Raw genomic sequence first — 288,358 nt, forward strand, 5'->3', positions numbered from 1 at the left:
CATGGCTTTGCATTCCTGTGAAGTACCTATATCATTTTATTTCTGAAAACTACAGTTTTCTGCAAAACATCTCTTTTTTGACTGAACAATTCAAGGAATGAACACATAGCTTTAGTTGGCACTATGCTTTTATTATAATCCTAACCCACATTAACCAGTCCTGGGGTTTCATTAATGGTAGCCTACTATCAGGTCTTCTGTCTCATCCCTGCAGGAGAAAAATAAAAACAAAACACAGCAACATCTACACTGAGATTACGGTATATCAATGTAACACCATGGAACATGACATTTTGGAATGTTTTATGGCAAAATTATAGCCAGATTACAGTAAACAGTCATATGATCACCATGAGCTCCACAAATTGGGGAACAGTTTGTGGGCAACGTGAACCTCGGAACTCTAGCATTGATGGCCATTTTTTTGTATTCCTACCTAAAATTGTTAGTGGTAACAAAGGTGGGAAACGGGGAAAAAAAGAGTTAGTACAGGGGCTAAGAGCAGTCAATGGCACTAGTAAGTAGTTGTTCCCAATACCAGAAACATTTAACAACCCATCTGCAAGGTACACTAGACTTCACCTTAGGGTAAACAGGCAGGGAATGAATCTGGCAGCTGGATACTGTTGTCTTTCTGGTCGTTTTTTAGTGTTCAGAGTCAATTAAATAATAGAACTCTCCAACACACACAAAAGGAATGGAAGGAAGTAAAGCTTTTTAATTTCATTTATTACAAAGCAGTAGAGTGCTCTGCACTCAGTGGAAATTCAAATGTTTTTAACTTAAGTATTGGTAATATGGATAATCGATGTATGGTTCAGCATCAATATTTCCACAAAGCCATTTCTCAACCTCCCTTTCTGGAACTGACCCCTGCTTTTTTTAAAAAAATTTAAAATCATTTGTGTGTCTCTATAATGCAAATCTAAGTATCATCAGAATATCAATGTGAGAGAGAAACAGTGATTGGTTGCCTTTTTAAATGTACCCCAGTAGGGATCAAACCCGCAACCTGGGTACGTAGTCTGACCCGGAATTAAACCCACAATCTTTCAGTCTATGGTATGACGCTCCAACCAACTAAGCCATACCAACCAGGGGTGGGAAAGGCATTTTAAATAATCCTTCAGTGCTGGTACCAGACCCCACCTTCATGTAAGGCACGAACGAGCCTCATCAGTTCTCTCGATGTTTTCTGCTTTATAACCTACCCTAGAACATGGCAATTTGACTCCTAGGTATTATACCCAAGAGGAATGAGCGCACTTTCATACCAAAAACACAGGGACAAGTGTACTTAAAGCAACTTTATGTATAACAGCCCTACATTGGAATGAACTCAAATGTCACCAACAGGTGAATAAATGAATTACAGCATGGAATTCATACAATGGAATAGTCTACAGCAATAAAAAATGGACCACTGATATGGGCAAAGACCTGGATGAATAACATATATTACATTGATGAAAGAAGCCAAGCATAAAACGATATATGATGCCATTCACATGAAGCTGAGAACAAGCAGGACTAATTGATGTTTAAAAGAGAAGAATGAGTATTTCTTGGGGGAGGAATAGACTGGGAATGGGCACCAGGGAATCAGAAACTCTTGTTCTTTGATCTGAGTGTATACATCTTGATATGAGTGTACACATATATAAATATCATCAAGTGCACTTTATGTATTTCACTGTAGGTATGTTATCCCTTACTTAAAAAAAAAAGGCAGATAGACAAATTGGTCTGGCCTGATTCACTCAATGGATCTGATGACAAAGAAAAAACACATCACCACACAATCGTTTATAATTAAATCAAAATTTATTCTGAGAATATGTAATAGTAAGAGACAAAGTATTAAAAAACCCTCAACGATAACTCATAGGAAAATAATCTAAAGTGTTATGTAGGAACATATTATGGATCTGTCATTGGATATAATTATATCTTGATAGCAAAAACAGTATGGAAAAAACTATAAATTTTCAAAATACTGTTTTTAAAGGAGATAATTCCTTATTCTTTTGAGCCCCCAAAGGCTAAAATTTAAATGAAAAGCTTGTTGAGATTACTGCTATAAATTATGCATCATTTCTCTAAACAAAATATTTTGAGATTCTCCTAAGCAAGGAACATAGTTTCTTTTACAAGACAAATTAATGAGTATTTTCTGAAAACATTTTCTACAGTGCACAACTTATTGAAGATGATTACTTACTGCAATTGTGGAATATGATACTTGAAGGATCAATCAAATTGCTGATAGTATACTACAACTGTACTATATTTTTAATTTGACTACTACATCTGAGTACTTAAAACTGTAATAATTACATTTAAAAAAATTTCAGATTTACTTTTGTGACCCAGTGACACTCATCCAAAAAAGTGCATTTGGTGTACCTCTAATTGTCTTATTAACCTAGTTTCCTATGTAATTATATTACTCATTTTCCCTAATTTCCCAACATCTGTCTCATTCTTTTTTAACGTTTTCCATATACTCACTTTGTTCCAAGTTTTCTAGAGACCTACTTCCTGAACCCGCGTCCTACTTACTTGACACAGTAGTCATCCAGGGACTCTCCTTCATTGCATTCCTTTGTGAGATATTATGTTTCAGGATCCCATGCCTTCTTACTTAGATTACTCCTTTGTTTTGTTGAAGCACATCCTCCAGTAGCCTCCTAAGAAAGGGTACATGGTAAGGTAAAATTTCGAGACCATGCAAGTCTAAATTTATTTTAGCTCCATACTTAGTTGGATTGTCTGGATATAGAACTGTAGATTAGAATTAATTTTTCCCCTTAAATTGGAAGGTCTTGCTTTCATAGTCTTCTAACATCCAGTGTTGCTACCAAGAAGTCTCCATACCATTCTGAAAACATCCTTTTTTGTAAACCTTGTTTTTCCCCTTTGGAAACCTTTAGGATCTTTAACCCTAGTATCCTGAAATAAGATATGCTTTTTGTCTGAATTCTTTGTGCCGGTGGGTCATTTTAGGAGGCTAATGTCTTACATTTTTGGGAAATGTTCTTTGTTTCCTCTCTTCACTTCCTTTTTTCATTCTCATTTTGAAGCTCTTATTAATCAGATATTGCATCGTTTTTTCTAATTTCCCTTTTTGTTCTTTCTTAAGTTTCTTCAGCGTGTCTACCAACACATCTATCGAATGTTTAATTTTGGCTTTCCTACTTTTCCAATATTCTTATTTTCTGATTGGTGATTTTTTTAATAGCATCTTGTTATTTCATGGATGTAATATATTCTTCTCTTTCTGACAATATTATAGCTTCTTTGGAAGTTTTATATTTCCTGCATTAGTTTCAGTCCTCCCCTCCGCCCCAGGTTCATTTTGGTATTTATCTTTCCTCGTTGAAGTTATCCTCAAATTTCTAGTGATTCTTGGCTGTCAGTGTATGAGTTCAGGTGACTGAAAGCCATTATGAATGAGCAGGGCTGGTGGGCTCTGGGTTTTACTGTAACAAATAATCAAGTGGCCGGCTTTTTATTTTAAATTGTTTATCTTTCTGGATGGGGTGGACAGGGCTGGGTATAAGCCTGGCTGCCAGATTATGTAGCTGGGTGGACAAAAGGGACTGATGGCTCATAATGTTCAGACCACTCACATCCTCTCAATCTTCCTGTTTCCAGTATAGCCCCTCGCTACCACCCTCTTCCAGCCCCAGTCCTAACTCTAACTGGGACTTTGTTTTAATTTCTCTAAAAATTAAGACTCCAATCTTTGTATAGAAAGAGGGACAGACGTCTGGCTACAAAAGGAGGGCACAAATAAACTTTCAAATGATACCCTTGATTCCAACTTTGCTCCTCACCTTCACTTCCCAGGGTAACTTGTGCTTCAAATCATTGAACCTTTTGGGGGTTCTGAAAGGAGAAGATGTGTTCCAATTTGTGAGTCTTTTTGGCAATGAAGACTAGCTGCCAGAACTGTGCAACTTATTATTTAAATTTTGAAAAATACTTAATTTTCCCCTTCATGGCAAAGGAGAAAATAACTACTTAAAACACACATAAACAAGAAAACAATCTACCTGTTATTGAGACAGAATTTTAAAAACTATAAAAATGTCTGGAAATGTTAATGGTTATGTGATTATTTTAGCCTAATACAATTTGTCTTTCATAAAAACTCCCATATCTGCAATGGATCTTCCTTCTCCACCTCTCTGCAACATACTAACTGGGTGTCAACTATGGGTTAGCCTCCCCCCAACTCCCTATCAAGTATCTGGAAGTAAGGAAACACCACGGAACACGAAGAACCATACTGTTTCCTGGGAACGACATGACTACAATCCAAGCTGAATCAATGCTACCAACACATTTATTTATAGGCCTGCCAAATAAAACACAGGATGCCAGTTAAAATTTAAATTTCAGAAAAATAATTATTTTTTTCTAGTATAAGTATGTCCCATTTTTCATTGTTTATCTGAAGTTGATTTGGGTGTCTTGAATTTTTCCTAAATTTGGCAATCCAACACATTTAAAGAAACAATGTGTCGTAAGTACAAAGTGACCAACATTAAAAAAAGAAAAACAAAAACAACTGGATTCAAAGAGGAAACTGGGACCTGGACCAAAGCACTCAAGACACTGGGGAATTCTATGTTACTTACTACAAGGCAGGTAGCCAGGGGCCAACACCTTATAACCCACTTTGTGGCAAGTCCCCATGGAATGCGTAGGCTGTGACCAACATTAATGCTTTCAATTACTATAGGAATTTAGTGTCTCTGAGTTGTGGTTGGCTTCTTGTGTCACCAGAACTCTCCCACCTTACCAATTCATGCTGGTTGCTCAAGGTGCAATCATAAAACCAATCCAGGGTTTTTGATGGAACATGGCCATACCCTTGGACTGTTCCAATTGTTTGGGTACCTCCCAAAGGAAGTTGCCCTTACTAGACCACTGCCTAATCAATAGGCAATGGTCTGGGAAGGGCATACAATTAGTTTATGTCAACTAGTTATAAGTCACTAGTTGACATATTGGAACATCGGGTTCCACAGTTGACAATATGGCTAGAAATGTAACATTAAGCAAGAGCTTAGCAGTTAACCTAAACTTACCGCCCTGACCCTCCAATAGGAAGACATTATCAGCTCCTTAATTTACAAATTGTAACACATAAGACTCTTCCATCTGCTTTTTTTTAAAGGTTTTATTTATTTTTAGAGGGGAAGGAAGGGATAAAGAGAGGGACAGAAACAGCAATGTGTGGTTGCCTCTTGCATGCCCCCTACTGGGGACCTGGCCTGCAGTCCTGTCGTCCAGGCATGTGCCCTGACTGGGAACTGAACTTCACAGACCAGCACTCAGTCCACTGAGCCACACCAGCCACGGATGGTTTCTGTTGAAATCTAACATGACACCACACCAGCTTGGTCTCTGTACACTAGGAACACAATTTTAATTTTGCTTGGCTGATCAGGATCCTGAGTCTGCTAGATGATTACTTGATTATGTCCTACTCCAGGGAATAGGACTTCACTTTCCAAACGATCCCAGGGATTTTCATATTATGTGCTGGGGTCATCTATGTCTTCGCAAATAAAATGCCCAAACATCAGTCAACTTGCTGTTTCATAATCCAACCCTAAACTGTCACGAACATTGTAACAGCTGACCCTGCTGTTTACCAGCAACAACTCTGGTAACTGTCTGCCTGCCACATCATTTTAAATTATTTTTAAACCAGGCATTCCTTTCCCATCTCTCATTGAGAACTTGTCACAGCTCTCACAGCTAACAGGAGCTGGGTAGCTAGCAAGTGTCAAATCATTGTGGTAACTTTTTCCAGTTTTGTGGTTTCACTTCCAAAGCGTTTACATAACCCCACAGCTGCCACCAACCGAAAGGGCACAGAACATTGTATACAGTGATCAGACTCATACACATAGCCATTAACCTAACTTTGTTTAAAATTGGCAACGACACACCATACCCTCCATTTGATCACAGCAAGCTAAGGCAGAACACCTAGCAGTTGTGTCACCTAGTATAGCTCCCTCCATTTCCCTCGGTCCAATAGATATTGCTCATTGGTGGACTTGTATGTCAGTAGCTTCTACAAAGTTGTCTTACGAAGTCATAAGTTGTATATATATCCCAGCCACATGAGCAAAATAGTACCAGCCCTATTCTTTGTATGCCATTGCCTCATGAACTTAGCAGACACAACTTATCTATGTACAAAATACCTATCTACTTCATCTATTTACTTAGCTGACTTTTCCTTGCGTGGCTTAATTGTTGGAATGTGCCTTCCACATGTATTTACACTACATTTGGATGACTGCCCCACTTTCAAAAATTTAATGGCCAGTATAAGGATTAGCCTTATTTAGTGTAACAGGAAAGCAAAACATCAATGGCCAAAAGCTTTAGGGTAATTTATCTTGGTTCAATATATTTTAAAACTTATTTCGTATGCATAATATCTTAATTTTGCACTCCCTGTATTTAGATTATAGTAGGCATTCCCTAATGCTATTAGACGACTGAATTTCTAACAAGATTATTTAAAACTAATGGGCTGCTCCAAAAGATACTGAGTTCTCTAACACTGGAGCCAAAATTAGACCATTATTAAAGATGTAAGAGTATTTATCAGCATGACCCATGAACATGAACTAAAGGGGGGATTGATGGAGGGAAGCGGGGTACCAGGCAGAGGCCAGGGTAAAGGGGAAAAAAAATGGGACAACTGTTAATAGCATAATTGATAAAATATACTAAAAACAACCCCAAGTGACTTCTAAGGTCCCTAAATTGCTCTAACAATCTACTCTAATATCAAAACACTGTTTTCATTAGAGCAATTTTTTAAGGTGGATAGTTGATAGGAGCTCCAGAAAATAATTCCCTAAAGCTGACCTCCTCTTGCAATGTATTGATTTTTTCTTAGGAAAGTGATGGGTTTAAAATACATGACTGTGGTCTTACGGCCTCAAGGTATTTGAACAGATTCAATGAAAAGAGGCTGCCTATCTGTACTGAGACTTTAAATACTATTAAAGGCCATTGGTTTAGAAATCCTGTTTCCTTAGTCCTTTGATAAATATTTCTATAGAAAATAAATGTACCCTTCCTTATTCTAATTATGGTGACTGCCTTTAACCAAAGGCCCATGTAGGGTGAGTATGAAAGTGGTAAATTCACCCCTAACTCCACATGCATGGCACAAAATGAAGCGAAGGCTTAAGGCTTATTCAGGTGCCTGTTCTTTTATGCAACCTGGAATCACTTAACATGTAAGCAATTGGGTTCAAATCTGGGTCTTGACAACATCTCTCATTATCTTCCTCAAGTATGTTTCTTTTCTAGAGTTGCCAAGTCACCACTTATCAGAGACACTGTATAGATACAGAAGATACAGGTACTATATCTATTGACTTTATTCAGCACTTTGGGGATGTTGAATGCCTTAAGCAAGGCAAGATCTATTTCATTTGCCGAGAATAAATGACCATACTCTGTTTAGCATGTACAAGTCTGTTGGTTTATTCAGCCGCAAAGCTGGGGAAAGACTTCCTTTAGGAGTGAAGAGGAAAAATGCATTTATGAGGAAGGCATTTTAATACACATAAATGCATACACACACCCACTCATGCACACATATACACAGAAAAAGGAACATACTATGGTTACATAAACAACATATTTTAATTTTTTGGACCTATCTTTCCCATTCCCCCCTTAAAAGAAAAAGGCGTAACATTTTTAAAAAGTTTCACAGAAAACAGCTACATAGGAACAGTTTCTGATACATTCAGTTACACTAACAGTATAATACCTTTCAGTTCAGTAATTTTCCACTAACAAATACTTTTTCTACCTACTACAATCCCCTCCTTGTTCTTCCCTTAAGACAACTAAGGCTCAGCAGAAACACTCATTAGGGTATAAACATTCTCTCTTCTTAAAGTTGCTACACATTTTAAAATTTGTGATTCCATTAATGCTCCAATTTTTGATGCCACATTGTACACAGACTTAGTTACGGAGAAGAGGAAAAAGCAAAGCTAAGGGGGTATATAATATATCTTTAACAATCTATTTTCTGAATCCTTTAGATGCCCAGTTAACCAGGATCATACACAGGTTTTATTCTTTAATGTAGGTGTGTGAAAAGATCTAACGGTCTCATGCATTTTATGTTGACTTCTACATTTTGACTCAACTAAATAAACACTGCAAGACTCATTTACAAGAGTACATACACTGGTTCAGGTATATCTAAAGCTAATCTATGTAGAAAAATCAGTGATACTAAAAAACTCCAAATCAGTGGATTAGGCTGAGGTTTTCTGTAGTAAGGTTCTTTAAAGTTAGAAGCAATCTTGGAAAGTTTGCAATAGATGGGGAAAGTGCATGAAGTAACATACAGACTGAAACACTTCAATCCATTAGCAGTTAGTATTGAAAACATAAATGCTCTCTTAATAATCCTTTCCCTTTGGTCTTTTGGAATGTGTTTTATTTCTTCTTGATTAAAGTCTGGGTGCTAAGGTGCAGGAAATATACTCCTATAGAGAAGGGGTCTGTTTAATCCCCAGGTACAATCTTATAGGTCCATTTAGCTAGAGAGCGCCTGATGGGAACTTGTAAAATGTTTATGCTGAAATTGCAGGTACTGTAACAGGTCTGGAGTAGTGTAGGCTAAGTTTGAAACTGCACTTTCTCCCCTCAAAAATGCCACATGTAGACTAGTTCTCATTTTATCCACAGGGTCTATCAAAGGGAAAGCTCATGATGCACATTCTCTGCAGCTGAGTTATGGGCCTCTTGGATACACATCCAGTACTTGGTATACTCGGCTTGTCAGGACTGGGCAGTTTGGTTGAGGAGGCATTCCTTTCTCAACCCTGGGTTGATTCCTTTCTCAGCTTTGTACTGCTTTCTCAGTTAGCAACACGAGAGATATCAGAACAAATGGTGGATCTTTATAGTGATGCAGTTAAGAGTTTGTTAACTGCCTTTTGGAAGTCAGTGTAAGAGTAAGTGGTGTTGATGGGTTCAGTGCGGGTTGTTTCCTTAACTGTTTTAGTTAACCAGCCACAGCAGCAACCAGAAACACATGAATTAGGGATCTGTTTTAGGTATTCAGTTATGGGAGTGGCTCTACTCAAGGTTCGGCTTAACTGTTTGGTGGCAAACTGCAGTGCTCCATTCAGAGTGGCATGATCTCTAGAAAGCCGGCTGGGACTTGTCAGGGGCTTTTGAAAAGGTGGGACCCCACAAGAAGCCAGAGGTGGCCATTCAGGAATTGGTTCCAGTTTGGGTACACAGTGGGAGCAATGGGAGAGTCTTAGGCCTATCTCACGAAGTATATGGACCGGTGTGCTTGGATCTAAGAGTTTAGCATGATATAACCAGGAATTAGGATTTAAAGGTTTCCAAGTTGTTGAATATTTTAAAAGGCACTTAACCTGCCAGGCAAGACTCTCAAGAGGTGTTAGGTTGGGCACCACAGGGTCCTCCTCTTCAGAGGAATCCCACTCTTCCCCAGAACTCTCATTTAGGTAGTTAGCATTTTCTTCTTCCTCACTTTCTGATTCTGATAAGGGGTCAGGAGAGGGATTCCTGGGACCCATTAGGATACAACAGGAGAAGGAACCAGAAAAAGGTACAATTTAAGCCAGCAAAACACTGACTAACACAGGCAAACAGAAACAAAAGATGAAAAATCCTCTCAACAAGATTAACTTGCCTGTTTCTGAGTCCGTTACACAGAGTATGCCTTGGGCTTGCACCACTGTGCAGTTCTTCAGATCCTGTTGTATGTTCTTCACTTACAAAGAAGACATCTCAGTTCTCAGGACCAGTTCAGTTTGTAAAAGTGTTAGTCACTTACCAGTGGCACAGGTCAGAGTCTCTCCTTTAAATCCTGGCTACCCGAGAAGACAAAGGGTCCTCATCTAGGCAAGCTGATTTTCTTAGCATGGTCTCAACTGGTCGTGACACTGTGAAGAGACACTTGTGTCCTCTGTTTTGTTGCTAGGTTATTACATCTACTTGGTAGAGAAAAGAAACTCAGTGGTTGCCTTCAGAGTCTACTGGTGCAGCAAATTATGTGTAGAGCGATGGTGGGATGAGTTGTCGAGAACATCAGGTGCACATGGATCCGATGTTTTCCATAGGTGGTTCAAATGCCATTGGAAACTTGGTGGTTTAGCTGTTGGACTATCTGGAAAGGTAGCCTTAACCTGTGAATGAGAACACTAGACACATGATATTAAAGCCTGAAAGAACTAGGTAACATAGTCCACCTAATTATGAGTATCCAAGAACATGGATGCTGAACAAGAGGCCTCCTTGGCTTTCCCATCTCTATCTCACATGCTCAGGCAGATTTTCCTAGCGGGAATGGCTCCTAAAATCACAAATTGGTAAGGTGAGCCTGGGGCCGTTTTAATCCTCCTCTGGTACATATCTGGGCCAGTTTGTTTTTAAATATGCAGTTCTAGCCCAGAAAATTACTTCTGCTAAAGAAGATCCCTTATGTCCCAATCTCCAAACAGCTATAAAAATTCCTGTATATATATTTTTTAACTTGTAGATGTGCTTGGTGGGATTAGTTTTTGGAGACCTGTCCTGATTGTGGAGCTGCTAGATATTATATGACTTTTGCTGGGACCCCGGAGGTTGGGGTCATACGACCATACTCTACAGATATAAATCCTAATACAGTAGGAATTACACTGAATGTAAATAGATTAAACTCAAAATTAAAAGGCACACACTCAGACTGGATTAAAAAACAAAACAAGATTCAATAATATGCTGCTAACAAAAGATGTTTTAAAGCAAAAAGGCACAGAAAGATTAAAAAAAAAAAAGGATTAAAAAAGAAATATCAGGCAACTGTGGACCCAAATAAAGCTGAGGGAGCAATTTTAATATACAACATTAAGGTCTTAAATCAAAAATTGTAAGGGACAAAGATGGACAATACTGGTAAAGGCAACTGAATAAAGTGACATACAGTTAAATCCTCACTTAATGTCATCAACAGGCTCTGCAACTTTAAATTAAATGATGTTACCATAGGCTACTTGATATAAAGAATTACATTCTTATGGCATCTCATCAATGTTATAACAAAGTGATGTTGAACAAGATGATGTTATCTGAGAACCTGCTGTACGTAACATATATGCACCTGAAAACACATACTCAAAATATCTTGAGTAACAACTGATAGAATTAAGGAGGGAAATATAAACAGGGATACCAAAAGTATAAAGAACAGTTAAAATATTAATATGCTTTGGGTATTATTTAAGTAAACAGAACTCTGTACCAAACAACAGATACTCAAGTGCACGCCCACACATGCATTAGATTATAAAAGTATAACGAGATTCCAAAGGGTATTTCATTCAGACTAAATAATCTGACCACAGTGCAATAAAAGTAGATATTAAATGTTAGTTAAAAGTAATCCTATGTTGGGACCTAAATAACTCATGGGTTGAAATGGAAATTATAAAGGTTATTAGGAAATATTAAAACTGAATAATATAAACCACCCACAAGGCATAATTTGTGGGACATGGCCAAACCAGTACCCAAAAGAAATTTATAGCTTTGAGTACAAAGAAATTTAAATATCTACAAGTTCAGAATTCAATTCAAGATAGCGGAAAAGAGCAACAGCAAAATAGGCAGGAAGGAAATAATAAAAGCAGAAATGAAACAGTATATAAAATAGTAGTAGAGAAGACTGATAAAACTAAAATATTTCCTAAAAATATGAATAAAACAAAACTGGTGAGACTTATCCAGAAATATCTAAAAATAACAGATTAAAAATGAAAAAACATGACAAATATATGCTAAAATGTTAAAATCCAGATGAAATGGCTAAGTTCGAGAATATAAAATACTAAAATTCGTACAGGAAGAAATAGATAACTTCAACAGATTATACTAGTAAGTATTAAAGAAAATGAAAAGGTAACAATTTCCTTTTAAAAACAACAGGTCCCTATGGTTTTACAAGGGAGTCCCACTAATTCCTGGAAAATTCATGTTATTTTATATAAGCTTTCTTAGAAAAAAGAAAAATGTATATAAACTGACTAGCTCTCCTTTCATGAGAATAATAAAGTATTGATTCCAAATCTAAACATGAACCAAATAAGAAAAGTATAGGCTCATTTCACTTGCAAAAATTCCAAATATTACCCAACAAGACTATGTATTAAAGAAAAGAAAAATATGTTATAATCAGGTAGAGCTTATCCCAGGAAAGCAAGAATATCTTAACTTTAGAATATTTCTATATGTCACCACAGTAATGTAATAAAGCAAAAAATGAAAGCTACTTTCTCAACTTGGTAAGGGTTATTGGTCAAAAATTTCAGCAAATATTATCCTAAATGAGAAACTTTAGCTATAGTCCCTTAAAAAAGAAAATTAGATAAGGATGACCGTGATGATTGATCACAAAGAACCAAAAGTTCTACTCGAAGTTATAATAAAAGAACAAATGACAGGTGTAAGAACTGAAAAAAAAGAAATAAAGGTATTAATTTACAGATGATATGGTCATCTAACTTAAAAAGAGACTAACATGTAAACTATTAGAGCTAATGAAAGAGCTTAACAAAGTTTCTGGAACTTAGATTAAACACCTATAAAATATTCATTCATTTATTTATATAACACTACTTGCCAGGTACTATTCTAGAAACTGCATAAATGTTAACTCATTTTAAATAAACTCCCCTACAAACCTTACAACAGAAGTACTTTTATAGTCCTCATTTACACAAGGCTTAAGCTATGTGCCCAAGGTCACACATCTACTATTAATGAGTCAGAAATGTGAACTCTTTTAACTTCTATACCAGTAATACTAACTAGAAAATGCATTACATAAATACCTCTCACAAGGTAAATCACAAGACCAAAAATGACGAATTCAATCACATCAAAGTTAATCATTTCTTGACTGAACTAAAGATACAAAGAACGAAGTTTACAAATCAACAACAAAAAGTAGCAACCTCATAAAGAAATGGGCAAAGAACAAAATTATCCAGTTTACAGAAGGGAAAAGCCATAAGCTGTTAATCATATAAGCAAAGTGTAGTATTAGTCCATTAGTTTGGTAAAAAATTAGAAAGCTAGACGATGCCAAGTATTAGTGAGGAGACTAAAGGAACCCCTCTAGGAACCAGAAGTTACAGATTGGGATAAGCTTCCTGAAGAGCAACAGGCAGCACTCCTTAGCCAAACTATTTGCACATCTCATGATCCAGCAATTCTACTCTTGGGTATATATAGAAGAAGCATTCTAGATTTCCATCACTGGAGTTGTAGACAGGTAAAATGTGGTAAGAGCGCATTAGAAGTATACACTGCAATGTCTGGACCGAAGGCATAGCGCTACATGAAAAAAGAAAAAACAAAATGTCAAATCCCATTTATGCCATTCTGTAGGAGTAATTTCTAAAATGAAAGACAGTAAACATCTTTGGTTTCAAATATGCACTGAGTTTGTAGTAATACGGTCATATGGTATGGCTTCATGTCAGTAATACTCCTTTAAAGAACAGTACTTCTCTGGCTTCTATGCAGTCTTTTTATATAATTCAGTTCCGAGTTATGTCTGGCACATATTAGGGGCTTAGAAAGTTTTTAAAAAAAATTAATGAGGGAACGATGAAGGTCTGCTGTAAGTAACTATACAAATATGTTCTATTTTTATGTGAGGGAGACAAAAATTCCCAAATTATATTTAACTGACTTGGTAATATGGTGGACAAACATATATTATTAAACAGTGTTTAAAGCAGAATCAATAAAGATGGCACTACCAAAGCAATATAGAGGGAACTGCTTGTAACTTCATCTTCAAGAAGAAACATGAATTGCAAATACTTCTAAGTTTATATTATTACCTAGTTCAATATGAAAATGAAAATTCAAAACATACCGTAAGTCCTTATTTTATTGAGACAGGAGAAGCTGTTGGCTTTTAATTCTGTCCTCTTATTATTTTTACTATTTTCATTTCAACCAAATTCCATCTGCAAGATTACTGAGTATATTTGTCATTGCATTAATCAAAGCGTGCTTCAAAGGCTCACTCTACCTAAGTAGAAATAAGACAAAGTCTCTATGTAAATTCTAGAGTGAGCCCATCAATGTTACTCCTTTCCATTCCATGGGCATAGTTTTCCCGTGACAAAACTGAATTAACCACACCTACTCTGTATACTCCCATGAATAATTTACCTTTAAAAAATGATTTCCCTGTAGTTTCAGAACAGCCTTACCATACACATTTAGTTTTGTTATCTCTTCTTAGCAAATTTCAAGCATACATACTAATTAATAACTGAAGTTAACATGGTGTGCATTAAGTCTCTAGAACTTACTCATAACCAAAGTATAACCTTCGACCAAAATCTCCTCACTTCTTCCACCGACCCCTCCCCCACGACAGCTACTAGTAACTTCCATCTTATTCTATTGCTGAGTTTAATTTTTTTAGATTCCACATATAAGTGGGATCACAAAGTACATGTCTTTCTCTGTCTGCCTTATTTCCCTTAGCAGAATGTCCTCCGGGTTGAGCCATGTAGCAAATTGAAGGATTTCCTTCTTTTTAAAAGACTGCATATCCCATTGTGTGTGTATCTCACATTTTTATCCATTGTTGGACACTTAGGCTGTCTCCATATGTTGGCTACTGTAAATAATGCTGAGATAAATATGGAAGTGCAGATGTATATTTGAGATGGTGACTTTATTTCCTTTGACTATATACTCAGAAGTGAGAATGCTGGATCATATGAGTTATATTTTTAATGTTTTGAGGAACTGCTATACTGGTTTCTATAATAGCTGTACTAATTTACATTCCCACCAATATGTATAAGGCTTCTCCTTTCTCCACATCCTTGCCAACATTTGTTTTCTTTTCACTTTTTGATAATAGTCACCCTAACAGGTGCCACGTGTTACCTTACTATGGTTTTGACTTGCATTTCCCTAATCATTAGTGATGTTGAGCACCTTTTCATGTGCCTGTTGGCTATTAACATGTCTGCTTTGGAAAAATGTCTATTCAGGTCCTTTGTTCACTGTAAAAATTTTCTTTGGATATTGAGTTGGATGATTTTCTTATGTATTTTGGATATTAACCCCCTTTGGGATATATGGTTTGCAAATTATTTCTCCCACTGCAAAGGTTATCTTTTCATTTTGCAATCTTTAAAGTTTTTCCAGATTACAATGTTCAAAAAATACTGAAAACCCACTTAATCCGTGGTTGGGGGGGGGGGGGGGGGGGCGGGGGAAGGACAGATAGTTAAAGCATAGTTAGGCTGACCTCTGGCGGCCAGACGCCTCATCCTGCCGTCACTGACAAAATCCTATGACGCCATCTCATTTGCGGTGAGACAGCCAACTACAGTACAGTAAAGGACATGATGTTAGTTCACAGCCAAACAAAACAAAAGTAGCAGGCATCTGAGGCATATAGAAAGCTGAGCAATTAAAGGCTGCAAAAGAAGTAAATACCTCCAAACATTAGTTTGTTCTAATTTTTAGTTTCCATGAGACTTCACATAAAAAGCAAATGGTATATACAGGGGTTCTCAAAGATCGAATAGTTCCGTCCTATCCAATACTGTAGCCACTTGTCCTATGTGTCTGTTGAGCACCTGAAATGTGGTTAGTGTAAAATAATACCCAATTTCAAACTCTGAGGGGAAAATTGTAACAACTCACTTATTATTTATGTTGATAACATGTTGAAATATGTTGGATATACTTGGTTAAAAAATGAATGCCCTTACGAGGTTTCTTTCACCACGCCTTTCCGGGCATTCTGGTGCAATACATTTTAACTATAGTGACATTCTAAATGTTTCCAGTATATTCCACGTATTCTTAGGCCTCTCTCCTTTTGCTCCAACTGATTAAGCTAAGAGGCTTTTTCAGAAATTGGACATCTTTATAATTCTGAAATTATGGGCAACCCAAATGCTTTCATATTCATTACTTTATCATTTCAATACCTATAATGGGTCGGGAATTAGGACTATGAAGAGGATGGATGAATAAATTATGGCATATTCATGCAATTGAATACGACAGCAACCTGTGGCTCAGACTCCTCATCTTAACAGGAGAGAGCAGTTACCTCACATGGGCTGTTTGTAAAGATCAAGTGAAGTAAATTTCTCCGACCACCGTCTTGCACAAAAGGGTCCATAGACGTAAGTTACTATCATGCAAGTACCCATATAAATAAACCTTAAAAACAATACTGATTGCAAAAAGGAAATGGCATTTTCGAATGTTCGTATTAGAATACGAAAGCGATACAGTATACTTTTCAGAGATGTATTCATGTATCGCTAGCACATGGAAATTAACAGTAAATTTAGAAAATCACCTGGAGAGGGAAGGTGATTTTAAAGGAGGAAGATGTATGCGCGGCCCTGTAATCTTCTATTCCTTTTAGCTGGCTCATTTTGTTCTGACATAATTCCATTAAAAAAAGTTTAAAGGCTTAGTTTCTGCTCGAAGGCACTCAAATTCCTTTATCTTCACCACCACCCTGAACGCTCCGCCGTTCTCCTGCTCTTCTCTGCTGAGTACTCTGTCGTTATGCACCTTTGTGAACCAGGCCTCGAAAGCTGGTACATCTCAATTAAGCTGTTCTCTACATTAAACAGCGCCTCCCTTCGCAGCCGTTCCCAGCGGGCTTCCCTCGGTCGCCTCCTTCCTCCAGCCGAGGGCCCAAGGCTCAGAAAGACCGCGGCCCGCCTCCATCACGAGGCCGCGGAATGGCCCCCTCAGCGGACCCCTCAACATCTCCCTTCCCGGCAGAAGCCAGGCCGCGGCTCTGCCCTCCAGTACCCCTTATCTCTCCCTTCTCGACGGCTCTCCAAATACACCCCTCCTCCCGCCCCTCTGCTCCCCTTCGGTAGGAGCAGGGATATTTCCCTCAGCAGATTCCCTGTTCTCACCCATGGAGGGTCTTGTTTCTCTCTCGCCGCACGCCTAGCCGGACGACCAGGCTAGGCCCAACGCCACTCTGTCCCGACAGTCTCACCGCCACTCCGCTCGCCCTCTCAGCCTGGCCCACTTCCGGGCAAGCCTACGACCCCCTCCTCTTAGAAATGCCACTTCTCACCCGGAAAACGGCTGGATAAACCCCAAGCGCATGCGCCCCAAATGCAGCGTGCGAAGTGGGTGGATCTGTTTCTTCCCGCTCTCGTCTCCGGGCGCTACCGCGGCAGTATCGCGGTATTTCCTTCTCCCGCGGGAGTTATTTAAACGCTCAGGCGGTAACTACACCCCGGGCGCTCAGTGGCCGGCAGAAGGGGTTTTGGAAGACGTGGAGGTTAGGCTAGTGGCCTGTCGGTCCAGCTGCGGCCGATCGCATCCGGGGCTCGTCCCCGCAGAGTCGCGCCACCATGGGGGCAGAGAAGAAGCTGCTACCAATTAAGGAGGCCTTCAGGCTGGCGCAACAGCCGCACCAGAACCAGGCGAAGCTAGTGGTGGCGCTGAGCCGCACCTACCGTACGGTAAGCGCGCTGGACCCCGAGGCCCCTGGCCGCTGGTGCCCCTCGCCTTCCCGTGACCCTCCAGACTCGTCGCTTCGCGACTCCAACTAACTTAAACCTCCCGGCCCGGTGACTTGGCGGGAGACCTCCGGGTACCCCTTCTCTCCGCGGTGGCCTCCGGCGCGGACCGTTAATCCTTTGTAGACTTTTACGAGCTCCGAAGGCGACCAGGCACCCATAATTGGGCCTCAGCGTAGATCTCGGAGGCTCTGCTTCAGCGGTTGTCCCTCCGGTCAAGTCAGAATGCCCGACCGTCAGTCAACCTAATCTAACCTCTCCCGTGGTTAAATGGAATCGAATAATCAAATAGCAAATTAATTATTAGGACTTGGTTCTTACTGTTCATGTAAATACTGTTTGTTTTGTTTGTCTCGAGTGGAGCCCTGGCTAGGACAATGAATTTCGAAAAAATTAACTATCTTGAGGTCCAAGAAAAAAGTGTAAATCAGTGTAATAGGACTTGAAAGATTTGAGACAGGATGTTAAAGTTACATCAAAAGGAAGTTTCTGTGCCATAGTAAGGCTAAATATGATAAAACATTAAAGCCACTGTTGATCTTGGGTTCATGTTTTTATTAACCCGGTACTAAGGCATACTGAGAATTAAGCGATATTGGAGGAAAAAAGGAATCGTTTCATTGCCAAAATTCACTATTGTTTTCTCCCTGGGAGAAGTGCCTCTCTGGAGAGAAATTTGTGCAAATTTATTTCCCTTTTGATGGTTTGGATAGTTCAGTGTTTATTAAATAATGACTTTAGTTTGAGTTATGGCTACTGCTTTCCGCTGTCTTAGGGTCGCGTTGGGAAAATAAGGATTTTTATCAGTACAGCCTGTGAAGGGCTTCCTTTGTCTTTCAGATGGAGAATAAAACAGTTTTTCACGAGGAATTCCTTCATTACCTTAAGTATGCAATGGTGGTCTACAAACGTGAACCAGTTGTGGAGAGGGTAATAGAATTTGCAGCGAAGTTTGTTACTTCATTTCACCAGGCAGATGAGGAAGATGATGAAGAGGAAGACGGTGGCATTTTGGATTATTTGTTTACTTTTCTATTAAAGGTATTATGGAAACCAGAACTTCGGAGCAGTAATTGTAGAAACTTTTACTATATTAAAACGGCCAGGGAGTTGTATAGAGATTGAAATATTGGGTAAATGAGAAAATGTCTGTTTTTTACAGGAAATTTTAGAACTGTCGTTAAGATTAAATGGTGGACTTTTAAAATAACTCGAGCACTAACTTTTTAATGACATTTCTAAACCAGTTCTCTAATACATTTATTTTAAATGAGTATTTTAAAATCAAAGTAAGAATGCCTATAAAAAGGAACGAATATACTCTTGTAATTTAGCAAATACTTTACACCATGGATTTTGAGACTTTATATAATGTATTTTTTGTATGCATATGCATCAAGGTAGCATAGAATTCAAATGATGTGTGATTATTTAGTAATGGCAGGTGGCTAAATTTTGATTATTTCCATTTCAGTCTCATGAAGCAAACAGCAATGCCGTTAGATTTAGAGTGTGCCAGCTCATAAACAAGCTCTTGGGAAATATGCCAGAAAATGCCCAGATTGACGATGATTTGTTTGATAAAATTAAGGAAGCCATGCTTATTAGATTGAAGGATAAAATTCCAAATGTGAGGTTACAGGCCGTCCTGGCTCTTTCACGACTTCAGGACCCCAAAGACGAAGACTGCTCAGTGTCTCACGGTATGTGTAGCTCCCAAAATCGTTTTTCAGTTTTGGTGACTTCCTTAACTTAACAGTAGATGAAATTTTTGTTATGAACTATGTATATGAGAGGATATATATATGACTTTTTAAAACCCAAGGAGACCACCCAAGTGTCAAAAACAGCATTATCAGTAACTTTCCAAAGTTACTTGGAAAGTAACTTTGGGCCCCACCCCAGTTACATCACTCTCTCTCAGAGACAATGATTATCCTGAGTTTTGAATGAATTCTCTTGTCTTTTTGTTTAAACAATTAACTGCATGTGTGTATCTCTAAATAATGTTAAGCTTTGCATGTCATTTTGCATGCTATATGTGTTGTTATGTATTTTTCTGGGCTCTCAACATTATTTTGTAACTAACATTCATGTTAATCTGTTTATTTACTCTTTTGTAGCATTCTGTGTTATGAGCGTAACACAATTTATTTCTAATACTGGAGGACCTTCTAGTTGTTTTCAGCTATTTTGCCCTTAAAAAACAATGTTGTTTCTATAAACTAACAAATGATTTCTGGTGCATAGGTTAAAGGTTTTCTAGGGTATACATGTGTATTCAGCTTTATTAGATAAGATACAAGTGTTGTTGTGTAAAACAGTTTACCAATTAATATTCCCAATAAAAGTGCATACAAGCAGCCCTGGTCTGTGTGGCTCAGTGGCTGGAGCGTCACCTAGTGCACTGAAAAGTGGCGAGTTGGATTCCCAGTCAGGGCATGTGGCTAGGTTGCGGGTTCAGTCCCTGGTGGGGGAGCATATGGGAAGCAGTCAATGTTTCTCTGTCTCTCTGTGTGTCTGTCTGTCTCATCTACATTTCTCCCTCTCCTTCTCTCCCTCCCCCACTTCGTTCCTCTTTCTCTAAAATCAATGAATATATATGTCCTCAGGTGAGGATTGAGGGGGTGGGTAATCCATACAAGTCTTTATTGATCCATATCCTCTCCAGTGTTTGGTATTTCAGATTTTAGATTTTTTTCTGTGTGATGTATGTCATTGTTATGCATCTTTTTTAATGTTTAACAGCCAATTACATTTATTCTATTACATAACATTTGTTAATGTGTTCTGCCTGTTTTACTGTTGGTTTTTCTTACTGAGTTTTGGAGTTCTTTATAATGAAAAGAAATTCTTTGGTTATGTGAATTGTAGATCTCTTCCTATTTTAAATGGCTTATTGTTTCACTCTTTTTGGGATGTCTTTTGTTGGATAGAGTTCCTAATATCAAAATTAGCAATCTCATGATTTGTACTTTTTAACTTTTATTTAAGAATCTTTCTTTACTTCTGGGCTCATAAAGATAGCCTAAGTATATTTTGGGCATTCTTCTGTTCAGTTTTCTCTTTCTTCCTGTGACTAGCTTTATAATCAATTTTGATCACTGGTGGTACTTGATATTTTTTGGTGTTAAACGATGCACAAAATAATAATGTAGAAAAACGTGTTTAATAGTCAACATGTGTTTGTTTATAAAGCTAGGAAAAAATTGAGAAGTAGAGGTGAATCAACATTTAAGTACAGGAATGGATTTTATTTCAGTAAAACCAGATATTTCTTTTTAGAACTAATTAATAATCAGAATAATAATGAGCCCTTTTTAAAGTCATAGCAATATAAAAATAAACTGACTGCTACGCTAGACATTCTTCTAAATTTTGAAGAGTAGCAGAGACATCTTAATGACAAGTTTTCCAGGATCTTTAGTGCTGTTTGTTTTTGTTTTAGCCTCCATGCCCAGTCCATTTAGTACTTTCCCATTCTGTCCTTTTTAAGGGAAGTTGGCAGAAAAATAATCTTCACCTAAAATTAAATGTGTAAGACTAAAAAAAAAACAATATATTTTTAAATCCTTTTAAAGATAGTATTAAATATCACATTGTGGGCTATCTTATGAATATGGTTAGAGAAATATTTCTTTAATGTACTAAAATATATTGTTTTGTTTTTTAGCATATGCTACTATGATTGAAAATGATTCAAATCCAGAAGTTAGGCGGGCAGTGTTATCATGTGTTGTACCATCAGCGAAGACTTTGTCAAAAATTGTAGGGCGCACCAGGGATGTGAAAGTGGCCGTCAGAAAGCAGGCTTATCAGGTAAATAAGTTCAGTATTTTGTGTAGGTGTATTCTTTAAAGTCAAAAAGCCATATTCTTAAGGTACTTTTTAAAAATATTTGGGAAATAATAATGATTTCATTAATTGAGATTTGTACATATGGAAAGTATAGGTAATTTAATGTATTACCAGATACTAATTTTTTTGGAGATTCTGGATAATTTTCTTAAAAGAAGGAGATAGTACTAGTTATGCAATATGTAAGCTATGTTGAGTTTAATGACCATCTTTTTGTTATTATTATCTCTTTAAGGTTTTAGCTGAAAAGGTTCATATGAGAACTATGTCCATCGCTCAGAGAGTAACGCTCCTTCAACAAGGTCTTAATGACAGATCAGGTAAGATAGACATCTTTAGTAAATTTTGAGTTCAGATGTAAAAGGTTTAGGAAACTTAGGAAACAAGTGTCCTAAATTAAGTCAAGTAAGCCTATTCCACAGACCATAGAAATTTATCTTGGTGTATTGTATACAAAACATTTCCTAAAGTTAAAGATCTTGATACTTAGAAGGAGCAGAGTTTGCTTTAATTCTCCTGAGTGTTACAAATGGAGAAACCATAGCTTGCAGCTATAGAGCTAATTTACACTAGAAACAGGGCAGGATCTCTTTTTCACACTCTCTCCTTTATTAAAATGCTATCTCCTTTGTGGAGTGGGGAAACCCCCAAAAAACCGGAATTATCTTCTGGAGGGTCGACCCCTTGTTGTACAGCTTTCCTCTGCTGGGCAAGTGTTCTAGGAACCCATCTGTATTATCAGTGTACCAACTGGCGTTGTTGTGAGAGGCTGCGTTCAGCTTCAGTGAGGTTTTTTTTTTTTTTGAAGACTCAACACCATGCTGAGTGTTGAGCAGTTTTTGACCAAAAAAGGGGCATGACTCCTGTGCCCCACCCTCCCTATTCACCTGATCTCGCCTGTAGTGACTATTTTTTTTGTTTCCCTGGATGAAAAAAGGCCTCTAAGGGAAACATTTTGCTAATGTGGAAGATGTGAAACAAAAAAATGGCAGAAGCACTAAAGGGCATCAGAATCAATGAGTTCAAAAACTGTTTTGAGCAGTGGAAAAAATGTCTTGATGGGTGTGTTGCATCAAATGGAGAGCACTTTGAAGGTGACTGAAGTTTAAACATGTAAGAATAAATAAATACACAATTTTTAATAAATACATTCCAGTTTTTTTGGGTCCCCTCCTTGTATATCTTGCTATGAATGTGTTCTGCACATTGGAAACAGCAATCAGCAATGGCCATAGTAGTATACTTTTCTTATTTTTTTGTTGTTTTCTTTTATGTTGAAACTAGAGAATCTGCTTACAAGAATGATGACGAATGATCTAGTTTAAATTTCCCATCTCTACGAGAGGACTAAAATAGCTTAATTTTGCTGTGCAAGCATACCTCAGTTTGAAAACATTAATTGTCACAGGATTAATGATTAGAATGACTTTAAAAACTAAGAATAAGGTTTGTTCAGTCATATATGCTGGTATGATTCACTACTGCAAATAGTATCGCACATAATAGATGAAGTCAGTCAACAGCAAAATAATAAGTATTACATAGTCTAGCCTAAGACCGGAAGCCCGCTGAACCTGGAGGAGAAGGAGTGCAAGGTTGTGGTTGTGTACTTACTTCTAACCTTTTTCATTTTTATTTGGAAATGAGTATCATAGTGATTTTTGCAATATCATTGTACTTCTATTTTTTCATTAGTATGCTTTATTCTGCCTTTTGGTCTCTTTCCATTTCTATTCTGAATACCAACTTTTTGTTAAGGCTGATCTGGTAAATTAATGAAAAGAGACAAATTCAGGAAATGGAAGATAGAGAAAGCCTGTTTACCTGTGTTTCAAATGACTTAACAGAACCTGTGAAGCAAGCAACGCAGAAGCATCTTCTCCAAGGCTGGCTTCGTTTTACTGAAGGAAATATATTAGAGTTGCTTCATCGGTTGGATGTGGAAAATTCCTCTGAAGTGGCAGTCTCTGTTCTCAATGCCTTATTTTCAGTGACTCCTCTTAAGGAACTGGTAGAAATCTGCAAAAATAGCAATGACAGGTATATAAAGTATTCATTATAATTTGAATTATATTGGAGTGTGATACTGACAGACTTATACAATGAAGAATATCTTCCTCCTCCCATTACTTCAGATTGTACTAGTAATTTTATCTACTCCTTATTTTTTTACTCAAGTGGATGTCATTTTTTCTGTTTTCTCCCTTGTGTAAGAACTCACTACTTAATCATAAACTACTTTAGCTCCATTTTTTAAAAAAAGTTTTTTAATTTTGTTACTTTGATTTTTGCACTAGCCTACTGTGGAATGTTCAACGGCATGCATCCCTCTAGTATGTTTGCTCATTTGATTTATTTTTTTGGTCTAAATTTTGTCATTCTTTTTTTATGGATAACCTAATGACTTTGCAGTTTTTAAAAGATTGGTGGTTACAAATCTAGTTTGCTTCTTATTTCCGTTTTTCTATTCAATTTTTTTACTGGATATTAAGATCATGTGCTTACTTTCTCCTTTTTAAATGAAGGAAATTGATTCCAGTGGAAACCCTGACTCCTGAAATTGCTTTGTATTGGCGTGCCCTTTGTGAATATTTGAAGTCAAAAGGAGATGAAGGTGAAGAATTTTTAGAGCAGATTTTGCCAGAGCCCGTCATATATGCCGAGTATTTACTGAGGTACAATTTTTTCATTTGGTTTGGAACGTACTTGTGTTGCTATCTGTGTCAGTCTCCCGGCCTCCTCCCTCAAAGACAGGCTGGATTGAGAATAAGTTAAAAACTATATTTTTGGACAGGCATAGGTAAATAGGTATGTATATTGAGTCTCTCTGAAGAAGGAGTACAGTCAGTGTGTTTAGGGACATTTCCTGAAAACTGTTACAATGTGATTATGTACATTTCTCCATAAGGTTGATGACACCTTACTCTGCAATCGGTTAGCAAACTTTTACTAAGTGCCAGAGGGTAAACATTGTAGAGTCTGAGAGCTACACTGTCTTTGTCACAATGAATCAGTTCTACTTTGGTAGTGCAAAAGCGGCCAATGACAATATGAAATGCCTAAGTGTGACTGTCGATAAAACTTTTATTGACGCTAAGATTTGAATTGTGTTTAATTTTCACATGTATATGTTTACACACATAAATATTTCTCATCTAGACACTATTTTAAACTACTATTTAAAAATGTAAAGAGCTTGCCCGCTATGGAGAAATGAGCAGTAGGCTGGGTCTGGTACATGGCCCATAGCTGTCCGACTGGCAGGGTGGGTGTTCGCGGCCAGTTTTAGTTTTGATTAAAATTGGCACTATTTGACTTTTGGTTTTCTAAAAACTTTTTTCAAAATTTACTTGTTAAAAAATATTACTTGAATTACTCTAATTTTGTTTATTTCACTTTAAAATTATACAAGTGAAACATGAATGCATTCTTGTCAAAATTGGTATATATAGAATAAAAATATGAATTCCCTCTTTTACCTTCTAATTCCTCAGTTTCATTGATTTCCTTGGAGTTACTAGCTCACCAATTTGAAGCATATACTTTCATACCTTTCTCTACATTTACATATACATACACTAAATGCAGAAATGCTTTTTTAAACATAGTACACTATACACAATTTTTTTTAACTACTGATGTTTGAGGTCATTATATGTTGGTGCATATAAATCTGTCACAGCCTTAACAAGAGCATATTATTCCATAGTGTGGTGGTATCATTTAGTTTACTCCTTTGTTGATGGGCATTTTAAGTGTTCACAGTTTTCACTGCTATTAAAAGTGTGTTCAGCTTCCTTGTACATCTTTAGGTATGTTCAGGTTTTTGTGGGGTTGATTCCCAGAAGTGAAATTGCTGGTCCAAAGGCTATATATATTTTGGTAGATACGAGTGTGTAGATTTTTAATTATGCTTAGGGTGCGTTTATAAAAGCCTGTCTATAATATGAATTATGGGCCTGATTTTCTTTGTATAAAATATACTATTTTGATTTTGCTTATAATGGTCTTACATGTAAGTTAGGCAGCAAAGCTATAAATGCATTTGAATTTTGTATGCAAAATATTAAATCCAGGATAAATTTCTTAAATGTGAGCCAATATGGAAACTTACAGCTTGAGCTCATAATAACATCATGAAAAACATGCGTGAATCTACTAAGTTTTAATAATTATTTCAGACTTTAACATTTGAGTGTTCATTATAATGCTGTTCGGATCATGTTGAAATGTTTCCAAATGAGCTTGATAAAATGCTTAGTAATATGTATTAATGTAAAAGTGATAACTGCTTATAGAAGATGGAGAGAATATAAAAAACATGAGGAAATGTTAAATGTTTAAGTAACATAAAGGGGAAGACACCTCAAGGACAGCTTCACAAATTGATTAATTCTTAGTTAATATTGACACGTAAACAGCTTGATTCTTTATTCTTATATATCTTTTGTCACTTAATCTGTGAGTTTTGTAATAACTTCAATCAACTTGTCTTATTTATAGAAGGGAAAACTTAAAAGTTGTATTTTAATTATTATTTAAAGAATGCTTTTGAAATAGAATGATTTTCTTTTTGGAGAAATATTACTAGATAAGATTAATATATTCAGGTACAGAAACAAAATTAAATGGAAAAACTGTTTCGTGATAATCTCAGAAATGTATTTTCATGCATTTTGTAGTGGGAAGAGTTAATGACTCAAAATTCTGATATGAAACAATTTTCTGTTATCTAAGGAATCAGGGATATTAAATGACAGATCCCTTCATTATAATGAATATCTTTAAAAATGGTTAAAAAGAGATGACTTCATGGTAATTAAAATTGGTGGTTCCAGCTATACAGTTCAGGATGTGATACGTATTTATGAAACAGCTACTCTTTGATGCTCTGCATTGTGCTGAAGCTGGGGTAAAGCCGGAAGGGATTCAGAGATGAGTGAAAGAGTTTTAGCCTGTTAGAAGTCAGTAACTCCGCTGGTCTGTTGATTTTGATAAATGCTAGTTTTGTCGCTTTCCCTTCGTTTTCTGCTAGAGCCCAAAGGGTGGCTGGCGCCCTCAAAGGCCCTGATTCTCATGACCAGAGATTTATGAGATGAGTCAGTTTATTCATCATACATAATTCTGCCGTTTCTGTCACTTGATTTTTGTTGATATTTAAAAAATGACATTTTTTATCCACATTGTTGTTTTTCATATTCCAACCCAAAGGCACTTAGTTGTTAGAAGAATTAAGCTTAAACTCTTAATTCTTCTTTTAAGTATCTCCCCCTGCCATGCACACTCACAAAAGGGAGGTCTTCTGTAGGCTCTTGAGTATTTTCTAGGTGAGGATTATAAAAGGTTTTAATTTGGGCAGCCATAGTAGGAATACAGGGGTAGTTGATGGTGCTGTTCAGTATTACTTACACGAAAATAAGAACAGTACAAAGATCAGTAGGGCCCTAAACAAGGATAATACAAATCAATTAAGCTATCTATATTTTTCCGATTTTTTAAAAGTCCTTGTATTCATGGATTACTTGTGTTATTACTATTATTACTACTATTTTAAAATTTTTAAAGCTTTTTTATCCTCACCCAAGGATATGTTGATTTCATAGAGGGAGAGGAAGGAGGAGAGACAGAGAGAGTGAGAGAAACAGATGTTAGAGAGCAACATTGATGTGAGAGAGCACCATTGATCCGTTGCCTACGGCCTGCACCCTGAAGGGGATTGAACCCGCAGCCTACCTATGTGCCCTGACCGGGAATCGAACCCACAGCTTTATGGTGCATGGGTCGATGCTCCAACCAACTGGACCACCCGGCCAGGGCCCTTCTAGTCTTTTAAACAAAATGATGGTTAATTAGGGATGATGATGGAAGACTAGCTCTTTATGAAATTGGATTTTGGCGAAGAGATTCAGAACCTTATAATTGAGAATAAAAGTGATATATACTAATATAAAATAATATTGAATATCAGCTGTAATAGGAAAATAAAAAAAAACAGCCCTGGCTAATGTGGCTCAGTAGATCGAATGCTGGCTTATGAACCAAAATGTTGCCGGTTCGATTCCCTGTCAGGGCACATGCCCTGGTTGTGGGCCGGATCCCCAGTTAGGGGTGCGTGAGAGGCAACCGACTGATGTTTCTCTCCCTCTCTTTCTCCCTCCCTTTCCTTCTCTGTGAAAATAAATAAAATTTTAAAAAATTAGTGAAAAAATATAAGAGAATACTAGTGACAATGAAATAATTATCAGTTTGAGAGATGTATATATGTAGCTTTTGAAAATTTCCCATAGGAAATTTGAATCTTCAATGAAAATACATTTTCTAAATAATTTTGATTCAAGCCAATAAGTTTCCTTACAAAAAAATTCATGACAATAGTGTAGAGTTTACTCTATAGACCTAATGAGTATCATGTGGTATATGTTTGGATTAATGTGAACTGAATAAAATCCCTCTTCTGACTTAATGGGGGGAGCTGTTTAATGTTTTTTAACACATTCTACATTTTATTAATTCTTATTTTAGTTATATTCAGAGCATTCCAGTTGTTAATGATGAACAGAGAAATGATTTTTCCTACTTTGGACATTTGATGACAAAAGAGTTCATAGGTCAGCAATTGATTCTAATTATCAAGTCTTTGGATACCAGTGAAGAAGGAGGAAGGTATGTCTAAATGTTAATAGTTCTGATTTGTTTATCTAATCCTGGATTGAAATACAGCCTTGTTACCATATAATTAAATATACAGGGGTGAGCAAAGGTCCTAATTTGTTCTTTTAATCTTATATTGAAATACAGTCTTGTTACCATATAATTAAATATACAGGGGTGAGCAAAAGTAGGCTAATAGTTGTATGAAAAATAATACAAGAAGAAACTGTTTTGCATACTCACAACCGTAAACCAACCTAGCTCTCTAACATGTTGTAAAAAGTATTCTCTTTCCTCTTACATGTGTAATATATAACAAAAAATTACCCTTTACTCCCTTCTCCCCTTCCATATATGTGAATGTGTATATATATAAAAATATAATATACATGAGGTCTTAATTCATTTTCTTCAGAGTAAATCAATGAAATTGCAGGTTTATGCTTAAAAATCTTTTTGTCTTTATGGCAGAGAGGGCTAGTAATACTATCTAAAAGATTTGATTCACTTCTGGTATTTTCATCATGTTTATATATGAAAGATTGTAAGGTGATTTATAATAATAATTTTTTTTTTGCAGAACAATGAATTTTTGACCTGAAATTTGTACATATATTTTTGTAGCTATAGTGATAAATATTAAAAAGAACTGAGACAAATGTGGTTTGTCTGCAGAATAGGTGAAATGTTACAGAAAAAAATGTTTTTCTACTGTCATGTTTAAGTTAAAATAGTTTTTCTGGAACACAGGAAACGGCTGCTGGCTCTTTTACAGGAGATTCTTACTCTACCCACAACGCCAATGTCCCTGATTTCTTTTCTTGTTGAGAGACTGCTCCACATCGTTCTGGATGATAATAGGAGAACACAAATTGTAAGTAATTTTCTTCATTGTTGGTCCATGACCGAGGATTGTTTCAGTTTCTTTTCAGTACTTTGTGCTTTGTCCTTAACTGCCTTTGTTTTAATTTTGTCTCTATCAAGTTTTTAAACTTAGATCCAAATCTCTCACACACAGACACATTTCAAAAACATCTCTTCTAAGTCATGCGCATGGACAGCAGCGTGGGGAGAGCAGGAGGGAGCGGGGTGGGTGGTGGAAGAGCATATGAGGGGGTAAATGGCAATGGAAAACAAAATACAATAAAAACAAACTAATAAAGAATAAACTCAACTGACAGGGTAATATATTGTTGCTGTGACTATCAGTTTGAAATGGAGCAGGTCAGGGGAGAGGTGTCATTGGGCATCGGTCACGTCGGTGTTTGAGAGCTGGCCCAAGTTACACACACCTGGGTTCACATCCCCTCTGACACTTTACGGCTTTGTGATTTGGGGCAAGTGATTTAATTTTGAGGGTTTTTTTTCACTTGTCTGCAAAACAGGAGTAACAGTAAAACCTACCTTTCATTGTTCAATGAAATAATGTTCATAAAGTGCTTTGTAAATACAGAAATAAGTGTTACTATAATATTACTGTTGCCAAGTGTTATTTTCCCTGGGGTAGTCCAAAAAGACAGACCTGTAGCATTGCTTTTCATAAAACCCTTCCATCACAGGACTGCAGGTTAATTCAGGGCTGTGTTTTCCATCCCCTCCTTATATACACACACTCACACATAAACCCCTTCTACAGCATTCCCAGCAAGTCGTTCTCTAGTGTCTGCTTAAGTTCCCTCATTTGGGAAGCAGTCTTTTCCTGAATCTGCCAGTACTAGTGGCTCTGAAAGGAAGGTCTTTAGTGTGCTGTCACTATTTATGCATCACACATCCAGAGGAATGATAAATGGGTATTCTGTTTTTTATGTTTGGCTCCCATGGAGCTGAACAAGGGGGAGAGGTAAAGATTTTAGGCAGAGGAGATAATTTATCTTCAATATCTGTGTTCCTGTTCCATAATTTTAGAGTTTTTAGTCAGATGTATTGTTTGGTCCTTTTTTCCCTAAAATTGTCTAGCGAACAGAATGTGTACCATTTTTACTCATATATTTTCCTCTATTTTTCAAGAGATTGTGGACACTAATTGGAGTTTTGTGTAGCAGTTTGATGTCATTTTCTGACATAGACCATGTATTAAAGCATGTATTCTGAATTATAACTTTACTTACCAGGTTTCAGAAATTATTTCAGAGATTCGGGCACCCATTGTTACTGATGGTGTTAAAAATGATCCAGCTGATGCAAGAAAGAAAGAACTCAAGGTAAGTCTCTTCTAAATTAAAGAAATACCTGAATCTAATATAGTTGTGCAAGTTGTTTATTCCGTCTTGCTGTGCATGTTCAGCATTGTTCTCACAAGGTCAAATTATTGATGAACTATTTAAAATATGAGAGTATCTCAGATTGTACCCGATTATGTCAGTGTGAAAGGTTTGCAGGCCTCTGCTTCAGGAAGACTACAACTCTGTGCCCAGATGGTAACTTCTAAGATGCTGAGGTGTTCATTTATACTCTTCAGTTTGCTGCAGTTTTTCATATTAATAGTTTTATTTGGTATTTACACAATCAATTTATATCTTTCCTAGATGGCTGAAATAAAAGTTAAACTTATTGAGGCAAAAGAAGCTTTGGAAAATTGCATTACCTTACAGGATTTTAATCAAGCATCAGAATTAAAAGAAGAAATAAAAGCATTAGAAGATGCCAGAGTAAACCTATTGAAAGAGACAGAGCAGCTTGAAATTAAAGAAGTCCATGGAGAGAAGGTATAGGTAACTTCTTCATACCAAATTTCAGCTGTCATTCATCTCAACTAAACCTTGTTTTCTTAACTCAGAAAGCTGCCCGAATGTTTTCTCTGTGGAGGGATTTTTAACAGTACCATTAATTAATATGAAAATATTTTTTTTCCTCTTGTTCATTTCTCTCCTGAGCTTTGAAAGACCTTAATTAACTTCAATTTTTGTAGCTAAGACATTATTTGCTCTCTTAAGTGCCAGCCCCTGGAATCTCAACTCTTTTCTTCTTTGCCTTCCACTGGTTTCCTTCTGGTTGGGTTATTTTGTTTATTTGTTTGTCTTGAATGGTTCAGAAAAGGAAAAGGCATCTATTCATTTACTTACCTTTTCCTTATTTGTGGAAGACCCATGACCTTTCTGCTGGTAGGAAAAGAATTTCAGTGGTAACGATACCATTTTACACATATATTTTAAAGCTTAACTCAGTCTTGCATCACATAACAGGGATAAATTCTGAGAAATGTGTTTGGTGATTTAGCCATTGTGGGCATGTCACTTCCACAGCCTGCTGCACATGGAGGCTGCAGGGGGCAGCCTGTTGCTCCCGGGCTAGCAGCCTGTGCAGCATGGGATGTGCTGCTGCTGTAGGCAGTTGTCATACACTGGTAAATCTAAACGTAATAAAGGTACAGTAGCAATGCAGTGTAAAAAATAAAGTGTGTGTGCGCTGTCACGCACATGTTTTGGGGGGACAGGGGCTGTGGAGGGAGGTGCCACCTCAGGAAGAGTGTGCCTCAGGAGGAGGGATGGGGAGATGAAGAAAAGGGGAGGGCACATACTGAGAGAGGCAGAGACAAGACATGAGATGGGCAATAATAAAAGGGAGAAGAGGTGCGGGGGAGACAGAAGCGAGATAGAAAGGGGACTGGGAGGAAAAAGATAAAAGACAGAGGGAAGGGGAGGGTGTTTGGGCGCAGGGGTGCGTGTGCGGCAGGGGTGCGTGTGTGCACAGGCAGGGGCTGGCCCCAGGCCCCCTCCTCCCCAGCCTGCTCCCGGCCCTCCGTGGCCCACCCTGGCGCAGCCGCGGGCTGTTGCACGGCGAGCGGACAGCATGCTGAGCCTCTTAAACCACCCGGAGCCAGCAGTCGATTCAGCATCTAGTCAGGTCCAGCCTTTTATTTCCACATCGCAAACAAACCTTGCTTATAATCCGCTACAGACTCATGGGACTTCTGTGGTGTACGTGGTCCATCAGTGACCGAACGTTATGTGGTGTGTGACTGTACTTTTGTTTTTAGAAAAAGCTACGTAGCATCGTTTTCGATGAAATAGTTAACTTTTATGTCGAGCAACATTTAAAGCTAAGTATCAGCCGTCTTTTTTCAACTTAGTTGTATTTGAGAAACTAGTCTTATTTTAACATAAGATAGAATGGTCTCAGTTACTATGCTATGTGATACTAACTTAATTCAGGGAGCCTTTTAGGATCTTACCTTTTGTAGTAAACATCATTTATCGTCGTACTTTTGGTTTGGGAAGTGCCGATGAGTGTGTTCTCGGACAGTGCTGGCTAGGGAGGAGTTAGCGCACAAAAGCATCCTGTGAGTTTTGTCCTTGAGCTCTTTAGCCATAGACATCCTGCCGCTAACTGTCCACCTTCCCGAGTGTGCTGAATTTTACTTCACAGCTAGGAGCTTATTTCTTTTGTTTGACAATGTCTATGGATTATTATAAGCTCTTAAATGTGGGGAGTAAATTTAAAATGAAAACAATATAGTGTATTACAAACTGAAAAACCATATAAACTGCAGGTCTAAATTAGGAAACTGTAACAAGGGTAGTCTACCATGATTAATATCATCTGTGTAACTTGACTTGCTTTGACAATTTACATGTTCTTTTTTCCTAATTAAAGGTTATAAATCTATTATAGAACACTTACAGCACAGCAGAATAAGCGCTATGGTCAGGGAGGTAGGGGCGTTTACGCATAGTACAGTGGTTTGCCCTTTTACCTATCTAACCCGGGTTGGGTGTTGTGGGCTTCCCCAGAGGAAAAATGTTTTAACTTATGATTTGAATAAAAATAATATAAGCAGGTGCTTTTTCTGTGGTAGTCACTTCAGGCACTTGCAAGTGTGAATGCATTTGATTCTCACTATAACCTTTATGGTGTTGATACTATTCTCATATCATAGAGGGCAAGTGACTTGCCAAAAGTCACACCGATAGTCAGTGGCGGAGGCAGAACTCAAACCCAGGCACGGGGCTTTAGATGTGGGCTTTCAGTGCCCTCTGTGTCGTCCCTTTGCGGTGAGTCCTTACGGGAATGTTGCAGGCGGATGAACGGTGTGTGTGACGGAAGTGAAAGAGTATCTTGTGTCTAAAAACTTCAGGTCCGCATGCCCAGAGCATTGAGCGGGGGAGGCGAGAGAAACCGGGTGGGGGGTAATTCAGGGTCAGCGCATGCAAGGCCTTGCATAAGCAGTGAGTAAAACTTTGTGCTACCCAAGGGTCACGGTGAACCACTAAAGGGTTTTAAGTGGAAGTTTTATGTCGGAGAAAGGTCCTGTTACTCAGGAAATGGACTGCAGGGTGTGAAAGCCTAGGCAGGCACACTGATGGGAAGACTTAGCGTAAGGTAGGCTTGGCGTGGCTGCAGTCTGAATAAGGTAATGATGGCGGATGTGGAAAAAAGTGGTAGATTGGAGAAGTATTTAGGAATTAGGAAGAGGGAGAAGGGCGAGCCAAGACTGTATGCTCGTCATCTTTTGGTTTGGACAGCCGGGTAGATGACAGTGGTGTTTAATGGAGCTAACACGGGGGGAGGGGGAATTTGGGTAATGATGAGTTAGTTCCCTTTTGGACGTTTTGAGTTTGAGAAGCCTGTGGAACATGGAAGAGGAAATGTCTTCGAGCGGTTGTCCATGAGAATCTGAAACTCAGAACGTAGCTGGGCCAGCTCACAGATGGCATATGAAGGCGCGTGACGGGACGCGATCGCCCTGGGTGTGTCAGGCAGGCGCGGTGGGACACGGGAGTGCGGGGGCAGAAATGGTAATGGAAAACATACGGTTGAAAAAACCAACCCTGAGAAGGCAAACACTTACGGAATGGGCAGAAGGTATTCTTACTCATGCTGAGTATCTTGTGTGCCATTTTAGGATGACGCTGAAACACTGCAGAAGTGTCTTGTCTTGTGTTATGAACTGTTGAAGCACATGTCCACCTCAGCAGGGATCAGTGCAACCATGAACGGCATCATTGAGTCTTTGGTATGTTGGTGGCCTTTGAAGCTTTGTTTTAGTGCACTCCCTTCTCGTTTTATAAGTAATACGTTCCTTGCATTCCAAAGAATGAAAAGATGACCATTTTAAATGTCTGGTAAATATAAATGGTAAAAAAGATTCAGTGGTTGCAATCATATTGTGAGGATTAAAGTAAGATAATTCATATAAAGGACGTGGTATATAGTTATGCCTTTAAAAGTTTGGGGAAAAAATATTTTTTGCTGGAAAGAGCAAAATAACGGCAGGAATATTTAAGTACTGGAATCTTGCTATATAGTAAGAGTATGAAAAGCTTCATGGTGAGCCCTGTGAAAGGAGTTTGTTTATTACTATATATTTAAAAGGCTTCACTGAAGTAACCCTTTAGGTAGTCTCTGTTTTCCTGAGTTTAGGGACATAAATACTGCAAGATTCCAGAACAGCATCGTGTGATAGAAATACAATGCAAACTACGTGTGACTTTACATTTTCTAGTAGCCACATTTAAAAAAGAAACAGGTGAAATTAACTGTAATATTTTTAACCCAATATATCCAAAGTCTTATAACTTCATCATTTACTCAGTACTAAAACTATTGAGGCATTTTGAATCTGTTCTTCATACTACGTCTTAGAGCACATCTCAGTCCAGACTAAAAGCATTTCAGCTGTTCAGGAGTCACACGTGGTTGGTAGCTACAGTAGACAGTGCAGCTGTAGATGTTTTTTTCAGAAGTGCTACTCATCCAAAGCAAATTTTGAATGTATCTGAGTTCTTCCAGAATTCTCCCAAAATTGTTTTTACTTGGGATTAGTGAAAAACAGCCAATGAATGTGATCTAAAATTTAGATTTTTGGGTTGTCATGAGTTTCTTAATTCAGTAAAGAAGACCAGTTATTGTTTATAACAGTAGAGGTTCTGATTAAAACTAGATTCTATTAAACCATTAGAATTCAGTATTATTTTTAGTGAAGCAGATGTCTTCAGTGAGAAACAATGCTTTTAAAGTTCCACTTGCATACTTTACGTCTAGTCCTCTTGCAAGAGAATGGTAAATTATGGTATATGTAACTATACAGTTGAAGTAGTAAATATGAAGACTGTATATATGTGGGAAAATTTACAATGTCGAGGGAAGAAAACACAAAATTGAATGGTCATAATGATTTAAGTATATGAAAACTACCTGTGTTTAAGATTGAAAGAGACTAGAGAGGGATTTAAATGAGTAAGATATTTGGATAAAGGAGTTAAAATGTTTTTATGAAATTGCTGTTGTTTAAATAAAAATCATAAGTTAATTGAACAAATATTTATTGAACATCTACTATATACTAAATACTAGGGATAGTGTATACGTGGTATGCAAAACATATATACACTGCTCTCATGGGTCTTCTGGTCAGGTGAGGGAGGCAGCAATCAAATAAAAAGTGGAAGCTTATGCCATTGATAATTGCTATGAATAAGAACTAATTATATAATCATATGTGAACTTAACGGTAGTAGATTTTGATGTGTTCGTGGACGGTGACCTTGATCTGATATTTGAGCAGACATTAACTATGTGAAGAATGAGGGAAGAGTGTCCTAGACCTGCTCTCCAATACAGTAGCCACTAACTACATGTGCCTATTAAAAACTAGCCCAAACGGAGATGTGCTGGAAGTGTGAAAATACATTAGGTTTTGAAGACTTAGTACAAACAACAGAATGGAAATTATCTTAATTTTTAAATATTGATTACATGATTCATAATAATACTTGAGTCAGATTAGGTAAAGAAAAATATACTAAGATTAGTTTCATGTGTTTTTACTTTAATGTGGCTACTAGAAAATTAAAAATGACACATATGGCTCGCATTGTATTTCTGTTGGTCAGCACTGACTGGGAAGCATCACAGACCAATTGAGTAAGCGGAGAGCAAGGGGTAGCGTGATATGAGGTGATTCTGGGAAAGAGCACACAGTGAGACACGTTAAATGTCATGTTGAAAGAGTTTTATGTTTGACCCACAAGAGTTGGGAAGCCATTGAGGAAGTGTTAGCAGGTAGGGATGGGGTGTCTCATGGTCAGCCTGTTTCACTCTGGCTATAGTCTTCTGTATTAGAAATTTAGTATTTACCTTTTCAACTGAAAATGGACTTCTTTGAGTTAATGGACAATATGGAAATGTAGATCTATAAAATCATACAGAAAGTATTTTGCCCATGTTTTTAATACACTGTTGTAGATTTCTTGTCCCAGTAAAAATTATAATTTCTAATTCATTTTAGATTCTTCCTGGAATAATAAGTGTTCATCCTGTAGTAAGAAATCTGGCTGTTTTATGCTTGGGATGCTGTGGACTACAGAATCGTAACTTTGCAAGTAAACACTTTGTATTACTCTTGCAGGTAAGATTTATCTTGTGACAAAATCTTGATTGTTTTTCCTAAAATAGTCAGAATCTGTGGTAATGCTAGTACTCTAAATTTAATCTATTTCAGAGTTTATTGAAGATGATGATCAATTTTTAGGTTTTGATTTCTTTCTTATTTAAACACCTGTGTAGAAAAGGGATGAAATACCAGTTATTTAAGGTATTTTTAAAATTAGTCATACAGTAAATACTTACTGAGTGCATATGATATGCTCAGCATTATTTAGGTTTAGGAAAAAATAAGAGAGAAGCTTACATTTTAGAAGAGGAAACACAATGAAAAATAAACAATGCATGGTACAGTGGGCATCAGTGATTCTGCTAGTAGTTTTTAATGGAGTCTTACTCACTGTTTTGAAATGTATTGGTTTTTAGGTGCCTAGGAAATCTTGTATTTTCAAAGAGGCTTTGCTAAGAAATTAGAACAGGCCCTGATTGGCATGGCTCAGTGGATTGAGTGCTGGCCTGTGAACGAAAGGGTTGCCTGTTCAGTTTCCAGTCAGGGCACAATCCTGAGTTGCGGGCCAGGTCCTCAGGAGGGGGCATGTGAGAGGCAACCACATGTTGATGTTTCTCTGCCTCTTTCTCCTTCCCTTCCCCTCTTTCTCTAAAAATAAATAAATAAAATCTTTTAAAAAAAATTAGAAAATTTTCTACTTCAGTTTCCTGGCTTTCTAGAAGTTTGGGGTCTTGAAGTGCTACATTCACCCTGGTATGTATGTATGTATGTATGTATGTATGTATATATGTATTTAAGTGGAAGAAAAATCTTACTAGAACATTTGATAGTGAAGGGTTTGTTTATGTCTAACTTATTAAGTAGTTCCTTTTGGCTCTAAAAACGAGGTAAAACATTCACTAAGATGTCCTATATACCATTATGAATGCTGCTGAAAAATTACAAGTTTTTGTAGTCAAGTTGGAACTCTGATAGAGGAGATTGGAGGTAGACAGTTATATAAAACAAAAGAAATATGACAAGTCTTTCAAAAGATATTTCAGTTCACTTGACGTTTAAAGATGAAATGTGAATTTTGATCCTTTTAATTTTGGCTGACATAATATCAGTAGTAATATGTGGCATGGTCATTTCAGACAGAAGAAATGCAATACGAATTTAATGTTCAAGAGTGTTCTTGAGTATGTTGAAGTGATTTAATACTAAGTCATCCCCGACTTGAGGGGGCGAGCAGCTGGAGCCTTGATACTGTTTGCTCCTATATAATTTTATACAGTGTAAAGGAATTGTCAAAATCAAGTTGATGTGAAAGATAAATGATTGTTTCTTATCAAGACTATGCCACCATTTTACCTTTTTTAAAGTCAAACCAGTCAAGAGTCCCCTTGTCATGGAATTAAATTTTACCTTCTTTTTCCTTCTTTTTTTTTTAGTTTGAACAACTTTGATCTGTAAACTTACTTTTTTTCAGGGACTGACTGTTAATATTTGCCTGAATAAAATAAGTATGTAAATATTTTGAGGTAAAAATGTTATTTGTCAATGATAGATTCAAATGAAGTAAAAAGAGTTATGTGTGAAATTTTATTCACTCTAAAGGTGAAGCTATCGCCAACTAGTTTATCACTCACCACTTTAAGAGTATTAAAGAATATAGTTAATCTCTTTAAAATATAAATAATCAGCTCTACTTTTTCATGGTTTTGAAATTTGGTATGTAGGAATTCAGTTTCTTTATATCAGGATAGACTCATACAAATCCTGGGCCTTCTGGTTCACCCCCTTTGATAAAGGAATACAGTCCAATTCATTGAAAACTGAATTCACTGTTAATGAAATCTGAATATTGAGCTAATAAGAGAAAAATTTATCTTTAGTGAAATTTAATAACTTCTCTAGAAGAGTATTGATTTTCTAATGAATGCTTTTTATTGGTTAGAAAGTAATTTTTTTTTTGTCTTGATAGCTCAAAAACAATTTCAGTGTAATTGACCAGGTTTCCTAGATCTTAAAAAATAAACAATAAAATTGTAATTGGAACATATTTACTTTTTTAAATAAAAGGAACATATATTTCAGCCTGACACTTGTCTCAGACTTTTTTTGGACTGAAGGTGAACTTTTTCTGAAGGAAGTTTAACTGTAAATGTTATGGTACAAATAATAATAACTAAAAATAGAAATTTTTAATTATTTTTGAAAAATATTTTATGCAGGCTTGACACTGCTATGAAATTAGACTAAGAAAATAATTTTATGCAGCATAATAGTTAACAGTTTACTAAAGTTACTCTTTTTGTTGTGGATATTTCAATTTAGGTTTTGCAAATTGATGATGTGACAATCAAAATAAGTGCTTTGAAGGCAATCTTTGACCAGCTGATGACATTTGGCATTGAACCATTTACAAGTAAAAAAATCAAAGCCACTCAAAGTGAAAATGCAGAAATGAACACTGATGAAGAGCAAGCGTCAAAAGAAGCTGAAGAAGAAGTGACTGCTACAGCTAAGAGTGTTCTGAAACTTCTTTCAGATTTCTTAGATAGTGAGGTAAAAAATAATCACAGTCTTATTATTCTAACGTGTTATTTTCAGCATGTACTTTTATCTTTTTTATTTTTTAGACTGAAGTTTAAACTTGGCCAACATTTACAAATTTTGCCTTTTCAATCTCCTAATTAAATTCTACTTTCACTCTCAGTATACCTAATTTCTCTCTATCAAATTGCATGTTCAGAGAATTGAAGTGTAAACAAAGAGGAAATGACTATTGGAAGGGGTTGCTATCATTTCTTCATCTTTTTCCCTGTCTTTATGATTTATGACTTAAAATATTTTTCCCCCCCAAGAGTCTTAAATAAGATAATTTTACATTGCATGGGTGGAAGTCCTAAGACAGGGAATGAGATTGCTTTTCTTCTTAAGGTACACATGAACCACATTTTCTAGAATATATAAACATTAAATTAAAAGTTTTTATATTTTTTTTTAACTGAGGTAACATGACATAACATGAACTCGCAGTTTTAAAGTGAACAATGTATTAGAATTTAGCATGTTCACAATGTAGTACAAGCATTGCCTCTAATTTTTAAAAGCGTTATCATTATCCCAAAAGGAAAGTTAACCCATTAAGTACTTGCTCTCTATTTCCCCTCCTGCCAGCTCCAGACAACTACTAATCTGCATTTTGTATTTACAGATTTGACTATTCTAGATATTCCATGTAAATGGACTTGTACAGCATGTGACTTTGTGTCTTTCTTTCACTTAGCTTGTCTTTGAGGACAATCCATGTTGTTGCTAGTGTCGGTGCTTTGTTTCTCCTTGTGGCAGAACAACATTCCATTTTATACATATACTACAATTTATTTAGCTCTTCATCCATTGAAGGATATTTCTGTGGCTGTTTCTGCCTTTTGGCTACTCTGAGCAGATGGTGCTGCTATGAACATGGATTCGAGTACCCATTCTTTTGAGTATATTTTTAGGAAGGGGATTACTGGGTCATATGGGAATTCTCTTTTTTTTTCCTTCTTCTTAGGATTCCCCCTAATCTAGTTAATTAACACATCTAACACCTCGTTTATTTTTTAATGAAAACGTTTTAAGTTCTACCCTCTTAACCAATTTCAGGTACATAATACAGTTTTATTGACTATAGTCACTATATTTTGCATTAGGTAGCCAGAACTTACTCATTTTTCTTAAGGTGTAACAGAACTTATTTATCTTACAACTGAAAGTTTGTATACATTTACCAACCTCTCCATAATTCCCTCGCCCTCCAGGCCCTGGCAGCCACTCTTCTACTCTGTTTCTGAGCTTGACTTTATTTATTTATTTATTTATTTACTTACTTACTTACTTATTTATAAGATGCCACATAAATGACACCATACAATACTTGTCTTTGTCTGGCTATTTTGCTTAACATAATGTCCGTCGGGTCTTTCTATGTTGTTGCAAATGGCAAGATTACCTTCTTTTTTTATGGCTAAACAGTATTCTGTTATACATGTACACATATGTCTATCCATACTCATCCCCGCATCTTTATCCATTCATCCATCGATGGACACCTAGGCTGTTTCCATAGTTTGGCTATTGTAAATAATGTTGCAATGAACATAGAAGTGTGGATCTCTCATGGAGATCTTATTTTTATTTCTTTGGATATATACCTAGAAGCAGGATTGCTGGATCATATGGTTATTTTATTTTTAATTTTTTGAGGAACCTCCGTACTGTTTTTAATAGTGGCTGTACCAGTTTACATTCCCACCAAAAATGCTTAAGTGTTCCTTGTTCTTCATAATCTCAGCAACACCTGTTAATTTTTGTCTTTTTCATGATAGCCATTTTAACAGGTGTGATGTAATATCTTATTGTGGTTTTGATTTATATCTCCCTGATGACTTCTGATGTTAACCACCTTTTCATGTACCTGTTGGCCATTTGCGTGTCATTGAAAAAATGTCTATTCAATTTCATTACCCCTTAAAAAAATTTTTTTTAATTTCTTGATTTTAGAGAGAGAGAGAGATCAATTTGTTTTTCCACTTATTCACGCATACATTGGTAGTTTTTGTGCGTGTCCTGATGGGCGATGAAAGCCGCAACCTTTGGTGTAGCCAGACGATGCTCTCAACCAGCTGAACTGCTGCCCAGCCAGGGCCCTCTACCCATTTTTTCAATTGGAATTTTTTTTTTTTTTTGCTATCAAGTTTCATGAGTTGTGTATATTTTGGATATTAACTTTATATTGGGTGTATAATTTGCAAATATTTTCTCATTTCTTAGCTTGTCTTCATTTTGTTGATAGTTTGTTGTGCAGAAGCTTTTCAGTTTGATGTAGTCCCACTTGTTTATTTTTACATTTGTTTTCTTTGCTTTTGGGGTCAAATCTAAGACATCGTCATGAAGACCTATGTTAAGGAGCGTATCCTGTTTTCTTCTAGAAGTTTTATGGTTTTCTATGGTAATTTCTTTAAATCGTTGAGGATCTGCAAAACTTTCCACAGCAGCTGAACTGTTTTACACTTCCACCAACTGTACATAAGTTCCAGTTTTTCCACATCCTCATCAACAGATTATTTTCCATTAAAAAAACCTTTAGCCATTTTACTAAAGTGGTACCTCATTGTAGTATTGAATTGCATTTTCCTAATGACTAATGATGAATATCTTTATGTACTTGTTGGTTATTTGTGTATTTCATTTGGAAAAATGTCCATTCAAATTCCTTTGCCCATTTTTCAGTTAAATTGTCCTTTTGGAATTCTTTATATATATTGGGTAATAGGTCCTTATCAGATAAATATGATAAGCAAATACTTTCTCTTACAGGTTGTCTTTTTACTTAATAATATTGTTAGGTACGTAAAATTTTTAAAATTTTGATGAAGATGATTTCATTTTCCTTTGGTTGTTAATGGTGCTTTTGGTGTCATATCTATGAATATATTGCCAAATCCAAATTATGAGGATTTATTCCTATGTTTTCTCCTAAGTTTTACTCCTTCAGCTTTTATATTTAAGCTGTTGATATCAGTGTCAGTTAATATTTGTATATGGTGTGAGGTAGAGGATCACTGTCATTGTTTTGTTTGTAGACATGCAGTTGTCTCACTCAGCACCATTATTGAGGGTCATTTGAGCATATGTATATGAGTTTATTTCTGGAGTCTCCGTGCTGTTCCATTGTTTATGTTCATGCCAGTACCAGACTGTTCTGATTAATGTCGTAGTAAGCTTTGAAATCGGGGAGTTAAGTTCTCCAATTTTGTTCTTTGTATTCAGCATTGCTTTGGCTATTTGGGGTCCCCTGTAATTCCTTATGAATTTGAGGATTGGCTTTTCAATTTCCGCTAAAAGTCCATTGGAATTTTGACGGGAATTGCATTGAATATGTAGATCACATTGGATAGTATTGCCGTCTGAACAATGTTAAGTTTTCTAACCCATGAACTTGATGTCTTACCCTTTTTCTGGGTCATCTTTAATTTTTGTCAGGAGTGTTTTATATATTTCAGGGTACAGGTCTGTTTCTTTGGTTAAATTTAGTCCTAAGTATTTTATTTTTTATGCTATTTTAAAAGGAATTATTTTATTAAAATCCTTTTTGGACTCTTTGTTGATGTTGAGTAGTAATTCAACTTTTGTATGTTGATTTGATTTTGTAAACTACTTGCTGTATTCATTTATTAGCTCTTGTAGCTTTGTGTGTATGTGTGGATTCTTTACAATTTTTTCTATGTAGTATTATGTCATCTGTGATGAGATATAGTTTTAATTCCATCTTTCCAATTTGGATGTATTTTCTTTTTCTTGCCTAATTGCTCTGGCTGAAACTTCTAGTACAGTGTTGAACAGTGGTGGTTAAGCAGCCACCTTGTCTCATTTCTTATCTTAGGGGAGAATTTGTAGTCTTTAACCATCGAGTATTATATGGAGCCTTCAAAAATGCAATTTATCAATTTGATGAAGTTCACTTCTGTTCTTACTTCTCTCAGTATTTTTTTCTAATAATGAAAGCATGTTTAATTTAGTAAAATGCTTTTCCTATATCAATTCAAATGATGATGTTTCTTTTCTTTGTTTTTCTTCGTTTTATTTGTGGTACATTACATTGCTTGATTTTCTTATGTTGAACCACCCTTACATTCTTGGGATAAATCCCACTTGGTTATGGTCTGTAATCTTTTTCATACATTATTGGATTCAGTTTGCTAGTATTTTGTTGAAGATTTTTACATTGTGTTCCGAAGAGAAGTTGGTTTGTAGTTTTCTTGCGTTGCTTTCGGCTTTGGTATCAGGGCAATACTGATGAACTGAGTTAGGAATTGTTTCCTCTTTCTATTTATTGGGAGATTGAGAAAGACTGGTTGATTCTTCTTTAAATATTTGTTAGAATTTGCCAGTGAATACATCTGATCTTGGACTTGCCTTTTTGGGAGGCTTCTGATTACTTATTCAATATGTTTATTGTTATGACTCTGTTAAGATTTTATATTTGTTCTTGAATAGTTTGGTAATTTGTGTGTTTCTAGGAAATTGTCCATCTCACCTAGGTCATCTACTTTGTTAGTGTTTAGTTGCTCATAGCATTCTCTTAGTCTTTTTATTTCTGTAAGGCCAGTTGTAATGTCCCCACTTTTCTTTCTGGCTTTTTTTTATTTGCATCTTGTCTTTGTTTTGTCAGTCTAGCTGAAGGTTTATGTTGATCTTTTCAAAGAACCAACTTTTGTTCTCACTGACTTTTCTTTATTCCCTATTTTTATTTTGTTTACTTGTTCTGTAATTATTATTTTCTTTCTCCTGTCCTCCTTCTTTTGGTTTAGTTTGCTCTTTTATTTCTTTTTTTAAGGTGTAAAGTTGGGGTATTTGAGCTTTTTTTTTTTATAGCGGGCATTTATTGCTTGATGTATCCTTTGAATCACTGCTTTTGCTGTACCCAGTAAGTTTTGGTTTGTTGTACTTTTATTTTCATTTATCTCTAAGTGCGTTCTAACTTCCTTTTTGATTTCTCCTTTGACCTGTTGGTGTGTAAGAAGACTATATTAAGTTACACATATTTGTGAATTTTATAGTTCTCTTACTGCTTTCCAGATATAGTCCATTGTGATTGAAGATTAGGATTTCATTCTTTATAAATTTATCGAGACTTGTTTTAGGCTACATAGGGTTTACCCTCGAATGTTCCACTTGTGCTTGAGAAGAATGTGTAGTCAGCTATTGTTGTGTGGAGTGTCTGTATGTTTGGTAGGTCTTGTTGGTTTATAGTGTTAAGTTCTCTATTTTGTTTTAATTGTCCAGTTCTGTCCATTACATTAAGTGGAGTATTGAAGTCTTCAGTTACAACCAGAGCTGTCTGTTTCTCCCTGCAATTCTGTCAATGTTTGTTTATATCAGTGATTTCTTTAAGTATAAATGGATTAAACTTTCCACCCACAAGGTAGAGATTGGATTTTAAAATTTGGAGTTGTTAGCCTGTTTCCTCATTGGTAAAGTGGATATAATGTGCCTATTCAGTAGGTACCTCCCTTTGATGACAGGGACTTTTACTGAGGGTTTTGTTTTTTTTTTAATATTTTAGCACCATGATAAGCATTTAATACTTACTGATTTTTGGTTTCACAGCATTTAAAAGGCGTTTTGGTTCTTCTAAAAATTTTTAAGGGAATCGAAGTTTTAATAGCTAGACCAATAATTTGTCACATAGGCAGAACCTAAAAGGAGAAAGAGAATCTTATATGTCTTTAACAAATTCACAACAACATGAATGGTTTTTGGATAGTGTATATAAAAATAATGTAGGACAAGCTACATTTTAAGGCTTAAAAAGGAAATACACATAAAAATTTCATTTAATGAAAGTCATTTTTATTAGGTGTCTGAACTCAGGACAGGAGCTGCAGAAGGACTAGCCAAGCTGATGTTCTCTGGGCTCTTGGTCAGCAGCAGGATCCTTTCTCGTCTCGTCTTGCTGTGGTACAATCCTGTGACTGAAGAGGATGTTCGACTCCGGCACTGTCTAGGCGTGTTCTTCCCCGTGTTTGCTTATGCAAGCAGGTATGTATTTGGTCAAATCAGTAAATCAAAATCTTACTTGAAGTTAAAGTCACACTCCCCAAGAGTCACATCTATAGTGTCATTTTCTTGTTTATTCTTTTTTCTTCAGTGGTAAGTGATGAAATGAGAAGAGGTTACCTAGATTTTACCTACCTGAATTATTTGGCTCTTGAAAATGTACTATGTCTTGATGGGGTGAATTTTATACATAATATATATTTTTAAGAATTGCATGCATTTTCTTTGCCAGTGTACTTTCAAATTGTTTTTCAATAGGACTAATCAAGAATGTTTTGAAGAAGCCTTTTTTCCAACTCTGCAAACATTGGCCAAAGCCCCTGCATCTTCTCCTTTAGCTGAAATAGATATCACTAATGTCACTGAGTTACTTGTAGATTTGACAAGACCAAGTGGATTAAATCCTCAGGCCAAGAATTCCCAAGATTATCAGGTGGGTGAGTACGTTAGCTTATGGATGTTAAAGATGATGAGTTAGGATGCAGGGCACTGTTTGTTTTGTTTTGTAAAATAATCCCTTTGATAGATTTTCTGAAATAGAAGCTACACTTTGATCTTGAGATTTCTGGTCAATGTGGTAGAACGTAACACAAAGTAAGAAAAAAGAAGATACTTTGGGAAATGTGGAGATAGAAGTAATCAATGCTAACATTTTTGCTACTGGAAAGTTACCAAAATTAACCACCCTCACTACCCTCTCTTCTAATGGTGGCTCACCCAGTCTGTTTCTGACAGGAGGAAGGAGAATTCAGAGAATGAAACTTTCCTCAGGCTTATTTACTTTTAGTTCAAAGGAGATGCATTAACTTAAAACTGTGCCACAAATTAAATTTAATCTGGGTTTTTAATTCTTTAATATTATTTGATCACACCTGTCAGTATATTGAAAATAAACGTTATTAATTTTAGATGCCAGTTGATTAAGTTGAAATACAGTTGACCCTTGAACAATGTGGGTGTGAACTATGTGGGTCCACTTATACATGAAGTTTTTCCAATACATTTACAGTCAGCTCTCCGTATCCTTAGGTTTCGCAACCACAGTTTTAACTGACCATGGATCAAAAACAGTATTTTTGATCCTTGGATTGGAATTTTGTGGATGTGGGAGGCTGACTGTATGCATTGTTCTGTGCTACTTTATATAAGGGATTTGTGCACCTATGGGTATTGCAGGGGGTTCCTGCAACAACATCCCCCCCAACCTAAGCTACTGAGAGGTAATGCTAGTTAAGTTTTTGTGGAGTCAAAAGTTACGCAGATTTTTGACCACGTTGGGCACCAGCCCTAACCGCGATCAACCCTAACTGCCCTGCATTGTTCAGTTGTCAACTATATTGATTTCCTATTTTAACTGATACTTAATGATGGTATATTCCATTCAAGTCACATTACACATTATTGGAAAGATCACAAAGCATATTAGGCAAAATACAGGAGAGATCAGTGATAGAGCGAAGTGCTTTAGGACTTCAGAAGAGAGCAAGGGTTACGCGGCGGGCGATGAGTGCAGCATTACTAGCTTTACCCTTCGTGAGCGACATTCAGTTAGGCCTTGTTTGGTTTTGGGGACTGGCTTGGGTAGAGAGAAGACGACTTTTAGTAAGAGTGATTAATGTAGCTGGTTGTGCATGTCTGTGAACTATGGAAAGTATCTTTCTGGCTAAGGATCCTGAATGGGGCCTGTTAGAACAGTAGCGAAGGGAATTTGGAGTTGGCCTCATTTGCAGTAGCTGCAGAGCGTATAATGAAAGGGTTAAGGAGATGAAATTACTTATTAGATACATTAATTTGATGGTATCATTGAGGTGAATTGCTGAGAGAGAATATTAATAAAGGGGACAGTTAAAAATGTGTAATGAGGACATAAAAGCGTAATAGAAAATAGAAAGGAATAGTAGAAATTGTCAGAGAAAAAAAATACAGGTACAAAAGCCTGGAAGAAAGCTTTGAGGGGCAAGGAAATGGAAGAACCCACGGTAACTAGGATTCTAAGGACAGGTGACAAGACCTCAAAGAAGATGTTGGCATCATTTCATTGGGGAGCACTCTCAGGATCGGCATCTTGGAAGAGTGAAGGAAATGGGGTGGGCAGAGGAAGAAGTTGAACTGCAACGAAATCTGAAGGCCCAGGTGATCCCACAGGAAGATTCATAGCAGGGACAGGCTTTTGAGTTACCCAGAGCTGGGATGTTATACCCGCACACCTACGTCACCGAATACAGACTCACTCTCAGGGAGGAGGTTTGACCTTGCTCAGGGCCCACTGTCTTCAACCTGTCGGTGTTGCTCCTGGGAACTTTTATCCTCTACAACTCGTAGCTGGAGGATAAATGCTTCATTCAGTACAGCAAATGGAGTGGATCTGGGCTCTGTAGCACAGCATCTACTACAGAAACTTAAGAAGAGGTCATTTGGGGAGGAATATGTTAAATTTGGTTTGAGACATTTTGCATTTGGGATGATGGCAAGAATAATTAGTTGGAAATGTTTGTTAGATGTATGGGACTATATTTTAATCATACCCTTTTCAATTTACAAAGATTTTTCTCTTGATTTTCTAGGCCTTAACAGTTCATGACAACTTGGCTATAAAAATTTGCAATGAGATCTTAACATGTCCATGTTCACCAGAAATTCGGGTCTATACAAAAGCCTTGAGTTCTTTGGAACTCAGTAGCAATATTGCTAAAGATCTCTTGATTCTATTGAATGAGATTCTGGAGGTAAAGTACTTTCCAACTACTCCTATTATGTATATATTTCATCAAAGTAGAATTTACATGGTTGTAAAATTATACATGGTAGCATACTGTGACTTTGCTCATTTGAAGAATTTTCTTTTGTAAGTTTTAGAATGTTTTAAAACAACTTATCAGTATCTTTTTTGAAAGATTAGAAAATGGTGCATTTAAAAAATGTTAATGTTTTCTATTATAGCAAGTAAAAGATAGGATATGTCTGAGAGCTTTGGAAAAAATCAAGATTCAGTTAGAAAAAGGGAATAAAGACCATGGTGACGAAGCCGCAGCAGCGCCGGACGCCAGCGCGACAGGGACTGTCTGTGAGAACGGAGATGGTAACAGCACACTAACCCCAATACTTACCACTGTCTCTTCTTCTTTACTGAGACGCATTTTTGCTCCTGTAACATGTGGTTGGGTTTCAGAAATGAAAGGGAAATGTTTCTAATTAATCCCTTTGGGAAAGTGTGTAACTGCTAAGTGTGTGTTCTTAGTAGAATAAACTATTTTTACAGTTGTTTTTTGTGTACATTTCTCACCATATGACCATACATACTTCTTAGGAGTTTTGCTTGCTTACTTGATACTATTCACATTTTTTGAATACTTATGATAAATTTTCAATAGCTGCTAATGGGACTGGTTGTCATTTCTGCTTTATGAAAAATTGACTTGGAAAGATCACCTAAAATATTTCATGAGGCTATTTTTTATTTACATTGCTGCATTATTTTCTTTAATAGGAGAGAATAATGAAGTACAAAAAACTCCACTCAAGGATAGAAAAACAACCCGAACTTCAAAATCCACTCAGCGAAAGACTGACAGAGGTAGAGTGCATGGATTGGCTAGTTTTGTAGTTAAACTTTTCAGTTTTGTTTTCCAGTGAACTATTTACTTTGTAAGTTTCCTTAATCTTTGTTTCATTAGGGACAAATGTGTTAGGTATTCTTTACTTTTTAATTCTTCCAGTTGATAATTAGGTTGTGCTTTGATATCTTAAAAAAGATATCAGTGTTGCTCCAAGTGCTTTTGTTTGAAATACGCAAAAGGTCATATTGCAAAGGGTCATTTGGATTAATCTGATTTTTATTAGGAAATGATCAGTGATAACTTTATATTATCAGTGATTTGTGTTCTGTCCTTCATATGATTAAGCAATTTTGTCCCTTTTATCTGCCTGGTATTTTTCTGGGCTTCTGTTTTACTTTTTCCCCATTTTATTTCGTATTTCCCCAACATAATTTATTTCCCAAGGGATATCCAACAATAAGGGAATTTGTTGGAATGATGTAAATGTTGACTATTAGGGGATCACTTGAAAAAAATCTTTAATTCAAGTTTTTTTAATTGTTTTATTTTCTTATTACAAAAGCAATGCATGCTTATTACAGAAATAACATCCAAGCATACCCATATAAAAAACACTAATAATACCACACATGAGCCAGACACTATTTTAATCCTTGAAAAATGTTGAGGCCTTTTTCTATGCAGATTTAATATTTTTCTAAGTGGAATCTGGCCATAATACAGTTTTACAGCTAGTCAGTTATTTAAATACTAATTGCTGGATGTCCCAAATTAGTCCCATATTGTTGGATATTTTCTTGGAGATAATTACATTAGATGTTTAAAAGCAAATACGTAAGGTCTAGGGGAAAAAAACCCAACAAGTCTCACATGAATAAGTAAGATTTACAAATTTCAACCAAATGATCATACTGAACAACATGGTTTTGATAACATTGCTTTCAGTCAGATACTGTCCCACTAGAATGCCACTTTTTTTTTGATAGCTCCAACTTTAAAAATATATTTTGTTATCATAAGTGGGGAGCAACCTGGACCAAACTTTGGCTTAACTTTATAAAATTTCTAGCAAGTAGAAATTTTGCAACTCTCAACATATAAAGGCTCTAATTTTTATACTGAAATATGTTTTAGAACACATTTAACTTTGCCATGTATGTTTGAATATTTTACAAGAAGCCATTGCCCTACTATTTCTTTAGGACCCATTTATGGGCTTAACCTACTGACCTTCCTACTTTAATTTTCATTAGCTTCTCTAGACACTGTCCAATAGCCATAATAGAAGTACTGTCTTTATATAGCATGTTTTTCACTTGCTTATTTCCTCTAATTACTTTTAACTAAAATTTGCCTCCTTATAACTTAATTTCCATATTTTCCCATGCTTATCAGAGCTTACAATAGATTAATAATTTTTAATGTTAAGTTCCTTTTCTCTGTGGTACTGATAATTGGAATCAAGGTGGCTGGAAACTTAGGAAGAAATGTGTTGAAGAGAAAAAAATAAAGGATATAGGTAGCCCGGAAATAGAATAAACAATAAACAATTGATAATTTTGATAACAAACTGTTTTTAAGGACGAAGGAAAGTGACAGCTTCTGTCAGGATTAACAGCAGACGACGGACTTCTGAGGCTGACTCTGAAAGGTATGCCGTGCAGTTGGAGACAATGTAGAGGTGTAGGTTTTTGGGTTTTTTTGTTTTTTGTCTAGAAGTAGGAAAAAATTCTAGTGTGTTTTACTGTAGCAGAGAAAATCTATAACAAGATAATCAGTGATAGCTATGTCTTGGATTCCATTACTAATCATTTGCCTTCTTTGGCTTATTTGCTTTTCCTATTAGTTGGCATGGCCTTTACTACTGGTAGTCATCTTTAGTATGTTCTTTCAGTTTATATTTCCTTGTATTCTCTGTTTACATCATCATGTGTATATGACTCCTCTAATCTTGAATTCACAACTCTTGAGATTTAGGTTTGGGTTCTCTACATTTACAATAGACTATTCTGCCTATAATTAGGAGATAATTTGTGGTATAGTGTTTATATTTGGTTTCTGCCAATTAACCACTGTTGGAATCTGAAAATTGTAGCTTACATTCATTTATTCATTGGAAAAACGGTGTATTTTTAGATGTTTTGACTAAATTTAAACATCTTTTGGGGAAATATGACATTGACAGTGTTTTAGGTATTTATTACCTAAATCAAGAGAACTTACTCTTTTTTTCCGTTCCATTTCTCGTGTTCTCCAAAAGACTCTTTTGGGCAGTTGTTACGGTCCCTGTTTAATTTTAAGTTTCATTACAAAAGTTTGGGGGTTTTTTTGCTTCTGTATAACACCAGGGTCTACCTAGATATTGAAAGAAATTAGCTAGGTCTTCCGTGATTTCAGTTTGCTGGATAGCCGTCAGGGTTTTTTGGTTTTCATTGAGATTTTAGTTTTAAGCTTAATAGAATTAGGATATCAATTACACACTGATAGAATGAGAGTCAGAAACAAAATGTTTTATTTATAAATAAACTGTGGTTTTAAAGCTTGTATTTAAATTGGTGTATTTTCAACATCTGTTTAGTGATCATGACGTTCCACAGCCAGAATCAGAAATGAGGATGAGATTACCAAGACGAGCCAAAACAGCAGCACTAGCCAAAAGTAAACTTAACCTTGAGCAGTTTCTCAATGAAGAAGTAAATTAGGAGAAGAAATGATGGAAGTGGAATCCTTTTACAAATGTACTTTATTTTCAGTTCTTTGCTTTAATAAACTTACCCTTGTGTCCAAATTAGAAACATTTTGCCTGATGTCTTGTAGGACTGTCTGTTGTGTGGTTCCACATTACTTTGGCCTGCACTGAAGCATTAGGACAGTGTCAACGCACCCCACAAACCACATCTACATCAGTCATAGGGATTTAATCAGAACCTAAAGTGGGCCTAGGAATCTGCTTTTTATACAGGGCTTCCAGATGATGCATTTGAACTCTCCTGTGCAAAACCATGGCATTATGGGCAATTTCTAAGTGTAACTAGCTACTAGTTTACATGTGAGAAGCTTTTGACTTAGGTGAGGCAGATCCAATACAGACGAACACATTTCCAATCTCAAAAAACATTAAAAAGCGACACCTCAAAGGCAAATGAAATACCACAAACTTGCTGGAAATGAGCTCACTTCCAGGGAGGAGGACCTCTAAAATGAACCAGAGTACCCAGCATCCAAGTTAAACAGTTCTCATTTTGATAGTTTTGTTTCTTATACTAAAAACATTTGGCAATACTGCCTGCATGGGTAATTTCTTTTCCTGAAATATTTGCACATGAGAGCCCCAGTTTGCTTGTTATGATGGCATTTCTGGGGAGCTGTTCATATGTACATGCTAATCATGGACTTGCTTTCTGAGCTTTTGGCCTAACAAAATATTTATTATGGATAAGAAATACTACTAGTGGGAGAAGAGTGTGACAGGAAGTCCTCTATATACCAGTTTGTGGGCACTGTTTCAGAAGGTAAATGAATTTACCTTCTTATCAGGACTTGTCTGACTTAAGCAACACAGGTACTGCATGAAGTCAGCCTCCTTTCCTTCTGCAACACCCAACTAAACACCTTTTCTTATCCATCTGAAAACTGCCTTTTCTCTTTGTTATGCAGAATAGAAATGCCCTAACATTGGATCTGTTTTAATAATTGTGCTTTATTTACCAGAGGCCATTTATTGAAAGTGATGTTCTAAGTTGGAGCTGAAGTTAAGATTGTTGTGCTTTTTAGAACCAAACTGCTATATTACATACATATACATGTGCTTTATAAAACTCAGAAATATAAAAGGAGTCTGAAAGTAACAAAGTAAGAATGCTTAAGAAAAAGGCAGATACGGTGGTGATATAAAACAATGAAAAATAGATGATTTTCATTCTGTTGGCTGTCTTTTCCTGTGCTTCAAATTCTTTATTGTAAGTCTTCTTTTGTTAAGTACCTGTTTTAAAAATATTTGGGGGTGGGGTAAGAGAAATAAGGACGTAAAATGTCCACAAACTAAACACCATTTACCTCATAGCCAGGCTATCCAAAGGGAAGGAGCCATGTTCTTGTATATTTACAGGGATCACCATATCAAAGCTTTCTTTATCTGGCTGGGAAAAATAAATTAAGCACCATACCTTTAGTATTCTTACTATTCAAGTTTTAGACACAATCACATAAGCCATTGCTGAAGCTGTGCTTTTGCACTACTAGAGTTAAAGGTAAGGAATATCCTGATTTAAAAAATCATCCCTTTACACTTTAAAATAAATGGCTGAAATACAATAAAATCAATAGATGTAAATCCATTTACCATTTTTCATTCCAAACTGGTAACTTACAGAAACCAAACTGTATTTTTGTCTGTAAGAGGCACATATTTGCTGAAAGGTAAACATGCAATTTGTGCCACTGTTCTTACAGCCCACAGACTTTAAAGGTTTAAAATTACAGAGAAAGAAAACTGGTCAGCTCAAATTCTATGAATGGAAACATGCTACTTGATAAGCTATGATCAATTTTTCTATACATATATAACTTTGAAAAAGATAGACTTCTAAGAGATACCTTTGCCTTTCGCCAGTACTTCGAGGTAGTTGGTATCCACCTGCTATACAGCTGTTCATGGGTCATCATCACAAACCTTTACAACACTAGCCTTCTAAATCACGTAATGCATTATATATTAAAACTTTGAGCACAGAAATAAAACTGGGGACAATTATATATTTAAACTTAGGGCATAAAAAACTGATAAAATACCATTAGAAGGAGAAACATCAAAATCCATCTGTACTGCAAAAATTCCACAATGGTCTGATGTAAAACATGTAAAAAACATACAAAGAATCAAAGTGATTAATGCTAATGATTTTATATAAAGACAAATCACAGGACTAGAAATTTCAAGATCAATTGATAAATGCTTATTGTTCAGCAGAAAGAATATTGACGTACAAAATAAGGATAGTGCAAGAAGAACTGCAATCTATTTCTCTTCCCTTTGGAGATTTTGGTTATGAACTGTACAGCTTGCTAGAGATGCTGCTGTCAAATTCAGATTCCATTCAACGGGACGATTAAGGCACATCTTAATGGGGCTCAAGGGACAACTTGCTGCATTCCCATCCGACAAATTCAGTTTCTCATCAGATTTCATTTGTAGCACGCTGGAAGAAAAAAGTGTAGAGCATTTCAGTTTTACTTTACTTTCAAAGAAATTAATCAATCTTGTAAAAGAAAACTTAGTTTTATTGTTGGGACCTCTAAAATGCATTTATTACCCTGAAAGTACAAGAGGTTTTTTTGTTGTGTTTTTAGCTCCTGCCTCCTTACTGAATGGAATACAGTGCATAGGTACTTGAGGTCAGTCAGTTAGAGATCACTGGCTAAAAATCTGCATATACAGATTTCATCAGTAGCGGCAGAAATGAGCTTGGCAGGACCAGGATCAGAGCCACTTTGAGACAAGATGGACTTAACCTCTGTTGACTGCCTGCTGTTCTAAGAACATTCACATGTACTATTCATTGACATTTCATAACAAGCAAGCCAGGTTGGTATAGTGACCCTTATACTATGTGAGGTCTTGGAGAGTAAAGTACAAATGTGCCTGAGGTGGTCGTCACGGGGCCGGAACTGGAATGCAGCCTTTGCTCTGTCCGTTATGCCCGTCTACTGGCCCTCGGCTGAAAATCTTTAGATTGAGAGTCCACTTGACATGCAATGCACATGTAATCCCAAGACTTCATGAGAGTCAATTCACATCGTAAGATGTGAGCCTTAAGTTTATGAACTAATAGCTTGCTGTGCATTAGCTCATTTGATATTTAACTGACTAGTTTGGCTGGACATCATTCCTACCAATTTAAGCTTCCTCCAACCATGCAGGTCTGGTCCCGTTAGTGAGGCAGAAAATGAATTGTGTGACTAGAACCTAAGTGACTTGGAGTTGGTAAATGGCAGCAGCATGTTCCTCACCCCTCCTTGCACTCTCAGACACTGACTCATTTGCCATTCAAGAAACCAGAGAGATTTAACCTGTTATGACACTAACAGACATCACGTTTTCACTGAACTCTTCCTAGGCAAGCAGTCCCAGCTCCACTGAATGACGTGGCTTCTATTGATAGAAAACAAACTGACAAACTCTAAACTAGCCTAAAAGATTACTCACTAAAAATAGCAAATCACTTAAAAAGCCAAAACAGAGGTGTGACTAGGTTATATTTAAAGTACATCACAGCCTAATATGTGACAAATTAGAGATCCAAAACAGTATTTTCATTCATATCAGAAATCTTAGCTGGTTTTAGAAAATATTACATTGTTTTCTATTAGACTAATATGCCCTCATGGACCTCACTTTGTTTTTCAAGTTAGCAAAGCTCAGATAAAGCAGTAATGCTTTCTCTTCCTCCAAGGGCTCGAGTCTCTGTGTTTTTGTGTTCTCAAAAAAGTTTCATGTGCCCTGGCTGGCTGGCTCGGTTGGAGCGTTGTCCTGTGCACCACCCAAAAAGGATGTGGGTTCAATTCCCATTCAGGGCACATCCCTAAGGTTGTGGGGTCAGTCCCTGGTCAGGACTTGTACGGGAGGCAACTGACTTATGTTCTTCTCACACATTGATGTTCCTCTCCTAAATAAGCATGTACTTGGGTGAGGATTAAAAAAAGTTTGATGTACACTTTAAGAAACTCTAAGTCAGGCTATGAAAACATAGTCATATTGATTGAGGTACCTTGGTAGAGAAGTGTATCAAGTATCCAAATCCAAAAAAAGAAAAAAAACATGACAGCAAGGAGCAACAAATCATTGTCATAAAGAGTTCTGTTTTCTGTTTGTTATTTCACTGACAAAGGTATATTCATTACAGAATGTTTTAATAACTCCATTATTTGCAATGCTGTAAAGACAGGTTTTTGTTTTTTTACTTTTCCAGAGAGTGTACTCTAAACTTTATGTACAAACTTAAGGGAAGCACAAAACTACGTGTAGGAAGAAAAAAAGCTAAATGTTAGCATTAATATGCAGATTGACATGTGTAATTCATAAATACACACAAACCTAGCTGGTGTGCTAATTGGGGCACCACTGATCTATAAAATACTAATCATAGAAGAATACAGCTATCTTATGAAGTGCTAGCCAGAGACAGAACAGCAGAGCTAAAGAGAACTTTCTAGACAAACTCCCAACCCCTTTTAAAAAAGGTAGGGAAACTGAGGTATAAGAAGAGAGAAAAATAAACTTTTTTCCAGAGTGTCCTAACTGCATATATGTGGACTAACAAAAGAACCCAAATCTATAGAATCAACCAGAGCACCTTGCAATTTCATTTCTATGGTATCAAGTTATTTAACACTTACTGGAGCACCCACTAGGAGCCACTTTGAAATATAAACATGAAAAAGACACAGAATTTGCAACCTAGAGGAATTTTTCACAAATATTCCTTCATATTTGGAAACAAATTTTGAACTAGATTTAATGTCAGGATTTTTGAGGTATCATCATACACACTGGTACAAAGTGAGAAATTAATAATTGTTCAGCTTTTCTTGGTGTACTTTTTAAACTTTTTTCTTTTGTATATTATAAAAATAGGTCCTATGTTTAGAAAATCACTGCAAAATGTTATATGATGAAGTTTCACAACTACAGTTGACCATTATTTCTTGAGTATTCTTCACATTGACATATATACATATTTTTCAACTATTTGGTTTCCTCCTATACAATTCTGTATACTGTTCTGTATCTTGCTTTAAAAAATATGTATATTTTGACAGCATAGGAAATATAGTCAATAATAATATACAATGTACGGTGCCAGGTGGGTACTGGAATTATTAGGGGGAACACTTTGTAAAAAACATGATTGTCTAACCGCTATGCTGCACACCTGAAACTCATACAAAATAATACTGGAAACTGTAATTGAAAAAAATAAAAATACATAATTTTTCAGATTGCTTCATATTTGTACAGCGAATACTTGATACTTTTAATTGCTACATAGAATTCCACTCTATAGATAAGGTATAATTTAGTCAGTCTTCAGTTGCTAGACTTTTGGACTATTCCAATCTTTTGCTTAAAATACTGATATATTGAATCTTACTGTATGTGTGAAGGTGTAACTACAGGGTTGATATCTAGGAGTAGGATGTTGGGTCAAAGGGTGCCTTCCAAATTCTGATAGATCTTTATCAAGTGTTGCCCATAGACTGTACCTTTTTACAACTCTTAGCAATATGAAAATGTCTTTCTCCACACTCTTACCAGTATGTAATGAAACTTAAGAGATTTGGCGGGGGAGGGAAATGACAGGTAAAAAAGGGTATGCCATTGTTTAATTTGCAATTTTCACATGAAGTATAAGCTTATTTTCATTTCCTTTTCTGTGTTCTTTGCAACTGGATCTTTTTCCTGCTGATAACATGGTTAAGATTAATCCTATATTCTGTGTTTTACAATCCCATTCCCCTCCCTGCCCTGCCTCATTCATATGTTGTTTGTATCTGCTTACGGTGATTCTGTCATAAACCCACTCTAAATTTTCTATCAGATTTATCAATTTCATTTCACGATTTCTTTGCTTTACATCATGATTAGAAAGCTGAAGCAGCAGCATTTAAGTTGCCTGAAAAAGTGGCTTACTTCCATATCCAGGATTCTATTGAAAGTTCAGCAACAGTGTATATGGTAGTCTTCTTGAAAGTAAAGAATTAGGGAAAAGAATGTAAAGACCTGGGTTCTATTCTGACACTAATAACCAGCCTTATTGACCTGACCTTGGACAGGTAACCTTAGCTTCCTTCTGCTTAATTTTCTTCATCTATATAGAAGAAAAAAAGACATCTTCCTTCCTTGTCTTATACACTTCTGATGATTTAATGACAGCCTATTAACATGCTCTAAACCATACAGAGCTACAGACAGATGCAAAGGTTTAGTTTAACACTGCGTATTTTGGTGAAAGGAAGAAGCTGGAAAACAGGTACTTATTGTAGTCTAGATAGGTGAAAACTGAACAAGGGCAAAGGAATGCTGAAATGATTATCTACACATCTAAACCTGTTTTTAATATTTTAGGGATTTCATCTACCTTGAAGAAGAGCCTCCCTATACCATCTGAATGGAAGTTTATGGGATATATGCATTTGCAAAGTATAAAGGATGAAAATCTTGTGGGTCATGATTTAAATTGATAGTTACTGATAATTATAACTTTTTTTTTTTAAATCCAGCTCTGATAATTTAAACTTGTTTTATTACTGGAGATACATTATGGTTCATTTGTCTTAGAAACACTGCACTTTAATGTTACCTAGGGAAATTACAGGAAACAGTAAATTTTAGTGTGATTAAGACAGGTCCGAAAATATTTATGGAGCAGTTGCTAAATCCATCAGGCTCTATGTGAAAAGCCTTTTTTGCATTACCTCGTTCAATTCTAACCACCACTGACTGAGGCTCAGAGAAGTGAAAGGACTTATCCAGGTCACAGAACTAAGGCTTTAGGGCCTATGATGTGTAACCCTACCGTGCATACTGACTCTTGGAATGTAACTGTCAAAATTCACCAGGTTAATATCCACTCATCTACTACTTCAGAACACTTAACATATGACAAGTGTCTGATCTACAGATTTCAGACAGGTAGCCTGGAGGGCTAGAGCAGTAACTGTCAAGGAGGCCTATATAATTAGAACATGGAAGTTTCCTCATATTTAACTTAATAAGGAACTGCTAGTCATCTTTCAGTTTCTCAAGGTAAAGAAAAAGTGTTAGGGCATAGACTAACGTTTTGAGAGCTACCGTAAGAATAATCTTTAGGTTGAGTTTCACAAACAAATTCATCTTTTCAAAGGGAAAAAGGAAGTTGTATGCATGGAGAAAATGTTTTCTGATACGGGATTTGGAATTGCAATAGTTAAAAGTACCTGAAACTATCAAATTTGAACTCATCCATTGAACTTCAAATTCTGGAGTTACATTACTTTAATGAGTTACCCCCTATATTTACTATCACCATTGTCTTATCTCTTATTCCTTAACCTACTCCAATCTGGCCTCCAGGTCTTTCACTTTATGAAAATAGCACTAAAGTCGCCTATGAATTCTTAAGTCCAGGGTACGATGTTTAATTTTCAACCTTTTTGCCTTCCTAACAATATTCAACACTGTTGACCATTTCTTCAGCTATGGACTAAACTGTGTATCTCCCATATTTATATGGTGAAGCTCTAACCCCCTACATGAAGAGATACTGGGCCTTTAGGAGGTAATTAAGGTGAACTGAGGTCAGAAGGTGGGACCGAGTATGATGGGGTTGGGTGTATGTGTAAGTGGAGGAGACACCAGAGGACAGGAAGGTGACCATCCGTAAGTGAGAAAGAGAAACTGAACCCTTCAGACCTTGGTCCTGGACTTTCCAGCCTCCAGAACTGTGAGAAAATAAATTTCTGTTCTTTGCCATGCAATGTATTTTTGTTGTTGTTTTGGGGGTTTGTTGTTGTTGTTTTTTAATGGTAGCCCAAGCAGAGTAAGACACCCTTTCTTGAAAAGAAACTTTTTTTTGGCTTTTGGAACAGAACACACGACACTGGCTTTCCTCTGCTGCTGCTTTCCACTGCGGATCGTACTGCTCCACCTGGCTAATAAACGTTGGAATGTCTCAAGGCTGAGTCCCAGACTTACTTTCCTTCTTTCTTATTCAATTTCTCTTTAGGGGTTCTCATCCACGCTCAGTTTCGGTCAGCAATGATATCCTAGATATCACGCCTGTACACACAGCTATGCAATACTTCTTCAGAAAGGGTTTTCTGAGTACTCAACCTAAGGCGGCCCCAGAGAAATTCCTACAGCTCCTCACTTCATTAACAGAATTTAGTGCTGCCTTGTGTTTTCTATTTCATTTTTTCTTTCACTAGAATACAAACATAATGAGAATAAAATTCCTCGCTGGTCGTCTTCAGCATATTATTTTCAGCACCTAGCGTATAGAAATTGGGTAAATATTTGTTAAAAAAATCAATGTGGGACTTCTGGTCATGAAGTTACAAGAACTGGATTTACTCTCTCACTTTAAGCAACTTAAAAAAAAAACATAAAATGTATAATATAGTTTCTTTTTAAAGACGATGGATGACAGGAAGTGCAAGATGACAGCAAGCGAGCCCTGAAAGAAGGGAAACAAAGGAGGCAGGAACTAATACCTGCTCTGGCTTACTGCCTGGTGAGTTTTCAGGCTGCAGTATACAGAGAGGAACCCAAAGAGGACTTGGAAATCTTTCCTGAAATGAGAAGACAGACTTTGGAGGTGAGGAAATCCAAGTCAGCTAGATTTTGTGGGGCAGAATACCTGAGAGAGCTGCCCCGAGAGAGCTCCAGAGACACAGATAGGGAGGGTTCCCCTGGAGTCTGTAGATACTAATCAGTGCCTAAATGTTGCCCAAGGCTGTGAAAAAGACTACTGAAGAGGACCATGTGCAAAATCCCTAGAGACCTTACAGGACTGGATATCTGTGTTCCCACCAGCAAGAATGAAAAGACCTCAGCAACACATGGGGCAAGAAGTGAAATCCTCAGGTATTGGTATTGCCCTAACTATGGCATAAAATCAGCCCTAGTTGCCAAGAGAATAATCTTGAAAATAAGCTCATCACAATAAAGAAAAAACTGTAACTTATGTTCAGTTATGGCTGTTAAGTAGACACTGTGGTGTTATTTTGCAATACATACAAATATCAAATCAGAATGTTGTACACCTGAAACTAATATAATGTTATATGTCAATTATACCCCAATACTTTAAAAAAGAGGTTCATTTCATATGATAAAGGAGTCAATCCATCAAAACTATATAAAAATTTTAAATGTGTACGAATCTAATCATAGAGCTTCAAAATACATAAAACCTGACAGACATAAAAATGATAAATAGCAAAATCCAGAATCATAGATACAGATTTCAATACCCCTCTCTTAAAATCAATAGAACAAGTAGACCGAAATGCAGTAAGGATGGAAAAGAGCTGAACAGCGGCCTCTATTAACTGACTTAACTGACATTTCTAGAACATTCCACCACACAGTAGTGGAATACAGATTATTTTCAAGCACATACAGAATACTTATTAAGGTAGATCTGCATAGACTCTGACCCATAAGACAAATGACAGTAAATTAAAAAAGATTAAAATCATACAGAGCATATTTTAAAACCGTAAGAATTACATTAGTAACCAGTAACAGAAAAATATCTGGAAACTAAACACCACACCTCTAAAATAATCCACAGATTAAAGAAGAGATCACATGGAAAATTAGAAAATATTTCTAATCGAATGGAAGTGAAAACAGCACAGCAAAATCTGTGGGATAGAAAGTAGTTTTTAGAGGGGATTTACAACATTATGATCATATTAGTAAAGAAATAATCTTTCTGCCATTACAACACTCTACTTTCTACACTAATAGTTCTCAAAGTGTGGTCCCTGGACCAGCAACATAAGCATCTCTTGGGCCCCACTCCATAGCCACTGAATTACAAACTAGTTGGAGTCTCATCATCTTTTTGAACAAGCCTTCCCGGTGCTTCTGATTGCCACTATGGTTTGTAAACCACTGTTTTCAAGTAGCGTCGTTCTCATTTGGACTCCTTAAGTCTATGCCTTCCCTCTTGCACCGTACCATTCATTGTCCAAAACGCAGTCAGATCTTTTAGAAAGGAAAATCTCATGGTGTCATAAACTTTCCCCTTCCACTCCCCATTTAAATCTCTGTTCTCAGAGCAACTGGAAGCCACTGAAAGCACATAACCATGGCTTAAGAGAGCCTGCATGGTCTATGCTTCACTTACTCTTCAATCTCCATGACACCATGCTCCTCTCTCTTTTGACTCTAGACACATCAGTCTTGTCTTACACCTTGTCCTGCCAAGAATCACAATGCCTCAGAGTTTTGTTTCGAACATGCGATTCCTTCTTCCTGGAGTCATTCCTTCCCTCCCAGTTCTCTGCTGCTGTCCTGGTTAATTCCTACTCAACATTCACAGCTCAGTTCCACGGCCATTTCCTTAGGGAAGTCTTCCCTTACTTCCCTGACTTGATAAAATCTATAAGGAATTCTCACTGTATGACCTGCTAATTAAGAACTTAAGATTTGTGTAACTATTTACTCAATGTCTGTCTCTCCAAATAAACTTGACCCATGAGGACAGGAACTATATCTGGTTTTGTGCCCCATAATCCCGTATGTCTACCATACTCCCTGGCACATAGGAGACAAACATTTTTGAAAGAACAAATTAATGGGGTCTATAGATTCTAGCTGTCTATGTTTATATAACATAGAAACAAAGTCACAAAGAAATAAATTTTTAAAGTTGCCTGGAACTAAAACTGGGGGAAGTAAGAAGCCAAGGGTTTTTTTGTTTGTTTGTTTTTTTGTAAATTAAATGGAAAAAAAAAAAAAGGTAAAACCTGGCCAGATGAAATAATTCACCTAGTCCACTTTTTTCCCTTATTTTTTGTAATTAAGTGATAGGTGCATTCAGTAGGCATAACATGATAATCACAGAATGCTCAGCTCCACTATAAAGGAAATGGTTTACAGCCCAGGAAAATTGGGGGGCGGCTGTGGTGGGGGTGGCAGCCAGGATAGCTGAACTAAGAATTTTGAATTTCTAAGTGAAGAAATAGAAAAGAAAAAAGGGGTACAAAAGGAGAGAATACTTGAGGAAGGAACTTAAGGTGTGAAGCACCAAGGTCAACCTCTTTCTAACAGGTGGCAGGAGCTGGTTAAGGAAAAGAAGGGCGACCCTTGAACTTACCTCAGATAGACAAAGCAGGTCTGGAGGCTGCAGGGAGAGAATAAAGATTTACAAAACAATAAAACTGGCACTGGTGCCTCTCCCAGTGTCACTCTGCTGGATAAAGACAAGTCTAGTCCCACAGAGATATACAGAACTATTTGTCAGAAATATATTGTATTGTATGGGAAGAAGGAGTGGATGGGTATTGGGAGTAATCTGGATATAATAATTTTAATTTACTAAAAAAAAAAAAAATCCAACGGCTGTTTCTAGCCACTCCACATCAAAATTCTACTGATATGAACAGCATCAGCCAGCATACTTTTCCTGAGGAGGGCGGGGTGAATATTTTAGGCTCTGTGGGCTCTATATGCTCTCTGTTGCAATTACTCAGTTCAGCTCCTGTGTGTGGCACAAAACCAATACCAGAAAATAAGTCAGTGAAAAAGAGCGTGGTGGTGCTCCAATAAAACCTTACTTACAAAGTGGGACAGGGGCCAGGTTCCTGATTTAAGAGAATATTATGTTTAAAAATAATTTTATACTCCATATCCACTAGCATGAAAAATCAACTGAATTATCTTTCTTCAATTTATACTTATGTTGCCAAAAACAACTTGAAATATTTTTTCATATGTTCCCCAAGCTCCTGCATTCTTTCTGGGAACATCACAGTAAATGCAGAGAAACCCTAGTAGGAAACCACACAGAGCACCGTTTCCCAATTATGTTCCCCAACTGTGTTCAGGAGGACATAAAAAGGCATAAAGATAGTTGGAGTAGAGCTGAATATGCTAACGGGGCCCTCTGACTCAGTAAGCACGGGAAAGGCAACTGAGCCTTTCTCAATGTTATTACACCATAGGACCCTTTGCACACAGAACCCCTTGGGGAACTAGTTTTTCTTGGAATACACCTCCAGAATGCTTGTGCAGCAAACCAGATGAGGGTCACTATGAATCACTTGGACATTTTTTTTCCTATCAAAATAAAATTTAGAAAATCATCTACTCTAGTTTCATAGATTTCCCACTAAATGATAATAATGATGCTAAATAATGGCACGTGAAGAAACTATGACCTTTACATTTTACTTAAAAATGTTTAAGGATATTCTGTGCCAAGGGTTGCCTCAACCACACAAATTTAAAAGAATACCTTTAGTTTTGAGGACTCAAAACATGTGGTAAAGTGTTCATAAGAAGGACCAGAGGGTGTGTGGTTAGTCTGGATTTCAGGGTGTTAAGGAATATACTGCTAATCAAAGAACATCCATCAGTTATATACCTGTGTGAAAAGCAGTATTCAGAATGAAAAAATAAAATGCCCATTCAGTCATTCTTGAGAATAAATGACAAAACAGGAGAAGCTGACAACCTGAACATTTTTCAGTCACCTCAGAATCTAATTCAAAGTGTCAACGTGAATTCTGAATTTTTATGGGGAAATTTAACATTTTAGGATGAGAACTATGAATTCAGTAGCTTCAAGTCCACAATAGGTTATTCTAGTTTTAAAGTTTCCTCAGAGGTGTCCAAAGGCAGTTTATGTTCAGATATATATCCATTAGGAAAAGGCACACATTTGCTTTGGGGACTCAAAAGACTGATATTAAAAGATCTATATTATTTTGAAGAGTCATACTCCATTACTGTATCAAAAATAGTCTCTTGCAACTCGCCCTTCATATACCTCGTTCTGCTTCCCCCCTCAAATCTGTACTATGTGCTGTTAGGAAAGACTCTAGAATTACACCTTAACCATACAGTTTCTTACTATTCACATAATTTCTTGGCTTGATTTTTTTGTCCTGTTATACCCACTTGGTGAATACAGTAACTTAAATCCCAGGGCTCACCTTTCCCCACGCTTATGTTCCGGCCGCAAACAGAAAGTCACAAAGCTGTTCAATCCAGTTACTTCTTGGGACAGCGTTTGAAACCTGTCCACATTACTGACACCCACCATACAACTCTTAGACTACCTCTTGATTCATAGAAAATAAACTATAATATCCTTACCATCGTGCCCATGAATTTATAAAGGGATTCTCTGTCCTCATATCTAATCCCACTCTTCTCATGTTTTAGGAGAGAAGGTGATTCTTGTGGCCAAGGCCAACCTCGTTAATGATGCCCTATAATATCCAATAATTAACTCAGGGGCTGCACCCCACTCTCACTGCTTGCCATTTCAGTTTTGCATCTTCATCCTTTCATTTCCCACTGGCTTCTTCCCATTGGCATCTAACTTTCCTTTACCTGCCTTAAACAGAGCTTTGCTTTCATTCCCTATCTCCTCTCTGATCATAGCCATTTAGTTTTCTGTGCTAATTTCCTCTCCCTGCATGTGCTCAATCATAAGGTTTCTGGCTCTATTAGTCCACCAAAACTGCTCTCTCCCAAATCAGTAAAATAACTTCTTGTGCTATATTCAGTGGAAACGTATCAAGGCTTAACTGACCTGTTATCAACAGTTTACACTGCTGTTTTCTCCCCTATTGGAACACATTTCCTTTTCACTACCCTCTCCTGGTTTCCTCTCACCTTCTGACCACTCAACAGTTTCCTTTGTACACGTTTTTTTTTTCCTCCCTGTCTTCAGGGCTCTGGGATCCTAGGCTCATCCCATTTTACGACGAACAATCTCTTCAAGGACTTGCTGGCACCAAATCTTTATCTCTAGCTCGGAACTCTCGATTTTTTTTTTTTAGCAAAACCCGGTATTAAATAATTGCTTCTTTAAACACCTTACTGGATATGTCTAAAACTGAATATGCCACACGTTCCCTTATCCCTCAAAGCATGTTACTACCTCTTATGCAGATGTTTAAGCCCAAAACCTGGATGTTATCCTTCATTCCTTTACTCTCTAAGATGTATTGATTCTCTTTCATAGATTTTTCACAAATTATTCTTCTCCATTAATGTCACTATTAGGGCTCAAATCACTTTTTTCCATTAACTCACAATCTGGACTATACTTCCTTCAGCAGATTTATCTTTTGTCCTTTTTTCCATCTACCCCCTACCTCATCCTTAATTCTTATTTTATAACTCAGCTATTTGGACAAAATTAGTGTTCCAAGCACTTCTTTTTTGTCACTCCAAGTTTTGACATGCAGTTTGCTCTGCCTGAAGTACCCTGTTCCTAACTTCTACTACTTTGGCATCCTTGAAATCTCAGCTTAGCTGTGACTGTGTAGGAATCCTTGCCTAATTCTCCAAGCCTGGGTTCAATTTCCTTCCTATGTGCTTCGACGGTCCACCCCTCCCCCCACCCGAGCACTCATCTTTCTACGGGAGCTGCCTATTCAGGGTAACTCCATGATAAGCACTGAGAACACAAACCATGGCTTTAATCATTTGATCCCCCTAAAACATATACTGTCCCCTTCAAAACATAAAATACACGCTCTTCGTTGGATAAATAGATTGTATACGTCTTGTTTACCCAATTAGATGGAAAGGAAACTTTTTGAATATTCTACAATGCCTAAGGGCATACTGTAGGCATTCAATAAATATTTGTTGAATTAAGAATAGAATGGAATTGTATTTCTTTTTCCTCTTTTCCATGTCTACAGATATACAGCAGTACAAATGTAGTATAAATCTTCAAACTCCTGAGTATTAAACTATATCCGAAATTAATTTTGAAATGTATGAAAATAAGACACTCGTAATAGAAGCAAAACTTTTCATCAATATTGCATAATTCATTATATACATTGCACTAGGAATTTTTCTAGAAAAGTCCTATTGTTAAGTCTCTCAGATCTCCAGTCATTAATTATTCTATGAAGAACAAAAACACATATAAAACTAATAATGAATTTTAGTGTCATTTCTAAAAAGGCAAAAAGAAGTATGAAATACCCAGAGTAATGAGAAAAAAAACACCTTAAAGAACATTTAAAAATCAGATAAATATAACAAATATTGTCTCAAATACAACTTTCTAAAAATGTCCTTGATTAATTAAAAAAAAAGAATGTTAAAAATAAAGAAGGAAAGTTATCAGTAAAGAGATAAAACTTTAAGCAGAACAAGAAATAGTACAAATAATTTTTAACATGAGAAAAGGTGAGAGACAACTCTTAATATACTAAATTTTTTTTTTTTACATTATCACAAACAGACTTTGAAATTAATTTGAAAATAATCAGGCATCTTCCATCTTATTTTTCTAGGGTAATCTCATATTTAATAAGATGAAAAATCATTAAAATAAAAATGTTATATTTATACCTTAGGAAGATACAATGGTTAAGAAACTGAAAAGACAAAATACAGTTCTGTTGTAAAATGAGTTAATCAAACTACCTTTGGCAAACTTGAACAGCATGAAATGAGGATGGTATAGAGAATTAAAAATGAAACACTACATTCTCCATTCATGGCAGTCTTTTAAAAATGGGTGTATATTTTTAGGTGAATTGTGCTTTTTTAAAAAATCAGTATCAGGCTTCCCTCTCTTTTTCCTGGCATAGTATTTGTTATAATGTTACTTTTAGTTATCTTGAAGGCAAGAAACAAAGGATATAATTTTAAATTAGATTTTTCTTATAATGAAGACTCTAATTTTAAAATTTAAATCACTGCATGTTAGTTTAGATAGTACCGAAATAGGTATTTTAGAGTTACTTAAATAATTAAATTTTGGGGTGCATAATAATCTTACCTATTAAAACTCAGGTTTAATTACTGCTTTTAATATTTTAACGTAAGACCTGACTGTACTTTTTTAGCTTTTAAAAAATTTTTAAAAGGTAAAAATAAAGCCACCAATGCCTCCTCAACCCCCAGAAAAATCCCATAAAATATACAATGTGACAATGCAACTATATGATAAAATATCCTTAAGCTTCCAAATGTAACCTGGCATTCTTTCATGTCAGGAGAGTAATCAAGAAGCACTACCACACTCCTCAGTATCTTGAACTGTCTAGCACTTTACAATAAGAAGAGTTAGAACTGGCTACATTGGTAACTACAGTGTTCGTGTCCTATTTTTGCTAGGTTCTAAGGGTAACAGCCTCCATGAGGCACCAATGTCAGGTTAATATAACTAAGGAAAGCACATAATTGCTTACTGAAAGTAATTTCAGTTTGCATTACCTTAAAGTTACTGTGTATATGACTTTATCCCTATACAGACTATGGATTATCTTTGTAAAAAAATCATTATCTTTATATCCATGGAATCTAGTTCAGTGTTTGATATGAAAAACACTATTTAACAAGTTTGCTGATTTGTTGAAAAAAAAATCTTGTTCCTTGACACTGTTTAAATAAGCAGAGTATTAAAGTGGTTTGCAAAGTAGTACCAAACGGCATAATAACTTAATGGTGAATGTATGACTGATATCCTAGAATTGTTACATATTATAGCCTTTTATTTTTTTCCACATGGTCTGGTCTCAAATTATCAGACAATAAATATATATTAATAGTGTAGTAGTTAAGTTTTAGACAGTTACTTGGGCATATTTATCGGTCAAATTGTTTTCTGTATATATTAGATCAAATGCAAAAGCAGATAATACAACTTTATATTGATATGTTTAGAGGCTTTCCATGTCTCTACTAAATATACTTGAATTTGCTTTAAATCCTTTAATTTGCTTTAAGAAACATTATATGTGGGGAAGTGCACTGGTATATTTAGCAGCACCTAATTTCATGAGTTTCATACTAGGTGCCAAGAAATTAGGTTGTCCAAATATTTTGGAAATAAATTAAAACTAAATCAGCTGGTTTTTTTCTACCCATTAGTTTACACTTTACTCGAGGCACCTACAATGAAACTTTAAAATTAAGTAGAGAAAAACTTACCTAGTTGGGATTTTGAATAATAGTTTGCCATTTGTCCACTGTTGCAAGACTGTCGTTTATGTCTTTTTGTTGACATTTCTGTGGTCTTCCATGGTGGTCTTTTTCTTTTGTTCAATTTGCTAAGAACTTCAGAACTATCGGAAGGAGTCTTGTCATAATTAACACATTTATTTAATTTACTATTGTCAAGTTGGCCAGGAAATTTATCAGCTGCAGGACTATTTGCCTTAGCATTTTCTATTTCTTTAGATTGCTTTTTAAAAGAATTTTGCCTAGCAGAATGGGATCTTAAGGTAAAGCGCTTTGATTCTTCCATATGAGTTTGATGATTATTTCCACTGTCAACAGACTCAGGAGAATAAATAATTGTATTTAGCTTAAAAGTATTTTTGTGTTCAAGATAGTTGATCTTTCTCAAAAATATTCTACAGTCTTTTAAGGTTTTTGATCTCCAATTATTTGGACATACATTTCCTAGTGTTGGTCCCTTTTCAAAATCTTTTTGGCTGCAATTTGTTCCATTTTCTTTTGCTTCTGACTTAAATTTATTTTCTAAACTAACATGTGTTTTAACGTCAGACTTTGCCACTCTCTGTTGCAAAAAGTCGTCCCTGATCTCAGGTGGCAAAATAAACTGATTATCTAATGTGTTTTTTCCTTGGAGTGGGATATCAGCATTCGCGCCCCCCTCAGTCTTATTTAAAAATTGATTCTGGCAGAAAAATCTCAAGTTCCTCCTTTTAGAGATCCAATCAACTGTTCCATGGGTGTGCAGTTTTCCCTCTCTTCTCCACCTTTCATGTTGCAACCTTTTAAATTCAGTTCTTTTGAATCTACCTAGTGTTAAATTACTTTTCACATTTAAGAGTGGAGAGCTAACCATCTTATGTAGTATATGCAACTTCCCTGATTTTGAAGGAGAAGATAGTGCAAATTTTTTAAAGTGCTTTTTGAAGGGGCTGGTATTAAAATCAGAATATTTGGTCCCTAATTTAACTCCTCTGGTATTTATTACTTCTAAAGGGTTTCGAGCATTTGCTTTTCTAACTAGTGAAAGAGATTGTGTTTCTGTTGTTTGCATAAACCAGGTACATAGATCATTCAAATCATATTTTTTCCGAAAAAGCATTTTTACAGGTGAGACTTCAAGTTCTAAAAGACAGGTTTTCAAAGGGCTAGCTATTTTGAAATTACTACTTTCAGTGTGTTCCCTTTTTTTATGAACACAATTTTCAGCTTCATCTCCACTCACTTGCACCCAAGCATTTGTGATTTGCTCAAATCTATTGTTTAATTCTTCTAATAAGGAATCGTTTGAAGTAGAAGCCGCCCACCACCTGAGTAAAGGGTTTGACGAAATTATAGGGTCCAAGGACACTTCAGAAACAGGTCTTAATTTGCTATCTTCCAAACATTTTTTTGCATTCCTTGAATTTCTAGCTCCTGGTGTACCTTTGGGAGCTATTTTTATCCTTGACTGCCTATGTTTTTCCTTCTGACTTTTACCCTTTTGCAAATGGAGTTTATATGATTTATGGAGCAGAGTATTTCTATAAATAAGTGAGCTAGAAGATGTTAATGAATGTAAGAAATGCAGAGATGGTTTTCTATCCCTAATAGAATGTCTCAGAGGTATAGCAGCAACCATACTTTTTGATCCATTCTTAAATATGTCAGCTTCAGTATGCCTGGTATCCATCTTACTGCATTGGTGAGCATATTTTTCTTCAGGCAGACTTTTTTCCAATATATTCTCTTGTTGTAAAGGAGGTAAGCAGCTGCTAATACTCACTTCTCTCTCCTGAGGTGAAATTCTATTAATAGTTACAGATATGCCAGAGATTTTCACTTTTGCAGGTCTACCTGGCTTCCTAATTATTGCCAAAGGCTTCTGATTTGGTCGAATAATGTTCTTGGAAGGTTGAGGTATCACAGACTTGTTCTTGATAGGTCTAACATATTCAAAGCCACAACCTAAGATCTCACTTTCAGTAGTCAAGCTTGAAACAGCACTTACTCTTTCACCCGAGTCAAGTTCATATTCTCTAATATTTCTGAGATTATTATATTCAGTTGGAAAATCAGCAACCTTATTGTTTAAAGATGTAACATTGCTTATGTTTATACTTCCTTCAGAAACATGCCTTTTAGTTCTTCTTGACCTTCCATAAATAACAGTTACTGTAATACTCTTCTTATAAATACCTTCTTTTACTTCTGATAGGAGAGATTCTGGGCTTTTCTTTCCAGCACCAAAGGACTCATTTTGGCAAATGGTGATGTCTGTCTGATCAGTTTTCTGTTTTGGTGGTCTTCCAATTGGTCGCTTAATCTGTTTCACAACCTGGGGACCTATTTTTTTAGGTCTACCTGGTTTTCTTTTAAAAGATGAATCAATTGCACTGCTTGAATTTCCCTTAGGTTCTTCTTGTGGCTTATTACTATTTGCATCATCAATAAACATTGCAGAAGATTCTGCAGTTTCTTCTGCACTATTAGGTTTGTTTAGTTCTCTTTTAAGAGTATCACTATCATTAAGATTAGAACTAAAACTTTCAACGTTAGTATTTGGGATATGCTCATTTGTTTCTGTTTTTTTTTCAATTACATGATGGTTTGGGTGTTTTTCAGAAGAAAGAAGATCAATATTTGATTTAGAATTACCGACTGAAGTTAAAATATATTTGACTCCTTCACTGCTTTTAACCTCAGACAAAAACATGAGTTTGATGGGACTAGAATAGTTGGAAAAAGAAGAGCTTTCAATGGCTTTATATTTTGTTGGTACATTCTCAACAGCGGAAATCAAGCTACCCGTATCTAAAATAGATGACTTTTTCAGATTATCAAGTCTTTTTTTATTTAGATCTATCGGAGGCATATGATTGCTTTTGATGTTGCTGGTTGCTACCACAGATTTTGATAAACTCTGCTCTTTGCATGTCATTCTACTTATAGTAAGAGTCATATTTCTACTAGCATTTTGATCTTTACCATCAATTTCTTTCAATTTCTTGGATGCTTTATATCCTTCTGATAATGTCTGATTATTCCAAGACTTCTTGGCCATATTTATTGTGTCTTCTAAACGCTCCACAACTACTTGTAAATTAGAATTCATTGCAATTTTGTTTAGATCTATATTGTGTGAGCTTTCAATTTGAATAGTTTTCACTTGATCTTTTTTTTTTGTGGATTCAGAAACTTTTTTGGCCTTAGGGGATTTTTTGAGAACATAATTGTTTGTTACATATATAGAATACCATCCTGGAGGCACAATATTTCGTTTAGTTCTGCTCAGAAATCCAGGAACATCACATTTCAAAGGAGTTTGAGTATTCTCTAATTTTGATTTCTCCTTATGATTTTGCAGAAATTTTCCAGCTGCAGATTTCTCCTGTGTATTTCTTATGCTCATTTTCTCAGGTGTAGTTTTTTTTAAGCTTTCCGAAAATGTGTCAAAAGCCAAGTTAGTTTCTAAATTATGAAGAGGTAGTTGCAATGAGTGTAACGCATAATCTGGTGAAAACGCTATTTCTGCATGATTGCTATCTTGAAGGCTTTCAGAATTTTGTAAAGAAGGCCCTTGGTAATAAAATTCTTCTTTGTTTGTTGAAAATATCACATCATTGCATATCAATTTCCTTGAAATTTTTTCACTGCATTTTTTTCTTATAAAATTTTCATCAAGACTAGCAAGTTCTCTTTTTATCTGCAAGGACTGCCTTCTAAACATGGGTGAATCAGGAGAGTTGTGCATTGCAAATAATGTTTCTTGACGTTTTCGAAATCTTGTCTGAATAATTTTATTTTCTACCTTTTTATCGTGTTGACTCAGTAATTCCATAAAACTGTAATCACTGGCCTTTGCATTATGCAAGAGGGAAGTTATTAAATCTCTCAATTTTAAATCAGTATCTGTACTATAATCACTGTTAGGTAATTTTATAAGATTCGTCATATCTGTAGTTTCTATTGATTTTAATTTTTCGTTAATACGGTCCATTAAATCTTTAAAAATTACAGTAGTTTCACCTTTTTCGTGATTTGTAGTATAATTATTGCTGCCTTCCAAGAGCAAAGAATCAGAGTTACTGGATATTTTAGTTTTATGTACTTTATCTTCATGATCACCTTTGTCACTACTTATTTCTGCTGGTGTGAGAAATGGAGGTTGGTTAATGTTTGTTTCAAGTCTATTATTTTCTAAGGCTGAAAGCTCTGAGATGACATCTTTCAATTTTCCAAATCCTTCAGGCTGTACAGGTGATAATGGTGGGGGTGAGGGACTTCGAGATCTACAAATATCTTCAAGACTGAATGAAACATCACCATGTATTTCCTTTGACGAAAGAGGAGTATGAAAGGCCGATTTTGTAGAGTGACCGTTTGGAAACAGTCCAGAACAGCACCTGTGAGAAGTATAACTGTTTGCAATTCCTCTATTCACTACTGTCTTAATGTGTTCAATAGTTACAGTTTGGCACGACAAACAATGTAAATCTTTAATACAGACTGGCAGAGGCACAAAACCAGGGCTTTGTCTTTCATCTTGTAAACACCCTCTTTCTGCCAGCCTATATTCACAATTACAGAATAGACCATGTAAATCATCTTCAATTAGGGACTTTTGAGATTCTGAAGACACAGTATATGATGTATTACAACAGCAAAGGGAAGTAGCATTCTGCTCTTGGGCTATAAATCTCAACATAGCCAAAACTTGTTGCTGGTGATGTGTGCACAAAGATTCCAAAACTTTGCTTAATGCTGATTTTCCTTTTTCCATTTTAGTAGCTTCCTCTGACTTTGCATCAACAGTTGAACTAAAAATAAAAATCAAACAAAAAATGAATTACAGCAAAAATACCAATATTATAAGGAGTTATAATTTTAACAGAATTTGAACAAAAGAAATTTTGGTATTGCTGGACTGCTAACTCCTACAGGGCTGCAATAACGGCATCTTGATTATTGTTTAGCGAAAGTATAATGAAGCACTGATGATTATATTCTATGACAAAGTGTAAGAGTCAAAACAAAGCCCTCGTTTTGTGATATAAAAGCTGATGATTATAGATATGATATTTCCAGATTGTTAATGTTTAGTTCTTTGAATATATTAATAATATTTAATGGAAAGTGCTTCGCCAGGAGTTAAGATTTTTGTAGACATTTTATAAGTCACTTTAATAATTATCAGTTGGTATTAGTGCAAATAAAAAAAAGATGTATGAGAAAATCTTATCTTTATTTAAAATACATATTGTTTCAAGGTAATGAAAATATTATTAAAAGCTTTGCATAATCACAAGAAAAATTAAGGGATTTAGATTTCATGTAAATTAACAAAATGTTCTAAGATTAAGCTGCAGGCATTTTAACCTAATAAAAAATAAAAAATTTAAGCTATTAAAAAATGAAACCTATTTTTAATTGATTTTAAATACTAAAGTAATTACATTGAAACTAAAGGCATTACTTACCTAATTATTTAATTTCAAATGCTGGAAAATGTCCACTGCAGAAACTAATAAATACCTAACTTTCACTAAGACTCATTATTACTTAGCAACCAATGTAGAAGTCTACAAAAAAATTTTTTAATCCAACTACCAGCAGTAAGAAGAATAAAATATATAAAAGAATTCTGTTTCAGAAAAGCATCCATTTAAATTAAACATATCACCAAACTCTGTACATGAAAACAGCCTCCCACTCCTCACTTATGTTTGTTGTTATTGCTAGTAGCTCCTGGTTTGCAGAAATTTAGTGCTGGAATTGGGATATGCTGATTATGACTTGCTACAGAAGAATGTATTTTATTTAATGAAAGGTTATGTTCATATATATTAAAAATTAATGACTTTTTCTTTTAAAATGAAAAATGGGATTGATTTTATTTTATTCCCTAAAAATGGCTTGTTTCATAGATAAGTATGCAATATTTTATCTATATTTTATAAAAAGTTCTTTGAATAGGAAAAATACCAAGCAAATTGTGAACATTAGATTAAAATTTTTCTAGGAAAAAAGTAACTTTACTAGATTCAAATAATATTTCACTAAAACTAGCATGTGATTAGATATAAAACAGTTATAAAGTGAAAAGAGATATGAAATTACAATAAAGTCCACTGCCACCTCTAAACAGATGAAGATAGGACATGACCCCAGTATATTTTCTTTCTGAAAATAAATTTTGTAAATTTTATCATGGTTAGGAGTGTAAAATGATGGAATTAACTGCCAAGATTTAATACTAGATAATTCAAAAAATATACATAGGGAACAAAGGCAAGAGGAAATGTTAACTATCAAATATAAAGATATAAATAAAATTATGCTTTTTCAGCAAATTAAAAATTATAACTTTCACATAAACAGAACCCCCACCACCCAAAATTCTGACAAACATACTTCAACAGTTTCTTTAGAGTTATGGTATGGCCTATTAAACACATACGTGACTAAACAGTTAAAGATTTTTACATACTTCACTGAAAAATACATTGCACTGTATTTTAAAGCTTAATTTGCTTTCATAATAGTTTCTGAAATGCTCAAATGTTGTTGTTTTCTGTTAGCAAAATCAAGCAAAACAGAGAAATAATATAAACTAATGACTGTTACCTATTCTGAAAACCACCGCAAGATTTTTCTCTCTTTCCTAACATTGTAAGGAAATCTACATTTTAAAAGAGTTTCTTATTCAGTTTATTACTTCTAATAATGAAATTTCAAAAATACCATAGTGGCCAGTAATTTCCATCTAATACAATATGAAGAATAGCTTAATAAAGTTCCTAATTAGATATTCAGATATTGGATTAGATTCAGATATTAGATAACTAAGTTCTCAAATTATAAAACTCCACAATATGCTTAATTGGCTTCAAATTTTTTCTTCTCCATATTTCTTGCATGTTATAATCTCAAAGAAAAATGTAATATGTGAAACCTAATATGAATAATAGTTGAATACTCATATGTCTCCAATCTAGAATTTATTCCCAAGTGATTAAAGGTTCCAAGATTGTATCTTCCATAGCTTCGTTTTTAGTGCTAAAAATTTTCCTAACCGTCTCCTGTTTGATTTATAAATCAAAACATCCTATTTTTGTGTGTTACTTTAACCCGTTTTGCCCACTACAGTTTTGTTGTTGAAATAGTTTTGGAGAAAGTCAATTTCTAATATTTAATCTTAATAATACTGCTTCCTAGAATGAATTAAAGGAGTCAGTGTAGTCAGTTTTTTCTTTGCTTTTCTTTGTTTTCTTTTACTGAATGAGTAAATCAATCACACACCAACAGTGTTGTAAATTTAAGTGCAAAAGCATTGAAGTGCTTTACTACAAATTACAACCTAGAAACACGTTAACTGAACAATTAAAATTCATACAATCAGATTTAGATATATAACAACACAAAGTAGGAACAGAATTACAGTACATTTACAACACAAGACAGATACATGAATTCATTAGAAAATATTGTAATAAATAATTCATGAATTATAGTGCAATTGATTTATGCATAAATATAACTAATTGCCTAACAATCAGTTTATATTAACAAAATCTGTCAAAATCAAGGCAGCCACAGAGTTTTACTAAATTACTGCGACAATGAAAATACTGCAATTAAAAAACAAATACAAGTATTTGTACTGTAAACAACTAAAAAAATCAGTCTCACTAAAGTTAGTATACAATTTAATATAAAATTGTCATTAGCTACCAGAAGTGGTTTAAACAACTTTACTGAGCAGTAGTTTTCTAAAAACAGAGGCACTGTTTTTTTCATTTCCTTCTTTTTTTTTTTAAATATAAAATACTTGAGGAACATTCAAATAAGTAGAAAGCACATAAGGGTTGCTTTCACCTTCATTAAAAGTCTGCTGAAACTGGATATTTCAGAAAATTGTCAATTGATAAGTACTAACTGGTAACTAAATTTATAAAGTACTTTGAAAGTTTAACATAAAGAACATCTTAATAGAATCACTGGTGAGAAGGGGAACCCATAAATTTCCCTGCCTTTCCTCGTTCATATAATCAAAAGTTAACTCAATAATTAGAAACTTTTTTTTCTTTTAAAAGTTATGGGTTGATCATTACCTATAAACTATCAAAAAATATTTAATTTACTATTTCTGACCAAAAATAAATAATACAAGTACTAAAATGCTGCAAATTAACTATAATATTACCTATAAAACTACTGATCACTGTGAAGTCAATAGCAAAATGATCCCTGATTTTATGAATCCTGTAAAGTTTTTGGTCAGGTCATCTTTTAAATGATATAAAAGAGTTCTGTTAAGTATCCCTTTACTATAAACTTCTCAATCAATTTATTAATGTAAATATAGTGTGAGGAATAAAAAAGCTCAATACAATATAAATATTATGTAATGCATTCAAGCCCCCAGATTTTGCAAGTAAAATTCTATATAAAGAGGTCAATAAAACTGTGTTGAAACATTTACTTTATCTTTAACTTTGTTTTTCAGTGGGGGGAGGGGTAATATATTAAATAATCCAAGTTCTGGCCCTCACAAAATATGGCTTAATTCTTTAAAAAGAAAGATGACCCTGACATCTGCTGTTTTGCAATCTATTATGTATACTTTCTTGGGGGGAAAAAAAAAGCAAGAGGATTCATACCCTACTACACAGGTAACATTAACAGCTGAAGAGGGTTCAGTATAGATCTCTTGAGACCAAATAACTACTTAATTGTTTAGGTTCCCACTCTTCAGTTTCTTTAAACATATGTAAGCAGTTTTTAAATGTAATAGCTGAAAATCTCTTTAGTATTACATCTATATGTGACTATTAGATACACACAAACACAAGTGTAAAAAACACAAGTATTTGACAAGGTGCACTTATGTTTTTTTAAAATTCAGCTTTAAGTATTCCTTTTGGATTTAGGAAAACTGGCTTAGAAAAATGGTCAGAACCTGAATTTTAACAGAGAAAAGGGGTACTCAAAGAATTTTGAATATATGAAGCAAATCCTCATTCTTTATATGGAGGCACATGCTTTATAACATTTTACTACTAAAACTGCATTCTCCATAAATCCAACACGGATACTCTGAACCACATTTTAAAACTGCTATATAAAAATTACTGATCTTTCTTATGAGTCTGGTAAAAGTTAAAATGCACTGCCCAACTTCTAACTACCCAATTAGTAGAGAGTTTACATTACTGAAAGTTCAAAACAGCTTCAGTGTTAAATATTTGTAAATCTATTCAAGACCCTGAACAAACTGCAAATTTGGTTATTAGCAAAATGATAATGTCTGCCCACCAAAATGAAATCTGTCATTCATTTTGATAAACTGAAAATGTTTTGAAATGTCACAGCAGCAAATATATTAAAGTTACACTGAGGTTTTTCAATAGTAGGAGTGTGTCACAATCCTTAAAATTTAAAGTAGTCATAACATCAACTAACCAGCACATTTAAACCAAAATTATCATTCTCAAGTTTTTTCTGTGCACATTATAAACATGCTCTAAGTTGCATTCCAACTTTCTTTTCTAACCTTACACATTAGCTTATTTTTAAAATGAAAAACAAAATTAAATTATTTTAATAATTAAATTTAAATTACTTTTTGTTCTTAGTATATGGTCCATCTTATATTAAAAGATTCTATAGCTGCTGGGGTTAACTATGTGTCAGTTTTTTTTTAAAGCATATACCTTATAAACCCCAATGTCCTGCTAAATCAACTATTAAATGATAAATATTAAAGTTCATTATACATATCATTTAAGGTTTTCTTTTTTATTCCTGGTGGATGCACTTTAGTGCATTTCATATTTCATAGAATGCACTGTAGTGTACTAATACTGTATATATTAATTTTTCTTAGCATGGATATAGCTGTCTAAACTTTGTTGTTGATATACTTACAGTAACTGTAAGTATGTTATGTTAAAATGTTTACAAAGTATTAATATCATTATTTCCATTGTAAGATGGTTCAACTGAATGGCTGGAGTGGTCTTTCACCTATAAAAATGTTTCACTTGACAATTACTCGTTTTCCCACAACGCTTTATGCTATTGACTACTAAGGAAAACCTGAATCTTTTCACCTATTTATACAAGGATTAAATACAAACTATCAGAATTAAGTAAGCAACTATATAATCTGTCCACAGTGAAAACCCTGAATAGAACTTTTTTCAAAAGGCATGTAAGTGGTTTTTGAACTGTAAAATTTCATGTCTCCTGTCAGAGTGAGCATCTGTAATTCCCACATGTGTGTATAGAGACAAACACACACCTGTGCACATACACACACGCAAACACACAGACACACACGCACATACACACATACAAACGTTTTCCTAACAAGTAATCTACACAGGCTTGCTGCCATTTTTGCAGCTGCCAGTCCCTGAATCTGTCATATGATATAACCCAGTGTCTGCTAATCGGAGTTTCTTCTTCGGAGGAGTCTTCAGTGTTCCAGATCTTTCTTTTACCTTGTATTCTAAAGTGCTGTGAGGTACCCCATAAATTCCTTGTGCTTTGGAAACACTCATTTTTCCACTCATTACCATTGCAATAGCCTCTTCCATTATTTCATGATCATATTGCCGATAACGGCCACGTTTTTTCCTGGGTTGCTTATTATCTTTTCGATCCAATCCATCTTCAGTATTTTCAGAGGTTCCATCAACTGTTCCATTTTTAGAGTTAAGACACAAAGGAGAGAGGTCCCCATGTAGAAAATAAGAGTCAACACTTGAGTGAGTTATGGGCCCAGAACATTCTATTTTGTTCTGTTTAGGGAGTATATTTTTCAGTTTTTGAAGAGCTGATCCTTCTAGGACTGGAGAGGTTTTGGAAACTTGATACATAACATCCAGCAGACCAGGACCATCAGGTTGTGGTTTTGAAACAGAACTTACTCGTAGCTGAGGAATTTTTAACTGTACAGTAGGATGTGAAGTTTCATACTGTAGGCTTTCATTTTTTTCTTTAAATTGAGTAACCATTTTCTGTAGAGTTAACTGATGGAGGTAACTGGAAGCTGTTGGGAATTTTAATTCTGAGGTTTCAAGTAGATTGAGTTTACTTTTTTCTGTGCGCTCTGCTTGAGCTCTTGCCCACAAGGCTACTTTCTGCAGCACTGCACAAGTTTCTTTACTGTCTTTATATGAGTAACTATCATTGAAATCTCGAGTTTTGTTTTTAAAAGATGCAGGCTTCCCTGCTGGTAAGGCTTCTAAGTGGAGAAGTAAAGTTTTTTGAGGTATGCCATAAAGTATGCCTGCTTTATTTATGTCCAGTGCTCCAGACTGAATGTCTTTCAAAGCTTTTGAGAGCAAACCATCTGCAAACTCAGCACTTCTTTCCACATAGTCCTCTCTGTTTCTGTGTAGTCTCCTGGATGGATGGAATGAAACGATGGTAAACTGATGTATGAGAGACTCTCACACAGCTATGGAAGGGGAGGGTCCACTCCTTTATTATACTCCTTGCTTAGGTAACATCACTGCTTATACTCTTTTTTAAGTCTGTGAGATGTAGTTACTCCTTATCAAAGCAAACGCTACAGTCCTGGTAGGACAATGTGTCAATCATACGGTGGCCCCAACAGGCAGACCTTCCAAGAACATAAAATCCTAACTCAGTATTTGTAAAAATATTCTCATGATGTTGCTATTCCTCTGACAGATGCTTGCAGAGCAACACTTAAAATTTTTACTTGTACAATTAGAGGTCCATTATAAAAAAAAATACCCAAATCCTAAAGGAGTTTTTGTTAGTAGAAACGTGACGTTACCGCTAAACAAGTAATAAAAGAGTCAACCCCTTTAAAGGAAATTTGTAGCAGTAAGAATACTTCCAAACACAAACATCCCGTATTTCCACAAGACCAATTTTTCTCTAGACAAAAACTTACAATTTGAAACAACTAATAAGTTATATTTGGGAAAAATAATTTTAGATATTATAAATGTTATTTCTTTTTCAAATTTATCATTGTAATCTGTTTCTCAAACAGAAAGCTTACTACACCTCATGACTCAAAAGCTACTACAGCTTTAGTTTAAACAAATTACTACACTTTACATCTAAGATTTAAATGTGACAAAAAAGCTTCCTGTATAGTTTAATGGGAAGATGCAAGTTATTAAAAAAAAATCCCAAAATCCAACAGAACAGCATTTCAAACTAATTATCTATAAAATTAATGTAATGACAGACTTCAAAAGCATAAAAGGACTTTTTGTGGTGATTACAAGGTATATTATTAAATAGACTGCCACCACACCTCAAGCACAATGGAAGAAATAGAAACACTATCAGCTAACTGTAAGAATTAGTAAGTATAGTACTTTTAAAATTTATTGTTTAAAAAAATTAAATAGTGAAATTACGTATTTCCCTTAAAACTGCCTCCTGAATACTGAATTTGAAATTCTATTTGCCCTGCTCCTCAGTTTATATTCTATGGTTTAGTTGGTAGTTCATTTTAGTAACATGAACTAAAGTTTGGTGATTGTTCTGATAACTTTTCTTTAACAGAAAGAATAAAAAAGAAAGAGAAAGGACACATGGAAGGTATGAGAGACAAACACTTATGAGTGACAAAGCTTCTGGAGAAAAACTATATGGCACTCTACTCAGAGTAGTATTAGAAGTTCTCTGCAGAGATAATTTTATATTAATATTATATTTCCTAGATATTGCTTACCCAGCCATTGAATTTTCAGAAGAAGGATCACATATGGATGACTCTTCAGATTTTATGCTGGTTTTCTTTGTAGAGAGATCTAACACTCCATCCCCTATAATTTTTGCAAGAGAAAAAACTTTATATTTGTGGCAAATTAAAGAAACAAATAGGCTATGGTACAAAACCTGTTTAAAATCAACCCTTGGTCACCTTTCCCACTGTTTGCAGTGAACAGCCATTTGACCACTCATCCACAACTGTTTTCTATTCAAGGCTGCCCAGATGATTCTTTGGGAAAGTAGGAATGATGTAAAGTGCACAAAAGAGAGCACAGAAAATGATAATAACAATTATTAGCATTTACTAGCAGTATGTGGAATGTATACTTTAGGTAAGCTGTGACTCTATGTGTAACCAATGTGTTTTTAGAAATTACAGTGTAAAATTTTACTATTTTAAATAACTGAAATGTATAACAGTTGAGTCATTGCTTATGTGATATATCATGGTTATGTGACTGAAAGAAGATACAACTTATAACAATATAACACTTTAGGAAAAATACCTGTTAGAAAACAGTTGCCTAAGTATTTGTCATTAAAATATAGTTTTTATTACTATTACAGCATTGAATTTACATAAAACTTCTATGATTCAGACTTACTGTTAATCTGACAAACTTTATGATCAACAAGAATAAAAATAAACTATGAATTTAAAACACATCAGGGCCCTGGTTGGGTAGTTCAGCTGATTAGAGTGTAATCCAGATACACCAAGGTTGCAGGTTTGATGCCTGGTCAGAGCACATGTAAGAACCAAACAATGAATACCTAAGTAAGTGGAACAATAAATCGATGTCTGTCTGTCTGTCTCTCTCTCTCCTCCACCCTCCCTCCCTCTCCTTTCCTTTCTCTAAAAAAATCAATAAAAAGATAAAACATATCAGTAAATAATACTGGTATAATACTCTATCTTTATTAATAGCTCAAAAATTAAAAACTTAAGCTATAAGAAAAGAATCCTATGAAAATATATGCTTAAAAATATACTTAAAATACTTTTTCTAAAAAAATCACGTGTGTTTTACTGTTACCATATAAATCTACTTGACACTTGAGTGCCTGGCAAGACACAAAAATGAAAAAAATAAGAACATGTCCCACCTATAACCTACTATGTATAATTAAATAATAATTTTGAGTGCTTACTATGTGCAAAGCACTATTCTAAGAATTTGGAGAGCAGTAGCAGAAATGGCATACAAAGTACTTATTCTCATGGTGCTTAAGATGTAGTGAGATAAGTCATACACCACCACCATCACCATCCAACATATTTTAGACTGATGATAAGGGCTCCTTAAGAAAAACAAAGCAGAGTACGTTGATTGAGTATGGTTGGTAGGCCAAAGAGGTTGTTATTTTATTGAGTGTTATCAGTAATGGTCTCTGACTTGAACAACCAAGCAGATTACCTGGGGAAAACTTCTGGAAGGCAGTTAGTGCAAAGGCTGTAATATGAAATCATGTCTGGAATGTTCGAGAAACAGCAAAGAGGTCAGGGTGCCTGGAGTAGAGAAAGTCAGGCTGAGTGAGATGAGAAAAATGTTGTAGGAAGTCAAATCTTATTGGCCTTGTAGCCCATGGTAGGAAATCTGAATTTTGTTTTGAGAGAGAGAGGAAATCTCCAATTCTAAACTCTTCTAGACTTCGACATTGCAGAATTCTGATCATCAGACTGACATAATTTTCATTTGTTTTTAAAGCATCAGTCTGTGGTGGGGAGACTGGACTGCAAGAGTCCATGGGTGGGAAAGTGCTGTGCTATTTCCCATCTGTGGGCTTTCATACTTTCAGTTAGTTTCCTCTGTCCAGAGACTCCTAATCCTCTCCTCCTTCTATCCCCACACTCATCCTAACTCTCACCAAATCTTACTTATCAGTCATTAAGGTACAACTTGGACTTGGGTGGTCATCATTATTTGTAGGTTCCAATTCCTGCAAAACTCACCTATATTATTACTTAGCATTTAATAGGCTGTATTCTAGTTGTTTACATACTAGACTAAAAACTATGTGAAGACAGTGGCCATGTCTATCTTATTCATTGATGTATCCCAACTGCTTAGAATAGTGCCTGGCACACAACATGTGTTCAATGAGTATTTGCTGAATAGAATTGTGAAGAACTTAAAGAAATTCAATATGGCTAAAGGTTAGAAAGCCTAGATTAAAAGGAGGCCTGGTTAGGTTGCTCAATTGGTTGGAATGTCCTCCCTTACACCAAAAGGCTGTGGGTTCGATCCCTGGTCGAGGCATGTACAGAAGGCAATGATAGATGTTTCTCTCTCCCTTCCTCTCTTTCTAAAATCAGTAATAAAAAATATCCTTGGGTGAGGGTTAAAAATTAAAAACGGTAAAGGGGGAGGGAAACGAACAGGTAGACAAAGTATATGGTATATTATACCTTAAAAAATTTTTACTTGAAGTGTCTTGCCCTAGTTTATCCCTTAAACTCAATTTTATGCTTAGTCTCCCAACTCACACTTCCTGTGTATCTGAACACTAGTAGTTCCTTAAACACAATACATGGTGTCAGGTCTCTCAAACTGCAATGCATAGTTTCCTCTGCCTAGAATGGTCTTTCTAGCTTTTCGACTTGTCAAAGTCCTACTCTCTTTAAAAGACTGACATTCTAGGTGGTGGCTGATTATGGTTTCCCTTGAGTTAACAGTGTCCTATAACACTTAGGACATTCTCATGCAATTACTGACTTACATATCCTTTTCTTCCATAAGACTAAATTCCTCAAGGTCAGAGATCTTACCTTTTTCATTTTTACTTCATAAATAGTAGAGTGCTGTAACCTACTAAATTTTAAAGAAATAAATGTTGTCTCCTCTCTTACTATCCCATTCCTCCCCTTCAGCAATTAAAATTTTACTATTTCAAGGCCTTTTAAGACTACCTCCTTCAAAAAATGATTACTTAATCCATATTCAGATTTATCATTCAAATCACTAGTTTTGACTTTGCTCATGTTTCATGTAGTTTAGTTTGCAGCATGTCAAACTCACTATTAGTCTGTTATTCCTAGTCAACGTTAAAGAATAAATTAATAAAAAAAAAAATCTCCAATTCTAAACTCTTCTGGATTTTTAATATGGTTGATTTAAAGTCAGTTATTTCACAAGCCAGAAATAAGGAGGTGCAACAAAGTTTTCCCTCTCTCCTCTGAATTAACTACACAAACTAGGCTACAGCTCCCTAGCTAGGGCAGTAAGTACATTCTCATCCTTTTTGGACCACTCATTGACTGCTGTGTTGACTGCCACACACAGCCTTGATTACAGCGAGGATGAGCTTGAGAAGAAGCCCTGTCCCATCTTTAAGAGAGGTACCCAAATCAGGCCTATACTCCTGATTCCTTTTCTTTAGAAACCCTAAACAGTGACCCAGGTGAGAAATGCTTTTATATTTTCTGCCCCGTCTCCTTACCTAGGTTGCCCATGTTAGAAATCTTGGTCTAAAAGTATTTGTTAACTAAAGGAGCACATTAAACTCAGTTAGTGAAAATGGAAAATACATGTCTTCAATATATTTTTGCCACACAGTAAAATTCTTTACTCAATGACCATTTATGTAGTGAATACAAGATACACAGATATACACAGAAAGGGTTTTTAGATACACTTAGTTATCTATAGAAAATCTCAATTTTTTTAAAGGAATATTATCATCTATACTTTTTTGTATTTTGCTGATAATCATAATTTCATTTTCCTTCATAAAGACTGTAGGCTCAAGAACTAGAAAAGGGGTAACAAATTACCCCATGACTATATGAATTAGAAAAACAAAAACCAAGAGAAGGGAAGAGATAGCTTGGGAAGAAGGATGACGAAGAAAGAGTATCAGGAGTGGGAGATGAAGGGCATTTTCTTGCTCCCGCTAACGACTTCTCTTAGCTAAATGGTGACTACATGCATCAGCATCACCCCTGCACAATGGAGCTACCACATCATAACTAGACTGCTTTTTTGTGTACACTATTTCCAAAGTACTGATAATTAACTCCATGAATAAAAACTAAGCACTTATTATGATAAATGTCCTAGGGCAGCGATTTTCAGACAGTGTGCGTGTGCTACAAGAACTGTTGAAACATACAATACCTGACTCTTTAGTCAGGGGCACTTACCTCTTTTCCCTTAGATTGCCAAATTAAAAAAATTACAACAGCCAACATAACAACAGCCATCCGGTATGAATGAATCAAAATTATACTTATTTTTTTGTGCAACTGACAAAAAATATAATTTTTGGTGTACTGCAGAATTTTAGTAATTAGTTTATGTTTGTCATGAGATGAAAAAGGTTGAAAATTGCTGCTCTAGGATGATACACAGTAAGTACAAGAGAGGGAAAGGGAGACTGGAATTCATTTACCATTGGTAGGTACCTAGGTTGTTTTAGTTTTTCACAACTACAAACAGCGCTGAAATAAAAATCCTTCCAAATGTTTTCTTGTGTATAAGAATTTTTCTGAGACATATTTAGTAGATATTTCTAAATTTCCTATATCCTTGACAAGACCTGGTATATTGTTTAAGTTTTGCTAATCTAATTAGTAAGAAAAGTAGCATAATTAAATAAACAACAGTGCATTTAGTATTCGTTACATACATTTTTAAAGCACACAAAACTATTTTGCTTATAGATACATAAATAGGTATTATTGGTGGCTGCTTCCAAGAATAAACAAAAAGATTAGATAGTTCTGGGTGACAGGAACAAGATTATTATGCTGTATTTTTCTGTATATTTAAATATGTTACTAAAAATAAACACAAATTGTTTCCACTTATTTGTTGTCGATTGGACAAATCACCTTCTCAGAGGCCTTGCCTGATCATTATTCCAACCCAGTAACATCTTCCCACCTGCCACTGTTATTACTCCTTGCTGTTACTGAGTTTTATTTCCATTATAGATCTTATCACCTTGTGAAATTATTTTATTGATTTGTTTATCTTTTTTCTGTCTACCTCAGCAGAATACAAGACCCATGAAGGCAGGAACATTTTCTATCACGTTCTTTACTGTTTCCTTTGTGCCTAGAAAGTGACTGGTATATTACAGCCATAGCAGTATGAAGTAATAATTCTTTAAAAAAATTCTTATCTGTTACCAAATAGATTAAGGGAAAATAATTCTAAAATGTCAGGTCATTATGAGGCAGTGCAATAATTAATCTTCATCTTAATACTCAATATTCCATATATTAAGAAAGTATAACAATATTTTAGGGTATTTTCCAACCAGAATATTTAAAATAAAAATTTCAGTGCTGAAAGATCATAAATGCAATGATCAAGTCTCATTTTGTCGGTGGCATTTGAAAACAGCGAAGATTTTTAATCCAATAAATCCAGTGTGTTATGTATCATACATGCACTGGGGATACAAGTGAACAGACTGTCTCCTGCTCTCAAGAACAGATTACGGTGGGGAAATAAGCATGGAAACAATTACAATGAAGTCAGAAATTTACTATAAAGAAGTTCTACTAGGATATTCACTGGATCTCATGGTAAAAAAATGACACCAACAAGGCCAATGAAGTGTGGCTGTTTCATCTGCCCATATCTGATTTTGTTTTGGTATAGGACTGGTAAATATTTCATGGTTGCCATGATAATGATAAAAGTCTCTAAGGTCCAAATTTCTTCCTGTGCTTTATATTTAAGGAGAAGTGTTTACCATGGCCCCAGATTAAAACTGAAATTTAAAAAAAAAAATTGATATGCCAATGGTATTTCTACCTGTATTTTTAACTTAAGTGTAACAGGACAAAAAAAAAAAAAAAAAAAAAAAAGAATCATTTGTACAAGCAATGCATGACTTACTTCATCCCCGTTTCTAAGGTTCAGAGTATTTGTACACATTTGTAAAAATGACAGTACAAAAAGAGGTATCTCTAATACTGAAACACTGTTAGAAAGTACAATGGAGAGGCAAATGAAAATCTTTCCCTCTGGCTACTATGTTTTAAGTTAGTTTACAATTTGTAAAAGAGAGGGCAAGGAAAATGAGAACTATAGAAGCTGACCTTATGAAGAATTAAACAAACTAAAAAGATTTGCATGGAAAACAGAGGTTTGGAGAGATATTAATAGTTTCAACAAATAGTTACAGCACTAGTAAGTAAATGAGATAAAGTTTCTCATATTATTACAGATGGGAAAAAAATATCCTAAAGGTAAGCATGGAAAAAAAGAAGTCTTGGAGATATAATTTCTACAAATATCTGCAGTACTGTAAAGTAAAAATATTGTTGCAGATGAAGAATATATAAAGAAAAGATGTTCTGTAAATATGAGCTGTCAAACAAAAATTTTTGCAAGTTTATTGTTAATCAGAGGTTGAACTACCATCCCTTATACTAGAGAATAAAAGAACCATATATTGGAATAGAGACCGGGAAGGGTAACTATTTTTCTTTGGTTATTTGATTAATCTGTTATCTTATGAGAACTGTTTATGCCTATTTTTTTTTTTTAACAGAGCTGCATTTCTTTCATTGGCTGTAGTTTTGTTTTGTTAGGTGAATAGTGCCAGTTATATCAGTTTTAAGTACTACCTCCCAATTTGAGGCCTGAACTTTCACTCCATTCACACTTTTATAATACTTAAATTTTTTTCAGTTTAATCAAATTTACAAAACTGTTGTACGGACTGGTAATTTTGCATCTTAAGAAATTCTTCCTTATTTTGAGTTCATTAAGATATTATTCTAAATCTTTTTGAAGTTTTAGTTTTTCTTTTCACATTTAGCTCTTTAACCCCAATTGGCATTACTTGGGTGAGTGGTATGAGGTAGGGATCCATCTGTTTTTTTGTTGTTGTTGTTCCATGGAGGTATAAATTACCCCCGAACCATTTAATGAATAGGTCATCCTTCCCTAACTTATAATGACATCTTTGTCTTATACCAAGCTTCCATTAATGTCTGGAGTGTTTCTGGACTTTCTAATCTGTTCTGCTGATTTGTATATGGCCAATAGCACCCTGCTTTAATTACCACGCTCATTAAGTCTTCACACATTTTAGAGCAAGTCCTTCACTGCCCTGGACTTAGTTACTCTTGGCTCTTTAAGTACTGTTCATAAATTTTAGGCTTGGTAAGTCATTTTTCAAAATAAACCCTATCAAGTTTGACTGGAATGACACTGAATTTTTAAGTATTTTAAAAATTAACTGACATCTTTTAGTCTTCCCATTCATTTAAAATACAACCCCTCATTTCAGGAGTCTGCTTTTATGCCCCTTAAAAAAAGTTTTATACTGTTCTCCATTAGGTCTTAAACAGTTTGTTAGTTTAATTCTTAGGTGTTTTAATGTTTTTTTCCCTACTTTTGTTGCTATTGTAGATGAGGTGGTTTTTTTTTTTAATGAATTTTCTAATTGGGTGGTTGCTGATATGTAGAAATATATACTGATCTTAGGAGTAGTACTTTTCTGAACTTTTTCACCAGTTCTAAAAGTTTATCTAAATATTCTTTTATATATTCTACATGCATAATCATATTGCTTATAAGGGATGATAATTTTGCCCATTCTTTCCTTATTAAGCAATACATTGCTTAATTTTGCTTATTTTCATATTTCTATTTTTCTTATGTTATATGAGTCAGGACATCCTATAAAATGTCAAAAAATTAGTAATAGTGTGCGTTTTTGTCTTCTCCATTACTTTATATCATTAGGTTATGATGTTTCTGGTAGTGAAAGAGGTCATATATTCTTTGTTTGAGAGGCATTTTATATCATAAATGGGTCAACTTTTTAAGGATCTTTTTCTGTACCTATAATAATATGTTTTTTCTTCTTCTTTTTTGGTAACGTGGAAAATAATAAAGGTTTTTCAAGTGCAAGATCATCTGTGCCTCCCTAGTCATTATTTGTCATGTTTTTATACTTCACTATATTCAATTTGCTAATATTTATTTAGGCCTTTTGCACTTAGGTTTGTAAGACTGATTTGCAACTTTTCTTCCTTTTGCTATCTTTGGTTTTCGTATAAAGATAATATCAATATTTACTTTCTATTCTTTAAAACAGTCTGTGACTGATAGGAATTATCTGTTACTTTAAGGTTATATAAAGTAACCTATGAAACTATTTGGGGTTGATAATTTTATAGATTTATAGGTGAGGCTACCCATAAATATTCATATTATTTGTTATTAGATTACCTACTGGATTTACGGATTACGCTATGTAATTTAAATAAAGTCACTCACAAAATGAACTGACTTGAATACTGTTAAAAACTATAGAGAATATTATGAAATATGTAAGCAGTAGCTACAAAGAAAGGCAAAACTAACACTGCTTCTACTAGTAGGAGCACTTTATTGATTATACTATAAGGTAAGAACAGTGAAATTAGGTTAAGTTTTTAAAAATTCTTAAAACAACCATTTGAAATATGGATTTATACCTTCTATTGTTACTAATGATACTCTCACAAAGTCTATATTGTCCAATAAGATACTGACAGTGATCATGATTAGCAAGACATTTAAAATTGCTTATAACATCTTTATTTCAACCTTAAAAATTTTAATTTGTGCAAAGGTGAGTATGTATAAGGTATTAGTGTGTATAAATATACAAACACACACATGTGCACAAACAAATGCATCAAAGGATATGTGAATTTTTTATTTAAATAATTTGGTATGCAAAGTTAGAGCCTATCAACCTATTATCACAGAAGTATGGTTTATTAAAGAAAATCTGATTTTATTACTCTGTGCTTAAAGCAATCTAGCAGCTTTCTGTACCTCTAGGAGAAGTCAAAATCCTCAACATATCCCACAAGGCTTTCTCATAATCTGGTTCCTACCTATTTTTTTTAGCCTCATCTATTATCGGTCTGTCTTTTGCTCTGTACATTACAAGTCACACTAGACTAAATGATTCTTTTCCTTAAGTAGGAACACTGAAATCATATATGATAAAAAGTCATCCCCCAAAATTAAAATCATCAAGAAGATTAAAGTATAGATTTCTATCCACTATCACTACTCTTTTCAACCTCAGGATGTTCACTTACATATTTGTGCACTTTCCCTAGGGTATTACAGTAACGTAATGTAAAATAATTTACATTACTCATTTTCTACATACACTTGGGTCTCCCTTACCATTTAAGATCACAGAATCAGAGAATATCAGAATTGGAACTTAACTTTTAATATTTCATCTATCCTATCAGGTATTTAATGCTTTATTTATTTTTAATTTTTATTGTTCAAATACATTTGTCTCCCTTTCCCTGCCACCACTTTCCCCTGCCCCTCCCACCCTCAATCCTTCCCCAGTTTGGCTTTGTCCATGGGTCCTTTATACATGCTTCTTGACCCTTCCCCTTCTTTACCCCATTACCCCCCTCCCTCCTTCCCTCTTGTTACTGTCGGTTTCTTTTTTCTTTCAATGTTGCTGGTTATATTTTCCTTGCTTGTTTGTTTTGGTGATTAGGTTCCACTTATAGGTGAGATCATATGGTATTTGTCTTTCATCCCCTGGCTTGGCTTATTTCTCTTAACATAATGCTCTCCAGTTCCATCCGCGCTTATCGAATGCTTTTGAATACCTCTAATTAATGATAAGGCAACCAGGGAATCATTTGCCTGTTTAAACTTTAAGAACTGTCTGATGCTTAGAAACATTCTCTCTTTCATGGACCTGAAATCTGTTTCTAACTTCTAGCTTGGGATCCTAATTCTATTCTATTAAATTCAGCACATATCCTTTGATGAATCTGTTTGTGCACATGTGTGCATTTGCATATTTATACACACTAATACCTTATACACACTCACCTTTGCACAAATTGAAATTTTTTAGGTTGAAATAAAGATGGTATAAGAAATTTTAAATGCCTTGCTAATCATGATCACTGTCAGTATCATTGGGCCATTCAGAGAAAGTTCAATTCTACTTCAGCTTAACAGCCACACAAAAATTCACAGATCACTCTCATGCTACTTCTAAGGCTTGTCTTCTCTGGTGATAAGGAACAAGAGGGTAGAAAGTATGGAGAGACTTGTGTTTGGGTATCTTTTATGAGTTAGTTCCTTTATGTTTAACTTTTCATTGCTCCAATGAGTTTGCTATTATTATTGCCAAATAACAATGAGGAAATTAAAATTCCAATAAGTAAAGTTACTTGTTCAGGTAACTTAGGGAGCAGAGGTGGAATTTCAACCGCAAGTCTTTCAGATACCAAAGCCTATGTTTAGTCTCTTTAGAACACTAAACTGCTTTCCACAAAAGAGAAGAGATATAAGAAAGTGTGAAACCATGGAAAAGCAAAACAAAGAAAAACTTTTTAAAAATCTTATGCTAATTTTCAAACTTTATGTGCTGATATATTTTTCCTTAAGCCTTGTATTATAGTCATCCTTGAAATTTAATCTGTCACATAACCTAGTATCTCATATCACATACACTCACACAAAATTTAAAGAAAATAATTATTTTGATATTTGAGCTCTCTCAATTTTAATCTATCTTACACACTGAAGAGATTATTTCCTTTAAACAATGACTTGTGTATTTTCTTTAGAGCCCCAAACACCACAATGCCTTTCGATATCAAACTTAATGCTGATATTTTTCTGGCTTCAAGAACTGACAATAATATCCCAAACTTGGGTTAACAAAAGCTACTTGTTCTGTATTCTCAGGTTAAACACTACTTGGCATCCTCCACAAGCACTTAAAGGTCTTTCCTTCCTTTGGTCTGTAAATTATGTCTCTGTGTTCCATTAACTGTTAGGTAAGTCCAACATAGCCCTCATCATCCAAGCTCTTACAAAAAAAGAATCTCTATATAGTTAACTACATGATTACATTATATTTATCATTTGTATTTTCTTTTTCCCCAGTAACATTAACAATGGAAGATAAATCATCTATTTCTTTTTATTTTTCATCTAAGTGTAAAAAAACAACAGCAACTGCTTAATACATGTTTTCAGCTCTACATTTTATAAAATATTTTTTAATCATACATCTCCTTGCATGTATATTTTGCTTTTAAGTTGCATGTTAGGATTCTCTCACCATGCACTTTATCGTGAAAAGAGATTGAGAGCAAGCCAAATTTCTTCTTTTATAAACAAAAGTCAGTGCAATACAAAAGCTCTAATTTAGCACTTCTCACTAGTCCATATCACACAGGCTAATTACAAGTAATATTCCCAAATTATTCTATAAACATAAGGTTACATATATTTAAGAATATTAAAACATAAAATTATATATTATACACACACATAAAAGTCTTACCTTGCTGAGTATTTTGTTCTTGCATTCGATTCACAGTGAGGTCTAAGGGGCCTTCCTGCTCTTCCTGAAGGGAGTTTTCTGCTTGATTCATTTGGATACTTTTATATATTAGACTTGGTCCAATTGAACCATTTCTGTTTTCTTGAATTTTACCACTTTTTGAAATATACTCAATTGCAAACTGACGTATCATCTTTTTCATTAATTCCTGAGCAACTAAGGGAATGTTAGGATCACAGTTCTGAGGAAGATCTAGAGAAGAAATAAATATAATAAGCATTAAAAAATGAAATGCAAAATACCAATATTTAAACTTATTTTTATTACAAATTAATGATTTCAGAAGTCTTTTTAGCATCAACCATAATTACCAATGGTGTAAGACTTAGGAATAGAAACCTTGTAGATTCAATAAGTGTTATGTAATATATCAACCCCAAAGTTGGCATATTTAATCACTTCTTAAAAATAAACATTTTTGGTCACAAAGTAATTTGACATAGTTCAGTTCTATGTCTTCGTTTTTTAGTTTTGATTCAAATGTATTCTACTAGATATTAAAACCCAGTATATGTGAACATAAATCGTATATGTTATCAGGCTATTTTAACTTAATATACAATTATCTAGTAAAGAAAACATCTAAACTCTCATAACTGTTAATTACCATTTAATTCTTCAATTCTTTCAAATGTGTATTTCATATGCAGCTTGAATATAATCAAGGATTTTTTTCTTTCCTCAACTTTTTATATTGAGAAATTTCAATCAGAAAGAATAAAATAAAGCACAGCACAATTACAAAACAGCCTCAATCAAAATAAAAGGATTGTTAGTATTTTGCCACATCTGTTTTCTTTTAACCTTATTTTGGTTTGCAGAACCACTGGAAGTAAATTGTAGAATTATGACATTTCACTCCTACAGGTTTCAGCAAGCACCTACTAAGATTCTCCTATAAAAATGGCAATATCATTATTAAAGCTCTTAATCCTTGATCTCCAAACATGTTGACCAGCTACAACTATAATGAAGGTCAGCAGTGATATACAGTTCTACTTGAAACTTGTACAAGAGGTCAAAACGACGGAATGATTTTTTTAGTGAGAGTTGTGGAATAAGGACAGACCAGTTATGAACAGTTACATAATGGTGATAAAGAATTGTAGTATTGGGGAGGGTGGTTGGTGGTAGCTTTTCACAAGCTCAATCCAATGCTTTTATTTCCTCTGCTCCTTTTAGAGGTAGAACAGCTGGCAAATTGGAAAGGATGACTAAGCATACTCGGTTAGGCTCTATACATCTTCAGGTGGTCCTCCTTCTTGAGATACTAGTTCTTTGCTCCTTAAATGCCTCAACACTTACCCAGGCAGATCAGTGTTATGTGAATAAGTCTACTGATCGAGGGCTGTCTGAGAATGAAGGGTTAAGGTTCTTTAGTTAGGGGTTCGGTATTAGCTGGAGAACCTGTCTAAGAAATATGAAGGCAAGTCTTTCAACTAGCATTTACTGTTATAGATCCCCAATTCTAAAATGGAAAGAGGTCTGAAAACATACTATTGGGAAGTGAGAAGAGGCAACCTTCACTATGGCCACCCCTACATTTGGTAGCAAAATGTGACCTAAGATGACATGAATCTATTCATGGTCCCTGCGGAAATATCAATATATTTGATGACAGGGTGCTGTTTTGAACCTGCTGGAGATGGTATGTAATAACACCTCCATTATATTACCTCTTTTCAAATACAAAGTTTTAAATTCTGAAGAAACATCTGAGAAAAGGGACGGTGGGCCTATAGAGAAAAGTAATATTTTAGCTTTTATATTTATTCTTTGAACCCTGTGGGAAAGAAAGGCACTACTAGTTTTGGGCTACTGGTAAAAAATAAACTTAAGCTTATAGGTTGGAATCTTAGCCATATTTATGAACTTAGGCTAGTTACATACCCCCTCCATGTTTTATTTTCTCTGTTCATAAAAATGGAAATGATAACAGAACCTTGAAAAATCATAACAGGGCTTGCTCAGGGCTTATATTTTAAGGTTATATGAGATTGCAGATAAAATAGTTGGCATATTTTAAGGTTATATGATATTACAGATAAAATACTTGGCATTTTAACAGTGATAAATGTTAGCTTTTAAATTAGAGTGAAAATACTAAGAGAAACAAAAAGATGCAAACTGAGCAATTATATTTTATTTAGATCCTAAGATGTCAAGTAAGTAAAAATATTAAGGCAAATATAAAAAGGGCATAATATCTAGGCCCATGTGATATCTTTTGGTTTAAAATAAATAAAATTAGCACATTTAACCTAACTAAAGTGGTTTACCACAATAAGAAATTTCCATGTTGAGCATAAGGATTCCCAGTTTATACCACTTCTTGATCATTACCTGTAACAATATTTGAAGGTTTCTTCTCCACCTTTTTTCCAAAACTAATTTTGCTTCACATGATGTATTAAAAGTAGATACTGAATCTACCTCTAGGTGTTTTGGTTAACTGTCCTGCAATTTACTGATTAATGTCATCTTATAATTTCAAAATAACTGAATTTTCCAAAAAGAACAAAAACATAATCAGACTCATAACATATGATTAGGGCTATACTTTAGGGTTGAGTTTAGAGCTAAATTGAAAACAGAATAGATAGCGCTACTCTATTCTATTCACCTACTCAGTTTTTGTCCCTTTATTTTGGAAAATAAGTCTATGTGTAAGACCAAAGAACTTGGCAAAAAATAAAATAAAAAAAGAGAAAAAGACAGATAATAAAAATGCTCAGCTGCTAATTAGTTAATGCATCTTTTTGATCTTTTTATTAATTAATTTTTATTTTGAGAGAGACATTGATTTGTTGTTCTGCTGCTAATGAGTTTTCTGAATTACATGTACAAGCTGTCATAATTACAAAAACAAATGAAAGAATTAAAGATCTAGGCCCAGGATTATAAAATTAAGTGTTTTCAAAGGTAAGGCAAATAATAATTACTTAGCTAGAAGACAGAATGTTGCCACCTGGAAATGGTGACTATGGCCCTCAAGAAGACAGAAGAAACTTTTTTCTGCTCTTTTTATTTTCCAAATTTAACCATGTGATTCAAAAGTTTAATATTCTCTTTGTGGTAGCCAGTCTCAAGACGGTCCTCAATGATTTCCATATTCTGGCATCACACTGTTGTATAGTCCCTTCCACGTTGTATCAGGGGTGCTATATGTGATATTGCAGAAGTGTACTTCACTTCTGATATTAGGTTATAAATGTAGGTGGTTTCTATCTAGGATACTGTTGAAGGTTGCTGTTCACTGTTTTCTCCCTGCCCCCACCCATACTCCACTCTTGCATTTCTCTCTCTCTCCCCCTTCCCCCTCTCCCATTTCTCTACTTGCTCTGAAGGAAGTCATACTTTGAGCAGCCTCATATAGAGATGAACTAACATCCACTGTGAACAGCCAATAAAGTGAAACTGGAGGAAGATACTCCAGATCAATCAAATCCTGGATGACTGACTGCAAACCTGTTTGACCCCATCACTGCTGCCAAATAAAAAACTGGGCAGGAAACATATAGCTGAGTCACTCTCAGATTTCTGGCTCAGAGAAAGTGTGAGATAATAAATATTTATTGCTTTAAACTGCTACAGTTTGAAGATAATTTGTTAAGCAGTAATAGATAAATAATACAGATTCTGATATACATTAGTGGGATGCTGTTGTCATTAAAACCTAAAATGTACAGGTGTGGCTTTAAAACCAGACAGTGGGTTTTGGGGAGAGTACTGAAATGAAGTAAATGTTACTGAGAAATGGAGGAAAGAATACACTTATTATGTAGTGGCAGAAAGACAGCACTCTTCTGCAGTAACTTGGAAAGCAAAACATGCGCCTAATGAGTTGGGTAATCTAGGGAAAAGCTTAAGCAAAGTGTTGAGATGCCTTTGGGATTCCTTTTGCTAATTACAGTAAAATGTAAGAAAGGGATATACTAAAGGAAGGATGATTAAATAAAAAAGAAACCAGGTCCTGATTGTTTTGAAATTATTCAGTCAATACAGATAGAGGCCAAACTTAAGAAAGGTTGAGCAAAGACCAAACCAGGAAAACAACCAGGAAAATATACTTCAGAAAGCTGATGGATTTTCTTGAAATTTGACTTTCTTAATAATGTGTGGTTCTTGTGTGAGTTTTTCATTTCCACTTTAAATTTTTTTGTGGGAGAGATTTCATGCCACTAAACAAAGAACTCTGGAAGTAACCAAAATCTTTTGAGAAAGTGTCTACTCAAGAACATTGATTAGCCCTGACCAGTGTAGTTCAGTTGGTTGGGCGTCACCCGGCAAAGCAAAAGGTAGTTGGTTTGATTTCCAGTCAGGACACATGCCTGGCTGGTGGAACAGGTCCCCTATTGGGGCATGAGCAAGAACTGATTGATGTTTCTCTCCTTCTTTCTCCCTCCCTTCCCACTCTCTAAAAATAAATAAAATCTTTAAAAAGAAAGAACACTGGTTAAATCTCTGTAAAAACAACAACTATAAATAACATTTCAAATTACCCTATTCCCATCCTCCCATTCTAGTTCTGAGATAGCCTTCCCCAACACAGACACAGCTCCTAGGCAAAGACCGAGAATCTTATGGTTCTAGAAATTTAAGGAAATCTCTGTTAAATCGTTAATTAACAACTAAGTTAAAAAATGTCAGTGACTTCACAAAATAGTTCAGATAGGTCACTAAACAAAAAAAAACAACATATAGCAACAGCAACAAATCCTGAGCTGGGAGATAATCTGATTTCTACAGCTGACACATTTTTTAAATGAAACTATGAGAAATGCAAAGAAACAACAGAGTATGGCCTATACCTAGGAAGAAAAAAAGTCAACAGAAAACATCTCTAAGGAAACTGAGGTACTGGACTTACTAGACAAAAAGTTTAAATAAGCAATTTTACGTATGTTCAAAAGGAAAAAGGACTCATGGACATGGACAACAGAGTGGTGACTGCTGGGGAGTGGGCGATATGAGGGGACTAAATAGTAATGGAAAAATATAATAAAGATTATATATCTAAAATAAAACAATAAAATCTTGGTAAAGTAAAAAAAAGAAACTATGTTTAAAGGAATAAAGAAAAGCATCAGAATATTTACTAAATAAAAATATAAATAAACGTAAATTAAAAAACACATTAAAAACTCTCAAGTTGAGAAAGTACACTAATTAAAATTCACCATGGATTTTAGCTGGTTAAAAAAAAGAATCAGTAACTTTGAAAATAGGCCAAAGGACTTTATCCTGTCTTGGGGAGAAGGGGAAGGAGAAAGGGAGGAGGGGAAAGAAGGAAGAAGGGAAGGAAGGAAGAGAAGGAAGAAGAAAGGAGAAAAGAAAGAAAACAACTAAATTCTCTTTTAAAAAAAGAAGGAAAAATGAACAGAGCCCCAGAGACCTGTGAGACATCATCAAGTGTCCCAACATACACAAAGAGTAGTCCCAGAGGGAGAGGAAAGAGGCACAAATATTAGAAAAAATGATAGCTAATAACGTCCCGAGTTTTATGAAAAACATTTATCAACATTCCCAAGAAGCCCAACAAACTCCAAACAGAATAAATGAAAAGAAGTCACACCGGGATACATCTAGACCCATTTAAATGCATCCTAATAAACCAATCAAAAACCAAAGACAAAAAGTCAATCTTGAAAAGAAAAAATCAACTTTTCACAAACAAGGGGCCCTCAATGAGATTAGCAGCCAATATCACATCAGAATTCATGAAGGCCAAACATCAGTGGGAAGACACATTCAAGGAATTGAAAGAAAAAGACTGTCAACCAAGAATTCTATATTCAGTAAAACTATTTGTAAAAAAGGAGAAATTTAGACATTCTCAGATAAAAACAATTTTTTTTTTTGCTAGCAGGCCTGGTCTAATGAAAGAACACTAGTCAGAACACTAGAAAGTAAATCCACACAATGGAATAATAAAAACCAGTACAGTAACTACACAGGTACAGTATGTTTGTGAATTATAAATGTATTTTTAGTTTGTAATGTTCCCTTCTTATCTTACTTAGAAGATAACTGTACAAAGCAATAATTATGAATCCATCTTGACAGACAATGTCTAAGTTGCAAAAAAGGACAATTCTTCATAAAATGTGAGAGATGGCACTGACAGTAGAATCAAGGTTTTTGTATACTACTGAAATTAAGAAGGTATAAAGTTGAACTAGATTGTTAAGATATTAATTATAATCCCCAGGGAAACCATTAAGAAAGTAACTGAAAAAAGTATAGTAAAAGTAACAAAATAAGTAAAATGGTACACTAGAAAATTTCTATTTAACACAAAAGAATGTACTAATGGAGACATAGAGAAAACAAAAACATACTGAAAACAAACAGTAAATGAGAGATGAAAATCCTACCTTATCAGTAGTTACATTAAATGCAAATGAAAGATGGAGACTGGCAAAATGGATTAAAAGAATAATCTATATGCTATCAAAAATTTAAATTCAAAGATACAACTATGTTAAAAGGGATGAAAAAAGACATACATAGATAGTAAGCAAAAGAAAGCTGGCGTGGTTATAATAGCAGACAAAATTGTCATTAGAAACAGGGGTCGTTTTATAATAATAAATAAATATTCACTCCAAAATACATAAAAGAAAAAACTAACAAGAATTAAGGAAAGAAATATATTCAACAGTAACAGTTGCAGACTTCAATAAACTACTTTTAATAATGGTTTAAAGAAGTAAGACAAAAGACCAAACAAGTAGAAGACATAAACCAACTATACCTGACAGACATATATAGAGCACTCTACCCGCAAACAACAGAATGTTTTCTGGTCAAGTGCACTTGGAAATTCTCTAAGACACAAACCAAGTCTCAATCAATTTAATAAGATTAAAAAAGTACAAAGTATGTTTTCCAACATCAAAAAAATGAAAAAAATGTCAGTAACGAGATGAAATTTGGAAAATTAACAAATGTGAAAAAAAAAAAAATTCCTAAATATCTAATAGGTACAAGATGGGGTCACAGGGTTATTAGAATACACTAGAAGTTGAATGAACAGGAAAACACAACATAGTAAAAGGTATGAGATGTAGGTAAAGCAGTGATTAGAGGACAATTTATAGATATAAATACATATCATTAAAAAATTTTTCAAATCGATGACCCAATTACCTAACCTTCCAATTTACAAGAAAATAAATTAAAAATTAAACCCAAATCAAGCATAAATAGATAAAAAGAGAGAGCAGAAAAAATAAAATAAAGAATAAAAAAATAGACAAGATCAATGAAATCAGAAGTTGGTTCTTTGAATAGATCAAAAAAATTACAAACCTTTAGCTAGACTGACTAAGAAAAAAACTAGACAAGATTTAAGTTGCTAAAATCAGGAATGAAGGAAAAGATATCACCACTAACATTAATGAAACACAAAGAAGAATCAGTAAATACCATAAAAAATATACATCAACTAATTAGATCTCCTAGATAAAATGCCCAAATTCCTAAAAAGACACAAATTATCAAACTGATTCAAGAACTAATAGACAATCTGAATAGGCCCATAACAAGTAAAGAGACTGAGTCAATAATTAAAAACTTGTCACAAAGAAAAGCCCAGGGACAGACAGATTTCCTGGTGAATACTATTAGACATTTAAAGACTTCAGAAAATCTAAGAAATACTTCCCAACTCATTCCATGAGGCCAATAAATAGCAGGACCTCTACCTCAGACCCTATACAATAACTAACGCAATATGGATCAAAGACCTAAATAGAATAGGCTAAAATGATGAACACCTCAGAGGAAAGCATACACGTACATTTTCACTTAACTGTGCGTTAAGGCAATGATTCCTTAGATTTGACACTTAAAGCACAAGCAAGAGAAGAAAAAATAGGTACAGTGGTCTTCATCAAAATTTTAAAAATTTGTGCTTCAAAGGATACTATGAGGCAGTGCAAAGACAGTCCAAAAAATGGGAACAAATATTTATAAATCTTATGTCCAATAAGGGTCTAATGTTCAGAGTATAAAAATAATTGTTACGACACAACAATAAAAAGATAAATGCATGATGATTAAAATACGGCAAATAATTTGAACAGACATCTCCAAAGAACATACTACTAATGGCCAATAAGCACATGACACAATGCTTAACATCATTAGTCTTTAGGGAAATGCAAATCAAAACTGTAATGAGATGTCATTTGACATCAAGAAAGAACATTATAATAGAGTATTATTCGATCATAAAGAAGAATGAAGAACTAATGCATACTACAACAAGGATAAACCTCAAAAACACCATGCTAAATAAAAGCTGCACATTGCATGATTCCATTTACACGAAATGTCTAAAACAGGCAAATCTATAGACACAGAAAGTAGATTAATGGTTGCCAGAGTCAGGAGGAGGATAGAAGAAAAATAAGTGAGTGAGTGCTAATCTGTTAATGACTTTCTTTTTTAGGGTGATGAAAATGTTCTAAAATCAGACAGTGGTGATGGTTGCAAAATTTATGAATAAGGATAATAAAAACCAATGAATTACATACTTTGAGAAAGTGTATTTTATCAATACGATAAAATGCTTCTCACAAAAATTAACTCAAAATAGGTCACATACTCAAAGGTACAAATACAACTATAAAACCATTAGAAGATAAGAGAAAATCTTGGTGACCTTGAGTTTGACAATGACTTTTTAGAAAACAACAAAACAAGATGCATTAAAAAAACTGGTAAGACAGACTACATTAAAGATTTAAAATTTCTGTTCTGTGAAAGACTATATTAAGAGAACAAAAAGAACCCTGGCTGGTGTGGCTTAGTGGGTTTAGTGCTGGCCTGTGAACCAAAGGATCGCTGGTTCGATTCCCAGTCATGGCACATGCCTGGGTTGCGGGCCAGGTGCCCAGTAGGCGGCACGCGAGAGAGACATAACCACACATTGATGTTTCTCTCCTTTTTCTCCCTTCTCTTCCCCTCTCTTTAAAAATAAATAAATAAATAAATCTTTAAAAAAGAACAAAAAAACACTCTATAGACTTGAGAAAAATATTTGCATAACCTTCTAAAGGGGTCTTATGTTTTAAACAAGCAAAGAACTCAACAATGAGAAAAATGAATAACCCAATGCAAATGGGTTAAAAAATATACAAAAGATCTGACCAGATATCTCACCTAGGAAGATACGCAGATAGCAAATAAGAATATGAACAGATGCTCAATATATATCATTATGAAATTGAAATTAAAATGTGATACCACTAGATACCTATTAAAATGGCTAAAAAATAGGTAAACACAGCTCACTTTCCAGCACAACCACATCAAAATTACAACTAAAATATAAATCAGAACCATCAGAAATGGAGCTAATTGGAAGTCTGACAACTTACGGAATTAAAGAAACCACACCCATACAGACCGAGAGTAGAGGCAGAGACAAGGAACAGGCTGGTTCCCACACTTATATGTGGTGGGTAAAAATTTAGAAGGGATGTCTCAGGAGTGAGGAGTCCCAGCCCCATGCCAGGCCCCCAGCCCAGGGTCCCAGTGCCAGGAAGAAAAGGCCCCATAACTTTTGGCTGAAAAAACCAGTAGATAGGAGAAAATTCTGGAGTCCCAAGCAGTTCCTCCTAAAAAAATCCACATACAGGCTTACTCAGACTCACTCTGTCTGAGCTCCAGCATCAGGGTATCAGTTTAAAAGGCATCAGTGGCATACAGGGAGGAACTGAAGTGTCTGGCATCAAGGCAGGAGCTGGGGGACAGCTTTTTCTTAGAAAGGCAGGCATTTCTATGCCACTTGCCCTTTTCTGAGTCCTCCCCTCACCCTCATGGCCGGCAGGTGGGTGCCGTATCTGAGACTTCATCAACCTGGTAAACACTGTTTGCCCTGCTCTAGAGATCCCCTGAGACTCCCTCCCGCCCAACAGAGGGGTCCAGCCAAGCTGTTAACAGAGACTTTCTCCTATGAATGGCTGGTCTTGACTCATGCTTCACAACTTCCTAAATCTGACCAAGCAAGCAACAGCTGGCCTCAGTTAAGTCCCCAGCCCTCCTACCTCTTGCTAACTAACCTCAAGTCCAGCACTAGCAGCAGCCAGTCTAGATTCACAGCTTGGCTTTGCCTGGTGATCCTGAAGCCTAGCACACATAGCAGCCATCTCAGATTGCTTTATAGCTCAAGCAAAGTGGCCCTGTCCAGAACACAGGTGGGGGTTGACCTTGGCCTTCACCACCCAGAAAACCCAAGAACCTGTGCACCCAATGGACAGCTACAGACCACATTGGAGCACCACCACCCTGCCCCTGAACAGCTGATCTCTCAGAGAGGGCAGAGGTTGGTGGTTAGTGGTCACAGCCAGTCCTTGCAGCTGGCTGGCTTGGGTAATTCTCTCCCACTGACCTGCCAACAGCAATCAAGGCTCAATTACAAGACGAGAGTGTACTCAGCCCACATGAAAGTGCACCTCGAGTACCCAGCTTAGGTTACAGGGGTGGCTGTGCCACTGGACCCTATAGGACACCTACTACATTAGGCGATGCTATCAACACAGTGAGTTACACTTACACATAGAAACAAATACAAGGAGGCTCCCAAAAGGAGGAAACAAAGAAACATGGCCTAAATTAAAGAACAGATCAAAACTCCAGAAAAAGAGCTAAACAAAATGGAAATAAGCAATCTATCAGATGCAGAGTTCAAAATACTGGCTTATTAGGATGCTCAAGGAACTTAGTGAGGGACTCAACAGCATAAAACAGATCCAGTCAGAAATGAAGGATACACTAATTGAAATAAAGAACAATTTACAGGGAAACAACAGTAGAGTGGATGAAGCTAAGAACCAAATCTATGATATGGAACACAGAGAAGAAAAAAAAAAATCGGAGCAACCAGAAGAAAAAAGAATAAAATGAAAAATGAGGATAGTATAAGCAGCCTCTGGAACAACTTCAAGTGTCTAACATTTACATCATAGGGCTCTCAGAAGAAGAGAAAAAGCAAGAAATTGGAAATCTATTTGAAAAAAATAATGAAAACAAATTTCCCTTATTTGCTGAAGGAAACAGACATGGAAATCCAGGAAGCACAAAGAGTTCCAAACAAGATGGATGCAAAGAGGCCCACTCCAAGGCACATGATAATTAAGGTGCCAAAGGTTAAAGATAAAAAGAGAATCTTAAAAGGAGCAAGAGAAAAGAAGTTAGTTACCCACAGGGGAGTTCCCATAAAACTGTCATCTGATTTCTCAAAAGAGGCTTTGCAGGCCAGAAGGGACTGGCAAGAAATACTCAAAGTAATGAAAAGCAGGGATCTACTGCCAAGATTGCTCTATTCAGCAAAGCTATCATTTAGAATTGAAGAGCAAATAAAGAGCTTCCCAGACAAGTAAAAACTAAGTAAGTTCATCATCACCAAACCATTATTATAGAAAATGTTAAAGGTACTTATTTAAGAAAATGAAGATCAAAACTATGAACATTAAAATGGCAATAAATTCACAACAATCAACAATTGAATCTAAAAAACAAAGTAAGCAAACAAAAAACAGAGACAGAATCGTGGATATGGAGTGTGTTTTCATGGCTGCCAGATGGAGTGTGGGAGAATGAGTTAAGAGGTGAGGGGATTAAGAAGTACAAATAGGCAGTTACAGAATATCCATGGAGATGTAAAGTACAGTATAGGAAGTGGGGCAGCCGAAGAACTTATATGCATGACCCATGGACATGAACAATGGTGTGAGGATTGCCTGAGGAGCGGGGGCTCCTGGATGGAGGGGAGAAAGGGGGAAAAACTGGGACTACTGTAATAGAATAATCAATAAACTATAACTTAAAAAATTAACCATCCAAAAAAAGAGAATGGCTAAGATCCAAAATAACCACAAATGCTGACAAGGATGTGGAATAATGAGAACTGCCATTCACTGCTGGTGGGAATGCAAGGTGGTATGGTCACACTGGAAGATAATATGGCAGTTTATTACAAAACTCAACAGTCTTACTTTAGGATCCAGAAAATGACTTCCTAGGTATTTACCCAAATGAGTTGAAAACTTACATCTACACATAAACTTGTAAATATTCACAACTGCTTAAATTGGAAACCAAGATGTCTTTTAATAGGTGAATGGGTAAAATAAACAGTGGTATATGCATAGCACAGAATATTATTCAGTAATAAGAAGAAATGAGCTATCAGGACGGTCTCTCTCTCTCTCTCTCTCTCTCTCTCTCTCTCTCTCTCTCTCTCTCTCTCTCTCAGTAATAAAAAGAAATGAGCTATCAGGATGGATGGACGGACACCCCCCCGCCGTACGCACATTGCTAAGTGAAAGAAGCGAATCTAAAAAGACTACATACTGTAACGTATCAACTATATAATTTTCTGGAAAAGAGTGGAACAGTATGGAGACAATAAAAATATCAGTGTCTGACACAGGCTGGGGGCAAGGGGTGGAGGATGAATAGGTAGAGTACAGAAGGTTTTTTTTTTAAGGCAGTGAAACTATTGCCCTATTGTATGACACTGTATGACACTTTGATGGTGGATACATGAAATTGTACATTTTCAAAACTCACACAACTGTACAGTACACAGAGTATGTTGTACTTGTAGGTTCACTCTGTGTGTTGTAGATTTCATTTAATAATAACGAATAAACAGTGATTCATTAACTGTAGGAAATGTAATAATCTAATGAAAGATAATAGGGAAAACTGAGTTGCTCAATTTTTCTGTAAACCTAAAAGTGCTCTAAAACATAAACTCAATTAATTTAAAAAACTGGATTAAGTAAAAAAATTCAGTGATTTCATATACTTTTCTTCCTTTAAAAAATTATTCAGTAGATGGCACCAGAGATCCTTTAGAAAAATAATTACAAGATGGCACTGTACTATTCATAATGCTTAGTTTTGATGTCACTACATGCTTTGAGACTGTATTTATTCATTAATAAATAATATAATTGACACTTGAATAAAAGATGTGTTATAGACAGCCTAATTGAGATGCAAATTATATCATTCCATAAGTAGGTAAATAATCATGGAAATTTAGGAAAGCAGATCTGAAAAATTATGCAGCAAGAGTGATTGATTCTACATTATGGATAAGTTAAAAAGGTGCTATATTAAGCTATTTAAAAACCGAATTCCATCTCACATTTGACAACTACATAGCACATCCATTTGACACTTCTTGACTACTAGTGAGCAAATATCTCATTAGTAAATTTCCTTTCTTCATAGGCTAAAAGCATTCACTAAATGTGGCATCAAGGCATTTTAAAACTAATTTCATCCTCTAGCTGAGAAAGAAAAAAGTAGTATGTTTTTCTAAAAAAGCAGAGGGGAAAACTTAATTAAAATATTAATACTTACCAAGCAACAATTGCTTATCCACCCATTGGCATTCAAAGTGGCATACTAAATATGCAGCTTTACAGAGAACAAATGAGGTAGCCAAGACTTGTAAAAAATAATCTCTTCTCCCATATTCTTAATCTATATCCCTTTAAAGTGATCTTACGATACAGTACCCCAGTTTTATGTACTTTACTCATTAATTAAGTCCAAATACCATATATTCCTGCTTTGGTGGAGATAGAAGGGGTAGAAGAAAGAAGGGAATCAAAGAAGTATCTGGAGAGAAGAGTAAAATGATATCCTTATTTTTCCAAATTAAGAAGTCAATTCCCAGAAAACAAATGATTGACAACAGCAGCTGATACAGTAATATAAACAAGTATATCACCTTTTAATTACCATTATAGACTTTTGCATACTAATTAATATTTAACATTTATTTACAAGAAAATACTACTCAGAGTTCCAAACAAATTAATCAATACATTTTTAGAACACAGTTTAACTGTAGTTGTGAAACAAAAGAAATGGAATAAAACGAAGTCTAGGTGTATAATAACTGAAAACCAATGCAGGAAGTAAATCCCTGGAAAGTCTACTTCACATTATGAGATAATACAAAAATATGGCCACTGATGGATTTCTGACTTGTCCAGAAATAAACGTATTAATCTTAGTTTGTAAGAATAAACTATGGTCATTTACTCCTTGGGAAAAACACCTTATTAGACAATATGATTGCAAAGGAATAATTTAATTCTCTATTAAATATAAATCAAAGACATGCCAATAAGATTTAAGTTGTTTTGTCTGGCAAATTTTATAAAGAAACAGTAATCTGAACCAAATATAAAGAAATTTCTTGTTTGGTTTAGTTTTACTTCAAGTAGACATAAGACTTTTTCTGGCTTTTTGAAATGTCAAAAGAACTTCTAGACTTTTAGCAGCTTTCAGGACCACTAGACGTCAAGATCTATGAGGCTCAGAGGCAGAATCCAATCCAACCATGTGATTTTACAGAAGAGGAAACAAAAATCCAGAAAGATCAAGTCAGAGATAATAGCAGAGCTCCAAACACCTGCCTCCTATGTCCCAGATTATATATACTCTTTCTACCAGATCATGCGGTAGAAAAACAAACAGTAGTGCAAGTATCACTCCTTATTCAAATTTATTTGATTCTTAAAATTCACAAAATTTAAAGAACAATTTCAGTATCAAAGGATATTGCAGTATCTTGATCTGATTCCTGAGTTTTCAACAGCAAAAAATATATTTGAAAACTCATCTGAATTTATTCAGTTCCTGAGTTCAGATAATAAGAGTTCAAGTAAAGAGGAAGAGCAGTATTTTATAAGAGGGTGAGACTTCCACTCAAGATGGAGGCATAGGTAAACACAGCTTGCCTCCTCACACAACCACAGCAAAAATACAGCTAGACTACAAAATGAATATATCCAGAATCATCAGAAAATTAAGCTGTAAGTCCCACAACCAAGGAATTAAAGAAGTCACAGTCTTCCAGATGAGTAGGAGGGACAGAGACACACAGATGCACGGAGTTGTGCGAAGGAGCAGAAGGGGTGTTCACACACCCACGTGTGGTGGATAAAAATCAGGAGGAATACCTTGGGAGTCAGGGATCCCAGCCCCACACCAGATGACCCAGCCCAGGGTTCCAGTGCCAGGATGTTAAGTCCCCATAAGTTCTGGCTGTAAAAACCAGTGGGGGTTGGGGAGGCAGAAGAAACTTCAGGATTCTCAGGAGTCTGCTCTTAGAGGGCGCAACATGAATTTAGGACTTAACGCAGACTCACTCCCTCTGGGCTTCAGCACCAGGGCCATACAGGGAGAAATTGAAGTGTCTGGCATCAGGGCAAGTTCCAGGGACAGCTTCCTCCTAAACAAAACTGCAGAGGCCAGGCAGTGGCCACTGTCTCTTTTCTGAGCCCTCCCCAACATAGAACAGAGCAGTGACCCCATATCAGAGACTCCATCAACCTGGTTCACACGGTTGACACACCCTGGCAATTACTTAACTTCCTGGTGCACTTTTCCACAATAGGCCAATGCTACTAAGACAAGGAGTCAAAGCAATTTTACCTAATATGTAGAAACAAACACAGGGAGGTTGCCAAAATGAGGAGGCAAAGAAATATGGCTCAATTGAAAGAAAAGAACAAAACTCCAGAAAAACTAAACAAAATGGAGATATACAATCTATTAAATGCAGAGTTCAAAACAATGGTTATTAGGATGCTCAAGGACCTCACCGAATACTTCAACAGCATAAAAAAGACCTAGGCAGAAATTAAGGTTTCATTAAGTGAAATAAATGTACGGGGAATTAACAGTGAAGTGCAGAGAATCAACAGCGGAATGGATGAAGTCAAGAATAAAATCAATGATTTGGAACATAAAGAAGAAAAAAACATTCAATCAGAACAAAAATTATTTTCTTATTTCATTTTGTAAATGTTTAAAGCTTAATTTGTTATATAAAACATTTAAAATATTCAACAGTTTGTAAAGCCCATCTTAAAAAAGTAAAGTTACTAAGACTCAACTTTTCAGAGATCCCCCTTTTATTTCCTTGGTTATCTTAGTCTTAGCTTATTTTTGTCTATGTGTTTAGTTTCTTTAGCTACCACATGGAGAGTATCAAAACTTAATCGTCAACTTCACAAGGCACTTCAACAAAGTTAAGGCACTATTCAACAAAAATACAAAACATTAGTAATGATCTGATAAAGTACGTGTATTCAAAATTTACAAAAAAAAAACCCCAAAATGCACATTTTCAATAATAGAAGGCAAACAACCCAATTAAAAATGGGTCAATAATATTCTAATAATTATGTATGGTGTTAGATGGGTACAAAATTTATTGGGATGATCATGTAGTAAGTTATATAAATGTCTAATCACTGGGTGTACACCTGAAACTAATATAATACTGCATGTCAACTGTAATTGAAAAATAAAAAAATATTTAAAAATGGGCAAATGACTTGAACAGATTCTTTAAAAGAGATACAGAAATGCCGATAATCTGGAAAAGTGCTCAGTAAGTTATCAGGAAAATACAATTTAAAGCAAAATGAGATAGCATTTCACACCTATTAGCATTAGCTAGTAAACACTGGTAACAATAGTTGCTGACAGAGATCTGGAGCAACTAGAACTCTCATGCATTCCTAATGAGCCTGTGAAATGATAAATTTGGGAAGGTTTGGTAGTTTCTAATATATTTTAAATATACACTGACATTAAGACCTAGTAATTCTATTCCTAAGGATTTTGCTAAAAGAAATGATACAGAGGTTCAAAAAGTATAAGAATGTTCATAGCAGCCTTACTAGTCATCCCTACTGACTTATTAATAACCCCTTTTAGAGGAGGTAGAAAGAAAAGACAAAAAATAATGATTCTTGCACTTTAATCTTCTGTGAGTGGCATTAATTAATGGGAAACAAAAGAGGAAAAAGAGCATGTTTAAAAATGGAAGTAAGTTTAGCTTAGATTTATTGAACTTAAAATTCTTCCTACAACATATATAGGAAGCTAGAAAATCGCATGGAACTTGGAGAGGCCATGGCTCATCACAGAGCTTAAATGTTGAAGTCAGAAGAGGGGACGAGATGGGAGAGGGGCAGAAAAATATATGTACATAAATATATATATATGCATATATAAATTATAAGGATACAGTCCTTAAGGTATAACATTCTGGGGACAGCATGAAGGTCAAATAGCAAAGAAGGTAGACAGGATAGGTTCTTAGCCTTTTTTGTGGAAACACTCCTTTGGCAGTGTGGTGAAAACTATGGGTTCTTCAGAATCATGTTTTTAACACACAAATATACAGGGTTACCCCCTAAAACCAAGTATATTGAAAGATAATTGTCAAAAATATTTTTAAGTGAGGTATAGTAATATATACTTTTTTCCTAATGCATTAAAATATAAAATCTAGTAGCAAATTTAATATGTACCATAATTTCAAAGCAGTGAGATTATAAACAATAATTGAAGACATGACATGAAAATATCTGATATTTATTGCCAGAATAGGTACTACTGATATGTGTTGTCAATATTTATAAATGTTAAAATGTCAGCTAGGAGTTAGTGAAAATAAAGACGTCATCTTTCCCCCCATTTAATTTCGTGGACTTAAGAAAATCCTACCCCTGAACTTGCTGGGCAGTATCCCAGGTTAAAGACCCTTGAGCCAAAAAGTAAAACTAAAGAAAAATAAAAACTTGATAAAACAATACTATGGAAATTATAGCAGCAAAATAGCATGCTATTTTAAAATTGCCATGATAAAATACTATACCCACTGCTTTATTTCTTACAACTCTGAATTAGAACATGGGAGGAGGTCAGATGGAGAACAGCATGGTAAGCAAGGTGAAGTAGAAAAGATTCAGACATTTCTGAATATTTTCAGAAAAATAAAATAAATCACAACTGTATTCAAACTAATTTTAAAAAATTTATCCCCACTAGGAATCACCATAGACTGCCAATACAATAATCATTCTATGTACCAGACATTCTACTCCCATACTGCTGGATCCAGCTTCCACTTCTTACACAATCTCCTTCTATATTCTGCCATGCCAGCCAGGGTCAGAACAGTTGAATAATAATGGCACAAGTCTTTCAGCTGGCCTGTTACCCTAGAGATATGAAACAATCCATTAAGATACTGAGGAGGAGGTAAACCATTTTCCTCTTACAGGGATACAGTCTGGCAAGTTACCCTAGATACATTATCTCTGTGATCAGATTTCTCTACATAATAGCCTGGGTTGTAGTAAAAACTTGACTAGAAATTATTTGGAATGCTGAGACATTTCCCATGACAGGCTTTTTTCTGCCTCCTCAGCAGCTACGACACTTGCTCTTCAGTAGTATCAATCTCCGACCCAACAAAGTGTTGTTTAGATAATGCCTTAATTCTATCACAGCCACCTTCAACAGAGCTTAGTTATTGGTCCAGGGGATATTTTAAGTGAATCATGGCTGGCCAAGGCACAAGTGTTTGTAGAACCTACCCACTGTAACCAATGTAGCACTCTGATACCAACATCAGCAGACAATTAATTTAGATCTGCTAAAGATGGGGCATTCCTGGGAATAAACAGAAAACAAAGTGGAAGTGTTAAAGGAGACTCCTTACCAAAGAAAACCTAACACTTTAACAATAGAGTAAAACCCAAATCCAAATAAGGTTAAAAATTCCATTCTAAATAAGCTCAGTTTGATAAAACTACTATGGACTACTATACAATTTAAATGTACTGTCCCTCTGGACATGATAAGATCATTTAGCACAGCTACCACTACAGTTATAGGCAGAAAGGTAAACTGAGGAATGAGGCTGAATACTCAAGTAGAGAGAATATTGCTCTTCCTTGGCTATTGGATATAACCCATAAAAGACCCTCCCAAATGTTGCTTTTTTACCATTAATTTTAAATGAAATAAGATTCTAAACAAAATGCAAATGTTACTATAAACAAGTATTTTAAAAAAAGTTCTTCATCTAGAAAATGGAATAGTTACAGAGGCACAGAAGTATATTTTATCTAAAGATCACCTTTTGCTAATAAGTTATTAAAAATCAATTATCAAGATTCTAGTGTAACTGTAATACTTGTTCAGGGTAATAAAAGAGACACAGAGAAAGAATACATATTTTTTGCTCTCTAGGAGCTAGCAATCCACTATGGAAAGATCATACAATGGAAAGATTATATATATTTTGGAGGAATATCTTGAGGATCATTTGGTCTTTTTTTAAGTTTTTTTCCCCATTGGAGAGACTGATTTGTTTTTTATTGAATTTACTTGGGTGATACTGGTTAACAAAACTATACAAGTTTCAGGTGCACAGTTCCACAACACCTCATCTGTACACTATGTGTTCACAACTACAAGTCAAGGTTCCTTCCATCACCATTGATCTCCTATACCCTCTTCTACCTCCCTGAGCACCTCCTCCTGACAATCATCACACTGCTGTCCATGTCCATGAGTTTTCTTTTTTTTCCTTTTTTGCTCAATCCCTCCACCTCCCAACCCAGCCTTCCAATCCACCACTGACTGCTGTCAGCCTGCTCTTTGTCTATGAATCTGTCTCTACTTTGCTTAATTCAGTATGTTCATTAGATGTGATACTTGTCTTTTCTCTGACTTGCTTATTCCCTTAGCATAACATTCTCCAGGTCCATCCATACCACTGCAAAGGGCAAGATTTTCTTCCTTGCTTATGGCTGAGTAGTATTCCAGTACGTAAATGTACCACAGCTTTTTTATCCACTCATCTACTGATAAACACGTGGGCTGCTTCCAAAACTTGGCTATTGTAAATAGCACTGTGATGAACATAGGAGAGCACATATTCTTTCTAATCTGTTTCAGATTTCTTCAGATAAATTCCCAGAAGTGGAACCACTGGGTATAAGTCCCATTTTTAATATTTTGAGGTAACTCCATACTGCTCTCCACAGTGACTGCACCAATCTGCATTTCTACCAACAGTGCACAAGGGTCCCCTTTCCTCCACATCCTTACCAGCACTTGTTGATTTATTGATGATAGCCATTCTGACAGGTGTGAAGTGATTATCTCATTATGGTTTTAATTTACAGTCCCCTGATTAGTGACATTGAACATCTTTTTATATTCCATTGGCCATCTGTATGTGCTCTTTGGAGAAGGGTCTCTTCAGGTCCTCTGCCCATTTTTTAATTGGGTTGTTTGGTTTTTCGGTGTTGTTTTATAAGTTCTCTCTAAATTTTGCACACTAACCCCTTATCAGATGTATCATGGCAAATATTCTCTTTTTGGTGGGTTGTCTTTTCATTTTGTCGATGTTTTCCTTTGCTGTGAAAAAATTTTTTAGTTTGATGTAGTCTCATCTGTTTATTTATTTTTTTTGTTTCCCTTGCTGGAGAAGAGGTATCAGAAAAAATATTGCTACAAGAAATGTCCAGAATTTTACCACTTATGTTTTCTCCCAAGATTGTTATGGTCTCCAGTCTAACATTCAAGTCTTTAATCCATTTATTCTTGTGTATAGTGTAAGAATGTGGTTTACTTTCATTTTTTTGCATGCATCTGTCCCATTTTCCCAACGCCATTTATTAAATAGACTGCCTTTAGCCCACTATATGTTTTTGCCTCCTCTGTCAAATAGTAATTAGCCATATGGGTGTCGGTTTACTTCCGGGCTCTCTATTGTTTTGCTGCTCTATGTCTATATTTATGCTAGTGCCATACTGTTTTGATTACTATGGCCTTATAGTATAGTTTGATATCAGGTAACATGATCTTCCACCTTTGTTCTTCTTTCTCAAGATTGCTGTGGCTATATAAATCACTGGTATTCTCTTCTAGTTCTGTGAAATATGCCATTGGTATCTTGATAGGAATTACACTGAATCTATATAGTACCTTGGGTAGTATGGACATTTTAATGTTAATTGTTCCTACCCATGACAATGGTATATGCTTCCACTTATTTGTATCTTTCTCAATTTCTTTCTTCAGTGTCTTATAATTTTCCAGTTACAGGTCTTTTACATCCTTGGTTAAATTTATTCCTAGGTATTGGGGGTGTGTGGGTGTGTGTGTGTGTGTGTAAAATAATTTCACATATGTATTATGCAATTATAAACAGAACAGTGTTCTTAGTTTCTCTTTCTGACAGTTCATTATTGGTATATAAAAGTACAAGTTTTCTGGATATTTATTTTGTATCCTGCCACTTTACTGAATTCATTCATCAGTTCCAGTAGTTCTTTGGGCAAAATCTTTAGGGTTCTCTATATACAGTATTGTGTCATCTGCAAATAATAACAGCTTTACTTCTTCCTTTTCAATTTAGTTATCTTTTATTTCATCTCCTCGTCTTGTCTTCAATTTCAATGTTACTGAGGACCGTATAGGAGGTTTAAGATGACAAGAAAATCAAAAGCACATGAACTTCTCTCTCTGTTGTTGTATTGCCACTATTCCCCACTGTAAGATGCCAGTGTCCTCCTTGAGACTAAGCATTGTATTTTACTCACCTATTCAGTGATCTACCATGGTACCACAACAAGGTAACTGAAAAAATTTCATAAATAAATAACTGTTCACTCATCAAAGGGAATAAAATCTGCCTTACCAATTGAGTAATATGTTAATCTTTTTCTTTTTAATTTACAGAGCACAGAAATACAAGAATGGGAAAATATTCTTTCACTCTTTCACACTTCATATAAACAGTTACTGAATAGTCATGAAAGGAATTATCAGAGAAAAACAATTCCCCCCCTCTTCCCGGAAGTCTTATGAGCTAGTTGGTTTAAAGGCAGGCAAGAATGAAGACTCAGATATTACTGATGTTGCTTTCACTTTGGTTTACTATGTCACTACATACTTAACATATACTGCAGAAGATATATACAAAATCAAGGATTAAAGTAGTGGACACGGGCTTCCTGAAGCTTCTTTTTTATTCCACAGATGGTCTCAACTGCCATGTAGAGTGAGGAATCAGCCAGGTGAGAGAAACAGAGAGCACACAACCATAGGATCTCTGTCTTTATAGCATTTTAGGTTTTTTGAAGGGGAGGAGGGTTAGGGATATAAAACCATGATATCATAAGAATTCATACGATTATTATAAAAAGAAATTCTCACTGCACCCCAGTTATATTTCCAACTTTCATTTCCTACCACCTACTTGAGGTTCTAGTAAAAATCATGGCCCACCATCACTTAATGTAACTACTTATTTATATGTCCTTCCATAAAAAAAGGATATGGACACAGTATCTTTTAGTAGTAAACCATTTTGTTCCTCCTTACCCTTCCTACTCCCTGTATTTTTTGTCTCTTTAACCTGTCCACAACCTGACCACTGCATTAGTCCAACTCCCCTGTGACTATAAATTTTCCTATTAGATCTTTTAGAAATTAAATACTGTTTGTAAGTCAGCTCACTGATTATGGACTTGCAGTCATTTCATCAATTAACAAAACTGAGAATGTACAGTTTGAGATGCTTTAAACATCTCAAACCACAGCATATGCTTGGAGGAAGGTTCATCATTGACAGCATCTTTTAAAGCCTATTTTTTCAGACTTAATTCAGATAAAACTACACAGTAGAATATGTATATATTTACCTTAAATATATAAACTACAATATATCACAACTCAGAGCACAAACTAAAGAATGAGTCTATTATAAATATGGAACTAAGACAATGTTTCAATACATTATGTTAACCTTCACAGTGATATGATGTCACTAAGTAACTTGATCAACATCACAGCTATTTAACAAACACATCTAGTTTCGACTCTACAGCGCATATTCTTTTTTCCACCAGAAACTACTACTGAACACACAGTACCTGTCAATGATTAAAACACTAAAATCTAAACTACTATCTTGTTTCAATACAATTAGTATCTACAATTGTTATGCCTCTTTTGTACATGGGAAAACGAAGTCACAAAAAGGTCAAGTAGTTTTTCAGACTCACATTAATATATGGTGGGGCAAGATTTGAATGCCCCCTTTTACCAAGGATATGAACATTTCTGAGGACCTCACTCAAAACACTTTAGGGGGAAAAGACACACACAGAGAAATATAAATTCATATGGAGAAAGAGAGGGAATCACTGCTACTTAGTACTAGCAAATCAATGAATTCTAATAAATAAACTTTACAAAATAATCTGTACAGGCTGTGGGTATAATGTACAATTAGCCAATAGCAAATAGTTTATTGTAGCTAATAGTTCATAATTATATGTAAGCTAACAATAGTGAGATTAATAATTTATAAAACTAATTTATCACATTTCACACACTCTGCTAGAATCCTGGACTCAGTAAGAGACATTCAGAATTAATCAGCTTCTGGGGTTCCAAAGTAACATAAAGAATGGGTAATTCTTTAAAACAGAATGTTAACTATGTCATTTTAAGTAAGAGAGGAATGTTTATTTGTTAGAGTATATTTAACAAAGTGCTATTTCTACAAAACTGCATTTTAAAAGAGGATCTTTGTGTGAAAACAATAAACTAAAAACATAAGACTCAAAATGACAAGACAGAACTTTAACCTTTTATAAAACAGCTGAGATAGGTTGATTCGGTGACTGGCTTATAACTCATGCTTTTTGTTGTTTTGTTTTTTCCTTTTTACACTAGAGTTTCTCATTCATTAAACTACAATATGTGAAAAAATTATCTGGAAAAAAATAGCTAATCGGAACCATCTCTCCTCTCCTTTAAAAAAATTAAAAAAAATCTTCACCAGAGGATGTTTATTGATTTTAAAGAGAGGGGAAGGGAGGGAGAGAAACATCAGTGTGAGAGAGTAAAGTCAATCAGTTGCCTCTTACATGCGCCCCAGCTGGGGACTGAGCCCACAGCCCAAGCATGTGTCCTGACCAGGAGTTGAACTCTCGACCTTTTAGTATACTGGATGACACTCCAACCAACTAAGCCACACCAGCCAGGGCTTTTTGGGGGTTTTCTTTGGTTGTTTTTTAGATATTAATAGGTATGATGAGAGTTATAAGCATTTTCATGTTTTTAAAAAAATTTAAATATACTGGGATGACAGTGGTTAACAGGATCATACAGAAGCTTCAAGTGTATACTTCTATAATACAAGATCTGTGTACTGCACTTTATGCCCACCACCCAAAGTCAGACCATCTTCTGCCACCATATATTAGTCCCCCTCAACCACACCCTGCACCCTCTTCCCCTTGGTTACTACCACAATGCTGTCAGTGTCTGCGAGTTTCAGTTTTACATCCCACATATCAGTGAAATCATATGGTTCTTAACTTTTTCTATTTCATTTAGCATAATATTTTAGTTTAAGACACATGAAATACTTCAGTCCATTACTAATTTTCCTGACCATTAAAAGTTTTTGTTTTTTTTTCCCCCCTTAAAAGGCCTTAATCCTGAGATTCTAGTATCACCCAATTTACTCTTAGGCTGTCTTAAATTTGTACAGGCAGACTACAATCAGGTTTAAAGTTTTACAGCTGGGTACTGAGAGGAAACGTATTTTTAAGAATTCTAAATTAAGAGCTGTACATGTACTATTTACAAGGGCAATGAAAATTTTGCATATTTATACTTTAAAAGTACATCTTTTTAAAAAAGTAGGCAACAGAAATGTCATAGTAGTTTTTATTCTAGTCATCTAACAACCTCGTATTTTTAGGTACATAGTGACAGAGATAATCACTGTTTTTAAAGTATACAAACCAATAAGTGTTGTGGTTTAATTTAAAAAATTTAAAATATCATGAATTTGAGAACCTGATGTAAAATTAAAAATAAATAAAAACCAGAAAAACATATCAGAGAAAAGTCGACCTCTAAGAGAGATAAATTTTCCAAGAAGTTTTTTAAAAACCAAACCATTATCCATGGCAGGGGAACTAAATGAATGTGTAAACATCAGTTCTCATAAAAAAACAAAACAAAACCCATTTTAGAAACATTATCTCAGAGAGCAAAACTTTAACACACCTGAATATATTGCAACTGAGAAGGTGAATGCTAATCGGGAAACTGCTTTTGCACCATCTTTTAAAGTAGGCTCTTCTGTAACTGCTTGGCCTCCTGGCAAAACTCCTGACCCATATTGTTCTATGGTATCCTAAAGCTTGTCAGACAGCAGAGACATGTTATTCCACCACACACATACGAGTATGTAGTGTGCATGAACATGCATTTTTTAAATATTCCATTCTTCATCACTTCATACTTAAAATGGATAATTTAATTTTTCATAACTTGAGTGGCATAAATCAACCACATGTTGAAAACTGTATCCTATATATTTAGGTCTTTGATCAAAACTCTATTCAAAAACAAATGTATATAAGGAAATGAAAATATAAAAATTACGATTTTCTTTGCCTCCCAGGAGTTCGAAATCTACTAAAATCAACACTGCAAAACAATACTTTTTAAAACTCATAAAGGTAACATCATTATGTACAATCAAAATTATCCTTCAAAATCTCTTCAGTAACCCATTAAGTACAATAAATATTTATCAGTAAGGTTTATAATCTCACACATCATTATTTATTATAAAACACACCTTTATTTTTTTACATCATACACAAAAATAATTTTTCATTTTAAGTGTTATTGTTTATGCTATTACAGTTGTCCCAATTCCTCCCCCTTTGCTCCCCTCCACTCAGCTCGCCCACTCCCACAGTTCATCTCCACACCACTGCTCATGTCCATGGGTCATGCATGACTGGTCTTTGTCTAATGCCTTCACCTTTTTTTAAAACATGAGAAGCATCTGCAGAGCTGCTTTAAAATGCAGGAGGAATGTAGAAACTAAGAGCTATTAAAATGACAGTAAATTTATTTATTTCCCATCTCATGGCCTCTATGGGATGTATTCTGACCAAGTAGAAGATTGGATACATATACCACATGATACACATTATTTTTCACACTCAGCGTGAAATATCTGCTATGGCGTGCTTATGCATTTGACACTTCTAGATGTAGGATTTATGAAACCATTTTTATAAAAAGACACTCTAAATCACTCAGGCTTGGGAAAAAGTTTCACAACAAACAATGATGAAAGTATGAAAGAAACTAGCATAGTTTTTGTTAACTTCTAGGAGATGAAGGAAATGTTGACTGTAGCCCTGGTCAGGTGGCTCAGGTGGTTGCAGTGTCATCCCCTACACCAAAAGGTTATGTGCTCCATCTCTGGTCAGAGCACATAACTGGGTTGGAGGTTGATCCCTAGTCGGGGCACATATGGGAAGCAACCAATCGATATTTCTTCCTGTCTGATAAATCACTAATTATATCTTAGGGTGAGGATTTAAAAAAAAGAACGAAAGAAAGAAAAGAAAGAAACGTTGACTGTAAAGCAAAAAGTCCTACAACTTGCTAAGGAAGCGAGCTTTAATGAAGTGGACAATGAAAATGTAAAAGAACTGCTAACATAGTGAAGAGTTGATGATTCACAAATACTTGGTACTGTATCTTCAGCAGAAATTTTAGTACATACATATAAAATGTGTTGTTACAAGTAAGTCTGATCACATTATGATGAGACTCCTCACATTAAAAAAATGAAGCTGCAAGCAAAGTCTTGGGAAACCAGGAGCTGAAAAACTGCAAGTTTTCAGGGAACTTAAATAGTTCATCTAATTTTTAGCTTTTTTTTTTGTAAGTCCCACTGTCTTTTCTATGACTTCAGCTGATGGTTCAGAGCCAGTGACATGGATGAATTCAGGTATTTAATATTCCTATTCACTATTTCACCACATAACTCTGGTTTAACATTACTAACCACCAAAGAGCAACAGAAATTAAAGCCTCTATCTCTTCTTACCATCAAACTTCAGGCAGGCAACTCTATAATCCATTAATTAAACATTTTTAAATGCCTCTTCTGATTCCTACATGCTACTGGCAATCATTAATTACCTTACATTATTTTATTATTTATTTACAGTATAGTACATGTTCCTTGGTCAAGTATTTAACTATTCTTTCTTTGTATGTAAAAATAAAAGAGACAAATAATTCCCCACTTACTTTAAAATGTTTTTAATTTTAAATTGGCCTTAAAAGGAAAATAATCTATAAAACTGAGGAATCAGAGTGGTGATCACTTATCACATGCCTGATCTATAATTTTTCAAAACTAGTATTTCTTTTAACTCTTAAAACTTATTTCCCCTAGGATTTCTGTAGCATGCTACCTTAATTTTTTAAAAATACATTTGCTTAAATGTCATCTGACTATTCTTCTTAAGAAGATTTCGATGACTACCTCTATTCTGGCATTCCCTATGGCCTTCTCCTCATTTGTTTCCACAGGGCATATATAAGTTTACAGTTGTTTGTATGTAAAATAATACAATAATTAATAAAATAAATAATAATACAAGAATAAACTAACTGTAAACTTACTTTTGTCCAACCCTGTATTCATATATATTCAGCATATGTGTGAGAGGTGTATGTGTGCATGTGTTCAACCATAAAGATAATTTACTCATTTATTGTCTGTTTCCCTTCACTAGAACATAAAAACCCATGAGGATAGGAATGTTTCTTGTCTTTTGTTCCTGGAATAGTTCTTGCCTTAGTGGATCTTTGTTGAATAAATGAACTCTTCTAATCATGGACCAGAAATATGTTTTGTAAAGCCCAACATGCTAGTGTTGCTTCAGGGAGTCATACTCAGGGAAAGAAAAGGAGAGGGCTACAAAAGTACCGTTTATGAATACATAGTTAAAGGAATAGAGTAAAGGAAGTATTATAAGACTGAGGGCATAGGGGATTTTGCTGACCAAAGACCACAAGTTCCAGAAGACACAAAGAATTTGGGTGCTTGTAAAAGGGTAAATGACTGGGTCAAATTAAAATATAAAAAAGACAAAAGGAGGAAGGAATCTGGGTGATGATGCATGACCTGAAAGTTGGCCTTTAATTCCTGCTATGACTGGTATTGCAGGTAGAAAGGTGATTCTTCCAGAAATGAAAAATCTTAAATCCAGTTCTAATTTTATGTATGTTCTTAGAATTTCATTCATATCTTCTAAGCACATGGCAAAAGAAGAAAAAATTTTTCATGAACACCTCCAAACATGGCTCATAACAGCAAGTGAATTATTTTATGGCACTAACATACCAAAAAGGCAATCTGTATAAGAGGAATTCAGTGTATAACCACAATGATTATCACAAAGGCACACTTGCATAAGAAACACTTAGAGCCTAGATGAAGCAGGTCAAATTTACATAGTTACTCAAGAATGCCTGTGAATTTAGAGAATTTAGAGAAAAATGATCTAAAAGATTAATACTCCTATTTCTAAGAAGTCAAATGCTTTATCATCAGTCATAACCCAACAGGAAAAAGGTCTGTGTTCAGAAAAGGCATGGAAAACTTTATACAAAACCTGGCTATCAATTAATTTAAGGAGGGAAGGGTTGGTTAACAGCAGCTTTCAACTAAATGCGTCAAATACATCAAGAAAGTCTTTGAAAATAAAAGGCCAGAACTGTAGTTACATGAATGCTAAATGTGTGTGTGTGTGGGGGGGGGGGGAGAGATAAAGCAAAAAAAATAATATTTTGATTAAGGAAGGTTTTATTATCTATTTAGCAGTATGATAATTCAGCTACTATGTGCACATTGTTTGCCCAATTTAGTCAAATCAAGTAGCCTTCTTTAATTTAAAAACATAAGATGAAACATCTTCCTCAATAGCAAACCAGTAACTTATACTGCTTCAGTTGTTCAGAGAATGTGAAGAAAAAGTCAAAATAATTTAATTTACTTCTCTTGGAAATAACTTTGGAAAAGGCCTTTCATATCTCTATGCCTGTGTTTATTTCAAAACAAATAACTGATATTTAAGCTCTACACAGTAATAAACTTAAGTACAAAACAGACAAAGGTAAATTATATTTACATGCTAAATACTCATCTTCTTCAAATAGAACAAATAATACCACTGAATATGCACAGAAACTGGAAGATATCAGGACAGTTTATCTTAATATTCATTCATTCATTCATTCATTCATTCATTCATTCATGAAATAGTTACTGAAGTCTAGGATGTTCTAGACATTGAAGATTCTGCAATGAACAAAACAAAATCCCTGGTATCATGGCGCTTTCATTCTTGACAATTTTAGGGTTAACCCTTAGAAGAAAATTCAATGTAGAATTTCTCAAGTAAAGAATATACAAACTAGTTAAGTTCACTTCTGTACTAAAATTTCTCCTTTCCCCTGATTCTATTTATTCAACCTGAAAGATTATTTTTGACTAGCTTCCAATTATGTATAAGGGATCATCCAAACTGTATTTAGTTTAAATGTTTCTTCCAATCTATCACTGAACACTGTGAGGCAGCGATTTTCAGCTGCTGTGACATGAGAAACACACCAGTGTGCTGCAAGAATTTTTACAACATTCTATACCTGGCTATCTAGTCAGGGGCACTGACCTCGTTTCTCTTTGTCAAATAAAAAATGACAACAGCCAACACTATAGCCATCTGGTGTGAATGAATCAAAATTATACATATTTTTTGGTCAGATTTGCAAAAATATATATTTTTTGGTTTGCTCCAGAATTTTAGTAGTTTATGTGTGCCATGAGACGAAAAAGGTTGAAAAGCACTGCTATAAGGGAACTAATCACTAAAACTGTTCATAGTTCATAAAAAGGAAAAATGGAAGCCTATGAGAAATACAGAACATTTTTCATAGGTCTTCTTTAGTCTGCCTAATTCAATTAAAATTAATTCTAGTCCTAGGCTGCTAAATAGCAGAGAATAGAGTTTCTCTACTTAATGCTTAAAAGAATCGAGCTGCTCCTCACAAAGAAACATCTTTCAGCTTTTAAAATTTCTTCTTGAGGTCTTAGATGTTCTTAACACAGAACTAAAAGATATTTTAACTTCTCTGCACTTTGTTGTCTTTACTTGTTAAAAAGATAACAGCAGTACCTACCTCTTAACATTGTTTCCGGACTAAATGAGCTAAGGCACAAAAGGGGCTTAGTGCTCAATCATAATTGATGACCTCAATTGTCATCATTACCCTGAGTTGTGGGTTCTCAATAATAATAGCTTATAATTATCATTACCATCATCCCCAAAACCATAGTTAAGAAAGATAATAAACAAGCTACAATAAGAATAGTAACAGATTTCTTTACACTTTGGCAAGATGATCAACTTGCATATGTTCTTCAAACTAGTAACATATTTAAAGTGTCAGTAACACTAATGTTACTAATATCCAGAATTGCTAAAAATGCCCAAGTTACGAAAATCTTCAGGAATCAAATAAAAACTTCATCCATATGTTGCTTCATCAGCATTTTATTTGCTACTCCAAAGACTGAGAAATATTTCCTGTCTTTTAAACACCTTTTTGCCTTTTATTTCAAAGTAAATAGAACTAAACAAATTAAATTAAAAAGTCGATACTATTTCCAAGATATTATTATTTATCACCTAATCCTAGTCATACTATACTGGAAATCTCTAAAACAATTTTATTCAAAGAAAATTAAAAAATAAAACAACAAAAAAACACAAGGAAACATGTAGAAAAAATCCTTATGTTTAATTAAATCTGGAAAATTATGATGGACTACAAATAAAGAAATAAACAAATGTAAGACTTCAAGTAAAGCAAAAACAGTAGTAAGAATCTCTCACTTAAAAACTCTGTGATCCTTCAAAAATCTTGAAGAAATCCCCAAATGCAGAGGTCACTAAATATCCATGAACACTCACCCAACCATTGGTAGGAGACCTCTTGTAGACCCAGATGCTTGAATCAGCTGAAATAGTACCAAGTGTTTACTGATTACTCTTTTAAAAAAAAGGACTTTATTTATTTATTACTAGAGGGGGGGAAGGGAGGGAGAAAGAGATGGAGAGAAACATTGATTGGTTGCCTCTCGTACACATCCCAACTGGGGACCGAACTTGCAACCCAGGCATGTGCCCTGACTGGATGTTGAACCAGCGACCTTTCATTTTGCAGGATGATGCCCAACTAACTGAGCCACACTGGTCAGGGCACTGATTACTCTTAATAGGGTAAGGAAGCACAAGTTAACTCCATACTATTTCAAATTAAAGGTTATTATTACTGATTATTCAAGTTACCATTACAAATTACTCAAAGGAAAAGGAGACTGAGTAATGAGTTCTAAGGTGAAACTTGTGTACATGTGTGTAAATGTGTACATTTCCTCCAGTTCTCTTAGTGATATAAGTCTGATAACATAATTATGTTTAATGCTTAGAAGTGTAAATATACTGGCAGAATAAAATTTTCTAAATTAATGTTATAAAATTCTTAAAGCATGTAAACTATTTTTCATACTGGTTTGGATAGAAAATTTTGAGAAAAGAATGCTTTTTAAACACAATGCCAATTTCTCAACACTAAGTATGTCGATAACACAAGAAAAGATTTTTAATCCCCTGCATTTTTAAAAAAAGTATAAACTCCTGATGTTAGGCCTTTTATATACTAGTGATTCTTCTAATCAGAAAATTCTCATATTTCAACATATAAAAGAACTCATAGCACTTAAGACTAAACCAAAGCGTCCTTTCTTTTAAGGAGAGGGCTATTTTTAATATTATTGATTAAAATTGTCAAGTTAATAATTTAACAGAAAATAGCTGATGCTACTTAATTCCAAACAGGAGTAAAACAGGGTCAATACCTAGATGAGAAGACAGTAATGTTTTTCTCAATCTCTGGAAATCGGGAGGTAAGACGATCCTCTTCCCCCATTTCTGTGCCCCCCCCACCCCCCACCATGACTTACTTGAAAAGTCTCTGTGGTAAAAAGACATTCTACTACTGCAGAAATGGCTAAGACCAAAATTAAAAAAAAAAAAAAAAAAAAGGAAGGCTCTATATTTCTTTATTTTTCCCAGGTACCTAAGATTTAAAAATTACTTCTGCCTGATCATGTGTATCAAGTAAGGTAACAAATGAAACAAGCCTCATTTGGTTTAAATAGTTTAGATAAAAGGAATCAAAAAAGAATATTGATAACTTTAATGTCAAGTAAGCATATTTAAGCTACCCCCTCAAAAAAGCACTAGCAAATATACTCTACAACCTGGCTGATAGATGATACATGGTAACTTACTCTAAAAACAGCTTTACAATATAATATATCTATCACTTACTAAACATGAAAGAACTTTTTAAGTCTTGATAACAGCAACAAAATAAGACCAGAAGCATAAAAAAAATGTTCTCGTCTGTCTATAGTAGATGAGGAAAATGTACGATAAAGTTAGAGAGAGATCTGAGAGGAGAATGGCAAAAAGGCATGCCTAATAGAAAACTAGCTCCACAGTGATTGAGAATCCTAATGTCCTTGAAAACATGAAGAATAAGGATAAACAAAGAGTTACTCAAAAATGGAGTAGAGATTGACATAAAAAAAAAAAACTTGTGTGTGTGAAAAAAATTCAAAGATTTTAGATACCTATTGCAAATTGTAAATGACCAAGTGTACCAGTATTACCTTTCTTTCGAAAGAGTGCATTTAGGTAATTTTCTGCTTGGCATTCAATCTTTTCAGTGTTGGACTGGCCCTGAGATGATAGTTCCTCCGTTGGTGTTGACTGTGAAGAATCAAGAGATGGTATACAATCCTAAAATTTTAAGAAAAGAACATTAAAAAAAAATCACTTTTATTTAAATGTGGGATTCCATTAAAAATGGCAAAAAAAACCCCTCCCTAAATGTTCATTTTTTCTACCTTTTAAATATATCAAATTATACAGAGAACATTAAATCTGGAACAAGAGTCAGGAAAAAGAGAAATTTAGCTATTATAGAGGGCCAAATTAGCCTTATTCCTTAGCACTCAAAATAGGGGGAAGAGCAGATAAAATATACTGCTGAATAAATTCACTATACATTGCATGCCAGCAATGAGAGTTTTAACAACAAAGCAGATATGTTTACCTACTTATCTGATCAAATAGGTATAGGTTCTTGAGTTCTCATTTATTTGACTCAGCCCTCTTACAGCAGTACATAAAGAATCAGGATCCCACCATACAAGATGCTGCTGCTTGCCTAGTTTATGCCCTGTTTACAGTAGATACTAATATTTAATCATTTACACAGGAGATAATTACAATATCCAAAAGACTTCTAGAGAAAGAAAAAAGCTAAAAAAATAGTAACACATTATTCTCCAACTGATTCTTGAGAAATCAGACTACAGGGTGGTCTCAGACCAAACCAGACCTCCAAGATCAACTTTGTTTGTAAAAACACAAAACAGATCTTAACTCAATTTCATGAGTTAAGGAGCTATAAGAAAGTAATGTGAAATAAGCAAAAAAATGAGTGTTTTGGGATTTTCACCTGCGAGATAAGTTAAATGTTAGACTTCTAACATAAGTCTTTGTGATTCTTCTCTTTACCAAAATCAAGTATGTAAATTCTACTGTGAGTCACACAATTTCAGAACAAATTAAGTTAAAAATTATGTTACAATTGTGCAAATAATTTCACAGTACTAAAACTTACACTGACTGCTTCTCTCTGTAGGTTACAAAATGAACATTTTTCATCCATAGACCAGTCAGTCAGTTCTTCTGGTTCACAGTCTTTAAAAGAGGGAAAAAAATGTTCATTAAATACACTAACTTTATTAAAACATATAAAATTACCACTCTTCAGAACAATGGTTCACATAAAAAAAAAAACAACAAACTAATAGTAAGGAGGAAAGCCTAAATGTAAAATTAAACTGGTGACATCTAGAAAGAAAGAAACAGAGAAGGTTGTAAGGAGAGTATTTTTACACCATTATGGGTCAAAGTAGCAAGAACAGTAAGCTGGTTATAAATTAATTTTCTAACAATAGGGTTCATCTAGCCCTCTGAGTCAATTTATCATTGCCTATTAATTTTTTATTTTCATTATGAAATAAATCAGAACAGAGAGATATGGGGAAAAAGAAAAAAATGTGTATCATAAAAGACAACATGAGAGAGAAATGGAGTAAAGTACCAGATAGGCCCACAGATTTGAGAATACTGAATGCTCTGAGAAAAAAAGAAGAAATCCATAGCTAATAAAAAGTCGGATCAGATTTTTTTTATTACATTGTTTAAAGACTTTATTTCAAGAGTTAGGGCAAAAAGCAGGTATATTTTATTATTCAACACACAACATGGATTTTTATCCAGAATAATGTTCATTCTAATCCAACTACTGTAACATATTAGAGAATTTGTGAAAAGCAAACATTTTCTAATGAATTTTCTGAAGGTATAAGATTGCCATCCCTACTATATCTGGTATAGAGAGTAATTGTTTTCCTTTTTTTAAATCCTTGCCCAAGACTATATTTACTGATTTTAGATAGAGAGAGAAGTATATATGAGAGAGACACATTAATTGGTTGTCTCCAGTACATGCTCTGACTGAGGATCGAACCCACAACCTAGGTATATGTACCCAGACTGGGAATGGAACCTGCAACCTTTCGGCTCTAACCAACTAAGCCACCCTTCAAGGGCTAGACAGTGATTCTTCAAATTTACTCCCTGCAACAGAGCTCCACCTAATTTCTTTTCCCAAATAAATTCACATGTAGAACCTCAAACCATAAAACCATCATCATCTAAGGCAGTTAAACTGGGACTAATTTGAAAAGCACTGGTGTAGCACCATAATTTTCTCTCATATTTTTCAAATGCACACTGAAGCTGAATATGTGCCTGCTAAATTACACAGCAGATACACTTATCTTTTTTTTGAAGTGATAATGAATAAATTCTAGTTAGAATCAGCCCTTAGGATACCTTGCATTGATCAAATATACAGGCCAGAATATAGTATAATTTTTGGAATATAGAGTGTAGTGATAGCATCTTTTGATTTTGGCAGTGGTCCAGAAATATTCCTGATATTTACCTAAACTTAGAAAAGGAAGGGGATAAGAACATAAGATGTCATATAGGGAACTGTAAAGAGAAATGCGTTTGAAGTCTCTGAAAATCTGAGATTAGAGTTTACTAGTCATAATCTCACCAAATGACAAAGTTTTTGTTTCAATTTCTACACCTACAAAATAAGGATCCTATCACTTATTTGTGGATCAAATTTAAAACAGTGAAAATACTTTCACTGTTTTAACAGTAAACTACACATGCCAGCCTACTTTTTAACTCCTGTACTATCGCACATATATTTAATAAGGTTGGTTTGCAGAAGACAGATAATTTTTATTTAATATGTGCTTAAAATATTAAACACACTTTTGTTAACCTGACAAATCAAAAAGCTTATGCAATCTATACAATTAAAAACCTAGAACTGTACCTATGTATGTTTATAATTTTTTTCAGCTTTTCTCTCTGACGCTAGAACAGAATGACACATTCATACTCTTGAACGCAGGATCATGCAGTGTCTCTTACTGGGGGGGCAGCGCTCTCTGACCAATGGAATGAATGTGGAGAAGTGACAGTAGACCATTCCATGCTGAGGTTTTAAAAGGCATGGCAAGTCCCCCAGTTCTCTTGAGCTTCCATCATCCAACATGAGAAGAATTTGCTTCACATAATCATTACTCCTTCGCTCTGTGACCTGGAGTCATGAGGAGATGTGATCCCCATCCACACCCTGGAGTCCAGTGAATCTGATCACCCAGAAGCATGAAGTAGATTTTGGAGCTCTTTTGTTATTCAGCATTACTGTAACAACAACTTGACTCATATGCCAAGCATAAGATAATTTGTATAGATCAATGAAATCTAAAATGTGGGAGGGAAGGGGGTGTAGGAGGATAAGTAGTAATGGAAAAAAATACAATAAACATAAATTTAAAAAATAAACTGTCTTTTTATTATGATCTCACGGGCAGGGAATATGAAAGCAATCTAGAATTGAGTTTTTTCCAAATAGATGGTATGCCTAGTGAAGGGGTATTTTTGAAAAATCATTGTAACTTTTCATGAAATTTCAGAGATAAATATGTTGATTCAAAGGACAACTCTGGATTAATTAAAACAATTACCAATTTTAAGATAAAATTGGGCATGCTAAGATTATCTTCATTTGTTTCAGAATTTCTTCAAGGAAATGTTAAAGTAAATGCCTACAAAGTTAAATAAATGGCAACGAATAATCAACGATTACATAAATGCCATTGAATTTTACTGGGTTAAAAAAAGTCTATGACTTTACTTATAAATATTTAATAATAACCCTTTCTACAGCAACTTTTGATTTTTGAGTCCAAATAAGTGATGGTAGGATACATTATATATATGGGGAAACAGATTTTGAAAAATTAACTGTAGGCCACATTTCTCCCTTTGCCCAGGTTGTCTTTTCATGTCATAAAAGTTAAACAATACTACAGGACATACTCATTTTATTTCTCACATACAATTTGACAATAAATGAGATGTCCTCTCAAAAAAAGTTCTCTGATTTTGAAATTTTAATACATGATGGTATAAGCTCAAAAGGGTCAAATTATATACTCTATAGAAACAGCCTTATTTAAGAAAAAGCAATGCCATAATGTAAACTGATAGAAAATGAATAACTGACAAAGATCAACTTTCTCACTGTGGATATATACTCATAGTCAAAGTTTCTCTCTAATCGTTTTACCTAATCTATCCTGGAAAGATAACAGACTTTGAAATTAGAGAGTCTTGGTACATGGGCTTTCCACATTCCAGATGTCGCCTTGGGCAAGTTACTTTCTCTGAGCTTCAATTTCCCTGTATGTAAAATGAAAATAATAATTGCAGCTTAAGGCTGTAGTAAACATTAAATAAAAACATACACAAAACATCTAATAAGCCCAATAGATGTTACTTATTTTAAATAATCACACTTCTTTTGAGTGTTTTTTATTCTTTTCAGTAGCTTTTAACCGTAAGAAATAAATCTGGAGTTCCCAGACAAAGCCCAATTAAAAGTAAAAAAATAACATTGAACTAGATTTTTCATGAAGGTCATGGAAAAGTGGTTATAACTATTGTATGTTGATTTTGGGATAAGATACTTATCAGTGGGCAATGTATTTTAAAATAATTTTTCATTATGAAATTTCATATTAACTGTATCAAAAAGTACCAAGGAAAAAAGAAAAACTATTCTTATTGCCATCATCCAGAGATAATGATTAATACTTGCAATAGGTTCCTCCAGTTTATCTATCCCTTTTTAAAAATAAGGATCAGCTGATTCTTTGAAAAGATTAATAAAATTAATAAATGTCTAGCCAGGCTAACCAAGAAAAAGAGAAAGAGAAAATATCAGAAACAAAATGATGGATCATCACTACCGATTCTAGGAATAAAAAAATATTGTGAAGAGAATTAGTTGTCTGCAAATTTGATAACCTTGGGTGAAATGGATGAATTCCTTGAAACAATCTTCCAGATCTCACACAAGAAAAGCTATATAAGCTCAACAAGCCTATTTCTATTTAAAAAATTAAATCAATAATTAATATCCTCCCCAAACAGAAAGCACCAGTCCAGGTGGTTTCTCTACAATCTGCTCCAGAAAAAGGAAATATTTCCTCACTTGCTCTATAATTCCATCATTATCCAAATGTCAAAACTTGTCTAAACAGACATCCCATCCAAGAAGATATGCAGAGAGCAAAGAAACATATGAAAAGGCACATAATCATATTCCATTAAAGAATTGCAAATTAAGACATGATGCCACTACGCACCTAACAGTATAGTTACAGTCCAAAACACTGACAGTATCCAATGTTGGTGAGGGCATATGGCAAAAAGAGCTGATGGCAATGCAATATAGTAAGGCCACTTTTGAAGACAGTCTGGTACTTTCTTCCAAAGCTAAACACTGTCTTTCCATAAGATCTAGCAATGGTGCTCCTAGGTATCAGGTTGGTCAAAAAATTCATTTGTTTTTTTCTGTAAGATGGCTCTAGTAGCGCTTAGTGCTTCATTTGAAACCATTCTGTTAGATTGTATTGTGACAACTATCATATTAGTTGTGCATTAAAAAAAAAATCAAAATTGGTCAATTTTTGTGTAGCTATTTTAATATTAAAGATGGAAGAAAACACACGGTATTTTCAGAATATTATGCTTTATTATTTCAAGATAGGTAAAACAGGCAACCAAAATGCAAAAAAAGATTTGTGCAGTATATGGTGAAGGTGCTGTGACTGATTGAACATGTCAAAAGTGGTTTGCAAAGTTTTGTGCTGGAGACTTCTCTCTTGCTGGACAATGCTCCATGGTTGGGTAGACCAGTTCAAGTTGACAGTGATCAAATCAAGACATTAATTGAGAACAATCAATATTATGCCATGTGGAAGACAGCTGACATACTCAAAGTATCCAAATCAATAAAGTTATTGGTGAAAATGAAAAATGTGTCTTTTATCTTAATGGAAAAAACCATACAGACTTTTTGGCCAATCCAGTATTTACCCAAATGAGTTGAAAACACATCCACACAAAAAACTTGCCCACAAATTTATAGCTGCTTTATTCATAAGTACCAAAACTTGAAAGTGACCAAGATGTCTTTCTAATAGATAAATGGATTAATAAGTAAAATGTGGTACATCTATATAAGGCAGTATTACTTAGCAATAAAAAGAAATGAATTATGAAGCAATGAAAATACAGAGAAGAACCTTACGTGCATATTGCTCAGTGGAAGAAGTGAGTACAAAAAGGCTAAACATTGTATGATTCCAAATATATGACATTCTGGAAAAGAAAAAGCTACAGACACAGTAAGATTAGTGTTTGCCACGATTTAAAACCAGGAGAGAGGGCTGAAAAAGTCAATACAAGTGATTTTCAGGGCAATAAAACTATTGTGTATGATACTGTGATGGTGAATACATGACACTGTGCATTTGGCAAAACCCACAGAAATTTACAACACACACAGAGTGAAACTAATGTAAATTATAGGGGCTTTAGTTAATAATAATGCATCAATATTAGTTCATTGATTAGAAGATCACACTAATGAATGATGTTAATATGGGGGAACCTAAGAGAGGGAGAAGAGGGAGTGTATGGGAACTCTACTTTCTACTAGTGTTGTCTGTAAATGTAAATGTGCTCTTAAAAATACTATTTTAAAAATTAGAATTGAATATATACATGCTTATTTATCACATATTTCCCATTCTCAAATATACTTCTAAATAATTTTTAAAAGATATAGTCCATCAAAGAGATGTATTATATAATTTAATCAATATCCTATTGCTAGATAATTAAGCTTGTTTCCCTAGACCTAGCATTACAAACACCATAATGAATACACTCAGAGAAGTCACTGTGTAGACCTGATAGACGCTAATAATGAAATTTATTTAATAACTACAAAATAATATTAGATCCTCTGGTTTTCATATAAATAGTCATCAATTTATATTAGAAAATTACCGACTTTCGACTTAATACTAGGTCACGAGTTCCTCCTTATTCATTTTTCTTTTCTCATTGCTAATCACTGTTCCTAACACAAAATAAGCATTCCAAATACTTCATCCCATAAATTTTATTAAAAATTAGTTTTGATGTCTCCATCATCACAGTGTTAATACTTGGAAAAAAGAATATTAAGCCAAAAATATTAAATTTCAGTCAGTGGTGTAAGTCAGAGGTCGGCAAACCTTTTCTATAAAGCACTGGATAGAAAATATTTTAGGTTTTGCAGGCCATAGAGTCACAACCATTCAACTCTACTGTTGTAGCACAAAAGCAGCCACACAATATGTTAACAAATGAGAGAGGCTGTTACCTCTAAAACTTTATTAATTAGGTAATTAAATTTGAATATCTTAAACTTTCACATCATGAAATATTAATTTCTTGATTTTTTCCCAACTATTTAAAAATGTAAAAATCATTCTTAGCTCATAGGCCTTTCAAAAATAGTCAATGAGTTTGATTTGGCCCACATGCTATAGCTTGCAGATCTCTGACATAATCTCCCTTTGGTATATGAACAAACATAGGAAAAAAAAAAAAAAAGCAGAAGGATCTTATCAGCCAGTTTACATAGGCCTACTGCACTCCTTTCATATTTCTGTAAAATATCCATCCATAGTCAGGGCAAGCAAATCAGATGATCCCATGGATGAAATAAGCTGGCTCATCAATAAAATATGAAAAAGAATAGACTAAAAGTCCAGCAACAGCAGGAAAAGTTTGGGGGAAAAGGAAGAGAAAAAAGAGTCAGAGTACAGAGAATTTTTCTGGGAGTACATAAAAGTGGGAAGTTTCTAACATTAAAAGTTTCTTGGGAGACTTTACTCCAAAAAGAAATAGTAGTTATGGTTCCCTCAAAAATACAAAAAGGCATGACAACAGATCAAAGAACACATAAAGCTAGGATTTCTGCTTTGTTTCCAACAAAATAAAAATGAGCAGCACTCAAAAGCTTTTTTCTGTACCATTCAATCTAAAGGTGGTTCTGAATCAAATTAAAATGTAACTCTCTCAAAACACCAATATATGAAACAAATGTCTTAAAAACACAGTGTGGCAAAGTTGATTTTTAAGGTAGCAGTATGAAATTTAGAATATTTTTCCCCACAAAAACAGTAGCAGGTTTGTGATGTAGTTCTTTTAACTTAAATGTATTATAAAATTTAAATAACATGCATTTAATTTTATAAAAAATTTAGAAGAATGTACAAGAATCCTTGCTATCCAATTTATTTGGTTCCCGAGTTTTGAAGTAAGACAGGTTCAGTACTCCACTGATTTCTCTAAAAACATACACTAGTCTATTTAACTCCTGCATATAGATATGTATACCGAGAAATACTTATACTTGTAGTCCTAGCATCTAAATATTAACCATGTTTTAACAATAGTAATAACAAAGAAAGCACTTACTCCAAAGAGGGTAAGAAAGAAGTTGGAGATGTCTAAAATAGATAGCTTCTACATGCCTTTTCCAAAGGCTCCACACTTTGATAGCATTGGTTTAATTTTCCTTCAAAACATATAGCTGACTTCATCCTTGCATAGATATTGATTTGTTACTATAATTAGTATCATCACTCTTGAACCTACAACTTTAATTAGAAGTCTCTAATTCAACAAAGCAAAAAAAAGAAAAAAAAAAAGGCAGAATTTACCCACAAAATTTGGAGAAAAGTTAGAACATTTGAGGTGACGAAGGGCAATCAAATTAAGTGCCTATGTATAAGAAAACAATTGAGTTTCAAAGCTTAGCTAACTCTATAAATCCCCTACAAAAAAAAAAAGCACAAAAGAGGACATAAAGTACAAGAACTATTAGAATTAAAAGAATAAATGGAATAATATACACATCAGTGATGTATTAAATTAACTAATGAGTTAAAATTAGTTATAACAGATTCACAATATAATACTGTACAGTCATTATGAATAGTGATCAAGTCCTGGCCAGTGTGGCTCAGTTGGTTGGAGTATCTTCCCATTAACCAAAAGGTTGCAAGTTGAATGCTCAGTCAGTGCACATGCCTGGGTTGTGGGGTCAGTCGTGTGACACAAAGGATCTATGTGTCTCCCTTGCACTGATATTTATCTCCCTCTCTTTCTCCCTCCTTCCCCTCTCTAAAATCAATGAGCATGTTCTTGGGTGAGGATTAAAAAACAAAGAATGATGATTAACTTTATATACCCAAATTATACACTAGTGAAACACAGGTACGAAAACTATATATACTGTATGTAAAGTATATGCTACTTTAATAAAAACAAATACATACAAACATATATATTTATATAAAAATGTTAAAGGTTATTTGTGGGTCATGGAACTAATTTTTCACTTTCAGGTTTATTTGTATTTCCTAATTTCCTAAAACAAACATGTGTTTCATGTACACTAAAGAAATAATAGACTAAAAATAAAATACATTCATTTATTTCCTTAGAACATTCTGCCCTTTTTATAATAAACTAATTTCTGAAGGATCATAAATATTCTTGTCTCCTTAGCTTTTTCCTTTATTTGTAAGCTCAAAAAATAGATAAAACTACAATTAGTTAGTATTGCTTATAAATATATCAGGTAAAAATATTAAATTCAATGTTAAACTGTGATACAGTGAGAAACATTGAAAGTTAAGGGACATAAAAAAAGATCCTAGCCATAAGAATGATAAAACTCTGGAAAAGACATATTTTGGAGTCTCGATCCTTAAAGTCATGTTCTGCATGGATATCATTCATCTGATTGAAGATAGGTGGTTGGAACAAATGATCTTTCACTGGTACTTTCAGCTTTTATGATTCATAACTCAGTCATGCTCCTTTAACATTAGTATAAAATGAGCAAAAACTTCTGACTACTCCAACTACCATTGTAACTACCTCAATTCTAAACACATATATATGTATGTGTATATATGTGTTTGCGTGTGTTTATATACAAATATAAATACACGTAGATATATGTATATGTATGAGAAGGACCTTAGTCTACTAGACTAGATAGTATCAGAACAGAAGATAACAGCACAAAAAACTGACAAGATACAGAAATAATGCTATACTAGCATTACCCATTTTGTAAATGAACTGCAGTATAAAATTTCAGATATCTACAAAAATGTTCTCTCCTAGTGCTCTATGTTTCCAAACAAGCAGTGACACACCTACACTATGGTATCACAGCAATTACATCATGGATCAAAATCTTCCATCAGGATTTATGCAAGAACGTTTGGAAGAGGAAGCTATAACAACAAACAATGTTATACATAAATATAAAACCAAACATACATGGCAGGACTTCTTAAGAGTGACAAGCTAAGTTCCAAGCTGCCTGTATCATAAGAAATAGGAGATAATTATTTAAATATATCCCATTAGGTCCTCTTTAAGAAGTTAGGGAACATAATATATAAGATAACAAAAATCAAATTTTACCACTGCACCAAAAACAAGCTTCATTTTCTATTTTGATCAGCGTAATACTTTATGTTAAAGATTACCATGTGATAATAGGAATATTTGGACCGGTTTATTTATTCATTTAAAATGTTTTCCAATTAGACAAGACAAATTCATGTTTATTATAAATTTAGTATAGAAAAACCACTTTTCATTTGTTAAGTAGGACAGGTTAAAAATTTGAAATAAAACATTACCTTCAAATAAACTGAGGTCTCTTCGTAGCCGTGGTCCATAAAGCCCTTCTAAAATACTCTCAAAACCTGTGTTATTAAAGAGAGAAAAGTATATTAACTACTAAAAAAGCTTAGTTTTATAATAATAAAAAACCATAAACTCTGGAAGATTCAGAAAATTATGAATTTAACATACGATGAGGTGTCATTTTTTCATTTAGTTGAACTAAATTGACCTAAGCAATATATAACATAATAAATAGTCACATAATAACTGTCAGAAATTACAGGATTATAAGGAAATTAAAATATTCAAATGTAAATATTTACTATTAAGAAAGGTATACATCTTTGTCACTTAGAAATATTCCCAGGTTAAAATATTATGGGCAGATTTCTTTTTGGAATAATTTTGTAGAGAGAAGAAAAATTAGAAAAGACATATATTACAATCCTGTTTATATTTGTTATAAAGAATGTTAACTTGAAAAAAGTGGTATTTTTAACATCAATTACAAAAATGAGCAAATGAGTCTCAATGAAGAGAAATTCTTGCTGTGAAAAGTATGATGAATACAAAATTTTAACCTACTTATACAAATTATAACACAACTTATTCATAGATATGGACTGCTTTAAGGAAAAAATTACTGAAAATCTTGTCAAGTTAACAAAACCCTGGTTCATGAATTTACATAGTATTCCACATTATGGATATACTAATTTTTAGTATTTTCTTTCTGAAGTCTGTATTTTAAGCAGCTTTTTGACAAACTACAAAGCATCCAGAGATAATGACCAGAATGGCAAAATAACTGGGAAATTAAAGAAAGGAACTACTTAAAGAATGCTCATATTAGGGAGGAAAAAAACTAAAGGTAGCATGATAGATCTGAAAAATGAAAGCTAAAGATTTTCTCAGTGATATTCCTAAATTGTAAAAAAGATAGAAATACTATGATAGAAATGTTTCATAAAGCATTCGATGTTTTAAAAAGACATTTTAACATCTCTGTAATCAAGATGCATATTAAAATCAATGTGTCAGTCAAAAAGGGTTAACTTTTTTTCACTTACTAGAAATGATGCATTTTAAACCTTATGTCGTCTTAAATATGACAAAGTAAAGTACTTATCATGGCACTTGGTAAATAGGTTCTAAATAAAATCTTTGTTAAATGATTCAGTACTAGTATCCATGAGTGGAAATTTCAGGCAGAAAAGTGAATGGACTAGCACCAGAGAGAACTTACAAGAATGCTATAGAAAAGCCTTTCATATTGTATAAAGCCTCAGACTGACCAAGCTCAAAATCTCTATTACGAAGATAATCTAATACTATCTTGCTGTGATCAATGGACTCCAAATATAATAATGCAAACAACTATTTTAGGATGTCATTCTGTTCTATACTGGACAAAATGTACAGCCTCTCCCTATATAAACTTACCAAATTTAAATACACATTTCCTATATTTAAGCCTAAAAAGAAGAAAACAAACAAGGATTTATACTTTTGTTCTATTGGGTTTCTCAACTCCTCACTAGATAAGAACAAGGTTTTACACATATCCCATTAAAACTTACTCATACTGCACATGTTAGTGTTATTGTAAATGATATCTTTAGTTGAAAATTCTGTTTCTTTTAGGTTTATAGAAACACAATTGATGTTCGTATACTGACTTTGTACCTAGCAACATTGTTAAACTCTTAAATTATAATAACTTATCAGGAGATTCTCAATATACACAAATATATCATCTATAGATTATGGTAGTTTTGTTTTTTTTCCTTTTTAGTACCTATTACTTTCTTTCTTCCTGTTCTTGTCTTACTGCCTTGGTTAAGACCTCCACTATAATGTTGAAAATTAGTGGTGACAGCAGGCATCCTTGACTTATACCCAATTTCAATGGGAAAGCATTGAAAAGTTTCATCATTAAATACACTGCTTGCTATATTCTTTTAAATAAATAACTTATCAGATTAAGAAAGTTTCTTCTACATCTAGCTTGCTATATAGTGTTTCTTACCATGAATAGATGCTGAATTTTATCAAAAAAGGTTTTAAAGATTTATTTTTTTTGAGAGAGGGGAGGGAGGGAGAAAGAGAGAGAGAAACATCAACGTGTGAGAAACATTGATAGGTTGCCTCTTGCATGCCCCCAACTGGGGACTGGATCCACAATCCAGGCATGTGTCTGACTGGGAATCAAACCAGTGACCTTTTGGTTTGCAGGCCAGCGCTCAACTCAATGAGCCACACCAGCCAGGGCTAAATTTTATCAAATTCACTTTCAATCTATTGAAATGATCATTAAGAGATTTCTTTCTTAAATCTCTTAATATGGTGAATTACACTAAATGTTAATACAATCTTCTTTCATTTCTGGGAAAACCCATTATCATGAGGTGTTTTTGATAGGTTTCCTATCCTGTTCCTTTAAAGTTTCTGTGTCTATGTTTACCAGTGTAGCTTGTCTGTAAATTTCCTTTGTACTTGGTCAAGTTTTGATGTCATGCAACTCCCATAAAATGAGTTTTAATGTTCTTTCTTTTTCTACTCTCTGGAAAAAAATAGGAAACATGAACATTTAGAAGAACATACCAGGCATACCAACTGGGGATAGAGTCTGAAGTGCTTTAATATTGTTCAAATTTTTAACAGTCATAGTGACTATTCAGGTATTTTATTTATATTCTCTTTTTTATTTTATTTCCAGTTTTTACAGTTTTCTGGGAACTTGCCCATTTCAACTACATTTTCCAATTTATCTGCATACAGTATTTCATTCTATGCTTTTATCTATTTAATGTCAACAGCATCAGCAGTCATGTTCTTTTTGGTTTTCATTCCTTCAGGTATTTATGTTTTCTCTCTCTTTTCTCAGTTAGACTCATTAGAAGTTCCTTTAATTTTTTGGATTAAAAATTTTGTTTCCCTGATCTTCTTTATTTTACATTTGTTTTCTTACCTACTAATTTCTGTTCCTGCTTTTATTTGTGTGTCCTCTATTTTGAGTGTATTTTACTCTTATTTTTCCTTCTTTAAATGGATGTTCAGTTAATTTTTAGTCCTTCTTTGTTTGTAACACATACATTTAAAGCTATCAATTTTCATCTAAGTACTTGATTAGACAGCAGTCCACAACTTTTGATATATAATATCTTCTTATCATTTAGTCAAAAAATTTTCTAATTTCTAGCATCACCTTTTTTGGATTCATGTTTTTTTAGAAGCATATTTCTTAATTTCCAAACACATACAGAAAACCTACACTTTTAATAGATTTCTAACTTAACTACACTGTAATCAAAGAAAATGCCCAATATAATTTTAATCCTTTCACATTTTCTAAAACTTTTTTATAATTAACACAATTTTTTTAACTTTATTTTTATTGTCAACACTATTACAGATGTCCCCATTTTCCTCCCCTTTGTCCACCTCCTCCACCCCGCCCCCATTCCTCCTTCTCTGTGACCATCACCACACTGTGTCTATGGGTTATGCATGTATGTTCTTTGGCTAATCACCTTCTTTCATCTAGTCCTCTCCCCAGATCCACAGCTGTCAGTCTGTTCCATGTTTCCATGCCTCTGTTTCTATTTTGTTCATTAGATTGCACATATAAGTGAGATCCTATGGTATTTGTCTTCCTCTGACTGGCTTATTTCACTTAGCATAATAATCTCCAGGTCCATCATGCTGTTGCAAAAGGTAAGAATTCTTTTTTATGGCCACATAGTATTCTACTGTGTAAGTGTACCACAGTTTTTTAATCCACTCACCTACTAATGGGCACAATTTCTGAAAACTCCCTACATGTGCTTGAAAAGAAAATGTACTCTAAAATTGCTGGATGCAGCATTCTAATTTGTTCATTACATTTAGAATATTAATTGTGCTCTTTAAATCACTCTTGTGTCTTTGTCCTATCAATTGTTGAGAAAAGTACATAAAATCTTCCATAAAATTGTACTTTGTCACTTCTTTGATTTTTTGCTTAATATGAGTTTGAGGACATATTATTAAGTGCTTATAATTATTTTATGATTGTTATATGTTCCTAGTAACTACAACTCCTTATAAAGTGACCCTTTTTATTTGTAGCAATGATTTTTGTACTATACTACATGGTTAAATATTATACAGCTATAAAACATTTTTTATTGCTTCCTTAAAGTCTTTTTCAATTGTTTCTTTATCTTTCTGTATTATTAAATAACACGGAATTTCTTTTTAAAAGCGTCCTAACATTTTGTCAGAATTTAGTAATTTAAATTTATAAATTGTCAATATATTTGTTTAAATTCCTTATCTTCTGTTCTATTTGTATCGAGGTTCTATATATAGTTCTATTTCTCACTTTCTTGCAATTTTGGAATTTACTGATTATCATTTGACTTTGTTTCTCCTCTATTAGTATGAAAATTAAGTCCTCTATTGCTGGGTTTTTTTTTTTAGTTTAACTCAGAAATTAGGATATGCGTTTAAAGCTAATTAAATCTTTCCCCACCCTTCTAGGACTTAGACCTCCTTCCTTTTTATGTTATTGTTCTTCACTAAATATTATGTTCTTTTATGTTTGCACACATATTTATCATGGTTTTTGCCCTTTCTTTCCTATGTATCTCAGAATATCCATCTAGGAATACTCTCCTACCTAAAGCAACTCCTTTACTGAGCATCAGTTGCTGATAGCACCTTCCTTAAGACTGATCAAAAGCATCTAAATCATTCTCACTATACACTTCATGATGTTCTTTCTTCTGTATTTTATATCTCTTTCTATTAACTGCATTTTTGTTAACTTCTTTTAACATATATTTTTTTTTTACTTCACAAATTCCCTCTACTGTACAATCAACTTACAAATACATTATCTGACTTTTTAAAGTCAACTTCATAGAGATACAATTTTTGTACAATACTATGTACCCATTTTAAGGATAAAGTTTAATAATTTTTCCTAAATACACACTTTCATTAACCAAGGGTATAGTCAAGACACAGAATATATTCCCATCAACTCAAATGGTATCCTTGTGCAATTTTAGTAAACTGCTTGGAACAACCCAAAGCACAAGAAAACTACAAGTGCTACTAAACTCAAGTGAATTCAGAAAAGTCAGATTTTGGTAGTTATACCTTTCAAACTTGAATATTTGAAATCAGAAATATATTGAGAAATCTACTGTTTTTCAAAAGCCATAAAGTGTTATTCTAATATTTGGCATCTAAGTCTATCCCATGATAGCCTCATTTTGCTGGATAATTAACAAATCCCAAACCAAACAAAAACCAAAACAAAAAACCCACCTCTTTTTAGACAATACATCCAGATTTTGATGTGAAAAATGCAGTCACCAAATCTATTACAAATATGCAAGACTAACATATCTTTTATCCCTTTCCTAGGACAAAACCCCAGCCACCAGCCCTAGGCAAAAATTTGAAGCCTTCAATACAACGACCACCTTATTTTCCCTTATATTTTCTTTGGCCCACTAATAGAACTTCTGAAGGCCTAAACTTATGCTCAACCAAATCTCTCCTTAACCTGGTCAAACAGAAGTACATCTGAATTTATGATTACACAAGTGAAGCACGCCAAGTAATGGATATACAGGGAGGAGTGGGTAACTAAAGTAGAGCAGAGGTAAAACTTGTTGATAATTAGTAGCCATATTTTAACTCGAGGATGAGTATCCATACTGATGCTTTCTGCATTCCCCACTCAGCTTACCATAATGTTAATTATTAACGTTGAACTAATGGCTACAAATTAAACACTAAATTTTTATAATGATACAATGCTTTTCTACTTGTAAATTTACCTTCAGATGCATTCTTGGGTTGCTAGATTCAATTCTATCTTTTAAAATCTGACTAAATGTATGCAGTTATCATTCAAGCAGCAAATCTGATAACTCTGACCTATATAACTGTCTTTCCCGAGGGTCAAAATTGTTTATTGAAGTGCTTCTTCGGTCAGTTTTCAAATGATATATAGATTTAAATGTATCTTTACTTCCATGGTGGTAAATCCATGCACCATATTTAATATAAAACTACACTAAAACTGTAATTAATACAAAAATTCCAATACTTTGTAGCTGCTAGAATTTTGCTATCAAACACTGATTCCTATATTTAAGTACAACAGACATTTAGGCAAAAGGCAACAGTTCAGACTTTAGGGTCGAAGGTGACAGGAAAAGATGGTGTCAGGGAAGGTTTCCAGAAATAATGACACCCAAACTGAGTCTTAATGAAAGAATAAGAGTTAGCTAGGCAAAATAAGGAAGAGCACATTACACATGTAGAAAGAGAGAGCATCATGCATAAAGACATAGAGAAAAGAGAGCTCACTATACTCAAGAATGGCACCACACAATATAACTTTGTATAATTTAGAAATTACATGCATCTGTGCTGTTGAAATACAGAGTGGGGCAAACGCAGGTTTACAGTTGATCATATGGAAAATAATACAATAATTAATAAATATAATACAAGGATAAACTGTGTTTCACAAATGTAAACCTACATTTGCCCCATCCAATATAGGAGTTGAAAAACTTATTTTTAAATTTTATTTAGTTTTACTAATTTAAATTTGAACAGCCATGTCTAGAAACTGAAAAAATATGGCAAAAATAAAGAATGGGATGTGAAGAAAGGGCAGTATAAACGGCTGAAGAGATGTGCACAACACGGATCTTCGAGGGCCTAGCACGCTTTGTCAAGTAGTTAGTATTTAACATAAAAGCCAGAATGAGGGATAGTAAGCCTTTAAGTAGTCAAGAGACAGATAAGCTTTGCATTCAGAAAGATCATTCAAGCAGCAAGTGCAAATAGACTAAAATGAAAAAAGAGTAAAGACAGAATGGTTAGAAAACCTGCAGAAATACAGCAGAGAAAAACAACAACAACATAGATTTAGGCAGTACAAGTTTGCCTAGGAGAAAGGGGATAACTTTAAGTGATATAATACAATTAAGTGGAATAATAATTAAACGATGCCATAGTTTCATTATTTTAAGGTGGGAATAAGTAAAGATTTCCAGCTTGAGAAGGTGAGTGAACAAACACTCACTGAGACAGGAAACCCATTAAGTGTTTTTTTTGTTTGTTTGTGTTGTTTTATATAATTGGTAGATATAGGAGGAAAACACTTTTGGATATGCTAAGTTGAATATATAAGGGTAAATTAAACAAAAACATCCAGACATAAAAACAAAGACTCAAGAGATCATCAGTACATAGATGGACAATGAGGTCCCATTTCCTAATTAACTGATTCTAATACTTGTTTTCTCATCAAATATTAGAGTCAAACTATTTAAAAATTATCCTTTAAAGTTTTTTATATTTTAATTAATGTTATAATGGTAGTTTCTTTTACTACAAATAGTATTTCATTATATATAGAAAAAAGTCAGTAAGTCATCAGATACTATGTTATTCTCTAGCCCCTACTCCTGCCAACACTCAAACCCTAAAAAATACCATACTCTGTCCCACCATACTCTGTGCCACCACACTGTACCCCATCACTCAAACCCTACAAAATGCCACAGTGTATCCCACACTGTATCCCACCTCATCCACACAAAAGCTGTTCCTTCAGCTTATTATACACATTCCAACCCCTACTCCCACCCCCAAACACACCTGGATAAATCCTACTCATTCTTAAAATCATGGTTTTAAAAACAATCAAAATTATAAAACTCCTTTAAAATGTATATATATTTATATATAATAAATATATAAAAACATATATTTTAAAGCACAGGCAACAAAAGTAAAAATAAATTTGTGGGACTACATCAAAGTAAAAAGCTTCTGCACAGCAAAGGAAACAATCAACAAAATGAACAGGCAACCTATGAAAATATTGAACCATGTACTTGATAAGGGGTTAATATCCAAAATATAAAAAGAATTCATACTACTCAATAGCCAAAAGCAAACCATTCCATTTTAAAAAAATTGGCAGAGCAACTGAACATTTTTCCAAAGAAGACATACAAATGGCCAACAGGTTCATGAAAAAGGTGCTCAACCTCATTAATCAAACTCATAGGTGGGAGAGCAGGATGACAGTGAGGGGAGGGGATGTTAGGAGGTGGAGGGATTGAGCAAAAAGGAAAAAGGACTCATGGACATGGAGACCAGTGTGGTGATTGCTGGGGGGAGGGGAATACAAGGGGACTAAAATGTAAAGTAAAAAAATACAATAAAGATTAAATTTTTTAAAAAATAATCAGGGAAAGCAAATCAAAACCACAGTGAGATATCATCACACCTGTTAAGACAGCTGTCCTCAAAAAAGCGTTGGCGAGATGTGGAGAAAACAGGAACCCTTGTACATTATTGGTGAAAATGTAAATTGGTGCAACCACTAAGAGAAACAGTATGAAGCTTCCTAAAAGATTAAAAATAAACTACAGACTTCTGGTCAAGATGATGGCACAGGCAGACATAGCTCACCAACTCACACAAAAACATCAAAATTACAATTAAACTATAGAACAACCATCACTGAGAACTGTGAGACACTGAGTTGAATGGAAGTTGGACAACTACAGAATTAAAGAAACCACATCCATCAGACTCGTAGGAGGAGCACAGACATGGAACAGACTGGTCCCTCACCCATGTGTGGGAGATAAAAATAGGGAGGGATATCTTGGTATTGAGGAGTCCCAGCCCCGTACCAGGCACCCTGGCCCAGGGTTTCAGTGCCAGGAATATAAGTCCCCACCCCCATAACTTCTGGCTGCAAAAACCAGTGGGGATTGAGTCAGTGGAGGAAACTAATGGAACCCCCAAACAGTTCCTCTAAAAGAACCCATACATGGACTCACCTACTCAGAATCACTCCCTCTGAGCTCCAGCACTGGATTAGCAGCTTAAAAGGCACCAGTGGTACACAGGAAGGCTGAAATGTCTGGCATCAAAGCAAGCAGAGGCCATTGTCCCTTTTCTAAACCCTCCCGCCAACAGGCCCAGCAAGCCCTATGTGCGATTCCATCAACCTGGCTAAAACTGTCTGACCCACCGTGGAGATGCACAGAGACTCTATCCCACCCAACTTATGGGCCCACCCATGCTGCTTTTTCGTATGAATGGCTAGTCTTGGCCCATGCTGAACAACTTCCATAATCCTCTCAAACAGGCAACAGCTGACTTCAGTAAGTCCTGCCCTACCTCTTGCTAAGTGTCCCCAAGCCTAGCTCTAGCAGCAGCCAGCCTAGATTTACAGCTTGCTTTGCCTGGGAATCTCCAAGCCAAGCACAAGTAGTAGCCATCGCAGACTGCTCCATGGCTCAGGCAGGGTGGCACCAGGCAAAACACAGGTGGAGGCTGACCTTGGCCGGCACCACATTAGAAACCCCAGGGCCAGCACACCCAGTGTATAGCTACAGACCACAATGGCACACCACAACCTTGTCCCTGCACAGGTTATCCTCCCCAGAAGGACAAGGTTCATTGTAAGTGGTCACAGGCAATCCTTGCAACTGACTGGCCTGGATAAATCCCTCCCATTGATGTGCCAACAGCAACCAAGGTACAACTGCAAGAGAAGGGTGTACTCAGCCCACATGAAGGGCGCACCTTGAATACCCAGTTTGGGTGATAGGGGAGGCTGTGCTACTGGACTCTACAGGACACCTATTACATTAGGCCACACTACCAAGATACGGAATCAAAGCAGTTCTACCTAATACATACAAACAAACACAGGGAGGCTGCCAAAATGAGAAGACAAAGAAACATGGCTTAAATGAAAGAACTGATGAAAAGTCCAGAAAAAGCTAAATTAAATGAAGATAAGTAACCTATCAGATGCAGAGATCAAAACACTGGATATAAGGATGCTCAAGGAACTTACTGAGGACCTCAGCAGCACAACACAGATCCAGTCAGAAATGAAGAATAAACTAACTGAAATAAATAACAGTTTACAGGGAAACAACAGTAGAGTGAATGAAGCTGAGAATCAAATCCATGTTTTGGAACATAAGGAAGCAAAAAACAACCAACTAGAACAAGAAAAAAAAAGAACATGAAAAAATGAAGATAGCATAAGCTGCCTCTGGGACAACTTCAAGAGGTCCCACATTTGCACCATAGGGGTGCCAGACGGAGAAGAGAAAAAGCAAGAAACTGGAAATCTATTTGAAAAAATAATGAAAGAAAACTTCCCTAATTTGCTCAAGGAAATAAGACACACAAGTCCAGGAAGCACAGAGAATTCCAAACAAGATGTATGCAATGAAGCCCACTCCAAGACACATCATAATTAAAATTCCAAAGGTTGAAGATAAAGAGAGAATCTTAAAAGCAGCAAGAGAAAAGAAGCTAGTTACCTACAGCAGAGTTCCCATAAGACTGTCAGCTGATTTCTCAAAAGAGGCTTTGCAGGCTAGAAGAGATTGGAAGAAATATTCAAAGTCATGAAAAGCAAGGACTTACAGCCAAGATTATTTTACCCAGCAAAACTATCATTTAGAATTGAAAGGCAAATAAAGTTTCCCAGACAAGAAAAAAGGAGTGTGTCATCACCAAACCATTATTACATGACATGTTAAAGGGATTTATTTAAGAAAAAGAAGATGACAGACTTCCTGCCAAGATGGAGGTGTAGGTAGATACACTGTGCCTCCTTGCACAACCAAAAGGACAACAAATTTAAAAACAAAAAACAACCAGAAAACTAAACTGTATGAAAGTCCAACAACCAAGGAGTTAAAGAAGAAACACTCATCCAGACTCGTAGGAGGGGTGGAGACAGGCAGCCAGGGCAGAGAGGACATGTGGCAAGGCAGCAGCTGGACGACCAGGCCAGGCAGTGATTGGCCACCGGGCAGTCCCACATTTGTATGTGGACAAACCAGGAGGCACAACTGGGGAGCAAGACAGACCCCACAACTCAGGGTTCCAGAGCCCTGGAAAAGAAAGCCTCAAAACCTCTGGCTGCTCTGGCTGTAAAAACCTGTCGGGGCTGTGGCAGCAGGACAAACTCCCAGCCTCACACAAGAGTTCAATGGAGAGACCCACAGGATCCTAGAATGTACACAAACCCACCCACCCAGGAATCAACACCAGAAGGGCCCAATTTGCACGTGGGTAAGCAGGGGAAGTGAGTGAAAGCCAGCTGAGAGCCGAACAAGCGGCATAGTTCCCTCTCTGATCCCTCCCCCACACAGATAACCACAGCACAGCCATGTGTGTTGCCCCGCCCTGGTGAATACCTAAGGCTCCGCCCCTTACAACGTAACAGGAGCACCGGGACAAAGAAAAATAGCCCAAATGAAAGAACACATCAAAACTGTAGAAAAAATACAACTAAGTAATGATGAGATAGCCAACCTATCAGAGGCACAGTTCAAAACAATGGTAATCAGGATGCTCACAGAAATGGTTGACAAAGCTGCAAAGTAAAGGAAAAAATGAAGGCTATGTAAAGTGAAATAAAGAAAAATATAGAGGGAACCAACAGTAAAGGGAAGGAAACAGGATCTCAAGTCAACAATTTAAAGCAGAAGGAAGATAGAAACATTCAACCAGAACAGAATGAAGAAACAAGAATTCAAAGAAATAAGGAGCGGCTGAGGAAACTAGAGGGCAATTCTGAACGTTCCAACATCTGAATCACAGGAGTGCCAGAAGGAGAAGAGGAAGAGCAAGAAACTGAAAACTTCTTTGAAAAAAATTATGAAGGAAAACTCCCCCAATCTGGTCAAGGGAATAAACTTTCAGGAGATCCAGGAAGCTCAGAGAGTCCCAAAGTTGGACCTAAGGAAGCACACAACAAGGCACATCATAATTACATTACTTAAGATTAAAAATAAGGTGAGAATCTTAAAAGCAGCAAGAAAAAAGGACATAGTTACCTACAAAGGAGTTCCCATAAGACTATCAATGGATTTCTCAAAAGAAACCTTACAGGCAAGAAAGGGTTGGAAAGAAGTATTCAAAGTCATGAAAGGCAAGGACCTACATCCAAGATTACTCTAGCCAGCAAATCTATCATGTAGAGTGGAAAGGCAGATAAAGTGCTTTCCAGATAAGGTAAAGTTAAAGGAGTTCATCATCATCAAGCCGTTACTGTATGAAATGTTAAAGGGACTCATCTAGGAAAAGGAAGATCAAAACTATGAACAGTGAAATGACAACAGACTCACAACTATCAACAACTGAACCTAAAAACAAAAACAAGAACAAAATAAGCAAACTGGAACAGAAATAGAATCACAGAAATGGATACCATATAGAGGGTTATTAGTGGGGAGAGAGAAGGGGGAGAAGGGGAGAAAAGGTCAGGGAATAAGCAGCATAAATGGTAGGTACAAAGTAGACTAGGGGAGGTTAAGAATAGTATAGGAAATGGAGAAGCCAAAGAACTTGTATGAACTGTATGACCCATGGACGGCCATGAACTAAGGGGGACAGAATGCTGGTGGAAGGGAAGGTGCAGGATGGAGGGGAATAAAGGAGAGGAAAAAAAGGGACAACTTTAATAGCATAATCAATAAAACATACTTAAAAAAAGAAAAAGGAGATGAAAACTATGAACAATAAAATGGCAAAAAAAAATCAACATTTGAATCTAAAAAAACAAACTAAGCAAACAAGAACTGAAACAGAATCATGGATACAGAGAGCATTTTGATGGCTGCCAGATAGGAGGGGCATGTGGGAGAATGGGTGAAGAGGTTACAGGATTAAAAAGTACAAATAAGCAGCTACAGAATAGGCATGGGGATATACAATACAGTATAGGAAATGGAATAATGAAAAACCTTATACACATGACCCACGGACATGAACTATGGCGCAGAGATTGCCTGAGGGAGTGGGAGATGCTGGGTAGGGGGGAAGGGAGAAAAATCAGGGTAACTGTAATAGCATAATCAATAAAATATAATGAAAAAAATAAACTACATATGACCCAGCAATTCCACCTGTAAAAACAAAGCCACTATCCAAATAAAACAAAACCACTATCTCAAAAAGATATCTGCAACCCATGTTTGCTGCAGCATTATTTACAATAGCCAAGGCAAAGAAATCACCTAAGTGTCCATCGACAGATAAATGAATAAAGTAAATGTGGTATATACAGAAAATGGAATACTACTCAGCCATGTTTTTTTTTACAACAAACATGGATGAAATCTAAAGTACATTATGCTAAGTGAAATTAGCCAAAGACAAATACCATATGATGTCACTTATATATGGAACTTGAACCAAAAAAAAAGTTAAACTCACAGAAACAAACAGTGGAATGGGGGCTACCAGTAGTGAATGGGTGGGCAAGATGGGGAGATGTTAATCGGAGAATATAAGCCTTGCATTGTAAGATGAATAAGTTCTGGGGATCTAATGTACAGCATGGTAACTTTAGTTAGTAATAATGTGCTGTGTGCTTGAAACGTGCTAAGAGATTTTAAGCTTTCTCATCACATACACACATGTAACTATGTGGGGTGATGGATGTGTTACCCTGCGGTAATCACTTCACAACATATAGATATGTCAGATCATTGCACACTTTATGTAAATATAACTATATAAATATACAAGTTATATATATGTAAAGTTTACATATGCATCTATATATAACTGTCAATTATGCACTAATAAAGCTGAGGGGGAAAAAGAATCACTGCCTCAATGTAAAGGTTCATCAAATTTAATCTAGATTTAGACTAGGTTAGATCTATGGTTACATGCTTTAAAGTATATAATACCTTGCATTATTCCATTTGGAGCACTTATCACAATTCTATTTAATCATGTGTAATTTTTTAAAATGTCTCTTCCCAACTAATCAATTATCCATTTAACAAATATGCGCATGTCAACCAGATATTCTAGAAGCTGGGACACATTGTTGAGAGAGAGAACAGACAAGAATTCTGCCCTCAACTCAAATGAGAGAAGGGACTGTGTGTGTGTGTGGGGGGGGGGGAATCACATAAATAAATTTTTATTTGATATTTCTATTTAATAAAAGCCACATGTTAAGCTCCAAGGAGGAAGGAATCATGTCATCTTGTTTGCTATGCTAGACCCAGTGCTAGCCCATGCTAGGCACTGAAATATTTTTGAATAAATTTTTGAGAGAAAAATTTCACTTTGAACCCAAGACATTCATTCTCAAAACAACTTTCAGAGCACAGCCCACTTTGTAAGTTAAAACTGCCTGTTATTGATAATTGTATTTCTACACACATTTAGGTATCATTCTGAAATTCACAACCACTTATTTACTTACATCCTACTTTGTTCAAAAGAACCCGTTATTTGTGTCTTGCTTAGTTTAGTGCATTTTCTATTTCTTAAAATCTAAGACACCTTATTTTTTTTCTAACAACTGCCTTTTTCTTAAGTGGTTTCTTACTATTTTGCCCTTTCTGTGAGCATGTCAAACATACTTTTCTGCTTTGACATAAGGATTGCAGTGCCTCTATGAAAGATGTCTCTATTACAAGCTTTTGCAGTCTCTGTCACTTGCAAACATGAGCATGTAAATAGAATTACAGATTATCTACTGGTATCACAGATGCTGCTAAAACACCCTACGATGTACATAACTCCTCACAATAAAGAACTGTTGAGCCCAAATTGTCAATAGTGCCGACGCTGGTTCAAAAGTCAGTGTTAAGGAATTACACCAAATGTCTGAATAGAAGTTAAAAGAGGAAAAACTCACAGAAAAACTTTAATTATCCACCTCCTTCTCTACTTTACACTTTTGCCACAAATGTAAACCATACTCATCATACAGAATTACTTAGGAAAAAATACATGTATAATATAAATGGTTACCCTGTTCTAGACTTTAAACACAGCTGATTTGATATTTATTTCACTGTATCCAGTATTTCTTGGTTACCGCTAGATACTAGAACTATACAATTCAGGTGTCTGAATGATATTTTACTTCTACCTCAATATACAGGCACAAATACAGGAAATATATTATGACCAGGATGCCCACATTATTTCCCTTTATCTTTTACTAAGTTTGTAAGTTACTCTTATAAAATTATGCTAAAATATTCATATTTTACAGCACCGATAATGACTTATTTTAAGCAAACCTCACTGATAAAACTGTATTTATAGACAGCTAAAGAAATAAAATATGAGTAATATGTTTTAGGAAGAAACACAGCATAATTTAAATAGAAGCTTTGTTGAGCATTTAAAATCAAATGCAGAAAAAATTGTAACTTTTATGAAAGATACCTAGTACCTAAAGTATATCTCACTCTTACATTAAAATAACTTAGAGAAAGTAGACCATGAATGCTTTATAGGAGACTGACACCAACAGAAAAATATATACACACAGATTAGAGAAAGAGGAATGGGACTGGCAAATGACAGATAAGAATTTCAATTCCATCTGCCATGTTTTATTCTGTAAGATGAAAGGTACATGGATGTACTTTATATTACTCTGTAAATTTGTTGGAGATCTGATATAATCAGTTCATAAACTGAATAAAGTTTTATTCCAAACTGTATATTTAAAGATTCACTTGCTCAAGGAACTCAGTGAGAACTGCAAGGAACTTTATGGGAGCTACAAGGAACTTAATGGGAACTACAGCAGTATGACAGAGAACATAGAAACTATGAATAAGAACCATGAAGAAACGAAGATTGCAATATCTGAAATGAAAAATACACTAGAAGGAATTAAAAGCAGGCTAGATGAAGCAGAGAACTGAATCAGTGAGCTGGAAAACAAGGTAGAAAGAAATACCCAGTCAGAGCAACAAAATGAAAAATGACTCAAAAAGAACAAGGATCGTTTAAGGGAGCTTCAGGACAACATGAAACGTAACAACACTTGCATCATAGGAATACCGGAAGAGAAGGAGCAAGAGATGCTTGAAAAAAATGACAGAAAACTTCCCTATCATGGTGAGGAAAAAGTCACACAACTTCACGGAGCACAGAGTCCCAATCAAGGTGAACCCAAAGAGGCCTACTCCAAGACACATAACTAAAATGGCAAATTTTAAAGACAGAGAATCTTAAAGGCAGAAAGGGAGAAACAGGCAGTAACAAACAAAAGAGCTCCAGTAAGGCTATCAGCTGATTTCTCAATGTAAACACTACAAGCAAGCCAGAAGGGATTGGTATGAAATATTCCAGGTAATGAAAAGCAAGGGCCTACAACTAAGACTGCTCTATCCAGCAAGGCTCTCATTTAAAATGAAAGGTGAAGTAAAGATCTCCTCAGACAAAAGCCTAAAAGAGTACATCTCCACCAAGCCAGCATTGCAAGAAATGCTAAAGGGACTGCTATAAAAAAGGAGAAAAGAAAGGGGGAAAGGGGAGGGAGGGAGGGAGGAACACAGGTACTGATAAAAGGCAATGAAGGAGAACCTATCAATAATAGGTTTAAGGTTTACCTTATACCTATCAATAATAGGTTTACCTTATACCTATCAATAATAGGTTTAAGGTTTACCTTAACACCTATTAAACATAATAATAATAATAATAAATAATAATAAATAATAAACTTAAACATAAAAAGGTTAAATGCTCCAATCAAAAGACACGGGTAGATGAATGGGTAAGAATACACAACCCACATACATATATGCTATCTACAAGAAACCCACCTCAGAACAAAAGATCTATGCAGACTGAAATTGAACGGACAGAAAAATAAAATATTCCAAGCAAACAGACATGAAAAGCCCAGAAGCAAACTTATATCAGACAAAACAGACTTCAAAACAAAAGCCATAAAAAGAGACAAAGAAGGTCACTACATAATAATTAAGGGAATAGACCAACAGGACAATATAACCCATGTAAACATACATGCACTCAACATAGGAATACCTAAATATATAAAGAAAATCTGAGAGGTCTTCAAGAAAGATTCTGACAACAACACAGTCATCGTAGGGGATTGTAACACCAGTGTCAACAATGGATAGATCATCCAAAAAAAGAATCAACAAGAATATTCTGCCACTGAACGACACTCTAGATCAAATGGACTTAATTTATATACACAGAATCTTTCACCACCAAAAAAGCAAAATATACATTCTTTTCAAATGCACATGGAACGTTTTTAAAGACAGAGCATATGATAGGACACAAAACATGCCTCAACAAATTCAATAAAACTGAAATTATAATCGATCACAATTTATCAAAACTACAAACTAAGCTCAAGGAAAAAACTCAAAAACATTTAAATATATGGAGACTGAATAATGTGGTATTAAAATAATAAATTGGTCAACAATGAGATTAAGGAAGAAATTAAACAGTATCTGGAAACCAATGAAAATGAACACACAACAGTCAAAAACCTATGAGGCATAGCAAAGGCAGTCCTGAGAGGGAAGTCCACAGCAATACAGGCCTACATAAAAAAAGATAGAAAAATCTCAAATAAACAGCGTAATCCTACATCTGCAAGAACTAGAGGAACAACAAACAAAAGCCCAGAGTGAGTACAAAGAAGGAAATAATCAAGATCAGGGCAAAATTAAACGTCATAAATTCAAAGGATCAATAAGTCAAGGAGCTGGTTCTTTGAAAAGATAAACAAAACTGACAAACCTTTAACCAGACTTATCATGAAAAAAAGAGGACCCAAATAAGTAAAACCACAAATGAAAGAGGTAAAGTTATAACTGATACCACAAAGTATTGTAAGAAATTTCTATGAACGACTATATGCTAAGAAATTGGACAACTTGGGTGAAATGGACAAATTTCTAGAAACATACAATCTTCCAAAACTGAATCAAGAAGTAGTAGAAATCCTGAATAAACCAGTAACCACTAGTGAAACTGAAGCAGTAGTCAAAAAACTGGCACACAAAAACCCTGGACCGGATGGCTTCACTGGTGAATTCTACCAAACATTTAAGGAAGAACTAACTCCTACCTTTTTCAAACTATTCCAAAAAATTTAAGAAGAGGGAAGACTCCCAAACTCTTTCTATGAGGCCAGTATCATCCTAATTCCAAAACCAGGTAGAGACACAACAAAGAAGGAAAACTACAGGCCAATATCTCTGATGAACACAGACACTAAAATCCTCAACAAAATATTGGTGATCCATATCTATCAATACATTAAAAAAAATCACACACCATGATCAAGTGGGATTCATCCTAGGGATGCATGGATGGTATAGCACTCGCAAATCAATAAACATAATACACCACATAAACAAAATGAAGGATGAAAACCACATGATCACCTCAATAGATGCTGAAAAAGCATTTAATGAAATCCAGCACCCATTTGTGATAAAAACACTCAGAAAAGTGGGAACAGAATGAGCATACTTCATCATAATAAAAGCCATATATGAGAAACCTACAGCTAACATTACACTTAACAGGCAAAAACTAAAAGCTTTCCCTTTAAGATCAGGAACAAGACAAGGGTGTCTGCTTTCACCAGTCTTATTCGACACAATACTGGAAGTTCTAGACACAGCTAACAGATAAGAAAAAAAAATAAAAGGCATCCAAATTGGAAAGGAAGAAGTAAAACTGGTCATTTTCACAGACAACACAACAGTGTACATAGAAAACCCTACAGTCTCCACCAAAACACTACTCAACTTAATAATTTGGCAAAATAGTGTGACACAAAGTCAATATTCAGAAATCAATGGCATTTTTGTACACCAACAAAGGAATACCAGAAACAAAAACTATGAAAAAAAAAATGCCATTTACTATATAGCAACAAGACAAATAAAGTACCTGGAATAAATTTAACCAAGGAGGTGAAAGACTTATACTCGGAAAACTACAGAATACTGAAGAAAGAAATTAAAGAAGACACAAATAAGTGGAAGCATATACCATGTTCATGGATTGAAAATTTAATATCATTAAAATGTCCATACTGCCTGAAACAATCTATAGATTCATAGCAGTATCTATTAAAATAACAATAGCATATTTCAGACCTAGAACAAATATTTCAAAAATTTATATGTAACCATGTAAGACCCCAAATAGCCTCAGCAATCTTGAGAAAGAACAAAATAGGGGGGAATCACAATACCTGATATCAAACTACTAGTATACAAAGCCAGTATAATCAAAACAGTCTGGTACTGGCGTAAGAACAGACACACAGATCAATGACACGGAACAGAGAACCCAGAAATAAACCCTAGTCTCTAGGGTCAATTAATATTTGACAAAGGGGGCATAAGCAGACAATGGAGTAAAATTATCCTTTTTAATAAATGGTGTTGGGAGAACTGAACTGGTACGTGCAAAAAAAAAAAAAACCAAAAAAAAAACGAGACCATCAACTTACATCACACCATACACCAGAACAAACTCAAAATAGATAAAAGACTTAAATAAAAGTGGTGATATCATTAAAACCCTAGAGGAAAACTGGCAGTAAAATTTCAGATATCCCATGTAGCAATATTTTTGCCAATATATCTCCTAGGGCAAAGAAAATAAAAGAAAACATAAACAGGACAGCATCAAACTAAAAAGCTGCACAGCTAAAGAAGCCATCATCAAAATGAAAAGAGAACCAATTGAATGGGAGAACATATTTGCCAATGATACATCAGACAAAGGTTTGATCTCCGAAATATATAAAGAACTCATGACTCAACGCCAGGAAGACCAACAATCCAATTGAAAAATGAGCAGAGGATCTGAATAGACACTTGTTCAAGGAGGACATACACATGGGCCCATGGACATATGAAAAGATGCTCAATTCAAAAGAACCTATGCACCTCAATGTTCATAGCAGAGCAACTTACAATAGTCAAGTGCTGGAAACAGCCTAAGTGTCCATCGGTAAATGAGTGGATCAAAAAACTGTGGTACACTGACACAATGAAATACTACACAGCAAAAAGAAAGAAGGAACTCCCACCTTTTGCAACAGCATGGATGGAACTGGAAAACATTACTCTGAGTGAAATAAACCAGTTGGTGAGAGACAAATAACCTATGATCTCACCTATAAGAAGAACTTAATGAACAAAATAAACTAACGAACAAAACAGAAGTACCGGCATGGAAACACGGAACAGACGGACAGTGATCAGAGGGTTGGCAAGACTGAGGATAAGGGTGGAAAGAAGGGGAAGGGACTAGCCAAAGAACACCTACAGTGACCCACGGACATGAACAGCAGTGTGGGAATTGACTGTGGGAACAGGGGTGGGATGGGGAGAAGAGAGCAAAGGGGGAAAAATTGGGTCAACTGTACTAGAATAGCATTTAAAAAGATAAAAAATAAATAAATAAAAGATTCATCTTTACTTAACATTCTTCTCAGCAGTACAGAAAATGTGAAGATTACTAGAATATCTCTCTGATTACTAAGATTCTTATAATAGGTATTAGAATCACTGTTCTAATCAACTTTCACCATTTAAAATAGCATAAGACTATGCTAATTCTGCTTAACTCTCCAGTGGGCCTGTACCACTTATAGGATGTTCTAAGAAAGCATATATGGCCTTCCCTCATCTAGCCCCTGCCTGTTCTCCAACCCCATTTTATAGCATTTTGTCATATGTAAATTATACTTCACTTATAAGAAACCATTAACTCATATGTTTACACATCTGAACTTTTGCACATGTTGTCTACCTGAAATGCCTTTTCCCATCTTTGTTCATCTATCAAGTGTCATGTCTTCCAAACTAACCTAAAACATTTTCTTTCACATTCACAACTGGCTGAACAATTAACCATATTAAGCAGCAGTTTGTTTATGTGTAAAATGCACAGACCCCGTATACAACAAATACTAATTTAAATGGTGTTACAAAGACTTTTCCAATTTTATTTGTCAGAATTCATTGTTACCAACATCACATTCTCCGACTACATTCACACTCTAATTTGAGACATTTTTCTTTTCTTCATTGTTCTCTCTCTCTCTTTTTGATTGAGGAAAGGAATGTTTGGCTACTTTACAACAAGAACAATTATTACTGACTTTGTATTATCCCCAAGACTTGTCATAGCAGTGATTTGCCTAATAAATGCAGCTGAATTTTATGGCCTGACAGAGGATTTGGCTACTGGAAGACAGGGGCCATCTTTTCCCAATAAAGCGGTAGAAGAGTTTTGAAATAAAGATGACTAAAAATAAGCATTTGCAGAAAATAAAAGTGCTTTAGAAAAGACTAACATAGGGGACAAAGGCTTCACATATTCAAAAAACATTTTTGTTAAACTTCTAATAAACACCAGCCTTAAACTCATAGTTCAGTGAGGAAGAAAGGCAAAGCAGCAAACAAGACCAATAAACATTATATAGAATGCCTGAGACGAGCAAGCATAGAGAAATCAAGCCTGACACACAGTGGGAGAAATAAGATGGTAGAAGGTATACTATCATTATTATTTAATCGGGCGGTAGGAGAAGGCATGACAGTAATAGGCACAGTGGTTAAAGATGAAAATTTTAATTCTGGAGAAGACAAATTCATAATAAAAAGGCTAAAAATGAAAAAGAAAATACTCTTACATATTAAATTATACTCAAGTGTAAATTAAGTACAAGATAAACAACTTGCAAAAATAACCAGTTTGGAAGACCTAAGAAATTCAAAAGCACAATATACTATAAACTCTGGCTTATATCAGTGGACTAACTCTTCCTGAATTCAGTGATTTAATTTGACTTAATTCTATTAAAAAAACTTTTTAAAGCAACAAAGGCATGGGGGCAAGGTGGAGAATCTATGTATCTTAAAACCTCAGCTCACTTTCGATAATTTATCTTTCATAAAATTCCCTTCTTGGCTCCAAAACTTCTGGTTATTTTCAAGACTCACGGAAACCCTCAAAGGACAAATAGTATTTGACACAAATATGGTTATATATTAAATGTGCCACAAATTATTTAAGAAATTCCAAAGACATTCAACACAATAGCTATACAGTAGAACAAAATTACAAAAGGGACAACACAGATGCCTGATACTAAAAAATGTTAACATAATTTGATAATCTGTTTTAAAGTAACTCTGCACATCAACATAAAGAGAATAAAATAAAGGCAGAGAGTAATTTCCATTATACAGGGGTGGGTAAAGTAGGTTTACAGTTGTAAATAAATAAAGTTTATTCTTGTATTATTTATTATTTTTCACATGAACTGTAAACCTACTTTTGTCCATCCCTGTATTTATGCCTATTTTTATCTTTCAGCAATTAAAGAGTGAATGTATTAGAAAACTCATTCAAATATTTAAATACTCAGTGTGTATCAAGATGACAGGGAAAGAGAAAACATGGTTTCATCTTCACACACATACACACAAACACTGTGAACTTTTGTGGAAACATTTTGTGTAGACAGCATAAATGTTTATGACAGAAGAAGAAGAGAGTGTTATCAGCACACACAGAAAGCTACCAAATCCAAACCTGGAGAGGCTAGGAAAGGATTCCAGGAAAAAGTGAAATCTTGTTAGCCAAAGTAAGGTTGAAAAATATTGCAAGAATTGAATCAAAACTAAAAATGTATAATGCATAAGAATGTTAACTGTACTGTTTTTAAAAAGGGAAACCCATATAGCCTTCAAAAGAACAGACCGGAAAAAAAAAAAAAAAACCTATGATATATTTACACATTAGAATATTATGAAGCAATGAAAATGAATAAACTACATCTACAGACAACCACATGAATAATACAAACGTAATATTGAGTTAAAGAAACTAGACACAAGAAAATAAATGCTATGTAATTCATTTTAAACAAAGTTTCCCAAAACAAGCAAAAATAATCTATGGTGTTAAGTCAGAATATTATTGGGAAGGGGTATGAGAGGACTTCTGAGGGGTTCTTTTTCTTAATCTGGTGGTGGTTACAAAAACAGGTTAATTTTGTTCACTGAAGTGTAAGTTTATGATCTACACACTTACTTCTGATGTAGTTATACTTTAAAAAGTTTACAGAAAGAAGAAATGAAGAGCAGATACTGGTACTTCAGAAGGAAAAAAAATATGTAAAAGCCCAGAGGCACAGTGCTTTGACAATCCAAAAAGGGTTCAGTGTGACTCATGGTAAGCACTCAGTAAATATCTGCTATCATTATTTCAAAGGGCAACTCAGTGTTGATAAATCTGGAAGACAATTTATACATTACTATGTAGTCTCAAAAGCTGAAAGCAATTAATTTAAGAGAACGTAATGTTTAGACTAATGATTTTCCTTTTAAATGTTTATTTTTATATTTTAACAGCTTTAAATTTATGAAATATGTTTTAAGTATGACAGGAAATTTTATTTTTCAAAGATGGAGACATAAGTAAACACATCGCACCTCTTCTCACAACCACAGCAGAAACTGCAACTAAATTACAAAACTACTATCACCCCGAACTGTTAGAAAATTGAGCAGTCTGAAAGTCTGACAACCAAGGAATTAAAGAAGTCATATTCGTCCAGACAGGTAGGAGGGGAGGAGACGCGGAGATGTGCCCAGACATGGAGGTATAAAATGGGCAGCCCCACACTCACGCTGGTTGATAAAAATCGGCAATGATACCTCGGAAGCAAGGATTCCAGCACCACAACAGACTGCCTAGCCCAGGGTTCCAGTGGCAGGAAGGCAAGTCCCCATAACTTTTGACTGTAAAAACCAGTAGGGGTTGGGGTGACAGAAGAAACTGTGGAATTCTCAGCAATCTTCTCTTGAAGGGTCTGCAACACACTTAGTACCTACACAGGCTCATTCCTTCTAGACTCCAGCACCAGGGCAGCAGCTGGAAGGGCACCAGTAGCATACAGGAAGAAACTGAAGTGTAAGGAAGGTATCAGGGTGAGTTCCAGGGGACAGCTTCCTCCCGGACAAAATTCCAGATGCCAGGCAGCAGCCACTGTCCCCTTTCTGAGCCCTCCCCCATACAGAGCCACAGCTTGGCAACTCCATATACGAGACTCCATCAACCTGGTTCACATGGATCTGCCCCATCCAACTTACGGGTATGCTTTATGCTTTTCTACAATAGGCCACACTACTAAGACAGGGAGTCAAAACAGCTTTACCCTAATACATAAAGATAAACACAGGGAGGCTGCCAAAAAGAGGAGACAAAGAAATATAGCCCAAATAAAAGGAGAGAGCAAAGCTCCAGAAAACAAACTAAACAAAATGGAGATAAGCAATCTATCAGATGCAGAGTTCAAAACAATGGCAATCAACATGCTCAAAGAACTTGGGTACTTGAATAGCATAAAAAAGACCCAAGCAGAAATGAAGAATACATTAAGTGAAATAAAGAAAAATTTACAGGGAATCAACAGTGGAGTAGATGAAGCTGAGAATCAAATCAATGTTCTGGAACATAAGAAAGAAAAATATCATTCTATCAGAACACTAAGAAGAAAAAAGAATCCAAAAAAAACCAAGGATAGGCTAAGGAGCCTCTGGGACACTTCAAACATACCAACATTGAAATCATAAGGGTGCAGGAAGGAGAAGAGAAAGAGCAAGAAATGGAAAACTTATTTGAAAAAATAATGAACGCAAACTTCCCTAATTTGGTGAAAGAAATAGACACACAAGTCTAGGAAGCACAGAGTCCCAAACAAGATGGACACAGAGAGGACCACACCAAGACACATCATAATTAAAATTCCAAAGGGTAAAGATAAAGAGAGAATCTTAAAAGCAGCAAGAGAAAAGCAGGCAGTTACCTATAGGGGAGTTCCCGTAAGACTGCCAAAGAGTTCTCAAAAGAACTTTGCAGGCTAGAAGGGACTGGCAAGAAAATTCAGTCATGAAAAGCAAGGACCTACAACCTAGATTATTCTGTCTAGCAAAGCTATCATTTTGAGTCAAAGGGCAGATAAAGAGCTTCCCAAGCAAGACAGAGCTATAGGAGTTCATCATCTCCAAGCCATTATTAAATGAAATGTTAAAGGGAATTAAGAAAACAAGCTACACACTATGGACATCAAAGTGGCAATAAATTCACAACTATCAACAACGGAATCTGAAAAACAAACTAAACAAACAAGCAGAACAGAAACAGAATCATAGATATGGAGATCATTTACAGGGTTATCACTTGGGAGAGAGAACGGGGAAGAGTTGTGGAAAAGGTGCAGGGATTAAGAAGTACAAATTGGTAGGTACAGAATAGACAGAGGGATGTTAAGAACAGCACAGGAAATGGAGTAGCCGAACAACTTATATTCATCACCCATGGACATGAACGAAGAGGGAAACTGCTGGAGGGAATGAGGGGTACCAGGTGGAGAAGGAAAAGAGGGAATAATTGTGACAGCTGTAATAGCATAATCAATGAAATATAGTTTTAAGAAAAATTTTTTTCCAACCATTTGAGAGTGGATGGTCTACATGATGTCCTATCACCCCTGAATTCTTTAATAAAGTATTTCTTACAAATAACACCATTAAAATCAAGAAATTAACAATGACACATTTTGCTCACTGCTATTAGGCCCCTTCTCAGTACAATGTAGGGGATGTGTGTATATACAGTTGACACTTGAACAACATGAATTTCAACTGCAGAGGTCCACTTGTATGTGGATTTTTTTTTCAATAAATGCTGTAAATGTTATTTCCCCTATGATTTTCTTAATAGCATTTTTTTCTAGCTTACCTTATTGTAAGAGTACAGTACAGTGGATATACAACGTACAAAATGTGTTTTAATTGATTGTTATTGGTAAGGCTCTGGTCAACAGTAGCTTATTAGTAGTTAAGTTTTGAGGGAGTCAAAAGTTCTCTATCGATTTTGGATTGCACAAGGGTCAGAGCTCCTAACCCCCACATTTTTCAAGGGTCAACTGAATACACACACATTTATTTCTATAGTTCTGTGTCTCTCTCTACAGATAAAATGAAAACCATGATTTCACACTAATACCTCCAATTTCCAATCCAGCACTACAGAAAGCATTCTAATTTTTCTCCATTACCATATTTATAACATTTCTCAGACAGGGAGAGGCATGGCTCCCATTATCTTTCATATTTGTTTATTTGACCAGTTTCTCTGTATGAAACCAATCTCCCATGTGGCTGCCTTCCCATCCCTGCATGGATGCTTTCCTAACCCCTCCCTAGCTGGCTCAACACTCTCATGCCTTTTCCATGCATACAGCCTTCTTTGTTCAGGCCCCTATTCCTCATGCTTGGCACCCCTCTTCATCCTGCTGAAGCTCTAACATTCCATATTGAACTTATGCTCCACTGGGCTGCCTTCCTCTTCCCACCCTCAGGCTCTGACATATTGCACTAGGATGCTTTTATGCATTGGCTCCATCCTCATGCCACCTGAGACTCAACAGATCCACACCTCTTGCATGGGAATGCCTTTCTAAACCCTAACACTGCTTCCACCCCCACCTCCAAGAAGATGCCCTCCTCATCCTCTGACCCTGCTGAGGTCTGGACACCCCTCACTGGAACAACTGACCTCCATATCAGGGTTCCCTCCTTCACAGATACCACACTGACCCTGCTTGGGCTCCAACGTGCCCTCCTATGCAGGCTGCTCCTGACCCTGTAAAACTCCATTAACCCTCCTCTCTCTTCTGTCAGGCTCTGATATCATCTGATATCCCACTCCTCCAAAAGGACATGGCTCCCCCTCCCACATACCCCACCCAATGTGGACACTTACCCTTATCTGGTCCTTCCTGAGAGTTTTAGTCCTGAACTGTTCAGAAAAGAAGGGAAAGGCAACAGGAAGAACAACTGATGACATTTTAAAGAAAGATACCAGTGAATAACCTGCACAAGCACCCATAATCAAAACTAATTAATAGAAGCATCTATTTGTCAAAGTATTTTTTTCCATTTAAAGAAACAGTGCTCTGTTCTTTTAAACTAATTCCTTCTAAATTTAAAAAGTCAGTTGAAAATTGATAAAGAAAGCAGCCTTCTTTTTCTTTTCTAGCCAAACATGCATTTTATGTAAGTATCTTACATACCTGTAAGAAAACCTAGTTTGTTTAAAAAAGACTGCTAATTTTAAGAATTTAAGAAGTATGGTCGCTTTCAACACTAAATTACATATTTTTAAAAATACCCAGAACAAATGTTTGACTTGTTTTCAGTATAACAGTTATACTGCTTCCAGTACACTTATCCCCCAATTCAGCTCTGCAAAAATTAGCTTTAATTTTTAGAACACCTTTTCCTTGCTTTTGTTTCTACGAGGAAGGACATTTCATAAGAACAATCTGAGCCTCTCTTCACCCCTAGGGAAGTGAAGTGACTGACCTGATTTTGGAAAGAACTGAGGAGAAAGAGCTCAGTTCTTCTCCTTTCCCCTTGGTAGCAAGCAACAGGGAGAACATACCTGCAGAGACATATATTTTGCTCTCCTTCCCTAGTATGCATAGGACTGGGTGGATAAGTTGGCTATGACGGACCACCTGACTCTCCCACCAAGCTATGTGTCTAATCTGGCTTCTATCAGTAATGGAAGTGACATTTTTTTTTTCCCAGTTGTTCAGAGTCTAATTAGAAAAGAAAGGCGTCATCTGAGAGTACTTCAACAATCTAATATTTTAATTAATATATTAAATACATAATAGAGTGCTCATTTTCCCAATTTTGACTTAAAAGGGCTGATTCAATTTTGAGCTTCTTTAAAACTATTACAACAGAAACCCCTCAAACAAGAACCAACAGCAGATGTTCAAAATGAAAATAAGCAGACTTATCTGATCATGCTTGTTACCCATTAAAAAAAAAACTTCAAAGGCTCATAATTTCCTCCTTGTAGAGACCATAATTTATACTTCCAATCCTACTTCCTATTTCCATCCTTTATTCCAATACTAGATTGCTGAGTATTTTCAGAATATATCATCATTTAGACTTCTACACCTTTGCTCATGCTATCCCTCTGCCTGTTCCCTTCAACCTACTCTCTTGCTGGATCCTTTAATTAACTTAGGGATCAGCAAACTATATAGCCTGTAGGCCAAATCCACCTATTTTTGTAAGTAATTTTTTTTTTTTTTTACTGGAACACAGACATGCTCATTCATTTATGTAACGCTTTTGTGCTACAACAGCATAGTTGAGTAGTTGCAATAGAGACCATATGTCCTTCAAAGCCTAAAATATTTATTATCCAGCCTTTCACACACACACACAGAGTTTGCCAACCCCTACTTGCATTCAGTCTTTTGAAGCCTAGTAATTTCAGACCCTTCAAATCAAAATTAATTGCTCCCTCCTCTGCCTTTCCATTATATTACACCAACTCTAATATTTAACATCCCTAATAATTGTGAGTTCTTTAAAAGCAGTCTAAACCCTGTTTCTAGTGTAGACAATATTATTATTATTCTTTTTTTTACTCAACTGACAGTTTTTTACCTTTCCCGACATATCACATTCTTGGGGGAAGTATTTCGGAGGAAACTTTTGCCCTTTTCTCTACCTCTTATTCAGTCTTCCCAAAGGAAAGAGAAATGACTAATTCTGGCAGCATCTTGATTGTTGTTTGTAGTGGGAGGGATCGAAGTTTTAAAGGTCATTTTTCATGCATGACCAACCCTCTTGCTCACTCTGCTTAGACAGTCATACCTACCAATAAGCAAATCACAGGGTAAACTCACGGGGGTAGAGCTTCCCTGTATTTTAGAAGAGGTCCACAGCTTCAGCTCCTCTGTCTTTAACAGATTGGTAAATTCAGTTCAGGAGAATAGGGGAGTAAAGAAGTTAAATGTCTAATTTTGACCTCAGTTCCAAGTCAAGTTCTTCAATATAAACTATCATTTTAAAAACTATTTTTAAACCAAGTTCATAGCTGCAGAGAACAGATTGGTGATTACCAGAGATAGGAAATAGGGAGCAAATGAAATGGGTGAAAGGGGTCAAAAGGTACAAATGTCCAGTAACAAAATAAGTAAGTCATGGGGATGTATAGTATAGCGACTATAGTTAATAATAATATTGTATTGCATATCTGAAAGTTACTCAGAGTAAATTTTTAAAGTCCTCATCATATGAAAAAACTCAATCAACTGGCACATAGTACGACTCCAAATACTTGATTGCCAACCGTAAATTAATTGGAAAAAATGTTTCCTTTAAAATGTATAACACACTTATGCCACATATACCATATCTTAGTGATGAACTTAATTGGGAAAATATTCTTTGAAGAAAAATAAAAGATAAATTTAGGGTCCACATTCAGTGATTCAAACCAAGACCATCTTATTTTTCATCTAATTTATCTGATTCAATATTTTGTTACTATCAAGCCTCAGCTTAATTAAACAACAGGAAATAATCATGCATAGTATTTAAAATTTTTTTTTCTTTTATTAATTCCACAGAAAGAGGAAGGGAAGATGAAAGAGAGTGAGAAAAACATCAATTGGTTGCGTCCTAAAGGTCTCCTATTGGGGATTAAATGGGCAACCCAGGCACATCAGGGAACCACGTACAACCTACTGAACCACATAGACCAGGGAATCATGAATGGTACTGACTCAAAAAAGTATTCTTCACCTTGGTATCTCCCATCTAAAAATAACAAACACCCCTAGACCCCACATTCTTTCAATTACTGTTCCATTTATCTGTTCTTCCTCAAAATGTAGCTTCTCAATGAGCAGTCTACTATAAATGTTATCTCCACTTACACACATCTTAGTTACTTTCTAACCTATTACAATATGGCTTCCATCCTCACCCCTCTGCTGAAATTTAGTCAGTCAAGGTTCCTGTTTCATGGTAGACATCTCATCAACATGTAACAATCCCTCTTTACTGTAACACACTTTTCTTACATTTGGTGATGCTACTCTCCATTGGTATTCTACTTAGCCAATAGACTTATTTTTGGTGTATAAAAAGTTCAGTGGCCTTTTTATGAGACTGTTCCTCCTTTGCCTAAAACACTGTTAAGATTCCTCAAGGCAAGGTACTGAGTACTCCTCTCATCATACTATCCTTTACCCCTGGGTGATCTAATCCATGCGCAAGCTGATAATTCCCTAATTTATATCTTTAGCTAAGAAACCACTACTACATAAGTATAACAGCATCTTTCATAAACACAAAAAACAGTGAACATTTCAGGACAGATATTGTCCTGTTTCACAGACTTCCATCTGTGGAAGGTGAAATGACATGCGCCTAAGGTTATGGTGATGAAGATTAAGAAAGGAAACGTCCTCTTTCAATTCTTCATTCTATCATTTGGGAAGGCTTAGTTAGTCCCTTTTCACTAAATGGATTATTATTTAAATATGAAGATTACTGGACAAACTTACTTTCTCTATACATACTCCATCAGAAAAGAACTGGCCAATCTAAATTTACGGAAAAAGGGTCTCAAACTTGTTTTTCAATAAACACTTAAGAAAAGAATCTAGGTTGCAACTGAATTATAAAGGTGACTGAGTATGCAGGATACAAGATATAACTAAAAAGATATTCAAGAGCTATGGACAATCTGTGTAATAGAGAAGTAAAAGTGGATACAAACAAATGGTTGGGCTGTCTAAAGAAGAAACTAGGAAAACAAATAGGGAAGAAGCTGTCTGGTAGACTATAATCAACTAATTGAATATGGTTAGGAGCTTTTACTTGATGAAAAAGGACAAACAGGAGATAAAACTGCTTTGTAAACTACAAAATCAAAGCAGCTATTTCAAACAATGATTTAATGCAGGTTATAAGCTAGACTGAAAGACAGTAAAACTAGCAATGCAGATATTGATATAAACCAGAATCTTACCTGAATCTGCTCAAGAGCTTGTTTTGTTAGAAAAACTGAATCCAGGAGATACGTTAAAGAAAGTATTAACTTGGCAACACATTAGGGTAAAGAAAAAAAAGAAAGGAAATATAAGCAGGAAAGGGTTGTTGTCAATTGTGGGATAACTCCATAAAAGAAAATGAGAAGATACTAGAAAAGTGATTCTTTATTGTAAGTTTTATTTTCTAGAAAACACAAAAATTCTCAAAACAAAACATTTTTAGAGAAAGAAGGGAGAAGAGAGAGAGGTAGAAAGCCAGCCAGACAGATATCATTTTGTTGTTCAACTTATTTATGCTGAACTACCCGGCCAGGACTTCAAAACAAAATTTTCATTTAGCTTTAATTAAAAACAAAGTGCTATTGTTCAAATACAAATATGGCATTATTTCGTTATGTCTGTTTCCTAGTGTGAGTAGTAGGTTGGTCTGAGCCTATCCACATTCTCTTATCTTTATTGTGGTGGGGGGAAAAAAAAAAAGCTTTTGAAAGACTTACTTAATGATATATTCAGCCCCAAGTAGAGACTCTCATAGAGTTAAACGGGTCCCCAAAATGCTGAAACTATGAACTTGGTGCTCTAACCATTATCAATGACCTGTGAGTGCTGCCCACCTGTACACCAAAAAGAAGGAATATTATCAAAAAATGAACACCATATATAAAAATGTAGGATATTATAATTGAAAGACTGGATTTACTAATAAGGAAGACGGAATTGCACATCCAAATATCTATATGCCTTTGTTGGTCCTCCCAGGACTGCACTGTGATAGAAGAACCAGGGTTGAAAGTTATACAAGCCAGGAGGACACACAGGATACAATAACCACCAACTTGTCGGACTGGACAGCAGAAAGGGTTGCACACATGCAGCCAACCAAAGGAAAGCAGAGTGGACATGAAGAGACAGCTCCACACCGAAGGGAGGCTATGTTATATTTCAACCAGCCTACAGCCCGAATCTAACATCTGCAAAAACACAAAATCCCCACACCACTGGGTCCCAAAAGTAGCAGAATTTTATACTTCCAAGTATAAAATAATCCAGAATTATTCAGAATTTCACATTTTACATGCAAAATTTATGGATATACCTATTTTACAGAGAAATTTCGATATATGTCTTAACCACTCAACTACTCATTATCATCATACATTCCATTTGTCTAATGCATGTTATTAGGCAGTACCATAATTTACCTCTTTTTAAGTGGATAAAAAATTTACTAGTGCTTGAAAAAAAATAGTTGTACAGCCACGATTTTGGGGTACTTGACCTACCATACCAGTCTTCATCAAATCCAGATTTCTAAGTAAATCTATTCTTCTGGGATTTACATTGCAAAAGTGACAAAATGAGCTACAGGTTAATGGAAAATCTGAAGAACAGAAAGCAAGAAGCAGCCCAAAAGAGGCATAGGTTGATTATCTAGAATTCTATTTACCTGGTCTATCCCATCTTTAAGTGTTTTAAGCTCTATGAAGTGCTACCCAACTTCTTCAGAGGTTAAAAATGAAAGAAACGAATAATCTGACATTGACACTGTTGATTATAGATGGGGCATGTATTTGGAAGAAAGTCTACTCAACAAACGCATCCAGAGTGCAGTACTCTAAGACAGTGATGAAGTTAACAGGATAGCAAAATAGAAAGCACATGCCAAGAGTAGCTTTAGTATCATATGATTTTTTAAAAATAAATTTAAACTACTGTTTTGTATTCAATTATTATAAAGCCAAAATATTCCTTAGAATGTAGGAAGACATCAAATGTGTTTTGGTCTCCTCATATACAAAAAGCCATGATTAGGTCAAGTGATAACTGTGATCCTAAAACCCTATGACTCTGGCTCTGGCTCTATAATACCCTAGAATACACATCATTTAAGCCTTTAGTATCTTTTCCTCTAACATGCCTCATGATCTTTTTATTGTTCATCAGCATTCCCACCAGAAAGAATCTACTGGCAAAACTGTAAAGCTCAAATCTGCTAATAACCTGTGTAAATCAATAATAATAATAATAATAATAATAATAGCAACATTTATGGAATGCTTTCTATGTATAGATACAAATTAATGTATATCAAAACAATTAATTCTCAAACAAGCTCATTATCTCCAATTTACAGGTAAGAAACTGAAGTACAGACAGGTTAAGTAACTTATCCACACTTTAAGTAGTAATGCAAAGACACAAACACAGGTATTATACTATCCAAACAAAAGATTTGGGGAAAAATTAAGCTATAGATTTGGTTATTATCAACAGTTTTGAAATAAGTGGTACCATGGTAATTAAGAGTTTCCTAGAGCTACTACACTATAAAACTATGTTGTCTGATGCAATGCAGAAGCCACTTGCTACATGTGGCTATTAGCACCTGAAATGTGGCTAGTCCAAATTCAGATGTGCTGTATGTGTAAAATACCTAATTTCAAGGATTCAGTATTTAAAAAGATTATAAAGAACTTATTAAAAAGTTTATATGGCTTAATGCTAAAATATTTAAGCATAGCAGGTTAATTAAAATTGTTTTGTTAATGCAATTACTAGAAAATTTTAAATTACGCATTTGGCTCCCATTATATTTCTACTGGACAACACTGGTATGTAGGGAAGACTGTGGAATTTATAGAATAATTCCAATCAAACCTTCATCATTTTGTTTTGCTGTTTCAACCTTAGGCAAATCAATTACGCTGCTTATTAGCTTCCATCTCAGAAAAATAAGGTTTAAAAACAGTCTTGAAACCTAATATTCAGATTTTGGTTTCTAAATGTATTCTCTACTAAAAAGAATGAAAGGCTCCTTGGAGAAATGGCTGATGTTAGGGATGGGACAGGTAAAGTAAAAGATGAACCTGGAATATGTTGTATTGGCTGGAAGGAAGTGTTAAAAAAAATCACTGGGTGGGGAAGGTTAAGAAGAGGTGTGGTTTGTCAAAAAAAAAAAAACACTGGAACTAGTTTGATGAGGCAGGCTCTCATTGGCCAAGCTGGGAAAATTTAGAAAAAAACAGTAATAGTAATGAATTTAAGCACTGATTAAATTAGAATCCACAAATTCATTGTGATAAGAATAACTAACTAACTAGTGAAGGAGATGGAAAAGACTGCTTTATTACAGGAGATCAACTACTAATTATGGAAGGAATAATGAAATTAGAAAATAATGAATGGATGTTAAAACTTGTGGGTGAGCCCTGTACTAGCGTGGCTCAATTGGTTGAGAACCATCCTGCAAAACAAAAGGTTGTGGTTCCATTCAGATCAGGGACCTGCCTGGGTTGCAGACAAGTACCTGGTTGGGGCACCTGTGAGAGGCAAACAATGTTCTCTCCTGCCCATCGATGTTTCTCTCCCTCTTTTTCTCCCTCTTTTTCTCACTCCTTTTCTCCCTCCATCCCTCTCTCTAAAAATAAATAAAATCTTTTTTTAAAATCTTAAAAAAAAAAAGCCCTGTGGATGAAATTTTAATGAGGTTATATAAATATCCTGTTTCTCAAAGTATTTTCCCCCAAATTACCTACTGATTAGAAAAGGATAGGTTTTAACTTTTAGGGAGAAATATGGAGAATACCGCTTTCCCCAAATTTTCAAAGCCAACAACATGAACCTGAAGATACGGCATACTAAGCAGCACAGGATATCTCTCATCACAGTTATTACTGGCAAAAAATGCAAAACCAATCTGATCATGAGAAAACAACAGACAAATTGAAATTCAGAAACATTCTACAAAATAACTGTGCTGTACTTTTCAAAAATTGTCAAGGTCAAGAAATACAAGAGAAACTGAGAAAGCATTCCAGATTAAAAGAGACTAAAGAGATGTGCCGAACAAGTGCAATGCACAATCCTGGGCTAAGGGGAGGAAGAGCTTACAGATAAAATAGACAATATTTGAATATGGACTGAGATATAGATAACAATATTAGGTCAATGTTAAATCTCCAGGGTTTAATAACTACGCTGTGGTTAGGTAAGACAAAGTCTTTGATTTTAGGAATATACACTGAAGAATTTAGGAGTAAAGAGGTATGATACCTGCAAATTACCCTCAAATTATTTTGAAAGAATACAGACAGATAGATGGAATGACATGAATATAAGGCAAGAGTGATAAAGCAAATGCAGCACAATATAATTGGTGAATGTGGGTAAGGGCATATAGGAGTTCCTTGTACTATTCCTCCAACTTTTCAGTTTGAAATGATATCAAACTTAAAAGTAAAAAAAAAACAACAAAAAACAAAAAACTTGGCTTATCTCCCAGATCAAATATCTTAATAGACCATACAAGTTCTGATAAAATTTAAAATTACATACAGGGATTTCTTTTCTCCTGGCTTTTACACTGTTTGAAATTTTGTAACTTATCGGTTACTAATTATATATTCCACAAGATTCAAGACTGTATCTGTTATATCTCAATATTATACGAAGTACTAGAATACTACTTAATGTATCCAGTAAGCATGAAAACATGTTAGATGAGCATACTCAAAATTATAGCATAGCATATGATTATAGAAAAATAATCAAATTATAGTAAGCACATTGCAAATAGAGGTACTGACTGGGATATAGAGCTTATAGGACAACTCTTCAATTAAATTATAAGAAAAGAAATAAATCAGTCATGAATCTGACGAGATGAATTCCACAAGTAGAGAAAGGTAAACATAATTTTCCTTATCAAGAATCACATATCTTAGCTAACTAAAAGCATGATGAACTCCCCCCCCAATAAAATTAGAATATTATGTGTTACCAAAAAAATGAATCAAATTACAAAGACTAACTCTAAGAGCAGAGATTTAAAACTTCACTACTGGCTCAATACTAACTTGCTGTACGGCCCTGCTTACAATTTCCTTATCTCATTTAAAAATAACGCTTTTGAATCATTTTCTTCCTCTAAAGCAGAAAGGATATTTTATAAAAATGATTTCAAGCCATAAGAGCACTGAATATGCAATACAGAAATATAAAAATATATGTATTCACATACAAAGAAACATGCAAAGGAAAAAGAATATAGCTTTTTGCAAATATGTTTATCAAGTGAAATATTGAATGTAAGCACATTAATAGCAAAAGGTAAATTAAAATAAGTATACAAACTTCATTTAATTCCAATTCACACTATGAATGGGTGCTACACATACACGGTACTGAAAACCCAATCAACAAGTACATATTCTGCTTAAAAGAGTGTTACTGATTATGTAAAAATAACAATGACAAAAAACAAAGTATTAGATGGGGTCTTACTGGGTCTCCTGACCAGGACTGGCACTCTGTGAAACAATTCTTAAATATAATTAGAGCCCAGTTAAAATTTTTCTTTCAAATACAGTACAATTATATATTACATTAAAAATGTAATATAGAGATTGCATACTATACATAACAGCATTAAGTCAATTTTCAATGTCTTCCAATCCTACTTCACTATCCAAGTAGGTAAGGCAGAAAGTACTTTTTCCCATCAAATTTAATTAATTTTGTCTTTAATTAAAATTTGACTATGTTTCAAAAGCATACATATTTTTGAGTACAGAGCCATACTTAATGTATCCAAATAAACAAGAAGATGAGGGGATTAAAAAAAAAACCCTAAAGTATTCAAACCATAAAACTGACCAAACACATCTCAAATCTCTGCTTGCCCCAGGAAAACTTAACAAAATAATGCTGCGAGCCAGTGTCACAGTGCTGTTATCCTGCCTGATTCAAACTCAAGGAACTCCACAATTTCTAAACAAGTCGTCAGTGGAAGAGATCTTTACAGAAGCAATTATAAAACGGGTCCATTTTGTATTCAAGAAGCACTAGTGACACTTAGCTTAAAAATTTTATATAAAGAATACCCCGAACCTTTTAGACACTTCTTTAAAGAATTACAATCACTTATGCATACTTGACTAAAGCCTTTTACCAGAACGTTTGCTTAGATAAGACCAAAACATATTTTATAACGTTAAAGAAAAAATTGCTTAAACATAACTTAAATGCCCCTAATCAGAGCAGTCTTTTCGTACGGCTTTCTACGTCCATCGTATTCTGCAGTGCACATTTCTGAGTTGAAGTTGTACTAGTTTATCCTACCGTGATCTGCCTTTTCACTAGTGAAAAACAAGGACAATCTTCATTCAGGCCCTAACCAAAGAAATCGGGGGTGGGGGGAGGGGGAAGGGCGCAAAGTGGCGCCCGAAGAGATGGAAACAAGGTAAGAGTGTTATTTTCTTAAGGCACTAAGATTAGTGCCTTAACTCCAAATGCCAAGATTTAACTGCCAATCAAGCAAGCTGCTGCCACTATTCACTCTTCTTCCGTCTTCCTCTACTCTCCTACCCAAGACACCTTTCCAAAACCAACACGCACAACACACCCCATCCCATTACCCATGTCGCCCCCCCATCTGCCCACTAAACCAACCTGCTGGGTAACAGCTCCACGCACACGTCCCACTCAGACAAAACAGCGACAGCGGCAAGGTCGGGCAGTCCCCACCACCTCCCGCCACCCCGAGCAACCCGTAGAATGACAGTCCCGAGCCCAGAAGTTTGAAGCAGAAACGATTCCGCCCCCACCGAAAGGGAAGACGGAATGGCCGGAGAATGGGATGGGAGGTGGTGAGGACGATGTGTGTGTCGGTGCAGGGACGGGTCCATCACATGACAGTAAAAGAGGACCGGAGTCTTCGGGGCGTCCACAAGGAGAAGGGGGGCTAGGGTGTCATCGCTATGGCAACAGCCCCCTAACCCCCACCCCCGCCGTCCAGACTTCCAAAGAGGGAGGAAGAACTTCAAATCCCAACCGTCAGCGCTCGAGCGGCTCCTTCTTAAAGGGGTACACACAGCGCCGCCGCCGCCAAGCGCGAGAGGGCAGAGTAGGGCGCCCCCGCCCCTCGGGCGACGCCCCCAATGCTCCTAGCCCCCCGCCAGCCCACCCGTGGCCCCAGCCGCGCGAGCGCCCGGGGTATCGCCCGGGTCTCCCTACCCTGGAACTCGGCCGCAGCTGCCGGCCCGGTCCCCAGCGGCGAGAAGGGGGTGTGTGTGCGCCCGGCGGGGGCGCGGACCAGCCCGCCTTTCTCCCGCCGGCCCTGCCCGCCGGCTCCCCTCAGCCCGGCCGCCGACCGCTGGGCCGCTTCCTCCCTCCTGACAGGGTGGACGCGGGCAGCGAGGGGCGCCGAGGAGTTTCGGGGACAGCGCGAGCGAGCGGTTTCCTCCGGGGCTCAGCGAGCGGGTCCGAACTAACAGTTCCTGGGGAGCCCAACAGCTAAGAAGGGGAAGAGAAGAGAGCGCGGACCGCGTCGGGCGAGGAACCCCCAGACAAAAGGCGAGCGCCGGGGCCGCCGCGCCGCCGCCGCTCCCATCTCGCTCCCCCATTGAACTGACCCGAACGGGAGATTCAACTAAACCCCTCAGCCACAAACTCCTCGGGGTTGCGGCAGCTGTCGTCGCGCGGGGCCGGCGCCCCGGCCCCTGTCTCTCTTACCTACACAGTGCATGAGGCGGTGGCGCCAAGAGTCGAGTTCCCGCCGGAATCCTCTCCTCTCCGCCGCGCACCGAGGGCTCCGGCACTGAGCGGCGGCGGCGGCAGCAGCGGCGGCGGCAGCGGCCATTCTCTCTCTTCCCTTGTCCATCTGCGTCCCGCGTCACGCGCCCTCATTTACATACGAGCGGCGCAGGCACGAGGCAGGGGCGCGAGCCCTCGGCGCGAGCCCCGGAGCGCGCGCCCCCCGGAGGGGGGTTGATTGACACGTGTCACTACCTTCCCTCTGCCCTTCCTCCCCCCTCCCAACCGCTCCCTCAGGGAGAGGCGGGGAGGGAACGAGAGGAGAAGGAAGCAACCTGCCGCTTCCGCTGACCCCGCCCCCTTCCACTTCCCACTCCCCCCTCCCCTTGGCGTTCACTCAGGCGAGCCATACTGCTCCCGCGGCCCGCGAAAACCCCGAGCGAGAGCTGGAGGCTCCGAGCCCGGCCAGGAACCGGCGTGCAGTAGATCCGACTAACAACTCCTCCTTTCTGCCTTCCCGACGCGACTCGGGTTGCCCGGAGACTTCACTTCCCAGTTTCCATTGCGCCTGAGTCCCAGAGCGGAGCTGGACGGCGCGGCGCCCTGCCTGCTGGTCCTTGTAGTCCAGCAGGATGGGCACTCTTCAATCCTCCCTCCACTCTCGGGCTCGTAGACCGGCCTTCGACTTCTCCGAGTTGCCCCTGTCATGGACTTGGCCTCCGGCGCCGTGCGCCCAGGACTGTGCTCTGCCAGCGTTGCCCGGTCTGACCCAGCCGCTTTAGTTTTCTTTAGGTTCCGCTATAGAAGGTCGGTGAAAACCGCAAGAGTTGACCGCTCCTTGATGGTTCAAGCGGCACTTTGTGCACTAAGTGCTGGAAACTTTTGGGGATCATTGTCATCCCGCCCCTGCAGGGATGGAACAACTGGTTATTAGGCTGTATCCCAAATAACTGCCGAATATCCAGAGAGATCCCGCAGTAATATCAGTTTCTAGGGAGAAGAGGTCTCGGAAAGAGAGTATTTGTAAGGATTAGGGAACAGATGCGTGGCGAATTTCACCGAAAATTACTTACGGGGGAATTGGGTGTGGCTGGATGAAAACCCCAAAGGGGAAGCTTTTTATCATCCGCAAAATGTAAACTCCTGGAGAACAGCGACCCATTGAGACTTATGTACTGTGGCATGCTTCACTTGCCTGAGCCTAGTACAGTGCGTGGCATGGGATTTAGCACTTTGCAAATGTTATGGGATGAATTCTACACTGTGTTAGAGAAAATACTTTTTATTCTTCAGAGAGAGCTTTTCATTAAATTCGTGCATAAATGTCAATGACTTTTTTGACTTTTGCACCACAACAATTGTGCGTGTATTTCTGTCTATGTGCAGAGGGGCGAACCTAAAGTTTACTGAGAAGTTGTATGTGTTGCTGGAAAGTTATGCACAAGTATGTTGGAAATATGTTTTAATTCTTCCTGGAAACTACTATGCATTCTGAGTTTAGTGCCACCCTCCCTGTTTTGTGGCTTATCTTTATTCACCTTTTTTTTTTCTACAAGAAAGTATTTAATTGCTCATCATTACCCCTCAATAGTGAAGATGTAGTTTTGTTTTCACAGATTAAGAAAATGAAATTTAAAATCTCATAATCACCTTTCTAGAGTGTTTACAGTTGGAAAAGTAAGTAAACTCACTTTGTGAAGGTGCTTTAGGAATTATCGGTGGATCGTTTCAGTTACTGACTCCACTCAGAATGATTGCCAAAATGATCAGCATTTGTAGATTTCCTGATCACTTTTACAGTAATCTACATTAGTTAGGATGGGCTAGTTTATGGTGCAATAACAAGCAGTAACAAAGAATCCAAAGTTTGGGGGACCTAGAGGATGGAGCTTCACAGCAGGTCATTGTCACAAGCAACCAAATGGCTTCCTCAATTGCATGATAGACCAAAGGAAGATGAATGGCAAACCGGTGCTTCCTGAAAGTGGTACAAGCCAATTCCATTCACATTTCATTGATTAAAGCAAATTATAGATGTATGTCTATCTTCAAGGGAAGCTTGGAAGTGTAATCCTACTATTTGCCCAGAAGGAAGATAACTGGAATTTACTGGTGAACAGCACCAATGATTACTGCAATCCATCTTTCTAGTCATCAATTTACAGTTCATTCTCCTTACATTACAAAAATACACTCACCCCTACCACAAGTGAGACAATACACAAGTTCTACTTAATAATGGCATTTATCTCAAACATCCAGGATCTCTGGATGATGCTACATATGGTAATATGGTAGTCCTTACATTAGAACAGGAGTAAGCCTCTCTTTTTATAGAGACCTGAAAAGACAAAGAATCATTCCTCTTTGCTTTCTCTCTCCCTCTCTCTCTCTCTCTCTCTCTCTCTCTCTCTCTCTCTCTCTCAACATACAGTGGTAGGACAGGAACAGAATAAACATGGTAAATGAGAATGGGAGACTCACATGAACAGTTTTAGCAAATATTTTCCCACAGCTAACATGGATTACTAAATTTCCAGCCTTTAACAATAGTTTCCTTGCCATCACTCACTGATTCTCTAAGTCACAGCCACATATTTTAGTTTTTCCATTGTCATAACTCTACCTCCACCTGGGAACCAATTTCCTGATAGAATGGGCTAGGTTATGCTCTAGTAACTGAAACTCAAAATTTCAGTGGCTTAATACAAAGATTTATTTCTTGCTTAAACTACATGTCCTCCAAAAGTCAGTGTGAAGGAGGGTGGGGAGAACTGTTCCATGTCCATTCAGGGACCCAGGTTTATGGAAGTTCACCATCTGGCACCTCCCCAGTCACCATGAAAAGAGAAAGGAGATATTAAATCACTGTCCAGCTCTTAAAGGCTTCTGCCAGAAGTGACATATTTCATTGGGTAAAGCATATCCCATGGCCATGCCTAACCTCAAAGGAGCGATATATCAGACAGCTTTGCAGGTGTAACCAACCACTTCAGAACTAAATAACTTAAAGCATCAACTATTTATGTAGCTCATGATTTGTTTAGGTTCTGCTTGGCCTGGGCTGGGCTCAATAAGGTATTTGTGATTAGCTTCTTGTTAGAGTGGCAACTCTGTTCCTGAGGTTCAGCTGATTCTCGTTTGGGACAGCAGAGCAAGCAGGCCAGTTGTCCCTCATTATCAAGAAGCTAGCCTTGACTTGTTCACTCGGTGGCAGTCACTAGGTTCCAAGGGCAGCAAGAGAATAAGCCCCAAAGTACAAGCACTCTTTAAGCTTTATCTTGGGTCGCTTTTGCCCCATCCACTTCACATGGCTAAAGCAATCACACGGCCAAGCCCAGAATCAATGAGGGGAAGTAGAATCTACCTTTTAACAGGACAAGCTGCAAGTCACCTTGCTAAAGAGTATGGATAGAGGGGCAAAAATAATTTATGGTCACTTTTACAGTCTACTGCAGATGAGTAAGTGCAATGTTACCATGTTCTCAGAAAGAAAGGAGAACAGAAATATTAACGAACAAAACTAATGAATATAATATCTCTTGAATTTCTAGGCCAGATATCCATTAATCCAAGGATAGTGGAGGATCACATATCCAAGGTTGTTTCCTACACTGGAAATCTAGTTACTCACAAAGGAAAAGTTAATGTTCTTTGGAAAGATGTTTTTGTTCTGCAATTTATTTCCTACATATAGTGTATCATTTGTTTATTGCTGTGTAACAAGCCAATCCATAACTTAGTGGCTTAACAAAACAACCATTTGTTATTGCTGGAAAGTCTACGGTTCAGATGGGCAGTTCTGCTGATCTGGCAAGGTTCTGCTGATCTTGGCTAGGACTGTTCATGCTGGAAGCTGCATGATCTAGGATGGCTTCACTCTGGTGTGGAGTTTAGCTCCCATGTGCTGAAATAATGGGAATGACTGAACCATGTGTCTCATGTGTCTTATCACTCAGAGGCCAACTAGAGCTTATTTATGCAGTGGCAGCATGTCAAGCACAACAAGAGCCTAAGCACTAATATGTCAGTGCTTTTCAAGTCTTTGCTGCATTACATTTGCTTGCAGCTGTCCTATTGGCCAAGGCAGATCAGATGACTAAGTCCAAAGTCTGGAGAACACTAACAAATGGCATGGATACAGAAAGGTGTGAGCAAATTGGGGTCGTACTTCAATGAAACCACTATAAATATCCATCAGGTTCACTGTTACCTAAAACTGATAAGTACATATATGGAGTTCTTATACAGTACCAAGTATAGAAATAAACTGCTGGGCAAATTAATAGTTCTTGATTTATTTGACCATTTGGATGTCAATTCCCAATCTGGGTTTTAGGAGAATATGATATAAAGATACACATAAATTGGAGCAGTTTGAAATGCTCATATTACTGCAGTAGAGAAATCCAAAATTACGGAAGCTATGACTACAATCTATCTTCTTGCTTTGCAACAAAAATAAAAGATCCAATATACTAGCAAGGTTGCAAAATACCTATTCAGTTATGAATTATCAACATGTAACAAAAATAACACACATTTTCTAATTTAATATTTTAAACATTTTTGTAGAAACCATATATTTGTAATTGTAAGGTGTAATGATTAGCTGCCTTAATTAATGATAAAATGATTCATAATGCTGAAAAAGCATTTTGAGTAAATTTATTAACTGCTTTAAAAATATCACACTTTACTATATTTCATTTAGTTGTGAACTCTAATGTATTACACTGACCAGAGATCTAAAAATCAGGCAAATTTGATCAACCAATTATTTAGGACATGAAAAATAGCCCCCTTAAAAATTTCTTATCAGCTACATTATCATTATGTTGAATTTTATGCAGACATCTTAGTTTCATCCATGATTATGAGCCAAATATTTCTCAGCATTGTTTTTCTTATAGGAGTATGGACCCTAAGGACATCATCATCTCAGCTAATCATGCTGATGCATTTAATTTTAATAGTGCAACTAAATATTAAGGTATCTAAAATAGGTGAATAATTTTTGTCTTCTTGATGTATTTCCAAATATCGTCAACATATTTTTTGTACATTTTGTAGGGAACGAAGATAAAATTTCACAGGAGGGAATAAAAATTGAAGAGACAGAAATAGAACGCTGATATACTTCAGAGTAATGGCTACCTATTTCCTATTCCAAAACTGTCCTTATGGTACCCCCCCCCCCCAAAGAAAAAGCCATGATAGTTGATTTAATACTGTCACGCATCATAGGGTGGTATCTTAGATTTTTGGTTTTTTATGTACTTTGTTTAGTTCGATCACTGGGTATTTTTAGAACATTACTATTACATCCAGTTACCATTTTCATATTAAATATCTTCTAGTTAGAGAGAATTTTTACTGCATTAAGAATACTCAGGCCCTAACCTATCAGGATAACCAATTAATAAGGTGAGCCTTTGAACTTGGCATCTGCTTTTTTAAATACCATTTGCTATGTATTTTCTCTTACATCCAGGCAGATGATAATAGGACCTGATCTATCACAATTCTTTCTGTGTCCACTTGAAATCACTCTCCCTGCTTAACTCATTATAATTTCATATTCAGCTTTTTAATAAAATCTCAATGTATTATATATTTATGGTGGCAATTTTTTCCTACTTAATTCAATTGCATAGTCCAGTATCAAAGTCAAATAAAAATGTCATCTATAGCACTTATACCACTACAGTTTATAGAGAGTACAGTTTAGGTCAAACCCCTAGTTTTGCAGATATAGAAATCGAGGCCCAGACAAGATAAACAGTTTACGTAGGCCACACATCTTAAAGGCAGTAGTACCCAAACTAAAGATCAGATTTCCTTATTCCTAATCTTGACTTTTATTTGCTATAATTAAGCCATCATTTATTGAGCTCTGACATACATTAATATTCATTTGACCTTTATCATAACCATATATAATAAGTCCTATTATTGTTATCCTTGTATCACAGGGAAGTTATTAAAAAATTGGCTGAGAGAAGTTAACTTGTCCAACATCACTCAGCTAATTTGTGGTAGACATGGAATTTGAATTTCTCTCTTTCCAAATTTAACTACTAGTTTACACTAGAAAGCAGAAAAGAAGGTGATAAAACTGCCTCATTAAGAATCAGAAATTGAGGAACTTGGGCTTTATCTGATTCTCATGAGGGACACTGATATTCGGGGAAAGATAGTGACAAACACACAGCATGATCCCGTAGTATTTAATGTGGCCACTCAGCCACACCGGGGTTTTTGCTGCTCCTCATCTGACACTTCCATGCTGTCTTCTCTCGCAGAAAATGTTCAACACTTCCCAACTACATGATCATTACTCCTTTCTCTGCTCTTAAAACATTTTATTTATACTTTTTCTCATGGGTCTTATAGTCTTCCATGTATTATACCTACAGTATTTGTCAATGTATCTTATTGTTTCACTCTCCCATCTTGCAGATTATGAAGTCTAAGGCCTGGGTATTCATCATTTCTGTAGGCGTGCCTTCTGTATTTTAGTTGGTACCAAAGAGACCTTTGTTGAATTAAAATGAAAGGGCAACAATATAATTTTTAAAAAATGAGTCTTCTTTTACCTTCACACCCACCACCATTCTATTCATAATTCCAAACTTATTTTACATCCCTGTTGCCAAGAAAATGACAAAAGGAGGTGGCAAGTTTGCATTTTACAGGAATTATATTTCAAACCAAGGAATTAATATCATCTGGCCTTGTTGGTCTTGCTAATATAAAATAAACTACAATATTTTATATAAATAAAGCATATCACTTTACCTACTAAAATGCCTTAAGGAACAGAAATATGAAGAATTTATGAATTTTAAACTTGTCTTCCATGCTACTGATAATAGGTTGGGTTTGGTCTTCGGTTACAACATATAAAAAAATGTTTATTTTGGTATGAAAATAGTATAAAATACCAATATTTCATGGTAAAGAAGTCCAACAATAACGCTCTGAAGTGAAATCCAGTGAATCAAATACATTCATTTAAAATTATTATCATAAAAAGGTTTATTAAAACAATGAAATATGATAAAGGTCCATATCGATACTCACCTAGAGAATAGAGATTAAATAAAGATAGAAAAGAATGAAGCAGTTCAATTATGCTCTGATTTACCCTTATAAAGAAGAAAAAGGAATTAAATATGACATTGGTATAGCTTTAGTACCTTTTAACTCAGCGGCCAATATGTCAAAATCACATAATATTTGAAAATTTAAATTATAATAATAAAATTTAAATTATAATTAATAATCACTTATGCAACAGTGGAAGGTAAAGAAAAGTTCAATATTATCCTATTATAGGATTTCACATTAAATAAGCAAACTCACTTGATCTTATTCTTATACACTGAAGTCATTAAGCTCTAAACCAGAAACTTGAAAAAAAAAGAAATCTAAATACAATAAAACTCAGCAACTATTTTGAATATCACTGATCTCCTCCAATCCCTGTTTCTCCATTGTTCCCAGGAAATAGAATTTCAAGACAGAAGCCAGAGGTGAGAGGCAGGTCTGAAAGCCTAGGGATTGTTTAAAGGACCGCGTAAAAAGCTGTGAGAACCACCACTTCATCCACTAGACTCCCTCTCCACCCATGCAGCAAGGTATTTTTTATCACAACTGCTGCAACAGATTGGAACTGTGTTTTTTGGAGAAATTCTACTGGAGAGATTATGTATTTAAGCACAGTAGAGGGAGAGGCTAAAGTTACAGACTAAACACAGATTATTAAGTAAAAGTTTGCTAAATCTATCCTACTTTGCTCTCAGGACACCTATAACCAAATTTATACCTTTTAGCAGGAAACTGGAGATCTTTCTCAAGGGGTTATTTCATTAATTTCCTAAGGCAAATATTTTGGCCAGGAGAATGGAACATTTTGATTGTTTTGGGCTGGGTCATTCGACAAATTCTAGGATGAATCATGGGCCAGCGTTACCCACATGGACTCAAAATCAGAGAAAGAGATGGTTTCCCAAAGGAACACCAGGGCACTATTGCCAGAAAAGAGAGAATGTTGATATCCAAATATGCCAAAACAAAGAGCCATTTTATTGAAAAAAAAATTCATTTCCTTTACCCTGACCTCTTTTAGAGAGATGAATATTCCTCCAAGTAAGCCTTTTGAAACAGAAAATAACATTTGAGAATGCCTGTTACTGTACATATGACTTTATATCTCTGTATATCTTATCTCTGACCATTTTTTTTTCCTGGTGTGTTAATTGTAAACCAGCTCTGTTCAATAGAAATATAATGTGAGACACAAATACAAGCCATCTATTCAATTTTATATTTCTAGTAGTTGCTTTTAAAAAGGGAAATTAATTTTAAGAATATATTTTATACTTCCATACATCTAAAACATTATCATTTCAACATATGATCAATATAGGTTATTAATGAGATATTTTACATCCTTTTTGTCATACCACCTCCAAAATTCTAAGTGTATATAATACTCATAGCACATTCCAGTTCAAATGAGCCACATTTCATAGTCACAAGCAAATAAAGGCTACCAAATTGGGCAGAACATTTCTGAACTGTGAAAGCTTTCATATGCTCTAAAGTAGTTCCTATTCTCTTAACCAATTTCCTCTCTTACAAACCTTCTTTTCATTGTAGTCCTCCTTCTTCCTTCAATCAAATAGTACAATGCATCAAACAGGACAATGTTAATTTATTCACAGTCTTGTGATTTGGAAAAGGGAATAAAAAAGGAGTGTTCACATATTTTTGATTTTTCAAGAATAAGAGCTGAAGTAAAATGGCAGATCACACTGGTGCTATCATTTAGCATGAGTTAAAGCAATATGAAACAGATGATCACATCTTGATGACAATTATGGTACTAGTTGGCAGGAAAAAAAGTGAAGAAAGAATTTGGCCTGGTAGCATTAAATAGCTGCCCAGATAGGTTCTACAAGGAATAAGGAGAGTGAGAAGAATCAAGTTACCCACATGCATGCAGCTAATGAAACAGTTGCATCATGCTGTTGGGGGAATCTCAGTCGGCTTAGACAGAATGCCTGCTAGCACACCTTTATTCCTCAAAGAGGTCAGGTTTGCACATACTCACTTTGGAGAATACATCTTCAGATGTGCTTTTTTGTACGTTTAAAAAGCAGGCTCTTCTTACAAAAGTTTGAACCCCTTGATGCAAGAGTTTATTTTGGCACCTTGAGGATTATGTCAAATTTATTGCCGAAGCAGCATTTTCTTTTAAAGCATCCGTTCCCAAGCACTTTGTAAGAAAGATTAAAAATAAAATAAAATAAAAAGCTCTCCAAAATGTCAACTACTTTGGGATGGGTTTTTCGTTATTTTTTTCAATTTAAACAAAACCGCAGTATATATAAAAGTGTGACAATTTTATTTTGCAAATTTAGTATAATTAGAATTTATATCCAGCTATAAAAATACTGTTCATTTTCACAGAAATATCTTAAATCACTTGCATTTCTATAAACTAAGTGATTTAATTTTCCAATTTCAATATTTAAGATATATACCATATCATAAAATATATCTTTTTGTCAGAAAGCAAAACCCCACACATAAAAATTCCATGAACATTTTGGGCACCTAACGTTTGTCAACTTCTGCACTAAGTGCCAGGTCTTCAGTGTTAAGTCACAGAATCTGCTCCCGTGATGATGGTCTATGTCTATAGTGTTTGTTGCGGAGTATTTGCAGACCTTCCTTTGAAAACTTATAGCTTGATTTCCCCCTGAAGATCATTCCCTTTTCTATTCCCAATTTATATAGTACTTCCTATAGAATTGACTCCATCTCCTAACTGCAGACTTGAACAGGTGACTCAGGACTGGCCCAATGAGAACATTGCACTTCCATGGCATTAGTAGTCAGGGCCAGTAAGACACAATGAGATTTGGAAGGGACCTTAGCTCTTTTCAACTAAAGGTGCTACCATCATCTTGCAACTACATGGGGTTTGAGAATGAAGCCAAAGCCAAGAAACCGAGCTCACAAAGTGAGACAGAGAGAAACCAAGTCCTCTAATAAGCTTTGTATAAAGCCAATAACCCTGGACTAGAGGATGAGAAGAAGAGAGTAAGCCAAATAAAAGCAATGAATTGAGGGGAGGGAGGATGGAGTGTAGAAGAGGAAAGAGCATTGCAGCCAGATAATATGAGACTAAAGGCAAATACAGCTTAATGAAAGGTTAGTTTTGGAAGGACATAAAACAACAATAATAGATGGTCAGAAAAGAGACTGGAGAGTTAGGCAAGAATCAGATTATGGAAAATCTTATCCTCCATGTTAAGGAACATTACACAGGGGATGACAGCATCGTGGAAATACTTGAAGGAGGGGAGTAACATGGTCATAATTTTATTTGAGAAAGAACATTCTAGAAGCATTGCAGGATGAGTTGGAGGGTATTAGAAGCGAGGAAAACTTTTGGAAGACTATCATAGTCCATTCAAGAGATAATAAGGTTTGGAAATAGGGCAATTGGAAGGAGAAAGCAAAGGAGAAGTGAACTATTTATTTATTAATTTTATTAAATTTGAGTTTTTAAAAATAATTTCTTATCAAAGTAATATGTACACATGGTTAAAGAACAAACTAGTATTGAGTGGATTTTTTTGAATGAAAAACACGTCCACCTCACTTTTCCTCTATCTCACTCTTTTTCCCCAGAGCAAACGACTTTTACCTTTTTAACTGTTTATGTTACTAGTTATTCACTTAGGACTGCCGCATTCAATTATGCCCTGCACAAATGCGCAGTGGCAGCCCGCAATTAGCCCCATATTGCTGAGTAATGTGTTTACCAGTATTTTCTGACTTCAGTTTTAGACATTATCAAACTATTCACTTCCCCCTCTATCACTGAATATGGTGGTATTGCTATTTTAACACATTTTTAAAATACATTTGTGATTGTTGTGGATTGAAATGTTTCCTTCCCAAGTTCATATGTTGAAGTCTTAACATGTACTACCTCAGAACACGACTATATTTAGAGACAGGACCCGTAAAGAGGTGATTAAAATAAAATGAGGCTGTTAGGTCAGGCCCTAAGTCAATCTGACTGAAGTCTTTATATGGAAAGGAAATTTGAACACACAACAAGACACCAGAAATGTGTGCGCAGAGAGGAGACCTTGTGAGGACACAGCAAGAGGATGACCATCTGCAAGCCAAGGAGAGAGGCCTCAGAATGAAATGACCTCTGATGACACCTTACTCTCAGACTTCTAGCTTCCAGAACTATGAGAAAGTATCTGTTGTTTAAGTCACCCACACTGTGGTGTTTTGTTCTGGCAGCCCTGGCAAACTAATACAGTGATTGCACTTAAAAAATATGCTATACTTTTATTTCTTGTCCCATCAACCAAAGACCATGTATTTGGTTCTCCATTTCTCAAAATAAGGGTTTTTAGCACCTTTCCCTTTCTATCTGTTCTCTGTTTGTTCTGCCTCATATGCAGGTTCCATCTGGGAACAAGCTAAGCTACCTGGCTGACTGCTTAACAGCCACCTGCAGGCTCCAAAAGACTGTACTTTAAAAAGGAGCAGGAACTCTGGGAAGGGCCATTTTTCTTGGTCTTGCTGAGGAGATGAGCTTTGAGACGGGAGTTCGCCATTCTCCCAGATCACACAGCACCTTAATGAAACCTCTTTCCTTTTTCACCAGCATCTGCTCTCAGGTTTGGATTTTATGGCAGTGGGCTGCTAAACTCCCTTATTTGATTGGTAACACTTGGGGTCATAGAAATGACAGGAGTTCTTGGGGGCTAGCAAAACAACGTAGAACATTTAAAACTTCTCCTTGTGTCATATTGGCTAGCATTCCATTGGTCAAAGATCACGTCACACATTCAAAGTCAATGGGATGGGATGTATATTCTGCTCACAGCAGAATATACCCAACCCAAGCTTGGCAAGGGTTGTGGGAAGGGAAGGAAGAATTGGGAGCCAATAGGACAACCCACCGCAGGTACCAATGGCTATTGTTAACTACCATAGTTTTTCCTAGATTATTTGCTTAATTTCTTTAGATAGGAACACATGGCAAATACATGGCTTTTGTTAAAGATTATATACAACAAGGAAAAAGCCTATGTGTATAGAATAATAGCATATAATAGTGCTTTATATAAAGCAAGCACTCAGTAAACATTTAAATGAATGAGTAAATAAAAAGATACTAGTTCTTAAAAAAAGAAACACTTGGAAGGACTGGGAATTTTAAAAAATATTTATTTATTTTTTTCCTACCATAAAATTGAGACAGTTTCAAAGTCATACATGAAAATGTGTGTTATCTGCCCTGTACTTATTATCTTATTAACTGAATTTTTCAGTTAATATGTTTAATTTTACTTTAAAACATACATAAAAAACTAATTTAAAATTATTTGCCTCACTAAAAAATACTATTATGTAGAATCATTTGCTTGAAAGAGTTAAGAGTTCATAGTATAGTTGTTTTAGCATTTAAAGGGAAAATACCATGTTGTCAAAATTCTAAAAAACAAATTTTTTATTAACCTTCTCATTTAAAAATTTTGACCTGAAATATATGGAAACATTCAGCCACAAAAGTGACTTTTTCCAATCTCTGTGGGACTACATCTACAGGTTTCAATTTTAAGCTTAGATTTGCATATGAATTAGAAAGTATTTGCACAAAGATTGTTTTTCTAAAGAAGTTTAAAAACCATTATTACTAGCTAGTAGATTTTTGTTAAAAATAGTGATTGCTTATTTAATTAAGGTTTTTGGCAACGATAAAAATAAAAAAGCCATTTGGGCCAGCACCGTGGATTTCATTCACGAAAGTAAACCAATGGAAAATCTGCCTCAATACCCTTGGTTTGACTTCCTTTCTGAGAGCTTTCTTATTACAAAATGATACATTTGGTAATTCAGTAATTTCTTTAATGTTAATAGATTGCAAGTTTATTCTGAAGTGGTAGGTACTCACTCAGAAGTGCTTGGTTTGCCTTCACCATCTAGTTTAAATACTGTGCTCTGCTGAAGAGAGAATAGTCTTGGAGGACCAATGAGATCTGTATTCACATCTTGGTGTGGATATATCTCATGGTCCCTTTGCCTATTAATACATCTTTGTATTTCCGCCAGTTATTTTCTTTTCTTGCAGAGTGCCTATGGTAGAGATGTGGGAAGATCACACGGATGGGTGAAGAAAGTTTTTGTTATCATGGAATGTTTCAGGTGAGGAAGCTTCTACTCTTGAGAGTTTAGCTCTCAGGAGTAACCTTGCTATTCATTGCTGGCCAGAGCATGTTTGGGACAACCGTTAGTATCTCATCTCTGTATTTATTTTTCAAGGGTAATTCTACGGAGTAGGCAGTGATGGAACTTTGCATAAATTCAAATTCCTAAGCTTAAAAAAATGATTCCACAATATGCTTTGTGTGCAAACTCGGTGCCAAATCAACTAGCTCTGTTTGTGCAAAGACGACCTCCTTAAATTCACCGCAGCTTCAGCTTTGGAGTAGTAGACTTTGATCCAGCTAGTAGAAAAATGACGAAGTGGGGGTGAAGGCACCTGCTAAGCTGGCTGTGGGCAGGTATTCATTGTTTTTGTCTCTGTTTTATCAGCCTCACCTGACAAAGTGAGACGATATTAGGCATGTGAACTGGTTTCCCAGGGCTGCCCGGATACAGTACCACCTGCTGAGTGGCTTAAACAACACATATTATCCCATAGTTCTAGATCCAGTAGTCAGAATCTAGGAAACTGTAGGAGAATTCTTCCTTGCCTTTCTGGGCTATTGATGGTTTGCTGGCAATGTCTGGAGATCCTTGCTTACAGCTGCAGCACACCCATCTTGGCTTTTATTGTCACATGGCGTTCTCCCTTTATGTCTTTGTCTTCACATGGCTGCCTTCTTATAAGGACACCAGTTATTTGGATTAGGGGCCCACCTGCCCAATATGACCTCATCTTAACTCTATCTACAATGACTCTCTTTCCAAATAAGGTCAAATTCTGAGGTGCTGGAGGTTAGGACTTCAATGTACTTTTGAGGGGGAGTGGTGAAGGAGGGATCACAATTCAATTCATGGAAGAGTCCTAAGCAGGGGGTGGGCTTAAGCACAGAAGTGACTCTGGTCAGGAGAGGGCTGCTGCTGGCCTGTATGGAGTCCGTGTGGATTGGGAACGATGCTCCCTCTGGGTGGACACAGTCGTCACGCCAGGGGTCATTGCTGGAGACAAAGCACAAGCTGGGCTGCAGCTTGGCTTATTGCTTCAGTATAGTGTCTCTATGCTATGCACCAACAGCCCAAACTAACAACAGTCCTGAGACTGGAAATAGATGATGATGGTAGGATGTGGGCAGTGAGAATGTTAGCAAGAACAAGTTGATGCCAATGGAATATTTTGTTGGGGTTGGAATGGAGTAGGGGTGAGGATTGCATTTATTAACTCATTCCACCAGTATTTTTTGAGTATCTGGTACATACTAGGTGTTCTAGTGGCGCTTGCTCTACTCCACAGAGCAGAGTAGATATCTTATCTGTCCTTAGGCACGTACAGCCTAGTATGGATAGATGATGCACAAGCAGATAGCAAGCACAATATTACAATTTATGCGAAATGTTTTAAAAGAAATAAAGGTAGAACAATGAGAGAAGAAACTGAGGGTGGGGGAGTAAGTAGATAAATTTTGGGGGGTGGAGTGATCAGGAAACAACGCTCAAAGTAACATTTAAATGATGACCTAAAAAATATGTCCTACGGGTGGTGATAGAAGCTGCATTTGGTGGGATGTGACACAAAAGACACCTGACCTAAAACTCTTGGGCTCATCGATATTATATTTCTTTGACTTTTTTTCAATTTAGCCTTTTAATTACTTCTATTTCATATAATTAATAGAATTCATTATTTTGCTAAAAGTGTTCAGTAGGCTCTCTCCTTAGAAGTAATTTCATAAATACAACACAATTCAGCTTTATCAGTTGTTCAAAATTTGCAGCAATTTTAAAATATACAGGTTATTATCCAAGGGTCCTCAGAGACCCAGAGCCATCCAGGTTTCCTGTGAAGCACAAAGATCCTCCCAGAACTGGAATCAGGTGCCAAAATCTCTGGAAGCAAAGCTGATGATGGATTTAGAATTGAGATGTCCACACAAAGTTCCTCACACCTTGGACATTCAGTACTAGCTCACTTAGTCGTTCCAGGCAGCATATTGAGGACCAAAATAGTTAAAATTTATTTTGCATTTACTGGTCACCACTCCCCTCTCAGTTTTGTATCATTACATTTGAGGTCTAAGATCCAACAAAGAAAATAGACTTAAAAAAATAGTATGAACTGCCTACAAGCTTTTCACACTCTGATATTTTTTCTGAGCTCACATACTACTCACAAAAAAATCGAATGTGAAGTATCAGCAATTAAAATATAAAGAATTAAACATAAACTTTGGCCAAGTTTATGTCAAAAGGGATTTTGCAGCTGAGAAAAACAGTACTCTGGGCTGGTCTTTCTCACGATTTAGATCCTACTTGGTGTCACTTTCCCAGATTTCTGGGACTCACTGCGTGTTCTGTCATCCCAGTCACTCCTCCATTACTGTTTTCTTTTCTTCAATAGCACTTATCAGTATGTAAAATTATTACATTATGTTTGTTTGCAGCCTGATTCCATACAGTAAAGGTCAAGCTATTTGTAGGGCAGGACTTGTTTGTCTTCTTCATAGCTTTGTTCACAGCTAGGACATGGCTCATAGCAAATAAGTATTTGAGAATGAATGAAAGAATGAATGGAATTTAGGAACAGAGAAATGCTTCTACTAACGAGCTCTAAATGCTTATTTACTCAAAGTTAGCCAAATGTTTTCCATATTAAATGACTCTCTTAAGAAAACTGTAACATTATGTAAGTCACTTATGTTTAAGTAATTTATTTATAATATCACGGTGTACAAATTCACACAATTAAACCCTTAAGGAGAGCATGACTCTCTATTACTCTTGAGTTCAAATTATTATTTATAGGCTGTATCTTCATGAAAACAGAAATTCCTTCTAACATTCAGCTGGTTTTCCCTTGTAGTGTATCACGTTGCTTTGCACATTGTACATAACAACAACAGTAAGAGTGTTAGAAGTAGTAATAGCAGTACTATTAATAATAGCTAACATTTATTACTATATGATAAACTCTGTTTTAAGTTTTTTATAGATTATCTTAATGTACATCTCACAATAACTATAATTTGCTCACACTTATTTAGTTGATAAGGGACAGAGCAAGAATTTGAATCAAGGAAATCTAAATCCTAAATGTATCTTCTTAACCTCAATCATATATTAACTCCTGTAAAAGTATGAAGCTAATTATTTAACATATAATGAGTATTCAGTGAGTGTCCTTCAAGTTCCCAGTTTTTAAAATTATACATTTTTGAAAGACTGTCAGCTGTTAAATTTTTTAAAAAGGATTAAGATATGTCATCAAATGAGAGATCATGACCAAAGCCTGGAAGGAGTTTCTAGACTAATTATCTAAAAAATGTCTTGCACTATAAAAGAATGCTTAGAATGAGCTTTAGTTTTTCTTAGTCAGAGTTTCTACATTTGCAAGTAACAGAAACCCACACAAAATAGTATACATAAGAGGGAAATTATTTGAAGTAAACAAGGATATCTTAGAAAAATTCAAATACCAGAAGTAGAATTGTGTTTTGTACATCTAAAAGCAGTTAACCAAATCTACTTTTTATCTCTCTCTTCTCCCCCTGGAGCCACAAAGTCAATAACAGTTTCTATATCTGCATCATTATCCCTCATTTTCCCCTCCCTCTTTAGTTGTTCAGTTTTTCTGTGTACATGGTGATGAGGAAGAGGGGAGAAGAGAGCTGATTCAGAAATGGAGTCCCAGTTCTCAGTATTCAAGCTCAGCACCTGCAGATAACTGATATGTGATCCTTACCTCAGGTTCCTGATTACAAATTCCCAGAAGAGAGAGCTCAGTATTTCACCTAGTCTAGTGGTAGCCCTGGTATAATTGACTTGGGTTATGCAACAGAATGGACTCAATAAAAAGGCCCAATGCTTGTGGTGAAGTGGTATGGTTTTGGGAGATGTCCTCAAAGAAGGGGAGCAGGAACTGGGCATATATGCCAGATGTGTTTGCTATGACTTTAAAAGGGACAATCCTGGGGGAAATGGTCACCCATTTAAAATTATTATAAGTCTTTAGTTTTGCTTTAGAAAATCAGTTTAATTTATTTATAGTCACCTCATCTTCACAATCTGTGAAATTTTGACAGTTAATGTGCAAATAATTCATAGCAGACTGTAAGAGGGTGGGATAAATTAAATATATGAGGGTGAAATCTTATAAAATTATAGCAGTAGATGCAGATTCATTATTTTGTAATATTGAAAACAGGAGAATTTTCATTATGACATTTCAAATAAGAGAGTTCAGAAAGGTAACCAATAAAAATTCCAGGTTAATCAATATCTTTTCCATATTACTGGCAGTAATTACTGAAAGAAGGAGCAGGAAAAAATGTGATAAGGAATAAACCTAAGGGTAATGTTAATAAGAGAGTGTAATGTCCAGAAAACTATGACACTTTGCTGAGAGATAATAAAAAGAAGACAAACTAATAGAGAGATGTACCATGTTCATGGATGAGATGGCTGCAGTAAATACAGATTTGGAAGACATGCCAACATGAATGCATATTGAAGCCTGGGCCAAATACAGTACTTTGTTTTCCTTGTTGGAGAAGCTAGTCCAAAAGTTCACTGTTCAAATCAAACTGGGGCTTTCAGACACCATCTTGGAATTTTTAAAAATTAAAGCAAGAGAGATGTTCCATTGGCTTTTAGATCTGGGAACTGAAAGAATAAATATGGGCCTTTTAGAAGCCATTTGTCCTACCATTTGGAGAAAAGCTATCTGTGGTAGCAGAGGATGAAGCCCAGAGAAACAAGCAATGACAGGCAAAGTCAACAATGTCCTGGAGGCGTTGACCCCCTGGTTCCAGTCATTGAGCTCTCCAGAGCCACTGTACTCCTTATTTTATTATTTTTTTCATTCTGGGACTACTTTAGTAAGCTTCCAGTAAGTCCTTATGTCTTTAAAAAATATTTTGCAACATTTATTAAATATAGAACTTGTACAGAACAAATCTTCTTATGCTCATAGAATTTACATTCATTCTAATGGGTGGTGAGAGACTATAAACAAATAAATAAACAAGGAAATACTAGGTATAGAAAAGGGCTATGATGAATATTAAAAGTTATGATGGAACAGAAAGTAATGGGAGGACTACTTTACTGTGGAATGTCAGGAAAGTCCTCTCTGGTGAAAAAAATATTTAAGCTGAGATCAAAATTATAGTTTATTTGTGTATTAAGCAGATAACCCAATCATATGTTAGACACTGTTTAGTATTATTTATAAATATTAACAGTATTATTTATAAATATTAACAGTTAGTTTGTGCTTTATTTCTTTCACCAGCAATAAAAGGATTTCAGATTAATACAAATGTCAATTGTTCTCAAATTCAGTTCCAATCAAATTTCTAATTTTATCTAATTTAATTTCCAAAATCTTTAAAATATACAATTACAATAAAAATTCCAAAGGGATTATTTATTTTACTTTTTTTTTATTAAGGGGGAGCATGAAATATCAAAACAATAAAAAATGTGAAAAAGACCACATAATGGAGAGAAGCTTGCCATATTAGATATTGAAATACATTATAAATATTATAATTAAAAATTATTGTATAGAAATGCTACAAAAAATAAATAAGCTGATCAATATAAAGTCATAAGTAGCTTATAAACAGGATCTTGGTCTGTATACAAACATACAAAATGATTAAGCTGACATAAAGAAATAAGTGGCAATGAGAGGAAGTATTAAATAAATTAAACTTGACAATTAGGTAATGGTGGTAAGCAGAATTGCAAAATCATCCCCCAAATTTGTGGCCCCTAGTGTTGACACACATTCTCCCAGTTATTCAGTTAAATAGAAACCTAGATGCTGTTGTGAAGGGATTTTGTGTATGTAATTCAGGCCCCAGATTAGTTGATCTTAAAAATAGGGAGATAATCTAGGTGGGCCTGACCTAATCAGATGAACCCTCAAAAGAGATAAATACTGCCTAGAAGGAGATTTGAGGCATCAGAGGGATTATTCCACCTGAGGGAGATTCTCCTTTGCTGACTTTGAAGATATATGGGCAGCCTCTGGGAACTAACAGGAGCCCCCAGCTGGCAGTATATATGGACCTCAGTTCTACAACCAAAAGGACCTAAATTCTGCCAACAATCTGAATGAGCTTGGAAGCAGATTCTTCTCCAGAGCCTCCAGAAAGAAAAGCTGCACAGCTAGTACCTTGATTTCAGCTGTGTTACATCCTGAGCAAAGAACTCAGGATGTGATTGGACTTCTGACCTACAGAACTATGAGCTAGTAAGTGGACACTGTTCGAGGCTGCTAAGTTTGTGGAAATGTGTTATGTAGCAATAGAAAACCAATAAATTAGCCTTTTGGAAAAAAGAGTAAACATGTTCAGTCTTTGTATTACATTCAGTCAATATTTGTATTCTAAGAAGGAAGCCTGTGATTCTCTCTCTTGGATCAAGAATATGCTGTGGGGAGTTGGAGGTCAGATCACCTTGATTAACAGTCCCAGATGCAACAAAGGAGAGGTAATTATCTAAAAGAAAATTGGGGCACTGTTACTAAAAGATTCAATGTCTATAACAAATGTGTAAGGGACAAACCTAGAGAGAGGGATTCAGTGAGAAGATTATTTCAAAAGCACCATACGGGGTGATGAGATACTGAAGCAGGGAGAAGCAGATACTTACTAGAGGGAAAGAGATACCCCCCAACAGATTGATGATTGGTGGGGTACACATGGTGACTTGTGGGTGGTGACAAAAGCAACGGGGCCAGGCAGGGAAGCTGGTTTTATAGGAAGGCATAGAAACATATGTTGTTTTGGCTGCCCGGCACCCAAGTGTTCTTTATATTTTGGAAGAATCTCAAAATAGGAAGGCTGAGTTCTACCTTCCACCATGAGGGCCAAAAGTGTGTATGCAGGAGCAGTAACTTCTCTCCAAGCATCTACATACAGTTGCTAGAGCGAAGGTGTGTCCCCTAGGCTGGGCACGTCAGATGCTTCCATCTGGAACTTTGGCTCTTGCAGGAATGGTGGATGAGGTAATGCATGGTCAGAGATTACTACTTTGTGGCAGAGTTGTGAGTCCAGAAGCATGAGAGCAAGTGTTTGGTGGTGATGACACAGGGACAGCTCCCCTGGCTGCCTGGGTCTGTGGGGGCGTTGTGCTGGTGTCTTGGCTCTCCTTGGTTTCTGCCTATTTTCTGAGGCTGGTTCTCCAGCCCTCCCACTGATCCTCTGAGCTAGTCCATATAGACTTCCAATCAATTCATTTTCTACTTAAATCGAGAGTTTGTTCCCTCCGTTTGAAAAGGTGGATGATGATGTATAGAGGCCATAGCAGGGTTAACAGTGATTGGCATTTTAGTCATGACGAGTGAGAGCAAATAGCATCACAATTACATAGAAATGTTGGAGTCCCCTGGGTGCAAGGGGGGCATGGAAGGCACCAGTGGGGGAGGGAGAGTCGGCTGTTGCCTGCCTAGGTGTGATTAGGGCAGTTATGACAGTGGGTGAGTTTGCTGGCGAGAAAGAGAGTATGAAGAGAGAAAAGATTGCCAAGGGCTAATTTTTGGGTGCCCCACCGTGAACAAAATCGAAGAAAAAAAATGAAAAACAGTAATCAGTGAGGTGGGTAGAAAGAAAATACAGTTTAATCATATAGATTTAGGAAGGAGAGAAATTCAAGGGGAAGTTGAAGTGTCAAATGAGTCATGAAGTGTTCCAGGGGAATGAGAAATAAGTATAATTCATTCAATCTGTCATTGGTATCATTAAAAAAATTATAAGTAGCGAGGCAAAATATAATCTATGTGGTGCTAACATTCATTTGAATGCTTGTTATATGGCAGGCCTTGTGATAAGCACTCTCACATGTATTACTGCTTGTGAAATAGATAATATAATCTGCCTTACGGATATAAAGAAACTGAAACTAGGTGAAATGAAGTCATATGCCTGTGTTCACGTGGCCAGCAAGTTGCAGATCTGGGATAGAAACAAGTTGGTAGGGTTCCAAAGGTCATGCCCTTAACCACTCCACTATAGTTAATAAACATGGCAAGGTGACTGGAGACCTCAAAGCTGAGTTGGCCAGTCATGTTAAGCCTCTTGATGTAACACACCAACCTCCGACTCCCTTTGCTGGGGATTCATTTGCACCTTGAACCATTTTATGGTTTCATGCTATTGGATCTTTGCCACTTACAAGTGCAGTCAGACATGGCTCAGTTTTAAAATCAGAATGTGACTATGTTTGGAATCTTTGGAATTGAATGATTCTTAGTACCAGAAATTCTGTTGAACTTTTGTGGAACATGGAAACCTCTCCTCTCATAATTGGGTTGTTTCAATTTAAACAAACAACAAACAAACAAACAAACAAACTTCTACAATACTTTCAACAGTTTCCATGAAATAGACCAGAAAATTGATTAAAAAAATTGTAAATGCAATGACTTATGTGGCTGTAACATAAGTTTACATATATGCCAAAGATCTCTTTATTTTTAATGCAATAATTTGATTTTAGGCCTACAAAGAGGAAGAAACATTCAGAAGTCATCATTTCCCTTGCTTTTTCCCTCTCCTTCCCTTCTCTTCCAGCACAATAATTAGTTCTGGTCTAATGTTAGACCACGTGGGTCTGACTCTTGGTACGTAACTTGCTGCTGGGCCGCTAGGCAAAATATATACCCACCCCGAGCCCCAGATTTCTTACTGGAGTGAAGACTATAATTGTACCTACCTTACTGAGCTCTTGTGAGGACTTAAAGAGATAAGTTGGGTAGAGCTATGAATGGTGCCTGATACCCAGCGAGTCCCCATTTGATGTTGTTACCATTGCTCCAGGTTGCCTCAAACTCAGTGCAGGAGGCAGGACCACTTGTTTCCTGGTCCTGGTTTGTAGTTTATTGAGACCTTTCAGGTGCCTGCACTGCTCTCCCTCTTCCCACCTGCTGCCTCCTCCTTTCCATCTTTCCACATTTCCTATTTCCTCACAACATGATTGAAAAATATTCTAGTGTGACCATCCAGACCTACCTTATGAATATAACCATTTCATTCACTCGGCTATTTTCTCAGCTTCTAAGTCGACTGTTTCTCAGAGGTGTGTCAATTCACAGTTTTTCTATACATCAAGTTTTATGTGTTTTCAAGTCATTTTTCCCACCCCTACGTTTTGTTGCTATGAAGTGGTGGAAAGATAACTAGGCTAGTGCTGTGAGACTTCAGCGGCAGTTCCTGGTTTGGTACGGAGTAGCGGTGTTGCTTAGGACAAATCCTTTATGCTGCAGGTTCTCATTTTCAACTTCTGGAAATATAGGGGTTAAGAATAAAAGCTAACACTGAGTGGTTTCTGTGAGCCAGACACTTCTCCATCAGTTTTACAATAAAAAGTAATCTCTATAAAGTAATCTTTATAATTATGCCTATTTTACAATAAGATAACTGAGGCTCAGACTGATAACTAATTTGCTGAGCCTGGTCTAGTTAACATTTGAGTTTGGACTTTTCTATTTATGATGATCCTAGACAGTAACAAATTTCTTGGCATCTAGACTGAAATTTTGTTCACTTTTCTTTGTATTTTAAAAAATAAAATTCTTGTACAAATTAAGGCCAAGAATCTTGATTACCTACCCATCCACTTGAAAATTGAGAATATTTAGTTCTGTTTTGAGGAACTGAAGCTAACCTAACTTTGGGTGTTTTTTAAAAAAAAACAACCCTGATATATGTGGAAGAGCATTAGCCGCATTTTTGAAAGACTGCAACTCATTTTTTTAAACCTTTGGTTTCGAAAAGCTTTTAAAAATATAAAACTTAAGACTTTTAAATTGAAAATTCTTTGGGGATTTTTAGTTCTTTCTGTGCTTGCAGAAGTAGGTCACTGAGTAATGTTCAAGATATTTTTTTTGATCGTTAACCTTTAAGCAATTATGTTGACATTGGGATAAAGAGTTGTATTTTTATCTGAGAAATATATAAAGATGGTAAATTGGTGTTTACACAGTCTGAGAGAAATAGACCATTAGAGAACCCAGAGCTAGACTATATCCTACAATTGAGCTGGTTAATTTGCCCATAATGTCAGGAAACTAAACAAAGTTTAGGAGACTTTAAGTTTTCTCCATCCTTCTTGAATGCCCCCTCTAATGGAAATTATTCAGACCACTGAATAAAAGTGTGATTGCCTGCCAGGGCTAGTCAAGATTCTAGAGAATTGAAACAAAATATTCCCCAACTTTTGGAGTGAAATGCGTTTTCTTTAGCTTGATTTACTCCACCCATCAACAATTCCCAGGATGTGATCCACAAAACACTATTTCTTTGAAAAATGAATTTTGCATTCAGATATATTTGGGTAAGTCTGGGTGAAGCAAAACTGAAAAAAAAAGTTTTAAATCATAGTTTTTCTTAGAGTATTTAATATTAAAAGTGCATTTAAGTTTTTGATCAACAAATACCTGTTAAGCACCTTCCATGAACCAGACAGACACTGTACTGCTAGCGTTTAGGGCATAGTTGAAGCATCATTTCTGCCCTGAGGGAAGTGAGGGCTGGTGAAAATCACTTGTCAATCTGCAAGCAAATGTAAAATATGCAGTTCTGTTCCTTGTTTTGACCACAAGAATCTTTCTTTTTCTCTTCCTTCCATCTCCCTTCCCTCCCTCCCTCCCTCTCTCCCTTCCTTCCTTCCTTCCTTCCTTCCTTCCTCCCTTCTTTCCTTCCTCCCTCCCTTCTTCCTTTCCTCCCTTCCTGTCTTCCTCCCCCTGCCATTCCTCCCTCTTTCTTTGTCTCTCCCTCATTCATTCATTTCTTGGCCTTCCTCCCTCCTTTCCTTCTCTCTCTCTCTCTCTCTCTCTCTCTCTCTATTTTGTGGAGCATCTCTAGGGACATTTTTTTTCCCCACATGCTTTGGGAAATGTGGGGCTACAGTTGCTAATAGATTCCCTGAGTGTTGCTTTTCTCAGTGTTTTTCCTAGAAGTCCAGATGCTAGAGAACAAGGCCAGGATGAGCAAGCAATGGGGTCGATTCAACTGATGATTTTACACACCCACGTTCCCTGAGTGCACCCAGCCTTGGCAAGGTCAGCTCTGGGAGCAGAGGGACAAGGTGGGAAAAAAGTACTTGAAACAGTGACATCTTTCAATGACTTAATGTCAGCGGAGGTGCTGATGGATAACATTTATACTTGGAAGTTTTCAAAATATCAGTTATCAATTTGAATTCTAATCAGTGATTCTGGGGGTACAGTATCTTTTTTTCTGCTTGGGGGTGGGGAAATGCCACCAGAAGGCTACTTTATGCTCATGGAGTTAAAGGACTCTGGTTACCTTTTCTTTGTGAAGAAGAAACAAGGAGGCAAAGATTTGAGATGGCGAGAGGAATGTGGTTGGGTAGGAGAAGAACATGAGTCAGGAATACAAATTGGGGAGCTGAAATTATTTCCAGCTTGAGGCCAAGTGCATGGATTAACTTAAATCTTACATGCAAGTGTAGACCTGCTCTCCGTAGAACCGCATCACAGCTTTACTAAATGAGTGACTAGTTTATGGAATAGGATAGTATCAGGGAAGGGCAGGCTTCTGATGTTAGATAGACCTGGATTTGAAACTAAGCTGCTTCATTTTCTATTGGGTGCCTGTGATTTATAATTATTATGCCCTCAGGTGTGCAAAGGCCCTATGATGAAGGTTACAAAGATAGAACAAATAGAAACTTTGTCCTCAAAGAGCTTATGATTTGAATCGGCGATAAGGCATGTACTTTTACCCATGATATAAGGTAGAAAATAAATAAGGATCAAAGAGTGTTTGAAGTGCTTTTTAACCCTTTATTTTCAGTTTAAATTTCATTCATTTGAAATAACGAGGACCTCTCTAGCATCTGAAGACTGTATCACTGTGACTCCAATTTCTTAAAAAATATTTTGTTGCCAGACATACCAAAATCATACATATCTCCCCTTTGGCTGTATTTCTAGAAAGTTTTGTTTTTATTTGTTAAAATTAGTCATTAAACAGTTTATGTTATTTCTACTAATAAATAATTTGAGTAACTTGTATAGCACTTTCTATCATTCAACCTGCTTTCATATCTCTTTTCTCAGTTGTTCTTTCTAACAATTAGATGTGGTAAGAAAGGAATTAGCACTTCTATTTGATAGATGAGGAAACTGAGGCACAAAGTCATTGGGTAAGTTCAGCAAATAGGGTAGAGTTGGAAATAAAGCCAGAATTTAGAGGTTCCAATTCCTGTGTTATTTCTTACAGATTGTGGTTTCCCAGCTTTGGGCTTCAGAAACTGAGAAATTTATTGTAAGATATTAGTGAATCCAAATATACATTAAAAATTAACTTCAAATAAATATATTCTCACACACATATTCATTATTATTTCTCCATGCAGTTAAGATGCTATTGTGACAAATATAATGTAATCTCATTTAAGAATTAATTAATTCATACCTTTTATGTCATTATACATTTTCTTCAATCATCACATGGATTGACTATTATTATTATTGTTATTATTATTTTTAACTTGGAAAAGGTATCCTTGCCACCTACTCCTCCAGAAGAGAAATTATCAGCTATTTTAAATAAAATGCAAATCAATCAGTTGAAAACCACATTGCAGAGAAAGCTAGCCCCTCTCTCTCTCTCTCTCTCTCTCTCTCTTTTTCTTTCTTTCTCTTTTTATTTTTAAAAGAAACTTCCTTCCGGTTAATGCTTTGGAAGTCTGTGGTTTCTTTGTAGTCTAACGTGCTATTTTTGGTCTGCACCCAAAGGTCTGGAATTTCATATTGACACGGATGACCAAATTTTCCTTTTGACCAAGCTGTTGATAAGACAGGATACAGAAGTCTGCTCTCTACCTATATTTTTGCAATTGCTCTTATGCGATATTAAATATTTATAAATAGATGATCAAGAAAACAGAATCTTATAATTTTATATCAGATTAAACGAATAACTGGTTCTGCTACTATTACATAAAGTGATAAAATATTTTCATTTAACTCCTCAATAAAAAGAAGCAGCTTTTAAAAAAACGTGTGTTATCTGGGGCCAGAAAAAAAACAATGGCAGACCACAGGGAAGAAAGCCACCCAGGAGACTGGTGAAGTAGGAAAGTGTGTCCGATCAACCCTCTCTTTCCACTCTCTTCGCCGTATGTCCCTCATTGCAAGGACACTTTTGCAGATGAAAAGCGCTGGTAAGAATTATGCTGGTATATCCTGGACAGCCTTCCCCTAGCAAACTTGGAATCATGGTCTTCTTGCTTATCACAACAGACACAAACAATTAGGAATTGGCTTCTGTAAGGTACATTTTAAAACAGTTGAAAAATTTTAGAATTCCTTTTCTACTCTCTCATACTTGAACTTTGACTCCCTGTGCTAGCAAAATGGTATGCAAGCTTAGTTGCTTTATTGTTCAGAGATGGTAAGATTAAAAATGCCTTCAAAATAGGTTAGAGTGATACCACAATTAATCCCTGTGTTTAGCTCTTTTCTGAGTCTTAGTACTACAGATAAGTGGTTCACAGAAGCAAATCTTGCCGAATGGGCAAATAAAAGAGAGTGATTAGAGTAAAAGGTTATTTCAAATTGAAAATGTGTTCTACTTTTCTGAGGAAGCAAAAAAGAAGTTCGACTTAAAATTTTTGTAAGAATTAATATAAATATAAAGTTTCAAATCGTTTAACATCTTTCCCTGGTTTTTCTTCATTAAGCTCACCATTTCTTGCACTCCACTTTTAGATCCATTAATTTCATTTGTTTGTGCATTGCCACTTGTTACTGGTTGATTATTGGCTAATTTATTTAAAAAAGATAAAAATGGTTGATTATTCTGAAGATTAAAAACAGTTTTTCCCCCTCGAAAGTGGAAGATGTACTGAGACTCCAACAAAAAGTACAAAAGCATCCAAGAAAGTAATTTATGATAATATTTAAATAAAGAGAAAACACAATATGCTTTAATACCTAGAAAAGATGGCTGATGTAATCACATAAATACTCCTTGACATCTTTGTAGGACTTTAAGGAGGCCAGAACATCGTGTTTAGAACCTTTCTAATATTGAAAGAAGAGGGAAAGCAGCTGGTAAAGAAAAAATATACATAGTTAGAGTTTGCTTCAGGCTTTTAGATAGTTTAACTTGTTTCTTTTATTCATGCTAAATTATGTATTTCAAAAAAATTGTGTTCTACTTAAGAGTAAGCATAGTCGATTTTCCTTTATTTACGGTGGTTATTTCTGTGAAGTCCCCATGAACATCCAATGATCTGCTCCTCAGGGGAATGAAGGGTTAGGACCCTGTGGAAGCTCTAGCCATGTTTTCAGCATTGATCAATCCATAATTTTGTCTGAATGTCTGTCTCTGTTTAAATACACCTTATTTAATACATGTTGTTGATTCATTAACATTAAACTCATGGCCAACAACAATGTAACCCATGCCTCAACCAAGCTTGTCTAAGACAAGTATTTTCTCCATATGGCACATCATGGACATCTTGTGCTTGGGAAAAACTAGGAAGCACCACAGCACTGTGTGTGGGGACCACTTTAAACAGCAAAAGCACTCCCCACCAAGAGAAAAGGAACAAAATTGAGAAAAATGTGGTACTAAATATATCATGAAACAGACACTTGCTTACAATATGAGTGCTGTCTTCTCGTTTGACCTCAGCAGGGTGTGTGCTCAAATCTTCCTAATCTGTGCATGCCAACAGCTGACCGTGAAAGCCCTATGACCGTGGGCTAGAGGGTTTTACAAACAAACTGCAACGAGGAGGCAAATTTATAGATATAGAACCATGGGTAATGAGAAAGGACTGGATCATATTCACCTTTGGGTCACTGGTGACTACACTGCTGCCTGGCATATAATAGAAGCTCAGTACATGTATGTTAAGTAAGTGGCAATAGTGTCCCTCAATTTTTAAATGAATCTTAATTGTATTGTTTTATTCTGCTCTATGCTCTTAGGAAGTCTTTGGTCTACTAAGTTTGTAAAGTTGAACATTTTAGAAGAATATGAATGACTGGTTAGGCTCACAATCTTTGTCCTTCGGAACTAGGAAGATACTCCTCCCTTTATCTCTAGCATCTAAAATTAATGACAATTCTGATGTCAATCTAAATTTCAGTCCTTTGTAATGTATCTATTAATCTTTTCATCCCATCTCTCCCAGCTGGAAGCTTTCAGGGGTTTTTTCTTTTTCTTGGAATACTGAAAATCCATATGTATTTAAATCCTTTGAATTGAGACATTTATATCTTCTTTTGGTTCTGAGAAATTTTATGCTTTTATCTTATTGGTTACATTTTCTCCTCCATTCTCTCTGCTGTTATTTACAAAAAAAACCTTATTAATGAATTCTAAATGTTTTAATCTAGTTTGATATAATTTTCTTTTATATATTCCCTCCTTTCTTACTGTGTCCTGGAAGCATAAGTCGGCTCAAATTTCCAACTCACATATATATCTTCAGTCTTGTCCATTGTTCTCCTCAGTCCATGTCTGGAGTTAAAAAAAATATGTATATATTCATTTTAAGTTAATATCTATTTATCATATAAGAGCTAGGGTAAACTTCACTTTTTTGCATGTGAATATCCAGTTGTTTCAGTACCATTTGTTAAAATAATTGTTCTTCCTCCATAGAATCATCTTGGTATCCTTGTTAAAAATCAGTTGACGATAGATGTAAAGGTTTCTTTCTGGACTCTCAATCCTATTCCATTTATCTACATGTCTATTCTTATATCAGTATCACATTATCTTGATTTCCATAGCTTTGTAGTATTTTAAAATCAAGAAGATTTCTAACTTTTTTTTTCCAAGGTGATTTGCCTTTTCTGGGTCCCTTGCATTTCTGTAGAAAGTTTTAGAATCAACTTGTCGAATTCTGTAAAAAAATGCAGCTGGGATTTTGATAGTGATTATATTGAATCTTTAGATCAATGTGGGAAGTGTTGCAATGTTAACAATTTCAAATTCACAAACCCGAGATATCTTTCTGTTTGTTTAGATCTTCCTTAAGTGTCTTCAACAACGTTTTGCAGTTTTCAGTGTACAAATCTTATATTTCTTTTGAGAATCAAATGAGGAGCTATTATGCAATTTCAAGCAGAAGAGTGAGGTGATATGATTTATGTTTTAAAAGGATTCATGTGATTTATGTTTACTGAACAGGTTTGGCTTAGAAGGCCAAAAGTTTAGTTTTATGCATCTTAAGTTTGAGATGCCTGACATTTCAAGTAGAAATATTGAGCAGGCAATTGGATATATAGTCTGGAGTCCAAGGGAGAGGTCTGAGCTGCACATATAAATTTGGAAATTGTCAGCACATAGATGGTATTTAAAGTAATAAGTGCATGAAAGCCCTAGAGAATGAGCGAAGGTGGGGAAGAGGTCCAAAGATTGAGACGTGGGGCTCCAACATGAAGAGAAACCAGCAAAGGAGACTGAGAAGGAGTATCTGAGAGGTAGGAAGACGACCAGGACAATGGGGCATCCTGGAAGCCAAGAGAATGAAGGCTTGAAAAGAGGAAAGAAGCGTCAACAGGGTAAAATGATTCAGAATGGAGTGTAGAGGAGAGAGAGGGGAGAGGGAATTATTGGGGGCTTTGTTCCTTTGTTTCAGTTAAGAACGCTTTCTTCCTCCCCAGATCCTCTGGAAGTTCAGCCATGTGGTGATGTAAGGTGATGGGCTGGGTTGGGCGCCATGGTTGACTTGTTTTTGGTATGTGTAATCCCCCTGTCCCTCTTCTGCCCTGATTACTGATGATCCTGGCGAGGAACATTTCCATGGGGATGTGTGCGTTTGCTATGCCTGGCTTGTAGACAAGTAAATACAAATGCTGCTTTATCAATTTACAGTACAATTGCTCTGTGGCCAAAAGCAGAGCTGGAAGTCTGCCTCCAACTGCCTGCAGGAGAGAGGCCAAACTCCTTAGCATGCCATATCGGCCTTCATCGGATGGCTTCATTTCTTGCCATCCTCCCACTTCTCCACCCCCTCTACCTTTCCCCACGTCTCCTCTGCCCGCCACATGCCCCCCGTGCCCCATTCCCCCTGGACCCCTGCTCTCCTCTAGGCACACTGTGTTCTTCTATACCTTTGCCCTCTACACACACTCTTCCTTGTGTTTGCAATGCTCTTCCCTGCTTTTGCACTCAGGAAGGTCCTGTTGGTCCCCAAAAACCCTGCTCACATGAAATTTCCACTGCGAAGGCTTTCTGACCCAAGGCTGAAGCACTGATCGCTTTCTCTGCTTCCCCCTCTCCTACTGAATCCCCACATTGTATCGAAATTGTTTATACATCTGACATAGGTCCACTAGATTTTATGTCCCTCAAAGTCAAGGATCTTACTTTTCTCAAGATCCCTTACGCCGACTGACACGTAGTAGGTATTTCATGATAATGGCAGCTAACTTAAGGAAAAATCCTTATCATATGCCTGCTTTATGCTAAGTGCTTTTGCACATATTTTCTAACTTTAGCCTTATAACCACTCTCTGAGAGAAGGTGTTCTATCTTCCCATGCTATAGATGAAAAACGGAGGTTTGCAATGGTTATAAATTTGCTGAAGGTTGTATAACTTAGATGTCAAATCCAGTTGATCGCGGGGCTCAGGTACCCAAATTCTGTTCTATACACTTAAATAAAGGAGAAAAAAAGAAGGGGTTATGATTCAAATTTCCTTTTTGGGTTCCTGGGTTCCCAAACTCCCATATTTCATTTCTTGTTCATTTCTAAACTAATGTGCTTTGCATTTTCCCTGTTGCAAAGTGATTCTGTGGCATCCTCCCCTTTTTCACGTGTATTACCACGGTCCTGTTTGTTTATCCAGGAAGTGTTCCGTTGCGGCTGTGCACCGGCTGTGCACCGGGTGTGCCCGGATAGGCAACTAGAACCTGGTCTGAGTCCGGGGAAAAGTCCTGTGTGGTCAGGAGTTGTGGGGCAGGAGAGGAGGGAAATCAGTGAAGAAGCAGGCCCCCCGCCATGCACAACTCCTGGAGGACTCTGTCTCATTGCGATCGCTCCTGAATGGTGTGCTCGGGGCAGACGCTTGAAAAAGGTGGGTGAGTGGGATGGTCAGTTGCATGTGTCAGTTTAGCTAGAGTATAACCTACAGTGATTGAATCAAACACTCAACTGGATGTTTCTGTGAAGGTATTTTGTGAATCAGATTAATATCTATAATCACCTGACTCTCATTAAGGGGAGATTATCCTGAACAATCTGGGTGGACCTGACCAATCAGTTGAAAGACCTTAGGAACAAACTGAGGCTTTCCTGAGGAAGAAGAAATTTCCCCTCTGGACTGCAGCATCGCCTCAGGCAGGAGAGTTTCCAGCCTGCCCTTCCCGGCAGCCTCCTCTAAGGATTTCACGCCTGCCTAGGCAGTGCCTACAATCGTGTAAGCCAATTTCTTGCAATAAATTTATCTATCTATCTATCTATCTATCTATCTATCTATCTATACATCTAATCTATGCATATCCTAGTGGTTTCTGGTGAAACCCTGACTGAGACGTGAGTGAATCAACAAGTGCCTCTAAGAAAAGACAAAAAGGAAAAACGGCTGAGTAAAAAAGAAGAGCAAACTACAATATAATAGATAATATGAAGAAGGGCCAAGGCGTGGAACTAGAAGATTAACTGTCATCCTTTAAGACTCTGCCTAGGTGTTTCCTCATCGCGCCACCTTCCTTTGCCTCCCAGCCCAGGCAGGTGTTCTTATTCTGTCTCAGCCGTTGTCAAAGGTGATTTCTCACTCTCCTTCCTCATCCCCTGTATGTGAGTTTTGAAACCTCAGAATATAACTCATCTCCTTCTCTCTAGCACTTAGCTCAATTCTTGACTCGTAGTAGGGGCTGAGTAAACATTTACTGATAAGTGAAAGAGAGCTCACGGCCTTACGTGCTCAGAGATGCCCAGCCCAGGCCAGACCACAGACCAAGGAGGGATTTTTGGAGGATGCAGCCTCTGGGAACCATGAGGAGGGAAACTGCAGCCAGTTATTCTGGCTCCCTTTTCCTCCCTGCATTTATTGGTACCTTCAGGAGCACATAATTTGCTGGGTCCCCTTCTCTGCAAGGTTGTCCCACCACTATACTTTGGTGCCTGGAGGAAAAGACAGTCAGTGTTTCTCGCTGGATACGGCTCCATGGAAACACTCGCTGGCCATTCTACCTGCCCTGGCAACTCTCGCAGGGCATCTTGGCATCTGGAGGGGCTTGCGCATATTTCCATCTTCACCACTGACTCTCCCTGGGCTCCTTTCAGCCTTTTCTTGGTTAGCACCAGAGTTTGAATCATTTCTGGAGGACACAGATGTGCTGGATGGGTGTCCTGTATTTGCAAGGTGAGATGTAAAGGCCTTTCCCTGCAGGAAAGAGGGAGCAGAGGTTTTCTGAGAGGAAAAGCACCCACTCTAGGGAGGCCCTGATGGGGTTCAGGGAGGGGCCTCCTCCTGCACATGGACCTTCCGCTCAGACAGGCTGGAAGTGCGACTCACTTCCTGGGAAATATATACAAAGGAAGAAGAGATCCCCCTTCTTCATTCCTTTTCTTAGGGGTCTGTGCCTTTTGAACTTATTTTGTTGTGTCTGCTGTCCATCGCTTCTTTGTCGTAAGCAAAAGATGACAGGAACCTCATGCTTATTTATTGAACAAAGAATTTTTGAAAGAACTGAAATTGACAGTAAAAATGAAAATGAAATTGGAGAAATGGCTGAGTCTTGGCTCAGAGCAGGAAATGATACAAGATGAGCCTGTGCATCTTGTAGTGCCCCAGAGTAAGGAAGTGCTGAGAAAAAGAAGTGAGCCCTAACCCACACTGATGTGTGTATGTCAAAGGGGCACAGGAGTTGACTGAAAGAGGTACCACTAGCCAAAGCTGGAACAATCTGAGCAAAAAATAGAGTAGCATTGAATTATAACCCAAAGTATAAAATAAATATCCACGCATTCACACTGATATAGGCAAGGGATTGAATAAAAAAATATACGGGGAGAAGAGACAAATCTCCCATGTAGAAGTCCCGATAAGTTGTGTAGAAGCTCCACCCTAAAGGAAGGGAGAGTAACTCCTCACTCCTAAGTGTGGGTCACACACAGTGGCTTTCTTACAAGTGTTAACAGTGCAAAAAGAGATAAAAAGTCATTGTATAGTGGATAGAGCTGACAAGCACTGCTTCAGCCAGGTGAGCAAGTAACAGCAATAATTAGTTATGTTGCTCATATGTGTCCTTGATATGAGATGGTAAAAATGGCCCTTTACCTCTGTGACCTTTCTCCCCAAATCCATAACCTCAGCCTAAACATGATAAAAACATCAGAAAAATTCCAGCAGAGGGACATCCTCCAAGTTACCTGACCAGAACTTCTGAAAAATGTCAAGTCATTAGAAACAAGGAGAGTCTGAGACACTGGTATAGCTAAGAAGAGCTTCAAGGGATGCGACTACTAAATATAATGAATGTGGTATCCTGGATGGGACCCTGTACCAGCAAAAATGACATCAGGTGAAAGCTACAAAAATCTTAATAAACTATCAATTTTAATAATAACATATCAATATTGGTTCATTAATTGTAGTAAATATACCATACGAATGTAAGGAGCAAATAATAGGGTATACTGTATGGGGGAGGGTCTATCGGAACTCTGGACAATTTGCTAAACTTTTCTGTAAATCTAAAGCTGTTCTAAAATATATTAAGACCTGAGGAGAAAGAGAGGGAAAAGTCACAAGGGCCTGCTAGAGAGTTGTAGGGGAGTATAGAATTAAATGACTGCATACACACAGATATATGTATATATACACAGTTTAACCCCTTACTGCAATCTGCTAAAGTAGAGGTTAAGATATTGCATAGTAATTATGTGTCACCTTCCTCTTAACTCACCCATTTGCCTAGTAAATCTTTGAAGTTGGAGTTTAGTTATTGATTCTCATGGCCATGATATCTTGGAAAGAAAGAGAGAGGTAGAGGAAAGTACTTTTACTTGGAAATTCCAAGTATTCTAAGTAGGAATACTTTCCTATCTTCTTGAAATCTACCTACTTAAGGTTCTATTTATTATGGTTAAAATAGTGTGAAGAAAGAGTGAAGGAGACAGTAAGTAGCTTATAGGCTGACCTCTTAGAAACTCCTAACCTTCACTCTTCAAATTCACCACTGCCTTGGATGAAAAGGAGAGCAGATACTCAGTTGAAGGCCAATATCATTGCATTTGAAATTTAATATGCCCTTTTGACATATCTTATGACATATGGCCTGGCAATAGTTTCAAATCCTCAAGAATGTTACACTGAATTACTGAAAAGAACAAAATTTGACAAAATGACCAAACAAGAAAAGAAATAAAATGAAGAAGGAGAGGAAGAAGGAAAAACTGAAAGGGGACTGACTTCCTGGGACCTGGGTTCAGGCTTAGCTGAGCCTAAACTGAAAATTAAGAGGTATCGAAGGGTTGTTGAAGAGAACGCCAGAAAAACAAGTAGTTTACATTGACATATTTTCTATTCCAAAGTTAGGACATAGGGCTGGCAAGTGTGAAGGAGTTTATAGAAACAAAGGGATGAACTCTTCCAACTTAGGCTGCTTTGGGAAATTTGAGTCACAGAGTCAATGAAAAGTGAAGAGGTTGGGTAAAGGCAAAAGTAGACAAATAGGCAAAGGGTAGATAAACTGCTGATTTTACCAGTCCTGCTAATCTTTTGTGATCGATGTGCATAACTGCTAAAGTACTATTCATTCTTCCTTTTTTTCCAACTAACTGAGCCTCTATTTTATTGTGTGCAAATATGCCTTGCTCCAAAAGCCGCTTCCCAGCCTTCCTGTTAGCTGTGAGTAGCTACATGACATGGTTCTGGGCAATGAAATGGAAGCAGAATTCCCGAGACGATATTCCAAGGAAGTCCTTTGAAGGGCATAGAATTAGCTGCCATTTGTCTTCCCCCTCTTTCCAACTAGAGCATGGACTCAGCATTTGATATGGAGAAACAGGCCTGCCACAGCGAGGCAGCGTGAGGACGGAAGACACCTTGCAAAGGAAGAACGACGGAGTAAAAATTAGAAAGAACCTAGATCCTTGAGGGTGTCTAGGTTCTTGGTACCATAGGTTCTTGGAGTGCCAAACTGTAGGCTTGTTTTTCATTAGAAAAATAACACCCCTAAATTGCCTGGATTATTATTTTTATGGTTTCTGTTACTTCCAGCTGACCCCAACTTTAATAGATAGGCCGCTTAATTAGGGCCTTTGTTGAATACTATCAAAATTCTTTTAAGCAATGACTAAGAGCAAGAACTGCAAGACCTATTAGGATCTCTGCTATACCACATTAGGAATATAAGTCTTTGTGTGGTGTCAGATGGGTACTAGACTTATCTGGGTGATCACTTTGTAAGTTATGCAAATGTCTAATCACACTATGTCATATACCTGGAACTAATAAAATGTTGTGTCAACTGTAAGTGAAAAATAAAAAAAAGAAGAATATAAATCTTCGGCTTGTAAGTCTTTTCTGAGTAGATCTCAAATGATGTGGGTGCTGACAGTTGATTTCTTTTCTAACTGGAAATCAAAGCCCTGTGGCTAAGCCATGGCATAGTGAAATGAAGTCAAGAGGACTTACGTTTGAGAACTATTTGGTTGCCATGAGCCGGTGTAATCTTTGGCTACTCTCTTACCCTTTTGACCTCTGTTTATTCATACCTAACATGGGGTTGACAATATGTGTCTTGTAGGATCGTTGTGAAAATGGAATGAGTTATATTTTACATAAAATTTAGCATGGTTCTGGGCACAATACTCAGTAGTAAATAGTGACTATTATTTCTAATACTTTTTAAAAGATTTGCAAATTGTAAAGAGTATACAAGTATAAAGGATTATTCTCTTTTGATATTAACTGTGCCATTTAAGTTGCCTTTCGGCTCCAAATTCTCCTTTTTAGACTCGGCTCTGCCCTGTTGGAGTCGGCCCTGCAAATCCTATTTGGTGTTGCAGCCATTCCGCTTCTCTTCCATCAGGGGGCAGTAGAGGGAGACTGCGAGGTGGAGGGGAAAACCGACAGGTTCCTTCCGGTCCAGTGCCGGTCGGCCTCGGATCTGGTTGGCGTGCCTGTGAGCTGGGCTCTAGCGCCCGCACCCCAGGGCTGCTGCTTCCTGCAGTCAGAATTGATTCCGGGCTGCAGTTCCTCAAAAACTTCCTATACTGTGCTCAGCTTCCGAGTCACTGGTGCCAGCCACACATCCATTTTGTTAGTGCATGTATTATGCATGTATTATTTTTTCACACCGCAACAGACTTGTCTTTTGGAAAGGAGTGGAGTTTGAGGAGAAACAGCAGCAACAACATAGAGCAGAGAGGTGCAGAAGAGAAAAACACAATTGTAGCTATTTTGCTTGTTGTTTTATAACCGCACCAAATTAGTACTGAGCATGGCCTGTACGGAAACAACCCAGTGAAGGCTCGCAGGCCCAGGTGTTCCCTTTCGAGAGGCTAAAGATTTCCGCCTCTGGTGTTTAGAATTTAGGCCGCAAGTCTTGTTTTTGGATGGACCCCAGGGTGTGTAGCAGAGCGCGTGCTTTCAATCAGATTTGAACAGAAGAAAGGCCACTTGGCCCAGGGAGAAGTAGAGGAAGTGTTTGGTTTCACGTGCCATGTAAGATGAAGTTCCTCAGTTTGGGACATGACGTCTGTCGCTATGTCATATTTTTCCAACGCCCGAGTCGCACGCTCCGTGGAGTCCTGCTGCATCCCCTCTTAACACATCTGCATGTTTGATCACTGCTTTTCGGTCACTTGCCATGGAGCTGGCCTGCTGCAAATGTGTCCTGCCGGAGGGGCTGGCGAGGCTAGGCCGTGGCGGGAGCTACCCCACATCTCCTTTTTGGAAGTGCCTTCTTTTTAGGGTCCCAGGCCCATGGCCCCTTTCTGCCCCCACCAGCACCAGCGGAGCCCCACCCCCTCCTTAGATCTCCGCTTCAGCTTGGCCAGGCTCCTCCTCCAAGCTTCTAAGTTTTGATTAATTTCAGCCTCTTTGTTCCTAAGCCCTAGGGGTGTTAGCTGTTTCTCGCAGTTGCAACCTCCGGGCTAGAGCCAGGGCCAGCCCATACTGGCTTTCGAGAGTTGATTGTTAAATTTTCAGAAATTTTGCAAGTCAATTACTAAATTGTTGGTAGCTAGAAATCTGCCATGGTGGGAGTATGTACATCATGGAAACTGGCAAATGCTATAAATCAGGCTTCTCCAACCACAGAGCTGGTTGAAACATCGAGCAACCCACCATTACTTAGAGCTCTCTTTTTACTCCTTCAGTTACTTAGTTAATAACTTTATATCTAGTTAAGAACCCTTTATATTAATTTCTCTCTGTTCAGTGAACTAGTGTGGTTTCTGTATCCTGAATAGACACTAAATGATACATTATATTCCAGAGCGGGGCCTCTACCAACCTCAGTTGTTCTCCAGGAAAACTGGTAAGTGTGTAGTTTTGTTTTGTTTTTAAAGTTGTTCTATTTTTTTAAGATTTTATTTATTTATTTATTTTTAGAGAGCAGAAGGGAGGGAGAAAGAGAGGGAGAAAAAACATCAGTGTGTGGTTGCTTGTCACGCTCCCCCTACTGGGGACTCTGCCCACAACCCAAGAATGTGCCCTGACTGGGAATGGAACTGGAGACCCTTTGGTTCACAGGCCAGCACTCAATCCACTGTACCACACCAGCCAGAGCTGTTTTGTTTTGTTTTGATTTGACAAATATATTTAGTAAAAAGGGTCTGACACTTAGAATTTTATAAATATTCAATTAGTATCAATTGTGTAATGAACATTAGTTAACGTCAGTAACATGAGTTGATGCTGGTTTAGGCTTTCCAGTAGTCATGTGGAAAGTTATCTTCCTTGTTGTAGAATGTAGTTTTTAATTCCTTTCTTTGTATAGAAGGGAATGAGATACAGCCACTTAACCATATTTTCGCTGAGCAAGGAGGATGGCATGTTTCTTGAAAAAAAAAAGAAAAAGGAAGCAAATCAAATCATGTTAGGGTACATTGGGTCATAGGAATCATCCTACTATAAATCTTTTGTATTGTAAAATAAATATTCATTTTCTGTTCTGGCACTGGTATAGATTTGGTTTCACATGTCAGTTTTCTAAAAAAAACAAGGGGTACTTGGTACCTCTGATTCCTTAAGATATATACTCTGGCTCTTGGTAACTCTAAGCTTTCTGTTAAGGCTTTTGATCTCCATTTTAACAGAATAATTTTGCCTATTAGACTTGGAGAAACCTGTCGTTGGCTCTCCAAATCTTTGATCTTGCTCAACATGTCTATGAAGTTCCACAAGGTTATATTCTGGAAAGAGATGCCAACATTATAACACGATTATCAAAATAACTTGCAAGAAAGAGCAAACTTTTCACACAACTGCTATATTTAAAAATGCCTTCCTTCCAATAACATTCATTAAGCGACCATCTGTTTGCCTTTGACTATCATCTGGACCACTAATAAGCGAGTTTAATCTGAGCAGTGCTATTTGCACGCTACTTCTAAATTTAGTGCTTTTCAAAGAAGTCAGCAAGGCCGGCCTCCAGGAAATATTGGCTTTGATGTAACATCTGGTTTTCAGGGAGTTTCTGTGTAGTGCCCAACCAGGGGGTGGACCAAAGGGCAAAGGGAAATCAAGTGACTTGCCCAGAGTCATGTAATTAGTTAACAACTTAACCCAGATTACCTGTAGCTGCTGTCTGTGGCTAAAAGTCCTAGCCTGAGTGTTTCTATTTCTATATGTTGTACAAGTATGTACTGAATATGCAGACATTGCCACCCTTCCACCAAATACTCACAAGATACATGTGTGGATCCACAGGATTAATTACAGGCTTATTTGTTTGCATCTTTCCTTTTGGTGTTTCCTTTCCATATTTTGAGAAGGAAAGAAATTTTCCTGCATTATCCTCTCCTTCACAAACAATTATTTGAAGTAACTGTAAACTGTGATTGCCTTCAAAGATTCCCTCCAAGTGAACTGATCTTGTTCCTTGCAAGGGAAATGGGGGGTTAAAGGAGTGGACTACTCTCTCGATTGAGGGTGATTAGAAGGCATCATCAACATTCAACCGTTTTCCCTTCTCAGTTGTTCGCCCCGCTTTTGCCTGCTTTCTCCTTCCCTGGGCTGGGTATCACAGAGCTGTCAATGCCTAAACTGCAGGATTATAAAGAAAGTTTAAGGTTATAATGTTTTTATTATAAAAGCAATTCTTTTTTGTTACTTTACTGGGTCAATACCTTTTATAATCAATATGTGATCTTAATATCCTTTTACTAATTATAACAATATATTCAATCTAGTGCTTTTAGCTTTAAAGGTATTTGCACAATTATGATTTAATTTAACCTCAGACTTTTTATAAAATAGTTTGCATATTATGTAAATGCTTAGAATTGTTTTCCTGTTACCTAAAGGACCACCCCAATTTTTGTACAGCCAAGTATACCTTAATGTCTTACAAATTAAGAAAATTAAAATTCTAATCTGACAAATTGGGACTTAAGTCTTGGCTGTACCAGCTGTGTAACCTTGGGCAAATTATTACATCTTTCTAACCTTCAGTGTCCTCATCTGCGAAATACCTATCTCATAGCATTGAGAAAATGAAATGCAATTATATGTAAAGCTGTTAGCACAGTGCTCTGATACACATTAAGATCAGGAAATGGTCCACCATTTTTTTCTTGTTCCTTTTTTTTTTTTTTCTTTTATAAAGTACACCAGCGTCCTGTGCTGGTTCCTGCCTGACTCCTAGAGGTTTAAATGAAGTGGTGTGCCAGGGACTTTTGCGCTGGGTTGGATAAGATCTATTCTCTTGGCCTTGGGGGACGCGACCCTGATTCCCTTTAAGGAAGTTCCTTTGGCTCTTTCCTGAGCAGTCTTGGGAATACTGTCAGAAAAGTGACAAACCCTCCCTTAGCCAAGGGCTGGACATGAGACCCAAACTATTCCCACATCATTCTACAAAGTCTCTCTCCTGGGACTTTGAATCCTGGTGAAGTAACACCATGGCAGGAAAAAGGTTGAAGTCACTTGGGGCCCTGAAGTGACAACCCATCAGAGAGGTCGTATAGTACACAATGTCTAATTGCAGAGATTCAGGAGCCAGAAAGCGTGGGTTCAAGCCCCTTATTAGCTAAGTAACCATAAATGGGCAAGTTATTTAACTTCTCTCTATGTCTCAGTTTCCTTATCTCTGACATGGAGAAATTAATAGTACCTAACTCACACAGAGTTATTGGGAGAATGAAATAAGTTAGAATATGAAAGAGTTAGGATGGGCTGGTGCATCCTAGATACAGTACACTTTATAACCGCCACTGCTAATACTTGTACTGCTGTAACTCTGTTCTTGCTGAGATACACCCACACCTACCCTGGTGCGTGTGGTTTCCCGATCCTGGGGCTCCAGCCTTCCCTTCGATCCCGAGAGCTACCTAATGTGCCTTCTGTACACTTCTTTACTGCCTGAGGCAGCCAGAGCTGGTTTCTGTTGCTTGCAACCGTATGATAAAGGAATAAGACCGGGCATGATAAGCCATAACATCCCATCCACTCTTTTTTACAGCTTTAAAAAAATATAGATTAGAAAACTGGGTGAAATCCCTTGGCTGATATCACGTAGTGTGTGAGTGGCAGTATCTGGATTAGTGCCTGGCTATCCTGACCACGACTCATGGACTTTCTTTACTGGGCCAGGATTATGCTTACTTTGTTCTTACTTTATTTTTTTCCTTTCTTTAAAACAACTCCACTCCCAGTTCCTTGTTACTAAGCCTCACCTAATTTCTTTTGCACATTATGTTTGCGTCCAGTCTTGACTTTTATTGTTTAATTGTGCCACCCCCAACCCCCATTTGACCGACTACGGCAGTTATTACCTGGGTCTAACTGCTGTTTAGGGACTCAGTTAAGGGAGAGGCTTGGTCCTTGTCCACACTCTTTCCCAGTAGTCATACTCCTCTCCTTTGACTTTGAAAAGCTTTATCAATTGATTCATTCGTTAGTTGATTTATTCATTTACATATTCATTCAATCAGTAAATACTTACTGAGCATCTCTAATGTTCTAGGAATTATTCTAGATGCTGGGGATATGGCAATAAACAAGGCAGTGTCCTTTACCGCAAGGAGCTTACATCCCCAGTGGATTTATAGGCAGATCAAGAAAATTATCATAGTAGGTCACACAATGATCTATCGTTTGGTTGGGTAAGATCTATTCCCTTTGCTTTGGGGGATGCCACCCTGATTCCCTTTAAGGAAGTTAGTTCCTTTTGCTTCAAATGATCAAGGGTAAGGGGGTGGAGAGGAACAGTTCCTATGTCATATAGGATATTGAGGCAGCAACATTTGAGCAGACATTTCAGTAAAGTGAGAATGGGGACCCTGTGAATATCTGTGGGAGGAGCATTCGCTGAGATGTACATAGACTTGGGATGTTTGAGGAATAACAAAGCGGCCCGTGTAGCTGGAGGACAGTGAGCAAGAAGAGTAACGAGATCCGAGAGGTAGGAGGAGCAGGCTACGAAGGGCTTTGAATTTATAAGAAGGACTCTGGATATGTTTCTAAGTGTGGTGAGAACAATGATGTCCTGGAGCCTATTTCCACTACGCATGAGATCAGACCACTGCCATCTCTGCCCAACCCCATGTTCAGAGATTTCACACAGGCTGTTAAACGCTGACCCCTGCCACCCCACGGGAAGTTCTCGGAGGGTTAAGAGGAGGAGAGTGGCTCCATCCCATTTATCTTTCAGAGGGATAACGGTGGCCGCTCTGTAGGGAACAGCTTGTGGGGGGCCACGACTGGAAGCAGGGGAGCCAGTCAGGAGCTTGTTGCAATAGTCCTGGGAGTGTGGTGCTGGGCTGGGGAGTAGTGGAAGGATGTGCGTGCACTAGTGGAATGTAGGGTATATTTTGGAACTAGAGCGACAGTACATGCTGATGAATTAAATGGAAGTTGTAAATGAAAGGGAAGAGTCAAGAATAACTCCAAATTTGGGTTCTGAGCAACTGGGCCAATGGAGGTGCTGATGAGGGAGATGAGGAAGACTGGGAATGGGCAGATTGGAGTGGGAACTTATAGTCAACATTGTAGTTTGGATCTCTCTTTCCAGGGTAGGAAAAAAAACGAGTAAGTATAAATAATTATTGGGAGGAGTAAGTATTGTTAAAAAACCTTATTAAGAGGAGCATGGATCGAGGATGTTGTCAGCTGGCCAGCTTATTGTTGGGAGTGAAGAACTGGAATTGAAACTTTTGAGGGTGGGGATTGATTAGCCTATTAGATGAAGAGCTGGTCACTTTTTTCTTAAAGTATAAATAGGTTTCTACCTAACATTAAAAATATACCTCTTGCATAAAAATCCTCAAACCAACCTATATGCAGAAAATAAAAACATTTAATTATTACCTTTCTGAGCCCCAGCCAGATTATCTCTAATGCCTAAAGAAATTGTTGATGACTATGAGGTTCCTGCTGAACAATTCGCCCTGCTGTAGGGCACACTATTACACTGGCAAAAGTATGGAATAACAGTTAAGAGGAAATGTCCTGGAGTTCAAATGCCTGGATTCAAATGGCAGCTCTGTGTATTGATAGCTGTGTGATGGGGTGAATTGATAGAGCAGTTTTTTTTTGCAACTTGCAGGTCTCATGGCAGAGGGGAAGTAGGTGCATCTGGGTAACTGGGTGTTCATTCTTAAAGCCTCTTTTCAAAGGTGACTAATGGAAATTTTGCTCACATTTCACTGGCCAAAGGCAGTTGCATGGTCATGCCTGACCTTAACAGGGTAGCAATATGTATATCTTCTCGCAGTCATAAGACCAAGCCTGATTTCAGTCACCTTCAGGAAGAAACAACAAATATTTTGAACAATAATACAGGCTACTTGAAAGTAACATAGGTACAGGGTAATGCATGGACCTCATCTTTACCATTGAATGACGCAGGACCTCAACGCTCTGACTCCATGTTTATCATAAAGATTCTCTTAAAAAGCGAAAACATCTCATTAACAAGTAGGAGGAACGGACCAGAGAATTATAGTCCTGGCTCCTAATTAGGAGAGAATGGCTTTCCAATCTTAGCATTTTAGATAGCACTGTGATAGTAATTCCTTTTGTGGGACCAGGTTTCTGTGGCTTAGTGCCTGGACTTTAGAATTGCTAGCTGCTGCTCGGGTTCCTTCCCTGGCGGCCTACAGGTACTGCAGAGCAAGTCATCTCTCCCCTGGGTCTCAGCAATTTTCTGTGAAACAAGGTAGACCAGTTGTCATCCACTTGACTTAGAGTCATGTTGTGAGGATTAATGAGTTAAGGTTTGTAACATGTCTTCAGCTCTGAAAGGTGATAAATAGAAGGCATAATTATTGGTGTTTTCCCATCTTTATTTAGATTTGAAAGGCCGTTCTAGTCACCTGTGAGATTTTGACATCAGCCAACTACCATGGTGAATTTTCATTTGTTTTACCTCTCTTCTGTTTGACATTTTTTTCTACTCTCATCCCATCACAGTGACTTACTTTAAAGAAGAAATGTCAACCTTAACCTTTCATGTCTCCATTTGTTGAGATTTTTGGCTCGTCTTGCTGTTATTTTGTATATTTTATCCTACCATTTACACGAATGTGCTCTCAGGCCTATGCTATTAGCTAAGTAACACAGAGGCATAAGGGGTAAACTGTAGTCACCTGTTTATTCTGTATAGTGCCTGGTGAGTTCATAGGGTGGCTTAATGATTAACCAACATTATTCACAAACAAAGGCTTCCAGTGAGCTCTTGATTGGAAAGTCTCATTACTAATTTAAAGTAGAGTTCAAAACAAATGTTTATTATTAATATATTCAATGTATTAACATATAGATACTCTCCACTCCTGGCTTTGACCAGAAAGCATATAGAGAGAGGTGAGTTGAGAGAGGAATATTCTATGTAGAAGTTGTCATTTCAGGGATGTCATTTAAATCAGCACTGTTGTATCCACTGTGATTCTGCCTTTGGGGTACAAAAATAAACTGTAATGCTTCACATTTTTTATTCACTGCCACTGTGAGAGCAGACTTTTCTGCAGATTCACTTTTCTCCTTTAAAACTTGCCTCTGAGAAGTTGACTTTCATTAGATCCACATGAAGTATTTGGCTTTCACCAATTAGCACCAATGGGGAAAGGGTGGTGTGGTAGGTAATACCATTAAAGAGCTAGCTTATGTAAAACCCTATAAATAGTGAGGTTCAAGAGTTACATGTAATATGTGAATCAGAAAATTAGGGGTTCAGATTTTGGCTCATCCCTGTATCCAGTCAGCAAACATTTACAAAGTGCTTATTAGGAATCAGACATTATGCTTGGTGCTGGGTGGATCTTCCCCATTGACCAGGGTTCTTCCTTGGACAAATTAATTGTGCTTTCAGGCCTCAGTTTCCTATCTGTAAAATGAGAATAGTACACTTTATCTTGTTATGAAGACTTGTCTTAATTTTTTTGGTTTCACATTATAGTGTCCCCTTATTTCTAGGCCTTTAACCCAGTCGTTCACTGACTCACTGCTAATAGAAATGGGCTCTCCAAATAAAATCCTTGGAATCTTTTGCTTCTTACTGACTTTGATTTTGACTCAATATACATATTTTGCATTTGCTGAGTTATTGACCTTTTTGTATATTTTACTGTTGTTGGTTTTAAGCAAAATCCTTGGCCTTGCTGCCAGATTTGGCCTCAATGAATTGACACTTGGCTTTTTCTCTTCTGATAACCATTGCTTCTGATAACCCTGGTGTACTTCAGAGCCTGAACAAGCTTGTCTGGTCCTGACACCTAATTTTCCAGGTGATTGCTGGACTGGTGACTTGATTAGGCTTGCTTAGGTCTGCACTTAGAGGAATTTTCACAGATTTAGTCTCAGCCTGCTTGACAGGGGACCAGCAAATGTTAGCATAGTCATCAAGGCTCCATTTGGGTGGGATTCAGGTAGGGTCCTGGGTCTAGAGAAAGAACTGGAGTTCTATTCAGGACCTGTGGCAGGACCACTCACATGGTTACTCCAAAAAGTGTTAAGAGAATGCCGTGGCTCGGTGGGTGTGTGCAACCGCAGGGCTTGTTTAAGCACACTGAGCACTGAACTCATAGGGCTAGTCTCCTGTTGCTGTGTTGGTTGCTGGGTCTTAGAGAGGATGGATCAGAGTCCAAGTCACTATGGGGACACAGGTTGGAATGTTAGGGTTTACAGAGAAAGACCAGGAAAGGCAGATATCACCATTTTGTAAACTCTAAAGGAATACACAAATGTAGGTATCACCATTATTGATACTATGTGGCACATAGTAGGTACTCAATAGGTATTTGTTGAATCATATCCATTGCTTTTATTGGTTAGTTTTTAAAAATGGTTTACTGGTTAGTTATTTCCATGTTTATTAGAAAATATTTTTGTGTCTATTGGACATTCTTATCTTATTCAAGGCTGGGAGTGTTAAGGTGCATGGTACTGTTGGTGTGGGAAATAGTACCATTAGAGAGCAAGTTTATGTAAAGGCTCAGGTTCTTGCTCATTCCTATATTTGGTTAACAAACATTGTTAAAGTGCATGTTAGATGTGGTGCTATCTACCACACCATCCAGTATTGTCTGTCTAGTGTCCTGTGAGTCCTTTGTTAATAACCATTCATTCAGTATGTGGTGACTGGGTACAGGAATGGGAGACAACACGGATTGCTTTTATCAGTGATCTTTATATGGTGTGTACAAATAATAGACTGGCCTTGGGATAGGGGTATCTGGAAGGGAGTAATTTAATATATATTAATTTCTACCTCCCAAACATTTTTTGAGAGTTAGAAATTAGAGGCACGATCGTAATTGTTTCCTTAGGCTAACTAACTGCTTTTGTTTTTTGTTTGGAAGACTTGTTTAAAAGCTGAACAATGTTAATTACAATGAGTATCATTAATCATTACTCAGATTTGATTAAGCAAGCATTGTAAATTGCTCAATGTATTATTCTATTTATGCTTCTAAACTCCTCTGTGATTGATTTTGGGCAAGTTACCATGTCGTTTCTGTCCCCACGCAGTATGAATGATGTTGGTCACCTTTCAGGACTGTTATGAGGACTAAATGAAACTATGCAGTCTTCAGACAAATATTTACTGAGTGCCTTCTTTGTGCGAGGCTCTGAGCCAGCTCCTAATGGCACAGCCCTGAAGCACATCTGACATTGTCCCTGTGCTCACAGAGATTACAGTCTAGGGAGGGAAACATATTAAAAAACATGGATTATTTTTTAATTACAGTTGTGATCAGTGCTGCAAAGTAAAAACTGGGGTGGGGGCAGGTTGCCATGAGGGAATGTTTCTGGGAGACTGACTAAGAATGTGGAGTCAGGGAGGAAAGACTCCCTTGGGAAGGAGGCAGATAAACTAAGACCTGATGATAAGTAGGAGTGAGAGGTGGGACCCAGGGAAGAACATTCATAAAGAGGAAATTACCTCTGGTGAGAGGAAACTGACTTCATTTGAGTGAGCAGCAGAGGAAGAGACGTCTACGAGATGGTGGCTCATTAGGGATCCGAGGGTGCAGGGCTTTGTCGGCTGCGGTAAAGAATTTTGACTTATTTTACTTACCATAATGGTCTCAAGGTGGCTCCATGTTATAGCATGGCTAAATAATATTCCATTATATTATATGCCGCTTTTTCTTTATCCAGTCATCCAATGACAGACACTTAGGTTGTCTCTCAGTGAAATTGGAAATAAATAATTTTGAATCTACTTTATGGGTTATAAAAACTATTGAAACCTTTTATGTACATCGCTATCTACTTTTTATTTGACTGTGATTGCATTGGGAGAAGAGTGTAGATGTGCCGGGTGGATGCAAGGGAACCATAAGGAGGCTATGGTCGTCGTCCAGACAAGAAATGCTGGTGCTCTTGGTCTAGGGAGGTGTCCATGGAGATAGATAGAAGGGATGCCCTGGATATGGTAGGGTAGGGAGGGAGAGGAGTTAAGGGTAGCACCCAGGTTTTCTGGTATGAGAGACTGAGTGAAAGGTGTTAGGGGTGTCTACTGAGAGATGAGGCACTGGAGGAGGAGAAGGTTTGGGGTAGACAGAATACCAAGTACACTTTTCAGGCATGGTAGGTTGGAGGCGCCTAGGAGACAGCCAGGTGAAGACAACCAACCCACCAGTGAGCATATAAAGGGTTAGAGCTCAGAAAAGAGGGGTGGGTGGGTGGGTGGAGAATAAATTTTTTGTAGAAAGGGTGGTAATTAAAGTCAGGGACTAGATGAGGTTGCTTAGGGAAAAGGTGCAGAGTAAGAAGGAAAGAGGTCCCAGGATCATGCTGTAAAAAAGATCAACTTTTAAAAGTTAAATAGGGTAGGAGGGGTGGGCCAAGGAGGCTCAGAAAGAATGGTCAAAAGGACAACAGGGAAATAAGAGTGTGCTGTCACAGGGCCAAGCAAAGGCAGGCTTTAAGGAAAAAAAAAGTAGTGAATAGCTCCAAGCGATATTTATGGAATAAAGGAAATGTTCTGAAGTTGGACTGTGGTGATGATTACATGATTCTGTAAATTCACTAAAAAGAATTGAATCCTACACTTCAAGTAGATTAATGTTATGGCAAGTAAATTATGCCTCAATAAACTGTGCAGGAAGAAGAAAGAAAGCAAGCAAGCATGTTACCTATGTTGACAGTTGACGAGTGATTGAGGCAGGTGAAGACCAAGAAGTATCTTTTTACATTTTCCATGAAAAGGAGACCTTCATTAGAAAAATGGAAGGGTGTTTGGAAGGAGTTGAGAACTGGAGATACTGAGTGCTGACAGCTCTTCATAGACACTAAATTGCTTTGAAAACTAGACATCACGTTATATTGTATTGTAATTTTATTTTTTTAAAGCATAAGAAGCTCTTCCCTTCGAACAGTGATTTCCATAGTGGGGTACAAAGAGAAATATTAGAATCAAAATATGCTGATTTCATTTAATGATAAGAAAAATAAACACTCCCAATTTGTAATATGTGGAGCAGCAGTGGCTCCCTCCCTTGGCCCACGTGGCCTTTTCCTGAGCAGTGAATGCGGTGTTAGGGGGATGTGGGAGGGCGGACAGCGGAAGGTACCGGCCTGGGCAGCTTGTTCGCCTCCAGTGACCTGTACTCCACACTCCAGATCACCTTTGGGGAAGAAGTTTCTCAGCTATATTATCAGGCTTTCCTGAAAGGAACTTTAAAAAAAATGGACGTTTCTTAAAATTGTTCCTGTAATTAAACCACATTATCAAAGAGGATCTTAACAATTTAACTAGAAAGAACGAGAAAACACCACTCCTCTTCTAGTACAGATCCTCTGTCAGTCACATTACAATACTGAAACAATGATTTAAAACGGCCCCACATTGGCCAAAACACTTGAAACAATTGACAAGGAATGGACATCTCACCCATTGTTGCTACTAAACTGAGTCTCATTTGTTTTCTACTGTGTTTAGTGCACCTTTGCAAGCTCTGTTTTCCAGCAATAAAAACAGCTATACATCCATTAACACCAAACGCTGAAATAAACTGAAGTCAGAAGCAACCTTTGAATTGCTGTGTCACAAAGTATTAAGCCAAGGCTTACAAAAACCAAGCATAATCAGTGTATTACTTGTATAATATTAATATTAAGTATTTATCAAGAGCAAAATAAAGTAGTAAAAACATGTTTATGCTGCCCCTGCAGTGTTATTGTTTCCCACGTTGGCCAGCCCAGGGCCAACACCCTGAGGAAGGCAAAGTCCGTCTTTCTCTCCCCGTCCTAGTTCCCACCAGTGCCCTCTCCTCTCATCCCGCCTCCTTTGCTTGTGCTCCTCCCAGTCCGTCCCGCAGGAGCCTTCTCCTGAGGCCAGTCCTGCTTATTCCACTGAGCGACAGTGGTAGCCGTAGGGGACACCCCTGATGCCTGTCTTCTCCTGCTCTGCCTGGGAGGGTGCAAGTTGACAGTACATACGGAAATTCTCAAAACTGTGTAGCCGCTGACCCCGAAGTTCCACTCCTTTGTCCTTATGACGCTTTCAGAGTGTCCCAGAAGATTTAGCTTTAACGATGTCACATTGCTGATAATACAGGAAAATTAGAAACATTTAAATGCCCAATGGACAGGGTTAAATTATGGTGTTTCCACTCAATGGATATGTCTCAGCCATCAGAAATGATGTTGCAGAAGAACATTTAGGGACCAAGCCGTTTGGGCTATATAACATTTAATGAAAAAAGCAGAGTACAGAAGTATGTATTTGATTCCATTATTAGAAAATATGATATGAATAGAGAAAAGACTGGAAGGATGTGCATGGAAACATTAAGAACCATTACCTTCTGATGAGGGTATTATGGGTGATTTTAAATTTCTTCTTTGTGCTTATCTAGGTTTTCTACATTTTCTAGAAGGAACATAGCATGTGTTACTTTTGTAATAAGGGAAAGATAAGTTATTGAAAAAAATGTCCAATTGCTTTTCTTCCCCATCAGTCTCAAAGAAAGAACAGTTGAGATGTTTAGGGAGATCAGAATTTTCAGTGAGAACATTATTCATTGCAAATGGCAAGGGTCCCTGATGTTCAGGACTTTTCATATAACCCAGCACCTCTTTTCAAAGCAGAGGCAGGGCAGTGAGAACAGAAGCATCAGCCACGGTTACTGAGTACCCATATCTGCGGAGCATCCGTCTAGGCTCTGGGGACACAGCACCAAGCATATGATGCCCTGGCCTCGGGTATTTTACATTCTAGTGAGCAAATACAGTCAGTTAATAAGAAAACCAACAAGTATGTATGTCAGATAGAATAAGGTCTATTGAAAAATATAGGTTAGGAAGATAGAGTATGATTGATGTGCGTGTATGTGTTGTGTGTGTGTATGTGCTTGTGAGCGACATTAGGTAGGAAGATGAAGAAGGCAACTCTGGTAAGGTTATATGTGAGCAGAGACCTCAAAGAAATGATGGATGGACTCATATGGTTATCTGGTATTCTAGTTCTGTGGACACAGTCAGTGAAGAGGTCCCGAGGTAGAAACACGCATGTCAGGTTTGAGGAACAGCAGTAAATTACCATATGATCCAGCAATTCCATTTGTAGAGATATGCCCCCCAAAATCAAAAGCAGCACTCAAACAGACACTTGTATACCAAGGTTAATAGCAGCTTTATTGACAGTAACTAAAAGGTTGACACAACCCCAACGTCCATCAACAGGTGAACGGATAAGCAAAATGTGGTGTAGACATACAGGGGGATATTATTCGACCTTAGAAAGGAAGCTGGAACTCAGATACATGCTGCAATGTGGATGAGCCTTTAAAATGAGCTAAGTGAAAGAAGCCATAACAGGGCACACATTGTGTGATTTCATTTGTATGTAGTACCTAGAAGAATCCGATTTATAGAGAGAGGAAGTGGAATAGGGGTTACCAGCGACTGGTGAAAGGGAGGTGGTAATGGGGTTATTGTTTGACGGGCACAGAATTTCTGTTTGGGATGATAAAGAAGTTACGGAAATGGAGAATGATGATGGTTGCGCAGTATTGTGAATGTACCTCATTCCACTGCATTGTATGCTTACACATAATTAACATAGTAAATTTTGCATATATTTTACCACAATGAAAAACAATGATAGAGGCAGAGGAGGTGGTGGGAAGTGTTGGTTCGAGATGTTAACCAATGGAACTTTCTGATGGTTTTGATTTTTATGTGTTAAACGAGAAAGGGAATCAGTGAGAAGAACAAGTTTGTGGCCTGCGATCAACTGGAAGCATGGAGTTACCATTTCCTGAGAGCGGGTCGAGGGCCCACGGGGAGAAGCTAAGGGAATCCCGGAGAAAGGTTCAGCATGCTGTGTTTGAGCCACTTACGAAACATCAAGTGAAGATGGCGAGTTATCATCCCTGGCCTCATCACTGGCCCATCCAGCCAGGCCTTCCCTCTGGAAACCCACTACGACGTTGGCTCAAAAAGCACAATATAGGGCTCATTATTTAAAATGTATCAGTTAACTAAATTATCTGTCAGATTTTATTTGAACGTATCATGTGACACAAATAGCCGGACAGATGGACAGATAAATACACATGTGAATGAAATAAAGCAAACCAGCTTTCTACGACCATAGAGAAAGATGTGGTGGCCTAGTGACTATCCTTAATGTAGAATTTGGAGCTGTGTAATCGGGGGGCTAATCGCATCTTTGAAATCAGTACACTTTATTCATTATCTTTTATCATGAGGTGGCCCTAATTCACTTGGTACTTCTGATAAAGTTTAGTGGAAGAATCTCAGAGTCACCCTGATCTTCCTTATCTGACAAATTAAGGTAACATAATACTCAAATCTAACCCGAGATCAAAGTTGTTAAATACTTTAATTTTCATCTGTGTTTTGTGTTGGAAAATAATTTTACTATTAAAGGACAGCTGTAGACTGCTAATGACTTGAATACAGTTTGACTGTTTTCATGAAGTGCTCTGTGGGATGTCAGAATATTTAATTCAGGATGTTAAAAACATCCCAAAATGTCACAATAATTATATCACAGCAGGCAATTAAAACACTGGAAAATGCCAACTGACTAAGAGTGTTCCTTGTTATTTAGGAAACTGTTAAGAACCTGACATATAAAGTAAAAAATGCTGGTTATAACTTTCTATTTTAATAGACAATTTCATCATCGCATATGAAAGTGACACTCGATACAGTCAGGGTCACACTAACAGTGCAGCCCAAGGAAGGACTAAGGAAGGGATCTCCACTTGATCTTAAACTTTATAATATCTATATTCACACATTATTAAAAAACCACGTTGCCGGGTTTTATATATCCTACCTTACATGCCGCAGTACCCGCCCCACAATGGCTGTGTTAGTTATGTGAGATGCTGGCAGCTTTAATTGATCTGATTTTGCCATCCTAAATTATGGGCAATGGAATTGCATCCTTGTTTTTCAAATTGTACTTTTGTAAATCCTCATGGATTAGCAATGTAATTCCATTAACAAGAGGCATGTGTGCTTAATCTCTGAGGATTAGAGTGTCATTCTCGATGGGGATGTTAAGAATTGCCTAGATGAGCGGGAAGGGAACATACTCAGGTAGGGTGAGGTACAGAAAAGAGTGTGCCCAAGTCCCAAGGGTTTAAATGCAATTACAGACATGTAGTTACCTTGGCCCATGCTTGCCCATGCAACTGTAACAGTTAACAAAGAGTCACAGTTAACCCGAAGCTGCATTTTGGAGAGCTATGTCTGAGTTTAAAGTGGGTCACCTGGAAGGTCAAATGTTATCTTTAATCAACACGCTTAAGAAGAGCTGTTAAAATAGATAGCTAGCATGACAGCATTCATGGAGAGCCAGAATTATTACAGCCAACACTGTTTTTGATTTTGGAAAATATAGTGGAAAACAATCATCCTGCCTTCAGGAAATGTATATGACTTAATGAAGTAATGTCATAAAGCACCTAGCGTGAGGTCCAGCAGAGAGTGCTTAGGGTAGTTGTTAAAACATTGTTTCTTTTTCTTTTGTGACATCAACACAATGAAGTATGTCATAGAGGCAGCAATGGGGCTAAGTATTAAAGGATAACTAGACCAGCTAGAGGAGGAAGACTGTCTTGGAATGATGTCCAAATTTAGGGCAGATTTCAGGGTTTATTCAGTTTGGGGGGCCCTATTTTAGAAAAACAACACAAAATTATCAACACAGAAATCAGGAACAAAAGTGAATAGTTAAGCATGAGAAAAGAAAACAACAAATTACATATTAAAAAAAATCTGACAGATATCACAGATATCCTGAAGTTAAAAAACTTTTTATTGATTACCTGTTGTACCACTAGAATACAGGGTGGGGCAAAGTAGGTTTATAGTTGCTCATATGGAAAATAATACAGTAAATAATATTAAAGAGTAAACTCTGTGTTTTGCCTATTTACAACTGTAAACCTACTCTTGCCTCACCCTATATTTTCTTCATTTTTTTAGCTATGTATTTTCTATCATATTTTCATATGTCAATGATTTTATATCTTCCATAGAGAGTATAAGTTGATAATTTAATATTTCCTTTAGTATGGTAATCTAATTAAAGTATGATTTTTAACATTATTGATATTTTTAGAGAAGTTTTTAAGAAAAATTTTCTTTTTAGAAAAACTTCACAACCTATTATTTATATGCTGTGTAACTAGTTAAGACTGTTGTCAAATTTGGGGAGACATCTATTGAATTTCTTCCAGATGTGTGCTGTAAGATTTCGGGGCATTTCAGATTTTCTCATTCAGTGCAGTCTTCAGTGCCAGCAATGTTTAGGGCATACATTAAGTAATTTGTCATTGATGTCGTCCCTGTGGTAGAGTGTTAAGAGTTAACTGTCATCTTTGTTGATTTAAGTATTTCAGGTTAAATTAGCAAGAAATTTAAGTCTTCTCCCAATGTGTTCATGTAACTTACTCCTCTCCATTAATTAGGTTAGCAAACTATCCAAGAACCTATTCATTATGTCTGTTCAAAATTTATTTCTTCCTCTTAATCATTTCATTTAATATGATCTGAAAGGTTTTTGTTTCAATTTGCTTTTCAGTGTCAGAATGGACGTTATTGATTTTATTTCTTATTTTTATTACTTGTATTTCATATTTTATTATTTTAATCTGAAATGTATTAGTATATAAAAATAATTTAAAAGTGATCAAAGAAGATACCTGCCATATACATCCAAATTAGGAGTCTAGATTTCCTCACTTGTTTTATGGACATGTTTTTCCAAATGGCAATTAAAAAATTGTGTATTTCAACTTCATCAAGTATGCCATTCTCATCCAAAAAAGGAAAAAGCCTTTCTCACACTGAGATGGCTTACAACAAGTCTGCCATATTTGGAAATGATTATGAACATTACACCCAAAGTAAACATGTAGTCAGCTGCACTTTCCTTAGCTAGATCCCTCTAAACGTCCTAGGCATGCCAGGACCACCTGACACAAGAACAAGTTTGACGCCCGGGAAGTCAGAGTGGAATAGACAGCTGTCATTACCAATTTCAGTGAAAGTGTCCTTCTTTTGTAAATTTCCATAACCATCTGACTCTATGAGTTCCTTGCTAGGGCCCCTACCAGGGCCTTGGAAGTGTTTTACAGAGGTGAGAGCCTTGTGACTTAAGCTTCATTAGCTTGAAGGTAGTTCTGCCTTTGTTTCAACTTATTTATGTAGCTCTTTGTAATGTGGCTTCTGTTCACTTCTCCAGGTCAGTCTCTTACCGTTTTCTTCCCTTGCTTTCTCTGCCTGAGCCTTAACTCTGACGTGCTCTCTCTTACTCCAGAGCATTCATTAGTACCATTCTTTGTCCAACTAAATGTTTATCCTCCACATGTCATTTTAGAAGTCACCTAGCTTTCCCTGGCTACCCACGTCTAAGATCAATGTGGCCTGTATTTGCTCTCATGGTACAGTATATTAACAATAACAACAACCATCACCACCAGTAATTAACAGTTCCATGGTGTAATGTAATAAGAGCAATAATTACAACCTGTATCATCTCTAATTGTTTAGTATGTACTTGCTTTCTCACCTGTGTCTGCCATTAGAGATAAGCTCCATGAGAGAAGCAGCCTTGTTTTTCTTCTTCTCTCTTGAAGCTCCATTTCCAGGTCTGGCTCCTGGAACATACAGTAAATTTCTATGGAAATATGGGAAGTAGAATATTCCAGACTGAGGGAATAGTATCAGCAGCAACAGGAGTGTAAAAGAAGTATAGAATAATAGTTGGGGGAATGAGTTCTGGACCCAGATGTCTGTTGTTTAAATCTCAGGCCCATCAGCTCCATGACCATGGCAAGTTACTTAACATTTCTGTGCCTCAGTTTCCTCACCTGTGAAGTGAGGATAATGGTGGTACCTACCTACATAGACTCTGAAAATTAAATAGGACAAAACATGCAAGGTGCATAGAACAATGCTGATGCATAATAAACACCTAATAAATACTAATTAGGAAATTCATAGCTTAATCCCAGTCAAAAGGTTTATTGATTTTAAGTTAATCGCCCTTCACCTTTCATGTCAGCCTGACATTTATAAAAGCTCACTTTTGAGCTAGTAGACTTTAGAGATCATCAGTCCAACCTCCTCATGTTACAGAAAAGCCAGACTAGAGTCCAGACCCTGAATGATCAAGCCGATGACCCTGGTGAGTTTAGAACCAGAGGCTTGAAATGATATGGGAGGTGAAGGTGGTTGAGCTGCTCCCCTCGAGGTGGTGCTTGTGCTTTGGTGGCATGGAAGCTGTTGCCCACTTCAAGGACCTACACTGTCTCTTACTGTTACCAGGCTCTGGAAGAGCAACAGAAAGAGTCATGGTAGATTTCTGACTTGTAATCCAGTTCGTATTGGCTTTACTTGGATGTCATGAAGTCCAGGGCAGTGGGTGGAAAATCACCAAGATGATTCTGGGTTCTGGCTCTTAGCCTCCAAGGCAAGAATCTGCATTAATGTACCCTCCCAAAGTGTGTATTATGTTTACCTCTCCATGCCAAGACCCTCCCAAACAGAGGAGTCAGTATCTCTGTGGAAGTTGGCACCGAAGCATATGGAAGTCCTGGAGAACAAACAGGGAATCTCAGGCTTTGGGGCTCCCGAGGAGCACATACACAGTTACAGAGAAGCAGATTTTTTTTTTTTTAATCTTTGGCTTAGTTGGATGGCTTTGAAATTTATCCCAATATACTGTGACTGTTTTGCATGTCTTATAAGATGTTGCTCAGACAAATAGCAGGACTCCCTACTCATATGTAACTTTATTAAGAGGACTACTTATCACTTTTGATCGTAGGTAGTAAGAGGATCTTATCTAAAACATGAGTATGGTCCACTGGACTCTGCTATCTCTTTTTAGCAATGACTGTAAAGGGCCTCATTGAACGCAAGATTTTGAAAGACAAAGACTGGCTGAGAAACACAGAATGGACAATAAGGAGCGAACTACGTTTAGTTTATTAAGCTCATATTAATATACCCAGAATACTGCCAATAGTATAAGGATAACTAGATAGATAGATGGATATGTAGGTGGATAGATAGGTAGACAGATATTTAGATAGATAGATTGATAGGTAGGTAGGTAGGTAGATAGATAGATAGATAGATAGATAGATAGATAGATAGAATGGACCAGAATGGCTGGGGCTGGGCTTAACCTATCTTCAGAGTGCTTGTTGGCAGGCAGTGCCTTTGTCCACCAGGGTTACAGTGTCTGTTATTTCAGCTCTGCTCATTCAAATCAAATAAATGTTTTAAAATATTAAAGTCCTATGTGATGGAAGCTGTGCTATTATGAGGTATGTAAGGATAACAAAGGTGTGGTTCTTATCTTCAAGCAACTTACTTTTGAAAGGGGTTGCTGGAGATCCTGCGCCCTGAGCCTGGTTGGGATTATTTCTCTTCCATTATTTTCATATTGCCCTTTTATGTTCATGTTGATTCCTCCAGCGGATATCCTCCACCAGACTTACTGCTTCTTAGTATAAGAATGTTTTCCCTCTGTCTAGAGCAACTTCAGTTGATTAGAGTTCAATCTTTCACTATCAATTAGAATTCAACTACTGTATGTTTATTGCATTAGCTATTTCCATTTTGACTTGCTATTGCACACATTTAAGCTATGCAGGAAATAACACAATGAACAGGTCCTCTGACTAATGCTTTCTTGCCTACGATTGCTGAGGTGGGAAGAGGCTTATAGTTCACTTTGGGCTGGAGCAGGAAAAAATATACTCAAGGCTGGGTGTTACCTAGAAGACTACTCTCTGTCGCTCCGAAGTCTTTCCTTTGGTACTGTTTCTTGTCTCCAACAAGCAGTTAAATTCCCTTTGGATAGATAACATTTAGAATTAAGAGCTGTTCCTTGTGGAAAAAATCTCAGTATTCTTAGACTTTTTCTGTTTAAAGTCTCCTGTGTTCTCTCTTTGAGGAATACTTAAAGGTGTGTGAGGGCTGATTCACAGCTATGAGGACTAGATCATTGATTGGGCTCCCTTACAATCTCAAGTATTTTCACAAAATTCCCACATTTATACCATGTCTCTCTGTGTGTACATTGTTCATATTTAAATCTTATGTTTTTCTCTTGTGTAAATGTTTTTACCATTTAGAGAGAGCTTTTATGTCACTCTCTTCTGATCTTCACGTCTTCCCTGTGATAGAGCAGGAGTATGTGAGAGAAAGTCCCAATGACAGGTAGGAAACTAAAACTCAAATACTTGACTTGCCTGGGTTGTGTGAAGTAAGGAGCAGAAATAGAACTGATTAGGTGTTTTTCTCCCTAGAATCCTTTCCCCCTTTTTAATCAATATTTCCAAGTTTCACTCGGGCAGCCATGCCGTCCCCATCTTTTGTCTGTGTGACCCAGGTGGGACTCTGCTTATGGTTTCAGGGCCGTGGCTTGTCCTGAAGGTCTAAGGCAATCAATCTCCACTGTCTGGCCCAGTAGTGATGAGTTCAGAGTAGGGAAGTGAGTGACTCAGGCCCGTTGGAAGGAAAACTAGACTTTGGGGGAGAGGTGTGGGAAATAGATCCTCTTTTCCTCTGGATGTGGTGTTGGGAGGAGGTGCGACTGGAACTGTTACCACTGCGTTGTGTCTTGGAGGAAGCCAAGAGGGCAGAAGGCCCTGGCAGATAAGGAGAAGAGAGAAGCCATGAGCTGGTAACGCCACTGACGTAGGTCAGCACCTGCACCAAGCCGCACCTCAGAGTCAGCCTCACCTTTGGACTTTATAGTTAAGTGAAAAGCCATTTTCTGCTTAGGCTTGTTTGGGTTTGGGTTTCAGTCTTAACTGGTATAACTCTGCAGGTGAACAAGCCACAGTTCCAGTTTTTAGTGGCCATGGCTTCTGAATCTAGAAAATGGAGGTGCTTTTCTAGCATGTCACGGCTCTGAGGTCACACGTCCATCACGATTCTCTGAGGGTCATCCCAGCAGCATGCTGAGAGGCCACGCATGCTCTTTGGTGCCTGAAATTCGAGTTTACTCTTGGGTGTGGTATTTCTTTCTCTTGGGCAAATAGTTAATCTCCCCAAAGCTAATAGAGCCTGGGAAGAATTTATGGTAACTAAAGATTTCTATTCAGAAATGGCTAGAGTGTCATCCTTTAAAATATTAATGAAAACATTGAAGAACTCAGTCAAAAGTCAACACCAGCTAAACTACAGTCAGTTTGGCAGAAATATATGCACTAAATCCTTGCATTATTTTGGCATTAAATAAATTGTGTCTTAGTATATATAGAGAGTAATGTCCCTCCATGACAATAAATGTGGCGTGGAAAATTTAGTCATGGAAATGCAGTGCTTTGTTGTTTCAATGTTAAAGCAGAATGATCTTGTGCATCATACACTGAACTGAAGGGCTGAATGATGGGGGAAGAGTCACTTTTACCATCATCCCTCTCCTCACAGAAGAGAACTAACCCTTCAAAGTTGCTGGGTGGGGATGCTGAATGGAGAATAGCAGCAAATTGCCAATTGCTTCATGGCCAGGGTTTGTTGCATTATGAGGTTTTTGGTAAAATGGCATACATATCCTATTTATTGATTTTTTTAAAGATTTTTTTAGCATTTATTTTTAGAGAGGGGAAGGGAGGGAGGAAGAGAGGGAAACATCAATGTGTAGTTGCCTCTCGGGCTCCCCCTGCCAGGGACCTGGCCCGCAACCCAGGCATGGGTCCTAACTTGGAATCGAACCAGCTACCCTTTGGTTTGCAGTCCAGCGCTCAAGCCACTGAGCCACCCAGCCAGGGCTAAATATCCTATTTAAATCCTTGTGACAAATTAAATATTTGGGAAAGGATTCCGGAAAGAGATTTCTTATGGTGACCTGAACACACCAAGGTGTTTCATATTTCCATCCTTTTGCATAAGCAGTTCCCCAAGCTTGAAATGACATTCCTCACCTTTTCCACTTACTATCTCCACTATTCAAGAAATAGTTGAAGAGCTTTGTTTTTTCTTGGCTCCTCCTCTAGGCATTTGATTGCTCTATCCAGGGTCCCATTACTGTACCTTGTCTATGTATGTATGGCTTTTATTGTAGAATCAGTTAAAATCTATTGTGTAATTTCCTTGCTCCCTGTCTCTGCCAGTGGACTATGAGGACCCTGGATTTAAAGACTTGCCTGACCCTGCAAAGACCCGATACATGCTTTCCGGATGAGTAACCTCAGTGGTCCTCATCTGAGTGAAACTTCCAATCATAATGATGAAGGCTACATGTTTTGAACTCCTAAATATGTCCAGGCAATTTATATACATTGCAGTTTATTATAATTATCTTTAATGTAATTTAAATATATAATCTTAAACTCTGCAAAGCAGTGATCCCCAACCTTTTGGGCACTAGGGACCAGTTTCGTGGAAGACAATTTTTTCCATGAACCAGTTGTTGGGGGCGATGGTTCTGGGATGACTCAAGGGCATTATATTCAAGCTCAGCTCCTGTTGTGTGGCCTGGTTCCTAACAGGACATGGACCAGTTCTGGTCCGCGGCCCGCTGATTGAGGACTCCTGCTGCAAAGCGTATATTATCCCTCTCCCCATTTTGTAGATGAGAAAACCGAGGCTTAGAGAGGTTTAGAGGGTTGCCCAAGGTGTCACTATGAAGTGGTAGTGCAGAGAGATTCAAAGTCTGTGGTCTTTCCTCCACATAACATCTCCAACTTTGCTTGAAATAGTTATTTAAAAAATTTTTTTAAATGCTTCCTTTTAAACATTCCCCAAATATTCCCACGAGGGCTCTGTTTCCTGCTAGATTCGTGCTACCTGCTTCCGTCTGCAAAATCGAATAAGCTACTTTGTGCAGCTCCTTCCTCAGGAAATCTGGAAAACGGAGCTGTTCTTTCTAAGAACACCAACAATTCATCTCCGTTTACTGGCCTGGCTTATGATTTTCAGTTTAACCCATTGTGGCTCGCATTCCCTCGGTGGGGGCTGTTAGCCTGATAACTCTACAATCGTTTTTATTCCCAGCAAACAGAATCAGGAAGTGGAAGCAGATTTTTGGAAAGACTGGTTAACAATGAAGTTTCTTCAGTAACAGAAGCCAAACAAACGTTTTGATTAAAGCGATCTAATTCCAGTTCTTTGCTTTGCTCTGCCAGTGCGGATCTGGCCCATGCCTGTCATGCTCTGCAGCGCACTCTACCCCGGTGACTGCCAAGGGCTGGGTGTGAATGCGGTCTGCTCCAGGGCTTGATGAGGTTTTCATCAGCTTGAGGATAGATCAGAAACAAAGAGAGGGTATCGAGAGAAAGTGAGACGTGGACAACTGTGGGGGGATTGCTGGGGGAGGGGGTGCGCGGAGGTGGAAGGGCGTATAATGAGGGTAAGTGGTAAATGGAAAAAACACAATAAAAAAACAGAAAGTGAGAATGTGCCTCCAAATATATATGTACACATGCACAACACATTCACACACACATTCACAATCCCTTTTTGGTAAAGATCGTTCTTTATTCTGAGATTATTTCTTTCTACTAATGTTTGGCATTAAAATATCCTTTCTCTTAAGATAGTATGGTATAAATGGAGGCTAGGTTATTTTCTTAATGCCTCAACCTGCCTGACAAAATGAAAATGTCATAGAAAGTCGTATACACCTTGATTTGTAAACAAACTTTACGAGGCCATGAAATTTCAGAGTCCTGGAACAATGTCTCACTTTCTTTTTCTCCTGCTTTGCTGGTTGGCCACAAATAACATACCTGCTCCCAAAGGAGGAAGACTAATGTTTTGAAAGCGGGTTACCTCCTCTGGACTCTAGTCTCACCTGTTGCCTTTTCCCTTCGTTGGCAGTTAGAATATGATGCCTTGTATTGTTCATATAGATTTACGTCCTAGCTAATAAAATAGATGGTGATCATGCCTACTTAAGTTAGGAAGCATCTCCTTCTTTCTGGATATAGCCAGAATCTACACATAATAGATGCTTAGCTGTTTAAAAAATAGATTTAATGCCAAGAGCTTGGTATAACAGGGGAGGTGCTAGAAATTAAGAAGATAATAATAGATTAAAATTAGTATTTAAATACTTTCTGTACACTAGGCACTATTTTAAGCATTCCGTATGGATGGCTTATTTAGTCCTCTCAACAGTAAAAAATATATATATAGGTTTTTATTGTCACTGCCTTGGTTTTACCACGAGGCAGACAGAGATAACAAAGGGTTAAGTAACCTGTCTAGAGTCACAGGCCTTTTCCTTGACAGTGTTGGGATTTGAACCCAGAGACGTTTAGCTTGAGACCTGAACACTACCAACCACCACACCCTGCTGCCTCCTGTAAGAACAGCTCTGACAGCTACATCTGGAAAAGAAACAAGTTAACAGCAGCAGCCAGACTAGGAGGCTGTCAGGGCTGCGTGTGCGCTAAGGGCTTTGGATGGATTATTTCATGCCCACGACAACTCTGCACCATCTGGGCTCCTGTTATCCCCCTTTCCAGATGAGGAAGCTGGGGCACAGAGATCTTGAATGACATGCCCAGGACTGGGTCGTGGCAGAGCCCGAAACTCAAGCACAGGTTTGCCTGACTCCAAGCCCACTGAGCTGTGACGATGTACTTAGATGGGCCTAGGATTCAGGGCAGGACAGTTCCATCTCCAGGCTCAGCAGCTGTGCAGCCTTGGGCTCCCTGGGCTCCCGGAGACTATTCCATTGTCTGTAAGAAGGAGGAGAGCTGTGTAACATACTTAATAAACAGTCATGTGCTGCTTAAATGCAATTTATTCATATACGTGGTGGAGGCTTGTTTCAAATCCCAGTCCCCGGAGCATCTCTGGAAATTCTGAAAGCTCGCCGCCTTTCCTCTTTGCTTCCCTTGCTAGCTTTCCATATCAGCGGGCACCTCAGAAAGATTTGGGCTCCTGTTGCTGAGTAGCTCTAGGAAATGTATTTTGAGTTCCCAGTCACCCAGAGCCACAGAAAGACAATCAAGGCTGACAAGCACCATGCTCATTAGGGAGACATGCAGTTATATCCAGCCACAAAGATATTAGGAAAAGATATTTATAGCTGACCTTTCAAGATTAATAATTCTTGTGAAAGAGAAACTGTGGTATTCAATGTAATTAAAAAAATATTAAGTATTGGAGGAAGTAATTATTTTACTGTTTGTAGTACAGTTTGTTACCTTTATTAAAAATTTAATAAAATGCATATGCATATCTGTCACACTTAAAAGACAATGATAATGTAAAATCAGCTCAGTTTGCTTCCTTTAAATTGGATGTGTGACATTCTTATGACTCCTAATTATTTTGATATTGCTCAAAAATATATGCATTAATTTTGTAATTTGAAAAAGTAAAATTTCATAATAGTCAGTTATAAGACATTAAAAAAATGGATCATTTAGTCACACTAAAATCAATTGCTAAAACATTCATGATTTTAAAGGCTGTGAAATAAAAATAGAAAAACATAAAATATTAACATGTTCCTTTTTCTTAGCTTTTGATCTTCCCTCATTCTTCCTTTTGGCTCCACAGTGGATGGACACCTAATCTCCTGTTTAGATGTCATGTGTCGGGTGAAAATCTTCCTGGCTTATCTCATTGTCTGGAAAAGGCAAGAGTGAGGAGAATCCATTTTGTCTCCCAATAAATGCATTCAACTGAGGCAACCTCAGTTGAAAATCCTCCTACCATCTCGATGAAATGCTTTGTGCTTCGATCGTAGATCGTAACGCGGGCCGTCCGCGGAGCGCAACCCCCGTAGCCGTGCTCAGTGGGACGGGAGGGACTGGAGCTTCCGAGGTGGGGACTCGAGGGGCGAGTCCAACAGGACACAGTGTCAGTTCACATTGTGGGAATGTTGGCTTGAGTACTGGATGCGTTTGGTTTGCTGTTATGGAAGAGATTTAAAATAGTTTTGCAAACACAAAACATTTTCTGAATAGAAACACATCATCCTTTCTTTTTAAAGTTGTAAATTATTATAAAAGGATTTCACAGGGATTTTTATTAAATAATCACCATGAACATACCAGCTAGCCATTTTATTTGTGCATATTACTTAAAGTCTTTGTTTACAATTTATAATAGGAATTTCAATTTTATAGTACTTAAAAAATTTAAAATGACATTACGTGGACTTCATTATCATTATTAAGGACTTCATAATGCCTTGATTTGGTTAGTCACTACTTATTTAGCCATTTCCTTATTTTTAATAATTAGGGGTTGTTGTTTTTTTTTTACATTTATTTTGCTTTTCTAGAAATGACAACTACAGACTTTAGATTTTCTAAATATTTTGTTCCATTATCTCTATAATTGTCTTTTTGTATTTGTGTATCCTGCTTTTTGGTTTAAAAAGTGTATGGTCTTTGTAATCATAGTTAATGTTATGACAAACCTAAATGTTCTTACAGAATTGTTTTTCCTATGATGAGTTCTTTCTTGTGGTCAAATTTTCTTCCCTCTGCTTGTTATTTGTTTTTGTTTGTTTTTTTTTCCATATTCTCATGATGAAGTCCTGTTACTTATTTAATACCCAGCTTTAACTCTTTTCACTGAGTCTTTCATTGGTGTTGTCTAAGCAGTACCTCTTTAAACATTACTTTTTTTTTGTAGCAGAAAGTACATTGTAGCATAGTTATATTTAATGTCAAAAACTGCTCCTGCTACACTGTGCTTTTGTTGAGGATGGGTCCTAAGTGTATATTGTACATGTATCTCAATTTCATAAAACAGTTTGGACAAATTCAATATTGATTATGTAATGAATGAATTAAATAAAAGAGTTTACCAGGGCCTAGAAGAATGAAATAAATCACTCTGTTAGAGGAGTTCAGGGAGAGGGGAGACCTTTTGGGGCTGGAGAAGAAGAAGGAGAAGGGCAGGAAACCTATTTCTATTGAGCTTTGATACGTACCAGGCACTAGGCCAGGTAATTTACACACCTTATCTCATTTAACCCCCAAGGACAACTCTTAAAGTAGGTTCTGTAGCTCTCAGATTGCATATTACAGATAAAAATTAATGTTCATAGAGATTGAATAATTACAAAAGTTTACTCCATTAATAAGTGCCAGAGCTGGAAGAGAAAAAGAAGGGGTGTTTTTCTGAAGTTCAAAAGAAGGAATGGATGGGCAGATTCTGCCTAGGCATATGCACAGGCACAGATAGGAGTGATCAGCTGGTATTTGTCAGTTAACTGGGGAGGCCAACTTGGCTAACCCACAGAGTGGGAACAGGGGTGTTCGTGGTAGCACACACTTACCAATCAGTAAGCCATCAAGGCTTCTGACAGAGTAGAAGGGGTTAAGGTTCTGCTGAAGGGTGTGCCTTATAAATACTGGTTACAGCCAGGTTGGCCTGGGCAACTCCTGATACCCAAGGCAGGTTATATTCTCACGACTGCTCTGTTACCAGATGATGATGCTGGAGCCCACAAGGAATTAATTTACACTGCCAAGCGCCACTGGGGACACCCAGTCGAGAGTTTTAATGAAACGGAAGAGATAGTTGAATTACGGAAAATAGTTCAAGATAGAAAGGAAGCTGTGCCACTTGAACAATTACATTAAAAATCAAAATGTATTGTTTAAAAAGGAAAATAAAATTAATAAAAGTTGTTACTAAATTTCTATTTTTTTTTCTCTAAAGGCGTGCTTGTAAAATGAAATACAACTTTTAGGTATGGGCAGTGTCTTAGTCTTGTTCAAGCTTCTATAACAGAAATACTATAGACTGGGTGACTTATGAACAACAGAAGTTTATTTCTCACACTTCTGGAGGCCAGGAAGCCCAACAGCATTGCCTTGGCAGATTTGGTGTCTGGTGAGGGCCCCACTTTCTGATTCATAGGTGGCCATCTTCTTGCCATAGTCTGATATGACAGAGGGACTTTGTTATAAGGAGATGGCAGAAGTGAAACCAAACACTTGGGGATGAAGTGAGCAATGAGAGAGTCAGATGCAGCGCCCCGCATTGATCATTTATGAAAAGGAATATGGATGGCCTTGGTTCGTTTAACCAAGGTCCCATGCTTGCCTCTTTCTTTCTCATTTTCTTTCTTTCTTTCTCTCCCTCCCTCCTTTCTCTCTCTCTTCCTCCCTCCCTTCCTTCCTTCCTTCCTTTCTCTCTTTCTTCCTTTCTGTCTATCTGTCTCTCTCTGCTTATACTCAAACTGCCTGAGCAAAGAGGGCTAGGGAAAGGAGTTTTGAATTCTACCTTTGAGAGGGGAGAGTCATAATTTAGGGCATTCCTCAAACACATGAAAGCTGTTCAGAAGATGCTGGGAAAGCCAAAACATCATAGGCGCACTACAGATCGAAACCCTCTTTGAATCCATTTCCACCTTTTTTCGCCCCTAGATTAGAGAGACCCATGAAAATAGTGCCAGTAGTATACAGACATATTGGCTGTGCACGGCACGGCTTCTCAGAGTGTAGCATTCACACAGACTCTGTTAGCAAAGGCTCCCCTAGAGCTGTGCAACTTGGAAGCTCTCAGTGTGCCCCGTGCATGTACAATATTAATTAATAAGGAAAGTATTATCGAGTGCCTAGTCTGACTCAGGTACTCTCTTACTGCAGGACAATGGAGCCGTCCAGAGCATGGACTTTGAGGTCTAACAGTCTAGGGTTTGAATTACGTGTCTGCCACTCACTAGTTGTGTGGTATGGACAAACTATTTAAATGCTTGGAATCTTATTTTCTTTGTAAAATGATGGTGCCTATACTTACACCATTAAGTTGTACATGCCTAAGCCAGGGTGAGCATGCCAGGAAAGGGTAGCTATAATTTTGATTCACAAGCATTATCATATAATTCCATTATAGTCTTATAATTTAGCTCTAATTCATGGGGAAACTGAGGTTCTGATAACATAAGACATACCCAAGAGAAGATGGCTGTGGGGTGAGAGCGCATGGAACATACTCGGATTTGGGAGCCTGTGCTCATTCTACACTAAGCTGATTTTTACCTACTTTTAAGGATGAATCTTCAGTCTAAAGTCCTTTTCCTCTGAGTCCGTGTTGCCATGTTCAACATAAATATTAATGCAGCTACCATCTGCCATCATGTAAAAACACTTGGTCAAATCTATTTTAGCAAATGAAGAAAATTGCCTGTTGTTTGGTTTAATGTATGTATGTGTTATGCGTTCTTCTGACCATCCAGTTCATTTTTGAAGTGGAGTGTGGTTACCTAGGGAACTAGCATACAGCGCTAGGACATTTTTTTTTTAATGAGATGTAAGTTCAAAGTTGTTAGAATTGGCTGAATTTCAACTGGTGACCACTTATTGACTGGAAAGTAACATAATTTCACTTTTTTTTTGTATAAAAATAAAACTAGAGGTGAGAGAAAATGAAAGAAATTTATGAGATGGTGAAAAATAAGAACCTTTAAGCTGCAGACCTTCTGCATGCAACTGAACGCCAGCTACTCGATATCTTTATTTCAGACTGTATAATCTGCACATAATTCTTACTGCTTTGGGAGATGTTTTATATATTTTTCAATGGAAATAAATTTCACATGCCATGTTTTAGGAGATATATAGCCATTAATGGTTTTACATTCCTTTCTGGAGCGGCACTATAGAAAGTCTATGGGGTATCGCCTCTCCCTAGACTCATCTTTCTTTTTACACAAGCCTGGGTTTAAGTCCAGTGATTCTCAACTCTCAAAATGCACCAAGTGTTATTACAAAAATAATTGCAATTTTAAAATGAAATAAAAATTACTCAGAGTCCCTTCCTTCACCTCCGGGATTACAATTCGTAAAAACAAGGTCAGGGCAGAGAGATCCAACCTGAAGTGACACAGGATTCGAGGAACTAAAGGCATGTCAAAGCAAGGTGCGCCTGAGAGACGTGAGGCTCCTACACCAAGGAGTGTCCCGTGGGAGGCAGTCGGAAGGACTGTAGGGGTAGAAATAGAAAGATTCGGAATGAAAAGTTTGTAGCCAGGTAATGACTTTAAGGTTATAAACCTGATTTGCAAGTGAATGAGGGAAGGTTGAATGCTAATTGTTTTACTTTAAGGTGGCAGGTGGTAGAATCTGGGGTTGGTCAGCCTACAGTAAGAGACCAGGGTCCGGGAAATATGACCTCACAGAGCATGTGTTTTAACTTTTCCTTGTTTTCTTATCTTTTGTATTAACCAGAATTAAGTGTGGCCATGAGGCCTAAAAGTACAGCCTTAGAATGTGGAGGCAAGAGAGGTATGTTAAATGGTCCAGGGCTGAGCTCAGAACTAAGAGCCACGTATGTCACTACCAAAGTGTTAATTGAATGGGCCTGGGGAGAGAGAGTAGCCTTTATGTTGTGGGAAGCAGAACAAGCAGAATGGGAATAAAAGGCAGGAGGTGCCCCGAAGTGCTGGGTGTAGCCTCAGAGGCATTTCCTAACGGGGCTGGATCTGTTAGAGCTAGATGGGAAGTTCTCGTGGGCTCTCAACCAGTTTGCACTCATCGGACCTTGAGGGATGGGCAGCGTCTGACGGAGCGATGTAAGGGGGGGACATTTGAGTAGAAACGTACTCAGGATGAGCCCGTGCTTGAAATGTTTCCCGAATGTCCAGAACCCACTCAACCTCAGCTGTGTGACGCCGATATTATGCCATTTAAGATTCCCTCTTTATGTACATCAGGGCCCTTTCAGTTGAGCCCTTACCTTAGCTAGTACTGCGATAATGAAGCAAGCTGTTGGTGACGCCATGAGTTAGAAAGGTGGCCATTACCTTGTTCCAAAGCATCTACCTCACACTCATAAAGTTATTCTCTGATTGACGGTGAAACAAAGTGGCCTTGGACTTGCCTTCTAAAGACATTCAGATTGAACAGGTGAAGGGCTTTCCAGGAAGGTCACTGGAAGGACGAGTGTTTTCACCCTGGAAGGGGCAGTGGCAGCGAAGTATAGTGCCCAAACTGAGCAAATGCAGAAGGGAGGAAGGGGGTGCAAGGCCAAGGAGAAGGTGAGCTTCTGAGAACTAGTCTGGGGAGCAGGAAACCCTGAGAAATGCAATAAAGAGGTGCAGAATAAACATAATGGGACCGTGTGTGTCAGCTGCAGTCCGCACAGGGCAACCAAAGGAGGACACAGGCAGAGCGGGAGCCGTCCCACCCTGACCGGCCTCGTCCGGAGGGAGGGCAGGGCCCAGCACAGGTGGGTCGTGAGTAAACTATAACACATACCGTGTTTAATAGTTTAGCAAAATCATTTAATATGTGTGATGTAATTTTCCAGTATGTTCCTTATTAAAAGCTACCAGCTCCAGTGGAGAATACCAATATGTTAATGAAATTCTTTAGTTTGGGTGGATTTTACCAGCCTCCTGTCCCTTAGATTAACGCACAGGCTGGACAGCCTTCCCCAATTGGAGTCTACCTATATCCTTACCATCCTGATAGGAACGAAAGGGCTTTAGATACTTACAAGTGTATTTGAAATAAAGGATCTTTGATGTAATGGAGTTGGGTATAAGTGTAAACAAGCTGCCTACTCATAAAAACACTTCACATTGCAAGTGCAGAAAGGTATAAATTAAATGACAAATTCGTACAAATAAGTCACTCCATGTGCACTTGCTGATATATGCATATATAATGCATCAGAGACAAATAGAAATGGACTAAAATATATCTATGGACATGTAAATTCTTCACATTTGAAAAATATGACCAAGGACATTAAAATATTCATAGAGGCCCTTTTACAAAAGAACTGACTTCAGACTTTTTCTACCTGCAACAGCCTGTATTGAATTGTAAGAGGAGATCTAGAAAAATCTACATCTTTGTTTCCCACAACAGGTGCTTAGGTTAATGCTCTGTTGAAGGACAGTGCATTTTTAAACCTGTTCTGAGTGAATTTTTGATAAACTATAAATTTTCTGGAACCTCTGAATTATTAGATTTGAAAGAGCAGGCATGCATAGTTGTCAAGTAAATGGTGTGTAATCTAGTTATAGATTCACATGGTGCTGTTTGATAATTTATAAAGCATGGCGTGGAGTTATAAAAATGCATCTTTGAATAAGATGCACAAAAGAGAAAACCTTGGCATTATTGGCTTTAATATTTGTGGTTTTTGCTATTTCTTAGTGACCCTGGAAATCTGTGAAATGTAAAAATGCCATTTTGCTGAGGCATATGTAGTATAGAATTTACATTAATCACAGAGTGATTAATAATCACTTATATTAATAACCTAAATTATTTTATGTCTTTTCCTATAGAATCTGTATACATTGGAAGGGGTCAGTTGAAAATTTTCAGTTACACTTACTCCATATTTATTGGAGAAATTATGTGTTGCTGAGACATTTTAAAACATTTGTCATGAATGTTAAGGGTCTGGGATATGAATAAAGGTATTAGAAAGGCTTTCATGTGTAGTAGGAATTCCAAGGGAGATCAGACCTGACAGCTAGGAGCTGTTGGAGCACGTGTGAGCTGTCCATGAGCGGTGATAGAAATTACGTGTTGTACTGTCTGTAGCTGTTCCCTGCTATTGCTTTTGTGTTTAATTCCTAAAGAACAAAAATTGTCCCAAGGAACTTGACTGTAGGTCAAGTTCAAAGACAAGGTTTGAGGGCATCTGGCAGCCAAGAGAGTGAGGGCATGCAGGCCCAGGATTGAAGAATGAGCAGAAGTTCACAGTAGCAAATGTAAGCAATGTTCAGGAAGGGAGATGGGAGGTTTTCATATTTGCTAGAACTAAGATGCCCAGCTTTTTAAATAAGTCGTTGTTTAAACTGTTTAATCTCTTTTTGAATACTGCTTTAGAGATGGGGCATTCTGTTTTGGGGTTGTCCTAATATTCTAAAAGTTACCTTTTATACATTGAACACAAATCTAATTTTTCTTTTTATACATTGGTATTAGATAATTTCCAGATCCCTCATGATTTCTCCTTTTAATAAATATTTAGTGAGGATGTGCTTTGTGTAGGCGCTGTTATTGGTGCTGCATATACAGTACTAACAAGACAGACAAGGGTTAAACACGTAGAGCTTACATTGTAGTGAGGGCAGACAAAAAATATGCCAGTACACAGTGAACACAAACAAAAATATCAGAGTGAGAAGTAGCGTGCTGATAATTAAACGGGGTGACATCATATGGAGTGACTGGTGGCCAGGGAAGAATTCTGATATAGTAACTTGCAAACAGTGCAAAGATGGGAGGGGTTGGGGCAGGTGGGTGGGGAGCATTTAACTCTAGGGAACAGTTACGTGAAAGACCTCAGGTGCTGCACTTCCGTGTGTTGGAGGAGCTTAAGGAAGGGTTTTGTGACCCAGGGTAGTGTGTGAGGAAGAGAGTAGCCCAGGATGTGGAGGGAGAGGAGAACAAGGGGAAGACCGCCTAGGACTTTGTGAGCTAGGAAAGAAGTTGGCTTTTATTTTAGTTGTGATTGGAAAGTCATCAGAAGTTTTAAACAGGGGGAAAAGGCCACACTATGTACATTATGAAAGGATGACTCTGGCCACTGGATGGGGAATGAATGGTGACACCAAGGGCTGCGGTCATGGGTGGGGTGGAAGATGAGTGACGGGGGCCGGGGCAGGGGCGGTAGTGATGGAGAGGGAGAGAAGCGAACATGTTAGAGACGTGTCTTGCAGGGCTTGGTGGATAGACTGGCCATCGAGGACAAAGAAAGAGAGGCGTCGAGGGTAACACCTAGATCATTGGCTGGTACGGTGGTGGTGCTTCTGTTCCTGAGAGGGGAATACATATTTTCATTATTCTTCTGTATTACAATATTGCAAACGATATGGCTTATATATGTATATGGCCTATCAGATGAAGGGCAATTAGAAAGGAAGGTGTCTGCTGTTATATAGAGTTTATTCTATTTTTGTTAGAGGTCAAATACATATCCCTATCCTAAATTTATCTAAAATTTTAAATTCATTTTGAAATGTAAAGTCGTTTTTGAGACAAGATGTTTATAGAACACATTAGTATTTTTTGATATGTTAAGCCCTCACAGACAGTATTTAACAAGGAAAAAAATTACACATTTTGAAAGTTTTAAAATAATGTGAAAAATTATGGAAAAATAAGGCAACAAGAGAAAACTATCCTGGGCAAATATGTTAATAGATAAGACTTATAAAGGGTTAATACCCTTAATTTCTAAAGATTCTTAAAAATTCATTTAAAAAACCCCTAATAAATACCCACTAGGAAAATGAGCACAACACACAAAAAGGCAACTCATAAAAGATAAGGTTAGGGAGAGGATTAGGGGGCTGGGTGAAAAGGTAAACAGATTAAGAATTACAAATTGGTAGTCACAAAATAGTTACGGAATGCAAAGTACAGCATAGGGCATATAGTCAGTGATGCTGTAGTAACTATGTACGGTGCCAGGTGGGTACTTACTATGCTGTGGGGGACCTCTTTGTGAAGCATATGGTTGTACTGCCATATGCTATATACCTGAAACTAATACAAAAATAATAATTGAATGTAAAATGTAATTAAAATAAAATAAAAAAGAAAAGGTCTGTTTAGCATGAGAGAAATTTCCATCACACCAATAAGCAAACCATTCAATATTTATAAAACAATGAGAAGCAATATCATAGTGGATAAAGAGCACAAACTCTGGAGAGAGAATTACTGACTGAGTTTGAAGACCTAGCTCTAAAACTTACTAACTGGGTAACTTTGGGCAAGTAACTTCACCTTCCTTGGCTTCATTTCCGCCACCTGTATGTAACATGGAGGTCATAGTAGTGTTACCAGGCAGGCGCCTGCCCGCTGCCAGTCTGCTCAGGCTGGCGTAGGTGAGGGCTCTTGAGTTCATGTAGGAAAAAGATTTTACAACATGAGTCCAGGTAATTTTGAGAGTAGGTTTAGTAAGTCTGGGGACAGTGAAACAAGGAAGGACTCAGGGTGGAGGAAGGGACAGGAGAGAGCCGAGGCGGGCCTGTGCTTTGGCTGTCTAGGAAGGTCATAGGAAAGGCGTGAACCATGGTGGGGCTGCTGTTAGCATCCTGGGAAGTTAGAGAGAAAGGAGGCCCTGGAGACAGGATCCGGGGATATGCCTGGGTCGGGCTGCCACTGCCCACTGCTCCCCTGGCTTCAAGTCTCCTTGGGACCCTTAGAGTTTAGGAGGAAAGAAAAAGGTCATGCCCGAGAAGGGGAATGGGTGTGCTCTAGGGCGATCCTTCACTGAGTCCTTGTCCTGAGGACTTTTGATCTTTTTCCTGCAGGTGAGAGTCTTAGGGGAGGGTTTCAGCAGAATATTCATCAGCGTTCCCGGTGTATTTTTAGGATGCTGATGTGGCAAAGTGAGTGCATAAAGGGGTTTTGGGAATATTCTCTGGTCTGCTATACTGTTTTACTTTTATCTTGAGTCTATCTGGCTTTTAATGGGGTTTTTGTTATTTGTTCCCCTGACTTCCTCTGTCCTTGGGATGAGCTGGCACAAGTGACATTAATTGGGCCTCTGTTCTCTATCTTCCAGACCAGGGAGATTTAAGCTGTGCATGCTCTGGTCAGGGAGGAGAGGTATAAACCATTAGCTCTCAAGTGTCCTTGGTTAGGGGAGATAAGTTCTTGCGATTCAGCAGCTGGCTGTAAGTTGCTCAAATTGTTTGACCTTGTTTAATTTTCTTGTCTCAGTTTCCCCATCCCGCTTGCCCAGGAATTTTCCTAGCTTCTTACTATCCTGCCTCAGTGGTAGTACCTATAGCAAGGTTGTTTTGAGTATTAAATGGATGTGAATATAGGGAAATTCCTTTGAAATCTTCCTATGATATAGTAATTGTGTGAACTTTGGAAATTCTTATTTTTACTGTTTAGTGACTAATTATTGTTAAATGTTTACAAAACGACAATACCTAATATTGGCTAGGTGGGGGAAATGTGTATTTTCATTCATTGTAGGTGAGAGTATAAACTGGTCCATTATTTCTGGAAAGAAGTTTTACAGTGTCTTAAGAATTTTAAAATAAATAAAGTCTTTAATAAAGAAATTTTATGTTGGGGAATTTGGCCAATGATCTATGTGATTTTATTTTTTGCTCATAAGGATGTTCAATAGCAGGGTGACTTACAATGGTAAAAAATTTAGCAAAACTTGACTTCTAGGTAAAGAGGTGATTTGTATATATACATTTAATTTCACTCACTCTCTAAACTTCATTAAACCTACTTTAAAAGATTACTTTTTATAGAAGTAAGTTTGTATATAAGGAAATACACAAACATTAATGGTGTAATTTGATGGGTTTTAGAGAAATGTGCACACCCATGTTACTAAGCTCCCGATCACAAACATTTCTATGTCCCCAGAACGTCCCCTTTTGCCCCATTCCAGTCAATTCTCACCTTTATAAGCTATGCTGTTCAGGTTGCTATCACCATACTTTAGTTTTGCTTGTTCTTTGATGTCATACAAATGGAATTATACATTATGGATTCTTTGGTGTCTGGCTCCTTTCCTTCAATGTCATTGTAAAAACCCATTCGTGTTGTTGTTACATCAGTAGTCTAGTCTGTTATGCCACTTTATTCCTATGTCCTTTATTTTTTTTTTTTATTGCTGAGTCGTGTTCCATTTTTTGAATATACTAGAATTAGTTTATTTTCCTATCGATGACATTTTGATTGTTTTTGATTATCATGAACAAAGTTTTTATGAACACTTTTGTGCAAGACTTTTTGTGGTTATATGTTTTCACTTCTCTTGGGTAAATACATAGGAGTAGAATTGCTGGATCATGGGATAAGTGTGTTTAATGTTATAATAAACTACTCAACACCAGTTTTATGAAGGGATTGCACCATTTTATTCTTTCACCCACATGTATGTTGTTTAATGTGTAATGCTCCATTTCTTTGCAAACATTTCAGTGTTGTCAGATTTTTAAAATTCATACTATTTTACTAGCTCTGACATGCTAGCTGTAATTTTAACTTACATTTCTCTGCTGGCTAGTGATGCTAGGCATCTTTTCATGTGCTTATTAGCCATTTACACACCTTCTTCGGTGAAGTATTTATTTAGAACTTTTATCCAAGGTTGTAAAGATGTTCTCCTGAATTTTCTCCTGAAAGCCTTATGGTTTCAGCTTATACATTTAGGTTTTGACTCATTTCAAATTAATTTTTTTGTATGATTTTTTGTTTGATGTAGCAGCTGAATCATCTGGGTGGTATGATGTTTTGACAAAAAACTGCATGAGACATGATGCATGAGAGGGTGCACTGTTGTGATGAAGCTGCTACTCACCAGTTGCCTACAGCTGTCGCCTTCTGAATCATCCAAATAGTTTCCGTGGAGGAAAGTTCAAGCTTAATACAAAATTTGATGCAGACTCATTGCTCTACTCAGTCATTTTGAATGCCACGGCCACACAGTACACATGCTCACTCAAGGGCGTCTACTGCCCCCACTCACTAGCACAGTGAAGTCATACTTCATGCATGCACATTCTAGTCCATTCTCCTTGGCTGCCAGGTTACATCGATGTCATGCAAACTGTTCTCATTATATTAACAATGGCTGGAGTTTTTCTGGACAGACCTATCTAGTATTGAATTTCTAAAAATATTTTTGAGGTACAGTTTACATACTATAAATCTACAGATCTTATGTGCTCAATTTCATAAGTTTTAACAATTGTGTACACCCATGTGACTGCCATGCTACAAAAGATAGAGAACATTTCCATTACTCAAAACGTTATATTGTACCTCTTTCCTTAATCCCTGTCCCACAGAAGCAAGTATTGTTTTGATTTCTAACTTTGCCTATTTTTTGGACTTCTTATAGATGAAATCATATAGTAGGTATTCTTGAGATTCATCCATGTTGTTCCAAATAGCCATGTTCTGTTGTATGAAGTTACTACATTAAAAAAATCTGTTCTGTTGATAAATATTTGTGTTATTTCCAGTTTTGGGCTATTATGAATGTGACTTTTTGTGAACATATGTTTTTCGTTTAGTTACTTTTGGATACCTAAGAGTGGGATTGCTAGGTCATAGGGTAGATGCACATTTAAGTTTTGAAGCAACTGATATCCAGCTCTCCAAAGTGATTGTACAGCTTCATGCCCCCACCAGCAATGCATGAAAGTTTTAGATGTTTTCATCCTGGCAAACATTTGGTGTTGTCAGTCTTTTCAATTTTTGCCATTCTAGTGGCTGTGGAAATGTTGCTGTTTCCTTTTGACTACTGATGTTGATTGAGCTCCTTTGTATATACTTATTGACTATTTGTATATATGTTGTAAAGGTTTGTTAAAGCCTTTTGTCTGTTGTTACAGATTGAATTTTATTTTTATTACTGATTTGAAGGAGTTTTTAATATATTCTGGATACAAGTTCTTTATCAGATATATATATTAAGATTTTTTTAATTTTAATTTTTGAAAATTAAGACGAAGTGCAATTGATTACCTTTTACTTCTCTATTTAGAGTACCAAAAGTTTACTCTATTTTTTCTTTTAAGAACTTTATAGTTGTGATTTTTCCAACACAGTAAATGATCTATTTCAAATTAACTTTGTTATTGAAATGAAGTAGGAGACAAGTTTCATTTATTTTCCATTTTTTATAACAAGCTTTTTTTTAAAATACATTGTCTAAAATAACTTTATTTTAGTTTTTGCCACTGATCAGTATAACTGGCAATTCATTATTGTTTTGTACCTTGATTAACGTTGACTTTGAATATTTTCCTGAGTTTTTATGTTCCTACAATTTTGAGTCAGAGGTATTGCATTGGCCAATTCCAAATGGTAGACTTCTTGACTTCAGAAAATATCTTTTCATTTTGAAGGAAGTGAAATTGCCTTAACAGAGTTGATCTGGTAACGTGCTTCAAGATTAGAAAATACCCAGAAGAATTACTGGCAACCATCAATGTATTTTTAATTGGTAAGGATTTAGGCTGACTCATGAAGCATTGAGACAGCCCTATTTGTATGGTGCTGTTCAACTGGAAGAAGTTGAATTTTTCAATGTGGGTTAATACATAGGAAAAGACTAATTATATCAAATACTAAGAATAGTATAATAGCTTAGATCTGAAAAGCTATGCTTCTCAGGGAAATAAATGAAACCTGTTTAAAACATATTAATGTAAAGAACCGAGACTATATTTCAAGGAAGCAGCTTATGCTGACAAGTTAAACCAGATTACTTTGGCAATTTTGCCCTTAGCTTTCTGTGACCTATAAAATACAGAAGCCATCCACATGATGTCAAAATCTGAGTTTCTCAGGAAAGGGAAGGTCTCAACCCTGCTGTGATTTTCAGGGATTATAGTGTATACATGGATGGGCTGGAGCTCTAAGAAGAGTCAAACGTTCACATTCGTTTTGGAGGGTTAATGTCTAAGAAAAGTGACTAGCCACGCAGCTATAGTAATTCTAATAAAGAGTACATTTACATTTTTCTAATAACACAATTCATGTTATTCTTTATGCCACATAAATCTTTTCCATACACTTCCTGATATTTGGCTTCCATATGCTTTATGGCAGCTCTAAAATGAGCTCAGATCTTCTTTTTTTCTCTGGTACTTTTTTTTTATCAGTTAGTTTCTTTCCATGACCGCTAGTAGAGATATTGTGCCATTTGGACTTAGAAACCTAAATAATTTTTCCTCCATTGTCCCCATCTTTTCTTTCTGACAAATGTAAGGATTATTATTTTATTATCTTAAAATATTTCTCACATGTATTCTATTATGGTTTGTATTTTGTAACTCACTACACCTTAATTTCTTATTTTCTATTTGGTGACTCAAGAATAAGGCAAGGCTTCAATACAAGGCAAGTAATTGCCACAAGGAGAGTGTTGCCATAATTTCCCCCAAGGAACTCCCATCTTGTTAACTGTTTAAAATTGCTTAGCACATTTTTCTTAAGGGATTTAGCATTTATTTTTTTTTCAGTGCTTTTATGATGCTAAAATATCTATTTTATGTATTGAATAGAGTTCTTGTAATATCTGTGACAGCAGTTCTGTCAAAACACTTGAAAAGTATGCTCACTCATTATGGAAATTTTGAAAGCCTATATCCCTTCAAAAATAATGTTTTGCTTTGGAAGCTTTGCAGAACAGCTTAAATTTTGGAACATCATTGGGAGTGATCCTCGGAGAAACCATTTTAGTTTTCTAATTAGAGAATCCAGGACAGTGTTACAGGAACCAGTCTAGACAACATCACTTTACCTGCGACAGTTCTAACAACACCTTCTAAAAGGTTCTCTGCAACAGGGAAGTTTTATTTTTCAGCGTCGCTCTAGTGATGTGTCAGTAGCTTAAAGAGTTGCAGGCCTTAAATGCAAAGCATTGAAGACCCAAACACTGAGTTGATCCTTTTTGACAGAGGAGAAAGACCAACAAGCCAACCCCAAACAGTATGACCAGAAGCAGTGCATAATTAACAGCCATCTGCGTGTCTTGTGTGGCCCTTTCTGTATGTGAAATAGGGCCAGCACTATGTGAGTACTTAAAAGCTTCTTTCAAAAAATTTAAAATCCTTAGTGAGACATCCCCCTACAGTACAGGGAAAAAGACAAACCAAAGTATTCATATCCAGCCCCCTCCCCCTTCTTATTTTCTTATATGTGTGATTTACAACCAAATTAACATAATGCCACACCAGCACACTAGAAAGGTTTATTGTAGATTTTAAAATATTCTATAATTCATGAAAAGAAGTTAAGCTCTAGGAGCTAAGAAAATAATGTTGTATCTTTCCATCAAGTTTGTAGTCCAAAATTCATTCTGAATTCTAAAGGAGTCTACTCCTACAAGCCAGTACTAGTGACTAAGGTCTCAGATTCAAAAGTTTTTTTTTCTTCTTTAAGTTAAACTTGACTTCTAAACATATATTTAATATATCAGTGTATCTTTTTAGTTTAGTAGGAAGTAACTGGTAAAGGAACTTATCGACTAATTCTTATAATATGTTTAAGTTATAACCAGGTGATGCTTCTTTTAATCCATATAATAACATGGCTAGTTTAAGAGAACAGAAGTGTTTAATAGCCCCTAACTTCAGAAGACTGGCTCATCTTACACAGATCATCAGTAGTATCCAAGAGCACATTTTCTTGTTGTGCTCCTGTGGTTTGGGGTGTTATATAAAGGCATCTGGCTTTTTATAGGGGAGAAACTGGTCCTGATGCTCTCAGAAGTCCATTTTAACTCTTAGATCTACAATTTTATGAGTTTTATTTATTTTTATTTTTCAATTACAGTTGGCATTTAATATTATGTTAGTTTCACGTGTATAGCACAATGGTTAGACATTTATGTAACTTACAAAGTGATGTCCCTGATAATCCCAGTACTCACCTAGTAAGATATATAGTTATTAGATTATTGACTCTATGCCCTGTGCTTTACTTAACATCCCCATGACTGTTCTGTAACTGCTAATTTGTACTTCTTTCTCCCAGCCCCCAAGCTCCCTGAGTTTTAGTTTTAGAATACTGTATTCAACAGTCAGTGAAAATATGTAAAATTATTATATACATTGATATAAGACTATTCAAAGGTCTAGAATTTAAAAAATGTTTATGTTTACATTAAAAATTTCTTTAATGATTTTGCTTCCTATATACTGTACCTGTAGAATTTATATCACTACTCTACACTTTCTCTATTTCCCATGACACAGAATCCTTTCTTTGGAGATTTCAAGCCTAACTTCTCAGAGGTTTAATTTACTTCTTCCCAAATGGAACTGGTGTACTCAGGTTGGTATACAAATAATTGATATTCCTACACAACATTCTGAATTCCCACAGGCCTGTATATTAGGAGATGATCCATTCAATCTTGCCTTAGAAACTTTCTACTGATAGTCTTATAATCCCCAGGGCCTTCCTGGTATCTAACTGGTAACTTCTGGTTGTTTTTTGTCACTCATAAATGCAGCAAAACTTCCAGCTAAGATGGAGGTGTAAAGAGATATGCTTTGCCTCCTTGCACAACCATAAGAAGGATAACAACAAATCTAAAAATGAGGAACAACTAGGAATGCCAGAAAATCAAATTGTGTGGAGGTCCAACAACCAAGGAGTTAAAGAAGAAACATTCATCCAGACAAGTAGGAGGGGTGCAGGTGGGCAGCTAGGGTAGAGAGGATATGTGTGAGGCAGCCAGTGGAACGAGCAGTCCCACATTCATGTGTGGATGACAACTGGGAGGGACAACTGGGGAGTGAGCAATTTCAGAGCCAGGACAGACTGGCACCCCAGGATTCCAGCACTGGGAAAATAAAGCCCTATAACCTCTGGCTATAAAAACATGTGGGGGTTGCTTTGGCAGAAAAAACTGCTGGTCTCTCAGGAGAGTCTGGCTGAGGAGCCCAAAGGGTCCTAAAACATACACAAGCCCACCCACTCAGGGCATCAACACCAAGACAGAAGCTAGAAGGGCACCGGTCACTTGCGGGAAGTGGAGGAAGTGACTGAAAGTGGGGCGAGAGCTGAGAAAGTGGCATTGTTCCCTCTCTGACCCCTCCCCTATATATAGCACCTTGCCCTGGCACATACCTAAGGCTCTGCCTCTTAGAATGTAACAGGTGTGCAGACAAATTGAGGAGACAAAGAAATATGGCCCAAATGAAAGGACAGAACAACACCTCAGAAAAAGAACTAAGTGATGAGGAGATAGCCAACCTATCAGATGCAGAGTTCAAAACAGTGGTAATCAGGGTGCTCAGAGAAATGATTGAGTATGGCTGCAAAATAAAGGAAGAAATGAAGGCTTTACAAAGTGAAAAAAAGAAAAACATATAGGAAACAGTGAAGGGAAGGAAGCCAGAGCTCAAATCAATGATTTGGAACCAAAGGAAGAAATAAACATTCACCAGGAACAGAAAGAAGAAACAAGAATTCAAAAAAAATGAGGAGAGGCTTAGGAACTTCTGGGACAACCTTAAACATACCAACATCTGAATCATAGGGGTGCCAGAAGGAGAAGAGGAAGAGCAAGAAATTGAAAACTTATTTGAAAAAATAATGAAAGAAAACTCCCCAAATTTGGCAAAGGAAATAGACATGCAAGTCCAGGAAGCTCAGAGAGTTCCAAAGAAGTTGGACCCAAAGAGAGCCACACAAAGACACATCATAATTTAAATGCCAAAGGTTAAAGATAAAGAGAAACTCTTAAAAGCAGCAAGAGAAAAGAACAGAGTTACATACAAAGGAGTTCCCATAAGACTGTCAGCTGATTTTTCAAAAGAAATCTTGCAGGCAAGAAAGGACTGGCAAGAAGTATTTGAAGTCATGAAAAGCAGGGAGCTACATCCAAGATTACTCTATCCATCAAAACTATCATTTAGACTGGAAGGGCAGATAAAGTGCTTCCCAGATAAGGCAAAACTAAAGGAGTTCATTATCAAGCCCTTATTATATGAAATGTTAAAGGGATTTCTCTAAGAAAAATGAGATCAAAACTGTGAACAGTTAAGCAACAACAAACAACTATCGACAACTGAACTTAAAAAAACAAAAACAAACACAAACTAAACAAACAACTAGAACAGGAACAGAATCAGAGAAATGGAAATCCCATGGAGGGTTATCAGCAGGAAGGGGAAAAGGAGAGAATGGGGGAAAAGGTACAGGGAATAAGAAGCACAATTGGTAGGAACAAAAGAGACAGGGGGAGGTTAAGAATAGTATAGGAAATGGAGAAGCCAAAGAACTATATGCATGACCCATGGACATGAACTAAAGGGGGAGATTGTTGGAGGGAATGGGGGTACTGGGCGGAGGGGGACAAAAGGGGAGAAGTTGGATAACTGTAGTAGTATAATAAATAATATATACTTATAAAATGTAGCCAGAACTCAATCTATGATTCTTTCTAGGTCAGAGGATTTGGTAACCCCAGAATATCATCCCTAATCTGTGTGGCTCTTGTTCTTGCCACAAAACCCCAAAGCTTTGCGGAGCCACCTGGTCTTGGTGTGGTTTTACGTGGCTATGGGATTCAGTACTTGAAGTGTGTCAGGTCTCTCTGGCGCTCAGTGTCTTCATCCAGTTGGTTTTAGCTCTGGAGAGAGGAAGAAGTATTTCTATATTTCAGTCTTTAGACTCCATTTTCTGGTTTAGGATTAATCTTTTCATGGGATGATTGAGAGGAAGCATGCATTCTCTGCAGGGAAGTCTTCATTTCTGACCTCAGGATTGTGGTCTGCCTTCAATGTACCTGACAAAACAATTAGTAACCAACCTGACATGAATATCAGGGTTTTGTGGTTATTTTCACTGTCAGCTTTTTAAGCATGGACAGTCTAATGAAGGGACTCACTGAGTTGATATTTACATGGAATTTATAGGAAAGGAAATGCAAGTGTGTTGAAATCTTTTCTTTCCCTTATTCAAGACTACACTTTCTAATTTTTTCAAGTCCCAGTACCCTCCAATTTTATATCTCCTTATTGACTCCAGTTCTAGAATACTCTGTATTTAACAGTGATTATTATAAATTGTACTCAGGAGAGATTATTGTAAATTGCACACAGGTTTGGAACTCATTCACCAATAGTTACATGGTTCTGTTTACTAAAATAATATATGGGTGGTATCACATTTCATTAACTCCATAAATATTTTTTTCATGTCTATGGCATTTCATCAGAGTTATAGATCATTTGGAGGCCATGAAGAGTATGAGACAACTCTGAATAAAACTTTTTATATTTGAAGACCTGGAGTAAAGTGGTCATAATAATTAATCACAATCAAGAATCAAGAGATACAACAGCAACAATAATAATATATATGAAACAAATGGTTTATTAAATAAATTGCTTTCAAAGAAGTAAAATAAAATTCAATGGAAACATAGATGAAATTCACCATTATTTGAACAGCTATAAAAATCAGTATGAAAAAGAATTTGAACATCGTTGCTTATACAAAAGAAGAAAACATAAACTTCTCAGAGAATTTCTGTTTTCCCCTTGGCTATGACAAAATGTTGCTGCTTTGCTTATTGTCTTATTTTTCCCCAAGCTGTAGTATGAAAACAGTCCTTTTATTAAAAGAGCTAAGAATGTTTCAATGCTGTAGTTAAACTGATGAAGCAAGATCTATGGATTCATTGTTTAAGTGGTGTTTTACATAATTGGAAGGTACGGTTTCAAGGATGTTGATACTGAAATAAAATTTAATTGCTTGATACTGAAATAAAATTTAATTGCTGATTTCTTTCACATCCATGACTACTGACACTAAAGGATTAACTCTTTTATTTCAAAAGTGGATATTTGTTGCTTTTTAAATCATGTTTTGAGACATAAATTATAGATTATATTTCACTTAATGTTGCCAGAAATGACAGGGAAATAATTTTTTTAAGTCACATATTACTTTATGTTAGGCACTTTCCATGCACTTCTTCATTTAATTTTCACAACTCTAGGGGGAATCCCCTCTCTATTAATCTATCCATCCGTTGATATACCCAACAAGTATTTATTGAATGCTTACTATGCATAATGACGGCAGTTATAACAATAAGATATGCCTTGTGAGTAAAGGGAGAAGTCTGTACATACCCATGATTTGAGTGGTTGGAAGGGAAGAGGGCTGGTTCTGGACTTAACATGTCACTGATGCTAAAATCCCTACCGATCCCACTCTCAGGGGAACTGTTGGAAAAGACAGCAGGGAAGACAACGATCAGGAATTTAGTTGGAATTTCCCTGGATGCCTGGGTTTATTGTCTCTACCATGTGGACTGTCAATATCAGGGAAGAGGTCCCTTTGCACGGGCTGACCGTATTCTCTGGCAATGGTAAGTGGGCTTGTTTTTGTGGACAGAGAAAGTAGCACTTCTAATCTGAGGGAATTCCTAGAAGCAGCGTGGCCTGAGAGCCACAGGGTGGGCTCTGAGATTAACTAATTTAGGTATTAAAGTAATACCCACAGTGAGGTATCACTGTGTACCCCAGGATAATAAAGTTGGATGAAGGTTATTTATATAAATGTGAAGAAAGTGAAGCTTTGCAAAGTCATACAGTGATAAGCAAAGAAACTGGGATTCAAATCCTGGTTTCTACTTCTTCTTTGGGCAGTATTTAAATTTTTTTCCCCCTTAAGATAGTTGCTATACAATCTTATATTGGTTATATTGGTTTCAGGTATACAATATAGTTATTCAATATTTTTATACCTTATAATGCAATCATTCCATTAATTCTAGTAATCATTTGTCACCACATAAACTTATCACAATATGGTTGACTATATTTCCCTTCCCTTTTCCCCATTCTCCCCAACTCCTCCCTTCTGGTAAACATCCCTGTGGTCTCTGTTTCTATGGCTCTGTTTTGTTTCATTTTGTTTTGCAACTTTTAAAACCATTTGTAGACCCTTATTTGAAATGCTTCCCTTGGAATTTGGTACTGCATGCAGTATCAAATTTCCTTTGATACTGCATGAAAAAAAATCTGTATAAAATGGCGTATTTTTTTTATAATAGCAAAATGCTTCAGTAAATAGTGAGAAAGTCATTCCAAGTTGTACTTTGACTCTCTGTCTTTTGTTCATATTGTACTATTTACCTATTAAGAGACAGAATGTCTCTATGACTTAATTGTGATGAGGATAATAATTGAAAGTAGGTGGTGATATTATGCCAGAGGAGATAATTAAGAAAAGGAATTGCACCATTAGCTGGGCTTTTAGTACCATGCATTATCTGTATGAAAGATGATATTATGATTCCAACTATACATTGCTCAGATAAAAAATATTTACAGAGTTAATACTTCAGATCAGAGGGCATTAAGAAGTACATTAGGTATAGACAACACCCCAGAGATATCATTAATACTTTGAAATTTTATAGGCATAAATACAGGGGGTATTGACTTTTGTTTTTGAATAGTACTTTTATTTTAGTAGGACTGGCAATTCTCCCTGCACCTACAATTTCATCAACTGACCACCCCTGTGTAACCAGGACCCAGATGAAGAAACAGAATATGACTTGATCTCCAGAAACCACCACGTGCTGGGAATGATCTGGCATTTCTTCTTGCAGATACAGATCTTGATTTTTCACTCCATTGCAATGGAGTACAGTTTTTAAATTTGCCTCTGATATTCTTGATTACTTCTCCCACTTTTGCTAATTTCTTTCCCACCAGAGAGAAAAATACCTGAACTTTTTTATTATTTTGCCCTATTATTTTGTGAGCAGCTTAAAAACGTTAACAGAAAATAGAATTCAAAACTACATCAAGCCCAGCAACGTGAAGCGGATGCAACAGCACTGTGTGGGACAGCGGTACTTTTTTCCCCTGGAGACAGAACATAATGCTGAGAAATAACCTAGTACTTCACTTTAAATAGATTTGAGAGAATGATGCTTTGTGTCTTCAAGGTAGCATATACACAATCTAATAACAAAGTTGCTATGGCAACTATTGAATAATAGAAAAACAAATAAAATTTGTATAATTCATGGATTTCTGAGAATTTTCAGTTCTATGGTTATAATACACAGAACTTCTTGCCCAATAGGGCAATTTTCTATTTGGTAAACATCTCTTTTTGTCTATTAAGTACTGAAACCCTTCTTCTATTAATTGAATTACTCTGGAAAACCTGCCTGGAATTATTAAAATTCTGTTTTGAAGGCTTAAAATTGTTAACTATACTTGTTTTTTTTTAATATAGAAATGTATACACACATATTTTACATTTATTTAAAGAATAAGTTCTATAAACAATTTATATTATAATATTAAGGTGTTGTTTATCCCTTTATAAATTGAACAAAGACAAATGATCTGTAGAAAATGAGAAGATATAGTTTAGAAATTGATGTTACAAATATTAATTTTTGACTCTAAAGTGGAATTGAAACCAGTTCAGAAAAGATAGTGGGAATCTATGTCCTAGGCCACAGATATTTTTGCCCTCCTGTCAAAAGAGAAAGAAACAGGAATTCATGAATTCAAAAAGCATTTATTACAAGTCGTCTTTGTTTTTAGTACTCTTCTAGGCACTGGGGATACAGCAGAAAACAAGGCCTTAGGTGCAAAATTCCTGTTCTTATAACGCTTACATTCCAGCAGTGTTAGATGATAAACAAAAATATTAGCTAGTAATAAGTGCTATGATGAGAATCAAATAGGGCTACTTATTTTCCTAGTGGGTAGTCATGAAAGTTCTCACCAGTAGATTCCATTTGGTCTGAATCCTAGAAGCCAAGAAGGAAGCAGATGGATAAAGGTTTGGGGAAACAACACCCACACTGAGGAAAAACTAAGGCAAAGGCTCTAGGGCATGGTGAGTTTATTTCTCTCTCCCAAGAACTGTAAGTTGCTTTTGGTACCTGGTACCAACATCCAAGTGAAATTCAGAGATAACTGTGTTGCCTGACATTTGGAGTATGACTTTAGAAGGAGAGAGTAGTTTTGCCTTTTTTTGCTGACTGCCTTCTGGGCAGTCATGGATGATGTGTCAAAGTGATCTCTCCCTCCTATCAGACAGAAGTGGAAGATTCAACAGCTCAGCACGTACTCTTTTTCCTGGCACATCTTTCCTTCTTCCTCCTCCTCCATGCTGGCTTGTCTTCCCTTCTTTCTGCCCTCTTTTCTTCCCTCCCTCCTTCCCTGCCTTTCTTCCTTCATTTATCCCACAAACATCTGAAATGCCCAGGGTGTGTGCACACGACGAAGGCACAATAAAAGAAGTTTTGTGGGAACAGATTCATTAGTCAGAGTTCACCAAGAACAGGTGGTCCCCATCCAAGAAATTCCAACACACAGCTTGCTTCAGCTTTGCCTGATTTTCTGAAGCAGAATTTAAAAGTTCCAGATTCATGAATTTCAAAACACAATAACCTCTTCTGTTTGTTTCACTTATTATAGCAAATGTCTCTCATTTGTGAGATCAACATTTTTGGCATGTGCATTTTGAGGTGGGAGTGTGGGGGAAGGTGTTATGCCAACAGTCAGGGGAAAGGAAGCTCAGTTCTCGGTGCATGAAAATAATGACTAATTCCTTTACATCGTGGTTGGCCTTTGGGCTATTAGTTCTGAAAACTTAACTCACTGGTAGCGGCTACAGGCATGCAAATGAAGCCATAAAAAAGTGCAAAGTGGACCATGTACTAAGGATTAACATTAAGACATATCATAGCATGTAAGCACATCCAGATAGGAATATATTTTAGAGCATTTTTATAGTAATTGTATAAGTGAGTAGGTAAGAATTATTCACTTTATTCACTCTGGATTTCAAAATTTTGAATACAATTGTTAATGGAGTCAACATAACTTGGATATTATTATTACTATATGAGGTAGTTCTTTAGGATGTTTCTGAAGATAATTAAAGGGTTACTAGTGAATCCACACCAGCAAATGAGAACTATGTACAGTTGGTTTTATTTACTACATATAAAACGTAACCATAATTCCACTTTAGTTCATTAAAAATAATAACTAGATTATGAACTTCCTGTCTCTTCTCACTAGGCACTAGTGTATCCCTTAGCCTCGCACTGCCAGGGGAAAGGCTTCTGCTCTGCGCTGACTAGGATTCTCTCTTCCTTTAGTCTCTATTGATCTGCATCTCACACCAGTTAATCATGGAAAAGCCACTTCATTGTCTGTGGTGGTTAATGTTATATGTCAACTTGGCTGGGCTAAGGGAGCCTGGATAACTGGTAAAATATCTACAAAGGAGGTTCCAGAAGAGATCAGCATTCGATTCAGAAGATGAGGAAAGGTCCGCCGCCACTAATGTGGGTGGGCCTTATCCAATCTGTTAGGACCCTGAATGGAAGAGAAAGGTGCAGGAAGGGTGAGTTCTCTCTCTCTCTCCTTGAGCTGGGACATCCATCTCCTCTCACCCACGGACAACAGAGCTCCTGGTTCTTGGGCTGTGGACCTCTAAGACTTCTGCCATCAGCTCCCCTGTTCTCTTTGGACTCAGGCTGAGCTATATTCATGGCTTTCCTGGTTCCCTACTTTGCAGACAGCGGATGGTGGGACTTCTTAGCCTCTAATAAGGTAAGCTGATTCCTGTAATAAATCTTCACACACACACACACATAGACAGACACACACACACACACACACACACACACACACACCCCCCACACACCACCCCCACCATTGGTTCTGTTTTTCTGAAGAACCCTGACTAATACCGTGTATTAGGCTAAGACCTATTCGAGAATTCTCAGTTCCTCCTTCTTCAATAGTTTGATGTTTAAGTTCTGCTGTGGCCTGAATGTTTGTTGCCCCCTCCCCAAACTCCTAAGTTGAAATTCTGACCTCCAAGATGATTGCATTATGGGGTAGGGAGCTTTGGGAGGTGATTAATTCATGAGGGTGGAGCCCTTATAAAAGGGTGAGCTCTCACCCTCTTTTCATGGTATGAGGATGCAATGGAAAGTCTCCAAGCCAGGAAAACTCCTTAATCTTGGACTTCCAGTCCCCAGAACTGTGAAAAATAAATTTATTTCTTTATTCTTTTTATTATATGCTTTTTAAAAAAATTATAGCAGCCTGAACTGAGACATTTCCTTTTAGTCACTCCTTCTTTAATTATTATTTTCAGCCTAAGTCATCCTGACTTGTACATATATTCAGTGAATACTACCACTTGGATGTCTGATAGTCTTGGAAGGTATCAAATCCAAAATGGAATTGTTAATTCTACCCCCTGTCTTCGATATTTTAGGATTCTCTCCTTACAGTTACATAGGGCAAAATCACTTGGAATCATCCTTAACTCCTCTTTTTTTCATAATTTGTGTCCAGTTCCTTACCACATCCTGGACCTTCGTTGTAGCTTGCCTGCCTTAATGAATGCAGTTAATGACATTCCTGTGTTCACATCCTTTGCAATGTGGCTTCAGCGTCCTTATGAAAGAGGTGCCAGAGAGCTCCCCACCTCCCCTCAATGATGTGAGGTTATTATGGTGAGAAGACTGCTATCCTTGCAGAAGCGGGTTCTCAGCAGATGGGAGCTGCTGGTGCCAGGTCTCAGACTTCCCAGCCTCCAGAACTGTGAGAAGTGAACTTCTGTTTTTCATAAGCCACTCAGTCTCTGGCATTTTGTTATAGAAGCCTCCACGACCTAAGACAATTTCTAACCACAGTTTTTGCTACTTTTCTTCAGTGTTCTTTTGAAAGCACTGGCTGCTCAGTTCCGCTGTGTGGCCCTGTGTTTTCAGCGGCATCTCTCTCCTCTCCCCATGGCCCTCCAGACTTGAGCACTGGCGAGTGGGTGGGTGGGTGGGTGGGGTTAATGAGTCCTGGCTTTCGCGTGTGTGTGCACGCGTGTGTGTGAGAAGCAACTGGGTCAGAACACATAATCAATTTCCTTTTCCGATGAGTGTCTGTGGGCCTTGTTGTTTTCCCTGATGCTTCTGTCAGAGCCTATGAGCTCTGACCCCTGTGTCAGACCTTCTTGCCTGCCTACCCCGTCTATCCTCCTGACCTTTGTGCTGCAAAGACATTGGACTTTTCTTAGTTCCGTACCCACCATGTTCACTCCCATCTCAGGGCTGTCTTTTGCCTGAAAAGCTTTTCTTCTTGTGCTGATTCCTGCTCATTTGTCAGGTGTCCAGTTAAGTGCCTCTGTTACAGACATGAGGTCCTTGACCATGTAATCTACCTTGCACTTGCTTCAGTATGTTCTTTGCATTAGTTAGCGTGATGCTTAACTGATTTAACTTCCAAATTTCAGTGGTTTTACATGAAGTTTATTCCTTACTCACTGTATTTGTTTCTAAGGACTGAAGTAACAAAGTACCAAGAGCTGGATGGCTTAAAAAGCAGAAAAATGTTGTCTTATAGTTTTGGAGTCTAGGAATCCAAAATCATGGTATCAGATATTCTGTACGATGGCTCTAAGGGAGAATCCTTTCTTGTGTTTTCTGGCCTCGGGTATTCGCCGGTATGCCTTGGTGTTTCTTGACTTGCAGGTGCGCCACTCTCATTACATGGCCATTTTCTTCTTGTATGTCTTCATGCTGTCTTCTCTCTGGGTGTCTGTCTCTATGCACAAATTTATCCTTTTTATGAGGACATCCAGTCATATTGGCTTAGGGTCCATTTTAACTTGTTTACCTCTGTAAAGACTATTTCCAGATAAGGCTATGTTCTGAGGTACTGGGAGTTATGACTTCAACATAATTCAACCCATAATAATCACATAATAGAGATGTTTTTGGTAGATGGGCAGCTTCCTATCCATGATGACTTATGAACCTGACTCCTCCCACTTTGTACTTTGTGGCTCTGCTGTCCCTCAGACTTTGGCATCTTGTGTGTGCAACTGATACAAGCAGAGAGTGAAGGCATGTTACCTCAGTCCCGCGTTGGCCCAGAGTGGGGCGCATATCCCTTCTCCTCATCACGTGCTGGGGGCACTTGTCCCAAGGCTCTGTGCCATGGCACGAGAGGACACAAAATGCTGTCTTCTGGGTAAGGCATCTGAAGCCATTTGTGATGGAGAGCTGGTATTTCTATTTACACTTCATCACAGACCAATATTTTATGAACTCTAATTAAAATGTATTATATTTAAATACATATAAAATAAAAGATCTTTTTGTCGTTAAAATTTAATACACATAAAAATTACTTTGCCAAAGTTTCATGTTTGTAAATATTTCAACTCTCTGTTTCTGTACTCACTCTCCTCATGGCACACGAACAGTCTCCTGATGGGGCGCCAGCCTATGACTACACTTTGATGGCAGTGCCTTACATGGTGGAAGGGAGTCATCTTAGTTTAGGCTGCTGTAAGAAAATACACAGACAGCGTGGCTTACACAGCAGATGTGAGTTCTGGAGGCTCAGAAGTCCGAGGTCAAGGTGTCTGCAGGCTGGCCTTGGTGAGGGTCCTCTTCCGGGCCAGCGAGCGAGCCAGCTTGGTCTCAGCCTCGTCTTACAGGGACTCTAATCCCATCTTGGGGACTTAACTCTCATGACCTCACCCAAATCTAATTGCCCCCCAAAGATCCCACCTCTAAATACCATCACATTGGGGGTTAGGGCTTTGATATGACTTCAAGGGGAGGCAGAAGTATAATATTTATTGCATAGACGACTATTCTGCCTTACTTCGATTTTCCCCGGTGCTAACCCCAGCCCTGCCTTTACACTTTACTATGTTATAACTATTTGTCTGGCTCTTGTCTTTTCTGTTCATCCCCTGGACTCCAAGCTCCGCGAGGGCAGAAACCACATTTGTCTTGTTTACGGTTGTGTTCTCAGCATTCAGTTGAGTGTTTGGCATAAAGTTGGAGATTATTCAATGCTTGTGAAAATTTTGTTTCTGGTCTGCACCTGGGATAATTCCTAAGAAAATATGTTTACCTAAAATTTGTGATATTAATTCACGTAACAGAAGCTCTGTTATTTCCATCTGCTTTTGAAATGTTTTCCCTGTGTCTTGTCTATCGAACACTGGTCTCTGAGTCTGCATAATGCAGAGAAGATGGGTTTCCTGGGAAGAATGAGCTTAGTGAAATGATGGGCAGGTGGTCCGGCTGGGGGGGGTCATGAGTGAGGGCAGAAGAGTGGCAATAATTGTCAGAACTCTGACTGCACGTGGGAAGAATAATTTTGTAAGCAAAATAAGAATGTTTTGCTAACGAAGTAAATATTTAGAAACACAGAGAAGGCCCAGGTAGTGGCAATGAGAACTCTTACAGGAAGACAGAAGGAGAACTATTATAGACAATGGATGCTAAAAACATGTCGCCACGGAGAATGGAAAGCCACTGAGTTCTGTAAAGGATACATTTTGAGAGTATTCGAATGCAAAATTCAGATGTAGACCCATTAGTCAAGCAAGAATCTAATAAAATACTGAAGCAGGTTTATTTGCAATATTTTTTCTCTAGCAGTTGGAAATATTATTGTTCTTCAGGAAAGAACTTGGGTGGAATTTTTTTCTAATTTTGTATCTCAGGTTCTTTCTCAAGATTCTGGTAGCTACATACAGAAAGTAGTGTATTAGCATACATACAAATAGCTAACATTTGCTGAGAGTTTACTTCTGTCAGGGACTGAAGTATGTACTTACATGCATTGTTCATTTAACCTCCACAACAGCTCTACAAGGTAGAGTCTATTATTTTCTCCATTTCATAGGTAAAAGAACTGAATCTATGAAAAGTTTAAGTAGTTTGCCAAAGTCCTGGAGCTTGTAAGTGAGGAATTTATATTCAGTTGTTAATAGCTTATTTTAATACCAAATTCAATCATCCAAATTTGGTCTTTCCACTAAGGACAAGTCACCGCAGATGTCTTTTAGTTTTAGAAAGAATGACATCCTCTGTAAGCATATTTTTCTTATTGAAACATGTAATGTTATGTTATGTTATACCATATTGTGGTGTTAATATTTGGTCACAAAGATTTTCTTAACTGATAACAGTTTGAATATAGCATTTCACAAAAATTTTTAGAGCTAATATCAGTCAGAGTCAGAGGAAGAGATTTAGATTAACATTACCCAGGATTTCATAGGCAACCCTTAGCTTTTACATATTACCCTCAGGAGAAGCTCTTGAGCTATGAAGAAAAATGTTAAACTACAACGACAATGAACTAACAAAATGATGTGTTAAAAGAGTGTCTATTGCAGATGGAATTCTGATGGAATAAAAGTTACTGCTGCAAGGAAGAAGATGATGGCAACTTTCAGTGACTCAATTTCTTTCCAGCAGTTAACATACATTTTAAACCTGTAAGCTTTTGTTGTGTGTTGCTTGAATTTCCTTTTCAGCAATCTCATTGATTTAATATGGTTTGAGCTTCCCTTCCTCCTTTACAGGGACAACTGATTCAGGTTGTGTGTCCCTTTCCTTTGTATCTGCAGGTTAGTGACAGATGGTGTATCCCATTAGCTTGGCTGGCATTCTGGGAAGGGAGCCTGGAAGGTACTTTGCTTGGCCTATGGTCTAGGGTACAGTATGCTGTGGCCTATTGAAGTATATAGCATAACATGTTCTGGTGCATAGATGAAAGAAATAATAGTAATTATGTGGAGGAAGGGAGGCTTAACAGAGGAGAAGTTTAAGCTGTATTTTTTGAATGCACCAGACCAGCAGTTCTGTGAAGACAGAACTTAAATCTATTTTTACTACTATATTACCCAGAGCTTATGACCATTCTTGAAACATAACAAGAGCTAAGTAAATATTTGCTAAATAAATGAATAAATGGGTAAGTTATTGAGAAACCACTGTGGCATAGTGCAAAAATATAAGAACCATGGAGTTGAAGGATCTAAACTGGTTTTCTTCCTGGGCTTGCTCCTTGCCGGCTGTGTGGTCTTGGTGAAGCCACCTATCCCGAGTGTCAGCTTCCTGACTGTGAAAGTGGAGAGAGTAAAGCAAATGTGGAGATGCTACTGTGAGGGCCACGTGAAGTCAGATATGTCCAAAGGCCAAAAAAACAGGCAATTAATGTATCTTAGGGGTTTTTTTTGCTATTGAACTCATACAGATTTATTTAATAATATACCTTTAAGCATCCTACATTATTACAATGGCTCTTTCAGATTTTCTTAGGTTTAATTTCCAAGCGCCATCTTAAGAAATCTTTAAAGTGAAAATAAACTTAGCCACCATTCATTGTTATATAGTAAGTGGTGATGTAAAAATATAAAAATACTTCCTCTCATAAGAACAGATATCCATCCTTTTTTGCCCCACACAGGCAATTTTGATATATCTAAAAGTGTGCAATCATTTTCTGAATACAAATAATGATTTTTTTTTCTTATAGTTGACTATATTTGCTTGAAAGGACATGTGCAGTGAGCCTAATATTACGGTATCTGAAACTAGACTTTCAGAGATACTTTCAAAGAGCTGATCACAAGCTATTCAACCTTTTCTATGGTATGAGACCTAGTGCTCATAAAATCTCTTTCGTAAGCACTGAGACCCAGTGGTTGGTTTTCTACTGGTGTAATAAAACAATTTGACAAACAAATTTAAGTAAAAAGGAATTTCGTTCTTTACTCTCATTTCTAGTAATACTAAAAGGATTCAAACCTATAATGCAGTAGGCGGTGTTTAAGATGGCTGCCGAGGTCCCATTCCCACCCTCTGATTTGCATGTTTTATGTTATCACTTTTCTTTGAGTGTTGTTGGGACTTGTGAATATTATGTTGCTAACCAGTTGACTCTGAGTCAATCAAATGGGGAATTCCCCATAATGGGCCTAAGCTAATCAGATGAGCTTTTAGAAGAAGAAGTGGTAGCATGGAAGAAAACAGACCCGTGCTGTGAACAGACTATGAGACATAAGTCAAGGAACCGTGGGCAACCTCTGGACATTGAGAGTGGTTCCCAACCATTTTCTTGTTTCCCACTAAGAGCTAGCAAGAAAATGTGCACTTTTTCAGTCCTACAACCACAGTAACTGAATTCAGTCAACAATTCCCATCTTTTCATAATTAAAACGTGTTCATAATCCTTTTGGTATTTTGGGGACAGAAACTGGGGCAGTCCAATCCTGGAGGCATTTACTTGAAATTTTTATGTCAGGTGGACAAGTCCTCTAGCATCTCTCACCATAATGTAGTGTAACAGCAAGCAGACCATTTGGTTGAAGTGCCCTTTAGTCTTACATAGCTCCCTGTCAGACTTGAATGGAAGTGCTTGTGTTCTGTGTTAGTGTCAACCTATCCATAGTGACCCTATCTACTAGGAATGCCTGGGGCGCGGACATTTGCCTGCACCACCTGTGGAGACTCCCCACTGACGTTTCTCCCAGCGGAGCCAGTGTTGTGGCTGGAGCAGTCCTTTTGGTTCTTACTATGACTGAAAGATGCATCTCAGCAACAACCATCAGCGACACGGGAAAAACAAGGTTTAATACTCTCAAGCCTGGAGGGTCCTTGCATGCCCGGGGCCACGCAGCAAGGTTGGGGGCGGAGAGGGAGAGAGCGGGGGAGGTCTCTCATGTCTGAAGTGGGGGTGCTTAGGGTTTCTTGGGCTCACTCTTTCTTTATTGATGAATTTAAAACATGAGAGTGGGGATTAAAGTGTGAAGGAAAATGCAAGGTCATTAAGTGGTCATTTGTCTAAGTCACCCAGGGCTTTCTGAAGGGGGACCTTCACAGCTGGGTTGGCATGGCTGTTTGTCTAGTAGCTGCCAGTGTGGTTGCTAGAGATGGCTCTCTTTGAAATAGATACCTCAGTGATCAAAAGCTTAATGTCAGGCTCTTACATTACAATAAAACACACTAATTGTCAGGCACTACACTAGTGTAATTGTCTTACACTACAGATTGTCATTGTTATTGCTGCTTTAGTTGTCTCTTTTATCCACTGCAGTGTGATTCTTGGAAAATGAGGGTTTGGCTTAGTATTTCTCTGAATTTCCTGTTCCTGGAATAGGGCCTAATATGCAAAAGGCATCCAATTCATATTTGCTGAACAAATGAATGAAGACAGTAACGTCCAACGGTTGTGGGAAATTGGATGGGAACAATGGGACTGCACACTCAACATAGAACTGAGAATTAGAAGTTTGGAAAGAAACTCGAAGAGATTCTTTCCAAAGTTCTCATTGGTTACATAGTTGTTTAGTGACAAATCCCGAATGTGACTATGTAGGCTGACTTGTAGTTTCTGCTTTTACTACACCAATGTAGCTACAACTACATCTGAATCAGGAGATGTTTAGGAAGGGCATCTTAAGGAGAGGTGACACACAGGAGCAGGAGACAAAAAAGGACAGGAGTGTGCTTATATGTATCAGCACAAGTGTGTGTGTGTGTGTGTATGTATGTGCATGTGTGTGTACCTATGATATAGTGATTTATAAAAAGAATATCCATTTGGTCTTCCCCTCAGCTCCTGGCACAGAGCTCCTAGAATCCTTGGAATTTTCTATGATGAGCAATGAAGGTGTCTTTTGTTATTCATAACAAGCCCCTTTCAGCTACACCTGAGTTTAGATCGTCTAGGCGATTTTTGGAAAGCCCTTAAGGACTGGGCCTGGTTGCTAGGGGAACCAACCCGTGATGTGAATTGAAACTTTCAGCCCAGTCCCTTGACCTCTGGCGAGGGGAGAGAGAGGCTGGAGGTTTGAATTAACCACCAGGGGCCAATGATTTAATTAATCATGGGTACATAATGAAGCCTCTATAAAAATCCCTGAAGTGTGGGGTGTAGAGAGATTGTGGGTTGGTGCTGGGAGGGTACACACCTGCAGAGGGCATGGAAGTCCTGTGCCACCCCCATACCTTACCTTAGCATCTTTCCCATCTGGCTGCTCCTGAATTTTATAATAAATTGGTAATCTAGTAAGAAACTTTTCCTAAGTTCTGTGAGCTGCTCTAGCAAATTATCAAACCTGAGGGGCAGGGGCAGTGGCAGTGAGAACCTCAGATTTATGACTGGTGAGTCATAAGCCCAAGTGACAACCTGTCTGAAGCTGCGTGGCGCGGCGGGGAGCAGTCTGTTGTGGGACTGAGCCCTTACCCTCTAGGGTCTGACTGCGTTTCCAGGGAGTGTCAGAATTGAGTTGGAGGAAGCCAGCTGCTGTGAGAGAATCCCTTGGGAATGGGAAAATCTCCCACACCTTTGGTGTCATTGGAAACAGAGCACAGAAAGAGAGTTTCCCCTTATGGTAACGGACAGTGGGTTTTGGTAGGGCACATGAATGGCCCTAATTCTTCACTTCTCCATACACACAGGGTGGGGCAAAAGTAGGTTTAGTTGTTCATGTAGAAAAAAATAATTAGTAAATAAGAATACAAGCATAAACTCTGCCTTTTGCATATTCACAGCTGTCAACTGCCTTTGTCCCACCCTGTCCATGTGCACCATCATTGCCAAGTGACCTTGGTTCACCCCACCGGGAGGCAGGCTGTATTTCCCTGCTCCTTGACTTTGTGTTCAGACACATGCTTTTACCAATGGAATGTTTAACCAGCATCTCATGACTCAAGGCTTGCTATAAGCCTGCAGGGTTGAGTTCGCTCCTGTTACCAGGAGCCGGGTGATAGACAAGTGGAGTAGAGACTGGTTGCTATAGTTGAACCCACTCTAGGGCCTGCTGACTCACTGACAACCTACGGATATGTGTGAGCCCAGGCGAGAGCAGTAAAATTGTTTAGCTGAGCCCAGTGTAAATCAGTCTTCCCTCAGCAGTGAGAGAAATAAATCATTATTGTATGCTGCTGAGATTGTTGTAGGGCACTATTGTAACCATAATTAACTTGTAGGGGATTATTGCTAGACACAGGGAATCGAGGTGATGGGGAGCGATGGCAGCAAAGTGGGGCTGAGAGGAATTGTGGGAGCTCAGCACGGCATTTCAGTGGTAGGGCAAAGCCAGAGAAATGCGCATCTGCATGCTAGTCTCCCAGTGGTGTCCTTATGACACCCATCTCAGTTTTCGATGGCAATATTTCATTCTAAAGGTGAGTAAATTATTTTCATTTTGCAAGGACCAAAGAGTCATGAAACAGCACATTTCCTGAACCACGCTATGAAGACTAGATAGGGATGAGTGGGAAATAAGATAAATGTATATCTGACTCTTAATTATTTCTGTATAGTTGAAAAATTAGAGGTAAATCCACTTTATTAAAAGATGGAGAGCTCAGAGTTATTTGTAATATTTGCACAATAAAGGGCATTTGCTTTATGGGGAGAGAAGCCACTTGACTCCATCAACACATTTGCCGGTATAATTAGAGAGCTAACCACTGCCAAAAATACATTATTGACTTTAAATTATGGCAGAAAATTGAAATGCTCTTGGCTGGGAGTTTTTCACATTCCTCTTGATTTAAATTGAGAGTCTCAGTCCTAGGCAGTCTCTTCTCTCTTCCTTCTCTTCTTCAGCCAAGTCCTCTGCTTCTATCAACCTTAGATCTCTCTCTCTCTCTCTTTTAAATTTTATTCCTTTGCCTCTGGCTAGGAATTTCCTTCCTTTATCTTTAGTTTTATCACATTCTTATGCCTCTTATTCATAACTCTTCTCACATCTCTTTTGTTCCAAAAATATATTGAATTTAGGTGGATAAGGACAAGGATCCCCAGCTATCTGAAAGACCATGCTGCTATAACAAGGGGACCCCAAACTACAGAGGCTCAAGTAAGAGAGAGATTTATTTCTCTCTCCTTAGTGTTCCAGAAGGAGGGAGTGGTCCAAGATAGGAAGAGGACTCTGCCTCACAGAGCCAACCAGGAATCCAATGACTTTAACATGTTGCCCCACTATTTACCAGGGTGTCGCCCAAATCTGCATTTTTTTCAAATTTTTTATTGTATTCTTTTCCATTACCATTTAGTCCCCTTATACCCCTCTCTCCACCCCGACAATCACCACACTATTGTCCATGAGTCCTTTTTACTTTTTGCTCAATCTCTCTATCCCTCCCCTCCCCCACCTTAGCTGCCATTCTGCTATGAGTCTGTCTCCATTTTGCTTGTTAGCTCAGTTTATTTGTTAGATTTCACATATGAGTGAAATCATATGGTGTTTGTCTTTCTCTGACTGGCTTATTTCACTTAGTATAAAGTTCTCTAGGTCCATCCGTATGGTAAGACTTTCTTCTTTTTTATGGCCACGTAGTATTCATTCCGTTGTGTGAATGTCCCATAGTTGTTTTATCCACTCATCTACTGGTGGACACTTGGACTGCTTCCAGATCTTGACAATTGTAAATAATGTTGCAATGAACATAGGAGTTCATTGTTCTTATGTTTTTTTTTTTTTTTTGAGTTAGTGCTTTAGATTCCTTTGGATATATTCCCAGAAGTGGGATCCCTGGGTCAAAAGGCAGATACATTTTTAATTTTTTGAGGTATCTCCATACTGCTTTCCACAATGGCTGCACCAATCTGTGTTCCCACCAACAGTGCAAAACGGTTTCCCTTTCTTTACATCCTTGCAAGCACTTGTTGTTTGCTGATTTATTAATGACAGCCATTCTGACAAGTGTGAGATGATAGCTCATGGTGGTTCTAAGTTGCATTTCTCTGTTGATTAGTAACACTCGGAATCTTTTCATATGTCTAGTGGCCTTCTGTATGACTTCTTTGGAGCAGAGACTGTTCAGGTCCTTTGCCCATTTTTTATTTGGGTTGTTTGTTTTTTGGTGTTGAGTTTTGTGAATTCTTTATAAATTTTGGATGTTAACCCCTTATCTGACATATTGGTGAATATGTTCTCCCATTCTGTGGGTTGTCTTTTTATTTTGTTGTTTTCCTTTGCTGTGCTAAAACCTTTTAGTTTGATGTAGTCCCATTTGTTTATTTTTTTTTGTTTCCCTTGTTTCACATCTGTATTTTTGATGCTGGTATTTCATGGTCACATTTATGTGTCAGTGCTTAGGGAAACGAAATGAGAAAAGGAGAGGGAAAGTGATTTCCATTTAAGGAAGTGATGTAAAAGCTGCACATATCACTCCTCTTTATAGTCCATCGACAAAAACTTAGTCACATGGCCATATTTAGCTGCAAGGGAGTCTGAGAAATGTATTAGCCAATTAATTGGCCATATGCCCATATGCCATGCTAAACTATATTGGCAAGGATGTAATATTAAAAGAAAAGAAGGAGAGACTGGACATTAGGTTCATGTAGCAGGGTCTTTCACAATTATTCTTTAGTAACCCTAGAAATCCATACATGTTTATTGCATAAGTGCTTTTCTGTAATAGCAAAATTTTTTAGTGGAGCTGAGGAGTAAATTTTGATACCATTGCTATTCTTATCCTATGAGGGATAGGAAATGCTGTAAAGATTTTCCATTGTGGGTTTTAAGACCTTCTGGTGCTGGACTCATCAACTAGACAGTAAACTGTCCCCTTCTTTAACTGAACCTGTCAACTAACTACTTAAAGTGAAAAAATAAGACATTGGACACCTATAAAATATATAGGACAAAATTATGGAATGTATTTCTTTTCCTTCAGAAATACTACTTTGAACAAAAAAAGTTTAAGTAAAAGTTTGCCAAAACATATTAAAATATTTTCTTATCTCTAATTCTATCCCACCAAATACCAAAGCATTCTGAAGTTTTTTTCTCCTTATATAATCGCAGCAATGAGACCTCCAAATAATTTTTTGTTTATCTGGAAAAGCTTTTGGGGGGGGGTTGAAAGGGATAGAACCTTTCCATTTCATTCTTTTTGATCTGTTCCTTTACTTTTCCATTTAATTCCATGCTACAGAGTTCCTCCATTCCCTTCCTCCTCCTTCCCTCCCTCCCTCTCTTCCTTCTTTAGTTTCTATTTTAACAATTTAGATTCAGTCAGGAAGCATAAATTATTCAATTACTTATTATTAAAACAGATTTATTGAATATAATTGATTTACAGTAAACCGTGCATATTTAATGTGTAAAATTTGATGTTTTGACATGTGCATACACCTGCAAAACCATCACCACAATCAAGATAATGAGCATCTTAATCACTTCCAACAGTTTCCTTGTGCCCCTTTATAATTCCCCTTCCTCCGCCTCATCCTCAGGTAAGCACTGATCTGCTTTTTGTCACTGTAGATCAATTTGCATTTCCTGAAACTTTACATAAATGGAACAAACCTTATGAGTTCCTTTTTCTGTCTTCTTTCATACATTATAATTGTCAACTATTTATAACATGTATCAATAGTTCATTCCTTTCTATTGCTGAATAGTTTTCATCTGTAGGTATATCACAGTTTGTTCAATCACCCATTGAAGGACATTTGGGTTGTTTCCAGTTTTGGGCTATTATAAATAAAGCTTCTGTGAGCATTCATGTATTGGTCTTTGAATGGATATATACTTTCATTTCTTTCAAGTAAATATCTAGGCTGGAATAACTGGATTATATGGTAGGCATAAGTTTAATTTTTTAAGAAACTGTCAAAATGTTTTCCAAGGCGATTCTGCCATGTTACATTTTCAGCCTCTCTGTATGACAGTTCAAGTTCCTTTACCTGCTTCCCAAGGTGTGGCGCTCTCAGTCTTTCTTAACTTTTGCCTAATAGGTATCATGTGGTATCTCACTGTGGACATAATGACTTATGTTGTTTTATTTTCACTGGCTTATTTGCCATCGGTATATATTCTCTGGTAAAGCGTTTGCTTTTTTATCCATTTTTGGTTGGGTCTTTGCTTTGTTTTCTTTTCTTTTTTCAGTGTTGCTTTTTTGTTTAGTGACCAGACATAGTGCCCTTGTTTTCTGGATGTGTTTTCTTATTATTGAGTTTTGGGGTTTCTTTATTTATTCTAGATACAATTCTTTTATTACCGTATTTTGCTATGTATAATGCACACTTTTTTGCCCAAGTTTTTGAGGGAAAAATAAGGATGCAGGTTATACATGGGTATAGTGATTACATGCCATGGTTATAATAATGGGTATAATAATCCCTTGTATAATGCACACAGAAACATGGATGTGCATTATACATGGCAAAATATAGTAGATATACAGTTTGCAAATATTTTTTCCTATTATGTTGCCCATCATATTCTTTTAACAGTGTCTTTTGAAGAGCAGAAATTTTAAATCCAAATGGAGTCCAACTTATCAATTTTTTTTATTGACTGTGATTCTGGTATTGTGTCTTAGAAATCTTTACCTAAGTAAAGGTCCCAAAGATTTTCTCCTGGAAGTTGTGTAGTTTTAGGTTTTACATTTAAGTTTATGATCAATTTTGAATTCATTTTTACATTTGGTTTGTTCCAACACCATTTGTTGAAAAGCATTTTTTTCTTCGCTGAATTGAATTTGTATCTGTGTTGAAAATGAGTGTTATTTACATGTGTAGGTCTATTTCTTTATTCTGTTTCATTGTTTTATTTGTGTATCATTATGTCAATATCACACCCTCTGATTACTATAGCTTTGTTTTATGAAATCAAACTGTTAATTCTCCAACTTTGTGCCCTTTTTAGAGCTGCTTTGACTATTGTAGGTTGCTTTGACTAATGATCTGCATTTTTATATGAATTCTAGAATCAACTTATCAAATATCTATAAAAAAATCCTATTTGGATTTTGGTTGTGATTGCTTTGAATCTATAGATTAATTTATTGAGAATTAGCATATTAACAAAATAGAGTCTTCTGTTCCATGAACATGGTATGTCTTCCCATTTATTTATGCCATATTTGATTTTTCAAAGCAATGTTTTGTAATATTTATTGTACATGTTTTTCATATATTTTGTTCCACTTATCTCTAGATATTTTATATAATTTGATTCTATTGTAAACTGATTGTTTTAAAAGTTTAATTTCCGATTGTTTATTGCTAGTGTATAGAAATATAATTGCTTTTACTCATTTTATCTTGTATCCTGAAACTTGCAAAACTTGCTGATTGATTATATTAACTTTTTATAGATTTTATATACTTCCTACATAGGTGATTATTATCTACAAGTAAAGGAAGTTTTACTTCTTCCGTTATATTCTTGATGTTTTAAAATTTTAAATATTACCTTATTTCACTGGCTGGAACATTGAGTAAAATGTCCAATAGCAATGGGGAAAACAGACATCCTTGCCTTGTTACTGATCTTACAGAAAAAGCATTTAGTCTTTGCTCATTAAGTATAATGTTAGTTGTAAGGTTTTTGTAGATGTCATTTACTTCCTTTATTCCCAGTTTTCTGATAGGTTTTATGAAGAATGGATGTTGCATTTGGTTAAATGCTTTCTTTGCATTTGTTAAAATGATAATATGACTTTTACTTTTTAGTTTGTTAATATGTTAAATTTGTTAAAAAGCATTGCATTCCTGGTAAAAAAAACTCTACCTTTATGTATGAAAATATATTTTACATATCATTCAGTCATGATATATTATCCTTTTCATATACTGTTGGATGTGAGTTGCTAATTTATTCAATAGCTTTGTTAGCATTTAACTTAAATACCATAAAGCTCACCTATTTAAAATATAAAACTTAATGTTTTAACTGTCTTACAAGATTGTACAACAATCACAATAATCTAAGTTTAGAACATTTTTTGTGACCCCAAAAAGAAACCCTGGACCCCTGAGCAGTCTCCCCTATTCAGCCCTCCCATACAGCACTAGGTAGTCATTAATCTAACTTATGTCTCTCTGGATTTGCCTGTTCTGGACGTTTCATATATTAAATCATACAATAAATTGTCTTTTGTCTCTGACTTCTCACACTTTGCATAGTGTTTTTAAGCTCAGCAGTTTTGTAGCATGTTATCAGTAATGCATTCTTTTTCATTTCCAAATAATAGTTCATTGTATAGATATACCACATTTATTTATCTAGACAAATGTTGATGGGCATATGGATTGTTTTCATTTTTCTGGCTATTATGATTAATGTTGCTATAAATAATTGTATGCACATTTTTGTATAGATACATGTTTTATTTCTTTTGGATAGAGGCTTTGGAGTAGAATCACTGGATTATATGGTAGCTATGTTTAACATTTTAAGCAACTACAAACTGTTTTCCAAAGCAGCTGCTCCATTTTAAATTCCCACTAGTAATCCATGAAGGGTTTGATTAGATAAAATTTGTTCAGAATTTATTCATCTATGTTCATGAGATGTTATCAGTTGTTCTGTTGTAATGTCCTGTTTGGTCTTGGTATCAGGGTAATTATAGCCTCATGGACTGAATTAGGAAATAGTCTCTTCTCAAGTTTCTGGAAGAATTTGTGAAGATCGGCATAATTTGTTTCTTAAATGTTTGTTAGAATTCGTCAAGGAAACCATCTAGTCCTGCAAGTTATTATTATTAATTTTTTTTTTTTGTGGAATAGACTGTAATTACATATTCATTTTCTTTAATCAACACATGGCTATTTGGCTCATCTATTTCTTCTTTTGTGAAGTTTGGTAATTTTATCTTTCAAGAAATTTAGCTATTTCATCCAGTTTGAATTTATTGGCACATAATTGTTCAATCTCTCAAAGAACTAATTTTTGTGTCATCCTCCATTTTTTCCTATTTCATTAGTTTCCACTCAGATCCTCCTTATTATTTCTTTTTTTTTTTTAACTTTGGGTTAAATTTGTTCTTATTTTTTGGTTTCTTAATGTGTAATCAGTGTTTATTTATTTGAGACCTTCCTTTTATTTTAAGTAGGTATTTAGTGCCATCAGGTTCTCTCTATATACTACTTGAGTGGCATCCCCCACACTTCGATATATAATGTTTTTATTTTCTTCCAGTTCAGTCAAAACACTTTCTAATTACCCTTTTGAGATTTCCTTTGATCCATGGGTATTAGAAATGTGTTATTTACATTTCAAATATTTAGGCATTTTCCAGAAATGTTTTTGTTCATGAGTTCTAATAAAATACCACTGTTGTCAGAGAACATATTTTTTAATCCATTGAAAAAATTTTAATGATCCAGAGATATGACATATCCTGGTTAATTTTCTGTGTGCATTTGAAAAAATAAAGTTTATTCTGCTCTTGTTTCATGGAGTGTTCTATAAATGTCAATTAAATCAAGATGGTTGAAAGTGTTGCTTAAATCTATGTCCTTACTGATTTTCTGCTTAGTCATTCTATTGATTATTGCTGAGGACTGAATTGTATCACCTACAAACTCATATGTTGAAGCCCTAACCCCCAGCATGGTGGTATTTGAAGACGCCAGAGAGACTGCCTGTGCTCTGCCACTTTCTCTCTGCCATACGAGGACACATCCAGAAGCGGCTGTCTGCAAACCAGGAAGAGACCGGTCACCAGAATCCAACCATGTTGGCACTCTGATCTCAGACTTCCAGCCTCCAGAACTGTGAGAAAATAATTTCTGTTGTTTAAGTCAGCCAGTCTGTGGTATTTTGTTTTGGTATCCCAAACTGACAAAGATAATTATTGAGAGAGTGGTTATTGAAATAACAGATCAACACTAAATTATTTCTTTCTATTTTCAATTTTGTCAATATTGATTCTTACGTTTAGAGGCTCTAGTATTGGGCAAATACACCTAAATAGTAAGAACTAAAATTTTAAAACTTCTAAAATAAAACATAGAAGCAATTTTTTTGTGATCTTGGGCAGGCAAAGATTACTTAGGGCACAATCATAATGAGTCAGAAAGAAAATATTGATAATTTGGAATTCATCAAAATTAACATCTGTATGTACTTATAAAAATGAAAGGGGAAGATATGACCTGCAAGAAAATATTCTAATACATAAATCTGACAAAAAACTTGTATCTATAATGCAGGGTCTGGCACAAATAACACCCCTTTTTATTAAAAAGTCTTTTATTACAAAATCATAAGCATGTAATTCTATAACATGACAATATCCCACTCAAGCACACTATATGACATTGTAGATGAAATGTTCAAATTAAGACTACAATTATGACACCCATATTATTATCCTACCAGCCACACTCAAGCAGGCGTTACTTCTGCTGGACCCTGTGTATTAAACTCCTATCACTTAATAGGTAAGGTAATAAAGGACAAATTATAATAAGGGGGTAAAATATTTGGACAGATACTTTACAAAAGAAGACAATCACATAAGACTGGCCGATCAACAATGGAAAGACGCTAAAAATCATTAGTCATTAGGAAATGTAAATTGAACCAAAATAAAATACTCCTACGAAGCCAGTGGAATGACTAAAATGACAAGACTGATCACACCAAGTACTGGTGAGGACATGGCGGAGCTGGCATTTGCAAACACTGTTGATGGGAGTATAAAAATGGTATAACCCCTTTCAAAAATAGTTTGACAGTTTCTCATAAAGCTAAATGTACAACTGCTATATGACTCACCAATTCCACTACTAGGTATTTATTTTATAATATGAAAACATCTGCCCATTCAATGACCTGTACATGAATGTCATAGTGGTTTTATTATATTATTCCAAAACCAGAAACAACCATATATCCCACAACGAGTGAAAAGATAAGCTATGGTACATCAATGCAAAGAAGTAGTTATCAGCAATAAAAGGAAATGCTGATTCTTGTAACCATGTGGAAGAATCTTAAAGATACTATCCCGAATGAAGCCAGTCACAAAAAAGTACATCCTGCATGCTATCAATTTCATGAAATAATTCTAGTAAAGGCAAAAGCAGGAAAGAGAAAGCAGATCATTTGTCTTTCCAACACCTTGTTTGGGGAGAAGTGTTGATTGCAAAGGAGAACAATGTTACTTTTAGGAGTTACTTGTATTTTAATTGGAATGATAATTAAATTAGTATATGTCACAGCTCATAAAACTGTACAATTAAAATCGCAACATTTTATTTAATGTAAATTAAACTCGATAAACTTTATTAGAAAGAAGAATTAGAAGAGAATTTTGAAGTGGGTTTGAGCCTCTGACCCCAGCTGAGGGGTGCCAGCTGCCTGCACCTGATGCCCCTGGGGCTGCCCTGACCAGGGTGACCCCAAATGGCTTCAGCTGCTGCTCCAGGAAAAGCGTGGCCAGAGGTGAAGAAGCACCTCCGAGGTCTGTTCCCCAGGAGTAGGGAGCAGGCAAGACGCCCCCAGGAAGTGGCAGGAGCGCACAGTTGCCAGCCCCGCTCCGGCCCCGCTCCGGCCCCGCATTCTCGCTCCAGTGAATGCGGGAGGGAGCCGGAAGTAGTTTGCAGGCCCCGCCCTGCGCCTTAAGTAGAACAGAGAGAGTTTGGAGAAGAGAAACAGCGGCTTATAATGGCACACTGGTCAGTGAAATGCCTATGATCCTAAAAAATCGACTGTATATGAAAACCTTCTATATTTGAAATACTAGGTTTCCGTTCTGCATGAGCTGTTCCTCCATTAATAAAATATTGAATAGCTAGCAAAAACAACCACTCAGCACAGTGCAGTTTACCTGTTATAAGTTACTTCTTTGAGTGTAAGAATTCTGGTATTGAGGTTTATAATTTGCATTGGGTTACTGAAAGGTATTATGAAATGGATGTCATGGAGTATCATTAAAGATAAGGTTCTCAGAAGACACAGCTTAATGTGATGCTGTGTGGGAGAGGGAGACATTCATGTTGTTTTTTAAGGCCATACCTACCCTCTTAGAATGACAGACACATGTGCAAAATACCATAACTCTAAAAAGTGCTGGATCAAGGTTGTCCCATGTTGCAGTTTCATCATCAAGTCAGTGGTTGCTGTCTAAAGATTTGCAACTATAGCAGAAACATTGAATTAAAAATAAACAAACAAATCAAAAAAGCCAACTGGCACATTTGTTTATGTGCCAGGCGGTGAGCTTAGCCTTACAGGAGGGGCAAGGGTGGAAAGCTAGCGCGGGCCTTCAGGGGCCTTACGATTTTGTGGGGAAGATAAAGCATGTGTGTCAATACCTGTAACAAAGATGAAGATGAGATATTGTTATTCTAGAACTGTAAGAGCAAAATGCTGGGGCTGCTCAGATGGAGGGTGACTCATTTCAGATGGGCTTTGGAGAAACTTCTTTGGGGAAGTAGTATTTCAACTGGTAACCACTTACTCTTCTTTTAAGAATGCTCCGAAAGGCTTCCTCTTTTGGGGAAAGCTTCCTTGGTCCCCAAAGCAAATGGATGTATCTCCTGTTCTATTTCTGTGATGTCATACCTTTCACTTATTGAACACTTATTAGGGACCAGACAGGCACTGGCCTAAGTTCTAGTGTAGGTATTACTGGTTTTAATCTTCACAGTAACCCTGTGAAGTTAGTCCTATTGTCCCCCATTGCACCAGGGAGAAAGGGGAGGCTAAATCAGTTGCTTACTGACAGTAAAAATGCTTCAGATTCTAATCTAGGTGATTTGATTCCAGAACTGGTATACTGATTTAGCACATCTGACTGCTTTTCTAGCTGTTCCTAAAAGAACTTTACTAGTGTATCTAGACTTGTCTCCTTTGCATTAGTTTTCTAAGGTATTATTCAAGTTTGTAGCCATAGACTGTGGCACACTGTTTGGGCCTAGTAGTTCCTCAATAAATGTTTTCTGAGTGGATAAATTTGGGGCTTCCCTAGTGCTTGGCATTGTGGAATGGAAATTATGAAGTGCCGCGGCCTAATAGGTTCAAAAGGTCAGGGAAGTGAATGTAGTACTCAGTTTAACCAGGAAAACATAAATCATTAAATGTTTAGAACAGACGGGATATAACTCAGAGAATTGGTTACGCAGGTTTTGGTGGGTCTGGGAGATCAAGGGATGATGTGGAAACCTTGAGATTAACAATGGCAGGAAGCCACTACTGTCTCTAGGCAGAAAGGACACATGGAAGGGGTAAAGACTGAAACCACGTCAGACCTGGGCAGAGGGGGCCTCGCTGCTGGAGATGTGGCCTGAGGGGTGGCGTGCGGTGAGGCCTACCCCGCTCTCTTTGCCCCTGTCTCCTAATGTATTTCCATGACTTAGCACTGGCTTTTGTCTGGAGATTCAGTCTGCAAGAGTCAGTGTCCATGTGGGACAGAGCAGAGCAAGTTGGGAGCAGGGGGTAAGAACTAGATCTGAGGCCAAAGAAACCCAGGAGTGGCATAGGGTAGTGGGTTTTGGCATTGGAAAGATGTGGGTTGAAACTTGTGGTACACTGCAAAAATGGCCTCAAGAAGTAGAGTATCTCTGGACTTTGCACTTCAATCTGGGCTGGTTTGGGGCTTGCATGTGGCAAGTGGGGGAATGGTAAATGTAATGCAGATGGTCAGAAAGTACGTGCCCTTTGGGACTTGCCCTCTTTCACTGTGAGTGAGCCTGAGCTAACCTTCTGGATGGGAAGCCACGTGGATGAGAACCCTGGTGCCCCAGCCAGCAGCCAGCTGACTGCTGGCACACGAGGGAGGCCAGCTGAGATCAGGGGAGCTGAGCCCAGATCTCTGACCTACCACTTCATGAGGGAAATAAATGGTAGTTGTTTAAGCCATTAAGTTTTAGGATAGTTTGTTATGCAGCAAAACTAACTGTTAGATAATCCCAGATTTGCTACTTATAAGCTATGTGACTTAGTGCAAATCATTTAATCTATAAACCTCACTTTCTTTCTTTGTGACATGGGGGTGATAATATCATATTATAGGACAAATGGGAAAATTTAAGAAAATAATACACATAAAACAGCCACGGTGCTGGGCATATGGTGAGTACACAATGAACTGTAGCTTTTATGATGACAGTTTCAGGCCTTTTCAGCCTGTCTGCTTTGTCTAATTTTTGACTCTCTGTGGAAAAATCATGAAAAGGTTATTGCTTAACAGGGCATGGGTGGACACAAATGTTTTATTAAGAAGCTGTCTTAATTTTCCTGCTGGCATGAGGCAAATGAAGGGGGCAGATATTTTCTTAATTAAAATTTTAAGAGTGCATAATTCTGTCTTTGGAAAAAGCCTGCATGTACTTCTGCAAAGCTAAATCTCTGAAACAGAGGGTATTCACAAAGGTGTGGCTTGAATAACAATTGTGGTTCACGCAGAATGTACATTTGTATTAGAGATGCTGTGGATAAGATTCTGTCAAAAAGTGCAGGGTAATAAATGGCTGAATCTCATCAGTTCACATCAAATCGATATGCGGGCCATATTCCAGATGCTTGATTGCAGTTCTTTAATATAACGAGTTGCCAATTTCTTTCTCTAGAGCAGGACTGACAGACTGTAATGCAATCTGTTGATGCTCTTTGACGGTGATTCTCAGTCATTGCCGCCACTGCTAAGGAGCTGGAAACCTAACCACAGGGCTTTGCTGTGGGAACTCGGTGTCAGTGTTGGCTGTTGTGGCCTTTCACATTGATATCAGGAAGTATAAACCCTCAGTTAAGGAGAGAGATTTGAGGAGCTTCAAAAAGAAGCAGAACCTGGCTAAGAATATTACACAGAGGAGCCAACAATTAAATTACAGTGTGTGTTTTACAGAAGAAGATGTCGTCACCGGAGACAAAGGAAAGCTGATAAAAATGAATTATACAGAGATTAAAAGACCATAAAACCACGAGTTTGTTCAAGTTTGTTATCTTTAAATCTTTGGGCAGAGGAGGGGCTGGAGAGGAGAGGCGTGGCGTGGCTGGGAGGGAAGGTCGCCTTTGCAGTATGTAAGAAAGGGCGTGGGGAAGGAATAAGCTCACAAGTCACGATGCTGCTGGGTTCTGGTGAGGAAATATAGCTGCTTTAAGCTGATGTTTAGATCTTATTTTATTTTCTCAAATTATAAAAACAGCACATGTTCACAGGCGGTAGTATGGTGCAGTGGTTAAGACTCGGAGTTGGCCGTCCTGTGCTCAAATCCTTCGCAGCTGTGGGATTTGAGGAACGTTATTTCATCTAAGACTTGTGTGTATAACAGGGATAATAGTGGTGCTTCATATGCTTGTTTTGAGAATAAAATGAAATGAAGCATGGAAAGCGCTTAAAACGGTGCCGGGGACATTGCAAGGACCCCACAGACCTTAGCTATTGGAGAAAACGTGGAAAAGAAAGCACAGTTAATAACCAAAAAAATCACCTATCACTCAAAAAAGCACTGACCACCAGTTTTTGTTTTTGTTTTTTGATGTATTTCTTCTCGAGTTTATGTCTTTTTACAAAGGACATTGGGGAAGTCAGAAAAACTCAGAGAAGACGGCATATCTATTAGGAAATTTCTTTAGGGAGAAAATGGAAAATAAGATTGGTTGATTAAAACGGAAACAACTTGTATATTATAGCAGGAAGCCTTTTCTTTTTTAAGAATATAAATTCAGAAGATGCATTGGGATTGAAGAATGCTTGTTTATGTAGAAATTAGAAATAGTGAGATATCTATAGATAATGACTCAAAAATATAACATTAAGGGACAAAGGCTAATTGCAGGGAAATGTATATGATATCTATGTGAGAAATAAAAACAAAATAAAAAATTTCTGTGAGTAGATCGTGTGAAACTGAACAAAAAAAGTCAGAAGATTCACAATAAACTGAAGGTGGAGGTGGGGAATGGGGACTCACTTTACCTATATTTGAATTATTTGCAAGGATGCGGCAGTCATTTTTTGTATAATATTAATAAATGGAAAAGATTAAAAATTAACATAAAACTTGGTGTAAATGTATAGGATTTTAAAAGAGGAAAATGGTGCTTTTGATTGTTAGGACACATTTTCAAGAAAATATCTAATTTCGTCAAAGGCACTGTAAGACATACTTAGCACAACTAGGCAAGTTCATTTTTAAATAGAAACACACCCAAATATAAGATAGGTTTTTCAGTTTTGATTCAGACATTCTACTGTATCTTCATTAAGAAGTTTAAAAACTTTTTTAAAGAATCAGGATTGCTGGCTTGCTGAAATGCTTGCAGGGGCAGATCTTCATGGTTGTAATAACAGTTATTTGGCCGTTGAGCATGTGTGCTCTCTGCCCTCAGAAGGCAGTACACGGCGCTTGGGTCCTTTGCTGCTGACTCTTGCCTTGCTCCTCTGGTTTGCCAGGTTCTTTCAGAGTTTCTAGGAATCCACTAGACCAATAGTTCTTTCCCCCCTCAATTTTATTGAGATATAATTGACATATAACATTGTGCATATTTAAGATATACAACATATTGATTTGAAATAATTATATACTGCAAAATGATTACCACCATAATGTTAGTTAACACCTGCATAATTACCACTTTGTTTTTGTGGGAAGGAATTGAAGATCTGTGCTTAGCAGCTTTTAAGTATCTAAGTACAGTATTTTAACTATAATCACTATGCTCTATACTAGATCCCCAGGACTTACTCATCTTATAACTGGAAGTTCATGCTTCCCTTTTTTCCCTACTTCCCAGCCACCGACAACCACCATTCTTGCCTGTTTCTGTGAGTTTGGCTTGTTTAGCTTCCTCATGTAAGTGATATCATACACTATTTGTCTTTCTCTGTGTGATTATTTCACTTACCATTATGTCCTCAAGATCCAGCCATGCTGTGACAAGTGACAGGATATCTTTTCTTATGGATGAATAATATTTATATGTATGTGAATAATATTTTCTTGTTTCTGATGTTTAGAAATACAGCAGTCTTTGATGGGCTGAACTTGAATGGTTCATTCCTTGGCCTATTTAGTGAATTATAGATTTGTACATTATTACATATTGCATCTGGGAAGCCAATAAAGGTTAACTGAAGTTAATATATTTTTAAACCCCAATTGGATGCTGTAATCCTCATGTTTCAAGATTTTTTGAGCTATATGCCCAGTTTTAATGGGACTTTGAACTTATGAATTTAGAGATGCAAACTTGCCTTTGATTATTCATGTGCTCATTTTTCTCCTGCAGGTATGTCTTGAGAATTTACCATGTGCCAGGCAAAAAATAATTTCCAAATTTGAATAATAGCCTTCAAAGTGCTGAATTTTAAAAATATAAATGCTAGCCTCAAGTGAAACTGCTCACTCATGTAATAAGTCCCATTAGGTAGTGAAGATTCGATGGTTATTTAATACATTTCAGTCATGAAGTCAAATGGGTAGCTGATGCTGCCGAGTTGTTTCCTGGGTCAAAGGACGTGGTTTTGCTGGCCAGAGAGACCACATGAATGGGGAGTCTGCAGATACCCACTTAACTTTGTGTTGGGTGGACACTGCCAGAAATGGGCAAGGGAGCTGAGTTTCAAAAGGCAGGATGAAATAAGCCAGGGAGGAAAGGCAAATGCCGCATGATCTCACCTATAGTGGAACCTAATCAACAAAACAAACAAGCAAGCAAAATATAACCAGCAACATTGAAATAAAGAACAAACTGACAGTAACCAGAGGGGAAGAGGGAGGGGGATAACTGGGCGGTGGGGAAGAAGGGGAAAGGTCGTCAAGGGACGTGTATAAAGGACACATAGACAAAGCCAAAGTGGGGAAGGATTGAGGGTGGGAGGTGCGGGTGGGTGGGGCAGGGGAAAGCGGTGGTGGGGAAATGGAGACAACTGTATTTGAACGACAATAAAAAAAACTAAAAAAAATTTACAGACTACTATATCGGTAATAGTTGCACCTTAAGTAAATATTGTTTTTCTGATCATTATAAGTATTGTTTTTAATGAATGAATTACAATTGCAGTCCCTCAACTATCCATAATAGAGATGTGAAAGACTAGAAGGAAGTTGATTTTGAGTCAATCATGGCAAAATTACTAATAATAAAAAAAATAAATTTTAAAAGCAAAGAAAAGGCAGGAGGATGTTAAAAACAGGGATAACACTGTGGGAAAGAATTCAGTGTCATGTGCAAGAGCACTGATTATACAAGGCTAGATGGAGCGGAGGTGACAGATAAGGAGGACCAGGTAACTGGGACCCTGGGAGGGAAGAGGCGTCTGCTGGAAGGTGGCATGGAGGGCCCTTGCCAAATGGCTAGTCCTTGGGGAAAAGTCTGAGGTGTGCTGGTGAAACCAGCAGATTCAGTGTAAGGTGGGGCGAGGGGGTCCGGATCTTCTCTGGCCTTAGGTTTGGCACTTTTCATTGTTGCCTGGACTTAGCTGCTGGGAAGCCTGGCTTTGGATTTTGGTGGTGGTGTGGTCCAGATCTAGTGGTAGCTGTTCTTCGCTTTATGTACCTAGTTGGGATGAAGGAGACACATCAACACAATAGCAAAGATGAGTGAGGATCTAGTGAAATTTTATCTCTGGTTCCATTAATCTCTGAAGCCTGGCTGTGTGTTTATTCTTCCCCTGGTTGGTGGAAACTTCAGATAGGTTTCTCTTTTTTAATTTAAGCAGGTTTGAGTTGCCACTTTCAATGGAAAGTGTTCTGACAAATGCATAATACAAACAAAACATACCATTTTGAGCGTGGGTATATTATTTTCTACATTCAAAATCATTAGCACCTGACGTAATGCTTAGAGTCAGCTAGAGCAATACTCCTCCAGCTTTAAAGTGAATACAGCCCACCAGGGAGTCTTGTGAAAATTCAGATTCTGACTTGGTTGGTCAGAGTGTGTTCAGAGTGTGTTCAGAATGTCTGCATTTCCAGGGAGCTCCCAGAGGATGCTGCAGGTTTGAGAACCATGAATTAAACACAGAACTCGATAGGATGTATGTAAAGAATACAGTACGCACACAGGGCCACTGGTCACAGATTCGAGCTGTTAAATACATACCCTGTTGTGCTGAGTGAAAACTTCCACATCCACATTGGTCTATTGAGGCTCAAAAATTAAATGATGCTGTCAGTTGGAAGAACAGTTTAATACATGGCGTTGTGAGGTTTACTCACCAGAAAAATACACTCCATATCTTTTTTAAGATTGTGAAATGTGCTAAATACATTTAAAAAAATCCTTTGACAAACTGAAACCTAGTCTTTAGAGAGACTGCGTGGTTCGGTGGCGGGAATGACCCTTTCTGCGGCCATGCAGCCCAGGGCTGGAAACATGTCCCATTCCTTTCCAACCATGTGTACCAAGAAGGTCCTCATTCTTTCATCCATATGTAGTGGACAATTTTATGGTCAAACGTGCAAATAGGAAATTTCCTTTGTTTCTCTAAGAAATGAGCTAAGTCTATCTTTTAAGCCTGTTTCCTCTAAGGGCGGAAAATTCAATCTTACTAACCCTTTGTAAACTCAAAAACATTTTCCTTAGTCTTTTTGGATAAAATTTACTCAAATCAAGATTCCTCTACCTACTCCTTTTCTGATTCTGTTCACGGATGTTTCGGCTCTGGAAGGCTTGTGCTGGTGGGAGGCAGCCTTTACTTCTCATCCTTTGTCTTTCTCCTTTCTGTACTGGTACTTGATGCTCCTGTATCTTGTACATTTGTTCTTTGCCAATTTCTTTCCAGAACTTATCTGTTAGATTATCTACAGCCCCCTGTGTTTCTGGTCTCTAGGTTCTTGCAGCCTGTTTTGCATCCTTTTTGTCACTGAATGACCCCTCTAGGTCAGCTGACCAATTCTCAGGCACCTCTGAACCCTTCTTGGGACATGGGAAACATTTAGTAACTCCTGAGTTTCTTAAGGATGCATCTTATCTATCTTTTATGCAATTATTCACTAAACATCAAACATTTCCTATGTTACAAGCATGGTGCTGGACCAATATTCTTAACCTTAACATAGCGCTTAGCATAGAATAGTTACCTAATAAAAGTCTATTGAAC

At 36.7% G+C, this 288,358-nt stretch overlaps 3 protein-coding genes and 1 pseudogene across 13 annotated transcripts; 1 reads left to right on the plus strand and 3 right to left on the minus strand.

Annotated features, from left to right (window-relative positions):
• Nucleotides 1–7,300: 7,300 nt before the first annotated feature.
• DCAF16 (DDB1 and CUL4 associated factor 16) lies at nucleotides 7,301–17,264 on the minus strand. 8 transcript variants are annotated; one of them, XM_054581976.1, is made up of 3 exons: nucleotides 17,195–17,257; nucleotides 13,979–14,137; nucleotides 7,301–10,238 (listed from the first exon to the last, which is right to left on the minus strand). In XM_054581976.1, exon 3 carries the CDS (start codon nucleotides 9,624–9,626, stop codon nucleotides 8,976–8,978), a length of 651 nt encoding a protein of 216 aa, XP_054437951.1. In that variant the 5' UTR covers nucleotides 9,627–10,238; nucleotides 13,979–14,137; nucleotides 17,195–17,257; the 3' UTR covers nucleotides 7,301–8,975. The 8 variants fall into 8 exon arrangements, with proteins under 8 accessions (XP_054437951.1, XP_054437950.1, XP_054437949.1 ...); XM_054581975.1 differs by lacking the exon at nucleotides 17,195–17,257 and adding an exon at nucleotides 17,028–17,186 and having other exon boundaries at nucleotides 13,979–14,133; XM_054581974.1 differs by lacking the exon at nucleotides 17,195–17,257 and adding an exon at nucleotides 17,028–17,186.
• A 213-nt stretch (nucleotides 17,265–17,477) lies between these two features.
• On the plus strand, nucleotides 17,478–51,337 carry NCAPG (non-SMC condensin I complex subunit G). Its single transcript, XM_054582243.1, has 21 exons — nucleotides 17,478–17,588; nucleotides 18,486–18,686; nucleotides 19,120–19,348; nucleotides 21,319–21,464; nucleotides 21,739–21,823; nucleotides 23,351–23,543; nucleotides 24,029–24,178; nucleotides 28,026–28,166; nucleotides 28,905–29,028; nucleotides 30,266–30,355; nucleotides 30,680–30,859; nucleotides 33,997–34,107; nucleotides 36,382–36,501; nucleotides 38,806–39,036; nucleotides 44,879–45,060; nucleotides 45,337–45,511; nucleotides 47,643–47,804; nucleotides 48,019–48,157; nucleotides 48,566–48,652; nucleotides 50,217–50,286; nucleotides 51,214–51,337. Exons 1-21 carry the CDS (start codon nucleotides 17,478–17,480, stop codon nucleotides 51,335–51,337), a joined length of 3,051 nt encoding a protein of 1,016 aa, XP_054438218.1.
• Nucleotides 51,338–53,652: 2,315 nt separating this feature from the next.
• LCORL (ligand dependent nuclear receptor corepressor like) lies at nucleotides 53,653–174,154 on the minus strand. Of its 4 annotated transcripts, XM_054581982.1 has the most exons (8): nucleotides 173,914–174,154; nucleotides 135,602–135,667; nucleotides 125,995–126,074; nucleotides 124,976–125,105; nucleotides 92,407–92,658; nucleotides 81,059–81,152; nucleotides 68,323–73,148; nucleotides 53,758–53,833 (listed from the first exon to the last, which is right to left on the minus strand). In XM_054581982.1, the coding sequence occupies exons 1-8, from the start codon at nucleotides 174,059–174,061 to the stop codon at nucleotides 53,820–53,822; spliced, it is 5,610 nt and encodes a 1,869-aa protein (XP_054437957.1). In that variant the 5' UTR covers nucleotides 174,062–174,154; the 3' UTR covers nucleotides 53,758–53,819. The 4 variants fall into 4 exon arrangements, with proteins under 4 accessions (XP_054437959.1, XP_054437957.1, XP_054437958.1 ...); XM_054581984.1 differs by lacking the exon at nucleotides 68,323–73,148 and having other exon boundaries at nucleotides 53,653–53,833; XM_054581983.1 differs by lacking the exons at nucleotides 53,758–53,833; nucleotides 68,323–73,148 and adding an exon at nucleotides 78,547–79,743.
• A 36,639-nt stretch (nucleotides 174,155–210,793) lies between these two features.
• Nucleotides 210,794–211,015, minus strand: LOC129077458 (dynein light chain 1, cytoplasmic-like; annotated as a pseudogene).
• Nucleotides 211,016–288,358: the final 77,343 nt, after the last annotated feature.

This window comes from Pteronotus mesoamericanus, unplaced genomic scaffold (genome assembly GCF_021234165.1).
Source record: "Pteronotus mesoamericanus isolate MK-2021 breed Mesoamerican mustached bat unplaced genomic scaffold, CSHL_Meso_final contig_68, whole genome shotgun sequence".
In the NCBI taxonomy this organism is placed as follows: Eukaryota; Metazoa; Chordata; class Mammalia; order Chiroptera; family Mormoopidae; genus Pteronotus; species Pteronotus mesoamericanus.

Coding starts and splice junctions, on each gene's coding strand:
- DCAF16 (XM_054581978.1), bottom strand. CDS start 9,626: ATGGGTCCCAGGAATCCCTCTCCTGACCCCTTATCAGAATCAGAAAGT.
- NCAPG (XM_054582243.1), top strand. CDS start 17,478: ATGGGGGCAGAGAAGAAGCTGCTACCAATTAAGGAGGCCTTCAGGCTG. Junction 21,465..21,738: donor TCAGAAAGCAGGCTTATCAG/GTAAATAAGTTC, acceptor TATCTCTTTAAG/GTTTTAGCTGAAAAGGTTCA. Junction 48,653..50,216: donor TCAGCGAAAGACTGACAGAG/GTAGAGTGCATG, acceptor ACTGTTTTTAAG/GACGAAGGAAAGTGACAGCT.
- LCORL (XM_054581982.1), bottom strand. CDS start 174,061: ATGGACAAGGGAAGAGAGAGAATGGCCGCTGCCGCCGCCGCTGCTGCC. Junction 135,668..173,913: donor CCGCCTCATGCACTGTGTAG/GTAAGAGAGACA, acceptor TTAATAACACAG/GTTTTGAGAGTATTTTAGAA. Junction 125,106..125,994: donor TACAGAGAGAAGCAGTCAGT/GTAAGTTTTAGT, acceptor TTAAAATTTTAG/GATTGTATACCATCTCTTGA.